The sequence below is a fragment of the Somniosus microcephalus genome, chromosome 21 (genome assembly GCF_052327205.1).
Source record: "Somniosus microcephalus isolate GS21.2 chromosome 21, FLI_Smic_1.0, whole genome shotgun sequence".
Classification (NCBI taxonomy): domain Eukaryota; kingdom Metazoa; phylum Chordata; class Chondrichthyes; order Squaliformes; family Somniosidae; genus Somniosus; species Somniosus microcephalus.
In genome coordinates, this window is record NC_141007.1 from 68722992 (window position 1) to 69011349 (window position 288358).

Below are 288358 nucleotides of genomic sequence, written 5' to 3' on the forward strand. Positions count from 1 at the left end.
TGTACAACGGGGGATAGCAGATCTGCAGCCCATTTTACATCGCTCCCCATTTTCATTTCCCGTTGAAGTCACTAGGTTTCCGCTATCGCACGAAGTCAAAATTACCCGCATGGTGACCACAGAAGAAGATTCAGGGTTAACAACAGAAGACGCTGGAAAAACTCAGCAGGCCAGGCAACATCCGTGGAGAGAGAAATAGAGTCAACGTTTCAGGTCGAAACCCTTCATCAGGACTGAGAAAAAAAAGGCAGGAAATGAAACAGATTAAAAGGCAGGTTTGGGGGCTGGGAAATGGGGGAGGGGATGAAAGAAGAGACATTAAGAGATATTCAAGGTGAGACGAGGTGGTAATAGGACAGGTAAAGAGACAAACAATGGCTCTGGATGAAGTGTGAAATGCGCTGGCAGAGTGAGAGACAGCTGCCATGTGGGAGAGAGAAAAGAAAGGAAAAGCACAAACCAAAAGCGTGGATAAAAAATATAAAAATATAATAGGGGCCGAGGTTATGATCTGAAATTGTTGAACTCGACATTGAGTCCGGAAGGCTGTTAAGTGCCTAATCGGAAGATTCAGGGTAGTCTGTCCTGTGAAGCACCTTGGGGCGTTTTACTACATTAAGTAAAGGCACGAGATAAATGCAAGTTGTTATGGCACGGCTGCAGTTGATCGTTAGGAAATTCTGTGTCTGAGGTACAACTTAAAATGGCTTCGTATGAGATGCAGAGTGTTGTAAGGTTCAGGGGTAACGGTGGGCAGCCCTGTGCTAGTCATTGGCAGGTTTTTCGTTGGTTAACGTCCAGTAGTACCCTTGACCTGGGCTCTGCCACTCTGCTATGATGCTCTCTGGATTTGAACGAGTGGAGGAGCGTCCCTCTGGGGAGAGAGTGTGCTGACCGTACTGGACAAACACAAACTCTACAGGGGGTAGTGTGCAAGTAGCTCGACTTTGGAGACTCTTAAACATAGCAATGGGTTTCCACGCGCGTCGAACACCCAGCCGACCAAAAAAGCCAAGCTGTGAACAGAGAGAATTAGAGGGAACCCCTTCCGTGTGGATTCAGCCTGACTGCTAACAGCAAGGTGAGACCAGAGCAATCTCTGAGCTTCTTGAGTACCCAGAACCGAGCTCGTGACAGCACAATCGGTAGGAATAAGGAAAGGACATTTGGAAAGACAAACCCGTCTCTTTTTGATTGATCAACCCTACCGTGTCGTATCTCACAGCCCCCTCGCTCTCTCTCTCCAGAAACAACAACAGCAACTTGCATTTATATAGTGCCTTTTACACAGTGAAATGTTTACCGTTGTAACACAGTTAGTTGCCCCTTGAATGCGAAGACCTTTCCTGGTCATCGATTCCCCAACTCTGTTATTCTTTGGGTGAAAAGTTTCACCTGGGAACTGGGGATTTTTTTTACAACAAGAGGTTTGTAATGAAAAAAGAAAGACTTTTATTTCTATCGCACCTTTCACGATCTCAGGACGTCCCAAAGCGCTTTACAGCCAATGAAGCACTTTTGAAGTGTAGTCACTATTGTAACGTAAGAAACACGGCAGCCAATTTGCGCACAAACAGCAACGTGATAATGACCAGATCATCTGTTTTTTTAGTGATGTTGGATGAGGGATTAAAAATTGTCCCAGGACACTGGGGAGAACTCTCCCCTGTTCTTCTTCCACTTGAGAGAGCAGACGGGGCCTCGGTTTAACGTCTCACCCAAAAGACAGCACCTCCACAAGTGCAGAGAGTCATTCAGTTCTGCACTGGAGTGTCAGCCTAGATTTTGTGCTCAAGTCTCTGGAGTGAGTCTATGAACCTACAACCTATTGATTGAGAGGCGAGGGTGCTACCCACTGAGCCACGGATGACACAAGGTTGGAGTGTGTTCTTTTTCACTTACGAACCTAGAGCTAGGGTCAAGGCCCATAGCGCAGCACACGACCAAGTTTGAGGAAAGTAAGAGGGATGATGAGATAAATTAAAAACCGCTGGATTGGTGATGCCAAGCTTGAGTTCTGAAAGCCCTTTGCCCTGTAGGAGGAAGGGAGGATGGAAGGAGGTAAGGAGTTGCATAGTTCCGAGGTACTGGGAAAGAATGAGTTAAATTATGGGACATTGTGACAGATGTTCAGAAAATTAGTTATGTAGAGAGACTGGAGAAGCTGCGCTCGTTCTCCTTAGAGCAGAGCAGGTTAAGGGGAGATTTGATAGAGGTGTTCAAAATTATGAGGGGTTTTGATGGAGTAGATAGGCAGAAACTGTTTCCAAAGGCAGGAGGGTCGGTGACCAGAGGACACAGATTTAAGATAATTGGCAAAGAAGCCAAGGTGATGAGGAACATTTTTTTACGCAGCGAGTTGTTGTGATCGGGAATGCGCTGCCTGAAAGGGCGGTGGAAGCAGATTCAATAGTAACATTCAAAAGGGAATTGGATAAATACTTGAACAGGAAATGTTATAAATCTCACCATTCAAGAAACTACTCATGAAATAACACTGGACGGCCAGCTGGTGGTGCCGTCCAAGTAGTATAAATACTCGGGCGTGGGCCCAGCTTGCCAGGGACATTTTGTAAGACAAGGAACTAGTGAAGTACAACTAGACCTCCATGTTCTGAAACAAGTTGATTAAAGCCTTGCTTTATACTCAAACCAAGTGCGTAGTGAGTTTTATTACATCAGGAAACATTTGCAGGGCTGTGGGGAAAGAGCAGGGGGGAATGGGACTAATTACACAGCTCTTTCAAAGAGCCGGCACAGGCACGATGGGCCGAATGGCCTCCTTCTGTGCTGTATCATTCTCCGATTCTAGGTTGGCTTCAACATAACAGGAACACGAGGAGGAGGAGATGTGCGTGGAGCTGAGCAAGAACAAGAGGGTAACAATGACAATAAATAAAACAGAAAATTAAAATAGAGAAATGCAGATTTGACTGTAATTCACATTGAGATCGAAGAGGCATTCTGATTTACCATTTCGATGTTTAATGTCTCCTCTCAATATATCCAGGCTGTAAAAAGGACCAATCTAATTATATCCTGTCACACAAGGAGTAAGGAAGATGGATCTTTCACTTAACCATTAGATCATTCAGAAAATGGATGGAAGCGACAAAGTAGGAGTTTTTTTAAAAATTGGAGCAAATGTTTATTATTTAGCTACAATGGATACATTTTTCAAAGGGAGGAGTGATATTACATATTAATCTAAGAGATGACCCTGAGACAATCTGTTTCTGCATCCATCCAGTTTCCATTAGTAATGGAATTGTACAGAACCATCATCACAAAGGTGTGAAGCTGATCGACAAAGTACTAAAGGAAGCTAATTTTGCATTTCTATAGCGCCTTTCATGACCTCAGGATGTCCCAAAGTGCCCTCCAGCCAATGAAGTACTTTTGAAGTGTAGTCACTGTTGTAATGTAGGAAACGCGGCAGCCAATTTTTGCACAGCAAGCTCCCACAAACAGCAATGTGATAATAACCAGATAGTCTGTTTAAGTGATGTTAATTAAGGGATAAATATTGGCCAGGGCGCCCCAGCTCTTATTTTAATAGTGCCATGGGATCTTTTACGTACACCCGGAGAGCTGACGGGGCCTCGGTTTAATGTCTCATCTGAAAGACGGCACCTCCGACAGTGCAGCACTCCCTCAGCACTGCACTGGAGTGTCAGCCTAGATTATTTTGTGCTCAAGTCTCTGGAGTGGGACTTGAACCCACAGCCTACTGACGCAGAGGCAAGGTGCTACCACTGATACAAGGGATGTTGTTGGGGTGTTGTAAATGGAGCTTTATTCTGCTGATCATTGTGCAATGCCTGACCTGGGAGTAGGTGATGCTGACGATCGGAGGCAGAATAGGTGAGAACAAACTTCTATTTCCCAGGGTCGGCGATCATGCAGCACAATCAGAATGACATTCCCCCCAAAATTAAATATTGTGGTGAAACCACCAATGAACTCCTGTACAAATGAATAATTGTCTTTAAAGCAATGTTACAGCACCTATGTCCGTTTGCTGAGTGTAAACAAGCTTTCTGTAAAAACCCTGAAACAGCGCGATGACGTCATCATGTTGGTCACGTGGTGCCCCGAGTGGCGGGAAACGTGATGACGTCATGACGTCAGAGGTGGGAGGTTCTGAGTTCAGACCTCGTGGAACTAGTTACTGTGTAGACCTGTTTGCTGTTGCTCCTGCATGTTTTTGTTTTGTTCACCAGTTTAATTAAATTCGGTTAATTTACTGAAGTGCCTCGACCTCAGTGATTTAGATAGGAATCCGTTGATTCCTACATTGGTGACCCCGAAGCTTCGCGGACGATTTTCGCGGAGACAAGCTCGAGAACAAGATGGATGTAAATGCAGCGAGTTTGAAGCTCCCTCAATTTTGGGAACAACAAGATTTTTCCGCCCATTTGGCCGGCACGTCGTGGTTCTCCAAGATCGACCTCGACCGCGGATACCACCAGGTGCCCGTGCACCCTCAGGACGTCTAGAAAACGGCGGTCATTACCCCATTTGGCCTCTTTGAATTTTTACGGATGCCTTTCAGGCTTAAAAATGCAGCGCAGGCATTCCAACGCCTCATGGATTCGGTGCTCCGGGACCTCAAATTCCTTTTCGTATACCTCGATGACATCCTCATCGCCAGCGCGTCAAAGGAAGAACACCTATGTCACCTGCGTGTCCTTTTCCGTCATCTCCAGGAGCATGGCCTTATAGTTAACCCAAACAAGTGCCAATTTGGTCTGAGGCAGATCGATTTTCTGGGCCACCGCATCACCGTGGAAGGGGCACTGCCACTCAGGGCGAAAGTGGCAGCCGTCACGGCGTTCCCACGGCCGCAATCCGTCAAGGCGCTCCAAGAATTCCTCGGCATGGTAAACTTTTACCATCGCTTTGTCCCCCGGGCCGCCCAGCTCATGCGGCCACTCTACGAGGCACTCCTAGGGAAACTGGGGAAAGAACCGGTGATCTGGTCGTCGGTCATGGACCGCGCATTTGGGGACACGAAGGAGGCCCTCGCCAATGCGACGATGTTAGCGCACCCGCTGCCCGGCGCCACCATCGCGCTCACGACAGATGCGTCGGACTACGCTGTCGGCACCGTGCAAGAGCAATGGGTCAACGGGGCATGGCAACCGCTGGCATTTTTTAGCCGCCAGTTACGTAGTAACAAACGTAGCTATAGCACATTTGACCGAGAGCTGTTGGCGTTGTTCCTGGCCATCCACCACTTTCGTTTTTTATTAGAAGGACGCCAATTCGTCGCTTTCGTGGATTACAAGCCCCTGACGTTTGCCATGGCCAAGACAACTGAGCCGTGGTCGGCCCAACAGCAACGGCAACTCACGTTCATCTCCGAGTTTACCACCGACATCCGTCATGTGGCCGGCAAGGACAGCGCGGTTGCCGACTGCCTTTCGCGTGCGGCCGTCCAGGCCGTCCAACTGGGTCTCAACTATTCACTAATGGCAGTCGACCAAGCGGCTGACCCGGAGACGCACGCTTTCCGTTCCGATTCGTCCGGCCTGCGACCAGTGGACGTACTCTTCCACTCAGACGGCACATCCTTGCTCTGCGATGTCTCCCTGGGAGACCCACGCCCGATCGTTCCATCATCCTGGCGCAGGAAAGTCTTCGATATCATGCACAACCTCGCCCACCCGGGTGTGCGGGCGTCACAGAAGTTGTTAGCATCCAAGTTTGTCTGGAGGGGAATGCGAAAAGATGTGCGCGACTGGGCCAACACCTGTGTCGTGTGCCAGAGAGCGAAGGTGCAGCGCCACGTTAAAGCTCCTGTCGCCATTTTCGAGGTACCAGAGCGGCGATTCAATCATGTTCATATCGACCTCATGGGCCCACTACCACCGTCACAAGGGTTCACGCATCTGTTGACAATCGTCGACCGTACCACCAGATGGCCGGAGGCCATTCCATTGACGTCCACCACCTCTGCAGACGTCGCCCTGGGTTGCCCGTTTCGGCGTGCCATCGGACATTTCATCGGACTGCGGGCCGCAGTTCTCCTCTGCTCTGTGGAACGCCGTGGCTTCAGAATTGGGCACCAAGCTCCATCGCACCACGGCTTACCGCCCACAGGCCAATGGGTTATGCGAACGCTTCCATCATTCTCTGAAGGCATCGCTGCAGGCCACCCTCCAAGGGACCGCGTGGATGGATAAGTTGCCATGGGTAATGCTCGAGTTGCGCACGGTGATGCGCTATCAATTCTAATAAGAGGCTGAGCAGAGTTCAGAACGACAGGCTTTTATTAACTACTGAATTGCACTTCAGACAGATCAGGACTATGCCTCTAGTGGACGACCGAATGCCTGGAGCTGCCATGCGGCCGTCCTTATACTCGGTAGCCGAGGGCGGAGTCAGCTGAGGCATAGTCAGACATAACAGTGAAACAAGAGTGAACGACAACAACAACAACAACAGCAACAACAACAACAAGTGAACACAGTGAACTACAATGGTTTACCACACACGGCGCCTAAAGAGGACCTGCAGGCGTCGGCCGCCGAATTGGTCTACAGCCAGCCGCTCAGGGTCCCCGGCGAGTTTTTCCCGTCGCCGACGCGTCCGTGGTCCGCCACTGAACAGTTGAAGGCTCACCGAGCCGCGGCGCACGCTTTCCGGCCCATTCTGACTTCACAGCATGGACTGCCTGCGTTACACGTTCCGCCAACGCTCATGAGGGCTAAATTCGTTTTTGTACGGCACGATGCCCACCGTAGTCCCCTCATGCCTCCATACACGGGCCCCTTCCGGGTACTGAAGGCGGGTGCCAAGAGTTTTCTGGCAGACGTCGGCGGGACGCCCGACTACATTTCCGTGGACCGCCTCAAGGCTGCACACCTGGACCTCGGCCAGCCAGTCGAAACAGCGCAACCGCCGCGTCGTGGACGACCGCCCGCGGCCGCTACACCTGGCCCATCGGCCCCGCGGCCCAGCTCCTCTCCTGCACCATCCATTTCTCTCCGGGAATATCGGAGTCACTCCGACAGGATTGTCCGACCTCCTCGGCGATTGACTTTGATTATTAAAGACACTTCTGGGGGGGCGCATGTGGTAAAACCACCAATGAACTCCTGTACAAATGAATAACTGTCTTTAAAGCAATGTTACAGCACCTATGTCCGTTTGCTGAGTGTAAACAAGCTTTTTGTAAAAACCCTGAAACAACGCGATGACGTCATCACGTCAGTGGTGGGAGGTTCTGAGTTCAGACCTCGTGGAACTAGTTACTGTGTAGACCCGTTTGCTGTTGCTCCTGCATGTTTTTGTTTTGTTCACCAGTTTAATTAAATTCGGTTAATTTACTGAACTGCCTCGACCTCAATGATTTAGATAGGAATCCGTTGATTCCTACAATATAAAAACCTAATCTATGTGTGTACACAGTGTCCTTGTAACAGCTTATATCTGTCCCCAGTAACAGGCTGTATCTGTCCCCAGTAACAGGCTGTATCTGTCCCCAATAACAGGCTGTATCTGTCCCCAGTAACAGGCTGTATCTGTCCCCAGTAACAGGCTGTATCTGCCCCCATTAACAGGCTGTATCTGTCCCCAGTAACAGGCTGTATCTGTCCCCAGTAACAGGTTGTATCTGTCCCGAGTAACAGGCTGTATCTGTCCCCAGTAACAGGCTGTATCTGTCCCCAGTAACAGGTTGTATCTGTCCCCAGTAACAGGCTGTATCTGTCCCCAGTAACAGGCTGTATCTGTCCCCATTAACAGGCTGTATCTGTCCCCAGTAACAGGCTGTATCTGTCTCCAGTAACAGGCTGTATCTGTCCCGAGTAACAGGCTGTATCTGTCCCCAGTAACAGGCTGTATCTGTCCCCAGTAACAGGCTGTATCTGTCTCCAGTAACAGGCTGTATCTGTCCCCAGTAACAGGCTGTATCTGTCCCCAGTAACAGGCTGTATCTGTCTCCAGTAACAGGCTGTATCTGTCCCCAGTAACAGGCTGTATCTGTCCCCAGTAACAGGCTCTATCTGTCCCCAGTAACAGGCTGTATCTGTCCCCAGTAACAGGCTGTATCTGTCCCCAATAACAGGCTGTATCTGTCCCCAGTAACAGGCTGTATCGGTCCCCAGTAACAGGCTGTATCTGTCCCCAGTAACAGGCTGTATCTGTCCCCAGTAACAGGCTGTATCTGTCCCCAGTAACAGGCTGTATCTGTCCCCAATAACAGGCTGTATCTGTCCCCAGTAACAGGCTGTGTCTGTCCCAGTAACAGGCTGTATCTGTCCCCAGTAACAGGCTGTATCTGTCCCCAGCAACAGGCTGTATCTGTCCCCAGTAACAGGCTGTATCTGTCCCCAGTAACAGGCTGTATCTGTCCCCAGCAACAGCCTGTATCTGTCCCCAGTAACAGGCTGTATCTGTCCCCAGTAACAGGCTGTATCTGTCCCCAGTAACAGGCTGTTTCTGTTTCCTGTGATGTCATTGTTTCTTTGTCCTCAGGATGTGAGTGATGAGGTCAGGGCCGCATTCATTGCCCTGAGTGTCTGCCGTGGCTGTGGGTCGCACTCTCGCCTCTGAGTCAGTGGGTCATTGGTTCAAGCCCCACGCCAGAGCCTTGAGCACACAACCCAGGACCCAGTGCTGTGCTGAGGGAGTGCTGCCCTGTCGGAAGTGTCATCTTTCGGATGAGACGTTGAACCAATGCCCCGTCTGTTGTCTCAGGTGGATGTGAAAGTTCCCATGGCACTATTTTGAAGTCTATTCCCAGGTGACCTGGCCAATATTTATCCCTTAATCCCTAAAACAGGGATTGTCACATTGCTGTTTGTGGGAGCTTGCTGTGTGCAAATTTGTTGCCGTTTTTCCTACATTACAACAGTGACTACACTTCAGAAAGGACTTCATTGGCTGTAAAGTGCTTTGGGGCTTCCTGAGCTTGTGGAAGGCGCTATAGAAATGCAAATCTTTCTTTCTGAGAAGGTGGCGGTGGTGAGTTTTCCCCTCAAACCGCTGCAGTCCTTGCGGTGGAGGCACTCCCATACGGTGGGGAGTTCCAGGAAACTGAGCCAGCAACGATGAAGGAACGGCCACTGAATGTCCAAATCAGGGTGGTGTGTGACTGGGAGGTGCTGGTGTTGCCACGCCATTGCTGCTCTTTGTCCTTCTCGGTTGTCGAGGTGGCAGGGTTAGGGAGATGCTGTTGGAATAACCTCGGTGAGTTCCGTCCTGTCGATCAGACATACTGCAGGCACGGCGTGCCGGCGGTGGAGGAAAGGGTTAAAATGCTAGATGACACTTGAAGGTAGAATTTTACTTGAGGGATGCTGTTGGATTTTTTATTGCATTTGATCCATCGAAGCAGCTCAAAATTATGAGGTTGAGCCATCAACGAGCAGGTGTAAAGCGAAGATAAATGACACGTCTCGGGTTTTATGTCATATTCGTAAGTGGGAATATAACCAGATAACCTGCTCATTTCCCCCATTGTACTGTGACTAACGTAACTAATCACTGTGACAGATTCGAGCAATCAATTTTCAATTACTAACCTGAAGCAATGCTGACAAAAAACTCCCATTTAAAATGTGGCAATAATAATATGAAACGCTGCTTGCTCGAAATGCAATTTGATTACAGATGTTCGAGCTTTGGGCCGACACTTGTGATGCCGTCTCCGTACGTCAGGTTCAATAATTGAATTCTCCCACACAGCTGGGCAAATGGTATGGTGAGGATACATCTGATTGAAAGATTTTTGCCAGCCAGGGAGACTGCAGCAGGAGCCTGTTCAGGTCACGTGTCAGAGAGTTTGGGGACGGACTTAACTGTATCAGCACATTACATAGAATTACATCGAATGTACAGCACAGAAACAGGCCATTTGGCCCAACTGGTCACTGCCGGTGTTTATGCTCCCCATGAACCTCCTCCCACCCTTCATCTCACCCCATCAACGTATCCTTCTCTTCCTTTCTCCCTCATGTACTTATCTAGCGCCCCTTAAATACATCTATGCTATTCACCTCAACCACTCCCTGTGGTAGCGAGTTCCACAGTCTAACCACTCCCTGGGTAAAGAAGATTCTCCTGAATTCCCTATTGGATTTATTGGTGACTATCTTAGGTTTATGGCCCCTAGTTTTGGTCTCCCCACAAGTGGAAACATCTTCTCTATGTCAAACCCTTTCAGAATCTTAAAGACCTCGATCAAGTCACACATCAGCCTTCTCTTTTCTAGAGAAAAATCTGTTCTATCTTTTCTGATAGTTACAACCTTTCAGTTCTGGATCATCCTTGTAAATCTTTTTTGCACCTTCTCCATTGCCTCTATATCCTTTTGTGTAATATGGAGACAAGCACTGTGCGCAGTACTCCAAGTGTGGTCTAACCAAAGTTTGAAACAAGTTCAACAAGGCTAAGAAACCTGCTGTTTGTCCAGCTAGGACTATCCTACCTATTGGCTTGCAGGAATATGTGGAGTCGGATGGGATGAATCCTTGGCCGCCTGTGACAGGTCGACCCCTCCAGGTTCCTGGCTGGCTGGTTGATCTTTAACGGTGCTTTGGAGTACTGTGGACCTGTCCGATTCTGGTAATGGATTACCGACTCAACCACGGAGGGTTAACTTGGCTTTGAGTTTCCATCGTTTAGATGTATTATCTTGGAGACTACCTTCACCCCATGGAGACCACCCCCCTCCCCCGCTTACCTCCTTACATAGAAACATAGAAACATAGAAGATAGGAGCAGGAGTAGGCCATTCGGCCCTTCGAGCCTGCTCCGCCATTCAATGAGATCATGGCTGATCATCCAAATTCAGTACCCTGTCCCTGCCTTCTCCCCATATCCCTTGATCCCTTTAGCCTTAAGAAATATATCCAACTCTTTCTTGAATATATTTAATGAACTGGCCTCCACCGCCCTCTGTGGCAGAGGATTCCACAGGTTCACCACTCTCTGGGTGAAGAAATTCCTCCTCATTTCAGTCCTAAATGGCTTACCCCTTATCCTTAGACTATGACCCCTGGTTCTGGACTCCCCGGCCATCATAAACATCCTTCCTGCATCTAGTCTGTCCAGGCCTGACAGAATTTTATAGGTTTCGATGAGATCCCCTCTCAATCTTCTAAACTCCAGTGAGTATAAGCCCAATCGACACAATCTCTCCTCATACGTCATTCCTGCCATCCCAGGTATCAGCCTGGTGAATCTTCGCTGCACTCCTTCCATGGCAAGAATGTCCTTCCTCAGGCAAGGCAACCAAAACTGCAAACAATACTCAAGGTGCGGTCTCACCAAGGCCCTGTACAACTGTAGCAAGACATCCTTGTTCCTGTACTCGAACCCTCTTGCTACGAAGGCCAACATACCATTTGCCTTCTTAACCGCCTGCTGCACCTGCATGCTTACCTTCAGCGACTGGTGCACAAGAACACCCAGGTCTCTTTGCACTTCCCCTTCTCCCAATCTATTGCCATTCAAATAATAATCTGCCTTCCTGTTTTTGCCACCAAAGTGGATAACCTCACATTTATCCACATTATAGTGCATTTGCCATGTTTCTGCCCAATCACCCAACCTGTCCAAATCGTACTGGAGTTTCACGACATCCTCCTCGCAGCTTACCCTCCCACCCAACTTTGTGTCGTCTGCAAGAGGATAATCACTTGTTGCTCCTCAGGTGACTGGCCAGTGCGGGATCGAGCCCTCGCGAGGTGGGCAACAGGAGCCAAGAAGCTGCCTCGTGAGTGGCCTGTTGAGCAGCACCATGCACCATAATCTGGTGGGTGCATCATCAGCCATCCGCTGAACACAGCAAGCCCCACCGAATGGCCGGCTGCCAATGGCTGGAGGTCTCGGGGTTCAGCAATTACTTGAAGCATAACTTCTTCCATCATTCAGTGCTGTTGCTATAAATAAATGGGAGCTTAATGTTTAATATAACCTGCGCTGGGTGAGTGATGAGGAGAAAGGAAACTGGTGGAACTTGAGCAGAGGCCCCTGTGTATTTCTCTGCAGGATGAAAGTGCTGGCCCAGCTCTCCATACGGGACCAAGGCCAACACTTCTCAATCAGTAACACTACCTTTCGGGCGACTGCCAAAAAGAGTCCACAATTCAATCTTCTCTCTCCAAATATCACTTCAAAAAATCTTCTCTCTCCAAATATCACTTCAAAAAATCTTTTCTCCCCAAATATCACTTCAAAGAATCTTCTCTCTCCAAATATCGCTTCAAAAAATCTTCTCTCTCCAAATATCACTTCAAAAAATCTTCTCTCTCCAAATATCACTTCAAAGAATCTTCTGTTAGGTTTATTTTGATGTTTGATATGGAGTTTGTATTGTGTGAACCAAATACGTAACTGTGAATAAAACATTGATGAGGAAGACCGTTAGAACTAATAAAGGTCTTCAGCATTTAAGGAACGAGTTCAGTATTAAACAATTCTTTGTTGAGTATCTGTAATATGTAATAAACGCACATCAGCATAAAATATCATCAAAACAAATCTGAAAAGTTAACTAGGAAGCAAATGCCAAGCAAGAAACAAATTTACAATTATAATTACAGTTAATGCTTGATTCATAAATCTCGATAGAGGTATATAAGGCACCAGGTGGAATACAAAAGGTTAATCCGAAGCATTGTTTTAAGTTAAAGCTTGAATGAAAGACAATGGGAAACAGAGGTGCAAACTGGTGAAAAGCAAGTTCAGGGCTGATGACAGGAAACAATTCACACAAAGAGTGATTGATCCCTAAGCGCCTTGGGACATTTTACTATGTTAAAGGCGTTATATAAATGCAAGTTGTTATTGTTGATGATTGTGGGGCCAAATGTTTGTTCTGGAAAGGTGAACTAGACTTCCCTCAGCTGTACTTATCTTTGTGTATTACATTTCCAGAATCTCTTTCACTTCTGGAACCTGGGTTTCAACTCGACTCAGTCTGCTGGCTGTAATGACATTATGGCCCAGTGGGTAGCACTCTCTCTCGTCTCGGAGTCAGAAGGTTGTGGGTTCATAGTCCCACTCCAGGGGCATGAGCATAAAAATCTAGGCTGACACTCCAGTGCAGTGCTGAGGGAGTGCTGCACTGTCGGAGGTGCCGTCTTTCAGTTGAGACGTTAAACCCACGTCTGCTCTCTCAGGTGGACGTAAAAGATCCCATGGCACTATTTCAAAGAGCAGGGGAGTTCTTCCCAGTGTCCCGGCCAATGTCTATCCCTCATCCTGCATCACGAAAAACAGATGAGCAGGGGCAGAGCAGGGGCAGATAGCCAGACAGAGCCGGGGGAGAGAGCCAGACAGAGCAGGGGGAGAGCCAGACAGAGCAGGGGGAGAGAGCCAGACAGAGCAGGGGGAGAGAGCCAGGCAGAGCAGGGGGAGAGCCAGACAGAGCAGGGGGAGAGCCAGACAGAGCAGGGGGAGAGAGCCAGACAGAGCAGGGGGAGAGAGCCAGACAGAGCAGGGGGAGAGAGCCAGACAGAGCTGGGGGAGAGCCAGACAGAGCAGGGGGAGAGCCAGACAGAGCAGGGGGAGAGAGCCAGACAGAGCAGGGGGAGAGAGCCAGACAGAGCAGGGGGAGAGAGCCAGACAGAGCTGGGGGAGAGAGCCAGACAGAGCTGGGGGAGAGAGCTGGGCAGATCAGGGGGAGAGAGCCAGACAGAGCAGGGGGAGAGAGCCAGACAGAGCAGGGGGAGAGAGCCAGACAGAGCAGGGGGAGAGAGCCAGACAGAGCAGGGGGAGAGAGCCAGACAGAGCAGGGAGAGAGAGCCAGACAGAGCAGGGGGAGAGAGCCAGACAGAGCAGGGGGAGAGAGCCAGACAGAGCTGGGGGAGAGAGCCAGACAGAGCTGGGGGAGAGAGCCAGACAGAGCAGGGAGAGAGAGCCAGACAGAGCAGGGAGAGAGAGCCAGACAGAGCAGGGGGAGAGAGCCAGGCAGAGCTGGGGGAGAGAGCCAGACAGAGCTGGGGGAGAGAGCCAGACAGAGCAGGGAGAGAGAGCCAGACAGAGCTGGGGGAGAGAGCCAGACAGAGCTGGGGGAGAGAGCCAGACAGAGCTGGGGGAGAGAGCCAGACAGAGCAGGGAGAGAGAGCCAGACAGAGCAGGGAGAGAGAGCCAGACAGAGCAGGCGGAGAGAGCCAGACAGAGCTGGGGGAGAGAGCCAGACAGAGCTGGGGGAGAGAGCCAGACAGAGCAGGGGGAGAGAGCCAGACAGAGCAGGGAGAGAGAGCCAGACAGAGCAGGGGGAGAGAGCCAGACAGAGCAGGGGGAGAGAGCCAGACAGAGCTGGGGGAGAGAGCCAGACAGAGCTGGGGGAGAGAGCCAGACAGAGCAGGGAGAGAGAGCCAGACAGAGCAGGGAGAGAGAGCCAGACAGAGCAGGGGGAGAGAGCCAGGCAGGGCAGGGGGAGAGAGCCAGACAGAGCAGGGGGAGAGAGCCAGACAGAGCAGGGGGAGAGAGCCAGACAGAGCAGGGGGAGAGAGCCAGACAGAGCTGGGGGAGAGAGCCAGACAGAGCCGGGCAGAGCAGGGAGAGAGAGCCAGACAGAGCAGGGAGAGAGAGCCAGACAGAGCAGGGGGAGAGAGCCAGGCAGGGCAGGGGGAGAGAGCTGGGCAGAGCAGGGGGAGAGAGCCAGACAGAGCTGGGTGAGAGAGCCAGACAGAGCAGGGTGAGAGAGCCAGACAGAGCAGGGGGAGAGAGCCAGGCAGAGCAGGGGGAGAGAGCCAGACAGAGCAGGGGGAGAGAGCCAGACAGAGCAGGGGGAGAGAGCCAGACAGAGCTGGGGGAGAGAGCCAGACAGAGCTGGGGGAGAGAGCTGGGCAGATCAGGGGGAGAGAGCCAGACCGAGCAGGGGGAGAGAGCCAGACAGAGCAGGGGGAGAGAGCCAGACAGAGCAGGGGGAGAGAGCCAGACAGAGCAGGGGGAGAGAGCCAGACAGAGCAGGGGGAGAGAGCCAGGCAGAGCCAGACAGAGCAGGGGGAGAGAGCCAGACAGAGCTGGGGGAGAGAGCCAGACAGAGCTGGGGGAGAGAGCCAGAGAGAGCAGGGGGAGAGAGCCAGACAGAGCAGGGGGAGAGAGCCAGACAGAGCAGGGGGAGAGAGCCAGACAGAGCAGGGGGAGAGAGCCAGACAGAGCTGGGGGAGAGAGCCAGACAGAGCAGGGAGAGAGAGCCAGACAGAGCAGGGGGAGAGAGCTGGGCAGAGCTGGGGGAGAGAGCCAGACAGAGTCATAGAGTTTTACAGCACAGAAAGAGGCCCTTCGGCCCATCGTATCTGCGCCGCCCATCCATCCCTGTCCAGTCTAATCCCATTTTCCAGCATTTGGTCCATAGCCTTGTATGCAATGTCATTTCAAGTGCTCATCCAAATGCTTCTTGAATGTTGTGAGGGTTCCTGCCTCTACCACCCTTTCAGGCATTGAATTCCACATTCCAACCACCCTCTGGGTGAAGAAGTTCCTCCTCAAATCCCCTCTAAATCTCCTGCCCCTTACCCTGAATCTATGCCCCCTTGTTATTGACCCCCCCACTAAGGGGAAAAGTTCCTCTTTATCTACCCTATCTATGCCCCTCATCATTTTGTACACCTCAATCAGGTCCCCTCTCAGCCTTCTCTGCTCCAAGGAAAACAACCCCAGCCTGTCCAGCCTCTCTTCATAGCTGAGGCGCTCCATCCCAGGTAACATCCTGGTGAATCTTCTCTGCACCCTCTCCAAAGCAATCACATCCTTCCTACAGTGAGGCGACCAGAACTGCACACAGTACTCCAGCTGTGGCCTCACCAGCATTTTGTACAGCTGCATCATAACCTCCCTGCTCTTATATTCTATGCCTCGGCTAATGAAGGCAAGTATCCCATATGCCTTTTTAACCACCTTATCTACCTGCTCCGCTGCCTTCAGGGATTTATGTACATGTACACCAAGGTCCCTCTGACCCTCTGTACTTCCTAGGGTCCTACCACTCATTGTGTATTCCCTTGCCTTATTTGTCCGTCCAAAATGCATCACCTCGCACTTTTCAGGGTTAAATTCCATTTGCCACTTTTCCGCCCATCTGACCAACCCGTTTATATCGTCCTGTAGCCTGAGGCTTTCCTCCTCGCAATTTACCACCCCACCAATTTTCGTGTCATCTGCGAACTTACTGATCATACCTTTTACATTCTCATCCAAATCATTTATGTAGGTCACAAACAACAAGGGACCCAGCACCGATCCCTGAGGTACCCCACTGGACACAGGCTTCCAGTCACAAAAGCAACCTTCGACCATCACCCTCTGCCTCCTGCCACTCAGCCAGTTTAGGATCCAACGCGCCAAGGCACCCTGGATCCCATGGGCTCTTACCTTCTTGACCAGTCTCCTATGCGGGACTTTGTCAAAAGCTTTACTGAAGTCCATGTAAACCACATCCACAGCATTTCCCTCATCCACCCCCGTAGTCACCCCCTCGAAAAATTCAATTAGATTTGTCAGACATGATTTACCCTTGACAAAGCCATGCTGACTATCCCCGATTAATCCTTGCCTCTCCAAGTGGAGATTAATTTTGTCCCTCAGAATTTTTTCCAATAATTTCCCCACCACAGATGTTAGACTCACTGGCCTGTAATTCCCTGGTTTATCCCTGCTACCCTTCTTGAATAATGGTACTACATTAGCTGTTCTCCAGTCCTCTGGTACATCCCCTGTGGCCAGAGAGGTTCTGAAAATTTGTGTCAGAGCCCCTGCAATCTCCTCCTTTGCCTCCCACAGCAGCCTGGGATACATCTCGTCCGGGCCTGGGGATTTATCCACTTTTTGGCCTGCTAAAACCGCTAGCATCTCCTCCCTCTCGATGCTAATATGTTCAAGTATGTCACAGTCCCCTTGCCCGATTTCTATGTCTGCATCGTCTTTCTCCATAGTGAACACAGATGCAAAAAATTCATTTAAAACCCCGCCTACATCCTCTGGCTCTACACACAGATTGCCACTTTGGTCCCTAATGGGCCCTACCCTTTCCCTGGTTATCCTCTTGCCCTTAATATACTTATAAAACATCTTAGGATTTTCCTTTATTTTGCTCACCAGTGTTATTTCATGGCCCCTCCTCGCCCTCCTAATTTCTTTTTTAAGTATGCCCCTGCACTTTTTATACTCCTCTTGGGCTTCTTCCGTCTTTAGTCTTTTGTAACTGCCAAAAGCCCCCCTTTTATTTCTAATGCATTTTTGTATATCCCTTGTCATCCAAGGTTCCCTTTGCTTGTTGGTCCCACCCTTGACCTTTACAGGAACATGTTGGCGTTGTACTCTCTCTATTTCCCTTCTGAAAGTCTCCCACTGTTTTGATGTGGATTTTCCTATAAGCAGCTTCTCCCAGTCCACTTTGGCCAGATCCTGCCTTATCATATTAAAATCGGCCTTCCCCCAATTTAGAACCCTTATTTCCGGGCCGTCTTTGTCTTTTTCCATGACCACCTTAAATCTCACCGAATTATGGTCACTGTCGCCAAAATGCTCTCCTACTGATACTTCCACCACTTGCCCGGCTACATTCCCCAGAATTAGGTCCAGTACCGCCCCCTCTCTTGTAGGACTTTCTACATGTTGGCTCAAAAAGCTCTCCTGGATGCACTTTAAGAATTCTGCACCCTCTAAGCCTTTCACACTCTGACTGTCCCAATTTATATTGGGGAAGTTGAAATCCCCCACTATTATTACCCTATTATTTTCGCACTTTTCTGAGATTTGCCTACATATCTGTTCCTCTATCTCCCCCTGACTGTTTGGGGGCCTATAGTACACTTCCAGCAAAGTGCTTGCCCCCTTTTTGTTTTTAAGTTCTACCCATATGGCCTCATTAGAGGAACCCGCTAATATATCATCCCTCCTTACAGCAGTAATTGACTCCTTAATTAATATTGCAACACCCCCTCCCCTTTTACACCCCCCTCTGTCTCGCCTGAAGATTCTATACGCCGGAATATTGAGCTGCCAGTCCTGACCCTCCCTCAACCATGTCTCCGTGATAGCAACAATATCGTACTCCCAGACAGAGCTGGGGGAGAGAGCCAGAGAGAGCAGGGGGAGAGAGCCAGACAGAGCAGGGGGAGAGAGCCAGACAGAGCAGGGGGAGAGAGCCAGACAGAGCAGGGGGAGAGAGCTGGGGGAGAGAGCTGGGCAGATCAGGGGGAGAGAGCCAGACAGAGCAGGGGGAGAGAGCCAGACAGAGCTGGGGGAGAGAGCCAGAGAGAGCAGGGGGAGAGAGCCAGATAGAGCAGGGGAGAGAGCCAGACAGAGCAGGGGGAGAGAGCCAGACAGAGCAGGAGGAGAGAGCCAGACAGAGCAGGGGGAGAGAGCCAGACAGAGCAGGGGGAGAGAGCCAGACAGAGCAGGGGGAGAGAGCCAGACAGAGCCAGACAGAGCAGGGGGAGAGAGCCAGAGAGAGCAGGGGGAGAGAGCCAGACAGAGCAGGGGGAGAGAGCCAGACAGAGCCAGACAGAGCAGGGGGAGAGAGCTGGGCAGAGCAGGGGGAGAGAGCCAGACAGAGCTGGGGGAGAGAGCCAGAGAGAGCAGGGGGAGAGAGCCAGACAGAGCAGGGGGAGAGAGCCAGACAGAGCAGGGGGAGAGAGCCAGACAGAGCTGGGGGAGAGAGCCAGAGAGAGCAGGGGGAGAGAGCCAGACAGAGCAGGGGGAGAGAGCCAGACAGAGCAGGGGGAGAGAGCCAGACAGAGCAGGGGGAGAGAGCCAGACAGAGCTGGGGGAGAGAGCCAGACAGAGCTGGGGGAGAGAGCCAGACAGAGCAGGGAGAGAGAGCCAGACAGAGCAGGGGGAGAGAGCCGGGCAGAGCTGGGGGAGAGAGCCAGACAGAGCTGGGGGAGAGAGCCAGACAGAGCTGGGGGAGAGAGCCAGACAGAGCAGGGGGAGAGAGCCAGACAGAGCAGGGGGAGAGAGCCAGACAGAGCAGGGGGAGAGAGCCAGACAGAGCAGGGGGAGAGAGCCAGACAGAGCCAGACAGAGCAGGGGGAGAGAGCCAGACAGAGCAGGGGGAGAGAGCCAGACAGAGCCAGACAGAGCAGGGGGAGAGAGCCAGACAGAGCAGGGGGAGAGAGCCAGACAGAGCTGGGGGAGGGAGCCAGAGAGAGCAGGGGGAGAGAGCCAGACAGAGCAGGGGGAGAGAGCCAGACAGAGCAGGGGGAGAGAGCCAGACAGAGCAGGGGGAGAGAGCCAGACAGAGCAGGGGGAGAGAGCCAGACAAAGCAGGGGGAGAGAGCTGGGCAGAGCAGGGGGAGAGAGCCAGACAGAGCAGGGGGAGAGAGCCAGACAGAGCAGGGGGAGAGAGCTGGGCCAATCTTTGTCCTGCAACCGACCTAGGGCAGCAAAGGATGGAAAAAGCGAAACAGTCTTCCCTTCTCCATCACTCGCCCTGATCAGCACAAAAATTCACCAGAAACCCGACAGAAGCTGAGAATTAAACTTGGACGGGGATGCGAACAGCCGACTCGTGAATCTTTGCCCTCACTCCTTTGATCATCGATTCAGCAACAAAGTCAAAACAATGAGACAGAAAGCAGCAAATGTAAAGATAGATTTCACAAAGGAGTGAGCAGACTCACGCTGTTGTCCCTATAAGTGACGTCTGGCACTGATTCACAGTTTTATAAACTGCATAGTGAGGATTTTTGTCCTTTACTATTTAGCTTGGAGCAAAGTTTCATGTTTAGCTTGGAGCAGGTTTTTTGCACATTAGCTGTGAAAGGACCATGGTTTGGATCACTGATAGCCCAAGCATACGGGATCCCTGGCTTTATTAATAGAGGAATAGAGTACAAAAGCTAAACCTTTATAAACCGTTGGTTAGGCCTCAGCTGGAGTATTGTGTTCAATTCTGGGCACCACACTTTAGGAAGGATGTCAAGGCCTTGGAGAGGGTGCAGAAGAGATTTACTAAAATGGTACCAGGAATGAGGGATTACAGTTATGTGGGGAGACTGGAGAAGCTGGGGTAGTTCTCCTCAGAGCAGAGAAGGTTAAGGGGAGATTTGATAGAAGTGTTCAAAATAATGAATGGTTTAGATAGAGTAAATAACAAGAAACTGTTTCCAATGGCTGAAGGGTCAATAACCAGAGGGAACAGATTTAAGGTGATTGGCAAAAGAACCAGAGGCGACATGAGGAAACATTTATTTAAACAGCGAGTTGTTGTGATCTGGAATGCGCTGCCTGATAGGGCGGTGGAAGCAGATTCAATAGTAACTTTCAAAAGGGAATTGGATAAATACTCGAATGTAAAAAACGTTACTGGGCTATGGGGAAAGAGCGGGGGAGTGGGACTAGTTGGAGAGCTGTACCAAAGAGCCAATGGGCCGAATGGCCTCCTTCTGTGCTGTATCATTCTGTGATTCCAGGAGTGTTGTGCACAGGTCAGATGTCGGTTTAGCTGGAGTGTGACGATGTTGACAGTTGTTTTAAAGGGGAAATCCCCTCACCTAGTAATTGACCAGGTTAGTAAGCCGAAGACTTTGGGGGCGATTTTGCCAGCCATGGGGAGGTGGGACTGCGGGAAAATGGCAGAATTTGGGGGCGGGTGCCATCTTCCCAGGAGGCGGGTAGCTGTCCCGCTCCGGGTCCCGTCTCCTTGGAGGCGGGAAGGGGATTACAGCCACTTAACTGTCTGTTAACAGGTAGTTAACAGGCAGAAAATAGGATTATCCCCAATTTGCCCGCACAAGTGCGGGCTTCCTGAAGGCTCCGAAACCCGCCAGGGTCACCGAGGCGAGTACTGGGTCTGCAGGGGATGGGGGTGGGGGGGGGTTGCAAAAGTGTGCTGTGGAGGTAAGTGTGGCGAGGTGAGTATCTGAGGTAAGTGCAAAGTGTTAGTAAAAGTGTACTTACCTTTGTTTCTTCCTGCAGGCTTCAGTCGGTGGGGATGCGGAGAGTCTCGCACCTCCGCGGTAGAGATGACCGATGGCCGTTGCATTCTCCAATGCAACAACCATCTAATTTCTACAAAAGAAAAAGATTGAATGAGGTCTTGAATTCAAGAACTCATCAAACTACAGAGAATGTCAGTGTTTCACAGCTTCACAGAGCTGTCAAACAATGACAATTCATCTGTCAAAAATTTTTGACAGATGAAACGTCATACGCTGATATTCTCTGTAACCGGCTTCCCCTTAATTGACCTGCTAAGCCCGCTGGGCTGGATTAACAAGGTCAATCAAGGGAAAATAGCGTGTGTTGGCCAGAAGTTGTTGGAGGCGGGACTAAAACCCGACAAGTGGGAGTCCCGCCTCCAACCCGCCCCCATTATTTCAGTGAGCGAGAGCTCAATCTATGGAACAGGCTCCCAAGGGAGATGGTCGAAGCGGGTAGTATTGATTAATTCAAAGACAAATTAGATAGATTTCTTTCAGAAAATAACGTTTTGCGATAGGGTACATGAGTAATTTGAGACATGACATGTGTTAAGTGTTTAGGAGGAACAGGCGACTTTTTGAAACATAGGAACACAGGAATAGGAGTAGGCCATTCGGCCCCTCAAACTTGCTCCATGAGAACATGGCTGACTGGCCCCATGGTTCCCAAAGCTCTCCACCACTGGAGGTTTTCCTCGCCTCATGTCTGGCTCTGTTGTAAACTCATTTATAGAGATCGATTGCTGTGACTAGTCAACAACTGCATTAGCATTGTATCGTGCGACGACCAGGATGGTAGTAGGGGAACAAGGCAGACCTTGGTCTTTTTATCGTCTAGTTATTCCTCTGTTCCTATGCTGGGAGGAGATGTTTCGGTTGCTCAGCCCTCACTGGTTTATTTCAGGTTGGCCCAGTTTTCACGTAACTGACTTGTTTGTACCTGGTCAAAGTTCCGTGCAGCAATGCCACACGTTGACCTCTGAAAAGGCCCAGAAGCAGCAGAAAAATAACACGTTACATTTTCATGTTAATGTTTGAATAGGTTACAGTTAGGAAAAGTACAAGTGGATGTGAGTTTCTATGACCCAGCCAGTGTTTTAATCCAGTTAAACCATCTTCTTGCAGTGTGACCATCAAGCAGGTGAGTTATTGATTAACCTGGTTTTCTTTTAAAAAAGCTACGTGAAGTCAACAGAATTTCTGATTCAATTTGTTGAACAGAACCAAAACCGATCTAATTCAGAGTCCTCCTGAATAGTCTGTTTTAGTTTTTGGCCGGTTTCAGGGTAGCTAATCAAGGAAAGTGGGATCTAGGGGGCCAGGTCTCCGCAGAATCCCACACCTGAAACTGTCTGCCAGAATGATCTGCCCACTCTGTCACAGGTAAAGGATGGAGAGTGGGCGGGATCTTAGCTCTCTGTAGGTTTCCCCCTCGTTTCCACTGAAGCTCCAACTCCCGGGAGAGCATTCACAGTTTACTGGCAGTGAGGACAGGCCGTATGTAAACTAAATACTTTGAAGAAGTTATTTTTTGATTGCTCTTCTTCAGTCAGGGGTTGATGTTGGTGGACAGTTGACGTCAAGGTGAATGACAGAACTGTTTGTTGTAGACTGAATATGGAACCTCAGTGTAATGTCGGTCAGCTGTCAGTAAGGAGCCAAGTGCAAAATTGAGCAAGCCTATTGCAAAGATAGGAACAAGAGTAGGCCATTCAGCCCCTCGAGCCTGCTCCGCCATTCATTTCGATCTCATGGCTGATCTGTATCTTTACTCCATGGGGGAAAAATTCGGTATCGCCCCGTTTGGGGCACGATTATCGGCCGTGCGCAAAGTTTAGCGCCAACTGCAAACTTGGCTTTAATCGCCCTGGGAGGTGATTGGAGCGCTAAATCAGGTGCTTCACACCTCTTAAGGCACAAAGGCCTAGGAGCGAGGCGCTACCTCAGAGCGCTGGCGAAGCTCAGGTGATGTCAGTCAGCAATGGAACACAGACACTGGCGCCGGCCAGTTCTTAAAGGGGAGGGTCGATCTTGCTCTCCATCCACACCCTGCTCATTGCAGCCTTGAATCTCGGCCTGGAGAGACCTGTACATCAAATCTGCTGGAAAGAACAATGGAGAGGGCCAGGGAAAGAGCTCAGAGTGCAGCCCCCATAGTCTCTTCTAAATTGATGCAAGGGCAAATCAAAATGAACCTGCAAAGTGCTGCTCAGTACCCAAAACTCCTTCACACAGCGTTGAATCTCTCCAGAAGTCTCTCTCTCTCTCAGAGTTGGTGCAAAAATGTTACCAACAAAAAAAGGCAGGAAGCGGTCGCCTTTAAATAGCGCTCCCCCAGTTCCTTCCCGACTGCAAAACGCTCCCCTCAACCTGTCGTTGCTAGCAGCAGGCGGTAAGGCAGGGGGCGCCACTCAATGTCCGGTCCGGGGCGTTGCACGCTCGACTGACGTCACAAACTGCCAGCGCAGGAGATCGTGGCGGTAGTGTTTAGCGCCGCTGCAAAATGTCGAGTTAATTTCATGAGCGGCGCAAACATCGCGCGCACGTGCGCTAGTTGCTTTGCACCCCATTAGCGCCTTCTTAAGGCGCTAATGGGAGGTGCAAACCAACTGAATTTTTCCCCCCATATCCCTTAATACCTTTACCTAACAAAAAAAACTATCAATCTCGGCCTTGAAAGCTCCAATTGCCCCCCCAGCATCCACAGCCCTTTTTTGGAGGAGAGAATTCTTGATTTATACGACCCTTTGTGTGAAAAAGTGCTTCCTGATTGCCCTCCTAATTGGGCTGGGTCTAGTTTTATGATCATGTCACCTCGTACTTGATTGCCCCATCAGAGAACATCGTTTCTCTGTATCTACCCTATCGAATCCAAAGTTATATCGAAGTCTAGAATTTTAAACTCTGAAGCAACGCCTACAGTAAGTTTTTGGACTTCAAGCGCTAACCAGATGTGCTGACGCACACACTGTCAAGGTGACAGAGAAGTCTGTGGATCGCCGGGAATTTCCTGTGAGCTTCTCCTGATCCACTGCCGTAACTTTAGTGGAAGTGTGACGGAGATCCCGTCTATGCACTTGGGGCGTATAAAGCAGAGCATACGGCTAAAGGTGGACAAGCACCCCACAAGGAAAGTGCCAGTCGCACTTTGCAATAATGTTTGAGACAATCTCGATAGAACGGAAATAGTTGCTGTAATAAGATCAAAGAAACAAGACAGAAGGTCAGTAACATAGAAACATAGAAACATAGAAGATAGGAGCAGGAGTAGGCCTTTCGGCCCCTCGAGCCTGTTCCACCATTTAATGAGATCATGGCTGATCATCCAAATTCAGTACCCTGTTCCTGCTTTTTCCCCATGTCCCTTGATCCCCTTTAGCCTTAAGAAATATATCGAACTCCTTCTTGAATATATTTAATGAATTGGCCTCAACTGCCTTCTGTGGTAGAAAATTCCACAGATTCACCACTCTCTCGGTGAAGAAATTCCTCCTCATCTCTGTCCTAAATGGCTTACCCCTTATCTTTAGGCTGTGACCCCTGGTTCTGGACTCCCCCGCCATCGGGAACATCCTTCCTGCATCTAGTCTGTCTAGTCCTGTTAGAATTTTATAAGTTTCAATGAGATCCCCTCTCATTCTTCTAAACTCTAGTGAATATAAGCCCAATCGACCCAATCTCTCCTCATACGTCATTCCTGCCATCTGAGGCATCAGTCTGGTGAATCTTCGCTGCACTCCCTCCATGGCAAGAACATCCTTCCTCAGATAAGGCGACCAAAACTGCACACAATACTCAAGGTGTGGTCTCACCAAGGCCCTGTACAACTGCAGCAAGACATCCATGTTCCTGTACTCAAACCCTCTCGCTACGAAGGCCAACATACCGTAGTTTGGTGACAACAGCCAAATAGCCAAACAGGGAACAAGTGCGAATGTGCCTCCCTCTAAAGATTTAAGTAAAGCCCATAAAAAGTGGTAAGAATGTGGAATGCGCTACCGCATGGAGTGGTTGAGGCGAATAGCAGAGATACATTTAAGGGAAAGCTAGATAAACACATGAGGAAGAGAGGAATAGAAGGATCTGCTGATGGGGTGAGATGAAGAGGGGCGGGAGGAGGCTCGATTGCAGCATAAACACCGGCAGAGACCTGTTGTGTATGTAATATGTGTGCTACTTTGAACCTATGGACAGGACTGCACTACTTGTAGGGCGTAGTGATACGCAGTACCACTCCTGGCCATAGGGGTATAAATAGTACTGTGGGTACTGATCTCCCCTCAGTTCCCGCCTGTGGGCATGAAGTAAAGACCTACGTATAGTCCTACCTCCAACCAGTAAAGACCTGTTTTATTGTTACTGATTAAGTCTCAGTATTAATTACTTGAACAACTCACAGATTTAACACTGGCGACGAGTCTGATTCGGACCCTGCGGCAGTCACTCCACGGCAGCTTCGTCCACAGCCAGGACGTTGCAGAGAGGTTTCCACCCTCTCCACCCCACTGGAAGACATCCTGACCTCGGAGCCTCCATCGGCGACCGTCAGCTTCTTCTCCAGCTTGGTGGTGGGTAAGCCGTTGTCTGAGCCGGGCAGCGACGCGACAGGCAGTCGACCGCGTTGGCCGCACGAACGGGGCTGGGGGAGCTGGAGGAATAGGGCGCGAGAGCCGCTTCGAGCGGGAGGCGTTTCAACAGAGCGATCGCATCTCCTGATAAGAGCCGAGAGCTGCTTCGCGATCCAGCGATCGCATCCGCTGATAAGGGCCGCACTCGGGCGATCGCGGCGAAGATAAGGGCCGCACTCGGGGGCTGAAGGGAGACGGCGTTGGGGGACGGGTGAAGACCGCCAAGCGCGGGAAAACCGCCATTTTGTGGGCGGAGGACGACAGCAAGAGCGGGAAGCCGCCATCTTGGATAGCAGTAAAAAAAAAAAAATCTGAGAAATTGCAAATCTACAATGCCTAAACACGGGAATATTAGCACCTTTGATAGTGACCTCGAAGATTGGGCCATATATGTTGAAAGAGTAAAAAATTATTGTAAGGCCAATAAAATTCGTGACCAAGATAAAGCTCTAACATTATTAAATTTAATGGGTGCGAAGACATACGGGCAATTGAAACACCTGTTATCACCAGATGAACCGGCGGATAAGACGTTCGATGAGATTGTTACTGTCCTGAAAGATCATCTAAACCCCACGCCGCTGATGCTAGCGGAACGATTTAAATTTTACGACAGAAGGCAGCTACAGCATGAAAGCGATGCTGATTATTTGCTGGAAGTGCGTAAATTAGCGAAATATTGCCAGTTTGGAACGGGACTGACAGAGGCACTTCGAGACAAATTTGTGTGTGGTTTATTTAAACAGGATACACAAAAGCGACTGCTCGAGGAGAATGAGCTGACGCTTGAGAAGGCGGTCACTATGGCAGCAGCACACGAAGCCGCAGCGAGAGGCACGGCAGTAATGCAGCTACGGTCACCGGAGCTCAGTGCACACAAATTGGGTGTGAGTTCTGGCAAATGTTATCGTTGTGGAAAGACAACGCATGATCAGAACCAGTGTTGGTTTAAAAACCAAGAATGTAGAACTTGTGGTAGGCTTGGACATATAGCTAGAGTATGCAGGTCAGGGAAGAAGACCAGCAACAAGAAGTCACCGCAAGGAAAATACGCAAAGGTACACAAGGTGACCGAACAGGAGTCCGATTCAGACGCTAGCAGTAATGAACTGGCTAGCTTAAGCTGTAATGAACTGGCTAGCTTAAGAGTACTCAACGCTGGTAAGGGTGCAGACCTCCAGACAATTTGGGTCACTCTTCAGATAGAAGGAGTCCAAGTAAAACTGGAATTGGACACTGGATCGGCATTGACGGTCATAAATAAGAAAGATTACGGAAAGTTATTCCAACATATTCCCCTACAGGATACGGGGATTATATTGAAAACATACACGGGGCAAAGAGTGTACCCCATCGGGAAAATAGAGGTTGCAGTGGTCCACAAGGGCGAAGACAGTCAAATAATGGACTTATATGTGATATCTGAAGGAGGTTCTCCACTACTAGGACGGGAGTGGATTAGGAAAATGAATATGGACTGGCATTTCCTACAAACAATAATGAGTGAGAACTCGGTGAAGATAGTTGGCCCAGACTCTGGAACGGATGATGGTAAGCCCAACTCAGGTGCAAAAGACAAAGTTTCAGCACAGAATTCCACTGAGCAACAACAACATAGTTTAACTGTGGATTCTGAGTCTGGCAAGTCTACTGATGTGCCCATTTCTGAGGGACACCGGGCTCGAACTCAACTCCATTTCAAACTACAACAGCAATTAGAACAAATGCTTCGCCGTTGTGAGCAAGAGTTGAATGCAACGAAAGAGTTCTTTGATATAGAGTTGGAGAATCTGGAAAGACAACAGAAGCAGCTGATGGAGAAAATGGAGCAGGAGCACACAAAACGTCTGATGTCAGAGGAGTTAACGGTCAGCCAACTCCTGCATATGCTGAAGGACAGGACTCTGAAATGGGAAAAACTTGAACACGAACTTCAATATTCAAATGAAAGGGGTTCGGAGCTCTCAAAGGTTATTGGAAGAGCTGAGGTGGCAACACAGACTGAGATGACTGCAACAGAGCAGCCCTTGGATGCCAAAAGTACGCTGACTCACGTCAACGTAGAACAACAGACCGCTGAAACAGCTGCTCCGGTAGAGGGATTGAATAGTCCGATCAATCAATCTCCAAAAGAAGTTGAAGTAGTAAAATCTCAAATGAGGTCATTAGTAAACGACTTGCTGAAAGCCCAGAAAAAGCTGGATGAAGAGGTACGCATGAAGAAGTCTCTTCAGGAAAGATGTCTGGACTTGGAACAAAAGCTGGCTAACGCCCAGCTGGGTATGGAGGAAATAGAAGACCCTCTCGCTGGCCTAGATCAGGACGACACCGAATATTACTATGTCCTGTCCTGCCCAACTTGTAACTTCGACTCCCACCATACAGAAATCATGGAGGAGCACCGAAAGTCTACGGAACATCGGGAGAAGGTGGCTCTACTACGGAAAAAGGAGGAAGAGAAGGAGGAAATGCGCATGCAGCTGGCAGCTGACAGTGGAGCCCAGAGAGTCTCCAAGAAGCAGAAAAGGAAAAGTCGAAACAGAAGATGACCCATCTGAACCATTATTACCTCTACCAGATCACACACGTGGTCCCTCCGAACGGAGCCAATTCAGTTCGGAAGTTCAAACTGTTAAATCCATGGAAGGACTATTGAATGAGTCACTCCAGCAACGTGAACCGACTCCACCACAGAGATTGAATCTGTGAACTGTTTTCCGCAGAGACTGAATCTGTGATCTGTTTTGACATGAAGTTATCTATGTATCTATGTTATTCTGTTATGTAAACCTGAAGTTATATATGTATATATGTTATTACGTTATGTTAAATGGGGAGATGACTGTAAAGCTAGGAAGGGAGGAATGTTGTGTATGTAATATGTGTGCTACTTTGAACCTATGGACAGGACTGCACTACTTGTAGGGCGTAGTGATACGCAGTACCACTCCTGGCCATAGGGGTATAAATAGTACTGTGGGTACTGATCTCCCCTCAGTTCCCGCCTGTGGGCATGAAGTAAAGACCTACCTATAGTCCCTACCTCCAACCAGTAAAGACCTGTTTTATTGTTACTGATTAAGTCTCAGTATTAATTACTTGAACAACTCACAGATTTAACAAGACCTGTCGGGCCGAATGGCCTATTTCTGTGTTGCAAAATTCTATGTAAAAAAAATAGAACGTTATCAGTGCAGAGCACAGAGGAAGTGATGTCGTGGTTATCAAATGTCAAAATCCTTGGTGCAAATTGTGGTCGCGGCCAAGCAGAATTGGATTCCGTCTCACTGTGCATATTTAATATTCTTTCCGGCAGATGTATGTACATCAGATCGACCACCTCAGCTTATCACGCTTCATGTCACAGATGCTAGCTGATGCTGAAGGTGCACAGGATATTGTAGATCGCCTCCTGATGTGATGGAGAGGGTGTAGAGCAAAAGCCCAACAGTGTTGGTCGCGACCACAATTTGCACCAAGGACTTTGACATTTGATAACCACGACATCACTCCCTCTGTGATCTGCACTGATAACGTTCTATTTTTTTTACATAGAATTTTGCAACACAGAAATAGGCCATTCGGCCCGACAGGTCTCTGCACGCTCAGATAGAGAAGGGACTTACAGCTGTAGGACTTTGGTGCAATAACGGTCTGCAACGGAGCCAGTCCCAAGTCCCAGAGAATCACTCAATCCTCGGACTCAGTAATCACACTCCATTTCTATTCTTAGCCCTGGCTAGTGGACTCAAAAAACAGCAACAGGGAAAATCTCCCGAGTCATTTGACAGGCAAATGACTGAATGAGAGTAAAATGAGTGTTCACCCAATTATGGCTGGACTTTGTGCCGTTCATAGACACCAATGTCCTTTGTAGAAAGCTTTATTGCTTCAGCACCTGTCTGTGCTGTACAGATGACCAAAAACTTAATGCTTAATCAGAAAACACTGGCAGGTGCAGAGAACCCAGTTCACAGGTATGTGGTGTCTCCCTTTTTATAGTTACTTGTTGTAGTCTGAAGCGCGGATGCCACTAGGTGTCTATTTAACCAGTAATAAAGTGGGAAGTGATCTCACCCAGAAATCGTCCATCTGAATCCAGGCTCTCTGTGCTGGATACAAACATTCGCCCAGCAGCCTCTTGCAACTTTTGTGTGAATGTTGAATTTTGTTTCTTCTCCGCCCCCCCCCTCGGCAGCTCTAGTGTCCCAAAGTACTCGTTTAGGGGCACGCTGCCACTAAAAGTGGCCATGCCAGCGTTTGAGGTCAGTGTTGGTTTCATTTGGTCTTGTTGTAGATGTTTCTCATTAGAATAAGGTAGGTGCAGTTGCGTTTGCCCGTTTAATCCAAAATCTCCATTTGACATTTTTCATTCAGTTTGAAAATCTGACTGAAAGAAAGAACTCCCATTTATACCGTGCCTTTCACCGCCTCAGGGTGTCCCACAAAGCGTTTTACAGCCAATGAAGTACTTTTCAGACGTTTAGTCGCTGTTGTAATGTGGGAAACGCGGCAGCCAACATGCGTACAGCAAGCTCCCACAAACAGCAATGTGATGATGACCAGATCATGGGGGAAAAATTCAGTTGGTTGCGCCACCCGTTAACGCCTTAAGAGGGCGCTAAGTGGGGCGCAAACCAACTAGCGCCCGGGCACGGCACTGCCCACGCCTCCTGCCAAATTCAGCGGGAGGTTAGTGGTGGCGCTAACCGGTAGCGCTGCGCCGCTGGCGATGACGTCATTGGTGTGCGCAGCGCCCCACTCACGCCCCGGCTGCGATCTTCGGGAGCGCCCCCTGATTTACCGCCGGACGCCATGTCCGACAGGGTCAGGGGGGCGTACTTGCGGCTGGGGAGGAGCAATTTAAAGGCGAGTTGCGGGGCGGCCATTTTTGTTGCTGGCCGCCTGCCAGCACCTGCCTGCGCTCCCATCCCCGGCCTCCTGAACTCCACCCCCGCGGAGTGCCGGCTCCGCTCCAAGAGCCCGGCACTTCTCTTGAGTGCCGGGCTCTTTTGCCTGCACTCCCGATCCCCGGGGGCCCAGCTGGGCCCCAGATTGCGCTGCACAAGGCCCCTCCCCTTTAAGAAGGGGAGGAAGGCCTGAAATAACGCAGCGCGACGTGCCGCAGCGTGTGGCGCTGCGGCACGTAGCGCTACGATATTCACTCGCAGTGCCCCAAGAGGGATGTGGGGCGCTTCCAGTAGCGCCCTGCTTCCCTCTTGGGACGCAACCACTCAATTTCCAGCGCGGGGGCGCTAATTTTTCCGGGGAGCTACTTTTAGCGCCCTGGCAAAGTTAGCGCCTCAATTGGGGTGCTACCCAATTTTTAGCCCCATGTGTTTTAGTGATGTTTGTTTGAGGGATAAATATTGGCCCCAGGACACTGGGGAATAACTCCCCTGCTCTTCTTCTAATAGGGCCATTCGCTTTCCAATTGGCCTTCAAAGGTGGTGCACTGCGAGCTTGGGCATGTTGGGCAGCCAATGGCAGGAGTGTGGGGAGGCGGGGCTTTTGGAGTCATGTGATGACACCTCCAGGAATATGTCCAATCAGAGTTGGCGACCCTAAGCGAAGGAAGCCCTTTTGTGTTTGGCGTCAATGCCACTCTGTCTCTGCTGTAAGTGGGGTGAAGCCATGGTGTCGACTTTAACCCCCCTTCGCTGGGCAGGAACAGGGCACGGCGGGGGAGAGGGGGTGCCTTTAAAATGGGACCAGCGTGACTCACCTCCCCATTCCCGCTGGCCACCATTTTACCTGCCCCCCACCCCCGGTAGCTGGGTGCTGGGGCGTCCGCTGGTTGCCTGCGGGGGGCCTTGAGAATCCGTGCAAGTCGGGGTCCTAATACGTCAATGGGGTTCGGGTTGCACTTTGACCCGGGGGCCTGAGTGGGGGAGGCCAGGGGCAGCTTCCCCACCAAGCGAAGGAAGGTCGGCAACTGTTGAAAACCTGCAGAGCTCACACTTACTCTGCCTGTTGAAAGCATCAGCAGCCTCCTTTTTATTAAACCTGACAGTTTCTTACGAGGTTACTTTAGAAAGATTGTCTGCGGCAATTTTATCACTTACTGTGGAATCATTTTTCTGGCAGTAAAACCAGCAAAAGCTTGATCGATGTTTGTTCGGTAAGGTTATTAAGGGATTCGGAGCTAAGGCGGGTAAATGGGCCTGAGGGGCAGATCAGCCATGATCTATGTGAATGGCGGAACAGGCTTGAGGGGCTGAATGGCCTCATCCTGCTCCTAATCCTAATTTTGGTATAATTTTCACAAACCTGTGTTTACTGAAATCTGTTAGACACAACTGAATAGTTAAAAATAAAAATAGACATTGCTGGAAATACTCAGCGGTTCAGGCAGTATTTGTGGAGAGAGAAACAGAGTTAACGTTTCAGGTCAATGACTCTCTCCTGATCAAAGGTCATCGACCTGAAACATTAACCTGCTGATTATTTCCAGCATTTTCTGTTCATATTTCAGATTTCCAGCATCTGCAGTATTTTACTTTTGTTATATTGAATAGTTAAAATACTGATTAAACCAAGTTGTATGGGACAAGCTGACGGAAACAAGATAATCTGTAATTATACAGCTCAATTGCATGTAACCTATGTGTATTTGGAGCTTGTATACACATACACACACGGTCACACACACAGACACACACGCACACACAGACACACACACAGACACACACACACACACACGCACACACAGACACACACGCACACAGAGACACACACACAGACACACACGCACACACAGACACACACACAGACACACACACACACACACACACACACACACAGACAGACACAGACAGACACAGACACAGACAGACACAGACAGACACAGACACACACAGGCACACACACACACACACACACACACAGACAGACACAGACACACACAGACACACACAGACACACACAGACGCACACACACACACACACACACACACACACACAGACAGACAGACACACACACACACACACACGCGCACACACAGACACACACACAGACACACACTCACAGACACACACGCACACAGACACACACTCAGACATACACACAGACAGACACAGGCAGACACACGCACACAGACACACACGCACACAGACACACACGCACACAGAAACATAGAAGATAGGAGCAGGAGTAGGCCATTCGGCCCCTCGAGCCTGTTCCACCATTTAATGCGATCATGGCTGATCATCCAAATTCAGTACCCTGTCCCTGCCTTCTCCCCATATCCCTTGATCCCGTTAGCCTTAAGAAATATATCCAACTCCTTCTTGAATACATTTAATGAATTGGCCTCAACTGCCTTGTGTGGTAGAGAATTCCACAGGTTCACCACTCTCTGGGTGAAGAAATTCCTCCTCATCTCTGTCCTAAATGGCTTACCCCTTATCTTTAGACTGTGACCCCTGGTTCTGGCCTCCCCCGCCATCGGGAACATCCTTCCTGCATCTAGACACACGCACACAGACACACAGACACACAGACACACACGATCACAGACACACACGCACACAGACACACACGCACACAGACACATGCACAGGCACACACGCATACAGACACACATGCACACAGACAGACACACACACAGACACACACAATCACAGACACACATGCACACAGACACACACACAGACACACACGCAGACACACACGGTCACACACACACACAGACACACATGCTCACAGACACACACGGTCACACACACACACAGACACGGTCACACACACACACAGACACACACACACACACAGACACATGCACAGGCACACACACATACAGACACACATGCACACAGACACACACGCACACAGACAAACATGCACACAGACACACACACAGACACATATGGTCACACACGCACACACACACACGCACACAGACACACACATACACAGACACGCACACACAGACACACGCACACAGACACACACGCACACAGACACACACTCACACAGACACACACTCACACAGACACACACGTACACAGACACGCACACAGACACACACTCACACTGATACACACACACAGACACACACACTCACAGACGCACACGGTCACACACACACGCACACAGACACACGGTCACACACACACACAGACACACACGCACACAGACACACACGGTCACACACACACACGCACAGACACACTGTCACACGTGCACACACACAGACACACACGGTCACACATGCACACCGACACACACACAGACGCACACAGACACACACATGGTCACACATGCACACAGACACACACGCACACAGACACATACACAGACACACATGCACACAGACACACACGCACAGACACAGGGTCACACACACACAGACACACACACAGACAGATACAAACACACACACAGACACACACACACGGACACACATGCACACAGACACTCACACACATGCACTCGCACACAGACACACATGGTCACACACGCACACAGACAGACTCACACACAGACACACACACACACACAGACACACACGCACACAGACTCACACAGACACACACACACACACACACACAGACACACACAGACACACACACAGACACACACACACAGACACACACGTACACAGACACACACATGGTTACACACACACACGCACTCGCGCACACATGGTCACACACACACACGCACTCGCGCACACATGGTCACACACACACATCACAGACAAACACGCGCGCACACACATGGTTACACACGTGAGCACACACACAGACAAACAGACATGGTCACACAGAATCACACATCACATACTCACACACATGCGCACACACACAGAAACACACACACATACACACACAAACACAGTTGTCCTGTTAAGTATCAGTAGTTTCTGTTCCGGTTGCAGGAGCTACACTACAGCAGAAAGATAGCAGAACATGAAGACGAATCTGGAGGGTAAGGCATTATTCCGTTATCGGAGTTCAACAGCCAAGAGCCAAATGTTCTACCCAATGATCCAGGATGTTAACGTGGCTCAGTGGGCAGCACTCTTGCCTTTGAGTCAGAAGGTTGTGACGTGAGACGTGAGCACAAAAATCTCGGCTGACACTCCAGTGCAGTGCTGAGGGAGTTGCTGCACTGCCTATCGGATGAGATATTAAACTGAGGCCCCGTCTGCTCTCTCAGGTAGACGTAAAAAAATCCTATGGCATGATTTTGAAGAGCAGGGGCGTTCTCCCTGGTATCCTGGGCCAATATTTATCCTCCAACCAACAGGGCAACTAAAAACAGATTATCTGGTCATTATCACATTGCTGTTTCTGGGAGCTTGCTGTGCGCAAATTGGCTGCTGCGTTTCCTGCATTACAACAGTGACTACACTTTAAAAAGTATTTCATTGGTTGTAAAGCGCTTTGGGATGTCGTGAAAGGCGCTATATAAATGCAAGACTTTCTTATCTTTATTACTTAAATTGCTTTGAGATAGTTATTGGCCGATGAAGTTTTCACATACACGGCTATCGTGTACAAACCCTTGCAGCCAATAAAAAAAACGAACTACAGGTAGTGTAAACGTGCATAATATTCCAGAACATTGTGTCTGACTTGTTTCCCAAGATACAGCGTTATGTAAAAGCCAATATACTGCACTGCACACCAAGGTCTAATTAAATTGGTTTCTACGACATAAACTCATGCAAAGCAAGATAAACAAGCCCAAATAAGCCATCTGTTCCACCAAATTCATAAACTCATCATTAATTAACACGAGAATGCATTTCAAGCTTTATGACCCAGACTCCGTTGGGCTTTGTTGTATCTATTGGTTAATTTGTATTTGTACGTGATGCTGAGCGTGTTATTCATTGAGCGTTTGACTTGCATTGAATTAGACAGACATCTGGCATCTGCCTGTAAAAGGGCTATCGGAGTACGAAGCAGTGAAAGAGGGAGTACCTCCACCACACGGACTGCAGCGGCTCGAGGGCAATTAGGAATGGGCAATAAATGCTGGCCTTGCCAGCGACGCCCAGATCCCAGGAACGGATAAAAACAAAGAGGGGGGCCCTAACCTTCTGCACTCCCTATTTAAAGACTCACAACGAGTCGGGACTGACTTAAATGCTGGTCGGAAATTTCCTCATGGCTCCCCCCTGTTCCTCTACCGTAATTTTAGCACAAGCTCAGCGGAAGCCTTACTTACGCACGTCAAGGGTTGGGGGGGAGGTGGTCTCTGAGAGGTGGCCCCATGTCTTGGTGGGACGGGCTTGGTGAACCAGACGGTCTACTGTCTACCCTTTTCCAACATGTTCCTATTGACACTGCTGCTTCTTTACACGTTCAGTCGGCTGACGTGTAGGCTTGGACTTGGTTTCAATGATTACGTTGCCCCATCAGCCATGGCTCAGTGGGGTAAGCTCTCTCGCCTCTGACGTCAGGAGGTTATGGGTTTGAATCCCACTCCACGAGGCTTGAGCACAATAATCCAGGCTAACACTCTCCCAGTACTGTGCTGAGGGAGTGCTGCACTGTCGGAGGTGCCGTCTTTCAGATGAGACGTTAAACCGAGGCCCTGTCTGCTCTCAGGTGGACGCAAGAGATCCCATGGCACTATTTCGAAGACGAGCAAGGGGAGTTCTCCCCGGTGACCTGGGCCAATACTTATCCTTCAATCAACATCACTAAAACAGATTATCTGGTCATTATCACATTGCTGTTTGTGGGAGCTTGCTGTGCACAAATTGGCTGCCGCATTTCCCACATTACAACAGTGACTACACTTCAAAAAGTACTTCATTGGCTGTAAAGCGCTTTGGGACGTACGGTGGTCGTGAAAGGCGCTATAGAAATGCAAGTCTTTCCTTTTTTGCAGTCAGTGGGCATCAGATTTTGGTGCACTCGATTTACTTCACCCACGTGCAGACCTAAATCTACTTACTGTTAAGGGGGTGGGACTCGATAAACTGATAAACCAGCGGTGACACTATGATGTACAAGTTGTGGGACTATGAACCCACAACCCTCTGACTCAGAGGTGAGAATGCTACCGACTGAGCCACGACTAAAACCTGTTATTTTGAATAGGTTAACATAACTGCTAAAAAAAGAGATTCCATACCAACCCGTGAAACATTCTTGTCCATATTGCACTGCCATTTCAGGGGCAATTCTCACTTAAACATTTAGAAAGAACCGCAACAATTAATTTAGGAACCACAAAGCACACTTGGCAATGAGCCGCACTCACTTTACCAATGGACACTTCGATCTTGATTCAGTGGGAAGTGCTTACTGCCTTGAACACTCGGGGACTCCGAACAGCCGTGGCTCAGTGGGCAGCACTCTCTCACGCTCTCCGAGTCAGAAGGTTGTGGGTTCGTAGCCCCACTCCACGAGGCTTGAGCACAAAACACCCAGGCCGACACTCCCGGTCCAGTGCTGAGGGAGTCTTCTTCTTCTTAGGCAGTCCCTCGGAGCCGAGGATGACTTGCTTCCACATTAAAAATGAGTTCTCAGGTGACTGATGAGTCCAATGCGGGACCTACAGCCTCTGTCACAGGTGGGGCAGACGGTGGTTGAAGGGGCGGGTGGGTGGGGTGCTTGGGTTGACGTGCGCTCCTTGCGCTGCCTGCGCTTGGCTTCCGCTTGCTCCCGGCGAAGAGACTCGAGTTGTTCGGCGCCTTCCCAGATGCTTCTCTTCCACTTTGTGCGGTCTTGGGCCAGGGATTCCCAGGTGTCGGTGGGGATGTTACACTTTTTCAAGGCGGCTTTGAGGGTGTCCTTGAGGGAGTGCTGCACTGTTGGAGGTGCCGTCTTTCGGACAAGGCATTAAACCGAGGCCTCTCAGCTGGACGTAAAAAAAATCCCACGGCTCTATTCGAAGAAGAGCAGGGGAGTTCTCCCCCGTGTCCTGGCCAATATTTCTAAAACAGATTATCTTGGCATTATCACATTGCTATTTGTGGGAGCTTGCTGTGTGCAAATTGGCTGCCGTGTTTCCTACTTCAAAAGTACTTAGAACATAGAACATAGAAGATAGGAGCAGGAGTAGGCCATTCAGCCCTTCGAGCCTGCTCCGCCATTCAATGAGATCATGGCTGATCATCCAAATTCAGTACCCTGTCCCTGCCTTCTCCCCATATCCCTTGATCCCTTTAGCCTTAAGAAATATATCCAACTCTTTCTTGAATATACTTAATGAACTGGCCTCCACCACCCTCTGTGGCAGAGAATTCCACAGGTTCACCACTCTCTGGGTGAAGAAATTCCTCCTCATTTCAGTCCTAAATGGCCTACCCCTTATCCTTAGACTATGACCCCTGGTTCTGGACTCCCCGGCCATCAGAAACATCCTTCCTGCATCTAGTCTGTCCAGGCCTGACAGAATTTTATAGGTTTCGATGAGATCCCCTCTCAACCTTCTAAACTTCATTGACTGTAAAGCGCTTTGGGATGTCCTGAGGTCATGAAAGGCGCTATAGAAATGCAAGTCTTTCTCTCTTTAACTAACGATCACGGGGAATCGAATCGGGCAGTTCAGCACCTGAGGCAATCTTTGCTTTATCACAGCACAAACGATAGAGATTACACACTACGCATCTAAATCAAGCCAAGCAATAAAAAAAACCCTTACAAGTATAGCCAGAAACTCACAGCTGCAGAGACCTGCTTTTACCAAGGGGTTTGAGTTAGCACGTGTGACCCTGCAACAATGATCTAAAGGTCCTGCTGTGTGCCATCCCATGTTCATCGGAGTGACCCTTCCTTACATTAGTCCCGTAATGGTGCTGGACAGATTAGCATCCAGCTGTATCCCACCTAGTTCTGCAGCGTGCTCCTCAGATTTTGCAAGCTCCGTTTTTAATGCGAGAATCTATTTTTCGTATAAAAATGGCAAAATTAAACCGGCCTCAGGTTTCGCCCTGTTTGTTGTCAGTTACCACAGCCTTGGTTTAATGTGTTGGCCCTGATTTCAACACCTGGTAGATTCCCCGCTCAGGCCCGAGTTAAAATTACACTCGAGTCTCAATGATGTCATCGGGTCACTACATGCAAGTGTAAAGAAGGACCCTGTTGGCTCTGGGCTCGTGTCCTTGCTGCCCGCTCAGGAGAGCGGGTTAAAATTGCAGTTGGTGCGATCCTGGCGGCTTTCGGACAGGCAAGAGCCAGGGGTGATGTTAACTGCCCGCCCGCCAGGTTTCTGCTGGAGCGAGTAAGGTTAAAATCGCCAAACCCCCTTGGATTCTAACATGGATTCTCTTCATCTTTTTAAATTGAGGAGCCTCAGTGAAGGTCCACAGACCATGGCTCAGGACACCAGCAAGGCTGAAAGGGAGATGAGGTAGATCACCATACAGTGACTTGGTGACATGGAACCTGGGTTCTAAAAGCCTGTGGAGGAAGGGAAGACTGAGCAAGGCGAGGAGCTTAGAGATCCTGGGAACGAGTTAAAATGGGAGACGGTGCGATGTGACTAAAACACCGTGCGGATACAGGCAGGAAGAAGATAGTATCTGCAGCTTAAGGGAAATGAGGGAGGAAAGTTGAAGTCAGCGAAGTGAAGCTCTCTCTTTAACATGCCCTCACAGTGACATTATCTGATATCCACGCTCTCTGATACAACATCAATTACTTGTGACGATGATTAACCCTGCGAGGACTGCTTTTCAAATCAATAATGTAAGATTACAGTAATAAAGAAAATAGAAGGGGCATTTATACAGCGCCTTCCACATCCTCAAGAGGTCCCAAATCGCTTCACAGCCAATTAAGTACTTTAGAAGTGTAGTTACTGTTATGTACCCAATTTGTGCACAGCAAGCTCCCACAAATATCAATGAGATAAACAATCAGTTAGTCTGCTTTACTGGTGTTGGTTGGGGTATAAATGTTGGCCAGGACAGTGGGAGAACTCCCCTGCTCTTCATCAAATAGTACCGTGGGATTTATATACGTCCATCTGAGAGAGCAGACATAGAAACATAGAAATATAGAAACATAGAAATATAGAAACATAGAAGAGAGGAGCAGGAGTAGGCCATTCGGCCCCTCGAGCCTGCTCCGCCATTCAATGAGATCATGGCTGATCATCCAAATTCAGTACCCGGTCCCTGCTTTCTCCCCATACCCCTTGATCCCTTTAGCCTTAAGAAATATATCCAACTCCTTCTTGAATATATTTAATGAATTGGTCTCAACTGCCTTCTGTGGTAGAGAATTCCACAGGTTCACCACTCTCTGGGTGAAGAAATTCCTCCTCATCTCTGTCCTAAATGGCTTACCCCTTATCCTTAGACTGTGACCCCCTGGTTCTGGACTCCCCGGCCATCGGGAAATCCTTCCTGCATCAAGTCTGTCTAGTCCTGTTAGAATTTTATAAGTTTCAATGAGATCCCCTCTCATTCTTCTAAACTCCAGCGAGTATAAGCCCAATCGACCCAATCTCTCCTCATACGTCATTCCTGCCATCCCAGGTATCAGTCTGGTGAATCTTCACTGCACTCCTTCCATGGCAAGAACATCCTTCCTCAGATAAGGCGACCAAAACTGCACACAATACTCAAGATGTGGTCTCACCAAGGCCCTGTACAACTGCAGGAAAAGACATCCTTGTTCCTGTACTCGAATCCTCTCGCTACGAAGGCCAACATACAGGTCATTGCTACATCCATAGAACAGCAGGTGGTCCTCCTCGGCGCAGCCTGCGGGAGGAGCAGTGAACGACAGACCGCAGCTTCAGGATTTCCGCGTTGGACTGCTCGTGCGCTAAAGCCTGAAGTTGCGGTCAGTTTCAAAGGCGAAATGACGGAGAACGCTGCCAGCTCACTGTCATCAGGACCAATGGGTTAATAATTAGCGAGTAAATTTGAAGTTACACAGTGAGTCATTAAGGGGACTGGAGCAGGGCAGCCGAAGGAAAGCTGCATTAGTAGATAAGGCAAGGTAAACAAGATAACTGTTTAAATAATCCAAATGAAACAGCCTACACACACTAATAATCGAAGTAACTAATGAGGTATGACCAGACCCGGCGATCTGATTGCAGGTGGTGTCAGTGATGGATGTGTCCCCGCACTCGCACCCATAGATCTGCTGTGACCACCGGATTGCCAGCTCACTCCGACCTGTGCTATTCATTATATTATCATAGATACATAGAATCATAGAAAGTTACAGCACGGAAGGAGGCCACTTCGGCCCATCGTGTCCGCACCGGCCAACAAAGAGCTATCCAGCCTAATCCCACTTCCCAGCTCTTGGTCCGTAGCCCTGCAGGTTACAGCATCCCAAGTGCACATCCAAGTACTTTTTAAATGTGGTTAGGGTTCCTGCCTCTACCATCCTTTCAGGCAGTGTGTTCCAGACCCCCTCAACCCTTGGGTGAAGAAATTTCCCCTCAAATCCCCTCTAAACCTTCCCCCAGCTACTTTAAATCTGTGCCCCCTGGTTTTTGACCCCTCTGCTAAGGGAAATAGGTCCTTTCTATCCACTTTATCTAGGCCCCTCATAATTTTATACACCTCAATAAGGTCTCCCCTCAGCCTCCTCTGTTCCAAGGAAAACAGACCCAGCCTATCCAGTCTTTCCTCATAGCTAAGATTCTCTACACCCGGCAACATCCTTGTAAATCTCCTCTGTACCCCCTCTAGTGCAATCACATCTTTCCTGTAATGTGGTGACCAGAACTGCACGCAGTACTCTAGCTGAGGCCTAACTAGTGTTTTATACAGTTGAAGCATAACCCCCCTGCTCTTGTATTCTATGCCACAGCTAATAAAGGCAAGTATTCCGTATGCCTTCTTAACTATCTTATCTACCTGGCCTGCTACCTTCAGGGATCTGTGGACATGCACTCCAAGGTCCCTTTGTTCCTCTACACTACCATTTAATGTGTATTCCCTTTCCTTGTTAGCCCTTCTGAAATGCATTACCTCACACTTCTCTGGATTGAATTCCATTTGCCACTGTTCTGCCCACCTGACCAATTTATTGATATCTTCCTGCAGTCTACAGCTTCCTTCTTCGTATCAACCACACAGCCGATTTTAGTATCACCTGCAAACTTCTTAATCATAACCCCGATATTCAAGTCTAGATCACTGATATATACCACAAAAAGCAAGGGACCCAGTACTGAGCCCCACTGGAAACAGCCTTCCAGTCACAAAAACACCCATCAACCACCGAGCCAGTTTTGAATCCAACTTGACACTTTGCCCTGGATCCCATGGGCTTTTAACTTCGTCACCAGTCTGCCATGTGGAACCTTAACAAAAGCCTTGCTAAAGTCGATATACACTACATCAAACGCACTACCCTCATCTACCCTCGTTACCTCCTCAAAAAAATTCAATCAAGTTTGTCAGACACAACCTCCCCTTAACAAATCCGTGCTGACTATCCTTGTTTAATCCGTGTCTTTCTAAATGGCGGTTTGTGGTAATGGTGAAGTTACGAGCAGGTTTCTATTCTTGCTTTCAGGCGTTTGGTTTTGGTTTGTGGGCAGCGGGTACGATGATGGCAACAAATGGGCAGCAACCTCCCATTATCGGATCGGGGCATTGGACCAGCATCGAAACTAACTCCTCCTACCCAGGTGTTAAGTGCCACCCCCCGATTACCCTTCAGCAATCAACTGAAGGCCCAGCTGTTTGTCATCCAGGGTTTACACTGAGGGACTGCGAGGACTTGACCCTTTATTGGCCCAGAAATTCGGGTCGGAGGTTTCCCGTGAGTGCAAGCCTCCGACTTGCACTTACCCAGTGCGCCGGCCATTGTGCTGTGGGCCCGCGTGGGATTCCGATCCTGGGCCTCCTCCAGCTGCCGGCGCGCAGTGCTTGCGTATCCCAGGGATGCAGTTAGTTTGAAGCGTCCCCTGGGATCACGTGGGCCATGGAGAGCCAATCGGAGCAGGGAATCTCTGTCAAATCTATGAAATAGAGATCAGCCCCAAAACATAACTAAAACTTCAAATACATTTTTTTTTAAATCACATTTTTAAAATAACTATAAATTACATAAAATAACTATTTAAAACAATAATTTAAATTTTTGAAAAAATTAATTACAGTTTTTAACGGGGCTAAAAATAAAATTACCTTTCTTTAAAGTATTTAAAAATAATAAACCTGTGGAAAAAATGTTTTAATTTTACTTAATTCACCACTTACCTTGTTAAAAGCAGGCCTTGCGACTGCTTTTTATAAGCGTAGCTGCTGGAGACTTACCCTCCTGGAGAAACCTGGAAAAAAAAAACGGAAGTTCCAGGCGTACGCGCTGCCTCTCCGGCGCACGCGTTCCACCTGTGAACCCCTTCCTTCAAGGGAACAGAAGTTCCGGTTTCCCGCGCATGCGCAGTGCATGCACGAAACCGGCACTTTCGTTGGGCCTACTTGTGAGTACCCAGTGCGTACTCACCCGTGGGGACCCGAATTTCTGGCCCAATGCATTGTGGATTAGAGTCAGAGCTGGAAGATGAGTTGAACGCAGTGATACTGGATTTCAGCTCCCTCCATGTTACTGGAATCACTGAGCCCTGCATGTATTACAAAGCCAGAGAGGAAGGCCTGTGTGGCCCGTGTATTGATAAAATGTCCATCACTGCAGCAAGGATCTGAGACTCTGCTTTATATTGAGAGCTATATACAGATTTACATGGGTCCTGATAACCTCTTCACTCCCTTCTATACCCTAGTTACTGTTTGAGGCTCTTTCAAACACCCGGTTAACCAACGCCTCAAACTTAAACTTCTCATCCTTGTATTCAAATCCCTCCATGCCCTCCCCCCCTCACTATCTCTGTAAACTCCTCCAGCCCTACAACCCTCCACGATCTCCGCGCTCCTCCAATTCTGGCCTCTTGCGCATCCCTGATTTTCATCGCTCCACCATTGGCGGCCGTGCCTTCAGCTGCCGAGGCCGTAAGCTCTGGAATTCCCTCCCTAAACCTCTCCGCCTCTCCGCCTCTCTCTCCTCCTTTAAGATGTTCCTTAAAACCTACTTCTTTGACCAAGCTTTTGGTCATCTGTCTTAATTTCTCCTTACGTGGCTCGCTTTCAAATTCTGTTTGATAATCGCTCCTGTGAAGCACCTGGGAACGCTTTGCTACGTTAAAGGCGCTGTATAAATGCAAGTTGTTGTTGTTATGGTTGGTTTCCTTGATGGATTGGTGAACTCATCCAGCAAGTAGTTCTCTTCTCCCAGTAATCCAATTACTGGGGAATTCCGGTAGTCCCTGGTGCACTGAGTTGCTGAATTTCTCCTGGATCACAATACGGTGCCAAAATTGGCTTCGATGCTCTTTGGTTTGAAAAATCCAAAGGGAAAAAAGAAATCAGCTCGGGCTCCTGCACCGGATTGTATTCTGTGAGCTCTGCTGAGAAGTGCGGACTAGGGGTGAGGGCAGAATTGGGCTCCGCTGTGATGCCACTGTGGTGGAATAGCTGGTCAACATTCGCCATCAAGGCTCGAACGTGAACGATGGCTACTTGGGCGGGGGTTGATGGGCGTCCTGTGGAACTGCATCTCCGCGAGGAGAACGTCCCTTCAGGAGAGGAGGGAAGGGGAGAAAGTTGACAAGAGAGAAAAGAGTGAACAAAAATAATCTACGCTGCAAGGGATGAGAGAGGGAGGACTGGCCTCCAAAAAAAACCTCCGGCCTCGGGTGACTGTCTGTGTGGAGTTTGCACATTCTCCCCGTGTTTGCGTGGGTTTCCTCCGGGTGCTCCGGTTTCCTCCCACAGTCCCGGGTTAGGTTGATTGGCTATGATAAATTGACCTTTAGTGTTAGGAGGATTATATACGGGGATAGGGTGGGATATGTGTTGCTGTAGGGGTTACGGGGATTGGGTGGGATATGTGTCGGTGCAGGCTCGATGGGCCGAAAAGGCCTCTATCTGCACTGTGGGGTTTCTGTGATTCTGTGATTTTGTGATTAGTCTACTCAATTGGTTTAGGCTTGATGGTCATTCAACTCTGCAGAAACCTTTGTTCCCTGGGGCCAGCAAAGGATATTGTTGTACAATTTTAACATGAGGGTGTAGTTTGGAATTTTGCCTTATTTGCGAGACACGAGGTGTTGGCACCTTCAGACTGTGACGGTTTGTTATCGAGACCTCAGGGCACACTGGCCATTAGTACTCTCCGCAGGTTAGTGAAGCGAAGCACTGTTTGTGCAGTGCTGTCGAGCATGAATCAAACATTAATGTGGTGACTAAAGCAGGATATCAGAAGCTTCCTCACTGACTGAACGGGGCATGCATTTCGCCACATGTTGTTTTCTTTTTACCCAGCAAGCACCGGTTCCTGATTCTGTCCATATCGGGAGTGATTGGCTGTAGACAACTTCCAGTTGTCCAATCATTAAGGAAAAGAGCTAATTGGGTTACTGGGAGAAGAGAATCATGAGACATTGACAACTCTCGGTCACAGTGGCTACCGTCGGCCGAGTGACATCAGCCAGGAACAGCAACAACTTCCATTTATATAGCGCCTTTAATGTAGTAAAACATCCCCAAGGCGCTGCACAGGAGCGATTATCAGACAAAGTCTGTCAAGGCCTTGGAGATGGTGCAGAGGATATTTACCAGAATGTTACCAGGGCTGAGGGATTTCAGTTACGCGGAGATAGTGACTTTCAAAAGGGATTTGGATAAATGTTTAAAAGGAAGAAAGCAGAGATCAGCCATGATACATTGGGAAAGTTCTGGGAGATTCACTGGCTCTGGGACTAGCTGAAGAAGCATCGACAACATCACTGCCAGTCACCGGCAAACAGCCACCGTTAGCATAGAGCCAGTGCGTTATTCACCACCGTATAGTCCGGAAGGTATGGGATAGAATTACAATTGGAGCTGTGCAGAAGTGGACAATGGCTGTTGCCAGCAATTGTGTGGCCTATTCAACAAATGAAAGGGTCTCAATCATTGAGATGGCGAGACCTACCAGCTAGTCTGCTATGTGTTGTAAATGGAGGAAGGTCTGGTGGGATGGTGGTGAAGCGTGTTTGCACCCCAGCACACTATAGAACATAGAACATAGAACATTGAACATAGAACATTGAACATTGAACATTGATCATAGAACTATGTGGTGTGATGCCCGTTCCATCTACTCATTGAATTGTTGAGCGATCCTTCTGTTCTCTGAGCTTCTTCAATGCTCTGAGCTCTTTGGGTGAACATTGATAAAACCCCATTAAATTCTCTTGAGGATTTTTACCACAGTGGATGTTGACCGATAATTTCTTTAGGCTCATGTCACACTGCTTTCTGGAATACTGGGATAAGATTTCCTCTCTTTCGATCCTCAGCTCCAGCTCCTGTATTCGGGGAGCCGCCCCATAAAATATCAAGCGGGACCTCACCTATTTCCCTCAGTTATTTCCTTGGGGTGTATGACAAGTGGTCCAGGCGCCCTGTGGGCCTTTAATTTCTTCAGAACACACACTTCACCATTCCCTACATCTCATGGACTCCTCAGCCAAAGTAACAGGGTCTGGAACTGTCCGTGTCTTCATTTCTGAAGACCGAGGAGAAGAATTAATTTAATGCATCAGCCATTTCCTGATCACCTATAATATTTCTATCCAACTGGAAGGACGTATCTTGTCATTCACACACCATTTACTATTTAAGCCATTAATGCCTGGTTTTGGACCCGACTCGCTATAATCTACAATCTTGCCTTTTTATTGCCCGCTTAGCTCTCCAAACGGTCCGCTTATTTATCAGCTACTGACTTTTCTATGACTCCCAGTCCTCACTACTTTTTGTTTCCTTGAATAGCTTTTAAATTATTTCTGTTTTCAAGATTCTAAGAGGTATACATAACTCCAGACAACTTGTGGGGGAGACCAGAACTGGGGGCCATCAATATAAGATAGTCACTAATAAATCCAATCGGGAATTCAGGAGAAACTTCTTTACCCAGAGAGTGGTGAGAATGTGGAACTCGCTCCCACAGGGAGTGGTTGAGGCGAATAGCACAGATACATTTAAGGGGGAGCTAGATAAACACACGAGGGAGAAAGGAGTAGAAGGTTATGCTGACAGGGTTAGATGAAGAGGGGTGGGAGGAGGCTCGTGTGGAGCAGAAACACCGGCGTGGACCAGTTGGGCTGAATGACCTGTTTCTGTGCTGTGAATTCTATGTAACTCCAATAAACCACAAACACTGTAACCAGGAGACATGGACTCAAGTTCAGAAGATGAAAGGGAAACAGATAGGTTAGATTTACCTAACTCACAGAGAGGGCGGGAGGAATGTGTGGAATGGGCTGCCCAAGGAAAGGGTGGGGGCGGATAGTGCTGGAAAATTCAACAGGGAGCTGGATAGTTTATTTTGTTTGGCGAAAGAAGTGATTGAGTGGCGTAAGAGGTACAGTGTGGGGAAGATTACGGAATTCAGGCCTGAACGTCAGCTGGCCTGTAGGATTTTCATTCTGCTGATGTCCGTGCCTGAATTCCTCACAATGCACCTAGTGCGCAAAGGTCAACGTTGGCCGTGTGAACTTGTCAAACAAAAATACAATAATTGGTTTGCTTAAAAAGTTATTTTTCTGTTGTTACTTTGTCTTCACTTTTCCAGTCATCACCTCCCCCATAGTCGGATATCCGTTTCACTTTGAGACCAACCCTGTGGGTCCCACAGCCTTTTCTCCATCTCCCACACATTCCTCTGGTTGGCCTTTCGGTTGGTTCTGAGCTCCTTTTTCACCCACATGGTCCTGGCTGCCGTACGGTTCTCCATTTTCTCGCGTGGACATTTTTTCCACGTCCCTTTAAAAGCAGTTCGAAGCTTTCCATTTTATCCTCCGTGCAACTCTCCAATCCCGCTTCCTGCTTCATCCTCCCTCGAGATCTTCTCGAGGATCCAAAATTTTTGCTCTTGGGAAGTTTCGCTCCTCTGAATTGTTATCTTTGGCCTTTGATTTTATTGCGACTTCAAAGCCTCATTGATATCACAGGGTGCGACGTAATGGGGGTTTGGGGGGTGCGGGGGGGGGTGGTGGTGTGTGGGGGGGGTAGTTCTGTGTCCCAGCTCCGAAATCCTTCAACTCAAGGAATGAAATATTCACCTCAACTGGAAAAATGCAGAAATGTTTTTTTAGAAAGAAGACGTGTGATTTGGACGTGACATTTGGCTGACACCCCACACACCTCATTGAGAGGAGCGAATAATTTAGCTGCAGCAGGTTTTATTTTTCCATTTGGACTGTGAATGCAGAGCTGGAGAACACGTCTGTAAGTTTAATAGACCTCGGCAAGGAACCGTCAAAGGATTTCTCTCTACAGAGTAGTAAGTACACGGACTGGCCTCCCAGATAAAGCAGTCAACGATGTAACGTTGGGCATCGTTAGAAAAGGGCGGCACTGAGCATAAGGACAGTTAGAGGTAAAAAAAATATATCATGGAAGGCAACTGGCTGCAATGTAGAGTTTAAGGTGTGGGGTTGGACGGGTATTCTGGAGTTTCTGCTGTATTTACATTCAGGGTAGAAACCTTTCCGTGTGAAATTAAACGGTGCAGCAGATTGCACATAAGGAATGGGCTTGACTGGCCGAGTGGCCTTTGGTGATTGGACGATTTCTCATGTTCTTACGTGATTGGAGGACTTGTCAAGGGAACAGCTGGCCTCAGACAGAATTATTTTAAAATTCACTCTCAGGATGTGGGCGTTGCTGGCAAGGCTGGCATTTTATCACCCGTCCCACGTGGCCCTCCAGAAGGTGCTGGTGAGCCGCCTTGAACCGCTGGTAGTGGTTTGATATTACGGAGTGGCTTGCTGGGCCCTTTCAGAGTGTAGTTAAGAGTCAACCACGCTGGTGTGGGACTGGAGTCATATATAGGCCCTGACCACGTAAGGACGGTAGCGTTCAGAGAGATTTGGGTGTCCTCGTGCAGGAAACACAGAAAGCTAGCATGCAGGTACAGCAAGCAATAAAGGAAGGCAAATGGCATGTTGGTCTTTATTGCAAGGGGGTTGGAGTATAAAAGTAAGGAAGTCTTGCTACAATTGTACAGGGCCTTGGTGAGACCACACCCGGAGTACTGTGCACTGTTTTGGTCTCCTTATCTAATGAAGGATATACGTGCCTTGGAGGCGGTGCAACAAAGGTTCACTAGATTGATTCCTGGGATGAGAGGGCTGTCCTATGATGAGAGATTGTGTAGAATGGGCCGATACTCTCTGGAGTTTAGAAGAATGAGAGGTGATCTCATTGAAACATACAAAATTCTGAGGGGGATTGACAGGGTAGATGCTGAGAGGTTGTTTCCCCTGGCTGGAGTGTCTAGAACTAGGGGCATAGTCTCAGGATAAGGGGTCGGCCATTTAAGACTGAGATGAGGAGGAATTTCTTCACTCAGAGAGTTGTGAATCTTTGGAATTCTCTGCCCCAGAGGGCTGTGCATGCTGAGTCTTTGAGTATATTCAAGGCTGGGATTGATAGATCTTTGGACTCTCGGGGAATCAAGGGATATGGAGATCGGGCGGGAAAGTGGAGTTGAGGTCGATGATCAGCCATGATCTTATTGAATGCGGAGCAGGCTCGAGGGGCCGTATGGCCTACTCCTGCTCCTAATTCTTATGTTCTTATGTTTCCTTCCCTAAAGGACTTTAGTGAACCAGTTGAGCTTTTACGACAAGCCGACAGATTCATGTTTTTTATTTCCAGATTTTTTAAAACAGAATTCAAATTCTCACCCTGCTATGGTGGGATTTGGACTCGCTTTCTCTGGATTATCAGTCCAGGCCCCTAGGGCCCCGATATTTACGGGGAGGTGAGGAGAGAGCGGGGCGTGTGTGCTTGCGATGACGGGGGTACCCAGAAATCCCAGGAACGCGGGGGTCCTGCTGGATTTAACGGAGGACCTCCTTAGCATTTTTTAGTTCCATTTCCCGGCCAGCAGCCGGACGGATTGACAGGCTGGCCAGGCGGGAAAGCCAGCGGTAGAAGGCCGTTGCCGGGGAACCATGAGGACAGTCCACGGCAACCGGGAAAGATCGGGGATTGAGGAGGGGCGGTGTTAGATCCGTGTATCTTGATGTTGTGTGTCCTTCAATAATTAGACAAGAGGCTGCAGGGAACAATCAACAGGTGTTTACTGGATGAGGGTTACTCTAAAACTAACTGTACAGATCCCTACTCAGGGTTTATATACAGGTGTGGTCACTGCCGGTACTACAGTATACAGGAGCTGTAAAAAGTAGTTTTCCCCTTAAAGGTACATACACTACAATTCCTCCCCTTTTAGATTAACAGTACCATAACATTCATTTAACAATCAAATATCAACTAATTACAATTAACTCTTTTAATATGCAACATTAACTGAAAATAGTCTATTTATAAATTCAGTCTTTGGGGCGGCTTCCTGATCCTTTCTGGATAGCGCCTTTCCTGAGTGTCTTGCTCTTGGTGCGGAGGCGATTCTGGCCCCCTGTCGTCGGTTGGTTCATCAGCTTCCGGTGCTACTGTTTCTGGGGTAGATGCTACCTGTATGTCGGGTTCATCACCAGGTACGCGAGACATGGGGTTGACTCGTTCCTGTGACTCTAGGATCTGGTCAACATGGCATCTCACAATGTTCTCCCCAACATCCACTGTGTACATTAGTGGCCCCTGCCGTGTGCATATCGTTCCTGGTTGCCATTTCTCTGTTCGGTAGTCGCGGGCCAAGACTGGTTGCCCTACATTGAAGCTCCTTGTCGGCTTCTCATTGATGTGCTGGAATTGCTTATTCTCAACATCTCTTCGTACATTTGGTCTGAGCAAATCCAGACGAGATCTCAACCTTCGGTTAAAGAACATCATGGCCGGGGTCTGGTTGGTGACTGCATGTGTCGCATTTCTGTAGGCTAACAGGAAATTGTCCACCTTATGCTGCAGTGGAATGTTGTCATCGCACATGGCCCTTACTACTTTTTTAAAGGTTTGTACGAACCTCTCAGCCAATCCATTTGTGGCTGGATGATACGGGGCAGATGTGTAATGCCTTACCCCATTCCTTTTCATAAATCTTCGAAACTCTTCGGACACAAACTGTGGTCCGTTATCAGAGCAAATCTGCTCTGGCAAGCCGTCCCTGGCAAATATGGTCCGTAGGACTGCAATAGTTTTCTCCGTGGTGGTGGAGGACATTTTGATCACCTCAGGCCATTTCGAGTGTGCATCCACGGCTATTAAAAACATTGAGTCCATGAATGGACCAGCAAAATCAATATGCACCCGTTGCCATGGAGATGAGGACCACTCCCATGGGTGTAGAGGGGCATGTGGTGGTGCATTTTGGACCTTCTGGCATCCTGAGCAGCTCTTTGTCAGGTCCTCGATTTGCTGATCGATCCCCGGCCACCACACATAAGCCCTAGCAAGGCTTTTCATTTTCACCCCTCCCAGATGGCCTTCGTGAAGCTCATTGAGCACTGTCTCCCTTAACTTGGGTGGAATTACCACTCGGGATCCACACATCAAGGTCCCCTGGCATACTGACAGCTGTTCTCTTCTGGATGAGAATGCTGGCAACAGTGAGTCGCCATGTGTTGGCCATCCCTTCACTGTCAAGTCATATACCCGAGACAGTGTCGGGTCATTTCGGGTCTCCTTCTCTATATCAGCGTTAGTTACTGGCAAGCGTTCAATTATAGTCGAATAAAATATTTCGACAGGGTCCACTGCTGGTGCTTCCTTCGCAGTAGGCAGTGGCAGGCGTGATAGCCCATCAGCGTTTCCATGCTGTTTCGTGCCCTTATACTCGATTTCATATTGGTTCACCCCTAGAAAAAGGGACCATCTTTGTAGCCGTTACGCAGTCATCACCGGAACGCCCTTCTTTGGATTAAAGATGGAGACAAGTGGTTGGTGGTCAGTTAGCAAGGTGAACTTCTGCCCGTGCAGATAGTGGTTGAACTTTTTCACTCCCCACACTAGGCTGAGGGCCTCCCTGTCAATCTGGGCATAGTTACACTCGGCTGAGGTTAGTGACCGAGATGCAAAGGCTACTGGCCTCTCCGAGCCGTCCGGGAATTTGTGCGACAGCACCGCTCCAATGCCATAGGGTGATGCATCACACGCCAACCGAATTGGTAGTGCTGGGTTGAAATGAGCCAACACCTCTTTTGATGTGTGATCAATTCTTTGCAGTTCTGGAAAGCTTGTTTACATTCATCATTCCAGTTCCATGGTACCCCCGTTTGCAGTAGGGTGTTCAGTGGGTGTAGTACTGTAGACAAATTCGGCAAGAACTTATGGTAGTAGTTCACCAGCCCGAGGAACGACCTCAGTTGTGACACATTTTCCAGTGCTGGAGCCTTGACTACTGCCTCAATCTTTTCAGGGGACTTATGTAACCCCTCTTCATCAATAACATGGCCACAATACGAGATCTGCTTCTGGAAAAACTCGCATTTGTGGCGATTAGCTCGGAGCCCATATTCCTTCAATCTAGTGAGCACCTGCTCCAGGTTGGCGAGGTGATCACTGTCATTTTCGCCCGTGACCAGGATGTCGTCCAAATAACACTGGGTCCCTGGAATCCCTTGCAGGACTTGATCCATTGCCCTTTGCCAAATAGCCAGAGCTGATGCTACCCTGAACACCAGCCGGTTGTATTGGTAGAGACCTTTATGAGTGTTGATCGTGAGGTACTGTTTCGAGGCTTCTTCTACCTCCATTTGCAGGTATACCTGGGCCAGATCAATCTTATTGAAGCGTTTCCCTCCAGATAGTGAGGCGAAAATATCTTCAATCCGCGGAAGCGGATATTGTACAATGTGAAGGATTGGGTTCACCGTCACCTTAAAGTCCCCACAGATGCGAACCTTCTTTGGTTCCCCAGGCGTATTACTCAACGACCTCTTCAATACAGGAATGATGGGTGTAGCCCACTCGCTCCAGTCCACTTTGGACAGTACTCCTGAACGTTCCAAACCTTCCAGCTCTGCTTCGACGGCTGGGCGGATCGCATAAGGTACCGGTCTGGCCTTAAAAAACTTTGGGCTTGCATTTTCCTCTATTTTGATTGTTGCTGTTATGCCTTTTAGTGTTCCGAGTCCCTCCTGGAACACTTCTTGTGCATCAGTTAGCATTTTTGACAGTCGTCCAGGTGTGACATCATCATCCTTTTTGGCATCTACAGTCAGTGCTTGTATGGAATGCCAATCTAGCTGTATCTTCCGGATCCATTCATGTCCTAGTAGTGGTGGTCCTCCATCTGGCAATACATATAGGTCTATTTTTGGTGTTTCCTTGCCGTTATATATAACGTTCACCCTTATTTTTCCTTTGGGGTAGACTTTTTGCCCCGTGTACGTCTTCAAGACAATCTCTGTATCTCTCAAGGGTATATGTGAAAATAGCCACTTGTAGTCCCTTCGGTTTATGACTGTTAGGGCTGATCCTGTGTCCAATTCCATTTTCACTTGGACTCCGGCTATCTTGAGCGTGACCCAGATAGTTTGGTGATCCTCCGTTTTGATCACATTATGTAGTTTCAGACAACCCAGCTCCTTGCTTCCAGAGTCTGTATCACTTTTCTGTTCGTCTGCACTACTCTCCGTCACCTTATGTACCTTCTTGTACTTCTCCTGTGGGGATTTCTTGCTGCTGGTTTTCTTTTCCGACCTGCAGACTCTTGCTATGTGTCCTACTTTTCCACACTGTCTGCACACTTGGTCCTTGAACCAGCAATCCTTATGGTCGTGTGTTGTTCTGCCACAGCGATAGCACTTCACTGTTCCGTATGACATTTCATTTGTGCCGTATTCTTGCGGTCTCCGTTGTATCTCTGCTGCGCCCCGTGCTGCTGCTTCATGTGATACTGCCATGCTGAAAGCCTTGTCCAGCGTAAGATCCTTTTCTGATAGAAGCCGTTTCTGGGTTCCTTCACTTTGAAGCCCACACACAAACTTGTCCCTTAAAGTATCTGCTAGTCCCGTTCCAAACTGGCAGTGTTTCGATAGCTTGCGCAGTTCCGTTAAAAACTCAGCATTACTTTCATCTTTATGCTGGTTCCTTTTGTGAAACTTAAATCTTTCCGCTATCAGCAGCGGTGTGGAGTCTAAGTGGTCCTGTAGGGTTGACACTATGTTTTCAAAATCCTTTTCCACTGGCTTCTCTGGGGTTACTAGGTTTCGCAGTAAGCCATACATTTTTGCACCCATTGAATTCAACAATACCAGCGCTTTCCTGTCATCTGGCACTTCATTCACCTTGCAGTACACTTCTATGCGTTCGACATATGTCGTCCAATCTTCGACTTCATTGTCGAACGCTGTGACACTGCCACTCTTCGGCATCCCTGGGTGTGGTTAGACTGGCTCAAAATGGCGTCTCCCGCGCTCTCCCTTCTTCTTTGCTGCGGCTCAAAATGGCCTCTCCCGCGCTTTCCTTTCTTTCCCGCTGACGCTGCTCGGCCCTTGAACACCGGCTACGCTCTGCTCTCTCTCGTTGACGTCGCTCGGTCCTGAACACCGGCTGCGCCCTGTGCGCTCTACCCTCTCTCTTCTCCCGTCGACGCCGCTCGGTCCTGAACACCGGCTGCGCCCTGTGCGCTCTACCCTCTCTCTTCTCCCGTCGACGCTGCTTGGCCTTTTTCTGTGCCGTCGGTCGGCTCTAGCCGCCGCTGTCCGGGAAGGGTCTGCGCCATACCTGTTGCCAGCCCGTTTCGCTGGACCACCGTGACTGGAGAACCAAGCCCAGCTCTCAACAGCCTCCCCTGCGATGCTCAAGTCGCCGCTGGATGGTCGACGCCCGTGCTTCTGGACTCGGCCTTCTTCTTTCACTGTTCTCCAGGAGCGAATCCCTGGGAGGTGATGCAGAGTTGCAGGTAGGTTTGAATCTTCTCGTTGCCAATGTTAGATCCGTGTATCTTGATGTATGGTGTCCTTCAATAATTAGACAAGAGACTGCAGGGAACAATCAACAGGTGTTTACTGGATGAGGGTTACTCTAAAACTATCTGTACAGATCCCTACTCAGGGTTTATATACAGGTGTGGTCACTGCCGGTACTACAGTATACAGGAGCTGTAAAAAGTAGTTCTCCCCTTAAAGGTACATACACTACAGGCGGGTGGTCAGCAGATCGTGGGGCAGGAGGCTCGGGATCGCTGGTTGGAGGGGGGGGTGTCGGCAAAACACGGCAGCGAGGAGAGGCTGCGATCGGCAGAAGGTTTGCTTGAGGGACTGAGGGGGGGGGTTGGATGGGCAACATTGCTTCTCCTGACTCACAAGCAGTGCTAAAAGGAGCCCGTACCATCTGCAGCGGGCAGCTCCCGTCTCCACCTCGCTGCTGGGTTTCGAGAGCGGGACACAGACACGTCACGCAGTCCGCCACCTTGAAACTGGCGGCAGGTGTGTCCACAGTGGGTTGGGGGTTGCATTTCGCGATTTTTTTGATTTTTAACACCCCCCCTCCCGCTCATCGTGAGGAGGCTTAATCTCGAGCTCTAGATTACCAGTCCAGTAACATAGCTACTACACTACCGTACCCGTATCACGCTCGCTTAGCATATCCCTCTCTCTGAGCCTACTGGGCCCCGCCAATGGTCAACTGCGTTCCCCGCCAACCCATGCACCGTGCCAAATGGTTACGATGCTCAATGAGAATTATACTTCGTTAATGGAAATGGTTAAACTGTGGAAAAGCAACTATTAAAAAGGGGGAGCCAACTCCCGACACGAGGATTGAAATGTTCTGTACTTTACCCTTCACCGTGGCCAGCTGGTTGGTTCCTGTTCGTGACATTTTTTCTTTCTAGGGCTGGGTTTAAAAATTAGACAGAGACATTTTCACCGTGAGTTGGAAAATAAACCAAAACTCGGTGACCCCAGTGCTGGGGCGGGGACGTGCCTTACGGAGACCCCTCCCCCATATTGACTGACCTCACGGCAGATTGTAATCTTCACGTGACGCATGGACTGCTGGACTCGGAGGAGGAATCTCCAGAGATCACTTAAAGAAAATACTTGGGACACATCCAGAAGTTAAGATCAATAGGTTTTAATAAAGTACAAGGGTACGCAGAGGGTTGTCCGAGCATGGAATGCTTTATCTCTGGGAGAAGTTGAGGCAGGGACCACTGGATCTTGTTAAGGGGAACTCAGTTAAATATTTGAAGCAGAGGAATATACATGGGCTATGGGGAGAGAGCGGAGCAGTGGGATAGTTTTGGATTAGCAAAGAGGCAATGGTCCGAACGGCCTCGTTCCATATTGTAAGCCTCTATGTTTTCTTTGGTCATATCCCAGGGATTGTGCTGTTCATGTTGTATTCATGTTACAGCCTCCTACCCGTCAGCAGCATGGTGATATAAATAGCGTGGCTCTGGCACGTTCAAGAGGTCTTTTGCCCTCGTTCCACAGCGGTAAAGGTAAACAGCGAACGGTGACACAGCTCCCAAGGAGGCCATTTTTGTTCTGGTCTTGGGCTGGTGGCTCACTCATGGAGACTTCGCCTCGACCGGAGAAGGTCTCCGGAAGGAACTTTACACACTGAATGCGGTTCACAAACCCTTACTACAGTGCTGGGGATGGTGATGGTGATGGTGCCGGTAATGGTGATGGTGATGGTGATGGTGCCGGTGATGGTGATGGTGCCGGTGATGGTGATGGTGATGGTGCCGGTGATGGTGTTGGTGCCAGTGATGGTGCCAGTGATGGTGCCGGTGATGGTGCTGGTGCCTGTGCCAGTGATGGTGCCGGTGATGGTGATGGTGATGGTGATGGTGCCGGTGATGGTGATGATGATGGTGATGGTGCCGGTGATGGTGATGGTACCGGTGATGGTGTTGGTGCTGGTGATGGTGCCAGTGATGGTGCCAGTGATGGTGTCAGTGATGGCGCCGGTGATTGTGCCGATGATGGTGATGGTGCCAGTGATGGTGCCAGCGATGGTGCCGGTGATGGTGCTGGTGCTGGTGCCAGTGATGGTGCCGGTGATGGTGCCGGTGCCGGTGATGGTGACGGTGCCGTGCTGGTGCCGGTGATGGTGCTGGTGATGGTGCCGGTGCCGGTGCTGGTGATGGTGATGGTGCCGGTGACGGTGCTGGTGATAGTGATAGTGCCGGTGATGGTGCCATGCTGGTGCCGGTGACAGTGCCGGTGGCGGTGAGGGTGCCGGTGATGGTGCCGTGCTGGTGCCGGTGCCGGTGCCGGTGATGGTGATGGTGCCGATGCTGCTTCCGGTGATGGTGCCGGTGCTGGTGCCGGTGCCGGTGCCGGTGATGGTGCCGGTGATGGTGCCAGTGGCAGTGATGGTGCCGGTGCTGGTGCCGGTGCTGGTGCCAGTGGCAGTGATGGTGCTGGTGCTGGTGCCGGTGATGGTGCTGGTGCTGGTGCTGTGTAAACAGGGTGAAAGCTGAGCACCAGCAGCCTGAATACATTGTAGGAACTTCAACACAAATACACACAAGTTACATTGGCTCCCCCCTTTAGCCGGTTTCCCAAATCAGCTTGCGAGCATGCACCAGCAAAATAATTGAAAAAATCAGAAAAAAAATAAAAGATATAAAAGCTAATGTTCTAAAACTTTGCTTTTAAAAAAAAAGAGATATTGAGAGACAGTTTCCGCCTTCCAGTATCTGATAGTTCCCTTCACCACAGTTACAGAAAAAGTAAAATCAAACTAGGGGATGGAGAACGGGAGCCTTGGCAAGGTGAATAGGACATGTGGTGTGTGTGTGAATAATGAACCTCCTCACTGCAGAATGCAAGCCTCAGTTGCTTCAACTATTTTTACCAGGGAAAGCAATTGGTGAATTAAGAGGGCCGCTCGTTTTTTTTTGCGGTTAAATACTCCAAAGCCGTGTATTCATTTTGAAAGCTGTTCTGCACGGCAGGCAGAGCATTCCTGGAGAATCTGCTCCTAACCCATGCACAGACTCCCAGGCCTCTGCAATAACAGCAGGAATGTCGTGGCACACTCGTGGCTGCTGAGGTGCCTCGTCGCCCTCTGCTGGTAGAGCTCACAGGTGCGGCAACCTTTGCACAGTTGCTGGAATCTCGTGCGTGGTCACATATGAGTGCCTCACGTCACGGTAACATGGCAAAGCAAAGTAAGATTACAATTGCTTTATTACAATCTTGGACCACAGTCACAGTTTAATTGTGTCTGTACTCTGTGTACAGGGAAAATACAATGCAAAAATCACCAGCAGGAAAATACAAGAGGAAAGTACAATATACAGGAAAGCTGGTAGTTCTAGAGTTACCTCCCCCCGCCCTTTAAGTGTTTATAAAGTGCACCAATTATAACTGGCCACTTAAGGAGTTCTGGTGCAAGGGCTCTGGTCTGAGTTTTTTTGTTTATTGGAGAATTTTGTCGTTTCTCATCAAAGCGGGAGATCCTCACGCTGGGGAACGGAACTGACATGAATCAGTCATTCATGAAAGAAAGACTTATGAAATAATACTGAGCGACCTACGGGTGGCGCTGTCCAGGGAGAGTATAAATACTCGGGCATGGGCCCAGCTTGCTCAGGACATTCTTTAACAGGAACTAGTGAAGGACACAACTAGACCACAATGCTGTAAAACAGTTGATTAAAGCTTTGTTTAACGCTTAGCCCAAGTGCCTAGTAGTTTTCTTACGTCAGGAACATTTTTCAGTTTTCTCACCCAGTGAACACCCTTCAGTCAGACACGGTGTGCGTTTACGAGAAGACACTAGCGGCCTGTTGCTTTTTTTGATAGCAGTGCAATTGTACCATCTGCAGTTTGAGGGATCGAATTCATTCCCCGTAAAGAAAAAAGACAGACCTGCATTTATATAGCGCCTTTCACGACCACCGGATGTCTCAAAGCGCTTTACAGCCAATGAAGTACTTTTGGAAGTGGAGTCACTGTTGTAATATAGGAAACACGGCAGTCAATTTGCGCACAGCAAGCTCCCAGAAACAGCAATGTGATAATGACCAGATAATCTGTTTTTAGTGATGTTGGTTGAGAGATAAATATTGGCCAGGACACCGGGGATAACTCCCCTGCCCTTCTTCGAAATAGTGCCATGGGATCTTTTACGTCCACCTGAGAGCGCACATGGGGCCTCAGTTTAATGTTTCATCTGAAAGACGGCACCTCAGACAGTGCGGCACTCCCTCAGCACTACACTGGAGAATCAGCCTGGATTGTGTGCTCAAGTCTCTGGAGTGGGACTTGAACCCACAACCGTCGGACTCAGAGGAGAGCGTGCTACCCACTGAGCCATGGCTGACACTGGCCATTGGCCAGGAATAGTGTAATGACTCGATGAGTTCAAGATACAGTAAATCAAGTCACAAAGCAAGAGTAATTTTGCCCAATTTGGGGGTTTTTTCTCATTGAGAAACCAACGGTGAAAGACCAGACCCATAGTGCAGGCCAAGTTGAATGAGGTAAAATAAACAACAAGGTAATAAAGAAGACGTCACCAAGCTGGGGATTTAAAAGCCTTTAGATTGTCGGTGGTAGTGGAGAGTGAGAGAAGTAAGAAATCTATTGATATCAGTCTTGAAAGTTCCAACTGACCCAGCACAGCATCCACAGCCTTTTGAGGGGAGAGAGTCCCAGGTTTCCATTACCCTTTGCATGAAAACGGGCTTCCTGATTTCACTCCTAATTGGCCTGGCTCTAATGTTAAGGTTATGCCCCCTTGTTCTGGATTTCCCCCACCAGAAGAAAAATAGTTTCTCTCTATCTACTCTGTCGAATCCTTTTATCAGTTTAAACACCGCGACTATACCCGAATATTTAATTGAAAGTATTTAACCGGAGAAGGCCAATGAAATTGTGTATCTACGAAAGAAAGAACTTGCATTTAGCTCTCATTACCATCGGAGCCTGAGAGCTGGATAGTAGGAGAGTAAACTTGGAAGGAGCACGGTGAAAGATTCGGGGTTTACTTTTCCACCTGGGCTGGGGGAGTCTCATCATCCGCCTCACCGGTCCTTTCACATCTCGTACAAAGGGTGCAGCCTCCAATTCTCCCAGGCAGGGAGTGACAAACCTTCTTCGCCTGTGCTTGGTGCCTCCAGCGACCCGGCCCAGATGTTGAAGCCACCTCTGTGGGGGATTGCGGACCCCTTTCCGTGCTCCGTGCTCCGTGCTGTGGCCCCGGCAGTGCTCCACCACAACGGGCAACCTGCTGACTGGTTTCAGCCTTTCAGAAGGAATCGTACCTTTCAGCGATATACTGAAAACTTAGCGATGAGCGTCGCAAGGGGCCTGCTGGGAACAAGCTGCCAAATGCAGGGAACCTGTGAGGGTGCTGGTTAGTTCCCTCAGTAACCCCTAGATGGCACCTTCACTTGTTTTTTTCCCTTTGCTAATTGTTACTAGTTTCTCCTGTGTTTATTACTTAACTGCCTTTTATCAGGTTTATTGGTTTCACCTGTTTTTGCTTGTATTTAAGTTCTGTGGTTTCTTCCCTCTGTGCTCAGTCTTGACAAGCCGTTTGCCTAGTGGTAGCTTGTCTTGAGCTCCTATGTTTGTAACTGTTTACCTGTGTGATTCTAGTAAAGTACTTTTATTTAAGACTGCATACCTGCTTCTCGCCTCGCCTGTCTGCACTTGGGTCCAGAACCAGCCTCGCTCTGACAGAACCGTCAGTGTCCCTGAAGAACATCAAAGATCCACAAAAAATAAAAGGACCGCCATCCGCAAACTCCAAATACCTTGTTGGCGGCCTTCATGCAGAAAGTTGATTCTGCGTTAGACAGGGCTAGCTAGAATGAGCTGAGGGCTATTTGATTCATGGGGATTGGCAGTGATATTTTTTTCATGTAGTTAAGCCAAGTTACTGGATGTTCCACATAATGTGATACTTTGGAATTCTCTACCCCAGAGGGCTGTGGAGGTTCAGTCATTGAGTCTATTCGAGACAGAGATCGATAGATTTTTGGATATTAATGGAATCGAGAGATATAGAGATAGTGCGGAAAGGTGGAGTTGAGGTAGAAGGTTGACGTAATAAAGACTCACTACGCACTTGGTTGAACATAAAGCAAGGCTTTAATCGACTTGTAACGAAACATGGAGGTCTAGTTAGTAGTCACTAGCTTCCTGTTTCCAGATTGTCTCTGGCCAAGTTGGGCCCACGCCCGAGTATTTATACTCCTCGGACGGCGCCCTCAGCTGGCCATCCAGTAGTACTTCCTGAGTTACTTCTTGTAGAAGTTGCAATTTATGACAAAGGTCAGCCATAATCTCATTGAATGGCGGAGCAGACTCAAGGGGCCGTATGGCCAACTCCTGCTCCTAATTCTTATGTTCTTATGATCTAGTAGACTTTTTCAGCCCCTCGCCTCAGGCTCCCAGCTGGTCATCAGCCACATTTCAACAATAAGGTCTTTTAATTATTTAAACCGAACACAACCGACATCAGTCTTGAAAGTACAAAAAAAAACACACATCTCATTTTTTTGGAAAACAAACCAAACTGGGTGACCCCAGTGCTGGGGAGGGGACGTGCTTCACGGAGACCGCCCCACCCCTCCTTGGCTGACCTCACAGCAGATACGTGACGCATGGACTGCTGGGCTTGGAGGAGGAAACACCAGAGAACATTTAAAAAAAAATACTTGGGACACATCCAGAAGTTAAGATCAATAGCATAAAGGAAGCCCTTGCACAGAAATAAGTGTCCCATGGTACCTTAACTGCAACGTTGGGGCAGGCAGATTGTGGCTGGGGAGCCACTGAGGAGGAGGATCATCCATTTAATATTGACACTAAGGGTGAGGAGAGAGGTTCGGAGATATTTCTTTACACAGAGGGTTGACGCAGCATTGAATGCTTTATCTCAGGGAGAGTTTGAGGCAGAGACCAAGGCATCATTTTTAAGGGGAAATTGGATAAATATTTGAAGCAGAGGAATATACATGGGCTATGGGGAGAGCGCGGAGCAGTGGGATTAGTTTTGGATTTCTCAGCCCCTCTTTCTATCAGTCAGAAAAAAACCATCTCGAGAGAAACTTGCTCAGGATAAACTCAATCCTAATTACAGTCAATGGAATGAATGTCCGCAGCGCACGATGGTCCATATCCTTAAATGCCCCACGCAGGTTGTTGGGAGAAGCGTCCAATTATTCCCTGACCCATGATGGAGGTTTTTTGAACAGCCTTTTCCTTTATATTATAGACTAGTCTCAGGACCTCAGTGATTTACTGAGCCGTTACAATCTGGAATGCACTGCCTGATGGCAGTAGCAGATTCAATAGTAACTTTTAAAAGGGGATTGGATAAATACTTGAAGGGGAAAAAATTGCCGGGCTTTAGGGATAGCTCTTTCAAAGATGGGCCGAATAGCCTCCTTCTGTGCTGTATGATTCTATGATCTAAAGTAAGATCTCATCATATATTCACTCCCCTGCCCTAGTACCAATTCACAAATGGTTTGTGATCTTTCCTTAATGCACCTTCATGGAAAGGGAGAGAAATGATGCACGTCCCTTGCCTGTGGGCTACAGCCAGGGTTTAAGATACTGAAGTTTCCCCCACTGTATCTTGAATTCTAACTCTTCCAGGGCACATGTGGCAGGCTGGGTCTGGGGTTTGGAAAGTTCCCTCCAGGATACGTTCAAACACAATTGTGTGATGAGAATTGCCACTGGATGGCCGGTGGGCCAGTTTATGTTTACAGCAAATGTTTACTGTACGGAAATGTCATCAGTATATTGTGTCACGGGGCCGTGCATTCACGGGGCCGTTTTGCTAGGATTTCAGGAGTGGACCCAAGTGCAAGAAACCTATCCAAGGACTTGAGGCCGGGTAGAACTTGAAAGATGCTTAACTTGATACTCGAAAACAGAGACATGGTAACACTCGAAAGATGGTTCCTTGAGACTCAAGAACATAGAGACAGGGTAACACTCGAAAGGAGATTCACTTGAGACTCGAAAACATAGAGACATAGTAACACTCGATAGGAGATTCCTTGAAACTCCAAAACACAGAGACTCGAGAAAGCTGCTACCTGCAGGCAGGCGAACCCAGGACTGAGCCAAGAGGACAGGAAACAGGAAGCTTAAATACAGGCCAGAGTGGTCACGTGACATAATTAATCAAATGAGACAGGAGACAAATACATTAACAAGACACAGGTGAGGCCAGAGGCATAGAGACAAAAGAGGAACAAAACCGAACAACTTTATTAAACTAGCCTGATTACTCTGATGAGACCAATTACTCGAGAAACAGGTGAGGAGAGGGGCCCAGAAGGCACGGCAGCAGCGCACCGAGGCCTCAAAAACCGCCCTCAGGTGGCAAGCAGAGGGAAGTGCCGCTGCAGCCGTTACATATTGGGATTGTGGAAATTCACCACTCTGTTGGGACTATGGGAACATCATTAGCCTATTAGGACTGTGGAAAAGCCGCCAGTCTGTTGGGATTGTGGGAATGTCGCCAGTCTGTTGGGACCATGGGAATGTCCCCAGTCTGTTGGGACTGTGGGAATGTTGCCAGTCTGTTGGGATTGTGGGAATGTCACCAGTCTGTTGGGACTGTGGGAATGTTGCCAGTCTGTTGGGATTGTGGGAATGTCACCAGTCTGTTGGGACTGTGGGAATGTTCTAGTCTGTTGGGACTGTGGGAATGTCCTAGTCTGTTAGGACCATGGGAATGTTCCCAGTCTGTTGGGACTGTGGGAATGATCTAGTCTGTTGGGACTGTGGGAATGTCACCAGTCTGTTGGGACTGTGGGAATGTCACCAGTCTGTTGGGACTGTGGGAATGATCTAGTCTGTTGGGACTGTGGGAATGATCTAGTCTGTTGGGACTGTGGGAATGATCTAGTCTGTTGGGACTGTGGGAATGTCACCAGTCTGTTGGGACTGTGGGAATGTCACCAGTCTGTTGGGACTGTGGGAATGATCTAGTCTGTTGGGACTGTGGGAATGTCACCAGTCTGTTGGGACTGTGGGAATGATCTAGTCTGTTGGGACTGTGGGAATGTCACCAGTCTGTTGGGACTGTGGGAATGATCTAGTCTGTTGGGACTGTGGGAATGTCACCGGTCTATTGGGACTGTGGGAATGTTGCCAGTCTGCTGGGACCATGGGAATGTCCCCAGTCTTTTGGGACTGTGGGAATGTCACCAGTCTGTTGGGACTGTGGGAATGATCTAGTCTGTTGGGACTGTGGGAATGTCACCGGTCTATTGGGACTGTGGGAATGTTGCCAGTCTGCTGGGACCATGGGAATGTCCCCAGTCTGTTGGGACTGTGGGAATGTCGCCAGTCTGTTGGGACCATGGGAATGTCCCCAGTCTGTTGGGACTGTGGAAATGTTCTAGTCTGTTGGGACTGTGGGGATGTCACCAGTCTGTTGGATCTGTGGGAATGTTCTAGTCTGTTGGATTGTGGGAATGTCACCAGTCTGTTGGGACCATGGGAATGTCCCCAGTCTGTTGGGACTGTGGGAATGTTGCCAGTCTGTTGGGATTGTGGGAATGTCGCCAGTCTGTTGGGACTGTGGGAATGTTCTAGTCTGTTGGGACTGTGGGAATGTTCTAGTCTGTTGGGACTGTGGGAATGTTCTAGTCTGTTGGGACCATGGGAATGTTCCCAGTCTGTTGGGACTGTGGGAATGTTGCCAATCTGTTGGGACTGTGGGAATGATCTAGTCTGTTGGGACTGTGGGAATGTCACCAGACTGTTGGGACTGTGGGAATGATCTAGTCTGTTGGGACTGTGGGAATGTCACCAGTCTGTTGGGACTGTGGGAATGATCTAGTCTGTTGGGACTGTGGGAATGTCACCAGTCTGTTGGGACTGTGGGAATGATCTAGTCTGTTGGGACTGTGGGAATGTCACCGGTCTATTGGGACTGTGGGAATGTCACCAGTCTGCTGGGACCATGGGAATGTCCCCAGTCTTTTGGGACTGTGGGTATGTCACCAGTCTGTTGGGCTTGTGGGAATGTCCCCAGTCTGTTGGGACTGTGGGAATGTCGCCAGTCTGTTGGGACCATGGGAATGTCCCCAGTCTGTTGGGACTGTGGAAATGTTCTAGTCTGTTGGGACTGTGGGGATGTCACCAGTCTGTTGGATCTGTGGGAATGTTCTAGTCTGTTGGATTGTGGGAATGTCACCAGTCTGTTGGGATTGTGGGAATGTTCTAGTCTGTTGGATTGTGGGAATGTCACCAGTCTGTTGGGATTGTGGGAATGTTCTAGTCTGTTGTGACTAGGGTTGCAAAATTCCAGGAATTTTTAAAAGAGGAAGCTTTCCATGGGAATTTTTGGGAATTTATGGGAATTTTGAGTTTTTTTGCACACTGATGGTTTTTGTCTCTGACCCTTATATTATCTTTGTCATTAACATAGACATACTGTTCCATACAAATAAAAACAGGCTTTCAAAACTTTATTTAGGTTATAATTTTGAACTTTATTGAACCCCCACAAAAAAGACCCATCTAAAATAAAATAAAAAGGGCGTCAGCTTATTTAGCCTGTAATTTGTCCTTATTTTGTCCCTTTGAGTCTTCTACTCATGAGTCTTCTGAGTCTTCTACTCCTCATTGCTCCTCCTGATTCTCTGACTCTGGCTCTGACGTGTCCATTTCCTCCTCTGTGTCACTGTCTAGCTGTGTGGTGGACACTTCTGTGTCTGGCTCAATAAGTTGTAGGTTCGCCCGGATAGCCACCAGTTTCTCCACTCTCTTGTTAGTCAGCCTGTTGCGCACCTTTGTATGCGTATTCCCAAAAAGTGACCAGTTTCGTTCAGAGGCCGCTGATGAAGGTGGGATTTGGAGCATCACCGATGGTCTCCAGAAAGTATTGGTCTCCCAACATGCTTTGGGTCCAGCGTGTATCGGCTTGACACAAAATTCTTGACGCGTCTGTATGAATTGAACAATTGCCCTCTCCTCTGCCTTGAGCAGCAGGGATGTGGGTAGGGCAATGCTGATTTGTTCTTTTAAATCAGCAAAAAGCCTGAGAACATCTGACAAGACAGTGTCATCTCCTTCAATCTGAGCAATTGCAGATGCTACTGGTGAGAGTAGTTTAAGGCTGCGAACCACTCTCTCCCAAAACACATCATCCAGCAGTATTTTCTTGATGGTGGTTTCCATATCCCCAGACTGGGATATTGCCATTTCTTGCAGCGACTCCTTACCCTCCAGAAGGCTGTTGTACGTTATGACAACGCCACCCCATCTAGTGTTGCTGGGCAGCTTCAGTGTGGTGTTCTTGTTCTTTGTCGTTTGCTTGGAGTTGTAGGTTGCTGCAACTACCTGTTTTCCCCTGACATACTTAACAACTTGCTTGGCTCTCTTGTACAGTGTTTCCATGGTTCTCAAACCCATGATGTCCTTGAGGAGTAGGTTGAACCCATGAGCTGCGCACCCAATAGACGTAATATGAGGGTAGGTCTCCTCCACTTGAGCCCAAGCAGCCTTCATATTCGCAGCATTGTCAGTAACTACTGCAAAGACCTTTTGTGATCCAAGATCGTTGATGACCGCTTTCAGCTCATCAGCAATGTATGTGCCTGTGTGTCTGTTGTCCTTCGTGTCTGTGCTCTTGAAGAACACTGGGAGAGGAGTGGAGATGATGTCGTTTATGATGCCCTCCCCTCGTACATTTGACCACCCATCTGAGATAACTGCAACACAGTCTGCCATCTCTATCGTTTCTTTGAGCTTTCCTTGGACTCTGTTATACTCAGCCTCCAGCAAATAAGTAGACAAAGCATGTCTGGTGGGAGGACAGTATGCAGGGCGAATAACATTGAAAAATCTCTTCCAGTACACATTGGCTGTGAGCATGAGGGGTGAGCCTGTCACATATACAGCTTGAGCAAGGCACTCATCTGCATTCTTCTGGCTATGGTTATCCACTGTATCAAAGAACCTTCCAAGTGGGCCAGGAGTTGCTGATGTTAAGGAGCCTGATGCTGAATGTGAACCATCATCTTCTTGAATAGAAGCAGAGGAACTCTGGGCTGACTGCTGTGAGCTTTGAGTGAAGTTGTTGCATTTGGATAAATGCTGCTGCATCTTTGTGGCATTCTTTACATATGGCTTTGTACAGTGTTTGCACATGTACACAGTCTTTCCATCTTTAATGCCTGGGGTAAAATGCTTCCACACATCCGATGGTAAACATGGCATTGTTCTATGCAGAGAAATAAAGGGCATTCGTCTCTGTGTCGAACTGCGGTCGATCAGCACGATTGCAACAGGGTGAGTAAATTTTTGCTGATGCTCCATGTGATGGAAGCATGACCTGTGCATGCACGACGCTACATCACCAATAGAGGGAGCTAATCGCTCATCCACTCATCCAACCAATCAGGACACATTTGTTCACAGTCACACACAAAACTTGTAATTATTAAAACAAGCCAAGTAAGAAGATAAACATATATTGATTAAGAAATTCATTAATAATTAAGATTCCATCTCTGTTAGTAATTTTAAGAGAGGACCTGTGAAAAAAAATGAAAGAAATACAAAAAAAACCAATATTATGCTAGCATGTGCTTTTTTTGGGTAAAATCCATAAAGGCCCAAGCTAAACTTCCTGTGGAAAATTTCCAGAAATTTACCGGAAATTTACCGCAAACTTTCCACCCCTTTGCAACCCTAACCAAGGCCCAGTTTTACTCCTGATTATAGCCCTCTTACAGGTAAAGGTTGCTCACAAAGTCACAAGCATCTTGGTCTCAGCCATCTCGCCCTGATCTGGCACTGTTATTGAGGTAATGCCGGCAGTGTGCTGACTGATAACAAGCCCAGAATGTCGAGGTATGCCCGATGGCAGAGCAACCTCTGGCTCCATCACAACACGTCTCCATGTTTCCGCCAAGATTCCTGTCGCCGATTCCACACCTAGGAAGGGTCAAAGTTGAACTCTCTGTTGAAATCAGTACACAAGGTTTATTGACAGTGAATGCACCACGTACAGGGTCCCAGCGACGGGTAATGAACATGGGACCACCTGTACCTTAAGGAGAAAGGGTGGGGAACAATGTTGGCCTTTTGCTTCTCCACAATTGTCACTTTCTATACTAGCTGATCTCCTGTGGTGCTGCTCATTGGGATCTGGAGCACGTTTAACTGCTGACTGACCCCAATGAGCAGCACGGCTCAAGTACCCGCTCTGGGGGCAGGGGGGCGGGGGGAGGGGATTGGTCTAAATAGGTCCAAAGGTGAATTAAAAGCTAAGTACAGCTGTTGGCAGTTTCTCCATCCAGGCAGCTGATTGGCTCCTGTCCTTGGGGAAAGGCTGGAATATATCAAGGTCAGAAAAAAACCAACCCATAGAATGATAGAAAGATGCAGCACAGAAGGAGGCCATTCGGCCCATGGTGCTTGTCTCGGCTCTTTGAAAGAGCTCTCCAATTAGCTCCACTCCCCGGCTCTTTCCCCATAGCCCTGCAAATTTATATTTCTCTTCTTGCTGTACTTTAAAAAAAAAGATGGTGCAATCCTTGGAGTTTTTTATACTAAAGTGCTTTACAGCCAATGAAGTGCTTTTGTATTGTAGACACTGTTGTAATGTCGGAAACGGGGCACAGCAAGCTCCCACAAACAGCAATGTGATAATCTGTGTTTTTAGTGATGTTGTTTGAAGGATAAATCTTGGCCAGGGCAGCGGGGAGAACTCGCCCGCTCTTCTTGGAACTAGTGCCATGGTGTAACCTCTCATCCAAAATACTGCGCCTCTGACACTGCAGCACTCCCTCAGTGACTGCGCTGGAGTGTCGGCCTGGATTTTGTGCTCAAATCTCTGGAGTGACCCCCCACAACCTTCTGACTCAGAGGCAAGACAGTGTCACCCACTGACCCAGGGATGACATATGAACTACTTCTTCTTCTTACGCAGTCCCTCGGAACCGAGGATGACTTGCTTCCATGCTAAAAATGAGTTCTCAGGTGACTGATGAGTCCAATGCGGGACCTACAGTCTCTGTCATAGGTGGGGCAGACGGTGGTTGAAGGGGTGGGTGGGTGGGGTGCTTGGGTTGACGTGCGCTCCTTGCGCTGCCTGCGCTTGGCTTCCGCTTGCTCCCAGCGAAGAGACTCGAGGTGTTCGGCACCTTCCCGGATGCTTCTCCTCCACTTTGTGCGGTCTTGGGCCAGGGATTCCCAGGTGTTGGTGGGGCTGTTACACTTTTTCAAGGAGGCTTTGAGGGTGTCCTTGAAGCGTTTCCTCTGCCCACCTGGGGCTCTCTTGCTGTGTCGGAGCTCTGAGTAGAGCACTTGTTTTGGGAGTCTCGTATCGGGCATGTGGACAATGTGACCCATCCATCGGAGCTGATTGAGCGTGGTCAGAGCTTCGATGCTGGGGATGTTGGCCTGAGCAAGAACACTGACGTTGGTGCGCCTATCCTGCCAATGGATTTGCAGGATCTTGCGGAGGCAGCGTTGGTGGTACCTCTCCAGTGCTTTGAGGTGCCTGCTGTACATGGTCCATGGCTCTGAGGCATACAGGAGGGCGGGTATCACTGCTGCTCTGTAGACCATGAGCTTAGTGCCGGGTTTGAGGTCCTGGTTTTCAAACACTCTCTTCCTCAGGCGACCGAAGGCTGCACTGGCACATTGAAGACGGTGTTGGACTTCGTCGTTGATGTCTGCCCTTGTTGACAGTAGGCTCTAATACCTCAAATGAATCCCTGTTTGCCTGATGCAAAACCTCCTGGTAGAGATTAACCGAGAGCGGAGAGACTCTGTTCTCTTGGGTCTCTGCCTGTTTACTGATCTTTTACCTGCCGGCATTGTTTGTGAGTTAACATTCAAATCAGTGTTTACACTAGCTGGGTCCAGCGGTGCCTGTAATGGGACAATACCAGAGCGAGGGTGGGGGTGGGGGGGTGGGGGGGAGGGCGGTGGGGTGAGTGTCCGTGGGTTTATCAGCCTCTTTGTGTTGACCTTCCGAATTAGTGAACAAATATTGAGGCTCAGGCCATCTTTCATCTTGAAATATTTGTTTGTGAATAAGTGGGATGATTTTGTCCCAGTTATCCCGTGTGAACAACAATCTGAAAAGGCACAGAATGTAGCAGGCACACTAAATGAGGCCAGGAGATGTGCCACAAGACCTATTTCGAGCAAAGTCTTCAACTGCAGAGAGTGTAATTGTAAATATTGTTGGGAAAATCATAAACAGACTGAACACTAGAGACACGTAGCAGGACGTGGGCCAGTCCAGTGGGAGCAGAAATGTCTCACACATTTACAGTTTCGCTCGAAATCGCCAACGTTGGGAATCCTCCCGCTGTTTCCCCCTAACCTCCAACACACGGCGAGCCCCTCCCTCCCCAGGGCTTCCCTCGCAACAGAAGTGATAGAAGGATTCAGGCAATTGGTTAGTTACATTAACAGGTTCCTACTAATCTGCTTCTGTCCCTCTTAAACTGCAGTTAGATCATCCACATTACACAGAAAGGTGCGCTCTTCACTCTTAACCTGGTGGGGTTTAATTACTGCAGGTTGCAATTCATCAATCGATAGGGAGACGAGATAGTCCTGAATCAAAAATTATTTTTTCAAATCAATTCTCCATCCCCCAATTGATTATCTTAATCTCAGGGCTCTATTCCTCATTGATCAGATTCCTTGGTCGGATGATTTTGCAGAGGATGTAAGAACTGGGAGTAGGAGCGAAGGGTAAAATAAACCAGTGAAAACCGTGTGTGGGGGGGCCGGGGGGGGGGGGTCAATCTCTATAATACAGGACAGTGCCTGTTAAGCCATGGCTCAGTGGGGAGCACTCTCTCTCACCTCTGAGTCAGAAGGTTGTGGGCTCAAGTCCCACTCCAGGGACTTGAGAACAAAAATCTAAGGCTGACACTTCGGGCTCAATTTTAATAGCCCTGAGGAGGCGGGTTTGGAGGCAGCGAAAATCAGAAAAAATGGGTTCAGACACACAACCCGCCTCCATCCCGCCCCCACCCGATTTTCGTGAGTGTCGGGTCAGCCGCTCCCAAACTGACCCGACTGGAACCGGGGCGACAGGTAGTTAAGGCAGTTAAGAGCCCGTTAACTGTCTTACTAATGCTATTTTTACAGTGGTTTCCCATTTTCCTGCATCTGGCTCCTGTTTCCCATCTTGTCAGAAACAGGCCAGCTGCAAGGAGATGAGTTTCTCGAGGATATGATTTGCAGTCGTTGGTGCAGCACTTTAAAAGTGCTCCTGCAACATGGCTGACATTCAAATGCAACAACTTTGTTGTTGGAGATTTGGGATAAGATTTTCCAAATCTTCTGACCTTGTGACTGTTCAAGCTGTTACCCATCTGCAGTGTTACCTGATTGGAATAACTTCAGGCCACTTTGAGTGTGCACTGAAATCTATAGCAATAGGATGGGAACCACTTACATCCTCTCATCCTGGTCGTCAGATTCGGAGGAAGAGCACAACCAGCCAGCACCAGGAGTGCCAACCTCCTCCTCACCCACCTGATGCTGCACTGGACACAGGGCATCAGCCCCTGACAAAAATTGCTGGCCGGGAGGCCTCACCATGGCCAGATTTTCTTCACTTGATGCTGTAAACCCTGGCTGCCACATGATGCGCCAGGTTGACACCATCCCACACCAGCACCATGAAGCGTCCCTTTAATGTCCAAGCCATTCCATGCACACTCATCACTATAGCGGTGGGGGAGGTGGGGGGGGGGGCGGGGTTGGGGGGGGAGTAATGACTAAACAATCATAGGAACTCAGTAAGACACTTCTCAAGGTGCGCACAGATCTGTCCAATAAGGGGCACTTTTGGACTTTTGGAAAAAGATATTACACTGTATGACAACATATTACCAAAAACTTCACATGGACATTGGCTGAACCTCTCAAGGGCCTACCCTTGTGTGTTGTTAGTTGGTATGCTTGCAGTAGGATGAGGGTGAGCGTGAGGGATGGCTAGAGAGATGGGGAAATGATAAAGTAGATAAAGAGGGTTGGGTGGAGGTTCAAGGTAAGTTGGTGTCCTGGGGAGGTCTCTTCCACCCTTGGAAGGGAAGAGAAACTCCCTGCATGCTGTGATTCCCTCCATAAGCATATGGAGGGTGTAGTGTATGCGCTTTAAGTCAGAACTACTTTTTACAGCTCCTGTATACTGTTGTACCGGCAGTGACCACACCGGTATATAAGCTGTGCGCATGCCTCTGTACTCCAGTCTAGAGATTACCCTCCTCCAGTAAAGACCTGTTATTTGTTTATGTACAGCATCCGTGTAATTATTTATCCACTGAACCACGGATCTAACAGTGGCGACGAGTGTTGATGCAAATCTACCTGCAACATAAAAAAAAAAATAGTCAAGTCCAGGAACACGGGCGTCGACTGCGAGCAACCGCCCAGCAGTCAGGCAGAGATCCAACTTCGCTGGGGAGGCTGTGGAGAGCCGGGCTTGGTTCCCCAGCCACAACGAGCAGTAAGAGACCGACGACAGGTCCAGAGCAGACCCTTCTCGAGCAGCGACGGCTGGAGCCGACCGACGGCAGAGAGAGAGAGCCGAGCAGCGTCGACAGGGTAAGAAAGAGGGTGAAGAGAGCAGGGCGCAGCCGGGGGTTGATCACCGAGCGGTGTCGAGGAAAAGTACTGCAAACCGGAGAGAGAGAGGGTAGGAAACAGCCGGGTTCTAGGCTGAGCGGCGTCGACAAATATCAAGAGAAGAACGCACAGAGCACAGCCAGGGATCACGGGCTGATCAGGGTCTGCGGGGCGAAGCAAGGGGAGACGCCATTGAGCCGCGGAGAAGCAGGGAGAGCGCGGGAGGCGCCATTGAGCCGCGGAGAAGCAGGGAGAGCGCGGGAGGCGCCATTGAGCCGCGGAGAAGAAGGAAGAGCGCGGGAGACGCCATTTTGCGAAGCCGCAGCGGAGAAGACGGGCGAGCGCGGGAAGGAAGGAAAGCACGGGAGATGCCATTTTGTGCCAGCGGAGAAGAAGGGGAAGCGCGGGGGGCGCCATTGGTGATAGTTAACGCACAACCAAGGATGCCGATGAGTGGCAGTATCTGTTAAGTCTGTGAATTATTTAGTTAATTAAAACAGACTAATGAGTAACAATAAAAACAGGTCTTTACTGGTTGGAGGTAGGGACTATACTGAATACAAGATTACTGCACAGTGCTTATATACCGGTGTGTTCACCCCCGGTATTACGTCTACAGCAGCCTGAGAAAGTAGTACATCTCTTAAGGTGGAACAGGCTTAAGCTCTCTTAAGGTGGAACAGGTTACATACACAACACTCCTCCCTTCTTAGCTTTATAGTCATCCCCCCATTTAACATAACGTAATAACATATATACATATATAACTTCATGTTTAACGTAACATATCACAGATTCAGTCTCTGCGGAAAACAGTTCACAGATTCAATCTCTGTGGTGTAGTCGGTTCACGTTACTCATTCAATAGTCCTTTCATGGATTTAACAGCTTGAACTTCCGAACTGATTTGGCTCCGTTCGGAGGGACCACGTGTGTGATCTGGTAGAGGTGATAATGGTTCAGATGGGTCATCTTCTGTTTTTACTTTTCCTTTTCTGCTTCTTGGAGACTCTCTGGGCTCCATTGTCAGCTGCCACAGCTGCCAGCTGCATGCGCAGTTCCTCCTTCTCTTCCTCCTGTTTCCGTCGTAGAGCCAGCTTCTCCCGATGTTCCGTAGACTTTTGGTGCTCCTCCATGATTTCTGCACTTTGGGAGTCGAAGTTACAAGCTGGGCAGGACAGGACATCGTAATATTCGGTGTCGTCCACCAGGTCATAGTAATATTCGGTGTCGTCCTGAGCTAGACCAGTGAGAGGGTCGTCTATTTCCTCCATACCCAGCTGGACGTTAGCCAGCTCTTGTTCCAAATCCAGACATCTTTCCTGAAGAGACTTCTTCATGTGTACCTCTGCATCCAGCTTTTTCTGGGCTTTCAGCAAGTCGTTTACTAGTGACCTCATTTGTGATTTTAATACTTCAACTTCCTTTGGAGATTGATTGATCGGACTATGCAATCCCTCTACCGGAGCAGCTGTTTCAGCGGTCTGTTGTTCTACGTTGACGTGAGTCAGCGTACTTTTGGCATCCAAGGGCTGCTCTGTTGCAGTCATCTCAGTCTGTGTTGCCACCTCAGCTCTTCCAATAACCTTTGAGAGCTCCGAACCCCTTTCGTTTGAATATTGAAGTTCATGTTCAAGTTTTTCCCATTTCAGAGTCCTGTCCTTCAGCATATGCAGGACTTGGCTGACCGTTAACTCCTCTGACATCAGACGTTTTGTGTGCTCCTGCTCCATTTTCTCCATCAGCTGCTTCTGTTGTCTTTCCAGATTCTCCAACTCTATATCAAAGAACTCTTTCGTTGCATTCAACTCTTGCTCAAAACGGCGAAGCATTTGTTCTAATTGCTGTTGTAGTTTGAAATGGAGTTGAGTTCGAGCCCGGTGTCCCTCAGAAATGGGCACATCAGTAGACTTGCCAGACTCAGAATCCACAGTTAAACTATGTTGTTGTTGCTCAGTGGAATTCTGTGCTGAAACTTTGTCTTTTGCACCTGAGTTGGGCTTACCATCATCCGTTCCAGAGTCTGGGCCGACTATCTTCACCGAGTTCTCACTTGTTATTGTTTGTAGGAAATGCCAGTCCATATTCATTTTCCTAATCCACTCCCGTCCTAGTAGTGGAGGACCTCCTTCAGATATCACATATAAGTCCATTATTTGACTGTCTTCGCCCTTATGGACCACTGCAACCTCTATTTTCCTGATGGGGTACACTCTTTGCCCCGTGTATGTTTCCAATATAATCCCCGTATCCTGTAGGGGAATATGTTGGAATAACTTTCCGTAATCTTTCTTATTTATGATCGTCAATGCCGATCCAGTGTCCAATTCCAGTTTTACTTGGACTCCTTTTATCTGAAGAGTGACCCAAATTGTCTGGAGGTCTGCACCCTTACCAGCGTTGAGTACTCTTAAGCTAGCCAGTTCATTACTGCTAGCGTCTGAATCGGACTCCTGTTCGGTCACCTTGTGTACCTTTGCGTATTTTCCTTGCGGTGACTTCTTGTTGCTGGTCTTCTTCGCTGACCTGCATACTCTAGCTATATGTCCAAGCCTACCACAAGTTCTACATTCTTGGTTTTTAAACCAACACTGGTTCTGATCATGCGTTGTCTTTCCACAACGATAACATTTGCCAGAACTCACACCCAATTTGTGTGCACTGAGCTCCGGTGACCGTAGCTGCATTACTGCCGTGCCTCTCGCTGTGGCTTCGTGTGCTGCTGCCATAGTGACCGCCTTCTCAAGCGTCAGCTCATTCTCCTCGAGCAGTCGCTTTTGTGTATCCTGTTTAAATAAACCACACACAAATTTGTCTCGAAGTGCCTCTGTCAGTCCCGTTCCAAACTGGCAATATTTCGCTAATTTACGCAATTCCAGCAAATATTCAGCATTGCTTTCATGCTGTAGCTGCCTTCTGTCATAAAATTTAAATCGTTCCGCTAGCATCAGCGGCGTGGGGTTTAGATGATCTTTCAGGACAGTAACAATCTCATCGAACGTCTTATCCGCCGGTTCATCTGGTGATAACAGGTGTTTCAATTGCCCGTATGTCTTCGCACCCATTAAATTTAATAATGTTAGAGCTTTATCTTGGTCACGAATTTTATTGGCCTTACAATAATTTTTTACTCTTTCAACATATATGGCCCAATCGTCAAGGTCACTATCAAAGGTGCTAATATTCCCGTGTTTAGGCATTGTAGATTTGCAATTTCTCAGATTTTCTTTTCTTTACTTGTTATCAAAGATGGCGGCTTCCCGCTCTTGCCGTCATCCTCCGCCCACAAAATGGTGGTTTTCCCGCGCTTGGCGGTCTTCACCCGTCCCCCGACGCCGTCTCCCTTCAGCCCCCGAGTGCGGCCCTTATCAGCGGATGCGATCGATGGCCCGGCTGCGCCTCGCACTTGAAAGCGGCCCGGCCCTTATCTGCCGATCGCTATCGCCCTATACCTCTCTCTTCCCCAGTCCTGTCTTCTACTCCGGTTCACAAGCTGATGGAGGCTTCAGGGTCCAAATGCCTGTCACTTCCAGAGGGGTGGTGAGTGGTGAGGTTTGAAACCTCTCTTCAACCGCCGTGGAATAACTGCCGCAGGGTAAGAACCTGACTCGTCGCCAGTGTTAAGTCTGTGAATTATTTAGTTAATTAAAACAGACTAATGAGTAACAATAAAAACAGGTCTTTACTGGTTGGAGGTAGGGACTATACTGAATACAAGATTACTGCACAGTGCTTATATACCGGTGTGTTCACCCCCGGTATTACGTCTACAGCAGCCTGAGAAAGTAGTACATCTCTTAAGGTGGAACAGGCTTAAGCTCTCTTAAGGTGGAACAGGTTACATACACAACAGTATCTCTACGTTCGACAATGAAGTCGAAGATTGGACGACATATGTGGAACGTATTGAGGTGTACTGCAGGGCGAATGAAGTGCCAGATGCTAATAAAGCACTGGTTCTGTTAAATTACACGGATGCTGTACATAAACAAATAACAGGTCTTTACTGGAGGAGGGTAATCTCTAGACTGGAGTACAGAGGCATGCGCACAGCTTATATACCGGTGTGGTCACTGCCGGTACTACAGTATACAGGAGCTGTAAAAAGTAGTTCTGACTTAAAGCACATACACTACAATTCCTCCCTTTTTAGATTAATAATACCCCTTTAATATTCAAATAACAATTACATTTTTACATGTACATTCAATAACAAAAGTCCATTTATAGATTCAGTCTTTGGGGCGGCTTCCTGACCCTTTTGGGATAGCGCCTTTCCGGAGGTTCTTGTTCTTGGTGCAGAGGCGATTCTGACCCCCTTTCATCGGGTAGTTCATCGGGTTCCACTGCTACTGGGTCTGAAGTAGATACTACCGGTATGTCAGGTTCATCCCCAGGTACTCGAGACATGGGGTTGACGCATTCCTGTGATGCTAAGATCTGATCGATGTGGCGTCTCACAATGTTCTCCCCGACATCCACTGTGTACATTAATGGCCCCTGCCTTGTACATATCGTTCCGGGTTGCCACTTCTCTGTTCGATAGTCCCGGGCCAAGACTGGTTGCCCTACATTGAAGCTCCTTGTCGGCTTCTCGTTGATGTGCTGGAATTGTTTGTCCTCAACATTTCTTCGCACATTTGGTCTGAGCAAGTCCAGACGAGATCTCAACCTTCGGTTAAAGAACATCATGGCCGGGGTCTGGTTGGTAACTGCATGTGTCGCGTTTCGGTAGGCTAATAAGAAATTGTCCATCTTATGCTGTAGTGGAATTTCCTCGTTGCACATGGCCTTTATCGCCTTCTTAAAGGTTTGTACGAACCTCTCAGCCAATCCATTGGTGGCTGGATGATACGGGGCGGATGTGTAATGCCTTACCCCATTCCTTTTCATGAATTTTTGGAACTCGTCGGACACAAACTGTGGTCCATTATCAGAGCAGATCTGCTCTGGCAACCTGTTTCTGGCAAATATGGTCCGTAGGACTGCAATCGTTTTCTCTGTAGTGGTTGAAGACATCTTTATCACCTCAGGCCACTTTGAATGAGCATCCACTGCTATTAAGAACATTGAGTCCATGAATGGACCAGCGAAATCAATGTGCACCCGTTGCCATGGAGAGGAGGGCCACTCCCATGGGTGTAGAGGGGCATGTGGTGGTGCATTTTGGACCTTCTGGCATCCTAAGCAGCTCTTAGTTAGGTCTTCGATTTGTTGATCGATTCCCGGCCACCACACATAAGCCCTAGCTAGGCTTTTCATTTTCACTCCCCCCAGATGACCTTCATGTAGCTCCTTTAGCACTCTCTCCCCTAACTTGGGTGGAATCACCACTTTGGATCCACACATCACTGTCCCCTGGCATACTGACAGCTGTTCTCTTCTGGATGAGAATGCTGGCAACAGTGAGTCGCCATGTGTTGGCCATCCCCTCACCGTCATTTCATATACCCGTGACAGCGTCGGATCATTGCGGGTCTCCTTCTCTATATCCGCATTTGTTACTGGCAATCGTTCAATTATTGATGAATAAAATATCTCGATAGGGTCCACTGCTGGTGCTTCCTCCACAGTAGGCAGTGGCAGGTGCGATAGCCCATCAGCGTTCCCATGCTGTCTCGTGCCTTTATATTCTATTTCATATTGATTCGCCCCTAGAAACATCTTTGTAACCGCTGTGCAGTCATTACTGGCACGCCCTTCTTAGGATTAAAGATGGAGACAAGTGGTTGGTGGTCAGTCAGCAAGGTGAACTTCTGTCCATGCAGATAGTGGTTGAATTTTTTTACTCCCCATACTAGGCTGAGGGCCTCCCTGTCAATCTGGGTGTGGTTGCGCTCGGCTGAGGTTAGTGACCGAGACACAAAGGCTACTGGCCTCTCCAACCCGTCTGGGAATTTGTGCGACAGCACCGCTCCAATGCCGTATGGTGATGCATCACATGCCAAACGAATTGGTAGTGCTGGGTTGAAATGGGCCAACACCTCTTTTGATGTGATCAATTCTTTACACTTCTGGAAAGCTCGTCTACGTTCGTCATCCTACTTCCATGGTACCCCTGTTTGCAGTAGGGTGTTCAGCGGGTGTAATACCGTAGACAAATTTGGTAAGAACTTGTGGTAATAGTTTACCAGCCCGAGGAACGACCTCAGTTGTGACATATTTTCCGGTGCTGGAGCCTTGACTACTGCCTCTATCTTGTCAGGGGACTTATGTAACCCCTCTTCATCGATGACGTGGCCGCAATACGAGATCTGTTTCTGGAAAAACTCGCACTTGTGGCGATTAGCTCGTAGCCCATATTCCTTGAATCTGGCGAGCACCTTCTCCAAGTGGGAGTCATTGGAGAGTCTGGGTGCAAGCGTTCACCTTTGTGCAGTGATTGTTAGTGTATGACAGCACCTCAATGCTGTCAAACACTGACAGAAAAACTGTCAAACTCAATCTGGACGTGGTCCCTTTAAGGAAACCGGCAGATGACGCGTCATCAAATGACATCATCAGACCCGCTTCCTGTTAATTGGCCAGGAAGCCCGCATGGTGGGCTTAATAAGGCCAATCAAGGGAAAATCACGTCTGCAGAACGCAGGCAGCTGGGGCAGGACTGGAAACCGGAAACCAGTGACATGCCCACAGCCCGCCTCCAGCATTAAATTTGCGACCTTCAGTGCGGTACTGAGGGAGTGCTACACTGTCACAGATGCTGTCTTTTGGATGAGACAGTAGACTGAGGCCCCGTCTGCTCTCTCATGTGGATGTAAAAGGTCCCATGGCCCTATTTTGAAGAAGAGTAGGGGAGTTATCCCCGGTGTTCTGGCGAAAATTTATTACTCTAACAATATCACAAAAAAAACAGATTATCTGGTCATTGTCACATTGCTGTTTGTGTGAGTTTGCTGTGTGCAAATTGGCTGCAGCGTTTCCTACATTAAAACAGTGACTCCACTTCAATTGTACTTCATTGGCTGTAAAGCGTTTTGGGCGTCCTGGAAACGTAAAACGCATTATATAAATGCAAGAATTTAGTTCTTTAATTACTGGGGGTGATCTATCTCTAATACAGGACAGAGTGTGTTAATTACTGGGGGTGATCTATCTCTCTAATACAGGACAGAGTGTGTTAATTACTGGGGGTGATCTAACTCTAATACAGGACAGAGTGTGTTAATTACTGGGGGTGATCTATCTCTCTAATACAGGACAGAGTGTGTTAATTACTGGGGGTGATCTATCTCTAATACAGGACAGAGCGTGTTAATTACTGGGGGTGATCTATCTCTCTGATACAGGACAGAGTGTGTTAATTACTGGGGGTGATCGATCTCTCTAATACAGGACAGAATGTGTTAACTACTGGGGGTGATCTACCTCTCTAATACAGGACAGAGTGTGTTAATTACTGGGGGTGATCTATCTCTCTAATACAGGACAGAATGTGTTAATTACTGGGGGTGATCGATCTCTCTAATACAGGACAGAATGTGTTAATTACTGGGGGTGATCTATCTCTAATACAGGACAGAGTGTGTTAATTACTGGGGGTGATCTATCTCTCTAATACAGGACAGAGTGTGTTAATTACTGGGGGTGATCTATCTATTTAATACAGGACAGAGTGTGTTAATTACTGGGGGTGATCTATCTCTCTAATACAGGACAGAGTGTGTTAATTACTGGGGGTGATCTATCTCCCTAATACAGGACAGAGTGTGTTAATTACTGGGGTGATCTATCTCTCTAATACAGGACAAAGTGTATTAATTACTGGGAGTGGTCTATCTCTAATACAGGACAGAGTGTGTTAATTACTGGGGGTGATCTATCTCTAATACAGGACAGAGTGTGTTAATTACTGGGGGTGATCTATCTCTCCAATACAGGACAGATTGTGTTAAATACTGGGGGTGATCTATCTCTAATACAGGACAGAGTGTGTTAATTACTGGGGGTGATCTATCTCTAATACAGGACAGAGTGTGTTAATTACTGGGGGTGATCTATCTCTCTAATACAGGACAGATTGTGTTAATTACTGGGGGTGATCTACCTCTCTAATACAGGACAGAGTGTGTTAATTACTGGGGGTGATCTATCTCTCTAATACAGGACAGAGTGTGTTAATTACCGGGGGTGATCTATCTCTCTAATACAGGAGAGAGTGTGTTAATTACCGGGGGTGATCTATCTCTCTAATACAGGACAGAGTGTGTTAATTACTGGGGGGTGATCTATCTCTCTAATACAGGACAGAGTGTGTTAATTACTGGGGGTGATCTAACTCTCTAATACGGGACAGAGTGTGTTAATTACTGGGGGTGATGTATCTCTCTAATACAGGACAGAGTGTGTTAATTACTGGGGGTGATCTATCTCTCTAATACAGGACAGAGCATGTTAATTACTGGGGGTGATCTATCTCTAATACAGGACAGAGTGTGTTAATTACTGGGGGTGATCTATCTCTCTAATGCAGGACAGAGTGTGTTAATTACTGGGGGTGATCTATCTCTCTAATACAGGACAGAGTGTGTTAATTACTGGGGGTGATCTATCTCTCTAATACAGGACAGAGTGTGTTAATTACTGGGGGTGAGCTATCTCCCTAATACAGGACAGAGTGTGTTAATTACTGGGGGTGATCTATCTCTCTAATACAGGACAGAGTGTGTTAATTACTGGGGGTGATGTATCTCTCTAATACAGGACAGAGTGTGTTAATTACTGGGGGTGATCTATCTCTCTAATACAGGACAGAGTGTGTTAATTACTGGGGGTGATCTACCTCTCTAATACAGGACAGAGTGTGTTAATTACTGGGGGTGATCTATCTCTCTAATACAGGACAGAGTGTGTTAATTACTGGGGGTGATCTACCTCTCTAATACAGGACAGAGTGTGTTAATTACTGGGGGTGATCTATCTCTCTAATACAGGATAGAGTGTGTTAATTACTGGGGGTGATCTATCTCTTCAATAGAGGACAGAGTGTGTTAATTACTGGGGGTGATCTATCTCCTCAATACAGGACAGAGTGTGTTAATTACTGGGGGTGATCTATCTCTAATACAGGACAGCGTGTGTTAATTACTGGGGGTGATCGATCTCTCTAATACAGGACAGAGTGTGTTAATTACTGGGGGTGATCTATCTCTTCAATAGAGGACAGAGTGTGTTAATTACTGGGGGTGGTCTATCTCTCTAATACAGGACAGAGTGTGTTAATTACTGGGGGTGATCTATCTCTAATACAGGACAGAGTGTGTTAATTACTGAAGGTGATCTATCTCTCTAATACAGGACAGAGTGTGTTAATTACTGGGGGCGATCTGTCTCTGTAATACAGGACAGAGTGTGTTAATTACTGGGGGTGATCTATCTCTCTAATACAGGACAGAGTGTGTTTATTACTGGGGGTGATCTATCTCTTCAATACAGGACAGAATGTGTTAATTACTGGGGGTGATCTATCTCTAATACAGGACAGCGTGTGTTAATTACTGGGGGTGATCTATCTCTAATACAGGACAGAGTGTGTTAATTACTGGGGGTGGTCTATCTCTCTAATACAGGACAGAGTGTGTTAATTACTGAAGGTGATCTATCTCTCTAATACAGGACAGAGTGTGTTAATTACTGAGGGTGATCGATCTCTTCAATACAGGACAGAGTGTGTTAATTACTGGGGGTGATCTTTCTCTCTAATACAGGACAGAGTGTATTAATTACTGGGGGTGATCTATCTATTCAATACAAGACAGATTGTGTTAATTACTGGGGGTGATCTATCTCTAATACAGGACAGAGTGTGTTAATTACTGGGGGTGATCTGTCTCTCTAATACAGGACAGAGTGTGTTAATTACTGGGGGTGATCTATCTCTCTAATACAGGACAGAGTGTGTTAATTACTGGGGGTGATCTATCTCTTCAATACAGGACAGAATGTGTTAATTACTGGGGGTGATCTATCTCTAATACAGGACAGCGTGTGTTAATTACTGGGGGTGATCTATCTCTCTAATACAGGAAAGAGTGTGTTAATTACTGGGGTGATCTATCTCTCTAATACAGGACAGAGTGTGTTAATTACTGGGGGTGATCTATCTCTCGATCACAGGACAGAGTGTGTTAATTACTGAAGGTGATCTATCTCTCTATCACAGGACAGGGTGTGTTAATTACTGGGGGTGATCTGTCTCTGTAATACAGGACAGAGTGTGTTAATTACTGGGGGTGATCTATCTCTCTAATACAGGACAGAGTGTGTTAATTACTGGGGGTGTCTATCTCTAATACAGGACAGAGTATGTTAATTACTGGGGGTGATCTATCTCTCTAATACAGGACAGAGTGTGTTAAATACTGGGGGTGATCTATCTCTCTAACACAGGACAGAGTGTGTTAATTACTGGGGGTGATCTATCTCTAATACAGGAGAGAGTTTTAATTACTGGGGGTGATCTATCTCTCTAATACAGGACAGATTGTGTTAATTACTGGGGGTGATCTTTCTCTAATACAGGACAGAGTGTGTTAATTACTGGGGGTGATCTGTCTCTCTAATACAGGACAGAGTGTGTTAATTACTGGGGGTGATCTATCTCTCTAATACAGGACAGAGGGCTAGATTTTCAGTATAGGCAGTTTTGGGGCGCTAGCTTTAGCGCCCGCCCGAAGTTAGCGCCCGCCCCAAAGTAGCGCCCCGTTGCCGGGAATTCAGTGGCTTCGCCCTAAGAGGTTGGTGGAGCGCTAAAAGAGGCGTTCCACTACTCTCTTTAGGCGCTAAGCCGGCGGTCCAGAGGGATAGCGCCCAGGCGGGGCGCAGCACGGGTGCGGTCATTTTTGCACTGACAGCAGACCCCGTGGTGCCGACCAGCTCTTAAAGGGGGAAGGGACGAATTGGTCTGCTGCCACGCCCTGCACACTGCAGCCTTGCAAAGAGGCCTCAACACTACTGCTCAGCCCCAGGGAGTCATGGCAACGCCAGAGAAGGCTCGTCAGCGTGCCCTGCGCTTCTCAGAGGGTGATCTGGACATAATGGTCACAGCTCTGGAGGTGAGGCGCAAGATCTTGTTTCCAGAGAGTGGGAGGAATCCAACCCACCACGACTACACCAAAGCCTGGAAGCAGATCGCCCAGAGGGTGACGTTCACCGGCGAGGCCCCCAGGACCCACAAACAATGCCGTAAGAAATACAACGATCTGACCAGGATTGTGAGGGTGAGTAGCCTTTCCAGTCTCCTCCTCATTCTTGCATGTACACCTGACATGATGGGCAAAGGGACCTGAAAGTCCTTTTGGCCAGCCCTCAGCCAGCAGCATTGGGACAGTCATGAGCATCAAATGGCCATTCGGCACTCTACACTTTGGCCAAGCTATTCCACCATGGGAGGCAGTGGACAGTACATCAGGGCTTCACTCTGTCCAAGCTATTCCACCATGGGAGGCAGTGCACACTACATCAGGGCTTCACTCTGTCCAAGCTATTCCACCATGGGAGGCAGTGCACACTACATCAGGGCTTCACTCTGTCCAAGCTATTCCACCATGGGAGGCAGTGCACACTACATCAGGGCTTCACTCTGTCCAAGCTATTCCACCATGGGAGGCAGTGCACACTACATCAGGGCTTCACTGCGCCCTTACAGCCCGTCCTTTCTCTTGCAGGCTAAAGTAGCGTTTAATCGCCAGGCCCGTGCCAGGGGTGGCCGCGCCAAGCTGCAGAAGCTCACTCGGCTGGAGGAGCGCGTGTGTGTGCTCATGGGAGCACGTGTGATTGTCCCCACAGCGTGCGGTGTATCCGACCCTCCACTGCCCGGCAATGGTAAGGACCTCGCCTTTTGGCCCTCTCGCGTCGCACTGGCCCATCCGAGCTACCTCCTTTGCCACTGTCCCACCAATGCGCTGAATCCCACCAGTCCTAACTCCCTCGCTGACGCCGTCTCCTCACTCTGAAGCTACTCTTGTGCATTCCTGCTTTCAGCTGGTGACGACCAGGACCCTGAGGCTGCCAGTGACAGCACCTCCAACCAGGAGGAGGAGGAGGAGCAAGCCGGACCTTCGGGGGAACAGTCACGTCCCGCAGGAGAGGAGGAAATGCTCGACACCTCCTCACTGGACGAGTGCCTGGAGGAACTGTCGCAGGGCAATGCAGCTTCTGGGACCAGTGGCGTCCAGCCACCCAGCAGCCGTGCGCGTGGCCCGCGGCCTTCCCCCCAAAGGGGGGAAGGATCAGAGGGGAGTGCTGCTGCTCGGCACACTCGCCGTCACCAACGCGGCAAGGGTCCCCTAGTTCGGCCCCCTCCTCCCCAGCGGGAGAGTCGCGACTCCAGTCCGGACACCTTCACTTCGGAGGAGGTGCGGAAGCTCGATCAGATGGCCGACGACTCGGACCGGCGCCACACGGAGCTCATGAGCGTGGTGGGGCGCATGCCTGAGGCCATCGAGTCGCTGGCGACCAGTGTGCGCGAGTTCGGGGCAGCAACTGCCGCGACTGGCCGCATGCTAACTGATGCCGTCAAGACCCTGGCGGATGTGATGCGCGCGCACACCAGGACCAGAGGGCCACTCACTGCTGCCACACGCGCTGTCTCAGGCAGGCATCGCCAGGGCAGGCGCCGCGCTGGACCATCCCAGCAAGCCGGCCGTCGGCTGATTGCTGCGGATCCTGCAGTGCGGGCCCGGCCGAGTGCCACCGCGCCACAGCACCAGCCAGCGCATCCCAGACGCCAGCTGGCCCACATTGCACCATCCGTCGCCGCCATTCCCCCTCTGGGGCGTCAAGGGCAAGCGGCTGCAGCTGATGGTGGCCAGGCTCAGGCGCGCCACTCAGGAGACGGCCCCTCGAGGCCCAAACGCCGTGTAGGCCGCCCCCCAGCGGCATCTGGCGGAAGGGCATCTGAGCCTCAGGCGCCTTCCCCCAGCCTCGCAGCAGCCACTGGGCAGAGCTTGCGAAGGAGCAGCAGGCAGGGCAGGGGAGGCAAAATGCTGGCCAAGGTCTCGCCCTCGCGGGCCACTCAGTAGAGGGTGTGGCCAGCTTTCCTTTAATATGGCGGTGGCCATCTTTATTTTGCCCATGGTTGTGCTTTTGGAGGGCTTTTTTTTTGCGTTAGGCCGACGTTGAGGCCCGGTTTCTATAAAGGTGGAGTGGCTCCTCCCCAGTTTGTGGGAGTGAGTCGTTTGTTGGGCTTTTTGTGGGGCCCGTTTATTGTTTTTGGGGATTCATGTGGGAAGGGCTTTTCATTTTTGTTTAATAAAAAATTATCTTTATTCATGCAGTCTCCATGGTTGTTCTTCTTAGTGTTTGTTGGCTTCGCCGGCTGAGGGCTTGCGGAGCGGCTGCATTCATCTTCCCTCATGGCCCCTGGCCATTCCCTGACAGGGGGCTTAGAAGTACCGTGTAATAAGGTGGCGTCGTGCGGCCCTTGGCCCTGGTCGCTCCCTCCTGGGAACGTACTCCTGCTCCTCCTCCTCCTCCTCCTCCTCCTCCTCATGCTCCTCCTGCTCCTCCTCCTGAGGTGCTGGTCCAACGTCAGGTGGCAGTGCCTGAGTCCTGCGGATAGCCAGGTTGTGTAGCATGCAGCAAACCACCACAAATTGGGAGACCCGGTCCGGCGAATACTGGAGAGCTCCTCCGGAGCGATCAAGGCAGCGGAACCGCTGCTTGAGGACCCCAATAGTTAGCTCGATGATGTTGTGGGTGGTTTGATGGCTCTCGTTGTAGGCCTCTTCAGCAGCGGTCCTGGGCGCGCGGAGCGGGGTCATGAGCCAGGTGCACAAAGGATAGCCTTTGTCCCCGAGTAGCCATCCTCTTGGGGGAGGCTGTGCCTGGAACATGTCATGCACAGTACTCTGCCGCAGGATAAAGACATCGTGGCTGCTGCCTGGGAAGCTGGCATTGACTGCCATGATGCGCTGCTTGTGGTCACAGACCAGCTGCACATTCAGAGAATGGTAGCCCTTCCTGTTGCGATACTGCTCGCCATGCTCCAGAGGGGCCCGCAAAGCCACATGCGTACAGTCAATGGCGCCCTGCACCAAGGGGAATTCCCCAAGTCTGGAAAATCCCAATGCGCGCTGATGCTGGCTCTCCAGGGCCATGGGGAAGGAGATGAATTGGCTTCTCCTTCTGAACAGTGCTTCGGTCACCTGGCGGATGCAGCGATGCGCGCCGTACTGGGAGATGTTTGCTATGTCCCCAGCAGCGTATTGGAAGGAGCCGGTGGCATAGAAGTTCAATGCCACTGTCACCTTCACTTCCACCGACAGAGACGTCCTGCACCTGAGCTTTGGCCGCAGATCTCGGCGAAGCAGGTGGCAGATCTCTGCAATCACCCCCTTTCGGAATCGGAGCCTTTTAACACATCGCGCGGCACTCATGTTTAGGTAGGAGCGCTGCTGGCGGTATAGCCTGACTGGGTAAGGCCTACGTGGCCGACGCCTGTAGCCCCCTCTGCCTCTAGCCAGGGCTGCCCCTCTCACAATGCGTCTGCGAGCCCTATGGACATGGAGCTGCAGCTCCGCGTTGGCACCCCATGCAACCCCCATCAAATCCTGGCAAACACTCTAATTTCCAAATGGCCACTTGCAGCGCTGTTGCCTGAGTCCAAAAATACCTGGCTCTTGCTGCTTGAAACCAGTTAGCTATCCTCCTTGTTGTGTCTCCAGAAATGCTTTGCACAAGACTGTTTTCTGAAAAAAGGATGGCCTTTATACTGGAGAGGACGTTCCCTTTAATTAGCGCCCCCCGGGGCCCGCGCTGGTTGTGTTGCGTTCCTTTTTCCAAACGCTCCGGCCGCCCGCCGCACAATGGGGCGGTCCGACTGAAGTTTGCAATCGGGGCGGCCAAAGGGCGTTGCACGAGGATGTGACGTCATTTTCTGCGCGCGCATCCGGGCGGGCGCTAAACTTTGCGCCGGCGCTATCGGGCAACTTAATTTGGGGCGGGGCGCAAACTGCGCTGCGCCCGGGCGCTACATGCATAGCGCCCGGAAATCACTTCTCTTAAGGCGCTAACTGCTGGCGCAAGCAACTGAAAATCTAGCCCAGAGTGTGTTAATTACTGGGGGTGATCTATCTCTTCAATACAGGACAGAGTGTGTTAATTACTGGGGGTGATCTATCTCTAATACAGGACAGCGTGTGTTAATTACTGGGGGTGATCTATCTCTCTAATACAGGAAAGAGTGTGTTAATTACTGGGGTGATCTATCTCTCTAATACAGGACAGAGTGTGTTAATTACTGGGGGTGATCTATCTCTCTATCACAGGACAGAGTGTGTTAATTACTGGGGGTGATCTATCTCTCTAATACAGGACAGAGTGTGTTAATTACTGGGGGTGCTCTATCTCTAATACAGGACAGAGTGTGTTAATTACTGGGGTGATCTATCTCTCTAATAGAGGACACAGTGTGTTAATTACTGGGGGTGATCTATCTCTCTAATACAGGAGAGTGGGTTAATTACTGGGGGTGATCTATCTCGATATTGCAGGACAGAGTGTGTTAATTACTGGGGGCGATCTATCTCTCTAATACAGGACAGAGTGTGTTAATTACTGGGGGTGATCTATCTCTCTAATACAGGACAGATTGTGTTAATTACTGGGGGTGATCTATCTCTAATACAGGACAGAGTGTGTTAATTACTGGGGGTGATCTATCTCTAATACAGGATAGAGTGTGTTAATTACTGGGGTGACCTATCTCTAATACAGGACAGAGTGTGTTAATTACTGGGGGTGATCTATGTCTCTAATACAGGACAGAGTATGTTAATTACTGGGGGTGATCTATCTCTCTAATACAGGACAGAGTGTGTTAAATACTGGGGGTGATCTGTCTCTCTAACACAGGACAGAGTGTGTTAATTACTGGTGTGACCTATCTCTAATACAGGACAGAGTGTGTTAATTACTGGGGGTGATCTATCTCTAATACAGGATAGAGTGTGTTAATTACTGGGGGTGATCTATCTCTAATACAGGACAGAGTGTGTTAATTACTGGGGGTGATCTATCTCTCTCATACAGGACAAAGTGTGTTAATTACTGGGGGTGATCTATTTCCCTAACACAGGACAGAGTGTGTTAATTACTGGGGGTGATCTATCTCTAATACAGGAGAGAGTTTTAATTACTGGGGGTGATCTATCTCTCTAATACAGGACAGAGTGTGTTAATTACTGGGGGTGATCTATCTCTCTAACACAGGACAGAGTGTGTTAATTACTGGGGTGATCTATCTCTAATACAGGACAGAGTGTTTTAATTACTGGGGGTGATCTATCTGTCCAATACAGGACAGAGTGTGTTAATTACTGGGGGTGATCTATCTTTCTAATACAGGACAGAGTGTGTTAATTACTGGGGGTGACCTATCTCTCTAATACAGGACAGAGTGCGTTAATTACTGGGGGTGATCTATCTCTCTAATACAGGACAGAGTGTGTTAATTACTGGGGGTGATCTATCTCCCTAATACAGGACAGAATGTGTTAATTATTGGGGGTGATCTCTCTCTCTCTAATACAGGACAGAGTGTGTTAATTACTGGGGGTGATCTATCTCTCTAATACAGGACAGAGTGTGTTAATTACTGAGGGTGATCTATCTCTTCAACACAGGACAGAGTGTGTTAATTACTGGGGGTGATCTATCTCTCTAATACAGGACAGAGTGTGTTAATTACTGGGGGTGATCTATCTCTCTAATACAGGACAGAGTGTGTTAATTACTGGGGGTGATCTATCTCTTCAATAGAGGACAGAGTGTGTTAATTACTGGGGGTGATCTATCTCTTCAATACAGGACAGAGTGTGTTAATTACTGGGCGTGATCTATCTCTAATACAGGACAGAGTTTGTTAATTACTGGGGGTGATCTATCTCTCTAATACAGGAAAGAGTGTGTTAATTACTGGGGTGATCTATCTCTCTAATACAGGACAGAGTGTGTTAATTACTGGCGGTGATCTATCTCTATCACAGGACAGAGTGTGTTAATTACTGGGGGTGATCTATCTCTCTAATACAGGACAGAGTGTGTTAATTACTGGGGGTGATCTATCTCTCTAAGACAGGACAGAGTCTGTTAATTACTGGGGGTGCTCTATCTCTAATACAGGACAGAGTGTGTTAATTACTGGGGGTGATCTATCTCTAATACAGGACAGATTGTGTTAATTACTGGGGGTGATCTATCTCTCTAAAACAGGACAGAGTTTGTTAATTACTGTTATGTATTGTGTGTTCTATTGTGTGTTCTCCTCCCACCTGTGGTGGCCCTGTCACAGGAGATAAATGGTTGGGTGTTCTCTGTTAAGTTTAGCTCTCTTTGTTCGGAACTTTCCAGAACTTCCTTTCCTTCCAATAAAGCACACGGGGCTAGATTTTCAGTTTAGGCAGTTTTGGGGCGCTAGCTTTAGCGCCCGCCCGAAGTTAGCGCCCGCCCCAAAGTAGCGCCCCGTTGCCGGGAATTCAGTGGCTTCGCCCTAAGAGGTTGGTGGAGCGCTAAAAGAGGCGTTCCACTACTCTCTTTAGGCGCTAAGCCGGCGGTCCAGAGGGATAGCGCCCAGGCGGGGCGCAGCACGGGTGCGGTCATTTTTGCACTGACAGCAGACCCCGTGGTGCCGACCAGCTCTTAAAGGGGGAAGGGACGAATTAGTCTGCTGCCACGCCCTGCACACTGCAGCCTTGCAAAGAGGCCTCAACACTACTGCTCAGCCCCAGGGAGTCATGGCAACGCCAGAGAAGGCCCGTCAGCGTGCCCTGCGCTTCTCAGAGGGTGATCTGGACATCATGCTCACAGCTCTGGAGGTGAGGCGCAAGATCTTGTTTCCAGACAGTGGGAGGAATCCAACCCACCACGACTACACCAAAGCCTGGAAGCAGATCGCCCAGAGGGTGACATTCACCGGCGAGGCCCCCAGGACCCACACACAATGCCGTAAGAAGTACAACGATCTGACCAGGATTGTGAGGGTGAGTAGCCTTTCCAGTCTCCTCCTCATTCTTGCATGTACACCTGACATGATGGGCAAAGGGACCTGAAAGTCCTTTTGGCCAGCCCTCAGCCAGCAGCATTGGGACAGTCATGAGCATCAAATGGCCATTCGGCACTCTACACTTTGGCCAAGCTATTCCACCATGGGAGGCAGTGCACACTACATCAGGGCTTCACTGCGCCCTTACAGCCCGTCCTTTCTCTTGCAGGCTAAAGTAGCGTTTAATCGCCAGGCCCGTGCCAGGGGTGGCCGCGCCAAGCTGCAGAAGCTCACTCGGCTGGAGGAGCGCGTGTGTGTGCTCATGGGAGCACGTGTGATTGTCCCCACAGCGTGCGGTGTATCCGACCCTCCACTGCCCGGCAATGGTAAGGACCTCGCCTTTTGGCCCTCTCGCGTCGCACTGGCCCATCCGAGCTACCTCCTTTGCCACTGTCCCACCAATGCGCTGAATCCCACCAGTCCTAACTCCCTCGCTGACGCCGTCTCCTCACTCTGAAGCTACTCTTGTGCATTCCTGCTTTCAGCTGGTGACGACCAGGACCCTGAGGCTGCCAGTGACAGCACCTCCAACCAGGAGGAGGAGGAGGAGCAAGCCGGACCTTCGGGGGAACAGTCACGTCCCGCAGGAGAGGAGGAAATGCTCGACACCTCCTCACTGGACGAGTGCCTGGAGGAACTGTCGCAGGGCAATGCAGCTTCTGGGACCAGTGGCGTCCAGCCACCCAGCAGCCGTGCGCGTGGCCCGCGGCCTTCCCCCCAAAGGGGGGAAGGATCAGAGGGGAGTGCTGCTGCTCGGCACACTCGCCGTCACCAACGCGGCAAGGGTCCCCTAGTTCGGCCCCCTCCTCCCCAGCGGGAGAGTCGCGACTCCAGTCCGGACACCTTCACTTCGGAGGAGGTGCGGAAGCTCGATCAGATGGCCGACGACTCGGACCGGCGCCACACGGAGCTCATGAGCGTGGTGGGGCGCATGCCTGAGGCCATCGAGTCGCTGGCGACCAGTGTGCGCGAGTTCGGGGCAGCAACTGCCGCGACTGGCCGCATGCTAACTGATGCCGTCAAGACCCTGGCGGATGTGATGCGCGCGCACACCAGGACCAGAGGGCCACTCACTGCTGCCACACGCGCTGTCTCAGGCAGGCATCGCCAGGGCAGGCGCCGCGCTGGACCATCCCAGCAAGCCGGCCGTCGGCTGATTGCTGCGGATCCTGCAGTGCGGGCCCGGCCGAGTGCCACCGCGCCACAGCACCAGCCAGCGCATCCCAGACGCCAGCTGGCCCACATTGCACCATCCGTCGCCGCCATTCCCCCTCTGGGGCGTCAAGGGCAAGCGGCTGCAGCTGATGGTGGCCAGGCTCAGGCGCGCCACTCAGGAGACGGCCCCTCGAGGCCCAAACGCCGTGTAGGCCGCCCCCCAGCGGCATCTGGCGGAAGGGCATCTGAGCCTCAGGCGCCTTCCCCCAGCCTCGCAGCAGCCACTGGGCAGAGCTTGCGAAGGAGCAGCAGGCAGGGCAGGGGAGGCAAAATGCTGGCCAAGGTCTCGCCCTCGCGGGCCACTCAGTAGAGGGTGTGGCCAGCTTTCCTTTAATATGGCGGTGGCCATCTTTATTTTGCCCATGGTTGTGCTTTTGGAGGGCTTTTTTTTTGCGTTAGGCCGACGTTGAGGCCCGGTTTCAATAAAGGTGGAGTGGCTCCTCCCCAGTTTGTGGGAGTGAGTCGTTTGTTGGGCTTTTTGTGGGGCCCGTTTATTGTTTTTGGGGATTCATGTGGGAAGGGCTTTTCATTTTTGTTTAATAAAAAATTATCTTTATTCATGCAGTCTCCATGGTTGTTCTTCTTAGTGTTTGTTGGCTTCGCCGGCTGAGGGCTTGCGGAGCGGCTGCATTCATCTTCCCTCATGGCCCCTGGCCATTCCCTGACAGGGGGCTTAGAAGTACCGTGTAATAAGGTGGCGTCGTGCGGCCCTTGGCCCTGGTCGCTCCCTCCTGGGAACGTACTCCTGCTCCTCCTCCTCCTCCTCCTCCTCCTCCTCATGCTCCTCCTGCTCCTCCTCCTGAGGTGCTGGTCCAACGTCAGGTGGCAGTGCCTGAGTCCTGCGGATAGCCAGGTTGTGTAGCATGCAGCAAACCACCACAAATTGGGAGACCCGGTCCGGCGAATACTGGAGAGCTCCTCCGGAGCGATCAAGGCAGCGGAACCGCTGCTTGAGGACCCCAATAGTTAGCTCGATGATGTTGCGGGTGGTTTGATGGCTCTCGTTGTAGGCCTCTTCAGCAGCGGTCCTGGGCGCGCGGAGCGGGGTCATGAGCCAGGTGCACAAAGGATAGCCTTTGTCCCCGAGTAGCCATCCTCTTGGGGGAGGCTGTGCCTGGAACATGTCATGCACAGTACTCTGCCGCAGGATAAAGGCATCGTGGCTGCTGCCTGGGAAGCTGGCATTGACTGCCATGATGCGCTGCTTGTGGTCACAGACCAGCTGCACATTCAGAGAATGGTAGCCCTTCCTGTTGCGATACTGCTCGCCATGCTCCAGAGGGGCCCGCAAAGCCACATGCGTACAGTCAATGGCGCCCTGCACCAAGGGGAATTCCCCGAGTCTGGAAAATCCCAATGCGCGCTGATGCTGGCTCTCCAGGGCCATGGGGAAGGAGATGAATTGGCTTCTCCTTCTGAACAGTGCTTCGGTCACCTGGCGGATGCAGCGATGCGCGCCGTACTGGGAGATGTTTGCTATGTCCCCAGCAGCGTATTGGAAGGAGCCGGTGGCATAGAAGTTCAATGCCACTGTCACCTTCACTTCCACCGATAGAGACGTCCTGCACCTGAGCTTTGGCCGCAGATCTCGGCGAAGCAGGTGGCAGATCTCTGCAATCACCCCCTTCCGGAATCGGAGCCTTTTAACACATCGCGCGGCACTCATGTTTAGGTAGGAGCGCTGCTGGCGGTATAGCCTGACTGGGTAAGGCCTACGTGGCCGACGCCTGTAGCCCCCTCTGCCTCTAGCCAGGGCTGCCCCTCTCACAATACGTCTGCGAGCCCTACGGACATGGAGCTGCAGCTCCGCGTTGGCACCCCATGCAACCCCCATCAAATCCTGGCAAACACTCTAATTTCCAAATGGCCACTTGCAGCGCTGTTGCCTGAGTCCAAAAATACCTGGCTCTTGCTGCTTGAAACCAGTTAGCTATCCTCCTTGTTGTGTCTCCAGAAATGCGTTGCACAAGACTGTTTTCTGAAATAATGGATGGCCTTTATACTGGAGAGGACGTTCCCTTTAATTAGCGCCCCCCGGGGCCCGCGCTGGTTGTGTTGCGTTCCTTTTTCCAAACGCTCCGGCCGCCCGCCGCACAATGGGGCGGTCCGACTGAAGTTTGCAATCGGGGCGGCCAAAGGGCGTTGCACGAGGATGTGACGTCATTTTCTGCGCGCGCATCCGGGCGGGCGCTAAACTTTGCGCCGGCGCTAACGGGCAACTTAATTTGGGGCGGGGCGCAAACTGCGCTGCGCCCGGGCGCTACACGCATAGCGCCCGGAAATCACTTCTCTTAAGGCGCTAACTGCTGGCGCAAGCAACTGAAAATCTAGCCCACGATGTTTGAATCTCTGAGTTCTGAGTCCTAAATTGTGTCTAGGTAGAAAGATACCGACACAGCAAGTGGCAATGAGGAGCGGATGAATCTGCGTACGTTACGGGTGCAGTGAGTAAACAGAAAATTTAATTTGAAACGTGAGATGGCTACTATTTTAGGAAACATCGGTGATTTTGATGAAAATGTGGAGCAATGGAGCGCATATATGGAACGTTTTGACTATTTTGTATTGGCGAATGCGGTGGCAAATGAAAAGGTCGTGCCTACCTTTTTGACTGTAATCGGGCCGAAGACATTCAATTTACTTCGCAGCCTCGTGCAGCCAGATAAGCCAGGAACTAAAACATATAAGCAACTAGTGGAAATTCTTGGAGCGCATTTTTCACCAAAACGTCTGGTTATTGCTGAGAGATTCAGATTTCACAAACGGAATCAAGAGGAGGGGGAATCAGTGACGATGTTTATTGCTGCTTTAAAAAGGTTGTCGGAACACTGCCAGTTCAAGGAGGTGCTGAATGACACCATTAGAGGCAGACTTGTGTGTGGTCTGCAAAATGCAGCCACACAGAAGCGCCTTCTTACTAAGGACAACCTTACTCTTGAAAAGGCCATTGAAGTTAGTGTCTCCATGGAGGTGGCGGAAAAGGAGGTTCACCAGTTGAGTTCAACAGGGAGAGTTCACAAGGTGTCGTCTGAGCCTAAAGGTGCGCGGAACGGCATATGTTACCGTTGTGGGAAAACGGGCCATCACGCTAATGACTGCTGGTGTACGGAGCTGGAATGCTGAAATTGTGGCAAAAAGGGTCACATTGAACGCGCCTGTAGAGGTAAAAAAAGAACAGACAGAGCTGGGAAGCATGGAAGCAAAATATCTGTATTTGGACAAGAGAGGAAAAAGAGTGTTCATTCAGTGCAGTATGATGGAACAAGCAAAACAGAGGGGAGCGACACCTCTGAGGAGGAAGAGGTGCACATACTGACGGTTGCAGGTGATTCAAATGGCTACTGGGTGTCACCACTGGTGGAGGGACAATCAGTGCGGATGGAGGTGGACACAGGCGCGGCTGTGTCCCTTGTTTCAGCCACTGTCTACAACAAAATGCTAAAGCATCTTACCCTTCAGCCAACAAACTTTGTGCTAAAGACATATACCGGCGAACCTGTGGCCATGAGAGGCGTCATTGAGGTGACAGTTAAATTGAACGGACAGACTGCAAAACTGCCACTATATGTGGTAAAGGGAAATTACCCATCGCTACTGGGACGTGCGTGGCTAGAGAAAATCACGCTGGACTGGCCTGCAGTCCGCATGATGTCAAAAGGGGAGTCAGGTCTGACTGCAGTGTTAAACAAACATGCAGAACTCTTCAATGGGGATCTTGGGTGCATGAAAAAGATCAGCGTGAGACTGGACATTAAACCTGACAGCAAGCCAAAGTTTCACAAAGCCCGACCTGTACCCTATGCAATTAGGCCAAAAGTTGAGGCTAACTTGGAGGCCTTAGTCGAGAATGAAGTCCTGGAGCCTGTGAGCGTGAGCAAATGGGCCACACCCATTGTTCCTGTCCTGACAAAGGATGGATCTGTTCGAATCTGCGGGGATTTTAAAGTGACTATTAACCCGGTGCTGTCTGCGGAACAGTACCCTCTTCCCCTCATTGATGATCTTTTTAACGGGCCTGGCCGGAGGGCAAAAGTTCAGCAAAATAGACTTATGCCAGGCTTATCTACAAATGCATGTTGATGACAAATCAAAGGAGCTGCTGACAATTGTGACACACAAGGGGCTATACAGGTACTGCCGCCTTCCGTTTGGAATTACGTCGGCCCCTGCTCTATTCCAAAGGGCAATGGATCAGATTTTGAGTGGACTGCCAGGAGTCCAGTGCTACCTGGACGACATCCTTGTCACTGGGACAAATGAGGAGCATCATCTTCTGAACTTGGATGCGACACTACAACGACTGAAAGAGTACGGACTCAGAGTTCGTAAAGACAAATGTGAATTCTTTCAGTCTTCAGTTGAGGACCTGGGGCATGTGATTGACGCTACTGGCCTGCATAAGGCCGTCAAAGGTCAAGGCGATCGTGGAGGCCCCAGCACCCCAGAATGTGAGCCAGTTACGTTCATTTCTGGGGCTACTTAACTACTATGGGAAGTTTATTCCAGACTTAGCAACATTGCTGAAGCCGTTACATCAGTTGCTATGTCAAGGCAAAACAAGGAAATGGACTGAACTGTGCAACGAAGCTTTCGCCCAAGCAAAGAAAGCATTGCTGAAATCGGAGGTCCTGACACACTTTGACCCAAAGCTGCCCGTGCAGCTAGCATGTGATGCATCACCATATGGTGTGGGAGCAGTCATATCCCACATCATGCCTTCGGGTGAAGAGAAACCTATCGCCTTCGCATCACGCACCTTGAACAAGGCCGAGAGTAACTATGCGCAGATCGAGCGCGAGGCCTTGGGAATCATTTTTGGAATTCGAAAATTTCATCAGTACCTGTTTGGGAGAAGGTTCACACTCCTGACGGACCACCGTCCATTGACTTCAATCTTCGGGCCCCACACCGGAATTCCATCTCTCGCTGCAAGCAGGATACAAAGGTGGGCTTTACTGTTGTCAGGACACACATACGACATCAAATATCGCAAATCAGACTTGCATGGCAACGCAGACGGTCTCTCGAGGCTACCCTTGCCTGTTACTCCCCCAGAGCCTCGTCAGATAGACATCTTCTACTTTAGACAAGTGGAGGGAGCACCTGTCACTGCAGTTCAGGTGCGAAGGTACACCCGCAACGATCCAGTCCTGTCTGAGTTAATGGACGATGTCATTCGAGGGAGAGCTATAGGAGATTCTCCTAGTTTGAAACCTTATGTTTCAAAAAGAAATGAGCTCTCCGTCCAGGCAGGTTGTCTTCTTTGGGGACGCCGTGTCATCATTCCGCCACCTCTGAGGGAACCTATACTGCAACAACTTCATACAGGCCACAGTGGGATGGTTCGGATGAAGGAAATGGCAAGAAGCTACTTCTGGTGGCCAGGTCTCGATGGGAATATTGAGGAGAAAGCCAAAACATGTTCCCCATGTCAAAGGATCTGGAATGTTCCACAGCTGGCAACCCTACACCCCTGGGATTGGCCTGCAGAAGTGTGGCAGCGAGTACATGTGGACTTCGCCGGTCCTTTCGAAAAAAGATGTTTATGGTGGTTGTGGACGCTCGTAGCAAGTGGCCGGAGGTCGCTGTGATGAGGTCTACCATGGCAGAAAAAACAATTGAGAAACTTGGTGAGATGTTCAGCCGTTATGACTCACCGGAACAATTCGTAAGTGACAACGGTCCACAACTTGTATCACAGGAGTTTGCAACCTTCCTGCATGTGAATGGTGTCCAACACATCAGGTCTGCGGCCTATCATCCCTCTACTAACGGCCAGGCAGAAAGGTTTGTGCAAACTTTGAAGCACGCCTTGAAGGCATCGCAAGGTCAAGGCTCAATCCACCAACGTCTGAACAGCTTCCTGTTGTCCTACAGGAATGAGTCGCATGCCACAACCAAAACTTCCCCCGCTTTGCTCATGATGAAGAGGCAGTTGCGGACAAGTTTTGATTTACTCAAACCTCCAAGGGCAGAGCAGGTTGTCCATTGTCAACAACAAGCTCAAGTTGAAAAGAGAGAGAAAAGAGCCAAGGAGAGACGGTTTCATCCGGGAGAGCATGTCCTAGTTCGAAACTACAACACTGGACCGAAATGGGTTCCTGCTACGGTGATCGCGCAGACGGGCCCGGTGTCTTACACGGTTGAGACTGCTGAGGACGTCGTCTGGAGAAGACACACAGATCAACTGTTGCTAGGAGCAGAGACAGCCACAGAGGCTCCAACGGCTGGTTGGCCTGAACTGTTTCCGGATGATACCGCAAACCAGCATCCTTTGCCACAGTGCTCTTCTCCAACACAGGAAGACAAAGAGACTGTTCCACCTCTGCAAACTCCTGACTTTCAACTGACACAGGCACCATCTCCATCCAGGCCTGTGTCAATGCCTACTGCTGTGGAAGCCAGCGATGACCGCCGGTATCCTGTCAGAGAGCGGCGGCCTCCAAGACGCTTGGATCTGTAGGCTTAGTGACTTACCCACAAGACTGGGGCAGAATAAACCCCAGGGTAAAGTCAGGGTTTGAGGCAGTCTACCTCTACCCTAGGTTCATTGAGTGCATTGAAAGTAACTTACCTGTTGAGGAATAATGTGCACCTTCCATTTAAGAGGGGACGAAATGTTATGTATTGTGTGTTCTATTGTGTGTTCTCCTCCCACCTGTGGTGGCACTGTCACAGGAGATAAATGGTTGGGTGTTCTCTGTTAAGTTTAGCTCTCTTTGTTCAGTACTTTCCAGAACTTCCTTTCCTTCCAATAAAGCACTTCATGTTGGAATCTCTGAGTTCTGAGTCCTAAATTGTGTCTAGGTAGAAAGGTACCGACACAACAATTACTGGGGGTGATCTATCTCTCTAATACAGGACAGAGTGTGTTAATTACTGGGGGTAATCTATCTCTCTAATACAAGACAGAGTGTGTTAATTACTGGGGGTGATCTATCTCTCTAATACAGGACAGAGTCTGTTAATTACTGGGGGTAATCTATCTCTCTAATACAAGACAGAGTGTGTTAATTACTGGGGGTGATCTATCTCTCTAATACAGGACAGAGTCTGTTAATTACAGGGGGGATCTATGTCTCTAATACAGGACGGAATGTGTTAATTACTGGGGGGGATCTATCTCTAATACAGGACAGAGTGTGTTAATTACTGGGGGTGATCTATCTCTCTAATACAGGACAGAGTGTGTTAATTACTGGGGGTGATCTATCTCTCTAATACAGGACAGAGTGTGTTAATTAATGGGGGTGATCTATCTCTAATACAGGAGAGAGTGTTAATTACTGGGGGTGATCTATTTCTCTAATACAGGACAGAGTGTGTTAATTACTGGGGGTGATCTATCTCTCTAATACAGGACAGAGTCTGTTAATTACTGGGGGTGATCTATCTCTAATACAGGACAGAGTGTGTTAATTACTGGGGGTGATCTATCTCTAATACAGGACAGATTGTGTTAATTACTGGGGGTGATCTATCTCTCTAATACAGGATAGAGTGTGTTAATTACTGGGGATGATCTATCTCTCTAATACAGGACAGAGTGTGTTAATTACTGGGCATGATCTATCTCTCTAATACAGGACAGAGTGTGTTAATTACTGGGCGTGATCTATCTCTCTAATACAGGACAGAGTGTGTTAATTACTGGGGGTGATCTATCTCTCTAATACAGGACAGAGTGTGTTAATTACTGGGGGTGATCTATCTCTCTAATACAGGAGAGAGTGTGTTAATTACTGGGGCTGATCTATCTCTCTAATACAGGACAGAGTGTGTTAATTACTGGGGGTGATCTATCTCTAATACAGGACAGAGTGTGTTACTTACTGGGGGTGATCTATCCCTCTAATACAGGACAGAATGTGTTAATTACTGGGGCTGATCTATCTCTAATACAGGTCAGAGTGTGTTAATTACTGGGGGTGATCTATCTCTAATGCAGGACAGAGTGTGTTAATTTCTGGGGGTGATCTATCTCTCTAATACAGGACAGAGTGTGTTAATTACTGGGGGTGATCTGTCTCTTTAATACAGGACAGAGTGTGTTAATTACTGGGGGTGATCTATCACTCTCATACAGGACAGGGTGTGTTACTTACTGGGGGTGATCTATCTCTCTAATAGAGGACAGAGTGTGTTAATTACTGGGGGTGATCTATCTCTCTAATACAGGACAGAGTATGTTAACTACTCGGGGTGATCTATCTCTCTAATACAGGACAGAGTGTGTTAATTACTGGGGGTGATCTATCTCTCTAATACAGGACAGAGTGTCTAAATTACTGGGGGTGATCTATCTCTCCAATACAGGACAGAGTGTGTTAATTACTGGGCGTGATCTACCTCTAATAATGGACAGAGTGTGTTAATTACTGGGGGTGATCTACCTCTCTAATACAGGACAGAGTGTGTTAATTACTGGGGGTGATCTATCTCTCGAATACAGGACAGAGTATGTTAACTACTCGGGGTGATCTATCTCTCTAATACAGGACAGAGTGTGTTAATTACTGGGGGTGATCTATCTCTAATACAGGACAGAGCGTGTTAATTACTGGGGGTGGTCTATCTCTCTGATACAGGACAGAGTGTGTTAATTACTGGGGGTGACCTATCTCTCTAATACAGGACAGAGTGTGTTAATTACTGGGGGTGATCTATCTCTAATACAGGACAGAGTGTGTTAATTACTGGGGGTGATCTATCTCTAATACAGCACAGAGTGTGTTAATTACTGGGGGGTGATTTATCTCTCTAATACAGGACAGAGTATGTTAATTACTGGGGGTGATCTATCTCTCTAATACAGGACAGAGTGTGTTAATTACTGGGGGTGATCTATCTCTCTAATACAGGACAGAGTCTGTTAATTAGTGGGGGTGATCTATCTCTAATACAGGACAGAGTGTGTGAATTACTGGGGGTGATCTATCTCTAATACAGGACAGATTGTGTTAATTACTGGGGGTGATCTATCTCTAATACAGGAGAGAGTGTGTTAATTACTGGGGATGATCTATCTCTCTAATACAGGACAGAGTGTGTTAATTACTGGGCGTGATCTATCTCTCCAATACAGGACAGAGTGTGTTAATTACTGGGGGGACCTCTCTCTCTAATACAGGACGGAATGTGTTAATTACTGGGGGTGATCTATCTCTCTAATACAGGACAGAGTGTGATAATTACTGGGGCTGATCTACCTCTCTAATACAGGACAGAGTGTGTTAATTACTGGGGGTGATCTATCTCTTATACAGGCCAGAGTGTGTTAATTACTGCGGGTGATCTATCTCTCTAATACAGGACAGATTGTCTTAATTACTTAGGGGTGATCTATCTCTCTAATACAGGACAGAGTGTGTTAATTTCTGGGGGTGATCTATCTCTCTAATACAGGGCAGAGTGCGTTAATTCCTAGGGGCGATCTATCTCTCTAATACAGGACAGAGTGTGTTAATTACTGGGGGTGATCTATTTCTCTAATACAGGACAGTGTATGTGAACTACTGGGGGTGATCTATCTCTGCAATACATGACAGAGTGTGTTAATTACTGGGGGTGATCTATCTCTAATACAGGACAGAGTGTGTTAATTACTGGGGTGATCTATCTCTCTAATACAGGAGAGAGTGTGTTAACTACTGGGAGTGATCTATCTCTAATACAGGACACAGTGTGTTAATTACTGAGGGTGATCTATCTCTAATAAAGGACAGAGTGTGTTAATTACTGGGGGTGATCTATCTCTCTAATACAGAACAGAGTGTGTTAATTACTGGGGGTGATCTATCTCTAATACAGGTCAGAGTGTGTTAATTACTGGGGGTGATCTATCTCTAATACAGCACAGAGTGTGTTAATTACTGGGGTGATTTATCTCTCTAATACAGGACAGAGTATGTTAATTACTGGGGGTGATCTATCTCTCTAATACAGGACAGAGTGTGTTAATTACTGGGGGTGATCTATCTCTCTAATACAGGACAGAGTCTGTTAATTAGTGGGGGTGATCTATCTCTAATACAGGACAGAGTGTGTGAATTACTGGGGGTGATCTATCTCTAATACAGGACAGATTGTGTTAATTACTGGGGGTGATCTATCTCTAATACAGGAGAGAGTGTGTTAATTACTGGGGATGATCTATCTCTCTAATACAGGACAGAGTGTGTTAATTACTGGGCGTGATCTATCTCTCCAATACAGGACAGAGTGTGTTAATTACTGGGGGGACCTCTCTCTCTAATACAGGACGGAATGTGTTAATTACTGGGGGTGATCTATCTCTCTAATACAGGACAGAGTGTGATAATTACTGGGGCTGATCTACCTCTCTAATACAGGACAGAGTGTGTTAATTACTGGGGGTGATCTATCTCTTATACAGGCCAGAGTGTGTTAATTACTGGGGGTGATCTATCTCTAATGCAGGACAGTGTGTTAATTATTGGGGGTGATCTATCTCTCTAATACAGGACAGAGTGTGTTAATTACTGGGGGTGATCTGTCTCTCTAATACAGGACAGAGTGTGTTAATTACTGGGGGTGATCTATCTCTCTCATACAGGACTGAGTGTGTTACTTACTGGGGGTGATCTATCTCTCTAATAGAGGACAGAGTGTGTTAATTACTGGGGGTGATCTATCTCTCTAATACAGGACAGAGTGTGTTAATTACTCGGGGTGATCTATCTCTCTGATACAGGACAGAGTGTGTTAATTACTGGGGGCGATCTATCTCTCTAATACAGGACAGAGTGTGTTAATTACTGGGGGTGATCTATCTCTCTAATACAGGACAGATTGTGTTAATTACTGGGGTTGATCTATCTCTCTAATACAGGACAGTGTGTGTTAATTACTGGGCGTGATCCACTTCTAATACAGGACAGGGTGTGTTAATTACTGGGGGTGATCTACCTCTCTAATACAGGACAGAGTATGTTAACTACTCGGGGTGATCTATCTCTCTAATACAGGACAGAGTGTGTTAATTACTGGGGTTGATCTATCTCTAATACAGGACAGAGTGTGTTAATTACTGGGGGTGATCTATCTCTCTGATACAGGACAGAGTGTGTTAATTACTGGGGGTGATCTATCTCTCTAATACAGGACAGAGTGTGTTAATTACTGGGGGTGATCTATCTCTCTAATACAGGACAGAGTGTGTTAATTACTGGGGGTGATCTATCCCTTCAATACAGGACAGAGTGTGTTAATTACTGGGCGTGATGTACCTCTAATATTGGACAGAGTTTGTTAATTACTGGGGGTGATCTATCTCTCTAATACAGGACAGAGTGTGTTAATTACTGGGGGTGATCTATCTCTCTAATACAGGACAGAGTGTGTTAATTACTGGGGGTGATCTATCTCTCTAATACAGGACAGAGTTTGTTAATTACTGGGGGTGATCTATCTCTAATACAGGACAGAGTGTGTTAATTACTGGGGGTGATCTATCTCTCTAATACAGGACAGAGTGTGTTAATTACTGGAGGTGATCTATCTCTAATACAGGACAGAGTGTGTTAATTACTGGGGGTGATCTAGCTCCAATACAGGACAGAGTGTGTTAATTACTGGGCGTGACCTATCTCTCTAATACAGGAGAGTGTGTTAATTACTGGGAGTGATCTATCTCTAATACAGTACAGAGTGTGTTAATTACTGGGGGTGATCTATCTCTCTAATTCAGGACACAGTGTGTTAATTACTGGGGTTGATCTATCTCGCTAATACAGGACAGTGTGTGTTAATTACTGGGGGTGATCTATCTCTCTAATACAGGACAGAGTGTGTTAATTACTGGGGGTGATCTATCCCTTCAATACAGGACAGAGTGTGTTAATTACTGGGCGTGATGTACCTCTAATATTGGACAGAGTGTGTTAATTACTGGGGGTGATCTATCTCTAATACAGCACAGAGTGTGTTAATTACTGGGGGTGATTTATCTCTCTAATACAGGACAGAGTATGTTCATTACTGGGGGTGATCTATCTCTCTAATACAGGACAGAGTGTGTTAATTACTGGGGGTGATCTATCTCTCTAATACAGGACAGAGTCTGTTAATTAGTGGGGGTGATCTATCTCTAATACAGGACAGAGTGTGTGAATTACTGGGGGTGATCTATCTCTAATACAGGACAGATTGTGTTAATTACTGGGGGTGATCTATCTCTAATACAGGAGAGAGTGTGTTAATTACTGGGGATGATCTATCTCTCTAATACAGGACAGAGTGTGTTAATTACTGGGCGTGATCTATCTCTCCAATACAGGACAGAGTGTGTTAATTACTGGGGGGACCTCTCTCTCTAATACAGGACGGAATGTGTTAATTACTGGGGGTGATCTATCTCTCTAATACAGGACAGAGTGTGATAATTACTGGGGCTGATCTACCTCTCTAATACAGGACAGAGTGTGTTAATTACTGGGGGTGATCTATCTCTTATACAGGACAGAGTGTGATAATTACTGGGGCTGATCTACCTCTCTAATACAGGACAGAGTGTGTTAATTACTGGGGGTGATCTATCTCTTATACAGGCCAGAGTGTGTTAATTACTGGGGGTGATCTATCTCTAATGCAGGACAGTGTGTTAATTATTGGGGGTGATCTATCTCTCTAATACAGGACAGAGTGTGTTAATTACTGGGGGTGATCTGTCTCTCTAATACAGGACAGAGTGTGTTAATTACTGGGGGTGATCTATCTCTCTCATACAGGACTGAGTGTGTTACTTACTGGGGGTGATCTATCTCTCTAATAGAGGACAGAGTGTGTTAATTACTGGGGGTGATCTATCTCTCTAATACAGGACAGAGTGTGTTAATTACTCGGGGTGATCTATCTCTCTGATACAGGACAGAGTGTGTTAATTACTGGGGGCGATCTATCTCTCTAATACAGGACAGAGTGTGTTAATTACTGGGGGTGATCTATCTCTCTAATACAGGACAGATTGTGTTAATTACTGGGGTTGATCTATCTCTCTAATACAGGACAGTGTGTGTTAATTACTGGGCGTGATCCACTTCTAATACAGGACAGGGTGTGTTAATTACTGGGGGTGATCTACCTCTCTAATACAGGACAGAGTATGTTAACTACTCGGGGTGATCTATCTCTCTAATACAGGACAGAGTGTGTTAATTACTGGGGGTGATCTATCTCTAATACAGGACAGAGTGTGTTAATTACTGGGCGTGATGTACCTCTAATATTGGACAGAGTTTGTTAATTACTGGGGGTGATCTATCTCTCTAATACAGGACAGAGTGTGTTAATTACTGGGGGTGATCTATCTCTCTAATACAGGACAGAGTGTGTTAATTACTGGGGGTGATCTATCTCTCTAATACAGGACAGAGTTTGTTAATTACTGGGGGTGATCTATCTCTAATACAGGACAGAGTGTGTTAATTACTGGGGGTGATCTATCTCTCTAATACAGGACAGAGTGTGTTAATTACTGGAGGTGATCTATCTCTAATACAGGACAGAGTGTGTTAATTACTGGGGGTGATCTAGCTCCAATACAGGACAGAGTGTGTTAATTACTGGGCGTGACCTATCTCTCTAATACAGGAGAGTGTGTTAATTACTGGGAGTGATCTATCTCTAATACAGTACAGAGTGTGTTAATTACTGGGGGTGATCTATCTCTCTAATTCAGGACACAGTGTGTTAATTACTGGGGTTGATCTATCTCTCTAATACAGGACAGTGTGTGTTAATTACTGGGGGTGATCTATCTCTCTAATACAGGACAGAGTGTGTTAATTACTGGGGGTGATCTATCCCTTCAATACAGGACAGAGTGTGTTAATTACTGGGCGTGATGTACCTCTAATATTGGACAGAGTGTGTTAATTACTGGGGGTGATCTATCTCTAATACAGCACAGAGTGTGTTAATTACTGGGGGTGATTTATCTCTCTAATACAGGACAGAGTATGTTCATTACTGGGGGTGATCTATCTCTCTAATACAGGACAGAGTGTGTTAATTACTGGGGGTGATCTATCTCTCTAATACAGGACAGAGTCTGTTAATTAGTGGGGGTGATCTATCTCTAATACAGGACAGAGTGTGTGAATTACTGGGGGTGATCTATCTCTAATACAGGACAGATTGTGTTAATTACTGGGGGTGATCTATCTCTAATACAGGAGAGAGTGTGTTAATTACTGGGGATGATCTATCTCTCTAATACAGGACAGAGTGTGTTAATTACTGGGCGTGATCTATCTCTCCAATACAGGACAGAGTGTGTTAATTACTGGGGGGACCTCTCTCTCTAATACAGGACGGAATGTGTTAATTACTGGGGGTGATCTATCTCTCTAATACAGGACAGAGTGTGATAATTACTGGGGCTGATCTACCTCTCTAATACAGGACAGAGTGTGTTAATTACTGGGGGTGATCTATCTCTTATACAGGCCAGAGTGTGTTAATTACTGCGGGTGATCTATCTCTCTAATACAGGACAGATTGTCTTAATTACTTAGGGGTGATCTATCTCTCTAATACCGGACAGAGTGTGTTAATTTCTGGGGGTGATCTATCTCTCTAATACAGGGCAGAGTGCGTTAATTACTAGGGGCGATCTATCTCTCTAATACAGGACAGAGTGTGTTAATTACTGGGGGTGATCTATTTCTCTAATACAGGACAGTGTATGTGAACTACTGGGGGTGATCTATCTCTGCAATACATGACAGAGTGTGTTAATTACTGGGGGTGATCTATCTCTAATACAGGACAGAGTGTGTTCATTACTGGGGTGATCTATCTCTCTAATACAGGAGAGAGTGTGTTAACTACTGGGAGTGATCTATCTCTAATACAGGACACAGTGTGTTAATTACTGAGGGTGATCTATCTCTAATAAAGGACAGAGTGTGTTAATTACTGGGGGTGATCTATCTCTCTAATACAGAACAGAGTGTGTTAATTACTGGGGGTGATCTATCTCTAATACAGGTCAGAGTGTGTTAATTACTGGGGGTGATCTATCTCTAATACAGCACAGAGTGTGTTAATTACTGGGGTGATTTATCTCTCTAATACAGGACAGAGTATGTTAATTACTGGGGGTGATCTATCTCTCTAATACAGGACAGAGTGTGTTAATTACTGGGGGTGATCTATCTCTCTAATACAGGACAGAGTCTGTTAATTAGTGGGGGTGATCTATCTCTAATACAGGACAGAGTGTGTGAATTACTGGGGGTGATCTATCTCTAATACAGGACAGATTGTGTTAATTACTGGGGGTGATCTATCTCTAATACAGGAGAGAGTGTGTTAATTACTGGGGATGATCTATCTCTCTAATACAGGACAGAGTGTGTTAATTACTGGGCGTGATCTATCTCTCCAATACAGGACAGAGTGTGTTAATTACTGGGGGGACCTCTCTCTCTAATACAGGACGGAATGTGTTAATTACTGGGGGTGATCTATCTCTCTAATACAGGACAGAGTGTGATAATTACTGGGGCTGATCTACCTCTCTAATACAGGACAGAGTGTGTTAATTACTGGGGGTGATCTATCTCTTATACAGGCCAGAGTGTGTTAATTACTGGGGGCGATCTATCTCTAATGCAGGACAGTGTGTTAATTATTGGGGGTGATCTATCTCTCTAATACAGGACAGAGTGTGTTAATTACTGGGGGTGATCTGTCTCTCTAATACAGGACAGAGTGTGTTAATTACTGGGGATGATCTATCTCTCTCATACAGGACTGAGTGTGTTACTTACTGGGGGTGATCTATCTCTCTAATAGAGGACAGAGTGTGTTAATTACTGGGGGTGATCTATCTCTCTAATACAGGACAGAGTGTGTTAATTACTCGGGGTGATCTATCTCTCTGATACAGGACAGAGTGTGTTAATTACTGGGGGCGATCTATCTCTCTAATACAGGACAGAGTGTGTTAATTACTGGGGGTGATCTATCTCTCTAATACAGGACAGATTGTGTTAATTACTGGGGTTGATCTATCTCTCTAATACAGGACAGTGTGTGTTAATTACTGGGCGTGATCCACTTCTAATACAGGACAGGGTGTGTTAATTACTGGGGGTGATCTACCTCTCTAATACAGGACAGAGTGTGTTAACTACTCGGGGTGATCTATCTCTCTAATACAGGACAGAGTGTGTTAATTACTGGGGGTGATCTATCTCTAATACAGGACAGAGTGTGTTAATTACTGGGGGTGATCTATCTCTCTGATACAGGACAGAGTGTGTTAATTACTGGGGGTGATCTATCTCTCTAATACAGGACAGAGTGTGTTAATTACTGGGGGTGATCTATCTCTCTAATACAGGACAGAGTGTGTTAATTACTGGGGGTGATCTATCCCTTCAATACAGGACAGAGTGTGTTAATTACTGGGCGTGATGTACCTCTAATATTGGACAGAGTTTGTTAATTACTGGGGGTGATCTATCTCTCTAATACAGGACAGAGTGTGTTAATTACTGGGGGTGATCTATCTCTCTAATACAGGACAGAGTGTGTTAATTACTGGGGGTGATCTATCTCTCTAATACAGGACAGAGTTTGTTAATTACTGGGGGTGATCTATCTCTAATACAGGACAGAGTGTGTTAATTACTGGGGGTGATCTATCTCTCTAATACAGGACAGAGTGTGTTAATTACTGGAGGTGATCTATCTCTAATACAGGACAGAGTGTGTTAATTACTGGGGGTGATCTAGCTCCAATACAGGACAGAGTGTGTTAATTACTGGGCGTGACCTATCTCTCTAATACAGGAGAGTGTGTTAATTACTGGGAGTGATCTATCTCTAATACAGTACAGAGTGTGTTAATTACTGGGGTTGATCTATCTCTCTAATACAGGACAGTGTGTGTTAATTACTGGGGGTGATCTATCTCTCTAATACAGGACAGAGTGTGTTAATTACTGGGGGTGATCTATCCCTTCAATACAGGACAGAGTGTGTTAATTACTGGGCGTGATGTACCTCTAATATTGGACAGAGTGTGTTAATTACTGGGGGTGATCTATCTCTAATACAGCACAGAGTGTGTTAATTACTGGGGGTGATTTATCTCTCTAATACAGGACAGAGTATGTTAATTACTGGGGGTGATCTATCTCTCTAATACAGGACAGAGTGTGTTAATTACTGGGGGTGATCTATCTCTCTAATACAGGACAGAGTCTGTTAATTAGTGGGGGTGATCTATCTCTAATACAGGACAGAGTGTGTGAATTACTGGGGGTGATCTATCTCTAATACAGGACAGATTGTGTTAATTACTGGGGGTGATCTATCTCTAATACAGGAGAGAGTGTGTTAATTACTGGGGATGATCTATCTCTCTAATACAGGGCAGAGTGTGTTAATTACTGGGCGTGATCTATCTCTCCAATACAGGACAGAGTGTGTTAATTACTGGGGGGACCTCTCTCTCTAATACAGGACGGAATGTGTTAATTACTGGGGGTGATCTACCTCTCTAATACAGGACAGAGTGTGTTAATTACTGGGGGTGATCTATCTCTTATACAGGCCAGAGTGTGTTAATTACTGCGGGTGATCTATCTCTCTAATACAGGACAGATTGTCTTAATTACTTAGGGGTGATCTATCTCTCTAATACCGGACAGAGTGTGTTAATTACTGGGGGTGATCTATCTCTAATACAGGACAGAGTGTGTTAATTACTGGGGTGATTTATCTCTCTAATACAGGAGAGAGTATGTTAACTACTGGGAGTGATCTATCTCTAATACAGGACAGAGTGTGTTAATTACTGAGGGTGATCTATCTCTAATAAAGGACAGAGTGTGTTAATTACTGGGGGTGATCTATCTCTCTAATACAGAACAGAGTGTGTTAATTACTGGGGGTGATCTATCTCTAATACAGGTCAGAGTGTGTTAATTACTGGGGGTGATCTATCTCTAATGCAGGACAGTGTGTTAATTATTGGGGGTGATCTATCTCTCTAATACAGGACAGAGTGTGTTAATTACTGGGGGTGATCTGTCTCTCTAATACAGGACAGAGTGTGTTAATTACTGGGGGTGATCTATCTCTCTCATACAGGACTGAGTGTGTTACTTACTGGGGGTGATCTATCTCTCTAATAGAGGACAGAGTGTGTTAATTACTGGGGGTGATCTATCTCTCTAATACAGGACAGAGTGTGTTAATTACTCGGGGTGATCTATCTCTCTGATACAGGACAGAGTGTGTTAATTACTGGGGGCGATCTATCTCTCTAATACAGGACAGAGTGTGTTAATTACTGGGGGTGATCTATCTCTCTAATACAGGACAGATTGTGTTAATTACTGGGGTTGATCTATCTCTCTAATACAGGACAGTGTGTGTTAATTACTGGGCGTGATCCACTTCTAATACAGGACAGGGTGTGTTAATTACTGGGGGTGATCTACCTCTCTAATACAGGACAGAGTGTGTTAACTACTCGGGGTGATCTATCTCTCTAATACAGGACAGAGTGTGTTAATTACTGGGGGTGATCTATCTCTAATACAGGACAGAGTGTGTTAATTACTGGGGGTGATCTATCTCTCTGATACAGGACAGAGTGTGTTAATTACTGGGGGTGATCTATCTCTCTAATACAGGACAGAGTGTGTTAATTACTGGGGGTGATCTATCTCTCTAATACAGGACAGAGTGTGTTAATTACTGGGGGTGATCTATCCCTTCAATACAGGACAGAGTGTGTTAATTACTGGGCGTGATGTACCTCTAATATTGGACAGAGTTTGTTAATTACTTGGGGTGATCTATCTCCCTATTACAGGACAGAGTGTGTTAATTACTGGGGTGATCTATCTCTCTAATACAGGACAGAGTGTGTTAATTACTGGGGGTGATCTATCTCTCTAATACAGGACAGAGTGTGTTAATTACTGGGGGTGATCTATCTCTCTAATACAGGACAGAGTTTGTTAATTACTGGGGTGATCTATCTCTAATACAGGACAGAGTGTGTTAATTACTGGGGGTGATCTATCTCTCTAATACAGGACAGAGTGTGTTAATTACTGGAGGTGATCTATCTCTAATACAGGACAGAGTGTGTTAATTACTGGGGGTGATCTAGCTCCAATACAGGACAGAGTGTGTTAATTACTGGGGGTGACCTATCTCTCTAATACAGGAGAGTGTGTTAATTACTGGGAGTGATCTATCTCTAATACAGTACAGAGTGTGTTAATTACTGGGGGTGATCTATCTCTCTAATTCAGGACAGAGTGTGTTAATTACTGGGGGTGATCTATCTCTAATACAGGTCAGAGTGTGTTAATTACTGGGGGTGATCTATCTCTAATGCAGGACAGAGTGTGTTAATTCCTGCGGGTGATCTGTCTCTCTAATACAGGACAGAGTGTGTTAATTACTGGGGGTGATCTATCTCTCTCATACAGGACAGAATGTGCTACTTACTGGGGGTGATCTATCTCTCTAATAGAGGACAGAGTGTGTTAATTACTGGGGGTGATCTATCTCTCTAATACAGGACAGAGTGTGTTAATTACTGGGGGTGATCTATCTCTCTAATACAGGACAGAGTGTGTTAATTACTGGGGGTGATCTATCTCTCTAATACAGGACAGAGTGTGTTAATTACTGGGGGTGATCTATCTCTCTAATACAGGACAGAGTGTGTTAATTACTGGGTGTGATCTACCTCTAATACAGGACAGAGTGTGTTAATTACTGGGGGTGATCGACCTCTCTAATACAGGACAGAGTGTGTTAATTACTGGGGGTGATCTATCTCTCTAATACAGGACAGAGTATGTTAACTACTCGGGGTGATCTATCTCTCTAATCCAGGACAGAGTGTGTTAATTACTGGGGGTGATCTATCTCTAATACAGGACAGAGTGTGTTAATTACTGGGGGTAATCTATCTCTCTAATACAGGACAGAGTGTGTTAATTCCTGGGGGTGATCTATCTCTCTAATACAGGACAGAGTGTGTTACTTACTGGGGGTGATCTATCTCTAATACAGGACAGAGTGTGTTAATTACTGGGGGTGATCTATCTCTCTAATACAGGACGAGTGTGTTAATTTCTGGGGGTGATCTATCTCGCTAATACAGGACAGAGTGTGTTAATTACTGGGGGCAATCTATCTCTCTAATACCGGACAGAGTGTGTTAATTACTGGGGTGATCTATCTCTTTAATACAGGACAGAGTGTGTTAATTACTGACGGTGATCTATCTCTAATACAGACAGAGTGTATTAATTACTGGGGGTGATCTGTCTCTAATACAGGACAGAGTGTGTTAATTACTGGGGTGATCTATCTCTCTAATACAGGACAGAGTGTGTTAATTACTGGGGATGATCTATCTCTGATACAGGACAGAGTGTGTTAATTACTGGGGGTGATCTATCTCTAGTACAGGGCAGAGTCTGTTAATTACTGGGGGTGATCTATCTCTCTAACAGAGGACAGAGTGTGTTAATTACTGGGTGTGATCTATCTCTAATACAGGACAGAGTTTTAATTACTGGGCATGATCTCTCTGTAATGCAGCACCTATTAAGTAGGCGGACACGTGGGAGATGAAATTTAATGCAGTTGTGTGAAATAATTCATTTTGCTAAGATGAATGAGGAGAGGCAATATAAACTAAATGGTACAATTTAAAAGGAGTGCAGGAACAGCGGGACGTCGGGGTGTGCGCACTCAAGCCTTTGAAGGTGCAGGACAAGTTGAGGGGGCAGTTTAAAAAGGATACGGTTACCATGGCTTCATAAGTGGAGGCATAGGGTGCGAATTTCACGGGGCCGTGGAGGCGGGAATGGAGGCGTGTGGGATGTTAAAATTGCAAAAAGTGGCGGGCGGGCCCAGCCCCGCCTCCATCCCGCCTCCAAGCAATTTTCAAGAAATCGTGTTTACTGCTCCCATCTCCGTCCCACCTCCAAGAGGCGGGATAGGCTCTTAAGGCCCTTAACAAGCACTAAATTGCCTCTATCATCCCATTTTGAAAGGCCTTGGTGATTTTAACCCTTTTCCGATGTGAAGCATGCCTGCTCTGAAACACGACGGTGAAACCTGGCGGGAGCACAATTGGATTGCTGACTATTAGCTGCAGCTCCACCATTAAATAGGATATTTGATCAGCCATCATTTGCAGGTGGCAGGATTTTGTTGTCTCAGGTCTGGGGGAACTTTTAGAAGGCATAACCACAGCTGTGCAAATTTGGAGCCTGACACCCATCTCCAGTGTGACCTCCTGGGAAACCCCTCTCACCACCTTCACTGAGCGCTTCCTCAACTGAGGCATATACCAAGTAATCCTAAGCCCTCAATGTGGAAGTCCCATTAGCGAAATGACACACGCCACAACTGCAGCAGTAGCCATCAGATTTTTTATTTACAGTAACCATCTGATGGCTTTTTAATATTAAACATCAAATTTCTCCCAAGTGACTACCCTTGCGACTACTTGTGCAGTATCTTTCTCTTACGCATGCTCCTACGTGGCGCTTCCCCTGTGGCTTCAGCAGATGTGGAGGCCCATTGCTCACTTTCTTGCTGCTCCTGTCTCGACAGCTTTGGCGGGCGTCCTCTGGGGTTGCGAACCTGTGTGGGCTCGCCACAGTCTGCTGCTCCTGCGGCTGTGCAGGGGTTGAGACGCCCATCTCAGTTGGGTGTGGACTCTGGTGGGGCTCTGACCGAGGGCTCTGCAGTGGCATGGAAGTGTGAGCGCTTGGAGAGGAGCCCCCACTTCCTTGATGTCTGCCACCAACTTCCCTCTCATGGGTCATATTATGTTCGTGTATAATTGAGACACGGACTGCAGGAGTTGATTTTAACAAGTCTTTACTGAATGGAGGCAACCTGGAAACTGAAACTACAGAAGCCTGCTAGGGCCTTTTACACAGGGGTGGTCACTGCCGGTACTGCAGTCTGAGACCAGTTATTCCCTTAAAGGTACATAAACAACAATTCCTCCCCTTTTAGATAAACAGTACATAACATTCATTTAACAACTAAATAATAACTAATTACAATTACAATTACGGTTGCTAGATACATTGGTTGAAGTTAAGCAATTAAGTTCAGTCTTTGAGGAGGCTTCCTGATTCTGTCTGGATAACGCCTCTTTGGGAGATCAGGTTCTTCTGGCAAGGTTGAGTCAGAATCAATGTCGTTGTTTGGTTCGTCTGCTTCCAATATCACCGATTCTGCGGTAGATGCAATTGGTACTTCGGTTTCATCGCCAGGTGTATCAGATCATGGTGTGGAGTTGACATTTTCCAGTGACTCTAGAATCTGGTCAGCATGGCGTCTTACAATGCTCTCTCCAACGTCCACGGTATACATTAGAGGTCCTTGCCGTGTACAGATCGTTCCTGGCTGCCATTTCTCTGTGCGGTAGTCCCGGGCCAAAACTGGTTGACCTATCTTAAAACTCCTGGTCGGCCTTTCATTCATATTCTGAAACTGCCTGTTCTCCACATCTCTTCTGACGTTTGGCTTAACCAAATCCAAGCGGCATCGTAGTCTTCGATTGAAGAACATCATGGCTGGAGTTTGGTTGGTAACCGCATGTGTCGCATTCCGGTAGGCAAACAAGAAGTTATCCGCCTTGTGTTGTAGGGGTATATCTTCATTACACATTGCCTTGATAGCCTTCTTGAATGTTTGAACAAACCTCTCGGCCAATCCATTAGTGGCTGGATGATATGGGGCGGATGTGTAATGCTTAACACCATTGTTCTTTAAGAACCTCCGGAACTCTTCAGACACAAACTGTGGTCCATTGTCAGAGCAAATCTGTTCAGGCAGCCCATTCCTGGCGAATATGGTTCGTAAGACTGTGATAGTTTTTTCTGTGGTGGTTGAGGACATTTTTATTACCTCTGGCCACTTTGAATGTGCATCCACCGCAATTAAAAACATTGAGTCCATAAAGGGACCAGCAAAATCAATGTGCACCCTTTGCCATGGAGATGAGGGCCACTCCCATGGATGTAGAGGGGCTTGTGGTGGGCGTTTTGGACCTTCTGGCATCCTGTACAGCTTTTGGTCATCTCTTCAATTTCTCTATCGATTCCCGGCCACCACACAAACGCTCTGGCTAAGTTCTTCATTTTCACCCCTCCCAGATGACCCTCATGAAGCTCATTGAGCACTCTATCCTTCAATTTGGGTGGAATTACTACTCTGGATCCACGCATCAAGGTTCCTCTGCAGACTGACAGCTGTTCTCTTCTCGGCGAGAATGCTGGCAGCAGTGGTTCGCCATGTGCTGGCCATCCCTTCACCGTTAAATCATAGACCCAGGAGAGTGTCGGGTCATTTCGTGTTTCCTTTTCTATGTTTGCATTCGTCACAGGGAGACATTCGACTATAGTCGAGTGGAATAACTCCACTGGATCCACTGCCAGTTCTTCTTCCACCGTCGGCAACGGTAGGCGCGACAATCCATCAGCATTCCCATGCTGTTTAGTTCCTTTGTACTCGATGTCATATTGGTGTGCCCCTAGGAAAAGGGACCACCTCTGTAGCCATTGTGCCGTCATTATCGGTACGCCCTTCTGAGGGTTGAAAATGGAGACAAGAGGTTGATGATCAGTTAGTAGAGTAAATTTCTGACCGTGCAGGTAGTGATTGAACTTCTTCACCCCCCACACCAGGCTGAGGGCCTCTCTGTCAATCTGGGCGTAGTTACGCTCGGCTGAAGTTAACGAGCGTGACGCAAAAGCTATCGGCCTCTCTGAACCATCAAGGAATTTAGGTGACAGTACCGCCCCAATGCCGTAGGGAGACGCATCACACGCCAGTCTTATCGGTAGTGATGGGTTGTAGTGAGCCAATACTTCTCTTGAAGTGATTAAGTCCTTACTCTTCTGAAAGGCTCGCTTACATTCATCGCTCCATTTCCATGCTACTCCCGTTCGTAGTAGGGCGTTCAGTGGATGCAGAATTGTGGACAAATTCGGCAAAAACTTATGGTAGTAATTCACCAATCCGAGGAATGACCTCAGTTGCGACACATTTTCAGGCACTGGAGCCTTAACTACCGCTTCAATTTTGTCAGGGGACTTATGCAACCCCTCTTCATCAATCACGTGGCCACAATACGATATCTGTTTCTTAAAAAACTCACACTTGGGGCGATTGCCTCATAGCCCATGTTCACGTAGTCTAGTGAGCACCTGCTCTAGGTTGGCAAGGTGTTCACTGTCATCTTCACCTGTCACTAGGATGTCGTCCAAGTAACACTGAGTCCCCGGAATCCCTTGCAGGACTTGTTCCATCGCTCTTTGCCATGTCGCCGGAGCTGATGCTACTCCGAATATCAGTCGATTATACTGGTAAAGACCTTTGTGAGTGTTTATCGTGAGATACTTCCTAGAGGATTCTTCAACCTCCATCTGCAAATATGCTTGTGCTAGGTCAATTTTTGTAAAACGCTTCCCTCCAGATAGTGAGGCGAAGATATCTTCTATCTTTGGAAGAGGATATTGTACTGTGTGCAGGACTGGGTTCACCATCACCTTGAAGTCCCCACAGATGCGAACCTTCCTTGGCTCCTCAGACTTATTGTTTGACGTTTTCTTCATGACAGGAACGATGGGTGTCACCCACTCGCTCCAGTCTACCTTAGATAACACGCCTGCATTCTCCAGATTCTCCAGCTCTGCCTCGACGGCTGGGCGAATTGCATATGGTACCGGTCTTGCTTTGAAAAACTTGGGAATTGCATTCTCCTCTATTTTTATCGAGGCGGTTACGCCTTTAAGAGCGCCCAGTTCTTGTTGAAATACCTCTTTGGCATCAGCTAAGATTGTTGACAATCGTCCAGGAGTGACGTCGTCATCCTTTTTACCAGCCACCGTCAGTGCCTGAATGGAGTGCCAGTCTAAACTTATCTTTCTGATCCATTCACGTCCCAATAACGGTGGTCCACCATCTTGCAGAATGTAGAGATACAATTTCCGTATTTCCTTGCCATTGTATTCGACAGGCACCCTTATTTTTCCTCTGGGGTATACCTTTTGCCCCGTATACATCCTCAATACAATGGATGTCTCTCTCAAGGGTATGTGTGAGAATAGCCGCTCGTAGTCTCGCCGATTCATGACGGTTAGAGCTGATCCTGTATCCAATTCCATTTTGACTTGGGACCCTGCTATCGTGAGGGTGACCCAAATGGTTCGGTGATCCTCTTTTGCGATTACGTTGTGAAGTTTGAGACAGCTTAGTCTCTTGTTCCCGGATTCACTATCGCTCATCTGGTCTTCGGAACTACTGTCCGTCATCTTTTGTACTTTCCTGTACGGTTCCTTAGTAGCCTTTTTGTTGTCGTTGGTCTTCTTCCCAGACCTGCAAACTCGTGCAATGTGTCCCATCTTTCTGCATTGCCTGCATATTTTGTCCTTGGACCAGCAGTCCTTCTGGTCATGGTTTGTTCTGCCACAGCGATAACATTTTGCAAATCCCCGTGTCATTTCGTGGGTGCTGTATTCCTGTGGCTTTTGTTGTATTTCCACAGCTCCCCTTGCTGCTGCTTCGTACGATACTGCCATGCTGAAAGCCTTATCTAGCGTCAGCTCTTTCTCTGAGAGTAACCTCTTCTGGGTTCCTTCACTCAGGAGTCCACAGACAAATTTGTCCCGTAAGGTATCTGCCAGTCCTGCTCCGAACTGGCAGTGCTTTGATAGCTTGCGTAGTTCCGTAAGGTAATCAGCATTGCTCTCATTTTTATGCTGACTTCTCTTGTGGAATTTAAATCTTTCTGCTATCAGCAGCGGTGTAGGATTTAGGTGTTCCTGTAGGATAGCAACAATTTTGTTAAAACTCTTCGCCTTCGGTTTGGCTGGAGTAATCAGGTCCCGCAATAGGCCGTACGTTCTTGCGCCCATTAAATTTAGCAATACCGATGCCTTTTTCTCATCGGCTATTTCGTTTGCCTCGCAATATACCTCGACTCTTTCCACATACGTGGTCCAGTCTTCTATTGCATTATCGAAGGCAGTGATATCACCAGTCTTTGGCATCTTGAAAATCTAAGATGGTGCCTCCCGCGCTTTGCCGCCGCTGCCGCGGCTGCCAACGCTGTTGCTGCCGATTATATTTATTTTACTATCCTGTAATGGCGACGCCCTATGGTCTTCGCGCCTCCCTGATCGCTGCTGCCAACGCCGCTCTCCGCGGTATTTTTATTTTTCTATCGCGCTTCAATATTTGCTCCGTTAATTGAAGAACCGTTCCCGTCATGGCGCGGACCCTCTGGGACACTTCCCTCCCTCTTCTTAGGTCCGAACGCTGCCCGGATTCGGAGCACCGGCCGCGCCCTGTGTGCTCCACCCTCTCTCTCTCTCTTTGCTTCCCGACTCGCTGCCCGGCCCCGTTGCAGAGCCACCCGATCGAGCTCTAGCCCGCCGCAGCCCAGGAAGGATCAGTGCACTACCTGCCACCAGCCCGATTAGCTGGGAAACCACAGACTGGAGAACCAAGCCTGGCTCTCGACAGTCTCTCCTGCACTTTTCAATTCGATGATTTGGAGGGCGGTTGCCCACGGTCGACGCCCATTTCTCGAGTTTCTTTGGATTTTTCTTTTCTTGCTTCTGGCTTCGACCTTCAATAACGTCGTCTGAGGTGCTGCCGAGTTGCAGGTAAGTTCGTTTCTTACTTGTCGCCAGTATTATGTCCGTGTATAATCGAGACACGGACTGCAGGAGTTGATTATAACACGTCTTTACTGAATGGAGACAACCTGGAAACTGAAACTACAGAAGCCTTTTATACAGGGGTGGTCACTGCCGGTACTGCAGTCTGAGACCAGTTATTCCCTTAAAGGTACATACACAACAGGTCAGGTCCCCCTCAGCGCTTGCACGTGGCTTGAGAGCACCTTGCTGCACATCAGTGGGGCCATGGGGACCTGTATCTGCACTGGCAGTCCTACTCAGAAGGACTTCCATGAAGGTCTGGTTTCTCTGTTCAATAGAAGACCATCGCTCCTCCAGAGATGTCAGTCTATTCTGAACACTCACCATGTTTTCTGCACTCTGTTGACTTATCACCTCCATGGAGGTTGCCATCCTTTCCATGGTGATGCGTTCATGCACCAATGACTCCACAAAGGCTCTGCTCATGTTGGCAATGGACTCCTCCATTCGCTCCACACTCGCAGTGACCCTGGAGACAAAACCTGCCAGAGACGCCTGCATCTGTTCCTGGAGTTCCAACACCACTGATCTTGTGGATGGACCCAGAGGCAGAGGGTCGACATGCAGCAGAGCCAAGCTGGCAGAGTCCTGCGCCCTCCAACAAGGACTCTCCACTGCTGTCCCTGTCTCTACCATCTGCTGATGCTCACTTGTGAGCTGTGATACACTAGGTGACAACACTACTTTATCTCACGAAGGTCCCACCGAGGTGTGAGTGTTTGCGCTGGTGCTGGGTGCGCTGAATTCTGCTGATGCTGCGCCCTCAGAGGTTGCAGCTTCCTCTGAGGAGTCTGGATGCTCAGGCTCTTCCTCCTGGCTAGTGGGGACGGGTGCTGTCGATGGTCCTGTGGGGGAGTAAAGGAAAGAGTCAGAGATGTGATGCCAAGGTTACATGCACATTGCAGATGATCATAAGTCCATCTGTTAGAGCTTCATAGAAACATAGAAGATAGGAGCAGGAGTAGGCCATTCGGCCCTTCGAGCCTGCTCCGCCATTCAACGAGATCATGGCTGATCATCCAAACCCTAGCACCCGGTCCCTACACCGACAGCCATCCTACCCAAGCCCTATCCCTGTAACCCCACGTATTTAATCCCCCCTAACACTAAGGGTCAATTTTTATCATGGCCAATCAACCTAACCCGCACATCTTTGGACTGTGGGAGGAAACCGGAGCACCCGGAGAAAACCCACGCAAACACGGGGAGAATGTGCAAACTCCACACAGACAGTCACCCGAGGCCGGATTTGAACCCGGGTCCCTGGCGCTGTGAGGCAACAGTGCTAACCACTATGCCACCGTGCTGCCCTTATCAGAATCATTATCAGTGACTCATGCAATGTCATGAGAGAGATGGAACACTATTCTGTCACCAGCTTGTTGTGATGCACCCATCTGTCCGTCCCCCACTTGCGCATCATCCTCCACTCCCACGATCTCCAGGACCGCCTCCTCCCAGGGGGTGAGCTGGGCTACTGAGGGTGGCCCTCCTCCTGTCATCGCTCTTTCCCTCTCATTGTGAGCTCTCTTTTCCTGCAATGAGGGAGACAAGTGGAGTTTGAGTGAGAATGAAGGAGTGAGTGTAGAGAATCCATAGCATAGATGCTTAGAAGGAAACAAAGATGGAGTGAGGTGGCAAGACCAAGGGCCCTCCCTGTGTGTTGTAAGTTGTTTTCATAGCATCACAGTGATAGGGAGTGTGAGGGCTGCATAGTCGCATAGCTAGGTGAATGTGACCATAGAGAGAGAGGGAATGGGTTAGGGTGCATGGATGTCAGTGTCAAGTGGGATGTGGAGGAAGAGGTTGCTAAAGCTGAGTGCTGGTGAGGAGAGGCAATGGGGATCAGATTGAGGGTGATGGGAAAGTCATACTCACTTTTCCAGTGCGCAGAAGGTCATGAAACCTCTTCCTGCACTGAATCCAGGTTCTGTGGGTTATCGACAATGAGTTGACCTCCTGGGCCACCTGGATCCACACAGCCTTGGTCTGCTGGGGAGGCTTCTTCCTCCCTGAAGAAGGGAAGAGCACCTCTTTATTGGCTCTTGCTCCCTCCACTAAAGCTTGCAGGGCAACGTCATCAAACCTGGGAGCAGACCTAGGTCTCCGGCTGGTCATTCTGCCTCCAGGTCCCTCTCACATGAAAGGCCAAAAGGTTGGCAGTCTGCAGAAGAAGCAAGGCTTGTTGCAGACCTTAAATGCAGCAGCAATGATGACGTCATCGGAGGCGAGTTTCAGACTGAAAAAACTAATTGGGCCATGGGTTCCCTCTCTTTTAATTCGACCAAAAAACAAATTCACAAATAAGGTGACAAAAACCCAATAACCCTTTTAAATAACCCTCCACCAATCAAATTAAAATTTGGTTGTCCTGATTAATTATGCACTCCAGTCCCCGCGGCGCCCACCGGTCACGAAAAAGCTCGAGCGTGCCGGCAGACACCGCGTGCTCCATCTCTAGGGCCACCCGGGCGCGAACATGGCCACGGAAGAGGGGGAGGCAATCCGGTCGGTGGGCCATGGGTTCCCACACGCTGGAACTCAATTGCCCACTTAAGTTAAAATCGCATCATTCCCCCACAACGATTTAGAATCGGGTGGCTAACATGAAAAGCGGCTTACACGACCCCAGCCTGTCCCAGTGACAAAAGCAAGGATTTTATAAGTAGAAAACAACACTTCGGCCTGAGCTGGAGGATTGTCTACACTTCTGGGCATCATACTTTAGGAAGGATGTCAAGGCCTTGGAGAGGGTGCAGAGGAGATGAACTAGAATGGTACCTAGGATGAGGGACTTCAGTTACGTGGAGAGACTGGAAAAACTGGGGTGTTTCTCCTTAGAGCAGAGAAGGTTTAGCAAAGATTTGATCGAGGTGTTCAGAATCATGAATGTTTCCACTGGCAGGAGATTCAGTAACCAGAGGGCACAGATTTAAGATATTTGGCCAAAAAAAAGCTGCAACATGAGGAAAAAAGTTACACAGGGAGTGGTTGTGATCGGGAATGCGCTGCATGGAAGGGCGGCAGAAGCAGATTCAATAGTAACTTTCAAAAGGGGATTGGATCAATACTTGAAGAGGAGAAAATATTGCAGGGCTGCTGGGGGAGTTGGATAGCTCTATTGGATAGCTGGCACAGGCAGGATGGGCTGAATGGCCTCCTTCGGCGCTGCATCATTCTATGATTCGATGTTAATTACTGCAGGCGGGTGGTTGCTGGATTGGTTGCGCATGCTCTCAGTTCCCACCAGTGAGGTGCTGGTTCTGAGCTCTCAACTTCTCAGCAAAAGCGAGAGACACGGATTTAAGAGAAACAAGCTAACAGCACTGTCAGATCCGTCGTCGATCGCGGAATCCCATGCAAACTTTTCTCACTGTCTGCATCGAGTCTCTTTTTTATTTTAAATCGCGCGCTTTTGGGATTACTTGAAGATTAAGAGAAAGGACACCTGCACTCAGCCCGCAGAGCAAGATGTTGCTGTCGGTTTCCCGGGAGCACCTGTCCATCTCAGCCGCTGGAAGGTGGGTCACCTGCTGGAAGTTTGACTCTCCGTTGTACTGGCGTGCGGTTTCCGCCTGTGTTGTGTGCTACCTGTTGTTGTTTGGTGTTGTTTTTTGGTGCCGGTGGATGTGGCCGGAGCTCCGGGCGGTCAGAGCCACCCGGTGAGACAGAGCCGGGCGCTCACTGGGTGTGGGGCAGCGCCGACCCGTGCGCTCCGCCCGCCCGCCAAGGAAGGGGGGACAGGACTGGGCAAGGAAGACTTTTCAACCCTCTTCTTCCCCAGGCTGTTGTTTTATATACTGGGGGGCGGGGGGGGGGGGGGAGATCAGAGCTCTCAACTACCTGACCTTCCCCAGTGAGTTATGTAGCAATGCAGCAGGAATGGCGATGTGGCTTCATTGCTCTGCCTCCAGGTCCATCCCGGAATGTCACGGCGAGCCGCGTTCGAGGCTCTGTCTGTCTGTCTGTATGCACTGGGAGCATTGCCCGGATTGACCGCGACTCCAGCCTTCAATACAGTCAGCATTGGCCCAATCCCCGGGACACCACCCACACCACAGGCTCAGGAATGTCAGTGTGTGTGTGGGAGGGGGGGGGGGTTAGTGTCAGTGAGGGGGTCAGTGTCAGTGGGGGGGGGGGTCAGTGTCAGTGGGGGGGGTCAGTGTCAGTGAAGGGGTCAGTGTCAGTGAAGGGGTCAGTGTCAGTGAAGGGGTCAGTGTCAGTGGGGGGGTCAGTGTCAGTGGGGGGATCAGTGTCAGTGGGGGGGTTAGTGTCAGTGGGGGGGGGTCAGTGTCTGGGTTGTGGGTGGGATGGGGTCAATGTCCTGGGTTTGGGGGGGGGGGGTCAGTGTCCGGGTTGTGGGGCGGGGGGTCAGTGTCCTGGTTTTGGGGGGGGTCAGTGTCCGGGTTGTGGGGCGGGGGGTCAGTGTCCGGGTTGTGGAGTGGGGGGTCAGTGTCCGGGTTGTGGGGCGGGGGGTCAGTGTCCGGGTTGTGGGGCGGGGGGTCAGTGTCCGGGTTGTGGAGTGGGGGGCCAGTGTCCGGGTTGTGGGGCGGGGGGTCAGTGTCCGGGTTGTGGGGCGGGGGGTCAGTGTCCGGGTTGTGGGGCGGGGGGTCAGTGTCCGGGTTGTGGGGCGGGGGGTCAGTGTCCGGGTTGTGGGGCGGGGGGTCAGTGTCCGGGTTGTGGGGCGGGGGGTCAGTGTCCGGGTTGTGGGGCGGGGGGTCAGTGTCCGGGTTGTGGGGCGGGGGGTCAGTGTCCGGGTTGTGGGGCGGGGGGTCAGTGTCCGGGTTGTGGGGCGGGGGGTCAGTGTCCGGGTTTTGGGGGGCGGGGGGTCAGTGTCCGGGTTTTGGGGGGCGGGGGGTCAGTGTCCGGGTTTTGGGGGGTGGGGGGGTCAGTGTCCGGGTTTTGGGGGGTGGGGGGGTCAGTGTCCGGGTTGTGGGGCGGGGGGTCAGTGTCCGGGTTGTGGGGCGGGGGGTCAGTGTCCGGGTTGTGGGGCGGGGGGTCAATGTCCGGGTTGTGGGGCGGGGGGTCAGTGTCCGGGTTGTGGGGCGGGGGGTCAGTGTCCGGGTTTTGGGGGGCGGGGGGTCAGTGTCCGGGTTGTGGGGCGGGGGGTCAGTGTCCGGGTTGTGGGGCGGGGGGTCAGTGTCCGGGTTTTGGGGGGCGGGGGGTCAGTGTCCGGGTTGTGGGGCGGGGGGTCAGTGTCCGGGTTGTGGGGCGGGGGGTCAGTGTCCGGGTTGTGGGGCGGGGGGTCAGTGTCCGGGTTTTGGGGGGCGGGGGGTCAGTGTCCGGGTTGTGGGGCGGGGGGTCAGTGTCCGGGTTGTGGGGCGGGGGGTCAGTGTCCGGGTTTTGGGGGGCGGGGGGTCAGTGTCCGGGTTTTGGGGGGCGGGGGGTCAGTGTCCGGGTTGTGGGGCGGGGGGTCAGTGTCCGGGTTTTGGGGGGCGGGGGGTCAGTGTCCGGGTTTTGGGGGGTGGGGGGGTCAGTGTCCGGGTTTTGGGGGGCGGGGGGTCAGTGTCCGGGTTTTGGGGGGTGGGGGGGTCAGTGTCCGGGTTTTGGGGGGTGGGGGGGTCAGTGTCCGGGTTTTGGGGGGTGGGGGGGGTCAGTGTCCGGGTTGTGGGGCGGGGGGTCAGGCCAGGAGCGGCTGCCTCTGTCTTGCTTCAGTCGCTGGCCTTTGGCCGGGAGCCGGTCAGACAGCTGCGGTGAGTACAGAAGTGTTTGTGAATGATCGGCAGAGTCTGGCCTGGCTGATCCTCGCAGACTGAAGAGTCTTTCCAGGGCGAATGTTTGCAAAGTCTTGCGGCCCCAGAACTATTGCCAGGGGTCACAAGTGAAGGAGCAAGTCCCAGAGTGCGGGCGCCGGGGCGAAGAGAAGTGCGCCGAAAGATGGGATCAATGCAGGAGTGGGTAGGTGACAGCACGCCTTGTAAAACCTCAGTGTTGTGAAGGGCAGGGGGCTGGAGGGTTTCCTCAGTCCGAGAGCCAGAGAAAGAATGAATAGAGCAGGATTAAAATGAATGATATTAAGAAATGTTGACAAATCACTGCAGCATACAGCGGGGCTGACCGGAGGAAAAGTGGCTGGAAATCCGCGCTAGTTGGGGACGCGGCCGCCCCGGAGACTTGGCGAGAAGTTCTTGAGTACAAGGCAGAGGTTTGGTGTGGAGTCTGGATGGAGCCCGTGTGGGTCTGAGCGGACCTGCCGCGGGGAGTGGAGTCTCGCCCACTCACTCTGCTTGTCCCTCGGCTGGCTTTACTCCATTGCTCTTCCACCGGGCTCTTCAGAATTCCCCAAACAGCGTCATTTGGTATCGAGGCGGTTTGATACTCGGTTTTTCGATGCCGGAGATGGTATCCCGGACCAGCATCCAGTAAGGGTAAAGGGGAATGACCAGGGGAGAGGGGAGAGACCAGGGGAGAGGGGAGAGACCAGGGGAGAGGGGAGAGACCAGGGGAGAGGGGAGAGACCAGGGGAGAGGGGAGAGACCAGGGGAGAGGGGAGAGGGGAGAGACCAGGGGAGAGGGGAGAGACCAGGGGAGAGGGGAATGACCAGGGGAGAGGGGAATGACCAGGGGAGAGGGGAACGACCAGGGGAGTGGGGAACGACCAGGGGAGAGAGGAATGACCAGGGGAGAGGGGAATGACCAGGGGAGAGAGGAATGACCAGGGGGAGTGGGGAATGACCAGGGGAGTGGGGAATGACCAGGGGAGAGAGGAATGACCAGGGGAGAGGGGAATGACCAGGGGAGAGGGGAATGACCAGGGGAGAGGGGAATGACCAGGGGAGTGGGGAATGACCAGGGGAGAGGGGAATGACCAGGGGAGAGAGGAATGACCAGGGGGAGTGGGGAATGACCAGGGGAGAGGGGAATGACCAGGGGAGTGGGGAATGACCAGGGGAGTGGGGAATGACCAGGGGAGTGGGGAGAGACCAGGGGAGAGGGGAATGACCAGGGGAGTGGGGAATGACCACGGGAGTGGGGAATGACCAGGGGAGAGAGGAATGACCAGGGGGAGTGGGGAATGACCAGGGGAGAGGGGAATGACCAGGGGAGAGGGGAATGACCAGGGGAGAGGGGAATGACCAGGGGAGAGGGGAATGACCAGGGGAGTGGGGAATGACCAGGGGAGTGGGGAATGACCAGGGGGAGTGGGGAATGACCAGGGGAGAGGGGAATGACCAGGGGAGTGGGGAATGACCAGGGGAGTGGGGAATGACCAGGGGAGAGAGGAATGACCAGGGGAGTGGGGAATGACCAGGGGAGAGGGGAATGGCCAGGGGAGAGGGGACTGACCAGGGGAGTGGGGAGAGACCAGGGGAGAGGGGAATGACCAGGGGAGTGGGGAATGACCAGGGAAGAGAGGAATGACCAGGGGAGAGAGGAATGACCAGGGGAGAGGGGAATGACCAGGGGAGAGAGGAATGACCAGGGGAGAGAGGAATGACCAGGGGAATGGGGAATGACCAGGGGAGAGAGGAATGACCAGGGGAGTGGGGAATGACCAGGGGAGTGGGGAATGACCAGGGGAGAGAGGAATGACCAGGGGAGTGGGGAATGACCAGGGGAGAGGGGAATGGCCAGGGGAGAGGGGAATGACGAGGGGAGTGGGGAGAGACCAGGGGAGAGGGGAATGACCAGGGGAGTGGGGAATGACCAGGGGAGTGGGGAATGACCAGGGGAGAGGGGAATGACCAGGGGAGTGGGGAATGACCAGGGGAGAGGGGAATGACCAGGGGAGAGAGGAATGACCAGGGGGAGTGGGGAATGACCAGGGGAGAGGGGAATGACCAGGGGAGTGGGGAATGACCAGGGGAGTGGGGAATGACCAGGGGAGAGAGGAATGACCAGGGGAGTGGGGAATGACCAGGGGAGAGGGGAATGGCCAGGGGAGAGGGGACTGACGAGGGGAGTGGGGAGAGACCAGGGGAGAGGGGAATGACCAGGGGAGTGGGGAATGACCAGGGGAGAGGGGAATGACCAGGGGAGAGAGGAATGACCAGGGGAATGGGGAATGACCAGGGGAGAGAGGAATGACCAGGGGAGTGGGGAATGACCAGGGGAGTGGGGAATGACCAGGGGAGAGAGGAATGACCAGGGGAGTGGGGAATGACCAGGGGAGAGGGGAATGACCAGGGGAGTGGGGAATGACCAGGGGAGTGGGGAATGACCAGGGGAGTGGGGAATGACCAGGGGAGAGGGGAATGACCACGGGAGTGGGGAATGACCAGGGGAGAGGGGAATGACCAGGGGAGAGAGGAATGACCAGGGGAGTGGGGAATGACCAGGGGAGAGGGGAATGACCAGAGGAGTGGGGAATGACCACGGGAGTGGGGAATGACCAGGGGAGAGAGGAATGACCAGGGGAGTGGGGAATGACCAGGGGAGAGGGGAATGACCAGGGGAGTGGGGAATGACCAGGGGAGAGAGGAATGACCAGGGGAGTGGGGAATGACCAGGGGAGAGGGGAATGACCAGGGGAGAGGGGAATGACCAGGGGAGAGGGGAATGACCAGGGGAGAGGGGAATGACCAGGGGAGTGGGGAATGACCAGGGGAGAGGGGAATGACCAGGGGAGAGAGGAATGACCAGGGGAGAGGGGAATGACCAGGGGAGAGAGGAATGACCAGGGGAGAGAGGAAAGAGGGGAATGACCAGGGGAGAGAGGAATGACCGGGGGAGAGGGGAATGACCAGGGGGAGAGGAATGACCAGGGGAGAGGGGAATGACCAGGGGAGAGAGGAATGACCAGGGGAGAGGGGAATGACCAGGGGAGTGGGATGAGAGATTGACACCTCCTCTTGTACTAACATCTCACCGTTGCTCCCAAGTGGTCGGGTCGTTTCAATAAGCGCCTTGGGACTTTTTTTACTAAGTTATAGGTGTTATATATATCAATGCAAGTTGTTATAACTTTGTGATAAACAGGGGATTGGCTGCATATTCAAAAGTTCAGGCCACTGACTGCCCCACTCTCGCATTGAATATTATAGTAAACCGTGGGTAGTGTTTCCTGGAAGTCCTCCCACGATCGCCAGGGTTAGAGCTGAAGGCACAGTAGTCCATTGGTGGTGGTGTCCCAGGGGTGGGGTGCAGTGGCGGTGGTGTCCCAGGGGCGGCGTGCAGTGGGGTGGTGTCCCAGGGGTGGGGTGCAGTGGGGGTGGCAGTGGGGGTGGCGCCCCAGGGCGGGGTGCAGTGGGGGTGGTGTCCCAGGGGCGGGGTGCAGTGGGGGTGGTGTCCCAGGGGCGGGGTGCAGTGTGGGTGGTGTCCCAGGGGCGGGGTGCAGTGGGGGTGGTGTCCCAGGGGTGGGGTGCAGTGGGGGTGGTGTCCCAGGGGCGGGGTGCAGTGTGGGTGGTGTCCCAGGGGCGGGGTGCAGTGGGGGTGGTGTCCCGGGGTGGGGTGCAGTGGGGGTGGTGTCCCAGGGGTGGGGTGCAGTGGGGGTGGTGTCCCAGGGGCGGGGTGCAGTGTGGGTGGTGTCCCAGGGGTGGGGTGCAGTGGGGGTGGTGTCCCAGGGGCGGGGTGCAGTGGGGGTGGTGTCCCAGTGGCGGGTTGCAGTGGGGGTGGTGTCTCAGGGGCGGGGTGCAGTGGGGGTGGTGTCCCGGGGTGGGGTGCAGTGGGGGTGGTGTCCCAGGGGCGGGGTGCAGTGGGGGTGGTGTCCCAGGGGCGGGGTGCAGTGGGGGTGGTGTCCCAGGGGTGGGGTGCAGTGGGGGTGGTGTCCCAGGGGCGGGGTGCAGTGGGGGTGGTGTCCCAGTGGCGGGGTGCAGTGGGGGTGGTGTCTCAGGGGCGGGGTGCAGTGGGGGTGGTGTCCCGGGGTGGGGTGCAGTGGGGGTGGTGTCCCAGGGGCGGGGTGCAGTGGGGGTGGTGTCCCAGGGGTGGGGTGCAGTGGGGGTGGTGTCCCAGGGGCGGGGTGCAGTGGGGGTGGTGTCCCAGGGGCGGGGTGCAGTGTGGGTGGTGTCCCAGGGGCGGGGTGCAGTGGGGGTGGTGTCCCAGGGGTGGGGTGCAGTGGGGGTGGTGTCCCAGGGGCAGGGTGCAGTGTGGGTGGTGTCCCAGGGGTGGGGTGCAGTGGGGGTGGTGTCCCAGGGGTGGGGTGCAGTGGGGGTGGTGTCCCAGGGGCGGGGTGCAGTGGGGGTGGTGTCTCAGGGGCGGGGTGCAGTGGGGGTGGTGTCCCGGGGTGGGGTGCAGTGGGGGTGGTGTCCCAGGGGTCGGGTGCAGTGGGGGTGGTGTCCCAGGGTTGGGGTGCAGTGGGGGGTGGGTGTCCCAGGGGCGGGGTGCAGTGGGGGTGGTGTCCCAGGGGCGTGGTGCAGTGGGGGTGGTGTCCCAGGGGCGGGGTGCAGTGGGGGTGGTGTCTCAGGGGCGGGGTGCAGTGGGGGTGGTGTCCCGGGGTGGGGTGCAGTGGGGGTGGTGTCCCAGGGGTCGGGTGCAGTGGGGGTGGTGTCCCAGGGTTGGGGTGCAGTGGGGGGTGGGTGTCCCAGGGGTGGGGTGCAGTGGGGGTGGTGTCCCAGGGGCGGGGTGCAGTGGGGGTGGTGTCTCAGGGGCGGGGTGCAGTGGGGGTGGTGTCCCGGGGCGGGGTGCAGTGGGGGTGGTGTCCCAGGGGCGGGGTGCAGTGGGGGTGGTGTCTCAGGGGTGGGGTGCAGTGGGGGTGGTGTCCCAGGGGCGGGGTGCAGTGTGGGTGGTGTCCCAGGGGTGGGGTGCAGTGGGGGTGGTGTCCCAGGGGCGGGGTGCAGTGGGGGTGGTGTCCCAGGGGCGGGGTGCAGTGGGGGTGGTGTCTCAGGGGCGGGGTGCAGTGGGGGTGGTGTCCCGGGGTGGGGTGCAGTGGGGGTGGTGTCCCAGGGGTCGGGTGCAGTGGGGGTGGTGTCCCAGGGTTGGGGTGCAGTGGGGGGTGGGTGTCCCAGGGGCGGGGTGCAGTGGCGGTGGTGTCCCAGGGGCGGGGTGCAGTGGGGGGTGGGTGTCCCAGGGTGGGGTGCAGTGGGGGGGGGGTGTCCCAGGGGCGGGGTGCAGTGGCAGTGGTGTCCCAGGGGCGGGGTGCAGTGGGGGTGATGCACTGGGATTAACAGGGCACCCACTCCAGCAAAGTGGGGGGACAGGCGGGCAGTGCAAGTTGCCAGAATCCCTCAGTGGCCAAGTTCCATCTCAGTGCTCACAACATCTCTCCTGTCTGCATGTGTCAGCTGAGGCTCAGTGGGTAGCACTCTTCGCCTCTGGGTTAGCGGGTTGGGGGTTCAAGTCCCACTCCAGAGACTTGAGCACAGAATCCAGGCTGACGTTCCCAGTGCAGTGCTGAGGGAGTGCTGCACTGTCGGAGGTGCCGTCTTTCAGATGAGATGTTCAACCAAAGCGCTGCCCTCTCAGGTGGACAAATCCCATGGCGCTATTTGATAGAAGAGAGTTCTCCCTGGTGTCTTAGCTGATATTTATCCTTCAACCAACAACACTTTATTTTTTTTTAAAGCAGATTATCTGCTTTGGGACGTCTTGTGGTGTGAAAAACATTCTTTAAGTACAAAATAACAACAGAAAATGCTGGAAAAACACAACATCCGTGGAGAGAAATTTGAGTTGACGTTTCGGGTTGGACCCTTCTTCAAAACTGGAAAGAAAAGAAACTAGATCGGAGGCAGGGCTGCGATCGGACAAAAGAATAAAAGAAACAAAAGAAGTAAAAGAGATTAGAAGCTAGACGAGATGGTAATAGGCTGGGATTAGGTGTAAAGTGTACTGGCAGGGCAAAAGATAGCTGCCAGGTGTGAGAGAGAAACAAAAGGAAAGGGTGGGGGGGGGGAATGAGTGGAACAATTACAAGAGAAAATGAAATGGGGGCCGAGCTTATGATCTGAAATTGTTGAACTCGATATTGAGACCGGAAGGCTGCAGAGTGCCTAATCGGAAGATGAGGTGCTGTTCCTCGAGTTTACGTTGAGCTTCCGTGGAACAATACAAGAGGCCAAGGACGGTGTGGTCCGAGTGGGAATGGAGCGGTGAATTAAAATGACAGGCGACCGGAAGCTCGGGGTCACCCTTACGGACTGAACGGAGGTGTTTTGCTATCATTCTTTAAGTACAAGTGTTTCTTTTTACACAAGCCATTGCAAGGAACTGCAATCAATTTCTGTTAGTGTCTGGGTCAGATTGAACTTGTGAAATCCACCTGGCAAGAATGATGGCGGTGTGCTGTGGTGGATTTTGTGAAGATCCATTTGAAATGTTCTGTGTGCTGTCGATAAACAGGGAGTAAAGCTCTTTACAATTGATTAATAGCTTGACCCCCAGGGTGCACACTGCCAGTTTTATATTTAGAGTCCCAGCTTTGCTTCTCTACAAAGTCTTGAGTGCGCACGAAGGCAGAAAGTGGCAGTGTGAATTCTCAGAGGCAGCCCAGGTGGCTCGCTGCTCTCTGGGTGAGGGGTGAGGGAATCTCACCAAGGGAGGGGGTAATATTCTGTTTAACACAACAGGTTTGAAAACCCATTTCAGTCTCATTCACTTTACCGCATTCTGGCCGACAGATAATTGGCAATTTCACACAATTTACAAATAAGCCACGGTTCTGGCCCCTGGGCTCAAACATGACTGGGTTTAAACTGAACTGCAGAGAATTGAAATCGATCTATTTTATTTCCTTTCCAGCTTTGAAAAAGGGTTTCGACCCGAAACGTCAACTCAAATTTCTCTCCACGGATGTTGCCTGACCTGCTGAGTTTTTCCAGCATTTTCTGTTATTATTTCGGATTTCCAGCATCTGCAGTATTTTGCTATCACAGAGAATTGAAACTCTTTTTTAGGGGAAGGGGGTGGACTCTGTGGATTTCAATCCCCGACCGCCCCCCCCCCCCCCCCATGATACAGTTGATGGCCCGATTCCTTCCCGCAATATTCCCGGCTCTTTCTGTTGCCTAGGTTTAGATTGAATTTCCCCAGCACTCGCATTAGTTTCACTTGAAACTAACCGAAGTTTGGCTCGACCAACTGGCCGGCCTCCTCCCTGGCCCGTCCTTTATCGCTCCATCACCCAGGGTCACCCTCGCTTTAAGAGCAATTTACTCCGTTTGTTTTTTTGACTTTTGTCTGAAATGATCAGCTACTCCATTCCCATAAAACCGGTGCGATTTCTAATCTACTGCAGGAGTGACAACTCATCCAGAAAGGAAAGAAAGACTTGCATTTCTATAGCACCTTTCACGACCTCAGGACGTCCCCAAAGCGCTTTACAGCCAATGAAGTACTTTTTGAAGTGTAGTCACTGTTGTAATGTGGGAAACGCGGCAGCCAATTTGCGCACAGCAAGCTCCCACAAACAGCAATGCGACAATGACTTTTTTTTAGTGATGCTGGTTGAGGGATAAGTATTGGCCCCAGGACACCGGGGAGAACTTACCTGCTCATCCAAAACTGCTGTGTGGTTTTAATACGTAACATAGCGTTAGATTGGAAACGGAGTTGGCTTTCCTTAGCTTACCTACCGCAGATAAAACGCAAAGTGGGTCAGGTCACGGCGAGAGTGCGGTTTCCACGGTGTGAACTCGGCTGTACTGGGCACACAATCCGGGTTTGCACGGGAACTAAACGGGTCCATTGGCTGTGAAAGGCTTGGGGAAGTTCTGAGATATAAATGCGAGTTCTTTCCGCGCGGCCAGTTGAATTCTCAGTGCTAGTATTTCCAAACCACACATAAGCAGACAGCCCGACTCTCCCTGCCATTTAAAGCGTCTCCCCATTCCACACCCACCCACACCCACATTTATAACCCGCACAGTCACTGCTTGCGGCTGCTTTCCCCCAAGATACGCCAGTTGGACTGCTGATGTTAGGTGCTGTAATCCTCCGATTAAAGTCGAGGGTCTTGTTTCCTTTTCTCTGTTTGTCTACAGCTGTTTTCTTGTTTGAAGATATCAGGACGATGTTGGGAGTGTAGGTGGGAAGCTGACGGGGGGGGGGGGGCAGTCAGGACCCACGCCGTGTCTGATAAGCTTTTGCTGCCATCGCGCAGTGACTGAGAGCAGTTTAAAAGCTGGCCGAAAAGGAAGAAGTACTTTTTTTTAGCGACAGGTTCCAGTGATCTGGAATTCTCCCTCTCCCAGACCCGGGCTAGACTGCAGTCTGAATGGGGTAAGTTTTTCCCGCACCCTCTTTGTTTAAGGTCAATACTCCAGTATTCTCGATCGCTGAGTGCCAAAGTCGGTGTCTGACTTTAAGTGCTCCCGGTGTGTGTGTGTGTCTACCAGGATCCTGATAGAAAGAAAGACTTGCATTTATATAGCGCCTTTCACCGCCTTAGAATATCCCAAAGCGCTTTGACGTTGTACTTTTGAAGTGTTTCTATGTAGTCACTGTTGTAAATGTAGGAAATGCAGCCGCCAATTTGAGCACAGCAAGCTCCCACAAACAGCACGGTGACAATAACCCATTAATCTGTTTTAGTCTTGTTGGTTGAGGGATAAGTGTTGGCTAGGACACCAGGGATAACTCCCCAGCTCTTCTTGCCAATGGTGCCACCGTTGAGGACAGACGGGGCCTCGGTTTAACGAGGCATCCGAAAAACGGCACCTCCGACAGTGCCGCGCTCCCTCAGCACTGCACTGGAGCGTCAGCCTAGATTTTTGTGCTCAAACCCACAACCTTCTGACTCCGAGGCGAGAGTGCTGCCCACTGAGCTGCCTGGGCCGTGGTCCGGGGGTCTGTGAGTCGGTGTGTTTTGTCAGGACACAATGCCCACAGGCAGAAGGGGAGGCACAGAGCCAGCGTGGAAGATACAGACAAACAGAGGCACTGATGTCAAGTACAGTGATTTATGGAATATCCTTACTGCCTTTTATCTGTCTCTCTGTCCATCAATTACTCAACATCGGTATGTCTGCCTGTCCGATGGTTCTATCTGTAACTTCTACCAGCATTGCTACCATCAGTTAATGAATATAATTTATTTTATTGGTGCTGGATTGGACACCGCCGGGCACTTGGCATTGATCAGTCACTGGCAGCACCGTCCACTGTCATTACCGTAGCAGCTTTTATCCCTGGCCTGGCTCTGGTCCAGCCACGCAGATCGCTGCGGTCCTGGGCTCCCATTTCAGAGGGAGCTAGCTGGCTTGTTCGGGGTCTGCTGCATAATAGAGCTTCAGATGCACCATCAGAATTAACACAAAGAGGCGAACTGGCGCCGATAGTTATAACATCGTGGCCTTTATAACACACGCGTGCCGGCTGGATATTGGACTGTGGAGGCCCTCACAGCGGAGCCCAGGGACAGGCTGGCGGTCAGGGAGCAGGAACGCCGGCTGATTTGCCTCAACCACTGGGGCGCTGAGCTAGAACCAGTTGCCGTGTCCACATTGCCGGTCCAGCTGGGGACAGCTAACTCAGCAAGGCTGGAGTCGGAGTCCGGGGACCATTGTGTGTCCACAGAGCTGAGTGGAGAATTTCAGTCACTGTGTCCGAGCCTTGTGTCCGAGCAGCCTCCCGCGAAGCCCCTGGGGGCGTTAAAGGCGCTAAATAAATGCCAGTCGTTGTTAACGAGTCAAACACCCAGAACTTTCCTGGAGCAATGTTATTACTCGATGCACTCGTGTCAAATTCCTCCCTCCGCTATTTTCACTGAGGGATTAACTAATTTCAAATCAACAGATTAACTAACGGCTTCAGGAACAGCAGAGAGAGGATTTTGCTCGAAGTGCGTGAGGTGCTCACACGGTTACATCGCTCGTGGTAATTTCCGAGTCTTCATCAGCATGCGAACACCAAATGAAATAGCCTGTTAGAAAATCATTTTAGTAACATAAATATATGTAAAAATTTGTTATTAATGGGACTGTAAGGGAGACATTTATATGGGAATGTGCTTGTTCCTGCTCTTTCCTTTCACCCTTTTATAAGAATATAAATAAGTAAGGACGATGGAGGTATGTTCGCCATCAGGTGACCTTACTAGATTTTTCCCAGCCCTGACATCTCCCAGTAGCTATCCGGGAATCTCCCGTGTGGCAATCTACAAGATATTCAGTGGAATAACAACAGAAGACGCTGGACAAACTCAGCAGGCCAGGCAACATCCGTGGAGAGAGAAACAGAGTCAACGTTTCAGGTCGAAACCCTTCGTCAGGACTGAGAAAAAAAGGCAGGAAATGAAACCGATTAAAAGGCAGTTTGGGGGCTGGGAAATGGGGGAGGGGATGAGTAAGAGATATTCAAGGTGAGACGAGATGGTAATAGGACAGGTAAAGAAACAATGGCTCGAGATGAAGTGTGAAATGTGCTGGCAGAGTGAGCGACCGCTGCCCTGTGGGAGAGAGAAAAGGAAAAGGCACAAACCAAAAGTGTGGATAAAAAATATAAAAATATAATGGGGGCCGAGGTTATGATCTGAAGTTGTTGAACTCGATATTGAGTCCGGAAGGCTGTAAAGTGCCTAATCGGAAGATGAGGTGCTGTTCCTCGAGTTTACGCTGAGCTTCCGTGGAACAATGCAAGAGGCCGAGGTCGGTGAGGTCCGAGTGGGAATGGGGCGGAGAATTAAAGCGACAGGTGACTGAACGGAGGTGTTCAGTCCGTAAGGGTGACCCCGAGCTTCTGGTCACTTGTCATTTTAATTCACCGCCCCATTCCCACTCAGACCTCACTGTCTGCGACCTCTTGCATTGTTCCACGGAAGCTCAGTGTAAACTCGAGGAACAGCACCTCGTCTTCCGATTAGGCACTTTACAGCCTTCCGGACTCAATATCGAGTTCAATAACTTCAGATCATAACCTCGGCCTCTATTATATTTTTATATTTTTTATCCACACTTTTGGTTTGTGCCTTTTCCTTTCCTCTCTCCCACATGGCAGCTGTCTTTCACTCTGCCAGCGCATTTCACACTTCATCTAGAGCCATTGTCTGTTTCTTTACCTGTCCTATTACCATCTCGTCTCACCTTGAATATCTCTTAATGTCTCTTCTTTCATCCCCTCCCCCATTTCCCAGCCCCCAAACTGCCCTTTAATCTGTTTAATTTCCTGCCTTTTTTTTCTCAGTTCTGACGAAGGGTTTCGACCCGAAACGTTGACTCGGTTTCTCTCTCCACGGATGTTGCCTGGCCTGCTGAGTTTTTCCAGCGTCTTCTGTTGTTATTTTGGATTTCCAGCATCTGCAGTATTTTGCTAAGATATTCAGTGGAGTTGCTCGCTGACTGCTCCCGGCCATCACTGATGTCAGGGCTGCAGCTCTCCCGCTTGTTTTGTGTAGCACTGAAATATTCACTTTAAGTGAAGTCGACATGTAGTTTCCAGTGTGAAAGTGACTTAAGTAAGATGGCATTTAAGTGTTGCGAGGGAAACAAGCAAACAGAAACAATTCATTTTAAATAGCAACTCCAGATATTTGAGCACATAATTTCGGCCGACACTCCAGTGCAGCACCGAGGGAGCGCTGCACTGCCGGAGGTGCCATCTTTCAGATGAGATGTTAAACCGAGGCCTCGTCTGCCCTCTCGGGTAAAAAATCTCAGGGCGCTATGTTGAAGAGCGGCGGGGGGGTGGGGGCGGGGTTCTCCCCAGTGGTCTGGTCAATATTTAGTCCTCAACCAACACCTAAATATGGTCATTTATTTCATTGCTGTTTGTGGGAGCTTGCTGTATGCAAATTGGCTGCTGCGTTTCCTACATTACATCAGTGATCACACTTCAAAAAAGTACTTCATTGGCTGCAAAGCGCTTTGGGACGTCCTGAGGTCGTGAAAGGTGCTAAAGAAATGCAAGCCTGTTGTCTGTCTGTCTGTCTTTTCTTTCTTCATCCTGAGATAGTTTCAAACAAGGAAGTGGCTGATCAGCAACAAGTTGGGAAAAACATAGGAACTGTGGTTCTTGATGCATTTACATAGCATCTTTCACGACATTCCAAAGCGCTTTACAGCCAATGAAGTACTTTTTGAAGTGTAGTCACTGTTGTAATGTAGGAAACGCAGCAGCCAATTTGCGCACAGCAAGCTCCCACAAACAGCAATGTGATAGTGACCAGATAATCTGTTTTAGTGATGTTGATTGTGGGATAAATATTGGCCAGGACACCGGGGATAGCTCCTCTGTTCTTCTTCAAAATAGTGCCCGTGGGATCTTTTATGCCCACCTGAGAGCAGACGGGGCCTCAGTTTAACATCCCATCCAAAAGACGGCACCTCTGACAGTGCAGCACTCCCTCAGCACTGCACGGGAGCGTCAGCCTGGATATTTTGTGCTCAAGTTCTGTGGCGTGGAGACTTGAACCCACAACCTTCTAACGTCAGAGGCGAGAGTGCTACCCATTGAGCCACTGCAGACAATGAAGGTCCAAAAGCAACAATAATAGGTTGGGGAAGGGTGAGCATTGAACTGGATTTTGTCAGTATGTTTCTGTGAGGTGAGTGAGTCCAAAGATGTGCGGGTTAGGTTGATTGACCATGATAAAAATTGACCCTTAGTGTTAGGGGGGATTAAATACGTGGGGTTACGGGGATAGGGCTTGGGTGGGGTGGCTGTCGGTGTAGGGACCGGGTGCTAGGGTTTGGATGATCAGCCATGATCTCGTTGAATGGCGGAGCAGGCTCGAAGGGCCGAATGGCCTACTCCTGCTCCTATCTTCTATGTTTCTATGTTTCTATGAGTGGACGATCAGTATGGAGCCTGTTTGTTGTGTCACTGTGGGTTTTATAGTGGGATATTAAAGTGAGCACGGGCTAGCAACAGATGGGGTTTCCGAGGTATTGATGCTATTTGTGCTACTGCAGTGTTTTGGTGTAGTAAGACGTGCTGGGCACTGTCAGCAGGCACATTGTACAGTAGCTATTTGTAGTGGGATTAATGTGGCAGCAATACGGGCAGATTTATGACTAGTTGCTTTCACTTTGCAAAAAAAACAAGGCGGTTTATGAATTATACTACTGGGTCACAGTAAGCAAAACAATAAACCTGCTGCATTTAAAATATATCTTTGACAATTCAAAACAAGTTCTCTTCTCCCCCCTCCCCCACCCTTCACCAGCCTATTCAATGCCCTCGCCTTGCAACTCTCTGCCAGTCTGAGCTTGCAGCTCCCTCCCACCCTCTCGTGAAAGAAAAAGAAAGACTTGCATTTATATAGCGCCTTTCATGATCTCAGGATGTCCCAAAGCGCTTTACAGCCAATGAAGTACTTTTGAGGTGTAGTTACTATCGTAATGTAGGAAACGCGACAGCCAATTTGTGCACAGCAAGCTCCCACAAACAGCACTGTGATCATAACCAGATAATTTGTTTTAAGTGATGCTGGTTGAGGGATAAATATTGGCCCAGGACACCAGGGAGAACTCCCCTGCTCTTCTTCAAAATAGTGCAGTGGGATCTTTTACATCCACCTGCAGACAGGGTCTTGGTTTAACATTTCATCTGAAAGATGCACCTCCGACAGTGCAGCACTCCCTCAGTACTGCACTGGGAGTGTCAGCCTAGACTTTGTGGTCAAGTCTCATGAAGCAAGTCTTGAACCCACAACCTTCCGACTCCGAGGTAAGAGTGTTGCCCACTGAGCCATGGCTGGCTCTACCCTGCCAGGTGGGAGAAGCTTTCAGACGTATCCGTAGCATTCGCCACTATAGCTCTAGATCTAACAGGACAGGGCCATCTGGCTCGAGGCACCACCTGACCCCCGGTCGAGACATTGGTCAACCTGCTCCCTCCCCAGATACGTAAAGGCAATCGATGGGAGGGGTAGGAAGAAAAGGTGAGAGTGTGTGACATATAAGAAAGGAGAGATACAGAAAGAGAGATTGTGTAATTGATATACTGAGATAGTGGGAGACACATGGCGATGAGAGGAGACAGAGGGAAGATGTAACTTATAGAATGAGAGAGATAGAAAGATGGAAACAGAAAGATAGAGCCAAAACTGGCCAGTGTGAAAGATGTACAGAGAGAGAAAAAGAGGGAGACTGAAAGAATGGAAGGTAAACAAACAGAGAGAGGGAGATGGAAAGACTTGAGTGTGAAGATGCAAAGGAAAAAAATTATTGGAATAGATTGAAAATTAAAAAATAATATTGGTGTCAGCCGTGGCTCAGTGGGCAGCGCTCTCTCTCTCTCGCCTCTGAGTCAGAAGGCTGTGGGTTCAAGTCCCACTCCAGAGACTTGAGCACAAAAATCCAGGCTGACACTCCAGTGCAGTGCTGAGGGAGTGCCGCACTGTCAGAGGTGCCGTCTTTCGGATGAGACGTTAATCTGAGGCCCCGTCGGCTCTCAGGTGGACATAAAAGATCCCATGGCACTATTTCAAAGAAGAGCAGGGGAGTTATCCTATGTGTCCTGGTCAATATTTATCCCACAATCAACATCACTAACAAAACAGATGATCTGGTCATTATTCATGTTGCTGTTTGTGGGAGCTTGCTGTGCGCAAATTGACTGCTGCGTTTCCTACATTACAACAGTGACTACACTCCAAAAAAAAGTACTTCATTGGCTGTAAAGCGCTTTGGGACGTCCTGAGGTTGTGAAAGGCGCTACATAAATGCAAGTCTTTCTTTATGTCCAAGGGCGACAGGAGATGGAGGAGTTTATTTTGAAAAGTTCTGATCTCTAGTCTGATCTGAAACTTGCGAAGTTTATTCCCTGTCCTGTGGTTTCAGGGTCAAGTAACCACATTAGACCCAAATCACTCCTGACTTTCAGTAGTTATCAGTGTTGCCAACTCTTGCGATTTCATGGCGCGAGAGACGCGCGAGTTTGGAGTGAAATAAAGCCTCGGTCAGCATCAAACCCCAGCAGTAGCTTTCTGGGGGTACATTTCCCAAAGTGAGTCTTCCTCCTGTGCGATCCGACCGTTCGGCCTCTTTATTAAAAAAAAAAATTGCACAGCCAACAATAATACCATAACCGGGAAAGAATCGTACTGCAAAAAAAAAACACAAGGAGAGAAGATTTTAAAAATAAGTAGAAAAATAAATCACAAGATACAGTTTGCAGAAAGGATAAGGCTGAATTAAAGTGCTGGGGAAGGTGGGAATGAGAGTGGGAGAGAGGGGGGGGGAGCTGCCAGGTCTCTGAGAGAGAGAGCCCATTGCATTTCATTGGCAGCTATCTCAGCACTGAGAGATTCTATGCATTAATTAACGTGCATCGGTTGCATGTGCGTTTCCTCCGGAGCTGCTTTTAACATGTCAGCACCATCGCATTTATATCACAACACCATCAATACCACCGTGGCCAGAGGACAGTCACCACCACCACCACAACAAGAGGCTCCAGAAGCAAGCAACAAATACATTGCACGGTAATTATTATTGATCGTTTGTAAACTCGAGGACTGAGTAACTGTTTTGGGGAGATTAGATCCGCACCTCACGCCTGCAGAAATCCTTATTTTTTAAAAAAAAACCAACTTTTTGTGATGAGAAGCGCAAGGCGCCTGTTTCTTGTGCTCTTCTGTCAGTAATCGGTTAGTGACGGCCGAATGCTCTTCCTGTCCGGGAGCAAAGGTCAGTGAGAAAGACAGACAGACTTGCATTTATATAGCGCCTTTCAGGACCACCGGCCATCCCAAAGCGCTTTACAGCCAATGAAGTACTTTTTGAAGTGTAGCCACTGTTGGAGTGTAGCGAGGGGTCGGGTCGGTCGGGGAACAATAGCAACTCATGATTTCTCTACCAATATCTCAGGATTTTTAAGATTTTGTCTCAGGATTTATGAGACGGTGTGGTTGGCATTACTGAGTTATCTTTCTCTCTCTCTGTCCCACCAAATGATATAGCTTTGCCTAAAAAAACAACCTGGGATTAATAAGGATTTGGCACACATTGCCCCTGATCATTTGTCACCTTGGAGATCTTGTCTGAATCAGGTCCAAACAGCTGGGGCAACACGCCTCATCTGCCTGACTGTTGAACCTCCAGAGATAGATTAACTTGTGGCCATCTCAGCCAAGTTCTCAGTGGAAGTGATTTCACGGCACAAAATTGCCCATAATTTGACTGAACTGACGTCGCTCAGTTTCAAGCATGGCTCTTGGTCAACTCAAGGCCAGGGCACAACCTGTTGTAGACACATTGGTAGAGGTTGATTGCTGTGATTAGTCAACAACTCCATTATTGTTGTATCGTGCGACTACCAGGATGGCAGAAGGCGAACTAGATGGAGCTTGGTCTTTCTATCACCTAGCTTCCCTACTTAGGCAGTCCCTCGGACCCGGGGATGACTTGCTTCCACATTAAAAATGAGTTCTCAGGTGACTGATGAGTCCAGTGCGGGACCTACAGTCTATGTCACAGGTGGGGCAGACGGTGGTTGAAGGGGCGGGAGGGTGGGGTGCTTGGGTTGACGTGCGCGCCTTGCGCTTGGCTTCCACTTGCTCCCGGCGAAGAGACTCGAGGTGTTCGGCGCCTTCCCGGATGCTTCTCCTCCACTTTGTGCGGTCTTGGGCCAGGGATTCCCAGGTGTCGGTGGGGATGTTACACTTTTTCAAGGAGGCTTTGAGGGTGTCCTTGCAATTCCAATGTTTCTATGTAACCATGTCCTTTACTCAATGTGAATTGGGAGGGGTAGTTGGCGTGCATTAGGAGTCGCTCTGCGCAAGCTGCGAGAAGAGGAGATCCAAGCATGTTGGTGGGAGTGCAGTACTGATCTGAAGCTGCATGCTTTGAGTGAGCTTGGTGCTGACGGTAGAGGAGAGGATCGAGCAGTTTCATTCCCCTATCTGCCTGTGGTGGGTGGCAAGTTTCTCAGACAGTCCTGTTTATGAAGGTACTGGAGACCAGAAAGGCACCATCTTTTGATCCCTGGTCTATGCTGAGTTATCTTATCTCAGCTGGAGTATCAGTCGGGCTGCCACAATCGGCGGCAACTCCCCTTGGGCTTGTGAGGAGTAAACCAGCCAGGGTTGACTGCTACCCGGTGAGCCCTGCTGGAAAATGGGCATGTGTGAGTGTCAGATGAGAAAAACAAAAATCAGGTTTGCTGTGATGCTGCCCACAGCCAAATAGCCTCTCAGCACTCACTGTCTCAACTCACAGACGAAGATAGCCAATTGGGATAATATAGCAGCAGCTGTGAAGCTTTATCTCAATCCTCACCCAACATCGACACGGATGCAGTGTCAGTCACTGGATAATGACCAGGTATCCCAGCTAACCTTTCGACTGAAACTGAGGCTAACTGTAGAGCCCTCTGTCCCAGCCTGGCTAATTCAGCACAAACTGGGAGTAAACTGCATGCATTGAACTTTCCAGTGTTAACTCCAGAAAAGAGAGGGCTGAGAGGTCTTTAAAATGATGAAGAGGTTTGATAGAGAGTGATTAGAATGTGGAACTCGCTACCACAAGGAGTGGTTGAGGTGACTAGCACAGATGCATTTATGTGGAAACTAGATAAGCACATGATGGAGAAAGAATAGGATATACTGATGGGGTGAGATGAAGAGGGGTGGTAGGAGGTGCGGGGGCAGGGGTGGGGGCGGAGGGGGTTTGGGGGTTAAGGCTATGTAATGAAGTGTGCTCTTAAAGGGTCAGAGACTTGAAAGCTTTCCTCATACGTTCTGCTGGCTTCGAATCATACAGCACAGAAGGAGGCTGTTCGGCTCATCGTGCCTCTTTGAAAGAGCTCTCCAATTAGTCCCACTCCCCCATAGCCCGGCAAATATATCCCCTTTCAAGTATTTATCCAATTCCCTTTTGAAAGTTACTGTTAAATCTGCTTCCACCGCCCTTTCAGGCAGAGCGTTCCAGAACACAATTCGCTGTGTAAAAAATAAATTCTCCTCTTGCCTCTGGTTCGTTTCCCAATTACCTTAAATCATTACCTGTAATTGGCAATTCACTTTTTTTGAAGTGCCCAAACGTCTTTCAGTTCTGAGCTGGGTTTCCATTTGGATACTGTTGAGGGGGATGACTCACCAGGGGAAGGCAGCAGCAGCCAACTTCCTGGCACTGGGGGTGCTCCTGCTGCCCAGGAAGGGGGGAAAAAGAGTGGGAGAGCAATAGTGGTAGGGGATTCTATAGTAAGGGGAACAGATAGGCGTTTCTGTGGCCGTAGACGTGAATCCAGGATGGTTTGTTGCCTCCCTGGTGCCAGGGTCAAGGATGTCACTGAGCGGCTGCAGGGCATTCTGGAGGGGGAGGGTGAACAGCCAGTGGTCGTGGTCCACATTGGTACCAACGACATAGGTAAAAAGAGGGATGAGGTCCTGCATCAAGAATTTAGGGAGCTAGGTAACAGATTAAAGAGCAGGACCTCAAAGGTTGTAATCTCTGGATTACTCCCAGTGCCACGTGCTAGTAAGTATAGGAATGGGAGGATAGAGCAGATGAATGCGTGGCTAAAGAGTTGGTGTAGGGGGGAGGGTTTTACTTTCCTGGATCACTGGGCCTGCTTCTGGGAAAGGTGGGACTTGTACAAGTCGGACGGGTTGCACCTGAACCAGAGCGGGACAAATATCCTTGCGGGGAGGTTTGCTAGCACTGTTGGGGGGGGGGTTTAAACTAACTTGGCAGGGGGATGGGATACAGAGGGGAGCTGAAATAGGGGGGGATGTGCTGCCAATTATAGAGAAAAAAACAAGTCAGCTTGGTAGACAGGGCAAATATATAAGGGCAAGGCTGGATGGCATCTATTTTAATGCAAGGAGTCTTGCAAATAAGGTGGATGAACTGAAGGTGTTGATAAACACATGGGAGTATGATATTGTTGCTATCACGGAGACATGGTTGAGGGAAGGGCAAGACTGGCAGCTCAATATTCCGGGGTACAGAATCTTCAGGCGAGACAGAGGGGGAGGTATAAGAGGAGGGGGTGTCGCAATATTAATTAAGGAGTCAATTACTGCAGTAAGGAGGGATGATATATTAGCAGGGTCCTCTAATGAGGCCATATGGGTGGAGCTTAAAAACAAAAAGGGGGCAAGCACTTTGCTGGGAGTGTACTATAGGCCTCCAAACAGTCAGGGGGAGATAGAGGAACAGATATGTAGGCAAATCTCAGAGAAATGTGCAAATAATAGGGTAATAATAATGGGGGATTTCAACTTCCCCAATATTAACTGGGATAGTCAGAGTGTGAAAGGCTCAGAGGGTGTAGAATTCTTAAAGTGCATCCAGGAGAGCTTTTTGAGCCAGCATGTAGAAAGTCCTACAAGAGAGGGGGCGGTACTGGACCTAATTCTAGGGAATGTGGCCGGCCAAGTGGAAAAAGTGCTAGTAGGTGAGCACTTTGGTGATAGTGACCATAATATGGTAAGATTTAAGGTGGTCATGGAAAAGGACAGGGATGGGCCGGAAATAAAGGTTCTAAATTGGGGGAAGGCCGATTTTAATAGGATAAGGCAGGATCTGGCCAAAATGGACTGGGATCAGCTACTTGTAGGAAAATCCGCATCGGAGCAATGGGAGGCTTTCAGAAGGGAGATTGAGATCATACAATGGCAACATGTTCCCGTAAAGGTCAAGGGTGGTTCCAAAAACCACAGGGAACCTTGGATGTCAGGGGATATACGAGAATGGATTAGGAAAAAAAGGAGGGCTTTTGGTAGATACAAAAGGCTAAAGACGGAGGAAGCCTTGGAGGAGTACAAAAAGTGCAGGGGGATACTTAAAAAAGAAATTAGGAGATCAAGGAGGGGCCATGAAATAACACTGGCGAGCAAAATAAAGGAAAATCCGAGATGTTTTATAAGTATATTAAGGGTAAGAGGATAACTAGGGAAAAAATAGGGCCCATTAGGGACAAAAGTGGCAATCTGTGTGTGGAGCCGGAAGATGTAGGAGGGGTTCTAAATGAATTTTTTGCATCTGTTTTCACTATGGAGAAGGACGATGTAGACATAGAAATAGGGCGGGGGGACTGTGATATGCTCGAACATATTAACATCGAGAGGGAGGAGGTATTGGCGGTTTTAGCTGGCCTAAAAATGGATAAATCCCCAGGCCCGGGTGAAATGTATCCCAGGCTGCTGTGTGAGGCAAAGGAGGAGATTGCGGGGGCTCTAACACATATATTCAGGACCTCTCTGGCCACAGGGGATGTGCCAGAGGACTGGAGAACCGCTAATGTAGTACCATTATTCAAGAAGGGTAATAGGGAAAAACCGGGGAACTACAGGCCAGTGAGCCTAACATCAGTGGTAGGAAAATTATTGGAAAAAATCCTGAGGGACAAAATTTGTCTCCACTTGGAGAGGCAAGGATTAATCAGGGATAGTCAACATGGCTTTGTCAAGGGAAGATCATGTCTGACTAATTTGATTGAATTTTTTGAGGGGGTGACTAGGTGTGTGGATGAGGGTAACGCAGTGGATGTGGTATACATGGATTTCAGTAAGGCCTTCAATAAAGTCCCGCACAGGAGACTGGTCAAGAAGGTAAGAGCCCATGGAATCCAGGGTGCCTTGGTACATTGGATACAAAACTGGCTTAGTGGCAGAAGGCAGAGGGTGATGGTCGAAGGTTGTTTTTGTGACTGGAAGCCTGTGGCCAGTGGGGTACCACAGGGATCGGTGCTGGGTCCCTTGCTGTTTGTGGTCTACATTAATGACTTGGATATGAATGTAAAGGGTATGATCAGTAAGTTCGCGGATGATACAAAAATTGGTAGGGTGGTAAATAGCGAGGAGGGTAGCCTCAGTCTGCAGGACGATATAGATGGGTTGGTCAGATGGGCGGAACAGTGACAAATGGAATTTAACCCGGAAAAGTGCGAGGTGATGCACTTTGGGGGGACTAACAAGGCAAAGGAATACACAATGAATGGAAAGGCCCTAGGCAAGACGGAGGGTCAGAGGGATCTGGGTGTGCAAGTACACAGATCCCTGAAGGCGGCGGAACAGGTGGATAAGGTGGTAAAAAAGGCATATGGGATACTTGCCTTCATTAGCCGAGGCATTGAATATAAGAGCAAGGAGGTTATGATGGAGCTATATAAAACACTGGTTAGGCCACAGCTGGAATACTGTGTGCAGTTCTGGTCGCCACACTACAGGAAGGATGTGATCGCGTTAGAGAGGGTGCAGAGGAGGTTCACCAGGATGTTACCAGGGCTGGAGCGCTTCAGCTATGAAGAGAGACTGGGCAGATTGGGTTTGTTTTCCTTGGAGCAGAGGAGGCTGAGGGGGGACATGATTGAGGTGTACAAAATTATGAGGGGCATAGATAGGATGGATGCTGAGGAGCTTTTTCCCTTAGTAGAGGGGTCAATAACTAGGGGGCATAGATTCAAGGTAAAGGGCGGGAGGTTTAGAGGGGATTTGAGAAAGAACTTTTTCACCCAGAGGGTGGTTGGAGTCTGGAACTCACTGCCTGAAAGGGTTGTGGAGGCAGAAACCCTCACAACATTTAAGAAGCATTTGGATGTGCACTTGAAATGCCATAGCATACAAGGCTACGGGCCAAATGCTGGAATATGGGATTAGATTAGACAGGGCTTGATGGCCGGCGCGGACATGATGGGCCGAAGGGCCTCTATCCGTGCTGTATTACTCTATGACTCTATGGCCTAGAAATTGAGTTTTGGCTTAGCCAGGGCTTTAGCGCCGGAAGTTAGTGCCGGCGCTAAGTCCCCCTGCGCGCGCCAAAAATTCAGCAGGGCCGCGCCCAAACGGCTGCCGGCGCTACTGAAGGGTCTTTGCGGCGGTAAATCGGCGCTAACTGCCGTTTCGCGCCGCAATTCCGGCGCTGCGGCACCCGATGCGGTGCGGCAGGCTCGGGAAGTGCAGGCCTCCTCCTTCCCTTAAGGAGGAGCTGCCTGCACCCGGCCGCGGCCCGCGAAAATCTTTTTTAAAATGAGCCCGGCACCTCGGACAAGTGCCGGGCTTGCTTCTGTTCCGGGGGGGGGGGGGGGGGAAGTCCGGGGAGGGAGCTGCGGCCAGGCGGCCGGCGGGAAAGCGGCCGGCCGCCGCGGGGCCTTTAATGCGCCGGCGCAAAGACTTGTAAGACTCTGTTGCCAGAGTCTTAGTTGCGGCTGCCACGGGCGAGGCGGCCGCAACTGAATTTCGGCACTGGGGCCCGTCGGCATGGCAACCGGGACGCTGCGCACACCGATGACGTCATCGGTGCCGGCGCAGCGCTACCGGTCTACCGCGGCGGAAGGGCCCCAGGCAATTTCGGCGCCGGCGCCAATTGCAGCGCTAGGCCCTCTAGCGCCGCAAAATCGGCGCTAAGGGCACTCAATTTCTAGGCCTATGACTCCAGCTCGAATTGGCAGCTGTCTAGGTGGTGGTAATCCTTGTGTAGCCATTTCAGTCATCAGGTCCGAGTAGCTCTTCTTAGCTTTCAGTACTTCTGAGACCAGGTAATGATATTTCTTTATGATAGCTGTGGCTCAGTGGGTAGCGCTTTTGCTCTCTGAGTCTGAAGATTGCGGGTTCAAAGCTCACTCCAAGAGACTTGAGCAAGTAATCCAGGCTGACACTCCAGTGCAGTGTGTCGGAGGTGCCGTCTTGCAGATAAGACGTTAAACCGAGGCCCCGTCTGCCCTCTCAGGTGGACGTAAAAGATCCCATGGCACTATTTCAAAGAAGAGCAGGGGAGTTCTCCCCAGTGTCCAGGGCCAACATTTATCCCTCAATCAACATCACTTAAAAAAAACCCAGATTACTTGGTCATCTATCTCAGTGATGTTTTTAGGAGCTTTCTGTGCACAACTCGGCTGCGCGGTTCCTACATTATATAATGACTGCACCAGCTGTGAATTGCTTTGGGACATCCTGAGGTTGTGAAAGGTGTATAAATATAAATGCAAGTTCTTTTCTTTATTCAAACAAAAGTCAGTAGCTTCCTTACTGCTTCATGCCTCCTTATTTCTGAATAAATACTGTGTCTATAGTCCTGGAATTTTGGTGGGGATTCTCCAGTGGGAGAGCAGTGGAACCCCTGGAGAAATGGCCGAGAACGGTTAGTGTACACCATTGCTTTGGAGATGATAGCCCGCCGAAGTTACGGCAGGGGATTTGGAGAGCCTCGTGAAGGCTCGGGGCCTGTGTCTGTAGGACTAGTCCAAACAAGTTGTGTAACAAAGCGAACGGCTAGCCTAGTACTTGAGGCAATGACTAAAGTCCAGCAGCTAAGAACATAACGTAAGAAATAGGAGCAGGAGTAGACCATTTGGCCCTTCAAATCTGCTCCGCCATTCAATAAGGTCATGGTTGACCTTCTACCTCAACTCCACTTTCCCGCCCTACCCCATATCCATTGATTCCCCTAGAGTCCAAAAATCTATCGCTCTCTGTCTTGAATATACTCAATGACTGAGCCTCCACAGCCCTCTGGGGTAGAGAATTCCAAAGGTTCACAACCCTCTGAGTGAAGAAATTTCTCCTCATCTCAGTGCTAAATGGCTGACCTCTTACACTGAAACTACGATCCCTGGTTCTAGTCTCTAGCAAAACATATGGGATCTTGGGCTTCATAAATAGAGGTATTGAATACAAAAGTAGAGAAGTTATGCTGAACCTTTATAAAGCGCTGGTTCGGCCACAACTGGAGTATTGCGTTCAGTTCTGGTCACCACACTTTAGAAAGGGTGTGAAGGCCCTTGAGAGGGTGCAGAGGAGATTTACCAGAATGGTTCTGGGGATGGGGGATCTTAGCTACAAGGACAGGTTGGAGAAGCTGGATTTGTTTTCATTCGAGCAAAGGAGGTTGAGGGGTGATTTGATAGAGGTGTACAAGATTATGACGGGTTTGGATAGGCTAGGCAGGGAAAGGCTGTTCCTATTAGTTGATGGTACAAGGACTAGGGGTCACAGATTTAAGGTTTTTGGCAAGAGATACAGGGGGGATGTGAGGGAAAACCTTTTTGCGCAGCGAGTGGTGAGGAACTGGAATTCGCTGCCGACGGAAGCGGAGACACTCAGGGAACTCAAATTTCTCTCCACAGATGTTGCCTGACCTGCTGAGTTTTTCCAGCATTTTCTGTTGTTATTCCTAGAAATTCAGGTGGCTGCACCACCCGTTAGCGCCTTAAGAGGGTGCTAAGTGGGTCGCAAGCCACTGGCCACGCCTCCCGCTAAATTCTGCGGGACGCTAATGGTGGCGTTAGCCGTTAACGTTGCGCCGCTACCGATGACATCATCGGTGTGCGCAGCGCCCCGCTAACGCCCCGGCCGTGATATTAGGAAGCGCCCCCTGATTTACCGCCGGACGCTATGTGCGACCGGTTCAGGGGGGCCTACCTGTGGCGGTAGAGGCGCTAATTAAAGGAGAGGTGCGGGGTGGCCATTTTTGTTGTTGGCCGCCTGCCAGCACCTCTCTGCGCTCCCGTCCCCGGCCTCCTGACCCCCACCCCCACCGCGGAGTGCCGGCTGCGTTCCAAGAGCCCGGCACTCCTCCTCGGTGGCGGGCTCTTTTGCCGGCACTCGCGATCCTCGGTGGCCCAGTTGGGCCCCAGATCGCGCTACACAAGGCCCCTCCCCTTTAAGAAGGGGAGGAAGGCCTGCAGTACCGCAGCGTGATGTGCTGCAGCGTGTGGCGGCCGCGACTGCTTCCGGGGTGCTACATTTAGCGCCCTGGCGAGGCTGGTGCCCCAAACTGGGCTCTAGTCAATTTCTAGGCCTCAATGTTTTCAAGGGGAGACTGGATAGGCACTTGAGGGAAATAAACTTTCAGGGCTACGGGGATAGAGCGGGGGAATGGGACTGACTGGATTGCTCCACAGGAGAGCTGGCACGGACTCGATGGGCCGAATGGCCTCCTTCTGTGCCGTTATAACTCTATGACTCTCCAGCAAGGGGAAACAGACACTTAGCATCTACCCTGTCAGGCCCTCTAAGAATTTTGGCCTAGAAATTCAGTTGGTTGCGTTAGCTGCTAGCGCCTTAAGAGGGCGAGAAGTGGGGCGCTTAGCGGCTAGCGACCGGGCGCGGCACGATCTGCGCCTCTCGCGAAATTCAGTAACGATTTAGCAGCGGCGCAAAACCTTTGCACGCGCTCAGCTGCGCGCGCAGATCCTGACGTCATTTCATGGTGCAACACCCTTTGTGCGCCCCGAACCGGAAATTCAGTGGCGCCGGCCTATTGTGCGCCTGGCGCCCCCAGCGACTGGTAAAGGGGAATGGTTCCCAGTCGCCACGGGGGGCGCTAATTAAAGGGGACTCCTCCTGCAGTATAAATATCAGCCATTTTGCTCCACTCCTTCTTTGTGAGACACTGATATTTGGAGAGAGACAAAGGGAGAGAGCTTTTTGGTTTGAATCAACACTCGCTCAGGTACTTCTGGCTTCAGGCCAGAGCTTTGCACTTGTAATTAACTTTCAGTGCCATAGCATTAATTCGATACATCTAATGGGGGCTGCAATGTGTGCAAACGTTGGCTTACTGCATTGCATTCAGAGGGCTCAGAGACGCCGTGAGAGAGTGCCAGTCATGGCCAGACGGAGAAGGGCCAACAGGCGTCGGCACAGGAGGCCTTACCCACCCAGGGTATACCGCCAGCAGTTCTCATATCTGAACATGTCTGAGGAGCAGTGTGTTCGGAGGCTGCGATTCAGAAGGGAGGTGGTCACAGAGATCTGCCACCTGCTTCAGAGAGATCTGCAGCCACAGCTGAGGAGCAGGACGTCTCTGTCGGTGGCCGTGAAGGTGACGGTGGCTCTCAACTTCTATGCCACCGGCTCCTTCCAATCCGCTACTGGGGACATTTCCAACATCTCCCAGTTCGCGGTACATTGCTGCATCCGCCAGGTGACCAATGCCCTTTTCAGAAGGAGACGTCAGTTCATCTCCTTCCCCATGACCCTCGACAAGCAGCAAGAGCGTGCAATGGGATTTGCAGCATTAGCGGACTTCCCCGTGGTGCAGGGCGCCATTGACTGCACGCATGTGGCTTTGCGGGCACCTCTGGAGAATGCCGAGGATTACCGCAACCGGAAGGGCTACCATTCGCTCAACGTGCAGTTGGTGTGTGACCACAGGCAGCTCATACTAGCTGTCAATGCCCGCTTTCCAGGCAGCAGCCACGATGCCTTCATCCTGCGCCAGACTTCTGTGGCAGACCTTTTCCAGGCCCAGCCTCACCCACGAGGATGGCTTCTCGGGGACAAAGGCTATCCTTTGTGCACCTGGCTGATGACCCCGCTCCGTGCGCCCAGCACCCCTGCAGAACAGCGATACAATGACAGCCATCAAGCAACCAGGAACATCATTGAGCACACAATCGGCGTGCTCAAGCAACGGTTCCGCTGTCTGGGTCGTTCCGGGGGAGCCCTACAGTACTCGCCTGAGCGAGTCTCCCATTTTGTTGTCGTGTGCTGCATGCTGCACAACCTGGCTATCCGTAGGACTCAGCCACTGCCAGCAGACATTGGAGGACCACCAGAGGAGGAGGAGGAGGACCAGGATGGGAGGGAGGCAGAAAGTGGAAGGGCCGTCCGTCTGCGGCTTATTGCAACTCGGTTCTAGGCCCCCTCTCAGAGAATGGCTTGTGCCAATGAAGGAAGATGAATGTAGCCGCTCCGCAAGCCCTCAGCCGATCAAGGCAACCAGTACTTCCAAAAGCAAACATGGACAGTGCGATTAAAGAACATTTTTTACTCTTATAACTCTGTGCCCTTCCCGCATGACAAACTAATTCAGAGAAACCCCCCAAACAAAAACACACCAGTCTCGGCCTTTATATAAAAAACAAACACACCAGTCTCGGCCTTTGTATAAAAAACAAACACACCAGTCTCGGCCTTTATATAAAAAACAAACACACCAGTCTCAGCCTTTGTATAAAAAACAAACACACCAGTCTCGGCCTTTATATAAAAAACAAATATACCAGTCTCGGCCTTCATATAAAAAACAAAAACGCCAGTCTCGGCCTTCATATAAAAAACAAAAATGCCAGTCTCGGCCTGTTTATAAAAAAGAATTACAACAGTCTCAGCCTGTTTATAAAAAACAACAAAATTGGCCAGACCTTCTACTTTTTCACCTGCGAGGGTGATCCGTCTCACTTCCGGGCATGGCCCCTACCCGCCCTGCAGCTCCTCCTCAATGGGACCCCAGTGGCTGCAGCAAGGCTGGGGGAAGGCTGCTGAGGGTTAGTTGGTGAGACAGCACATGCCCTTGGGGGTCGGCCTGGACCAGCTCTCGGCCTGGAGGGCCCGGCTGCGGACTGCTCCAACTCAGCTTGGGCGGCAGCAGTCTGTCCTACGGGTGGTGGCAGCTGCAGTGGAGGAGTAACAGTGTTGGCTGCAGGAATGCTGCCAACCTGATAGAGCACAGGCACTCCCTGGTCGGCTGATTCACTGGCACTCGCACGGGCCAGCACTGCAGCATGCGCAGCAATCTGCTGAAGCACAGGCTGCTGGGCTGCTGCGGCACGGCGAGTGCCCCGGCGATGCCTGGCCGAGCCAGCGAGGGTGGCAGCAGTTAGTGCCTGTGTGGCCCTGGTCTGTGTCTGGATGACACCAGCCAGTGAATGCACGGCACGACTGAGCACTTGGCTGGAGGCCGCCTGTACTGCCGCGAAGTCCTGCAGACTCCTGGCTTGTGCTGCACTGAATTCTTGCAGACTCCTGGCCTGTGCTGCCCCAAATTCCTGAACACTCCTTGCCAGAGACTCTCTGGAGTCCGGCATCCTTGCCACTGCAGCCATGAGCTCAGTGTGCCTGCGCTCAGCCTGGGCGCCCATTTCCACAAGGAGCCGCACCTCCTCTGCGCTCACTGTAGCAGGACTGGAGGCCACACTCTCCCTCCGGGGAGAAGGCCGCCGGGCTTCCCCACCCCTACCGCGTTGCTGCAGCCCGCTGATCCCCGGAGCATCACTCTCCTCCGACACTTCCCCCCTGCTCCCCTCCAGGGAAGACGTGTCCCCAGCATGGCCATGGGCTGCCTCGGCCGAGGGTGTCCCTGATGGGGCGGCTTCCTCTTCCTCCTCCTCTAGGTCTGAGTCCGACACAGTGCCAGCTTGAGGGGCCGCCTCCTCACCTGGCGAGTCACCATCTGAAAGCAGGGAGGCACAAGAGTTGCTTTAGAGTGAGGACAGGACGGCAGCGAGGGAGGCATGAGTGCTGCTATGCACTGCATTGGTTCGATAGTGGCAAAGAATGCTGGCGTGAGGCGCAGGTGGAAAGAGAGAGGTCAAAAAAGTGAGGACCTTACCATTGGTGCCCAGAACAGGGTCGGCATCTCCAGTCGCGACGGGGCCAATCAGCCGGCCTGCCATGATCTGCTCCACTCGCAGCTCCAGGTCGCTGAGCTGCTTAATGTCAGGACGGCCTCCCCCGGTCTGGCGCTGCTGTCTCCGGTTGTGCGCCAGCTTGCCCTGCAAGAGAGAGGACGGCCTCTAAGTACAGTGTGAAGCCCTGATCTTGCCTGCACAGCCTCCTATGGTGGAATAGCCCTGACAGTGTGAAGCCCTGATCTTGTCTGCACAGCCTCCCATGGTGGAATAGCCCTGACAGTGTGAAGCCCTGATCTTGTCTGCACAGCCTCCCATGGTGGAATAGCCCTGACAGTGTGAAGCCCTCATCTTGCCTGCACAGCCTCCCATAGTGGAATAGCCCTGACAGTGTATAAACTCCTGAATATGCAAGTGCTTTTCATGACAGTCCCATAGCTGCTAGATGAGGGCTGGGCAGTAGGGCTTTCACGTCCCTTTGGCCATCAACTCAGGAGCACATGCAGGGATGAGGAGGATACTGGAAAGGGTACTTACCCTGACAACCCGAGTGAGGTCGCTGAATTTTTTACGGCATTGGAGGGGAGTCCTGGCAACCACGCTGTTGGAGGCGACCCTGCTTGCCACCTCCCTCCAGGCTTTCCGATAGTTGCTGGGCAGCGGCCTCCTGCCACTTTCAGGGAACAGAACATGGCGCCTGCGCTCAACTGCGCCAACCAGTACCCTCAGGTAACCCTTGCCAAAGCGCTGCGCTCTCTCCCTTGTCTTCTCCATTCTCCTGGGCATGGAGCAGTTGAATTAGCACTATTCAGGCCTTCCCTCGGGGCTGCAGTGTGCAGGGCGTGGCAGCCAAACAATTCCACCCTCCCCCTTTAAGTGCTGACCGGTGCCTGACTGTCTGCCTTCAATCAATAACTCGCCGCACCTGCGCTGCGCCCGCCCTCGGTGGTAGCGCCCCGGATCGCCGGCTTAGCGCCTTATGATACTCGTGCATCGCCTGCTTTAGCGCTGCAGCAACCTCTTGGGCGATGCAACTGAATATCGGCGAAGGTGGCGCTAAGTTGCGCCGGGCGCAAAGTTTTGCGACCGCCCGGCTATAGCGCCCCAAACGCGGCTATACCGAATTTCTAGGCCTTTATGTTTCAATGAGATCACCTCTCATTCTTCTAAACTCCAGAAAGTATAGGCTCAATCTACACAATCTCTCCTCAGAGGACAACCCTCTCATCCCAGGGATGAATCAAGCCACATCGGTGCATAGTGTTTATCAGACAACTAATCGTGCCATAGTTGCATAAAGAATAAGAAGCGGGTTTATCACTACCAATCCCTTTCATTCCCCTTCCTTCTCTGAGCCCTATGGAGTAGTGCACCAGTAGTATCACTTGTGATGAAGACTTTGAGACCTGGCTGAGCTTTCTTAATTTGTAGCTAAGTTTATTCCACTTGGTAAGCAGCAATGTCATTCTTCTGTCATTGCTCCAACGCAGCTGAACCCCTGATAAACACAGTCACTTTCCTGGAGCTAGTCTGCCAAATCAGGATTTATACTGGCCGCGGATAAAAATAGCCAGCTTGTAAATCTTTTGAATTTATTTATTCACAAGTCCAATCCAAGCAGTCACCGAAAACACGATGCGGATGGTTAACGTGGCGAGACTATCTTCACCACACGGGGCATCACTCTCGGCCTCCAAACAGGTGGAAGAAATCCTCACTTAGCGACGAAGACAAAAAAATAAATAAATTGTGAATGCCAGAAACGGCAGATTAAACATATCGGATGGTTCCACCTGTCCTTTTGTTTTGGACACTTAAAGACCCGCAGTGTCTGGTCCTCCATTTTGATTTCACACAGCAGTCACAGCACTGAGTTATAAAATGGCTGACTGATCTCCCTTGGTTCCAGGGGCGAAAATGATGCCAATCATCACTGATTCAATCTTGGGTTTTTAACATCGAAAAGTAGCGCAGTGCTTTGGGGACATCCCCAAGCTGATCTCTTGGCTCTTCTAGGGAGGGGATTAGCAGAAAGTATAAGCATTTTATCTGGTGTATCTTCACTTTCTTTAATTGTTTTTGGATGAATTTTCCACTGAACAGTTTGACGGATGTCAGTATTGCGGAGTGGAATACTTCGGACACCCACTGCCTGTTTAAAGTAACTCCCCTGTGCACCAAGGTTCTGCTTTAACACAAACATGCATTTTAGACAGAATTATAAAAATTTGCTGCCAACTTGATTGAAAGTTGCCAGTGTGCAGATAAAGTGGGTGTGAACAGGAAGTGGATTGGTCCAATGAAAGTCTATACGATGGGTGTGAACAGGAAGTGGATTGGTCCATTAGAAGTCTATACGATGGGTGTGAACAGGAAGTGGATTGGTCCATTGGAAGTCTATATGATGGGTGTGAACAGGAAGTGGATTGGTCCATTGGAAGTCTATATGATGGCTGTGAACAGGAAGTGGATTGGTCCATTGGAACTCTATACGATGGGTGTGAACAGGAAGTGGATTGGTCCATTGGAAGTCTCTATGATGGGTGTGAACAGGAAGTGGATTGGTCCATTGGAAGTCTATATGATGGATGTGAACAGGAAGTGGATTGGTCCATTGGAAGTCTCTATGATGGGTGTGAACAGGAAGTGGATTGGTCCATTGGAAGTTTCTATGATGGGTGTGAACAGGAAGTGGATTGGTCCATGGAAGTCTCTATGATGGGTGTGAACAGGAAGTGGATTGGTCCATTGGAAGTCTCTATGATGGGTGTGAACAGGAAGTGGATTGGTCTATTGGAAGTCTCTATGATGGGTGTGAACAGGAAGTGGATTGGTCCATTGGAAGTCTCTATGATGGGTGTGAACAGGAAGTGGATTGGTCCATGGAAGTCTCTATGATGGGTGTGAACAGGAAGTGGATTGGTCTATTGGAAGTCTCTATGATGGGTGTGACCAGGAAGTGGATTGGTCCATGGAAGTGTCTATGATGGGTGTGAACAGGAAGTGGATTGGTCTATTGGAAGTCTCTATGATGGGTGTGAACAGGAAGTGGATTGGTCCATGGAAGTCTCTATGATGGGTGTGAACAGGAAGTGGATTGGTCCATTGGAAGTCTATATGATGGGTGTGAACAGGAAGTGGATTGGTCCATTGGAAGTTTCTATGATGGGTGTGAACAGGAAGTGGATTGGTCTATTGGAAGTCTCTATGATGGGTGTGAACAGGAAGTGGATTGGTCTATTGGAAGTCTCTATTATGGGTTTGAACAGGAAGTGGATTGGTCCATTGGAACTCTATACGATGGGTGTGAACAGGAAGTGGATTGGTCCATTGGAAGTCTCTATGATGGGTGTGAACAGGAAGTGGATTGGTCCATTGGAAGTCTCTATGATGGGTGTGAACAGGAAGTGGATTGGTCCATTGGAAGTCTATACGATGGGTGTGAACAGGAAGTGGATTGGTCCATTGGAAGTCTATATGATGGGTGTGAACAGGAAGTGGATTGGTCCATTGGAAGTCTATATGATGGGTGTGAACAGGAAGTGGATTGGTCCATTGGAAGTCTCTATGATGGGTGTGAACAGGAAGTGGATTGGTCCATTGGAAGTCTATATGATGGGTGTGAACAGGAAGTGGATTGGTCCATTGGAAGTCTATATGATGGGTGTGAACAGGAAGTGGATTGGTCCATTGGAAGTCTCTATGATGGGTGTGAACAGGAAGTGGATTGGTCCATTGGAAGTCTCTATGATGGGTGTGAACAGGAAGTGGATTGGTCCATTGGAAGTTTCTATGATGGGTGTGAACAGGAAGTGGATTGGTCCATGGAAGTCTCTATGATGGGTGTGAACAGGAAGTGGATTGGTCCATTGGAAGTCTCTATTATGGGTTTGAACAGGAAGTGGATTGGTCCATTGGAACTCTATACGATGGGTGTGAACAGGAAGTGGATTGGTCCATTGGAAGTCTCTATGATGGGTGTGAACAGGAAGTGGATTGGTCCATTGGAAGTCTCTATGATGGGTGTGAACAGGAAGTGGATTGGTCCATTGGAAGTCTATACGATGGGTGTGAACAGGAAGTGGATTGGTCCATTGGAAGTCTATATGATGGGTGTGAACAGGAAGTGGATTGGTCCATTGGAAGTCTATATGATGGGTGTGAACAGGATGTGGATTGGTCCATTGGAAGTCTATATGATGGGTGTGAACAGGAAGTGGATTGGTCCATTGGAAGTCTATATGATGGGTGTGAACAGGAAGTGGATTGGTCCATTGGAAGTCTCTATGATGGGTGTGAACAGGAAGTGGATTGGTCCATTGGAAGTCTCTATGATGGGTGTGAACAGGAAGTGGATTGGTCCATTGGAAGTTTCTATGATGGGTGTGAACAGGAAGTGGATTGGTCCATGGAAGTCTCTATGATGGGTGTGAACAGGAAGTGGATTGGTCCATTGGAAGTCTCTATGATGGGTGTGAACAGGAAGTGAATTGGTCCATGGAAGTCTCTATGATGGGTGTGAACAGGAAGTGGATTGGTCTATTGGAAGTCTCTATTATGGGTTTGAACAGGAAGTACACGAGCATACAGAGCATCTATCAGAGGATGAAGGAATGGCAGGGAATATTCAAACTAATTAAAACGTGGGGAAATGTGAGGTTATTCACTTTGGTAGGAAGAATAGAAAAACAGAATATTTCTTAAATGGTGAGAAACTATTAAATGTTGGTGTTCAGAAAGATTTAGGGGTCCTCGTACAGGAAACACCTGAAATTTAGCACGCAGGTACAGCAAGTAATTAGGAAGGCAAATGGCATGTTGGCCTTTAGTGCACGGGGGTTGGAGTACATGAGTAAGGCAGTCTTGCTACAACTGTACAGGGCCTTGGTGAGACCACACCTGGAGTACTGCGCACAGTTTTGGTTTCCTTATCTGAGGAAGGATGTACTTGCCTTAAAGGCGGTGCAACGAAGGTTCACCAGATTGATTCCTGGGATGAGAGGGTTGTCCTATGAAGAGGGATTGAGTAGATTGGGCCTATACTCTCTGGAGTTTAGAAGAATGAGAGGTGATCTTAATGAAACATATAAGATTCTGAGCGGGATTGACAGGATAAATGCTGAGAGGTTGTTTCCCCTGGCTAGAGTGTCTAGAACTAGGGGGCATAGTCTCAGGATAACATAGAAACATAGAGACATAGAAGATAGGAGCAGGAGTAGGCCATTCGGCCCCTCAAGCCTGCTCCGCCATTCAATGCAATCATGTATTCCAAATTCCCCTGTCCCTGCTTTCTCCCCATATCCCTTGATCCCCTTAGCCTTAAGAAATATATCTAACTCCTTCTTGAATATATTTAATGAATTGGCCTCAACTGCCTTCTGTGGTAGAGAATTCCACAGGTTCACCACTCTCTGGGTGAAGAAATTCCTCCTCATCTCTGTCCTAAATGGCTTACCCCTTATCCTTAGACTGTGACCCCTGGTTCTGGACTCCCCCGCCATCGGGAACAGCCTTCCTGCATCTAGTCTGTCTAGTCCTGTTAGAATTTTATAAGTTTCAATAAGGGGTCGGCCATTTAAGACTGGGATGAGGAGGAATTTCTTCACTCAGAGAGTTGTGAATCTTTGGAATTCTTTGCCTCAGAGGGCTGTGGGTGCTGAGTCTTTGAGTATATTCAAGGCTGAGATAGATAGATTTTTGGACTCTCGGGGAATCAAGGGATGTGGGGATCGGGCGGGAAAGTGGAGTTGAGGTCGAAGGTCAGCCACGATCTTATTGAATGGCGGAGCAGGCTCGAGGGGCCGTATGGCCGACTCCTGCGCCTATTTCTTATGGTTTTATTGTTCTTAAAAGGGAAGGAGGACGGTAATGAAAGGAATCACGTCATGACTGGAGCATACCTGCGACTTGCAATGAGGGCTTGCACTTTTGGGGCACAAAACACCCCAAGGCGCTTTCCAGGGAAGTCAGGCAACCCGACGAGGGAGAGAACTTAGGCGAGGTGACTGAAAGCATTAATTCGCTTTTTAAGTATGTTCTTTGCATAACGCACCGCTTCTGGGTTCAAGCAGAACTTGTGAAAGTCAGGAAACATTGCAGTGCCAAAGTTCAAATTTGACATTAGATTCCAAACAAAATTCCAGGTAACGAGCCAGCGCTTTAAAAAAGGCCGGGCCGGTAATCATTAATAACAACTGTTCGTGCAGGACAGATTCCACAAACACACAGAGCCTTAATAATAATGTCAAATAACTATCTGCCAAGGAAACTTTAACAGCCGCAAAATGCTAAAGTTTCGAGGTGGAAGGTTGGGATCGGTTGGGCAGATGTTCTTATTTGACCCGATGAATCAGCAGAGGCGAGGGTTCACTGATTTTCCTATCCACACAGATATGACGTGCATGATGGGATGTCTGACCAGAGTGACTAATAAATATTATTGTACCGTGATTTTTTTTTTTACCGAGCAGGCCGTGACAGCTGGTGCTCGCCTGCAGCTGTAATTACAGTCAATAGGAACATCTTTGCTTGCCCTTTGTGGTAAGATGTCTGTAGAGAACAATGAATAGAAAGTAGGATATTAAATAAAAGGGAATAGGAAAAGGTGGCAAAAAAGCTGGGGGTTGGGGGGGTGGGGGGCGGGAAGATGAGGAGACTTTTTTTTACGCAGCGAGTTGTTGTGATCTGGAACGCGCTGCCTGAAAGGGCAGTGGAAGCAGATTCAATAGTAACTTTCAAATGGGAATTGGAAAAATACTTGAAAAGAAGAAATTTGCAGGGCTATGGGGAAAGACTAATTAGATAGCGCTTTCAAGGAGCCGGAATAGGCCTGATGGGCCGAATGGCCTCTTTCTGTGCTGTATCATCCTATAAAATCTAGGAGTAGCTTACTGTTTCTACTTAAAATATATATTTATAATGCGTTTTATTGCTGTAAATGACTGCTTATTGAGGATTTAATCAGTTGATTTCTTTGCGCGGCTTGATAAAAACATGTCCAGTCGTCTTTGACAGACTGGTCTACCAGGCAGAAGGTGACACAATGCACTTCTGGGCTTGAGGCTTAGAACCACTAATAACTGCTGTTGTAATTGATAATATTTACATGGGAGCTTAAGGATCTAATGTTAACTCTGATTTAGAACATTCACTCCCTCCGCCACCGACCGGCGCACCGTGTCTGCAGTGTGCACCATCTACAGGATGCACTGCAGCAACCCGTCAAGGCTTCTTCGGCAGCACCTCCTTGAAGGACAAGGGCAGTAGGTGCATGGGAACACCGACACCTCCAGGTTCCCCTCCCAAAGTCACACGCCACCCTGACTTGGAAATATATCAGCCGTTGTTTGATCGTCGCTGGGTCAAAATCCTGGAACTCCTTTCCTAACAGCACTGTGGGAGCACCTTCACCACACGGACTGCAGCGGTTCAAGAAGGCGGCTCACCACCACCTTCTCAAGGGCAACTAGGGATGGGCAATAAATGCAGGCCTGGCCAGCGATGCCCACATCCCACAATGAATTTTTAAAAAATGTGTGCCAGCTGTTAACTGGTAAGTAAACGATCACCACAATTCTCAAAGGGTTGGCAGATTAACAAGGTAAGTACCACACAGTTAAATCCTTGTTTGGATTAACCTACAATGGCAAACTGTTAGTGCAACTGAAGTGGATTTTGTGATATCGAGAAGCCATTTTGAAGAGCTATAGTGAAAGATTAACAGGAGTAGGAGAGAAGAGGAAATAAGTCAAGAAGTGTCCGTTAGTTGATGCCAAGCTCGGATAATTGGCAAAAGAACCAGAGGGAAGGTGAGGAGAATTTTTTTTTGTTGAAATGCAGCGAGTTATTTTGATCTGGAATGCACTGCTTGAAAGGACAGGCCTGAACTGTAGCAAACGTGCTAGTTCTTACTGTTAGAACATGTGTACACAGAGCGGAGCCCTTTGTTTGCTCACACTGTTTGGTGGAGTGCACTGAGCTTGTCAGCAAACAGATCAGCTAATCAATGTCACCAGAGTTCAGGGCTCTCATCTGAGACAATAAAAGGGCCGGTCCTTTACATTGTGGTGTTCGTGAGCTGGATGGGCACCAAGTCAAATAGCGACGTCCTTCCACGCAAGGCAACCTTCAAATTGTTTATTTGTAAATGTTCCTTTTTCCATTTTATTGTTTGTGAATTTTCAGCTGTAAAATAGGACAGGCTGACACTGGGAATCACTGGGATAGTGAGATCGCCTTACACTGTGGGACAGACTGGGAATCACTGGGATAGTGAGATCACCTCACACCGTGGGACAGACTGGGAATCACTGGGATAGTGAGATCGCCTCACACCGTGGGACAGACTGGGAATCACTGGAAATCACTGGGATAGTGAGATCTCCTCACCGTGGGACACACTGGGAATCACTGGGAATCACTGGGATAGTGAGATCGCCTCACACCGTGGGACAGACTGGGAATCACTGGGAATCACTGGGATAGTGAGATCGCCTCACACCGTGGGACAGACTGGGAATCACTGGGATAGTGAGATCGCCTTACACTGTGGGACAGACTGGGAATCACTGGGAATCACTGGGATAGTGAGATCTCCTCACACCGTGGGACAGACTGGGAATCACTGGGATAGTGAGATCGCCTCACACCGTGGGACAGACTGGGAATCACTGGGATAGTGAGATCGCCTCACACCGTGGGACAGACTGGGAATCACTGGAAATCACTGGGATAGTGAGATCGCCTTACACTGTGGGACAGACTGGGAATCACTGGGAATCACTGGGATAGTGAGATCACCTCACACCGTGGGACAGACTGGGAATCACTGGGATAGTGAGATCGCCTCACACCGTGGGACAGACTGGGAATCACTGGAAATCACTGGGATAGTGAGATCGCCTCACACCGTGGGACAGACTGGGAATCACTGGGATAGTGAGATCGCCTCACACTGTGGGACAGACTGGGAATCACTGGGATAGTGAGATCGCCTTACACTGTGGGACAGACTGGGAATCACTGGGATAGTGAGATCGCCTTACACTGTGGGACAGACTGGGAATCACTGGGAATCACTGGGATAGTGAGATCACCTCACACCGTGGGACAGACTGGGAATCACTGGGAATCACTGGGATAGTGAGATCGCCTCACACCATGGGACAGACTGGGAATCACTGGGACAGTGAGATCTCCTCACACCGTGGGACAGACTGGGAATCACTGGGATAGTGAGATCTCCTCACACCGTGGGACACACTGGGAATCACTGGAAATCACTGGGATAGTGAGATCGCCTCACACCGTGGGACAGACTGGGAATCACTGGGACAGTGAGATCTCCTCACACCGTGGGACAGACTGGGAATCACTGGGATAGTGAGATCTCCTCACACCGTGGGACACACTGGGAATCACTGGAAATCACTGGGATAGTGAGATCTCCTCACACCGTGGGACACACTGGGAATCACTGGAAATCACTGGGATAGTGAGATCGCCTCACACCATGGGACAGACTGGGAATCACTGGGATAGTGAGATCACCTCACACCGTGGGACAGACTGGGAATCACTGGAAATCACTGGGATAGTGAGATCTCCTCACACCGTGGGACAGACTGGGAATCACTGGGATAGTGAGATCGCCTCACACCGTGGGACACACTGGGAATCACTGGAAATCACTGGGATAGTGAGATCGCCTCACACCGTGGGACAGACTGGGAATCACTGGAAATCACTGGGATAGTGAGATCGCCTCACACCATGGGACAGACTGGGAATCACTGGGATAGTGAGATCTCCTCACACCGTGGGACACACTGGGAATCACTGGGACAGTGAGATCTCCTCACACCGTGGGACAGACTGGGAATCACTGGGATAGTGAGATCCCCTCATCCCGTGGGACTCACTGACACTGGGAATACATGGGATCGCTAAGCCGAATGTCCATACTTCAACTGTAGGCATGGTGTTGAGCGCTGGCGGTTTATTTTCCCGTGGCGAGTATTGCAGCCAAGCCTGATCATGACACCCACACAATGTAAACCGGTATAAATCACTGGTTAGGCCTCAGCTGGAGTATTGTGTCCAATTCTGGGCACCGCACTTTAGGAAGGATGTCAAGGCCTTGGAGAGGTTACTGAGGAGGTTTACTTAGGGATGAGGGACTTCCTTTATGTGGAGAGACTAGAGAAGCTGTTATTGTTATTAGAGCAAAGAAGTTTAAGGGGAGAATTAATCGAGGTGTTCAAAATTCTGATGGGTTTTGATAGAGTGAATAAAGTAAAACTGTTTCCAGTGGCAGGAGGGTCGGTAACCAAAGGACTCAGATTTAAGATAATTGGCACAAAAGCCAGAGGGGAGATGAGGAGAAATATTTTTACTCAGTGAGTTGCCTGAGAGGGTCCTGGAAGAAGTTCAATAATAACTTTCAAAAGGGAATCAGATAAATATTTGAAGGGGATAAAATTTGCAGGAAACTCTCGCCTCTGAGTCAGAAGGCCGTGGGTTCAAGTCCCACTCCAGAGACTTGAGCACATAAAGCTAGGCTGACACTCCAGTGCAGTGCTGAGGGAGTGCTGCACTGTCGGAGGTGCCGTCTTTCGGATGAGACGTTAAACCGAGGCCCCGTCTGCTCTCTCAGGTGGACTTAAAAGATCTCCTGGCACTATTTTGAAGAAGAGCATCCCCGGTGTCCCGGCCAATATTTATCCCTCAATCAACATCACTAAAACAGATTATCTGGTCATTATCACATTGCTGTTTGTGGGAGCTTGCTGTGTGCAAATTGGCTGCCACGTTTCCTACATTACAGCAGTGACTACACCCCAAAAGTACTTCATTGGCTGTAAAGCGCTTTGGGAAGCCCTGAGGGCACGAGAGGCGCTATAGAAATGCAAGTCTTTCTTAATTGGATAGCTCTTTCAGAGAGCTGGCACAGGCACGATGGGCCAAATGGCCTTCCCCTTTTTCTGTAAGATTCTCTGAATGACTGAACAACCATTGGGAACAGGAACCCTGGCTTATTGTTTTCCTCCCATTCCTCTCCAACCCAAAGACCCAAATCTAGTGTGAGCGGTGCCCAGCTAGCACAGAGCAGACCAGAAGTGGAACCTGGGAACATTGCTGGTCTGTGTTGCTCCGTACCAGATGGGCAGCGCACCTACTGAGTTATTGAGGATCGGAAGCTCGTCCTTTCTTGGTAAGTCAACTCACCGACTCCCCTTCTCACCATATCCCGCGGTCTTCGCTCTTGCCAGAAGCACATTTCGTTGCCTCTTGAACCCTTTTACACTATCCGTTGCAATAGCCTCTCTGCTAGTTTATTCAGCTGTTTCACTGTTTAGGTGAAAACGTTGCACTTGATTTCCCTTCTTACTCCTGTCATCTACAGACTCAATGGCCTGTGCCTGTGTTGTAGCTTTCATGTAACAACAACAACTTGTATTTATATGGCGCCTTTAACATAGTAAAACGTCCCAAGGCGTTGCACAGGAGTGTTAGAAGACAAAAAATTTGACACCGAGCCACCTAAGGAGAAATTAGGGCAGGTGACCAAAAGCTTGTTCAAAGAGGTAGGTTTTAAGGAGCGTCTTAAAGGAGGAAAGAGGTAGAGAGGCGAAGAGGTTTAGGCAGGGAATTCCAGAGCTTAGGGCCCAGGCAGCTGAAGGCACGGCCGCCAATGGTTGAGCGATTATAATCAGGGATGCTCAAGAGGGCAGAATTAGAAGAGCGCAGATATCTCGAGGGGTTGTGGGGCTGGAGGAGATTCCAGAGATAGGGAGGGGCGAGGCCATGGAGGGATTTGAAAACAAGGATGAGAATTTTGAAATCGAGACATTGCTTAACCGGAAGCCAATGTAGGTCAGCGAGCACAGGGGTGATGGGCAAACGGGACTTGGTGCGAGTTAGGACACGGGCAGCCGAGTTTTGGATGACCTCAAGTTTACGTAGGGTGGAATGTGGGAGTCCAGCCAGGAGTGCGTTGGAATAGTCAAGTCTAGAGGTAACAAAGGCATGGATGTGTTATGTCTGACATTGGTGATAGGTACTCGATTGCTTTGGCCTGAGCACATGGAGTTTGATAGTGCTGTTATTGTTGTATTGTGTCTGACATTGGATATAGGTATTCGATTGCTTTTGCCTGTGAGAGTGTGTTTGGATCAGCCATTAAAAGCAACATGAACTGAGCTCTGCATACGGCCTCTGGATTATCTTTGCAAACGCAACATTTGGCGACGAGGACGGCTGAAATCTCTCTTCCACCACCTCCTCCCTTCCTTGCACTACCCGGTGAGCCCCCGATCCCATGGGTTCGCTGGTTACAGTCCTTTGAAACCTACCTCATTGCTCTTGGACTAGAAAATGTGAGTACAGCACGGAAAAAGGCACTGTTATCCCATTGCTTGGGAGTGGAGGGCCAGCGTGTTCTTGGGACATTATGCACAGCAGACTCAATTCAAACGTATGATGTGGCTGTGGCTCTGTTAAGCACACACTTCTCTGCCCCACAAAGTGCCCTCCTGCGGCGATTCATTTTTAGACAGCGTCACCAACTCCCCGGCGAGTCGGTGCATCAATACGTGGCTAATTTGAGGGGGTTAGCTAGCTCGTGCAAGTTCGTTGCACTACAAGACGAGATGGTGCGTGATCAACTAATAGAGCACACCAACAACGTGAGAGTGCGTGAAAGACTGTTACTCGAGTCCGACGATCTGTCATTGTCACAGGCAGTTAACATTGCCTTTCAAGTGGAGTCTGCAGCTGAATGTGCAGCGAAACTAGCACACACACCCAGTGACGGCGCCCTCGGCCCCGACAGCCCTGACACTGTAATGCTCGCGCGACGGCAGCAATGCGCGCTACCGCGGCAACAGTGTGGAAACTGCGGATCTCGTTCACATGCTACCAGAGCGCAGAATTGCCCCGCGCGTGGCCAAGCCTTTCGCAATTGTGGAAAACAAAATCACTTTGCCAATGTCTGCCGCTCTGCCCCTGTTGCTACAGATGAACGCTCTCAGTCCTCAAGCAGTTGGCCTATAATTCACAACGTGAGCTCTGGGCCAGTAGTGGCTTTCAAGTCATGCACAATTAACCTGAATGATGTGTGCATCCCTCTGTTGTTGGATACCGGTGCCAGTGTCTCACTGCTGAATGTGGACACATTCAAACGCTTTTTCAGCTCCCTGCCACTCTCTGCGCCCTCCACTGCCCTTTGCGGGTATGGTAATTCAAAAATTGGACTAGTGGGCTCAGTCAACCTCAGTGTACGCTATGGAACAAAAGTTTTGCCAGATTTTTGTTTTCATGTGGCACGCCAAGGAGCTAACCTGATGGGACTGGATCTTTTCACTGACCTGGGTTTTTCTCTCTTGGACACCGGCGGGTCTGCGATTCTGCACGTCGCCTCACCGTGGCGCCAAACATGGCCAGCACTCTTCGAGGGTCTGGGCTGCCTGACTGCCTTCATCCACCAGCCCATGGTTGACTCCACCGTTACCCCTGTCATTCAGCCACTGCGCCGCATCCTGCTTGCTCTCCGTGACGGGGTCACAGCTGAATTAAAGCAGCTACTGGAAGCTGGCATCATCGAACCAGTTGATGCCTCCCCATGAGTCTCCAACCTGGTGGTCGCAACGAAAAAGTCATGTGGTCTACGCGTCTGTGTCGATCTTCGAGCAGTGAATAAGGCTGTAATCCCTGACAAATATCCACTGCCCACATCAGAGGAACTCACAGCGCAGTTCTATGGTTCCATCCTGTTCTCGAAACTGGACCTTCGACAGGGCTATCTACAGGTTCCCCTCCACCCCAGCAGCAGGGACCTCACTGCTTTTGTGACACATGCTGGCGTCTTTCGGTACACCAGGATGCCATTTGGACTTAGCTCTGCACCCAGCTGCTTCCAAAAGGTGATGTCCTCTGTGCTTGCGGGCATTCCTGGTGTGGCCATCTACCTGGATGACATCGTCGTGCATGGGCCCTCGACCTCCACTCACGACGAACGCCTTCACAGTGTTTTCACGGCTCTAGCAAAACACAAGCTCACACTGAATGGCGAAAAGTGTGTCTTTGCTGTTTCAGAGATCGAATTTGTGGGGTTTCGGTTGTCGGCTGATGGTATATCCCCACTCCAGTCAAACATGGATGCCATTCACAGCATCCCAGAACCCAGCTCTGCAGCACAGGTTGCCTCCTTCCTTGGCATGACTGGGTACTACCTGAAGTTTTTGCCCCAGTACTCAGCCACCACAGCCCCACTGCGCCAGCTCCTGCGAAAGGATGAGCCCTGGGTGTGGTCACAAGCCTGTACAAAAGCTGTTCGCCTCCTCAAATTGCAGCTCACGTCGCCTCCAGTTTTGGCTCACTTTGACGTCACCAGCCCCACCCTCGTCACCTGCGACACGTCCGCTGCAGCTGTGGGGGTGGTGTTATCGCAGATACAGAATGGAGTGGAGAAACCAATCACCTTTGCCTCCCGAGCCCTTAGCCCCACTGAACAGAAGTACTCAGTAGGCGAGCGTGAGGCGCTGGCGTGCGTCTGGGCATGTGAGCGGTGGCACCTGTACACGTATGGCCGTGCCTTCACCCCGCAAACCGATCACCAGGCTCTCACTGCCCTGCTGTCGACATCCGGCATGGGCCACACACCACTGCGTCTATACCGCTGGTCTGACCGCCTCCGCCAATACAATTTCAGTCTCCAGTTCACACCAGGACGTGACAATGTTGTTGCAGATCTGCTCTCCCACACTGTTTCTGCCCCAGCCCCACTTGTCGGTTCTGAACATGTGGAACAGGATGTCGTCCAGATGCTGCACACACCCCTCCAAACCACAGTCTCGCTCCAGGAGCTCAAAAAGGCCTCTGAACAGGATCCGGCCCTCTCCCAGCTGTGCACCTTCATCAGAGATGGCTGGCCTCGCAAGGTGCCTGAGGAACTGTCTGCCTACTCCAGAGTTAAAGAGGAGCTCTCCTGCTGGAATGACTCCTGTGTTGCATGTGGGCTCTGCACTGTGGTCCCAAGTGCCCTTTGTGCGCGTGTTTTATCCATGGCGCACGAGGGCACATGGGCATAGTGAAGCTCAAACAACGATGCAGAGAGCTAGTGTGGTGGCCGGGTATCGACAGGGAAATCGAGGCCCTGGCCAAGGACTGTGCAGCCTGCCTTGTAAGTGGCAAGACTGGCCACCAAGCTCCTCCACCCCTGCAACCCCTTGCCTGGCCCTCTCAGCCCTGGGAGCACCTGCAGCTGGACGTCTGTGGGGAGATCCATGGTGTCCCCCACCATCAACGGTTCTTAGTGGTGACCTATGACCTGCACTCAAAATGGCCAGAGGTCACTGCCGTGGGCTCCGTCACCTCTCGGGTCATCATCGATATCCTTGAGTCCCTCTTCTCCCACTGGGGGCATCCAAAAGCCATCACCACAGACAATGGCCCCCAAATGGTCTCTTCGGAACTCTCCTCTTACCTTGAGAGCAAGGGCATCCATCACATACGCGTACTACCACCCCGAGTCAAATGGGGGGGTGGAGCGTTTTAACCAGACACTGAAAAATGGCCTCAGAGCACACCTATCCCAGGGGTGTGCATTTGACAAGGCCCTCTTCCACACACTGCTGCACTACAGAGCCTCCCAGCATTCCACTACAGGGGTCTCACCCGCATCCCTCATGCTAGGCCGTGAGCTCATGCAGCCCCTTGGCAGGCTCCGCCCCTCGCTAGCTCAGAGCCCTGCTCCACCGGCTCAAGCCACAGTCGCTAGACAGCAGGAGAAGATGAAACTCCGCTTCGACCAGTCGAAGAGGGCCAAGGCACCCAACATCTCAGTCTCCGATTGGGTCAGAGTCCGCAGGCCTCACCGCAACAATAAGATAGCCTCATTCTGGTCCTCCCCTCTCCAAATCAGCTGCCAACTTGGACCAGCCACTTTCTGCCTCTCTGACGGCTCTCGGTGGCATGCCAGCCGCCTTCGGAAGGTGCCAGCACCCCCTGATGCGGGATTATACGGACCTAATCCCCAAGCATTACCCCCAGAGTGGCGGGATGCACATGTGGCTCAGCCAGCCAACCCTCAAGCAGATATTGTGCCTCAGCATGCTCCTCACCAGTCCCCACTTTGGCCTGCTCTTCACCAGTCCGCACCTCGGCCTGTCTGTACATGTTCTCGCCCTGGCCACCTACAGGACTTTGTCACTACATTTCACGTTTGAAATTCTGTGAGGGGGGAGGAAATGTTATGTCTGACATTGGTGATAGGTACTCGATTGCCTTGGCCTGAGCACATGGAGTTTGATAGTGCTGTTATCATTGTATTGTGTCTGACATTGGATATAGGTATTCGATTGCTTTTGCCTGTGAGTGTGTGTTTGGATCAGCCATTAAAAGCAACATGAACTGAGTTCTGCATAAGGCCTCTGGATTATCTTTGCAAATGCAACAGGATGAGGGTTTCAGCGGCTGATGAGCTGAGGCAAGGGCGGAGATGGACGATGTTACGGAGGTGGAAATAAACCTGCTAATAAACAGTGACTGCACTTCAAAGTCATTTTGGGACATCAAGTGAGATTTATGCCCTTCGATATTTGGAGGGGGGGGGCGGAATTGGGAAATGTTCCCAGAATTTTTCCTTCCTGGAGGCTCTACTTGCGCTTCTCTCAGGAGATAAAATAAGTTGGAAGAGTGCACGAGTGCCTGATCTATGGAAGGAGCAGTTTATTGGGCCATGAGTACCTGGTCAGTTAGAAGGAGTCTGCTCATTGGGCCAGGATATCTGGTCTGTTAGAAGGAGTCGGCTCATTGGACCAGGATTCCTGGTCTGTTAGAAGGAGTCTGCTCATTGGGCCAGGATTCCTGGTCTGTTAGAAGGAGTCTGCTCATTGGGCCAGGATATCTGGTCTGTTAGAAGGAGTCTGCTCATTGGGCCAGGATATCTGGTCTGTTAGAAGGAGTCTGCTCATTGGGCCAGGATATCTGGTCTGTTAGAAGGAGTCGGCTCATTGGGCCACGAATACCTGGTCTGTTAGAAGGAGTCGGCTCATTGGACCAGGATTCCTGGCCTGTTAGAAGGAGTCGGCTCATTGGGCCAGGATTCCTGGTCTGTTAGAAGGAGTCGGCTCATTGGGCCAGGATATCTGGTCTGTTAGAAGGAGTCGGCTCATTGGGCCATGAGTACCTGGTCTGTTAGAAGGAGTCTGCTCATTGGGCCATGAGTACCTGGTCTGTTAGAAGGAGTCTGCACATTGGGCCATGAGTACCTGATCTGTTAGAAGGAGTCTGCTCATTGGGCCATGAGTACCTGGTCTGTTAGAAGGAGTTGGCTCATTGGACCACGAATACCTGGTCTGTTAGAAGGCGTCTGCTCATTGGGCCATGAGTACCTGGTCTGTTAGAAGGAGTCTGCTCATTGGGCCACGAGTACCTGGTCTGTTAGAAGGAGTCTGCTCATTGGGCCAGGATTCCTGGTCTGTTAGAATGAGTCGGCTCATTGGGCCAGGATTCCTGGTCTCCTGATCCACCTGCGAGGATCCTGGATCCCCTGTGCTAGCTCCCAACTCCTGATGTTGCAGGGAAGCCCCATGCCATTGCGGCATTGCTCAGTCTCTAGTTCTGCGATCAGGAAGCCTCCCTGCATCATTGTGAGGTGGGAAGTGGTGTAGGTGATCTGCATCTACTTTAATGAACGAGTTAGAGGCTCCTCCGTCTGCAGTGACAATGCACGCCGCTAACCCCAAAAATACAGCCCCTGGTAAACTGTAAACCAGAGACTTTTATCTGTCATGTCTCCTGTTGGTTTGGCAGAGGCTCCTTGTTTTGAAATGTGGAATTTGAACTTTCAAAAACAAATGTACCGTGTTTGATAAGTGTCCTTCAAACTGTGTCAGAGCTTTATTTGTACCTGGGCTTTGAAGAGGGGAAAGTTAAACTGTCACAGAGGGGGGAGGGGAGTTACGGCACAAGTGATGGCTCTGGCGTGAAGAATGGGACGATAGCAGCAAGGTGGAGGGGAGTGCTAAATGGCCACCGTGCTGCTACAGTCCCCATTCTTGCACGCCTTTGATTACAGATGCCTCTCCCCCGCCCCACCTCTGCATCGGTTCTCCCCTCCCCTCCTCGCCTCGCTCTCCCCCCAGTATCCAGTATCTCACCCACCCAAGCCCTGTGGATGAGTGTCGGCGGGCTATTTGACCATGAAGTCCAGCTCAATCCTATTCTCAGTCGCTATCGACACGTGTGCACTTTCCAGCTGGTCACCAGTTGAGAGAGCGAACTCTGGATGATTCCCCATCCCCCCCCCCGCCCCCGCCCCCGCCCCCGCCCATCCCCGGGGCGGTGAGGCCAATGGTATCCCTGTCTTAGCTAAGATGAACTAACATAGCACAGACCCAGGACTCACCATGGGATCTTCCATGAGACCAGTGAGTGGAATATGGGACAGCATGCTGCGTGTACAATCCCACATGGAATACTAGTCTACACTCCCTTATTCCAATCCAGTCCAATGGGCGAGAACGCTCCTGGCTCGGAGCGTCACGTGACGGGAGTTCAGTTTGGAAATTTGATCCTGGGTGTCAGCATGCTTCGTACAATGGAAAGTAAATAACAATTAATGTTTAAAAATAATCACCTTGAATATTATCTAAACCTCCAGCTACAGAGCTGAAGGGTTCTCAAACAGAATGTAAACTGTGAGGAACCGTTCCAGAGACACAGGGCGGGCGAGCGGAGGCGCGGGGAGGGCGAGCGGAGGCGCAGTAAGTTGATCAGGCCAGAAGTGGGGATAATCTATACTCCGAGGCACAGAAGCTAATAAAATTTAAAAACCAGAATAGTTATCGATCTCAGAGATCTCAGACCAGGCTGATGAATATCACCAGCAAAGTAAGTGGATATTGTTTGGTGAATTCAGTGCTGTTCTTGGATCTCAATTGGAAATTTCCTTCCCAAGGCGCGTGTTTAAAGTGATGGAGCCTCTGTATGTAAATTTAGAGGCCCAGTGTCTCTGTACTCGACCCTCCCTAACGGGATGTAGGCCCAGGTCTCGGCTTCTTGCCTTTTCACAGAGGCGGGGCTGGAATCAGGAACCGGGTCGGTGGAGGATTGCAGCCTAGGCACCACACCCTTACCCGGTCCGCAAGGTCGAACACTGCGACTCCGATGTATCCGATCACTGTGCCGGGTCACAGCTGGTGAATGACAAGCCGAATGCCAGCTTGGTTTGCAGAGGTGGATTAACGCACAGGTCTACAGGGCCCTGGTAACACTCACCGTATCACAGAAATCCGACACACAACCACTGGATCTGTTTCATTAAAGCGTGGGATATTGTGATATGATTCGCTTTATTATTAATGCAGTGTGGAAACAGTCTGTGGGTCTATTCCTTCCTGTATTTTTCTACACATTTGTGTTTTAATGGATCCTGGGGGGCAGGAGGTAGAGAGACCCCCAATGTCCTCGGTTCCCAGGGCCCGAAGAATTCTCAATCCAGCTCTGTTGCTTTTGTTGGTAGCCCTCTCATCCCTGAGTCAGAGGGTTGTGTGCTCAATACCCCGCTTGAGCACATAACTGAGGCTGACACGTCGAAAGTGTGCTGCACTATCACATGCGCTACCTTTCGGATGAGATGTTAAAAACCAAGGTTCAGGTGGATGTAGAAGATCCTATTTGACTATTTGACATGGAAGGTACCACACTCTGGGTATGCTGAGGATTTATAATACACCGGGCAGACTTCATCTCGACTACAGTGCACAGTGTTGTCAGCTCACTTCAACACAGACAGCCTGCATTGGACATTTGAGAATAGTCTGTCATGAAAGGTAATAGAGTCAAGGACATTATAAGTGTTTAAGGTGTAGTTGGCTGCCAGGTGTGGAGAAGTAGGGTACTAGAGTGATGTGTACTGATGGGAGAGTTGGGATGAGCTTGAATGGGAGAGATAGGGTACTAGAGGAACGAGAACCAATGGGAGAGTTAGGGTACTAGAGGAATGAGAACCAATGGGAGAGTTAGGGTACTAGAGGAACGAGAACCAATGGGAGAGTTAGGGTGCTAGAGGAACGAGAACCAATGGGAGAGTTAGGGTACTAGAGGAACGAGAACCAATGGGAGAGTTAGGGTACTAGAGGAACGAGAACCAATGGGAGAGTTAGGGTACTAGAGGAACGAGAACCAATGGGAGAGTTAGGGTACTAGAGGAATGAGAACCAATGGGAGAGTTAGGGTGCTAGAGGAACGAGAACCAATGGGAGAGTTAGGGTACTAGAGGAACGAGAACCAATGGGAGAGTTAGGGTACTAGAGGAACGAGAACCAATGGGAGAGTTAGGGTACTAGAGGAACGAGAACCAATGGGAGAGTTAGGGTACTAGAGGAACGAGAACCAATGGGAGAGTTAGGGTACTAGAGGGATGAGAACCAATGGGAGAGTTAGGGTACTAGAGGGATGAGAACCAATGGGAGAGTTAGGGTACTAGAGGGATGAGAACCAATGGGAGAGTTAGGGTACTAGAGGAACGAGAACCAATGGGAGAGTTAGGGTACTAGAGGAACGAGAACCAATGGGAGAGTTAGGGTACTAGAGGAACGAGAACCAATGGGAGAGTTAGGGTACTAGAGGGATGAGAACCAATGGGAGAGTTAGGGTACTAGAGGAACGAGAACCAATGGGAGAGTTAGGGTACTAGAGGGATGAGAACCAATGGGAGAGTTAGGGTACTAGAGGAACGAGAACCAATGGGAGAGTTAGGGTACTAGAGGAACGAGAACCAATGGGAGAGTTAGGGTACTAGAGGGATGAGAACCAATGGGAGAGTTAGGGTACTAGAGGAACAAGCTCCCATTGGCGTCCTGTGTATCACACTGGGTGATCACTCCTGTCTGCATAATGCTGCATTGCTGGGTGATAACACTGCAGCGAGTGGGGTCAAGTGTGACCGGTTCTGGTTGATCTGTGCCCATTTACAGCCAGACCCATCTATGCTGCTGCACAGAGAGATCCCAGATTGGGCGATGCATGTGGTTACTATAATTTGCTATAGCAGTTGAAGGCATCATCGGAGTATGGAGCCGCCTTAGTCACACACCTGATTGCTGTGGATGTGATTGTTGTCATTCTCTCTCTGCATTTACCTGCCAGTGTTGCTCAGCAATGTAACTGTTTTTTCAGTGAGATTATAAGAACAGCCCTGTCATCAACAACTCTTTACCTCCTATAAGGCCAAGCACATCCACACGTGAATTCTGCTCCCACATCTGGTGAGAGTCTTCCAACACCGACCTCCTGGACAGGACACACGATAAAGCTTGGTGTTCAATAGATGATCCTTCACTCACCTCTGGCCTTCAATCTGGCACAAACCTTGTCTTTATTTTGTTTCTTTCTTAAATATCTATCCACTTCCCTTTTAAAAGCTATTAGGGTTCCTGCTTCCACCTCCTTCATTGGCCGTAAAGCGCTTTGAGACGTCCGGTGGTCGTGAAAGGCGCTATAGAAATGCAAGTCTTTCTTTCTTTCCTGCAATTCCTTATGGTCCTCTTCACAGTTTGCCACGGTCGCTATTTTTGCGCTGTCTGAAAATTTGGATTATCCTTTGTGTGTTGAGAAGCGCGGTGGTCCCAGCATTTGCCCCGGGGAGGTAGCACTGTTCACACCCCTCTCCTCCAAAACACATCCGCTAGCCACTAATCTCTGTTTTCTGTCCTTTAACCAAATTGCTGTCCATGCTGCCACATTCCCTTTAATAACATATGCCATAATTTTATTAACAAGTCTGCTATGAATCACCTTGCGGAACTCCTGTTCAAAATACAGAGACACAATATCCTCCGCATTTCCTTTATCGTTACACGCTTGTGCCTCAAAGAACTCTATTAAATTTGTCAAGCATGAGTTGCCTTTTACAAATCCGGAATAATCTAACTGCAAGGTCGTATTGATTCCCATAAATTTGCTCAATGGCTAATGTGATTTTTTTTTTCAAAAGCATCAATGCAATTCAGGTTGGCGTACAAATGCGTACAAATCCATCTTGGTGCAATGCTTGGTAAAGGTTGTGTTTAATTCCCATAGCCCTGGTGATGAGGAAGAGAGTGTTTGAAGACCAGGACCTCAAACCCAGCACTAAGCTCATGGTCTACAGGGCAGCAGTGATACCCGCCCTGCTGTATGCCTCAGAGACATGGACCATGTACAGCAGGCACCTCAAAGCACTGGAGAGGTACCACCAACGCTGCCTCCGCAAGATCCTGCAAATCCATTGGCAGGATAGGCGCACCAACGTCAGTGTTCTTGCTCAGGCCAACATCCCCAGCATCAAAACTCTGACCACGCTCAATCAGCTCCGATGGACGGGTCACATTGTCCGCATGCCCGATACGAGACTCCCAAAACAAGCGCTCTACTCGGAGCTCCGGCACGGCAAGAGAGCCCCAGGTGGGCAGAGGAAACGCTTCAAGGACACCCTCAAAGCCTCCTTGGAAAAAGTGCAACACCCCCACCGACACCTGGGAATCCCTGGCCCAAGACCGCACAAAGTGGAGGAGAAGTATCCGAGAAGGCACCGAACACCTCGAGTCTCTTCGCCGGGAGCAAGCGGAAGCCAAGCGCAAGGAGCGCACGTCAACCCAAGCACCCCACCCACCCGCCCCTTCAACCACCGTCTGCCCCACCTGTGACAGAGACTGTAGGTCCCGCATTGGACTCATCAGTCACCTGAGAACTCATTTTTAATGTGGAAGCAAGTCATCCTCCGTTCTGAGGGACTGCCTAAGAAGAAGGAGAAGAAGAAGAAGGGTGATGCCACCTGCAGCTCTCTCAGTAGAACATAACTTGGAAATCTGGTGGGCCGACTTTCTTTATTGCCGAATGAAGACCTTCTTCTTAACCACAAACTCATTCTTTTTATATTACAGCAACAACTTGCATTTATATAGCGCCTTTAACGTAGTAAAGCACTCCAAGGCGCTTCACAGGAGCGTTATCAAACAAAATTTTGATGCCGAGCCACATAAGGAGATATTAAGACAGATGACCAAAAGCTTGGTCCGAGTGGCAGGTTTTACACTTCATCTAGAGCCATCCTTTGTTCCTTGAATATCTCTCAATGTCTCTCAATGTCTCTTAATCTCTCCTGCTTTCTATCCTATCTCTGACCTTCCCTATTGTTCTTTCATCCCCTCCCCCTTTTCCCAGCCCCCACTTGCTTTAAAATCTATCCCTCTTCCTGCTTTTTTTCCAGTTCTGACGAAGGGTCTTCGACCTGAAACGTTAACTCTGTTTCTCTCTCCACGGATGCTGCCCTGGCCTGCTGAGTTTTTCCAGCGTTTTCTGTTTTTATTATGGCAGGTTTTTAAGGCTTGTCTTAAAGGAGGAGAGAGAGGTAAAGACACAGGAGAGGTTTAGGGAGGGAATTCCAGAGCTTAAGGTCTAGGCAGCTGAAGGCACGGCCACCAATGGTGGAGCGATGAAAATTGGTGATGCTCAAGAGGCCAGAATTAGAGGAGCGCAGATATCTCAGAGGATTGTAGGATCGGAGGAGGTTACAGAGCTAGGGACGGGGCGAGACCATGGAGGGGATTTGGAAACAGGGATGAGAATTTTAAAATCGAGGCATTGTCAGACCGGGAGCCAACGTGGGTCAGCGGGCGCAGGGCTGATGGCTGAGCGGGACTTGGTGCGAGTTAGGACACGGGCAGCAGAGTTTCAGATGAAAACTAAGGTGACGAGCTAAGGTCCATAGTGTCACCAAGGTTGGAAGGAGTCAAAAAGAAGACAAGATAAATCAAGGTGGTTAATTGACACCAAGGTTGCGTTTTAAAAATCTGCAGATTGTAGCAAGTAGGAGAGACTGAGGGAGGTTAAAAGTTGCACTGTTCTGAGGTTGTGGGAGATAATGGGGTGGAGTAGGAGAGCGTGCGATGAGTGCTCGTCTCAGCACAGTGAGGATACAGGGAGGTGGAAGAGTGACTAGACTGGCATGTTTGGAGAACAGGAGAGGAAGGTTTAGAGGACTGATAACTATCACAATATCAACAAAACAGAGCAAGAGAAGGTTGGTATGGAGAGGAGAGAATGATCGGCAATCAAATAATAGTTTCTCTCTCTTGTATCATGTGCAGGACTGGGAGAAGGAAGGTGGGAGTCTGGGAGAAGGAAGGTGGGAGACTGGGAGAGGATGGCGGGAGACTGGGAGAAGGAAGGTGGGAGTCTGGGAGAAGGAAGGTGGGAGACTGGGAGAGGATGGCGGGAGACTGGGCGAGGATGGCGGGAGACTGGGAGAGAGATGGCGGAAGAACTTTCTCATGTAGCAATGGCTGATGAAAGGGTTAAAGTCGTCAGCTGCGAGCCTCTGTGTTTCTTCGCCCTGTCCCAAAATGCTTTGACTAAATATGGAGTTAGAAACCCGGAATGACAAAGCAGAGTGCCAATGATTGATGAGCTTTCCCCATCAATGACAAAATTGTTGTTTATCCTCCCACGCAGATTCTAACAAGGGCTGAAAATGTTGTCAAATATACTGCAAATGTAAAAGGGATTTTTTTTTCCCATGCCAAAAAGCTGCCGTTTGAAAGCAAAAATAGTCTTAAAGGGAAATGATTGCATCTCGATGAGAGAGGGAGGCCTGAGAGGCTAAATGACACACGATCCACGAGTGAGGCAATGACTCCTCCCCTTGTACAGGATTTCATCACAGTCCACGTTTGTAAACTGTGTGGAACAGTTTGGCCTCTTTAAGAGTTTTGAATCTATTGGACGAAATGTTAAATGCACTCACAGCTTGACATTCGATATCACAGGGCGCAGTAACACATAAAACACTTGTGGTTTTACTTGCTATTAAATCAAGGTATCTTGCGGGTAACAGCCTGTGTAAAGTTTTCTTTTATTCAATTAATGAAATAATGAGCATCGTTAAAAGCACATTAGATTTCTTTTATTTAAAAATACCGTTGGTCCGGAATAAGGTTTCGCATCTTTTAAATCTTTACAACTTCAGGAGATTGATCCACTATAACAACAACTTGTTATTGCTATTTTAGATCTAGTATTGTGCAACAAGAAAGGGTTAATTAATAACCTTGTAGTAAAGGGGCCTTTAGGGAAGAGTGACCATAATATGATAGAATTTTATATTGAGTTTGAAAGTGACTTAGTTAAATCCGAAACTAGGGTCTTAAATCTAAACAAAGCAAACTACATAGGTATGAAGGGCGAGTTGGCTAAGGTAGATTGGGAAACTTCATTAAGAGGTATGATGGTAGACAAGCAATGGCTAATATTTAAAGAATTAAATCATAATTTACAACAAATATACATTCCTTTAAGGCACAAAAACCCCACAGGAAAAGTGGTCCAACTGTGGCTAACAAGAGAAGTTAAAAATAGTATTAGATCAAAGGAAGAGGCTTATAATGCTGCCAAAAAGAGTAGTAAGTCTGAGGATGGGGAGGATTTTAGAATTCAGCAAAGGAGGACCAAGAAATTGATAAAGAAAGGGAAAATAGAATATTTGAATAAACTAGTGAGAGACATAAAAACAGACTGTAAAAGCTTCTATAGGTATGTAAAAAGGAAAAGATTAGCGAAAGTAAATGTGGGTCCCTTACAGGCTGAGACTGGAGAAATTATAATGGGGAATAAGGACATGGCAGAGAAATTAAACAAATACTTTGTGTCTGTCTTCACGGAAGAAGACGCAAAAAACTTCCTGGAAATAGTGGAGAATCAAAGCTCTAGCGAGAATGAGGAACTGAAAGAAATTAGTATTAGTAAAAAAAAGTACTGGAGAAATTAATGGGACTGAAAGCCGATAAATCTCCTGGACCGAATGGCCTGCAACCTAGCGTTATGAAAGAGGTGGCTATAGAGATAGTGGATGCATTGGTTGTCATTTTCCAAAATTCCATAGATTCTGGAATGGTTCCCGCGGATTGGAAGGTGGCAAATGTAACCCCACTATTTAAGAAAGGAGGGAGAGAGAAAACAGGGAACTACAGACCAGTTAGCCTGACATCAGTAGTAGGGAAAATGCTAGAATCTATTATTAAGGAAGTGGTAACAGGGCACTTAAGGATTGGGCAGAGTCAACACGGATTTATGAAAGGGAAATCGTGTTTGACGAATCTGTTAGAGTTTTTTGAGGTTGTAACTAGCAGAATAGATAAGGGAGAACCAGTGGATGTGGTGTATTTGGATTTTCAGAAGGCATTCGATAAGGTGCCACACAAGAGGTTATTAAACAAAATTAGGGCTTATGGGGTTGGGGTAATACACTAACATGGATTGAGGATTGGTTAACGGACAGAAAACAGAGAGTAGGAATAAACGGGTCATTTTCGGGTTGGCAGGCTGTAACTAGTGGGGTACCGCAAGGATCAGTGCTTGGGCCTCAGCTATTCACAATCTATATCAATGATTTGGATGAGGGGACCAAATGTAATATATCCAAGTTTGCTGATGATACAAAGCTGGGTGGGAATGTAAGTTGTGAGGAGGATGCAAGGAGGCTTCAAGGAGATGTAGACAGGCTAAATAAATGGGCAAGAACATGGCAAATGGAATATAATATGGAGAAATAGAAAAGTAGAGTATTTTTTAAATGGTGAGAGATTGGGAAATGTTGGTGTTCAGAGGGACCTGGGTGTCCTCGTACACGAATCACTGAAAGTTAACATGCAGGTACAGCAAGCAATTAGGAAAGCAAATGGTATGTTGGCCTTTATTACAAGAGGATTTGAGTATAAGAGTAAAGACATCATACTGCAATTATATAGGGTCCTGGTGAGACCACACCCTGGAGTATTGTGTACAGTTTTGGTCTCCTTACCTAAGGAAGGATATACTTGCCATAGAGGGGGTGCAATGAAGGTTCACCAGACTGGTTCCTGGGATGGGGGGATTGTCCTTTGAGGAGAGATTGAATAGACTAGGCCTATATTCTCTAGAGTTTAGAAGAATGAGAGGTGATCTCATTGAAACATACAAAATTCTTACAGGGCTTGACAGGGTAGATGCAGGGAGAATGTTTCCCCTGGCTGGGGAGTCTAGAACCAGGGGTCACAGTCTCAGAATAAGCGGTTGGCCATTTAGGACTGAAATGAAGAGAAATTTCTTCACTCAGAGGGCGGTGAATCTTTAGAATTCTCTACCCCAGAGGGCTGTGGAGGCTCAGTCGTTGAGTATATTCAAGACAGAGATCGATAGATTTTTGAATATTAAGGGAATCAAGCAATATGGGGATAGTGCAGGAAAGTGGAGTTGAGGTAGAAGATCAGCCATGATCTTATTGAATGGTGGAGGAGGCTTAAGGGACCAAATGGCCTACTCCTGCTCCTATTTCTTATGTTTCTTATGTTATTTATATAGCGCCTTTAACATAGTAAAATCTCCCAAAGTGCTTCACAGGAGCGATTATCAAGCACAATTTGACACCGAGCCACAGAAGGAGATATTAGGACAGGTGACCAAAAGCTTGGTCAAAGAGGTAGGTTTTAAGAAGCGTCATAAAGGAGGAGATAGAGGCGGAGAGGTATAGGGAGGAAATTCCAGAGCTTAGGCCCTCGGCAGCAGAAGGCACGGCTGCCAATGATGGAGCGATGAAAATCGGGAGATGCGCAAGAGGCCAGAATTGGAGGAGCGCAGAGATCTCGGAGGGTTGTAGGAGGAAATTACAGAGCTAGGGAGGGGCGAGGCCATGGAGGGATTTGAAAATAAAGGATGAGAATTTGAACATTTTAAAAATACTACAGCATTAAATTAGGCTACACCGGCCTCTGCCACATACTAGGTGCACTGGTACCGCAAAGTGTGTATTGCTGGCTTCATTTAATTAGAGATCAGACTGTGTGTTCATCAAAAGATCAAGTGGGCTTGTTGCTTTGAATGATTTGACCGCATTACTGTCGATGTAAAGGAATGCGTCATTCGCTGGTGTGAGCAATACAGTCAATTGTAGGATGTCTCAGCCTGCCAGTCCACATTGTTCTGTGTCATTGGTTTCTCCGTTATTAGCTGCACATACACAATGTATTATTGTGGATTGTATCTTGAAACTATCGAGGCAAAAAATAATAATCAGACGGTTTGTTTTTTTTCAATTGTACGTGAGGTCTCAGAGGTGGGCCTTAGTTGTGTGAACCAAATTTTGAGCAGGAGGGAATTAAATCAGCTGGGATTTAGTGGCCGGAAAGAAATACTTACCGCATACTTTTTATTTTCCCACCACAGTTATTTCTTGCAAAGGATACTTGATCCATTACGGAGTGTGTTGTTTATGCGATATGGAAATGAAACAATTTTGATCCAATTAGATTACATTGCATTACAATTGGGATTCAGAAGGGTCACTTCGTAGAAACATACAGCACAGAAAGAGGCCATTCGGCCCTTCGTGCCTGTGCCGGCTCTTTGAAAGAACTATCCAATTAGTCCCACTCCCCCTGCTCTTTCCCCATAGCCCTGCAAATAAGTCCTTTTCAACTATATATCCATTTTCTTTTGAAAGTTACTATTGAATCTGCTTCCACCACCCTTTCAGGCAGCGCATTCCAGAACATCATAACTTGCTGCGTAAAAGAACTGCAGATGCATTATTCTTCAGAAGAATTTCTTGGTACTGTTTAGATGTCATTTAGATGTTTGGTTAGCTTGACATTTTGGTCGAGTCCAGGCGAAGAGATGGATTTGAATTACATTGTAACTGGCAAAGGTACTTGTGTGGGTGAACATCCCATTTAATTGCGAACCTGTGAATGGCTGTTAATGTAACCATGACGGTTACAGTCATCTAATGCTCTTTGTCTCAGTATATTGTCAAAGGATTTGGAATTAAGTATCTGTAGTTGGCTTTGCGAGAGTCAGCAATCAGTCTGAGGTAGGCTGTATTTCTATAATTGGGTTTCTCTGTGTAAATAATGAGCAACCTTGGTTTACAGAGCAGTTTTATGCCGAGAGGTAGCACACCAGAAGTGTCTTTGTTGTTTTAACATTTCAAGGAGGAGAATAGAAAAGGTTATAATTAGAGTAAATCTATGGTTTGTACTGAATACTCTTAATTTACCTGTTCAAAGCAAAATAAATAAATAGACTCCAAAAAGTAGGGATCGTAAATATAAGATAGTCACTAATAAATCAAATAGTGAATTCAGGAGAAATTTCTTTACCCAGAGAGTGGTTAGAATGTGGAACTCGCTACCACAGGGAGTGTTTGAGGTTAATAGCATAGGTGCATTTAAGAGGAAGCTAGATAAGTAAATGAGGAATAGAAGGATATGCTGATGGGGTTAGATGAAGTAGGGTAGGAGGAGGCTCATGTGGAGCATAAATACTGGCATGGGCCAGTTGGGCTGAATGGCCTGTTTCTGTGCTGTAAATTCGATTGTAAGTCTATGTGAATTTGTCAGCTAGTTTACAGCCTGAGCCCAGGCCTGATGTAATGTGAATTCATCCGACTACCAAAGACAAGTTGATCTCGTGGTATATTCTAGTAAGCCGGAGTTCAGAGGCGAGGAGTGTCTGCTCAACCCCAGAGCCTTGATGCACTTACTGAGATATTTGGGAAGAACAAGACCCATTCTGGTTCATAGGGGACATGAAGTCCACTGTATAGGAGAGATCATTGGCACTGAATCCAAGCAGAATGTGGAGCAAAAACTCCCCAAAACCTGAACAGTTTGTTTATGTGTATTGTACATTCAGCCTTTGCAGGATTGTTGTGCTTCTTACGCTTTAACTGTAGATAAATCTGCCCATTGTTTTAGCCTGTGAACCAGGTCTATCTGTACTATCTGCAATTTGGTTGCGTAGTGTGGAACTACATTCATTCCAATAAGCAGATTATTGCAATTACAGTCATTGTCAGTCATGCATTACTACTAAGGGCAGGTTGTAGTAAAGGTACAAGATTCTAGACCGTAGGGACTAAGGGCCACTTGCAGGCATCTCTGTCAAACTGTTGAGTAAGAAGTTCTCTAACAACCCAGAATTGTAGCAGACACATTATCAGTGGGCGCACTGAACTGTGGTTAGGTGAATAGAGTGTTGCGCCATTAAGAGATACAGAGGCTGAGCTAATAGTATACAAGGTGTGATGATGGCATCTAACTAAACATGGACCAGGGATCAAACGACGCACATTCCTGGCCTGTTGGCTCACTTGCACCGTTGGCAGTCCATTTACCAACCCGGCTATTAAAGGAACCTCAAAATGCCTCCTTTAAAAAAAAAAATCAATACTTCCCCTTTAAACAGAGCCACTAACACCAGACAGATCCCAGGTGTGAGATTTTCAATTCTGAGCGGTGCGTCTGAGGTCCACTTGTGCCTGAAATATAATTATCGGGAAAAGCAGCAATCTGCATCTGTGTCTTTTTTCCCCTAATTTTTAGTGTCTCCTTTTCCTACATTTCTCAATCGATCCGCCCCTTCGCCCCTGTCAGCGAGATTTACAACATACGGACAATGACGGACAGGTAAAGACCCTCTGGTCCACCCAGCCTGTCCCATACAATGGCGATACCTTGTGTATCACAACATATACTCTCCACCCCACCCCAAACCATGGGATCTCATGAGAGAGGCAAAAAAAAAGGTAAAAAAAACCCAGGCCAATCTGGGAAATTCCTCTCCAACCCATCTAGACAATCGAAACTAGTCCAGGAGCTCACTCTGGCTCTGAATTCCCTGCAGTGCCTACCTTCTGTAAGAGGTGATCTCCGCCCCAGCCAGAGACAAATCCAACTCTCGCTTGAAGGAATTCAGTGAATCAGCGCCCACCGCACGAGCCGGCAGCCTGATCCACAGGTCCGCCACTCTCTGCGAAAAGAACCACCTCCTGACATCTAACCCAGATCTAGCCTTGTACAACTTAAAATTGTGACCCCTGGTCCTGCCTAAGCTATTTAATTGAAATAAAATGCCAGCTGGAACACAGTCTATTCCCTCCATTATTTTATACACCTCAATCAGATCCCCCCTAAGTCTACGCTTCTCTAAGGTATAAAGTCCCAGCTCTTTTAGCCTATCTTGATAACTAAGATGCTTTAGACAGGGACTTAGTCTAGTGGCTCCCCTCCTCTGCACCCTTTCCAAAGCCTCAATATCACCCAGCATGTGAGGAGAACAAAACTGGACCCAGTACTCCCAAGTGCGGCCTGACTAAGGTCTTGTACAAGGACACAACAGTATGCCTCGTGTTGTATTCAATTGCCCTATGGATGCACCCCAACAGCTATTTGTTCTATCGCTACACGGCAATGCCCATGCACCTTTAAGGATGTATGCACCAGAATGCCCAAATCTCTCTCTATCTCCACCATCTTTAATGCCTTTCCCTGAAGGGTGTATGACTGCTGAGTGGTTGCCCCGCCCACATGCAGAACACTGCACTTATTGTTTTTTTATTCGTTCCTGGGATGTGGGTGTCGCTGGCAAGGCCAGCATTTATTGCCCATCCCTAATTGCCCTTGAGAAGGTGGTGGTGAGCCGCCATCTTGAACCGCTGCAGTCAGTGCGGTGATGGTGCTCCCACAGTGCTGTTAGGGAGGGAGTTCCAGGATTGTGACCCAGTGTGGCGACACGCCACCACTGGACATAATCCGCTCACGGCGGCACGGACAGTTTAAGCAGACGCCCCCAGCCGGGGGCCCTTTCCTCCAGCAACTGGTTTCCCGCAGGGACAGGCTGCCGGGAGCACTTCCTGTCTGGGGAGTATTTAAGTGGATGCGCGGGCTTTTCCAGTTTCTCTTTGCCATGAGGTTGAATAAAGCAGTTCTGTTTTACTAGCTCTGGTCTCGACTCCCACGTTTGCCGCGGTATCTCAACACTGGTGACCCCGACGCTCAGGACAAATCCTAAGCTAGCATGGCGGATACAAACGCAGTCACGGTTAAACTACCGGACTTTTGGGAGAACCTGGCCGAAGCCTGGTTTGTTCAAGCTGAGTCCAGATTCCGGCTGAAACACATTACAATCAACGCCACAAAGTACGACTACCTCGTCTCCTCTCTCACCTACGCCACAGTCCCCAAGGTTTGGGCAGCGCTGCAGGATCCACCAGTGGAAGGCAAGTACGAACATCTGAAGGCTGCGCTCCTTAAAAAATTTCAAACGTCCTCTTACCAGCGCAACTGCCAACTCCTTGACCTCCCCGGCCTTGGTGACGCTTCACCCTCGGATCTGCTTTCCCACATGCTGTCCCTCTCGGACGACAAAAACACCGGCGCCCTCTTTCGCACGCTTTTCATTCGGCAGCTCCCCACCAGCATCCGCCCGCTCATTGTGGAGTCCGGCTCCACGGACCTGAATGACATAGCCAAAAAGGTCGACCGGCTGCTCTCTGTGCAGTCCGCTCACGACGTCGCGCCCGATCTCACGGCAACGACCACGCGGTCTTCCCGGCCCACTAGGCCCGACCGCCCTACCACTCCGGGTCACTGCTACTACCACACCCGTTTTGGCACTAGGGCCCAACGCTGCACGCCACTGTGCACTTTCAAACCCCCCCCCGCACCGGCCCCCGCGATGGCCGCGGGGCAAAAGGGGCCTCTACTGTACGTCACCGACGACAGAACCAACCGCCGATTTCTGTGCGACACAGGGGCCCAGCACAGCATCACCCCCGCCTCCGCCCTCGAAATCCAACGCGGCACACGGGGTATCACGCTGGCCGCAGCCAATGGCTCTGACATCCGCACATATGGCACCCGCATGGTCACGCTCGACCTCGCAGGCCGCCGCTACCGCTGGGAGTTCCTCACAGCCAAGGTCCTCTGCCCACTCATCGGCGCCGACTTCCTACGCGCCCACGGCCTCCTTGTCGACATTCCGAGGCACCGCCTCGTCGACATCAACACTATGGCCCCCATCCCCGGCGCATTCACCCCGGCCCGTTCGGCCGGCCTGACGACCTACTGCCTCGCCAGAGCCACGGACGACTACTCGGCACTCCTAGCCGAGTTTCCCGCCCTCACTAACCTGACCTTTTCGGCCAAAGCCGCCAAACACGGTGTGGAGCACTATATCCCCACCACCGGCCCCCCCAGTTTCTGCCCACGCCCGCAGACTCAACCCGGCCAAGCTGGAAATCGCGCGGGCCGAGTTCACCACCATGGAACAACTCGGCATCATCCGCCACTCCAGCAGCCCTTGGGCCTCGCCCCTCCACATCGCCCCCAAGCCCGGCGGAGGCTGGCGCTCTTGCGGGGACTACCGCCGCCTCAACGACGCCACCACCCCCGACCGATACCCGGTGCCACACATCCAGGACTTCTCGGCCCGACTGGCCGGACGAACCGTCTTTTCCAAGGTCGACCTGGTGCGCGGTTACCACCAAGTCCCCGTACACCCCACGGACATCCCCAAAACGGCCGTCATCACCCCATTCGGCTTGTTCGAGTTCCTGAGGATGCCCTTCGGCCTCAAGAATGCAGCCCAGGCTTTCCAGCGCCTTATGGACTCAGTCCTCCGGGACCTGAACTTCCTATTCGTCTATCTAGACGACATTCTCGTGGCCAGCTCCTCCAAACAGGAACACCTCGAACACCTTCGCATCCTGTTCGGGCGCCTAGCCCAACACGGGCTCATCCTCAGCCCGGCGAAGTGCCAATTCGGCCTAACCGAGATCGATTTTCTCGGTCACCACATCACCCCTGCTGGGGCCGTCCCCCTGCCCAACAAGGTGCAGGCCGTCCAGCAATTGCCCCGCCCCAAAACCATCAAGGGCCTCCAGGAGTTCCTCGGGATGGTGAACTTCTACAACAGGTTCATCCCCAGAGCTGCAGCCCTCATGAAGCCCCTATACGACTCCCTCCGAGGTAAATTCGGCAAGATGGACGTAGCCTGGACCACTGACACGTCAGCCGCCTTCGACGCCACCAAAAACGCGCTTGCCGACACCACCCTGCTTGCGCACCCGAGGGCCGATGCCCGGGTCGCGCTCACCACCGACGCCTCCGACCACGCGGTCGGTGCCGTGTTCGAGCAGTGGGTCAATGGCGCGTGGCAGCCGCTTGCCTTCTACAGCCGCCAACTGCGCCCCCCGGAGGTCAAATACTCCACTTTTGACCGCGAGCTTCTCGCGCTCCACCTGTCGGTCCGCCATTTCAGGTTCCTCCTGGAAGGCCGCCCCTTCACCGCGTACGTGGACCACAAGCCGCTCACATAGGCGATGGCCAAGCACACCGAACCCTGGTCCGCTAGGCAGCAACGCCAGCTCGCGGCCGTGTCTGAGTTTACTACGGACACCCAGCACGTCTCCGGTAGAGACAACGTTGTCGCCGACTGCCTTTCCCGTCCCGCCATCTGCGCGAATCACCTCGCGGTCGACTACGCGCAACTAGCAGCGGCCCAGCTCACAGACCCCGACCTCCTCTCGGCGGCTACCAGCCTGCCAGGGCTACGCCTAGCCAAGGTCGCGCACGGGCCCGAAGCCACGGCAGTCACTTGCGACGTCTCACTCGGCCAACCCAGGCCGGTCGTCCCTGCAACCTGGCGCCGCCGCATCTTCGACGCGCTACACGCGCTCTCCCATCCGGGTGCCCGCGCATCCGTCAAACTCCTCTCCCAGCGTTTCGTCTGGCGCGGCCTCAGCAAAGATGTTCGGACTTGGGCCACCTCCTGCCTCGCCTGCCAACGGGCTAAGGTACAGCTACACGCAAAAGCACCCCTGGGAGACTTCGAGGTACCCAGCTGCCGCTTCGACCACGTACACATCGACATCGTCGGTCCTCTGCCGCCATCGCAAGGCCAAACTTATCTCCTCACGATAGTCGACCGCTACACACGCTGGCCTGAGGCAGTGCCGCTGCCCTCCACCACTACAGCCGACATCGCCAGGGCATTCGTTAACACCTGGGTCGCAAGGTTCGGCGTACCAGCCGACATAACCTCCGACAGAGGCGCCCAGTTCACCTCCGAACTCTGGACGGCCACAGCACGCAACCTCGGGGTGACGCTCCACCGAACCACGGCGTACCACCCGCAGGCCAATGGGCTGTGTGAACGCTTCCACAGGTCACTCAAGGCCTCACTCCGCGCCGGCCTGCAGGACAGTACCTGGACTGACCGCCTACCATGGGTGCTACTAGGCCTACGCACCGCGGTCAAGGAAGACCTCCAGTCCTCGGCAGCGGAGTTAGTCTACGGACAACCGCTGCGCGTCCCAGGCGAATTCCTTCCGGAGGCTACCACGCCTTGGTCGGCCGAACAGCAGCGGCTCAACTCTTTCTCTTCCGCTCAGCAGTTCGCCCCACTTCCGGTCAACCGACACGGCGAACTCGCACCTCACGTCCCACCAAATTTACAGCAGGCGTGCTTCGTCTTCGTGCGACACGGCGCGCACCGCGGGCCCCTGCGACCCCCGTACGACGGACCGTACGAGGTACTACAAACCGGGGACAAGGTCTTCAAGCTGCGACTCGGCGACAGGGTCGACACAGTCTCCATCGACCGGCTCAAACCAGCACACACAGAACCAGGGGAACAGGTCCCTGTGGTCCGGCCTCCAACTAGAGGCCGTCCCGCCAGCAAGCCAGCACAGCCGGCGGCGAACCGCCCGGCCCCACCAACTAGACCGGTGACCACTCAGAGCCGCTGTGGCAGAACCATCAGACCACCGTCATGACTCGTCCACTCCTAAGCGGATTCTGGGGGGAGCTCTGTGGCGACACGCCACCACTGGACATAATCCGCTCACAGCGGCACGGACAGTTTAAGCAGACGCCCCCAGCCGGGGGCCCTTTCCTCCAGCAACTGGTTTCCCGCAGGGACAGGCTGCCGGGAGCACTTCCTGTCTGGGGAGTATTTAAGTGGATGCGTGGGCTTTTCCAGTTTCTCTTTGCCATGAGGTTGAATAAAGCAGTTGTGTTTTACTAGCTCTGGTCTCGACTCCCACGTTTGCCGCGGTATCTCAACACCAGCGACTATGCAGGAACGGCGATATATTTCCAAGTCAGGATGGTGTGTGACTTGGAGGGGAACTTGGAGGTGATGGTGTTCCCATGCGCCTGCTGCCCTTGTCCTTCTAGGTGGTAGAGGTCGCGGGTTTGGGAGGTGCTGCAGTGCATCTTGTAGATGGTGCACACTGCAGTCACGGTACGCCGGTGGTGGAGGGAGTGAATGTTTAAGGTGGTGGATGGGGTGCCAATCAAGTTGGCTGCTTTGTCCTGAATGATGTCGAGCTTCTTGAGTGTTGATGGAACTGCACTCATCCAAGCAAGTGGAGAGTATTCCATCGCACTCCTGACTTGTGCCTTGTAGATGGTAGAAAGGCTTTGGGGAGTCAGGAGGTGAGACACTTGCCACAGAATACCCAGCCTCTGACCTGCTCTTGTTACCACAGTGTCTATCTGGCTGGTCCAGTTAAGTTTCTGGTCAATGGTGACCCCCAGGATGTTGATGGTGGGGGATTCGGCGATGGTAATGTCATTGAATGTCATGGGGAGGTGGTTAGACTCTCGCTTGTTGGAGATAGTCATTGCCTGGCACTTGTGTGGCGCGAATGTTACCTGCCACTTATCAGCCCAAGCCTGAATGTCGTCCAGGTCTTGTTGCATGCGGGCATGGACTGCTTCATTATCTGAGGAGTTGTGAATGGCACTGAACACTGAACATCCCCATTTCTGACCTTATGTTGGAGGGAAGGTCATTGATGAAGCAGCTGAAGATGGTTGGGACTAGGACACTGCCCTGAGCTATGCATTATTTTCCAGTCTTGAGCCCAAACTCTCAACACATTAAGATCTGCCTGTAGCAGACGAGCATCATCTACAGTTCTAACACTCGCACAGATCTTGGTGTCATCTGCAAATTTGCAGATTGTGCCCCTAACATCTACATCCAGATCATTAATAAAAATAGTAAAGACCAGCGGTCCCAACACTAATCCCTGTGGGACATCATTGGTGACCGGCCTCCAAACTGATCCAAATCCATCTATAACTACTTTCTGCCTACGTCCTGCCAGCCAGTTCTGAAACCAGCTCAATATATTACCACTAATACCAGAGGTTTTGATCTTATAGAGAAGCCTCTTGTGCGATACCTTAACAAAAACTTTTTGGTAATCTAAGTAGACAATGTCTACTTGACTTTTCTCATCCACCAACTTTGTAACTTCTTCAAAAATTACAATTAGATTTGTAAGACATGGCCGCCTTTTTATGAAGCCATGTTGGGTGTCCCTAATATGTCCCTCTGCATCCAAGTATTCATATATTGCTTATAGTTACCCGGGTCTGTCTTGTCACCTTTTTTAAAGATGGGGACTACACTAGCCTCCTTCCAGTCTGTAGGAACCATTCCAGAGTGCAGTGAGCTATTAAAGATACAGGCTAGGGGCTGGCACAGCACGTGCCCCATCTCCCTGAGGACCCTTGGGTGGATATCAACTGACCCGGCTTCTCTATCTATTTTCAAGTTCTTAATTCTTTCTAAAACGACATGTTCATCTATGTTAATAATAGTTTTGTTAGTAACATTATTAAATTCTAATAGTTGAGCATCATCTTCAAGGGTGAAGACCGATGCAAAGTACTCATTTAATAGTTCCGCCATACCCAGTGAGTCAAGTATGGGTGTCAGCCGTGGCTCAGTGGGCAGCTCTCTGGCCTCTGAGTCCGAAGGTTGTGGATTCAAGTCCCACTCCAGAGACTTCAACACAAAACCCAACTTGACGCTCCAGTGCAGTGCTGAGGGAGAGCTGCTGTGTCGGAGGTGCCGTCTTTCAGATGAGGCATCTGCCCTCTCAATATCCCGCGGCACTATTTTGAAGAAGAGCAGGGGGAGTTCTCCCCGGTGTCCTGGGCCCAATATTTATCCCTCAATCAACATCACTAAAAAAAACAATTATCTGGTGTGGTAAACCACTGTTAACCTGTACATGCCTGTGTGGTAAACCACTGTTAACCCTGTACAAGTCCAGGCATGTCTCAGCCCCTGGCTCCACCCCTAAGCCCGGGTATAAAGGTGACTCACCACCCTTCCCCCGGGAGCTCTTAGGATGGATTCACTAGCAGAGGCATGCTCCAGTTCTTATTCAATAAAAGCCTACTTCATATAAGTCCATTTCGTAGTCTTTGGTATTGTTGATAGCGCATCAATTTTATTGACTAATTTTCAACATGGAGCAAATCTTGAAGCCGGAACGTTTAGACCTGGATCCTCAAGCAGCAGATGCAGCCAATAACTTTGAACACTGGCTGAGCTGTTTCGAAGCCTTCCTGGAGGCCTCCAGCACTACTGTCACTACAGATGACGCAAAACGGCTTGTCTTGAACTCACGGGTGAGCCACCGAGTCTACTCGATCATCTGAGACGCCACTACTTACGCGGCCGCCATCGCGACGCTAAAGGAACAATACGTGAGGCCTGTTAACGAGGTCTACGCCAGACACCTCCTGGCTACCCGAAAACAGCGCCCCGGGGAATCGGGCGCTGAATATTTACTGGCACGGAGAGTCCTCGGCCGGGACTGTAATTGCAAAGCGGTGACGGCCAAGGAATGCACGAAAGACCTGATCCGAGACGCCTACGTAGCCGGCATCAGGTCCAACTATACTCGGCAGAGGCTGCTGGAACAGAGGGGGCTCGACCTGCAGAAGACGGTGGCCCTCGCTAACTCGTTAGACGTGGCCCTCCAGAACATGGATGCCTACCCCCCTGACTGGATGGCCACGTGGATGCCACGGGAGCAGCCATCTTGGGACCCGGTAAGGCCACAAGCCGCCAGCAGCCCAACTACAGCTGCAATGACCAGAGGCCAGAAATGCTACTTCTGCGGCCAGGCCAAGCACCCCAGACAGCAATGCCCAGCAAAGGACGCGACCTGCTCCAAATGCGGCAAGAAAGGCCACTACGCGAGAGTGTGCAAGGCGAAATCGCCCCCCAATTCCAGCAGCGCCACGTGTGAACTGTACAGGCCGCCATTTTGGACCCCACCAACCACGTGTGAGCAGTGCGGGCCGCCATTTTGGACACCACCAGCCGAGGGGGAGCCACCATCTTGGACACCATCTCGGGACCAGGCCCTCGGCGCGGGCGAATACTACAGCGACCCACCGACCTCGATGATGGCCTCCATCACCCTGGACCAATCTAGGCCCCATCAACTAGCCAGGTCCATGATGAACGTAAAGGTAAATGGCCATGCCACAAATTGCCTTTTTGACTGCGGAAGCACGGAGAGCTTCATCCACCCCGACACGGTGCGACGCTACTCCCTATCGGTTATGCGCACACGCCACCAGGTCTTTATGGCCTCAAAGTCCCATACAGCGGACGTCGGCAGCTACTGTGTAGCGACTCTGACAGTGAACGGCGTGGAGTACAGAGAGTTTAAATTCCTCGTCCTGCCACAGCTCTGCGCTCCCGTACTGCTAGGATTAGACTTCCAGTGCCATCTGGAGAGCGTCACGATGGCATATGGCGGGCCCCTGCCCCCACTTACAGTCTGCAGCCAGCAGAATTTAAACACGGCGCCACGCAAAGTATGCAGCCTGTCCACCCTGAAGGTCAAACCCCCCCCCCCGTTGTTCGCTAACCTCGCCAAAGACTGCAAGCCAATTGCTACTAAAAGCAGGCGGTACAGTGCCGGGGATAGGAGCTTTATTAAATCAGAAGTACAAAGACTCCTGAGGGAAGGGATTATCGAGGGCAGCACCAGCCCATGGCGAGCCCAAGTGGTGGTAGTAAAGACCGGTGAAAAACAGCGCCTGGTTATTGATTACAGCCAGACGATCAATCGATACACGCAATTAGACGCATACCCACTTCCCCGTATACCTGACATGGTCAACCAGATAGCACAATACCGGGTATTCTCGATGATTGATCTGAAGTCGGCATACCACCAGCTCCCCATCAGGCCTGAGGACCGCCAGTACACGGCCTTCGAGGCTGACGGTCGCCTCTACCACTTCCTCCGAGTCCCCTTCGGCGTCACCAACAGGGTCTCGGTCTTCCAAAGGGAGATGGACCGGATGGTTGACCAGAACGCGCTGCAGGCCACCTTCCCCTATCTAGACAATGTCACCATCTGCGGCCATGACCGGCAGGACCACGACGCCAACCTAGAAAAATTCCTCCGTACGGCCCAACGGCTGAATCTGACATACAACAGAGAAAAATGTATGTTCCGCACCGCGCGCCTCGCTATTCTTGGCTGCATGGTGGAAAACGGAGTCATCGGCCCCGACCCCGACCGAATGCGCCCCCTCCTGGAACTACCCCCCCCCCCCGCCACTGCCTAAAAGCCCTGAAGAGATGCCTAGGGTTCTTCTCTTACTACGCCCAGTGGGTGCCCAACTATGCGGACAAAGCCCGGCCCCTCATCAAGTCAACCTCCTTCCCCCTGACGGCAGAGGCCCGTGCGGCCTTCACCCTCATAAAAGAGGACATTGCGAAGGCCACAATGCACACAGTGGATGAGTCCATCCCTTTCCAAGTGGAGAGCGATGCATCCGACTTCGCCCTAGCCGCAACCCTTAACCAGGCGGGGAGACCCATGGCCTTCTTTTCACGGACCCTCCAGGGCCCCGAAATTCGACACTCCTCAGTCGAGAAGGAGGCCCAGGCGATAGTGGAGGCTGTACGGCACTGGAGGCATTACCTGGCCGGTAAACGTTTCACCCTGCTCACTGACCAACGGTCAGTAGCATTTATGTTTAACAACAGACAAAGGGGGAAAATCAAAAATGATAAGATATTGCGGTGGAGGATCGAGTTATCCACCTACAACTACGATATCTTATACCGGCCCGGGAAACTTAATGAGCCCCCAGACGCCCTATCCCGTGGGACATGTGCCAACGCACAAGTCGATAGGCTACGGACCCTCCACAATGATCTCTGCCACCCGGGGGTCACCAGGTTCTTCCACTTTATTAAAGCTCGCAACCTGCCTTACTCCATCGAGGAGGTCAGGACCATGACCAGGAACTGCCAGGTCTGCGCCGAATGCAAACCGCATTTTTATAGGCCAGACAGGGCACACCTGATTAAAGCCACCCGCCCCTTCGAACGTCTCAGCGTCGATTTCAAGGGGCCCCTTCCCTCCTCTGACCGCAACACGTACTTCCTCAATATTATTGACGAGTACTCCCATTTCCCCTTCGCCATCCCCTGCCCGGACATGACCAGCGCCACAGTCATCAGGTGCCTCCACGACCTGTTCGCCATATTTGGCTTCCCCAATTACACCCACAGTGACAGGGGCTCGTCGTTCATGAGCGACGAGCTGCGCCAGTACCTGCTCGAGAAGGGCATAGCCACGAGCAGGACTACCAGCTACAACCCCCGGGGTAACGGACAGGTAGAGAGGGAGAACGCAACGGTGTGGAAGACCGCCATGCTCGCCCTAAAATCCAAGGGCCTCCCAATCTCCCACTGGCAAGATGTCCTCCCCGATGCGCTCCACTCCATACGATCACTGCTCTGTACTGCCACAAACGCCACCCCTCACGAGAAGATGTTCGTCTTCCCCAGGAAATCCACCTCGGGGACATCACTACCACCATGGCTGACGTCTCCGGGACCCGTCCTGCTCAGGAGACATGTGAGGAGCCATAAGGCGGACCCCCTGGTCGAGAAGGTTCACCTCCTCCACGCCAACCCACAGTACGCCTACGTGGCGTATCCTGACGGGCGGGAGGACTCAGTCTCAATTCGAGACCTCGCACCCTCAGGTACCACCCGAAACACCATCGATCACCATCCACTACCTCCACCCACCACCACTACCCACGACGCACCACCGGGGTGTCTACCACGAACTGACGACATGCCGGTGCCATCCCTACCCCGAGAGGACGACACGCCAGTGCTCCGTCCCACGCGAGAAGCGGCCGCGGGCAAAGAACCGCCGCAACCGGCACCACGAAGATCATTACGGCAGACAAGACCCCCGGAGAGACTTTCGTATACGAACTTTTGAAACACTTCACCCCGCCGGACTCTTTTTTAAACAAGGGGTGAATGTGGTAAACCACTGTTAACCTGTACATGCCTGTGTGGTAAACCACTGTTAACCCTGTACAAGTCCAGGCATGTCTCAGCCCCTGGCTCCACCCCTAAGCCCGGGTATAAAGGTGACTCACCACCCTTCCCCCGGGAGCTCTTAGGATGGATTCACTAGCAGAGGCATGCTCTAGTTCTTAGTCAATAAAAGCCTACTTCATATAAGTCCATTTCGTAGTCTTTGGTATTGTTGATAGCGCATCATCTGGTCATTAGCACATTGCTGTTTGTGGGAGCTTGCTGTGCGCAAATTGGCTGCCCTGTTTCCTATGTTACAACAGTGACTTCAAAAGTACTTAATTGGCTGTAAGCACTTTGGGGCCTCCTGAGGTTGTGAAAGTTGCTATATGAATGCAAGTTCTATCTTTCTCTTCCTGAAGTGTGACAGAAGGCAGCTGTATGGATGGGATTATCCCATAGTAATACTGAAAGATAGTCATCATCTAGTAGGGCTTCTAGCTCACACTCTTGCTGACAGTTATTGTATTGTTGTAGGAATTAATAGCTCTAGCCTAGCTCTATCTATCATAAACCATATTAGTGGGTGTTACAAGCTGCGGACCGGGTCAGTCGCAAGCTGTGGACCGGGTCAGTCGCAAGCTGTGGACCGGGTCAGTCGCAAGCTGTGGAGCGGGTCAGCCGCAAACTGTGGGGCGGGTCAGTCGCAAGCTGTGGGGCGGGTCAGTCGCAAGCTGTGGAGCGGGTCACTCGCAAGCTGTGGACCGGGTCACTCGCAAGCTGTGGAGCGGGTCAGTCACAAGCTGTGGAGCGGGTCAGTCGCACGCTGTGGACCGGGTCAGTAGCAAGTAACCACTTTCCACCTTTTGAACGCTGAACAGTCTCTTGGCCGGGCTGGTGGGAGGATGTGCGACCCCCCCAGCCATTCACACCAATCCCGATTGACGCCGTCAGCACCCGGGTACAGTCACCGGGTACAATGGCCGGGTACAGTCACCGGGTACAATGGCCGGGTACAGTCACCGGGTACAATGGCCGGGTACAGTCACCGGGTACAATGGCCGGGTACAGTCACCGTGTACAATGGCCGGGTACAGTCACCGTGTACAATGGCCGGGTACAGTCACCGTGTACAATGGCCGGGTACAGTCACCGGGTACAATGGCCGGGTACAGTTACCGTGTACAATGGCCGGGTACAGTCACCGGGTACAATGGCCGGGTACAGTCACCAGGTACAATGGCCGGGTACAATGACTTTAGAATCTGATCACGAAAACAAACTCCCCCCCCCTCACCCACTCCCACTCCACCACCGTCCCCCCCTCAAAAAAAACCCCCAAGAACAGAATGGCATGGAATTTGAATCGTTTTAGCCAAAAATGTTTTCTTGGTAATGGTGTTTTTTGCAGAAACGTTTCAGACTCCGTTCTGTTCTCCGACTGCGTCCAGAACAAAGTTGGGAAGAGCGACAAAATCTTTAAAAAATGTTTGAGAGGCCACGGCTACCCAGGAAGAGAAGAGAAAGGGATCGCGATCCCCAAGTGTTTGCCCCTACTCTGATCCATCATCCCTCAGTTGGAAGCTCTCAACTGCAAACATAGACTGTTGTCACAGGGGCCCTTATTGTGTCTTTGGCTTCTGAAGGGGTTGGGCAGTTGTGGAGCATCGGGGGGGGGTACTGGGGTGGGGGGGTATTGGGGGTGGTACTGGGGTGGGGAGGTGGTACTGGGGTGGGGGGGTGGCACTGGGGTGGGGGGTGGTACTGGGGGGGGTACTGGGGTGGGGGGGTACTGGGTGGGGGGGTATTGGGGTGGGGGGGGTACTGGGGTGGGGGGGGTACTGGGTGGGTGGGGGTTATTGGGGTGGGGGGTACTGGGGTGGGGGAGTGGTATTGGGGTGGGGGGTGGCACTGGGGTGGGGGGGTACTGGCGTGGAGTGGTATTGGGGTGGGGGGGTACTGGGGTGGGGGTGGTATTGGGGTGGGGGGGTACTGGGGTGGGGGGGTGGTATTGGGGTGGGGGGTGGCACTGGGGTGGGGGGTTACTGGGGTGGGGGGTACTGGGTGGGGGTGATACTGGGGTGGGGGGGTACTGGGGTGGGGGGTACTGGGTGGGGGTGATACTGGGGTGGGGGGTACTGGGTGGGGGTGATACTGGGGTGGGGGTGGTACTGGGGTGGGGGTGGTACTGGGGTGGGGGTGGTATTGGGGTGGGGGGTACTGGGGTGGGTGGGGGGTATTGGGGTGGGGGGGTACTGGGGTGGGGGGGTGGTATTGGGGTGGGGGGGTGGCACTGGGGTGGGGGGGGTACTGGGGTGCAGGCTTCAGTTCTTTAACAGCAGACCTTCTATTAGTCACTGTCCAGACACTCAGAAGCCCTGAACTGGTTGCTCCTGGTTTCCCACTGAATTGAGCCCGTCTTACGTCTTCGACGGGAGTTAATACTCGCGCCTTCACAGGATCGTCGGAAGATTCCAGATCCTTCTGCATGACTCAGGTTCAACTTCCCTTTGGTGCAACTCAGTTACCCCCTTCCTCCGCCCCTTCTCCCCCACCTCCCCCCCCGCCGCGCCCCCCGCCGCCTCTCATTTGTTTTGACCTTTTATTGAGGGAACATTCCTTGCTTTCCTCATACTTGGGTCTTTCAGTTCACTCAGCACCATCTGTTTGATCAAGCATCTCTCCCCCCGCCCCCACTCTTCACTTTGCTAAAACCTCATGCCATGTTCCTTTGGGATATAAAGCAGACAGGGATCCCAGCTGAGGTCTACAGTCAGACAGCTCACTGATCTGTCCACTGATAATCTTTTCTTCTTTAAAAGGTTGGAAAGTATTTTGCAGAGAAACCGGGTTGCAATCCATCATCAGCGTGTCTTCTCTTTAATGCTCAGCGCCTCACTGGCCCGAGAGGCATGCAGCGCAAAGGCTCGCTCTCACTTTCCCTTGGCCCGCGCTCTCCTGCAAGGAGACTTAAATGTCACAAACAAGTGGATTTATTTGACACACGCGCTGCTTTGCACTCTGAGACTGCACTTAATACTGTTGAAATGCAATAGAGTAATGTACACACAACTTAACGCAGCAATCAATTGCCACTTTGTTTTTCTCACGGCGGGAATCCTACCTCACTTGACCCAGTCAAGAGCTGGAACAGAGCAGGAGTCGGCCCAACTGGCTCAGGAGGTAAATGTGCTGGTGAGCGAGACACTGAGCCACGCAGCCGAGGAAGACCCTGGGTTCAGTCCCCCGTCTCCCCGGAGTTTGTTGCTCTTGGAGGCGGTACTCAGTACCCCCAGGGTAGAGAGAGGGGTAAATCCAGGGAGGCGGGGGGAAATCCTTACTGTTTAGTGATGGCCCTGCTGCAAGGTGATTGTTGGGATGAGAACACGATCCAGCTTCTATAGGAACAGGAGGAGGCCATTCAGCCCCTCGAGCCTCCTCTGCCATTCAAGTAGATCATGGCTAATCTGTACCTCAACTCCACCTACCTGCCTTTGCGCCATATGTAGTGCAGTTGATGTAGTCTACATGGAGGTTTTTGACAAAGTCCCACATGGGAGGCTGGTCAAAAAGGTAAGAGCCCATGGGATCCAGGGCAATTTGGCACATTGGATCCAAAATTGGCTTTGTGGCAGGAGGCAGAGGGTGATGGTCGAAGGTTGTTTTTGTGACTGGAAGCCTGTGTCCAGTGGTGTACCGCAGGGATCGGTGCTGGGTCCCTTGCTGTTTGTAGTGTACATTAACGATTTAGATATGAATGTAGGAGGTATGATCAGTAAGTTCGCAGATGACCCGAAAATTGGTGGAGTGGTAAATAGCGAGGAGGGAAGCCTCAGGCTACAGGACAATATAGACGGGATGGTTAGATGGGCAGAACAGTGGCAAATGGAATTTAACCCTGAAAAGTGTGTGGTGATGCATTTTGGGAGGACTAACAAGGCAAGGGAATACACAATGAATGGTAGGATCCTAGGAAGGACAGAGGATCAGAGGGACTTTGGTGTGCATGTACATAGATCCCTGAAGGCAACAGGGCAGGTAGATAAGGTGGTTAAAAAGGCATATGGGATACTTGCCTTCATTAGCCGAGGCATAGAATATAAGAGCAGGGAGGTTATGATGGAGCTGTACAAAACGCTAGTTAGGCCACAGCTGGAATACTGTGTGCAGTTCTGGTTGTCACACTATAGGAAGGATGTGATTGCATTGGAGAGGGTGCAGAGGAGATTCACCAGGATGTTACCTGGGCTGGAACGTCTCAGCTATGAAGAGAGACGGGACAGGCTGGGGTTGTTTTCCTTAGAGCAGAGGAGGCTGAGGGTGGACCTGATTGAGGTGTATAAAATTATGAGGGGCATAGATAGGGTAGATAGAAAGGAACTTTTCCCCTTAGTAGAGGGGTCAATAACCAGGGGGCATAGTTTCAAAGTAAAGGGCAGGAGGTTTAGAGGGGATTTGAGGAAAAACTTTTTCACCCAGAGGGTGGTTGGAGTCTGGAACTCACTGCCTGAAAGGGTGGTCGAGGCAGGAACCCTCACAACATTCAAGAAGCATTTAGATGAGCACTTGAAACGCCATAGCATACAAGGCTACGGACCAAGTGCTGGAAAATGGGATTGGAATAGACAGGGTTTGATGGCCGGCGCGGACACGATGGGCCGAAGGGTCTCTTTCTGTGCAGTATTACTCTATAACGCTATGACTATCTCTTGATGCCCTTACCCAACAAAAATCTATCAATCTCAGTCTTGAAAGCTATAATTGTTTGAACATCCACAGCCTTTTAGAAGAACTCGCATTTCTATAGCGCCTTTCATGAACTTAGGGCTTCCCAAGGCACTTTACAGCCAATGAAGTACAGCCAGTGTAGTCACTGTTGTAACACAGCAGCCAATTTACACACAGCAAGCTCCCACAAACAGCTATGTGATAATGACCAGATAATCTCTTCTTTAGTGATGTTGGTTACGGGATAAATATTGTCCAGGACATTGGCGATAACTCCCCTGCTCTTCTTCGGAATAGTGCCATGGGATCTTTTGCATCCACCTGAGAGAGCAGACGGAGCCTCGGTTTAATGTCTCATCCGAAAGACGGCACCGCAGACAATGCAGCGCTCCCTCAGCACTGCACTGGAGCATCAGCCTGGATTTTGTGCTCAAGACTCGAGTGTGATACTTGAACCCACAACCTTCTGACTCTGAGACGAGAGAGATACCCACTGAGCCACGGCTGACACAGTATATTGGCAGCCTTGTTCAGAGATGGTTGGTGCGTGAAGTGGAAAAATCTACATAGGCACAGTTAAGAGGTTAGGGTTAGGGAGAATTGTTTAGATATAACAGATGGAGCTTTACTCTATATCTAACCCAAGCCATATTGACCCAGGAATACCTGGTGAAAAACAGCATCTCATGTCCCAGCCCTGATCTTCGTGACTTACAGGAACAAACAGAATCACCAAAAAAGAAGGAATTGGACGTAACCTTTTGACATGGGTAAGGAATTGGTTAGGAGGTAGGAGACAGAGTGGGAATAAAGGGTATGTACTCCAATTAGCAGGATGTGGCAAGTGATCTTCCCCAGGGATCTGTTCCGGATGTAGACATTTAAGGGGTCTTTTTCCGAATTCGGCTCCCAGCCAGAGCTTCACGCACAAGGTGGACATATCAGGAGGTTGGGCACAGAGATCAGTGGGCTTCGGAGGATTTCCTGAAGATGGGAAATCTCATGAGGCCTGCTGAAATCCGTACCAGAATTCCCGATGCATGCTCCTGGCGGGAGAAGCTTTGGTGCATGGATTCCTGAAATGAAGTGCCAATATTTCCTTCCAATTCGAAAACAGACATAAAGGCCGCAAATTTAATTCTGGAGGCGGGATGGGGGTGGGACAGCTGTTTTCCAGGTTCCGGTGCTGCCTCCGCTCTGGAGATGTGATTTTCCCTTGATTGGCCCACCCTGCGGGCTTCCTGGCCAATTAACAGGAAGCGGGTCTGATTATGTCATTTGATGACGTGTCATCAGCCGGTTTCCTTAAAGGGACCACGTCCACATGAAGTTTGACAGTTGTTCTGTCAGTATTTGACAGCATTAAGGTGCTGTAAACACTGACAATCACAGCACAAAGGTGAACGCTTGCCCCCAGGCTCTCCAATAAATCCCTCCATATGCTTATGGAGGGAGTCACAGCACGCAGGGAGGTTCTCTTCCCATCCAAGGGCGGAAGAAATCTCCCCAGGACACCAACTTACCTTGCACCTCGACCCAACCCTCTCTATCTACTTTATCACTTCCCCATCTCACTAGCCAGCCCTCACCCTCACCCTCATCCTACTGCAAGCATACCAACTAACAACACACAAGGGCAGGCACTTGAGAGGTTAAGCCAATGTCCATGTGACGTTTCTGGTAATGTGTTGTCATACAGTGAAATCTCTTTTTTTTAAAGTGCCCCTTATTGGACAGATCCGTGCGCACCTTGAGAAGTGTCTTACTGAGTTTCAGTGATTGTTCAGTCATAACTCCACCGCGCCCGCCCCCCCGCCCCGCTATAGTGATGATTGTGCGTGGAATGGCTTGGACATTAAAGGGATGCTTCACGGTGCTGCTGTGGGATGGTGTCAACCTGGCGCATCATGTGGCAGCCAGGGTTTACAGCATCAAGTGAAGTAAATTATGGTGATGCCATCACTGGTCTCCTGGCCAGCAATGTTGTCAGGGACTGATGCCCTGTGTCTAGTGCAGCATCAGGTGATGGCGGCGAAGGTTGGTGATGTTGGTGTGCCTGGTGATGTTGGTGTTGGGGATGATTGTGGAAGGATTCGGAGGACCAAGGTCTGATTGTTTCATTGGCTCCGATGTTGCTGGAATAGATGGCAGCTGCAGTGAGATGACAGAAGCGATCTGTCACTGGTGAGAGAGGTTCTCCCAAAAAGGTGGCACTGGACATACAGTTGGATCTAAAAACTGGTAAGCTAAAGAAATCTCTATATGTATTAAAAATGCAGTAACCAACAGTTTCTGCGCTCTGAAACTCACCATCTGTAACATGACATCCTTGATACCACTTCTGCAGCTGTCAGCTTTTCACAAACATCAGAGCAGACTCACAACACGGCAGGTTGAGCTGGCGTGTTCCCCGAATAGCGGGTAACCAGTGGGGGAAAAGGCAAAATTAGAAGTAAGCCTCAAAATTCTCTTAAATTGGCTCTTAACAAGCCATTTAAGTAGCTGAATTGTATCCCCCGCTGCTTGGTGTCGGGTCAGTTCTGCACAGACAGAGCCGGCACCTGGGAGACTCGCATGGAGGCGGGTTGACAGCGGGTTTCCTACCCGATGTTAATCTTTGCGATTTTGACAGCGGACCCGCCTCCAAACCCGCCCCCTGAGCGTGATTAAATTCGCAGCCAAAGTCTTTCTTGAGATGTTGTATTATATATTTTAGATAGTCTGTCAGTTTAGAATGAAGCAATATTCAGGTGATGATAATCACTGTCATAGCAAGATATGTAAAATGATTCAAAACCTACATTCACTTCAAATTAAATGCTTGTTATTAAACTTCATTACTGTTGAAGAACTAGCTATCAGTCTTCATTGTCTAAACTTAAATGCTACAAATTAATAAGAGTTTCGAAGCCTCATTTATTGCTTGGGTGTCCCATATAAATATTACACTGGTGAATGATGGTACATGTTAGTATTGAGTTTCCTGCTGTGAAGTCGATGCTACGTATTGACTAAGTTATTTCCTATACATCAACTGCTGTAGACCACTCCATATACTTCACATCCATTGACCCTTGTGTATTCACTATGTGGAGCGTGTCGGATGTTGGTGTCCACAATGGCGACCATGAAATTCAGTATTTGCACCCCCAATAGGGAGGTGGAGCACTAATTCAAGCGCTCCACTTCCTTCTTAGAGCGGGGCGGTGCGTTCTGCCGCGCTACGCACTGGGCCACGTGGCGCTGCCGCATGGAAGGGCACCTCCCCTGCGAAATTCAGCGAGAGGTTAGCGGTGGCGGTAACCGTTAGCGCCCTGGACGCTGTCCCGCCGGCAATGACATCATTGCCGTGCGCAGCACCTCGCTCGCGCCCCGGCCGCGATCTTTGGTAGCGCCCCCGACTTACCGCTGGACGCTATGTTATTATGACATTAAACTGACAGGTCTATAGTTGCCTGATTTCTCTCTCCCACCCTTTTTAAATAATGGAGTGACATTAGCAAATTTCCAATATAACGGTACAGTTCCCAAATCAAGAGAGCTTTGAAAGATTATGACAATGCTTCTGCGATATCCTTACCTACCTTAATAGCCGGGGATGGAAACCATCAGGTCCTGGAGATTTATCTATCCTAAGTCCCATTATTTTCTCCATTACTATTTTTAAAAACTTATATTGAACCCAATAAGTTCCTACCCTTGATTTAATTTTAGTTTTCTTTATATCAGTGGTATTTTTTCCTCTTCCTCTGCATTGAAAACCTATACAAGCACTTGTTTAATAAATGTGCCATTACCTTTTTCCCTAACACAGTATCACGTGCGTCTGTCTTTAAAGGGCCCACCTCTTCCTCAGCCACTCTCTTACTCTTAAAATATTTATAAAAACTTCCACTATTAGCCTTTATATTACTTGTACCTTTCTTTTGTATTCCTTTTTGCAGCTCTTAATATTTTCTTTGTGTCTCTTTGTTGCTTTCTATATTGCTCCCAGCCCACTGGGTTACAACTTTCCTTGGCACTTGTGTAGGTCACTTCCTTTAGTTTTATACTGCGTCTTACCTCCTATGTTGATCATGGTTGCTTGACTGTACAAGTAGAGTTTTTGCTCTTTAATGGTACGTATTAGTCTTGTATTTTACCAAATACTCCTTTGAATACCTCCCACTTTTTTTTCTGTAGGTTTACTTGTTAACAGCTCAGCCCAGTTTAACGTGTTCGGCTTGTGCCTCATTCCTTCGAAATCAGCCGCACATAAGTTTATAACCTTAGTTTGCATGTGATCTTTCTCCTTCTCGAACTTAATGTCAAACTCCGTCATGTTATGGTCCCTGTTTTCCAGATGCTCCCTTACTGTCAGATTATTAATTTATTCTGGCTCGTTAAACATTACTAAATCTAGTATGGCCTGTCCCCTTGTCGGTTCTAAAACATGTTGTTTAAGAAAACTGTCCTGGGTACACTCGAGAAACTCGTTGACTTTACGACGCAAGCTGTTTTTTGCACCTCCCAGTTTTTATGATAATTAAAATCTGTTATAACCGTTTTGCCTTTGCTACGAGCTTCTCTGATCTCCGCATTTAGGAATCCCGCTATTGCATCACCGCTGTCTAGAGGTCTGTAGACAAGTCCCGCCAGATTCTTGCATCCTTTGCTGTTTCTTAATTCTACCCAGAGTGTTTTCACTGCCCGTTCACTCTCACTGACATCCTTGCTTTCAACTGGTGCCATATTGTCCTTTAGCAACATTGCTACTCCTCCTCCTGGCCATATTCCCCTGTCCTTTCTAAAGACCTTATAGCCTGGAACATTAAGCTCCCATTCATGTCCAACTTGTAGCCAGGGCTCTGTAATGGCCACTACATGGGGCAACTTTGAGCTGAATTTGTGCTTCTAATTCACTTGTTTTACTCCTTATGCGATGCGCATTTGTGTAGAAGACACTGAGTTAATCCTGAAAGTGTTAGCTGTGGCCCAGTGGGTAGCATTCTCGCTTCTGAGTCAGAAGGTTGTGGGTTTAAGTCCCACTTCAGAGACTTGAGCACAAAAATCTAGCCTGACACTCCAGTGCGGTACTGAGGGAGTGCTGCACTGTCAGAGGTGCCGTCTTTTGGATGAAAGACCCCCTGGCACAATTTCAAAGAAGAGCAGGGGAGTTATCCCTGGTGTCCTGGCCAATATTTATCCCTCAATCAACATCACTTAAAAAAATAGATTATCTGGTCATTATCACATTGTGGGGCCTTGCTGTGCGCAAATTGGCTGCTGCGTTTCCTACATTACAACAGTGACTACACTTCAGAAAGTACTGCATTGGCTGTAAAGTGCTTTGGGACATCCGGTGGTTGTGAAAGGCGCTATATAAATGCAAGTCCCCGCACTGCCAATAGACGCTGATGGTGTTTTTCTCACAATTTTTAACATCTCACACTTTTTCATTTCTTTCAACACTCCTGTTTTATTTATATCAGGTATATTATTAATTCCTAAACTGTTATCTGAGCTTGGATTAATAATATCTCCCATTGCACTCTGACCTTTGCTCTCATCCCTTCCTTTTTCTCATCTTTAGGTTATTTTCAGTTTTATCATTATTTCTGGACAAAAACTCTGAGCCTTGGCAGTGCCTCACACTACAGGCCTCGGCAGTGCCCCACACTATAGGCCTTGGCAGTGCCTCACACTATAGGCCTCGGCAGTGCCCCACACTATAGGCCTTGGCAGTGCCCCACACTATAGGCCTCGGCAGTGCCCCACACTATAGGCCTCGGCAGTGCCCCACGCTATAGGCCTTGGCAGTGCCTCACACTATAGGCCTCGGCAGTGCCCCACACTATAGGCCTCGGCAGTGCCCCACACTATAGGCCTCGGCAGTGCCCCACACTATAGGCCTCGGCAGTGCCCCACACTATAGGCCTCGGCAGTGCCCCACACTATAGGCCTCGGCAGTGCCCCACACTATAGGCCTCGGCAGTGCCTCACACTATAGGCCTCGGCAGTGCCTCACACTATAGGCCTTGGCAGTGCCTCACACTATAGGCCTTGGCAATGCCACACACATTTTCGGCCTCGGCAGTGCCCCACACTATAGGCCTCGGCAGTGCCCCACACTATAGGCCTTGGCTGTGCCTCACGCTATACGCCTTGGCAGTGCCTCACGCTATATGCCTTGGCAGTGCCCCACACTATAGGCCTTGGCAGTGCCCCACACTATAGGCCTCGGCAGTGCCTCACACTATAGACCTTGGCAGTGCCTCACACTATAGGCCTCGGCAGTGCCCCACACTATAGACCTCGGCAGTGCCCCACACTATAGGCCTCGGCAGTGCCTCACACTATAGGCCTCGGCAGTGCCCCACACTATAGACCTCGGCAATGCCCCACACTATAGACCTCGGCAGTGCCCCACACTATAGGCCTTGGCAGTGCCTCACACTATAGGCCTCGGCATTGCCCCACACTATAGACCTTGGCAGTGCCCCACACTATAGGCCTTGGCAGTGCCTCACACTATAGGCCTTGGCAGTGCCCCACACTATAGGCCTTGGCAGTGCCCCACACTATAGGCCTCGGCAGTGCCTCACACTATAGGCCTTGGCAGTGCCTCACACTATAGGCCTCGGCAGTGCCCCACACTATAGGCCTTGGCAGTGCCTCACACTATAGACCTCGGCAGTGCCTCACACTATAGACCTTGGCAGTGCCTCACGCTATAGGCCTTGGCAGTGCCCCACACTATAGGCCTTGGCAGTGCCCCACACTATAGGCCTTGGCAGTGCCCCACACTATAGGCCTTGGCAGTGCCTCACACTATAGGCCTTGGCAGTGCCCCACACTATAGGCCTTGGCAGTGCCCCACACTATAGGCCTCGGCAGTGCCTCACACTATAGGCCTTGGCAGTGCCTCACACTATAGGCCTCGGCAGTGCCTCACACTATAGACCTTGGCAGTGCCTCACACTATAGGCCTCCGCAGTGCCCCACACTATAGACCTCGGCAGTGCCTCACACTATAGACCTTGGCAGTGCCTCACACTATAGGCCTCGGCAGTGCCCCACACTATAGGCCTTGGCAGTGCCCCACACTATAGACCTTGGCAGTGCCTCACACTATAGGCCTCGGCAGTGCCCCACACTATAGACCTCGGCAGTGCCCCACACTATAGGCCTCGGCAGTGCCTCACACTATAGGCCTCGGCAGTGCCCCACACTATAGACCTCGGCAATGCCCCACACTATAGACCTCGGCAGTGCCCCACACTATAGGCCTTGGCAGTGCCTCACACTATAGGCCTCGGCATTGCCCCACACTATAGACCTTGGCAGTGCCCCACACTATAGGCCTTGGCAGTGCCCCACACTATAGGCCTTGGCAGTGCCCCACACTATAGGCCTCGGCAGTGCCTCACACTATAGGCCTTGGCAGTGCCTCACACTATAGGCCTCGGCAGTGCCCCACACTATAGGCCTTGGCAGTGCCTCACACTATAGACCTCGGCAGTGCCTCACACTATAGACCTTGGCAGTGCCTCACGCTATAGGCCTTGGCAGTGCCCCACACTATAGGCCTTGGCAGTGCCCCACACTATAGGCCTTGGCAGTGCCTCACACTATAGGCCTTGGCAGTGCCCCACACTATAGGCCTTGGCAGTGCCTCACACTGTAGGCCTCGGCAGTGCCCCACACTATAGGCCTCGGCAGTGCCCCACACTATAGGCCTTGGCAGTGCCCCACACTATAGGCCTTGGCAGTGCCTCACACTATAGGCCTTGGCAGTGCCCCACACTATAGGCCTTGGCAGTGCCTCACACTATAGGCCTTGGCAGTGCCCCACATTATAGGCCTCGGCAGTGCCCCACACTATAGGCCTTGGCAGTGCCCCACACAATAGGCCTCGGCAGTGCCCCACACTATAGGCCTTGGCAGTGCCCCACACTATAGGCCTTGGCAGTGCCTCACACTATAGGCCTCGGCAATGCCCCACACTATAGGCCTCGGCAATGCCCCACACTATAGACCTCGGCAGTGCCCCACACTATAGGCCTCGGCAATGCCCCACACTATAGGCCTCGGCAGTGCCCCACACTATAGGCCTCGGCAGTGCCCCACACTATAGACCTCGGCAGTGCCCCACACTATAGGCCTTGGCAGTGCCCCACACTATAGACCTCGGCAGTGCCCCACACTATAGGCCTTGGCAGTGCCCCACACTATAGACCTCGGCAGTGCCTCACACTATAGGCCTTGGCAGTGCCCCACACTATAGGCCTCGGCAATGCCCCACACTATAGGCCTCGGCAATGCCCCACACTATAGGCCTCGGCAGTGCCTCACACTATAGGCCTTGGCAGTGCCCCACACTATAGGCCTTGGCAGTGCCCCACACTATAGGCCTTGGCAGTGCCCCACACTATAGGCCTTGGCAGTGCCTCACACTATAGACCTTGGCAGTGCCCCACACTATAGACCTTGGCAGTGCCCCACACTATAGGCCTCGGCAGTGCCCCACACTATAGACCTTGGCAGTGCCCCACACTATAGGCCTTGGCAGTGCCCCACACTATAGGCCTCGGCAGTGCCCCACACTATAGGCCTTGGCAATGCCTCACACTATAGGCCTTGGCAGTGCCCCACACTATAGGCCTCGGCAGTGCCCCACACTATAGGCCTCGGCAGTGCCCCACACTATAGGCCTCGGCAGTGCCCCACACTATAGGCCTTGGCAGTGCCCCACACTATAGGCCTTGGCAGTGCCTCACACTATAGGCCTTGCTGTGCCCCACACTATAGGCCTTGGCAGTGCCTCACACTATATGCCTTGGCAATGCCCCACACCATAGGCCTCGGCAGTGCCTCACACTATAGGCCTTGGCAGTGCCCCACACTATAGACCTCGGCAGTGCCCCACACTATAGGCCTTGCTGTGGCTTTGAGCCTTCTCCAAGGTTTCTCAACAATAAAATGTTTTTTGTCTTTGCCCTTGTGGTTCTTGGCATTTATCGGAACTCTAATCGGAGGTTATTCTCTTGCAGTCACGCCCAAGGCGTCACAAGATGAGAAAGGCCATTTGACTTCTCAGTTCATCTGTCCAGAAAGTTTACTCCCACACACTCTTATTTAATTTCTGTGGTGCACTTCAGGGCATTTTCTATTTCTGAAATATGAGTGGGAATTATTTCCCTGAAGTGGAGGCAGATGCTTATTGTCTGATCAGAACACTAAAAGAAACGGTTACATGTGGGACTGGATAATCTTTCTAACATCATCTGAACTCCTTGATATGTTACTGCAACTCCAGCCTGTGTGTAATGCACTCTGCCGATATATGATGCTCTGTTTAGCATAGCTCGTCCAACTTTATATTCTTTATATGACATACCCTAGTTTATGTGCAAGCCACTCAGTTGTATCAAACTGCTGGACTGCAGAGGTTGAAGAAGGCAGCTCACCGCCACCTTCTCGGGGCAACTAGGGACGGGCAATAAATGCCAGCTTTGCCAGCGATGCCCACATCCCAAGAATTTTTTTTTTTTAAGTTCTCTATGTAATACACATCATTCTTTTATCAAGCATTCCCCTGTTCTGTAGGTAACAGTCCCTAGCCTCTATGTCATCTTCATAAAACACACTCCAACCGTGTGTCATCCTTCATATAACATGCTCCAACTGTACGTCATCCTTCATATAACACGCTCCAACCGTGTGTCATCCTTCATATAACACGCTCCAACCGCGTGTCATCCTTCATATAACACACTTCAACCGTGCGTCATCCTTCATATAACACACTCCAACCGTGCGTCATCCTTCATATAACATGCTCCAACCGTACGTCATCCTTCATATAACACGCTCCAACTGTACGTCATCCTTCATATAACACGCTCCAACCGTGCGTCATCCTTCATATAACACGCTCCAACCGTGCGTCATCCTTCATATAACACGCTCCAACTGTGTGTCATCCTTCATATAACATGCTCCAACCGTGTGTCATCCTTCATATAACATGCTCCAACCGTGCGTCATCCTTCATATAACACGCTCCAACTGTGTGTCATCCTTCATATAACACGCTCCAACTGTGTGTCATCCTTCATATAACATGCTCCAACCATGCATCATCCTTCATATAACATGCTCCAACTGTACGTCATCCTTCATATAACACGCTCCAACCGTGTGTCATCCTTCATATAACACGCTCCAACCATGTGTCATCCTTCATATAACACGCTCCAACTGTACGTCATCCTTCATATAACACGCTCCAACCATGTGTCATCCTTCATATAACATGCTCCAACCATGCATCATCCTTCATATAACATGCTCCAACTGTACGTCATCCTTCATATAACACGCTCCAACCGTGTGTCATCCTTCATATAACACACTCCAACCGTGTGTCATCCTTCATATAACACACTTCAACCGTGCGTCATCCTTCATATAACACACTCCAACCGTGCGTCTTCCTTCATATAACATGCTCCAACCGTACGTCATCCTTCATATAACACGCTCCAACTGTGCGTCATCCTTCATATAACACGCTCCAACCGTGCGTCATCCTTCATATAACACGCTCCAACTGTGTGTCATCCTTCATATAACATGCTCCAACCGTGTGTCATCCTTCATATAACATGCTCCAACTGTGCGTCATCCTTCATATAACACGCTCCAACCGTGTGTCATCCTTTATAGAACACGCTCCAGCCCGCGTGTTAGCCCTTATAACACAGACAGTTTTACGCTCAGCCCTCTCCATGTCAGATAGTCAAATTATATTTCCTTGACCCAGCCTCGTAAACTTTAATCTCTCTTTTCCTGTCATGTGATGGTGATGCCAAGAGCAAATGTCACTGGTTACAGTGACATCCATCGGCCAGGAAAATTGGCAGGAACGACGGAAGATACAGACTCTGGTTAAAGTGCAGCTGCAGAGCAAGGGAATTGTGACACAACAAAAACAAAACATGCAGGGAAAAAAAAACAGGATACATTACAAAAACTAAACAATGGCTGGGAGTGAGGTTGGAGGTTTGGAGAACAGTGGAAACTAATTGACCCGTGCCTCTGCGGTTATGACAGGCCGTGAACCTCCCAGCATGCCAGAGCTTCGGCTGGGAGCATGCTCCATCTGTTGCTCACTCTCTGCAGTTAAGCATTTTCACTGAGCGACGGCTAAATGACTAAACCACCTGTAGCAAAGCATGCTGCAGGGCAGGGTACAACAGTGATGGTGCTTATCACCACATCAATTGCCATATGCTTCATTACATATTGAGCACATCTTAATTACAAGACCAACACTGACGAGGTACTTTTTGTTAGTTTAGTTAAAGCCGCAGTGGATGCAAATAGGCTGCAAAGGGATATAGACCGGTTAAGTGATTAGGCAAGAAGGTGGCAGATGGAGTATAATGTGGGGAACGTGTGAAGTTATCCACTTTGGTAGGGAGAATGGAAAAGCAGAATATTTTTTAAATGGTGAGAGATTAGTAAATGTTGATGTTCGGAGGGATTTGATGACCTTGTACGCAAATCACAGAAAGTTAACATACAGTTACAGCAGGAAGGCAAAAGGTATGTTGGCCTTTATTGCAAGGGGTTGGAGTACAAGAATAAGGAAGTCTTGCTGCAATTATATAGGGCTCCTAGCGCCTGGGCCCGGTGCCGCTAACGCCTCCCGTGAAATCCAGCGGGAGGTTAACGGCAGCGGTAGCTGGTAGCACCTCATTGCCGTGCGCGGTGCCCCACTCGCGCCCCGGCCGCAAACTTGGTTCGCGCCCCCTGACCTACCGCCGGACAATATGTCCGACGGGGTCAGGGTGCTGCGTTTGCGGCCGCGACAGCGCAAATTAAAGGGCAGGTGTTGGCAGGCGGCCAAAAAAAAATTCCCCGCCCTTCCGCTTTTTTATGCGGGGTGCCGGCCGCGATCGGTCAGCCCCGCCCTCCTCCTGAGGGCCGGGCTGTTTTCCCGGCACCCCGCTCCCCGGTGGTCCAGCAGGGCCCCGCTGCGCCCGGCGCAAGGCCCCTCCCCTTTAATCAGGGGAGGGAGGCCTGCAATGACGTGGCGCTACGTGCCGACGCGTGTGGCGCTGTTGCGCGTAATGCCAAGATATTCAATGGCAGCACCCCAAGAAGGAGGGGGAGCGCTTCCAGTAGCACCCCGCCTCCTGCTTGGGGCGCTACCACTGAATTTACGGTGCAGGGGTGCTAACTTTTTCGGGGCGCTAAAAGTATCGACGTTAGTGCCCCAAAGGGGGCACAACCGAATTTTTCCCCCTTGGTCTCTTTACCTAAGGAAGGATATACTTGCCTTGGAGGGGGTGCAATGAAGGTTCACCAGACTGGTTCCTGGGCTAAGAGGGCTGTCTTATGAGGAGAGAGTGAGTACATCGTGCCTACTCCCACTCTAATTACCTCTTTAAGGTAATTGGCAAAAGAACCAGAGGTGACATGAGGAAAACTTTTTTTTACCCAGCGAGTTGTTGTGATCTGGAACGCGCTGCCTGAAAGGGCGGTGGAAGCAGATTCAATAGGAACTTTCAAAAGGGAATTGGTCAAATACTTGAAGGGAAAAATTTGCAGGTATATTGGGAAAGAGCGGGAGAGGGACTGACTGGATTGCTCTTCGAAAGAGTCGGCGCAGACGCGATGGGCCGAATGGCCTCCTTCTGTGCTGTGCTAGTCTATGATTCTATGATTCACACCCTGCCCCCATATCCCCTTCTCCCTCATGTATGCATCAAGCATCCCCTTAAATGTAGCAAGGCTATCTACTTCAAACCACTCCTTGTGAATGGGACTCAATCTTCATCAAGGAAACTTAAAGAATTGCCAAAATTCTATCAATTCAACTACTACATAAGAACATAAGAAATAGGAGCAGGAATCGGCCATTCGACCCCTCGAGCCATTCAATGAGATCATGGCTAATCTTCTACCCATCTCCACTTTCCCACCCGATCCCCATATCCCTTGATTCCCTTAGTATCCAAAACTCTATCGACCTCTGTCTTGAATATACTCAATGACTGAGCCTCCACAGCCCTCTGGGGTAGAGAATTCCAAAGATTCACCACCCTCTGAGTGAAGAAATTTCTCCTCATCTCAGTCCTAAATGGCCGACCCCTTATTCTGAGTCTGTGACCCCTGGTTCTCGACTCCCCAGCCAGGGGAAACATCCTCCCTGTCAAGCCCTGTAAGAATTTTGTATGTTTCAATGAGATCACCTCTCATTCTTCTAAACTTTAGGGAATATAGGCCTAGTCTACTCAATCTCTCCTCATAGAACCATCACCTCTTCCCAGGAACCAGACTGGTGAACCTTTGTTGCACTCCCTCTAAGGCAAGTATATCCTTCCTTAGGTAAGGAGACCAAAACTGTACACAGTACTTTGTTAACGGTGTGTTGTGAAACGGTATAAACCTGTATCACCGTGGCTGGTTGCTCCTGGTATCCGCTACAGATTGAGTTTGGAGTGATTGATTGATTTACGACCCCTTTGTTTCAGGAGGCCGTGCTAACAGCCATCGTACCCTCGGCCACTCCATGTGAGCGCTGAGCATCGCAGGAAGTCCCAGACGCACCGATGATTTTTGGCAGCACTGCAGAGGCATGTCACAGGCTCGATTTCTTATCCTCCTTGTAGTATTGTCCATGAATTTTCAGGTAAGAATCCCTTCTTCATCCGAAGCTGCCCAGGTTGTTTATGCAAATATGGGTGTGACATTCATATCCCTAGATTCCCCTAGAGACTAAAAAGCTATCTCAGCCTTGAATATACTCAACGACCCAGCATCCACAGCCCTTTCAGGTAGCGAATTCCAAAGATTCACAACCCTCTGAGTGAAGAAATTCCTCCTCATCTCAGTCTTAAATGGCCGACCCCTTATCCTGAGACTATGCCCCCTAGTTCTAGACACTCCAGCCAGGGGAAACAACCTCTCAGCATCTGCCCTGTCAATCCCCCTCAGAATCATATATGTTTCAATGAGATCACCTCTCATCCGTCTAAACTGCAGAGAGTATCGGCCCATTCTACTCAATCTCTCATCATAGGACAACCCTCTCACCCCAGGAATCAATCTAGTGAACCTTCCTTGCACCGCCTCTAAGGCATGTATGTCCTTCCTCAGATAAGGACATACATGCCTTAGGTAATCTAAATAATCTAAATTGATGGCACTTGAAAGTACCCCCTTGTGTGTGTTGTATACTTTCTATTTAGCGGTGGTTTTGGACTGTGTTGAGTGAGCTGTGCCTGTCAGTGTTCCTCCAGTGCCTGTCAATATGTGCGTTCAGTACCTGTCAATGTAGCACCGTGCCTGTTAATGTGCGATCAGTGTCTGTCAATGGGTTATTTTTTAAATATTCTCGGGATGTGGGCATCGCTGTCAAGGCCGGCATTTATGTTGGACATCTTGGGGAGTTAAGGGTTAATAATCAAAGCGACCTGTGTAATTATAACTGGTCGTGGAGCAAAAGGCTTTCTAAGACACGGGAAAACAGCGAGATGCCTCAGTAACTGGGACAACATCGACCATGACTGATTAAAGTAGAACTTTATTAGCAAGTGTAATAAATATAGGCAGAGGGGCCAATTTCCTATCATATCGAAGGGATGTTCAGGAAGATAAGCTGTTAATAAAACAACACCTCAACAATGCTCGCTTTAACGGGCTGCGCGGCCCATTCAAATTCCCGCGCAGGCACGTTTGTTTTCTATTTAAAAGCCGGCTGCACGGGAGCTCCAGACCGCTGTACGGCCGTGGGGCTTAACGGGAACATCGCTCCTCAAAGGATTCACAGACAGGTAGGTCAGGAAGTCTTGTATGAGGGAAGTACCTTTGAAGTAAACTGTTATCAAAGGGTTCAGGAACTGATACATCAGGAGGCCTTACCTGTGACAAGAACCTTTGATGTAGACAAACTAAGGTGTACAAAGGAGCCCGTTTTTCAGGAGTTAGTTGGAGAGCTCGAAAGATAGAGAAACCTAAAAGCTCCAGATTGATCACCTCTGCTGTATATGAACAAAGTCTGTTCCGTATACTCCACCATCAAGTGTCCCGTGCTCACTTAGTCAACCACCATCCTTCTATGGTTGACTAACAGTTGATCCAACAACTTATTGCCTATCCCTAGTTGACCCTTGAGAGGGTGGCGGTGGGCCGACTTCTTCAGGCTCTGAAGATTGGGTGACCGCTTTGCGGAACACCTCCGTTCAGTCCGTAAGGGGGACCCCGGGCTCCCGGTTGCCTCTCACTTTAATTCGCCGCCCCACTCCCACTCAGACCTCACTGTCCTCGGCCTCTTGCATTGTTCCACGGAAGCTCAGCTTAAGCTCGAGGAACAGCACCTCATCTTTCGATTAGGCAATTTACAGCCCTCTGGACTCAACATAGAGTTCAACAATTTCAGATCATAACCTCGGCCCCTATCATATATATATATATTTTTTTTTATCCACACTTTTTGTTTGGCCTTCTTTCTTCCCTCCCACGTGACAGCTGTCCTTCATTCTGCCCGGGCCATTCTCACTTCATCTAGAGCCATCCTTTGTTCCTTAACCTGTCCCATTACCACCTCCTCTTGTCTTGAATATCTCTTAATGTCTCTTAGCTTCTCCTGCTTTCTATCCTATCACAGACCTTCCCTTTTGTTCTTCCATCCCCTCCCCCATTTCCCAGCCCCTAAACTTGCTTTAAAATCTGTTCCATTTCCTGCTTTTTTCCAGTTCTGACGAAAGGGTTTCGACCTGAAACGTTAACTCTGTTTCTCTCTCCACGGATGCTGCCTGGCCTGCTGAGTTTTTCCAGCATTTTCTGTTGTTATTTCTGAAGATTCTACCTTCCCTCAGGACAGCAACGCCAGAGGTGTCTCTGCTCTGTCCCCTCAGATGCCGGCACCGTGGCTGCAATGTGCACCATCTACAAGATGCACTGCAGCAACTCGCCAAGGCTTCTTCGACAGCGCCTCCATGACATGGGCAGCAGGCGCATGGGAACACCACCACCTCCAAGTTCCCCTCCAAGTCACACACCATCTTGACTTGGAAGTATATCGGCCATTTCTTCATCGTGGCTGGGTCAAAATCCTGGAACTCCCTCCCTAACAGCACTGTGGGAGCACCTTCACCACACGGACTGCAGCGGTTCAAGAAGGCGGCTCACCACCACCTTCTCGAGGGCAACTAGACCTTAAACAGACGTTAGGCCCCTTACTGACATATGGGAGGCTTCGGGCGTGGGTAAAGGACGCCTCTTGTCCGTCCATACCCAAAATGTGGGCAGCACACTTACAGCCGGAGGTAAGTTTCCTGGCCGCTTTAGTAGGCCGTGTAGTGCCTGAAAAATGGGCGCTATGTGGCCCAGTCTCTGGACCATGGAGTATTGAAACAAATAAAAGCTTTATTAACACCGTAACAAATTAAAGACCTACAATGTTCTGATCTCTTAACTAAACTCATGCAAGTCCTTCCTGTGCAGGCCCTCTATATCCCTCTTAATCAAGACATGTCTGTGCGATCTATTCACCTAATGACTGTGGAATTACAACACTGTTTTAAGGTGTGTGCTCCAAGTTTGATCTCTCCTCAGCGCACAATGCAACAGGCGTGGAATTTAATTTAATACAAGCTGTGCTGCGGGCAGTGCAGAATATTGGACTGATCGAGAGTCGGGAACAAAGGTAATGAATGAATTGATGTGCAGCGGGGCCTAGAGTAGATAGATGCTGAGAGGTTGTTTCCCCTGGCCGGAGAGTCTAGAACTAGGGGTCATAGTCTCAGGGTAAGGGGTCGGCCATTTAAGTCGGAGATGAGGAGGAATTTCTTCGCTCAAAGGATTGTTAATCTTTGGAATTCTCTACCCCAGAGAGCTGTGGAGGCTCAGTCTTTGAGCATATTCAAGGCTGAGATCGATAGATTTTTGGATACTAAGGGAATCAAGGGATATGGGGATCAGGTGGTAAAGTCCCCCCGATCGCCCCCGTCCCCCCCAATCACCCCCGTCCCCCCCGATCGCCCCGTCCCCCCCAATCACCCCGATCGCCCCCGTCCCCCCCAATCACCCCCGTCCCCCCCGATCGCCCCGTCCCCCCCAATCACCCCGATCGCCCCCGTCCCCCCCAATCACCCCCGTCCCCCCCGATCGCCCCGTCCCCCCCAATCACCCCGATCGCCCCGTCCCCCTGATCGCCCCACCCCCCCAATCACCCCCGATCGCCCCGTCTCCCCCAATCACCCTCGTCGCCCCCGTCCCCCCGCCCCCCCCGATCACCCCGTCCCCCCGATCGCCCCGTCCCCCTGATCGTCCCACCCCCCCCGATCACCCCCGTCCCCCCCGATCACCCCCGTCCCCCCCGATCGCCCCCGTCCCCCTGATCGCCCCACCCCCCCCCCAATCACCCCCGTCCCCCCCGATCCCCCCGATCGCCCCCGATCGCCCCGTCCCCCCCGATCGCACCGTCCCCCCAATCACCCCCGTCCCCCCCCGATCACCCTGTCCCCCCCAATCACCCCCGTCCCCCCAATCACCCCCGTCCCCCCATCACCCCCGTCCCCCCCGATCCCCCCCCAATCACCCCCGTCCCCCCAATCACCCCCGTCCCCCCATCACCCCCGTCCCCCCCGATCCCCCCAATCACCCCCGTCCCCCCAATCACCCCCGTCCCCCCAATCACCCCCGTCCCCCCCAATCACCCCCGTCCCCCCCGATCGCCCCGTCCCCCCCAATCACCCCGTCCCCCCCGATCGCCCCGTCCCCCCGATCGCCCCGTCCCCCCGATCGCCCCGTCCCCCCGATCGCCCCGTCCCCCCGATCGCCCCGTCCCCCCGATCGCCCCGTCCCCCCCCGATCGCCCCGTCCCCCCCGATCGCCTCGTCCCCCCAATCACCCCCGTCCCCCCCAATCACCCCCGTCCCCCCCAATCGCCCCCGTCCCCCCCAATCACCCCCGTCCCCCCCAATCACCCCCGTCCCCCCCATCGCCCCCGTCCCCCCGATCGCCCCCGTCCCCCCGATCGCCCCCGTCCCCCCCATCGCCCCCGTCCCCCCCATCGCCCCCGTCCCCCCGATCGCCCCCGTCCCCCCGATCGCCCCCGTCCCCCCCAATCAACCCCGTCCCCCCGATCGCCCCCGTCCCCCCCGATCACCTCATTCCCCCCCGATCGCCCCGTCCCCCCCGATCGCCCCGTCACCCCCGATCGCCCCGTCCCCCCCATCGCCTCATTCCCCCCCGATCGCCCCGTCCCCCCCGATCGCCCCGTCCCCCCCGATCGCCTCATTCCCCCCCGATCGCCCCGTCCCCCCCGATCGCCCCGTCCCCCCCGATCGCCCCCATCTCCCCCGACCGCCCCGTCCCCCCCGATCGCCCCGTCCCCCCCGATCGCCCCGTCCCCCCCGATCACCCCCATCTCCCCCCGATCGCCCCCGTCCCCCACGATCGCCCCTTCCCCCTGATCGCCCCGTCCCCCCCGATCGCCCCCATCTCCCCCCGATCGCCCCGTCCCCCACGATCGCCCCGTCCCCCACGATCGCCCCGTCCCCCCCGAACGCCCCGTCCCCCCCGATCGCCCCGTCCCCCCCGATCGCCCCTATCTCCCCCGATCGCCCCCATCTCCCCCGATCACCCCCGTCCCCCCAATCGCCTCATTCCCCCCGATTGCCCCGTCCCCCCGATTGCCCCGTCCCCCCCATCGCCTCATTCCCCCCGATTGCCCCCGTCCCCCCGATTGCCCCGTCCCCCCCATCGCCTCATTCCCCCCCAATCGCCCCCGTCCCCCCGATTGCCCCGTCCCCCCCATCGCCTCATTCCCCCCCAATCGCCCCCGTCCCCCCGATCGCCCCGTCCCCCCGATCGCCCCGTCCCCCCCGATCGCCCCGTCCCCCCCGATCGCCCCGTCCCCCCCGATCGCCCCGTCCCCCCCGATCGCCCCGTCCCCCCCCGATCGCCCCGTCCCCCCCGATCGCCCCCTTCCCCCCGATCGCCCCGTCCCTCCCGATCGCCCCCTTCCCCCCGATCGCCACGTCCCTCCCGATCGCCCCCTTCCCCCCCGATCGCCCCGTCCCCCCCGATCGCCCCGTCCCTCCCGATCGCCCCCATCCCCCCGATCACCCCGCCCCTCCCGATCGCCAACGTCCTTGCAAACTACCGTCCTAACTCCAACCTCCCTTTCCTCTCCAATGCCCTTGATCGTGTTGTCCAAAATCCGTGCCCATCTTTCCCACAATTCCATGTTTGAATCCCTCCAATCCGGTTTCCGCCCCTGCCACAGTACCGAAACAGCTCTCGTCAAAGTCACAAATGACATCCTTTGTGACTGTGACAAAGGTAAATTATCCTCATCCTTCTCGACCAGTCTGCAGCCTTTCACACGGTTGACCACTCCATCCTTCTCCAATGCCTCTCCACCGTCGTCCAGCTGGGTGGGACTGCACTCGCCTGGTTCCATTCTTATCTATCTAATTGTAGCCAAAGAATCACCTGCAGTGGCTTCTCTTCCCGCTCCCACATCATTACCTCTGGTGTCCCCCAAGGATCTATCCTTGGCCCCCTCCTATTTCTCATCTACATGCTGCCACTTGGCGACATCATCCGAAAACACAGCGTTAGTTTCCACACGTACGCTGAAGACACCCAGTTCTACCTCACCACCACTTCTCTCGACCCCTCCGCTGTCTCTAAATTGTCAGACTGCTCATCAGACATCCAGTACCGGATGAGCAGAAATTTTCTCCAATTAAATATTGGGAAGACCGAAGCCACTGTCTTCAATCCCCGCCATAAACTCCGTTCCCTAGCCACTGACTCCATCTCTCTCCCTAACATCTGTCTGAGGCTGAACCACACGGTTCACAACCTTGGTGCCATATTTGACCCTGAAATGAGCTTCCGACCACATATCCGTGGCATAACTAAGAACGCCTATTTCCATCTCTGTAACATCGCCTGTCTCCGCCCTTGCCTCAGCTCATCTGCTGCTGAAACCCTCATCCATGCCTTTGTTACCTCTAGACTTGACTATTCCAACACACTCCTGGCTGGCCTCCCACATTCTACCCTACGTAAACTTGTCATCCAAAACTCGGCTGCCCGTGTCCTAACCCACACCAAGTCCCGTTCGCCCATCACCCCTGTGCTCGCTGGCCTACATTGACTCCTGGTTAAGCAGCGCCTCGATTTCAAACTTCTCATCCTTGTTTTCAAATCCCTCCATGTCCTCGCCCCTTCCTGTCTCTGTAATCTCCTCCAGCCCCACAGCCGCCCCTAATTTTGCCCTCTTGAACATCCCTGATTATAATCGCTCAACCTTTGGTGGCCGTGCCTTCTGTTGCCTCGACCCTAAGCTTTGGAATTCCCTCCCTAAACCTCTCTGCCTCACTACCTCTCTTTCCACCTTTAAGACGCTCCTTAAAACCTACCTCTGACCAAGCTTTTGGTCACCTACCCTAATTTTCTCCTTATGTGGCTCGGTGTCAAATTTTTTGTCTTATAATACTCCTGTGCAGCGCCTTGGGACGTTTTACTACGTTAAAGGCGCTATATAAATACAAGTGGTTGTTGTTGTTGCCCCTCCCGATCACTTCCTTCCCTCTCGATCGCCTCCGTCCCTCCCGATCACCTCCGTCCCACCTGAACAGCTCCCCCTTTCGCTCACTTCCTTCTCTCCCGATTACCTCCGACCCTCCCAATTCTCCCCTCCTGTTACGTCGCCATGGGAATCCTGTGCTGGGACTGAGAGTTCTAATGGATCGAACAGGAATGGTCCATGGGCATGCTGGGCTTGCATGAGGATCGGAGTCTACTGGGAAAGAGTGAGAATGGCTTTAGCAAGTCCGAGCTTGCACTGGGCTCAGAATATCAATGGTGCCTCTTGTTAATGTGGAGAGGTTGTCCCCCGCCCCCATCCCCATCCGCCCTCACTGAGCTTCCTCATTTTGTACATGAAGACAACTCCTTGGACGCATTTGCCATTTTTTGTTTGGATTTCTTTCTTCCAGAGGGCATCAGTTGAAGTTCTGGAGCACACCTTGGAAAAGTGGCAAAGATATTCCAACGAATGTTTGAGAAACATGTCCAGGGCCTCGCAGCCGAAAGGTAGGACTGCCCCCAGTACAAAGTGGGGTTCGCTCGGCGATGCCATTTGAGGTCTCGGGGTGCCAATGAAGTACTTTTGAAGTGTAGTCACTGTTGTAATGTAGGGAACGCGGCAGCCAATTTGCGCACAGCAAGCTCCCACAAACAGCAATGAGAAAATGACCAGATAATCTGTTTTTTTAGTGATGTTGATTGAGGGATAAATATTGGCCAGGACACAGGAGAGAATGCCCCCTTGCTTTTACTTTGAATAGTGCCGTTTTTTTTTTTTTACATCCCCCTGAGAGAGCAGACGGGGCCTCTGTTTAACGTCTGTATCTGAAAGACGGCACCTCCGACACTGCGGCACTCCCTCAGCACTGCACTGGAGTGTCAGCCTAGATTTTGTGCTTAAGTTTCTGGAGTGGGACTTGAACCCACAACCTTCTGACTCAGAGGCGAGAGCGCTGCCCACTGAGCCACGGCTGACACCAGTTGCTGTAGTTTCCTCTGTGAACCTTTACTGAGCAGCGTTGGTCTTTTGTCTTTTTTCCGTAGGTGTGGTGTGTAATCGGACCTTTGACAAATATGCCTGTTGGCCTGATGGCCTCCCAAATACCGTTGTGAACGTCTCCTGTCCCTGGTACTTGCCGTGGCACAGCACAGGTAAAAGTCCTTCGCCTTTCAGTTAGAACTTTCATAGTTGGCCCTTGAGTCAAAGTCAAATTAACTTGAGGCAGTGAGACCTGTGGATTGAATCAACTAAAGAAATAAAATGGGCTAAATGGGCCCTTTTGGCTTCTCGCCTCCATGCTCACTGGGCTAGTAATCTGAGGCCTGGACGAATGATCCGGAGACGTGAGTCAAATCCCACCAGGGTAGCTGGGGAATTTAAATTCAGTTAATTAAATAAATCTGGAATAAAACGCTAGCATCAGTAATGGTGACCATGAAACTACCAGATTGTCGTAAAAACCCATCTGGTTCACTAATGTCCTTTAGGGAAGGAAATCTGCCGTCCTTACCCGGTCTGGCCTAATATGTGACTCCAGAACCACAGCAATGTGGTTGACTCTTAACTGCCCTCTGAAACGGCCGAGCACGTCACTCAGTTGTATCAAACCATTACGACAAAGTATAATAGCTTCGCCATACGGACTGCAGCGGTTCAAAACGCCACCGCCTTCTCAAGGGCAGTTAGAGGGTGGGCAATAAATGCTTGCCGTACAAGTGATGCCCACATCCCTTGAATGAATAAAATAAAAATAAAAACAATGGTCGTTTACGAATTAATCACAAGCTTATCATTTAATTGATCCTTCAAGTGTTTCCAGTCTTCCAGTGCACTCCCAGCCACAGTCTTGTCACTAGACTTTAATGAAAAGAAGATGACTGATTTGTCTCTTTTACAGTGCAGGGTGGCTCTGTGTTCAGGAAGTGTGGGCCTGATGGCCATTGGGTGATGGACTCCATAAAACAGCCCTGGAGGAACAGCAGCCAATGCAAAAATGATCCCAAAGACGACCGAGCTCAGGTAGGACAGCGGACATTCCCAGCACTGGGTGCCTGTTGGAATCCTTGGGCAATTACAGGGATCGCAGCCTGTTTTCAAGCGCATGCACAGGGGCAGAAATTCAACAGATGGTATCGCATCAAGCACCTGTTATACGGCCCGATATTCACGTTCGATTGACATTAATGGGATCGAATATCGGGCCGGGCGTCTCACGGGTTCTCGATGCGATTCTGCCCATTTTGCGATACCGCCCGAGGCAAATTTCTACCCAGCCGTATTTTAAAGGAAAGTTGTTGTCTCCGGGCTATGGGGAAAGAGCCGGGGGGAGTGGGACTAATTGGATCGCTCTTTCAAAGAGCCGGCACAGGCACGGTGGGCTGAACGGCCTCTTTCTGTGCTGTATCATTCTATGTCGTACTCTTAATATTCCCTCCCCCCCCCCCCCCCCACCCCAAAAGATTTGGTTATTTTTTCTGAAAGGTATTTATTACTTTCTCTACCCGAGGTTCCTCCAGAATCCTTTGGTAACCATCCGTCGTGATATTGACAGCAATCTGTATACTATTTCACTGCAATTAACAAATGAGACACCTTCCCTGCTTATCTCTCCATCATTTTGGAATCAAGGTTCTGTTGTGCTGCCCCATCATACTTTTAGTAATCTATATTTTTGTCACTTTTCAGCAGGAACAGGGGAAGATTCTGGATGGTTTCAAGATTATGTATACGGTGGGATACTCACTCTCCCTAGGAACCCTGGTGTTGGCCCTGGGAATTCTAGTGGGATTTAGGTAAGAGCTGGCTCGCACTCTCATTAAAACCCGCCTGCTTATTGTCCAAAGTAAGATGCTGATCCCTGTCCCGCAATGCAGGAGTTTGGTGATGGACTCAGACGTCACACCTCTAGTGCACTGACCTTTCACCTCTGGTATACTGGCCTTACACCTCTAGTACACTGACCTTTCACCTCTGGTATACTGACCTTACACCTCTAGTACACTGACCTTACATAGAAACATAGAAGATAGGAGCAGGAGTAGGCCATTCGGCCCTTCGAGCCTGCTCCGCCATTCGATGAGATCATGGCTGATCATCCAAATTCAGTACCCTGTCCCTGCCTTCTCCCCATATCCCTTGATCCCTTTAGCCTTAAGAAATATATCCAAATCTTTCTTGAATATACTTAATGAACTGGCCTCCACCGCCCTCTGTGGCAGAGAATTCCACAGGTTCACCACTCTCTGGGTGAAGAAATTCCTCCTCATTTCAGTCCTAAATGGCTACCCCTTATCCTTAGACTATGACCCCTGGTTCTGGACTCCCCGGCCATCAGAAACATCCTTCCTGCATCTAGTCTGTCCAGGCCTGACAGAATTTTATAGGTTTCGATGAGATCCCCTCTCAATCTTCTAAACTCCAGTGAGTATAAGCCCAATCGACACAATCTCTCCTCGTACGTCATTCCTGCCATCCCAGGTATCAGCCTGGTGAATCTTCGCTGCACTCCTTCCATGGCAAGAACGTCCTTCCTCAGGTAAGGCGACCAAAACTGCACACAATACTCAAGGTGTGGTCTCACCAAGGCCCTGTACAACTGCAGCAAGACATCCTTGTTCTTGTACTCGAACCCTCTTGCTACGAAGGCCAACATACCATTTGCCTTCTTAACCGCCTGCTGCACCTGCATGCTTACCTTCAGCGACTGGTGCACAAGAACACACAGGTCTCTTTGCATTTCCCTTTCTCCCAATCTATTGCCATTCAAATAATAATCTGCCTTCCTGTTTTTGCCACCAAAGTGGATAACCTCACATTTATCCACATTATAGTGCATTTGCCATGTTTCTGCCCAATCACCCAACCTGTCCAAATCGTACTGGAGTTTCACGACATCCTCCTCACAGCATACCCTCCCACCCAGCTTTGTGTCGTCTGCAAATTTGGAGATATTACATCCAATTCCCTCGTCCAGATCATTAATATATATCGTGAACAGCTGGGGTCCTAGGACCGATCCTTGCGGTACCCCACTAGTCACTGCCTGCCACTCGGAAAACGACCCGTTTATTCCAACTCTTTGCTTTCTGTTCGCCAACCAGTTCTCTATCCAAGTCAATACCTCTAGTACACTGACCTTTCACCTCTAGTACACTGACCTTTCACTTCTAAAATATTGACCTTTCACCTCTAGTATACTGACCTTTCACCTCTAGTATGATGACCTTTCACCTCTAGTATACTGAACGGGCTGCCCAAAAATGGGACAGTGTTCAGTTCCCCAACACTAGCATTCCTCGTCTCCATTAGCACGAAATTCACAGAGAGAATCCATCCCTTCAGCTTGATCTAATACACGTCTTTCTGACGGGTGAGCAATTCCTAACCTGCATCATTTTTCCGTTTCCTTCTTGCAGGAAACTTCATTGTATGAGGAACTACATCCACATGAACCTGTTTGCCTCATTCATCCTTCGAGCAGTGTCGATCCTCATTAAAGACGCTCTTTTTAAAACACAGTACAACCAAATCCCAGAAGACGTTGACATTAAAGTCTGGTTTAACAATGAGGTAGGCTCCTCTCTGGTGGGCTTGTATTGTTTTGTAGAGAAGAAGGAGGGAAACATCCTCTTGTAACAAGGTTCTTCAGGCAGATCTTTGTCTACCATATTGTGGTAATATAGATGCCCTGGTACATTTGGGAATCAGCCAGTCTGAAGAATTACTTTTATTGTAAATAATAATGCTGGAAAATCATTCAGCAAGTCAGTGTTTGCTTTAAGTTGGAATTAGATCATGTTTAAGTTGTCAGAAGGGTGTTGTGTATGGCACTACATGGCAGGACTATGATGGGATACTTCGGTCACTGGGGGTCATTTCAACATTCGGCGATTGTGTAACACGGGCCATACTGGATCGATCGCCCATTATACATCTCTCCTCATTTCCCTTTCCAGTGAAGACAATAGAAAGGAAAATCAGAAGAGGTGTATAACAATCTGATATCACCCGTTATACACTATCGGCAAAAGTTAAAATGACCCCCATAGTATTCAATGCTGGAATAGGGGACAGAGAACTGATTGGTGTACCCAGCATTACTAAGTGATATTGTATTGTGGCAAGATCTTGATTTACTTTACAGCATTTTTTTTGCCAGTATATTATAGCACTGTTTATGATATCTGGCCCTACCTCTACGACTGCAGGTACCATGTTTAATCTGGCCCAGTAAATTCTACATAGTGGCTAACGGCAATACCCAGTCTGCTACTGAGTCCTTTCACCAAGGTGGTCCCAGGTTCAACATCCAGTCCGTGCTAAATGAGAGTGTAGTAGGGCACAATTAACATCAGAGGCCCTGGGCTAGGAAGAGGATAGAGCAGCCAACGTTCCGACTTCTGACCACTGCCCGATGATCCTGGCTAGGAAGTGTGCATGGACGAATGTTGGGTGAAGATGGGATTGGACTTAGTTATGATGCAGGAACAAGGCCAACTTGGATGAGATGCCAATGGGCTACCAGCATAGATGGAACCATCCTCTACATCCCAACAGTCAGAAGAGGAGGGAGGAGATGGGAGAAAATGGGGAAAAATATCCTAATCAAATTGGCCACGACATCTCTGGTCCCAGTGACCTCTCCCCCCATCTCTGCTTAAAGAAGGGGGATAAGAGAAACATAAAAGGGCTCATTATCCAGATAAAATACGTTCTTCTGCTCTTCCAATCCCCTTCACAATGGTCCAATGTGGTTAATCTAGATTAACAAAACAAAACCATAGGCTTATTACAGGATTACTTGAAAAGTTCAGTCCTGGTACCTCCAGAATTAGGGAATGAACAGTCTGATTGAACTCTGTTTCCCATGAGGTCTAACCCATGTTCAGAGATATAATGACAGACCAGTAAAGGGCTGGAGAACTTTTACTAAAGCTGCCCAATAGTGGGAACACTGCACACTGGGTGGTAAGGTAAGTCCTTTCACCTCAGGGGCCTGTGTTGGCCCAGAGTCCCTCTGTTGGCTATAAGGGCCCTACATGAAATGTTGGGCATTCCTCAATCCAGTTTCAATGAACAAAGGTCCACAGTGAGAAGCTAAATCGACAGCAAATTGGCGATCTCATGGAAGGAAGCCAAAAGGATGGCTCGTGTGGGAAATAGAAAATGTCACACTGACGCAGTTGGGCAGTGTTTTCCTATAGTCGGTTGCATGTTGTTGAAGCAGAGAAGATTATAGGGTAGATTTAATGGGAGCAGTTCTAACCTACCCGCCCATTAGGAAACTGGCGGGATCGGGGGCGGCGCTGGTTTGACACCCTGCTCCGATTTTACTGTCAATCGAAACCAGCGGAGAGCGTCATCGGGCGGGGGCTAAAAGCGGCGTTCCGCCCGATCCCGTGGGATTCCCACCCAGCCAGTTAGGTTTAAAACTAGCCCGGATGAATTTGCATTCCTGGAGCTGAGTTTCACGCACTTGGAGTAGACAACAGGAATTCGAGCACGTCGGCCTTGCAGGAACTACCGTCCAGTATGTCGGAGCATGAAATTTATCCAACCTCCCCTCACATCTGGACCCGTGGCTGTAACGGTCCTGAAGTGCCCGATGCTGACTTTAGGTGACCGAAGCTGGAAAGAGCGCACAGTTTCCCTGCGCTGACAATCCTCAGGACAAACGCTCATTAAGGAAACAAAAAATGCAATTGGCTGTAATCTCCGGAGAGCACGAGCCTCTTAGTTGTGTCGGTAAAGCTGCTTAGTGATCAGCTGTGAGGAATTTTGAATGTTTCCCTCTTTCTCCCCATTCCACCAAACGCTCCTTCCATTTTAGGTCAGGATGGCTGTAACCTATCAAGGGTTTAGACAGTACGTGCTAAGAAAACATCGAAGATTATTTCTTTCCATCACTGTGCTTGCCAAAATGATCCCAATCCCTCACTAGCACTCAATCTGTTGAGCTGGTTTTAGTTTCCACAGTGTGCTGGACTTTATCCCCCATTGGCAACACATCCTTTATGATATTTCCTTTATTTTTTTTTCCGTTGCTTGCAAATAGATATTGAACATGACTTTATGCCTTTTTATAAATAAGCACCACCACAAAGAAAGGTCTTGGATTAAATCTCCTCCCCAATTCAGTCAGGGCCATTAATCTGGTACGCTAAACAGAAGCAATGCTATTTGATCATTGTTTTGATGTCACACCGGCTCCTATGTTGGTGGCAGTGTAAACTCAAAAGCTGGGTAGTTGGGTTTTGTCGCTGCACCTCTAAAGTTCCAATTGGACAACCTTAGAGCATTTCTACGCTGTCCAATGATAATGGGAGCAATTTAAACGTAATCCTCCCAGCGGGAAGCTGATGGGATCGAATGCAGTGCTGGTTTTACACCCAACCCAATTCTACTCTCCGCTGAAGTTCTCCACTCCCTGGTGATACTCCCTGTTGTTCTTTACAAAATATTCCAAAGTATTTACAGCGCAGATACAGGCCATTCGGCCCAACTGGTCCATGCCATTGTTTATGCTCCACACCAGCCTCCTCCCGCCCTTCTTCATCTCACCCTATCAACATCTCCTTCTATTCCCTTCTCCCTCGTGTTTATCCAGCTTCCCCTTAAACACATCTGTGCTATTTGCCCCAACCACTCCCTGTGGTAGTGAGTTCCACATTCTCACCACTCTCTGGGTAAAGAAGTTTTTCCAGAATTCCCTATTGGATTTATTAGCGACTATCTTATATTTATGGCCCCTAATTCTTGTCTCCCCACAAGTGGAAACATCTTCTCTATGTCTACCCTATCAAACCCTTTTAGAATCTTAAAGACCTCGATCAGGTCACCCCTCAGTCTTCTCATTTCTAGAGAAAAGGGCCCCAGCCTGCTCAATCTTTCCTGATGGGTTCTGGTATCATTCTAGTAAATCTTCTTTGCACTTTCTCCAGTGTCTGTATGTCCTTTTTATAATATGGAGACCAGAACTATGCACATTACTCCAAGTGTGGTCTAACCAAGGTTCTATATAAGTTTAGCATAACGTCTCTGCTTTTCAATTCTATCTCTCAAGAAATGAATCCAAGTGCTTTGTTTGCTTTTTTATGGCCTTGTGCATGGCTGCGTCGCTACTTTTAGTGATTAGTGTATCTGCACCCCCCGATCCCTCTGTCTCTCTACCCCATTTCAACACTTACTTTCTCAGAAGTGTGTGGCCTCCTTATTCTTCCTGCCAAAATGTACCACCTCACACTTACCTATATTGAAGTTCATTTGCCAATGACACGCCCGATCTGCAACGTTATTATTTGAGGCTCTAATCCGTGTTTCTTTCCTTCACACAGACTGCAGCTGGATGCAGAACAGCTCAAGTGCTGATGCAGTACTGCATCGGGGCCAATTATTACTGGTTACTGATCGAAGGGATCTACTTACACAACCTGCTGGTGATTGCCGTCTTCTCTGAAAAGAGCTACTTTAATATTTATTTATGTATTGGCTGGGGTAGGTGTTCAGTTCATTCTGGTTCATTGCGTTGTTATCTGGGGGGAGCCCATTAACATCACACCAGTCAGATAAGGGGTAAGCCAATTAGGACTGAGATGAGGAGGAATTTCTTCACCCAGAGAGTGGTGAACCTGTGGAATTCTCTATCACAGAAGGCAGTTGAGGCCAATTCATTAAATATATTCAAGAAGGAGTTGGATATATTTCTTAAGGCTAAGGGGATCAAGGGATATGGGGAGAAAGCAGGGACAGGGTACTGAATTTGGATGATCAGCCACGATCTCATTAAATGGCGGAGCAGGCTCGAGGGGCCGAATGGCCCACTCCTGCTCCTATCTTCTATGTTTCTATGTTCCTTATTGTGAGATAGCAACAGAAACCGCTGGAAACACTCAGCAGGTCAGGCAGCATCTGTGGAGAGAGAAACAGAGTTAATGGGCTAGATTTTCGGGGAGCCATCAGGCGGGGTTTCAGGCGTGTGGGGGGGGAAATCCCGACTTTGGGGGTCCTGACACCATCCCGCCCAAAACCCCGCCCCACGTAAGTTTCAGGGGCGGCGGGTACCCGCCCCGCACTGGGACCAGGCGGGAAGGGATTAGTGCCAATTAACTGCCTGTTAACAAATAGTTAACAGGCAGTTTTTAGCCTAATCCCCATTATGAGGGGTGTCATGTGGGATTCCCGACGCTCCAAACCACGCCAGGTTAGAGCAGGTGGGCCGTCGGGTTGAGGGAGTTGGAGGGGTCGAGATGTCGGCGCTCAGGTGAGTGATGGGTGTGCTTGGTGCGTGTAAAGTGTGTAAAGAACTTTTACTTACCTGTACTTACCTTAACAGCCTTTCTTCCTGTAGCCATCGGGAGCGCATCACTCAGCCAGAACTGAAAGCTGAATGGCTGCGATCTGTGAAAAGTGACAGCCTTCAGCTTTCAGTGCTGCTGAGATTTCTAAATGAGTCTATGCAGAAGGAGTCATCTTAGAAATCAGAGTGTCAGTGTTTGACAGCTTCAAACAGCTGTGAAACACTAATACTTCATCTGTCAAGAAATCTTGACAGATGAAATTTCAGTCTGTGACGTCACCTGTTGCCGGGTGGCCCTTAATTGGCCTGCTGAGCCCGCTGGGCGAGCTCAACAAGGTCAATCAAGGGAAAATCGAGCGGATTGGCTGGACGTCGAAGTAGGCGGGTCAAAAACCCGAAAGGGGAAGTCCCGCCTTCTTCCCGACAGGTTCGACAAAATCGACCCCAATGTTTCAGGTTGAAGACCTTTCATCAGAAGGGTCCCAGACCTGAAATGTTAACTCTGTTTCTCTCTCCATGGATGCTGCCTGACCCGCTGAGCATTTCCAGCGTTTTCTGTTGTTATTTCAGATTTCCAGCATCCGCAGTATTTTGCTATTCCTTATTGTGAGAGTCCAATTCCAAAGTACATTCAGAACTTCAAAGTGAATCAGTGCTGGATCTGTGGATCCTTGATCCTTACATTCACGGTTCTCTCCAGTGTATGGCAGCATGCCTGTTGGAACTTGCAATTCCCTACGCCCAGAGTGGTTGACTTCAGCTCCTCCATTGTCGGGCAATGCCTGGTGAACGTCAGGTATTGGCAAACACCCAAGAACACGCAACTCGCTTTCCTGCAGCCTCCGCTGTGGGGTCAAGGGAATCATTGGCAGAGGCAGGAATGTCCCCTAATGGCTCGGTAAATGCACCTCTTGACTGGGAAGGTCACGGGTTTCAGTCCGGCCTATGTTTTTGAGTAGCTGGTCTGAGCCGTGGAGGAATCTCCGTCGGCTTCTGTGTTTCCCCGGGTCAGCGAGAGGAAGAATCAGCCGGGACATCTGCTCCCGATCGGCATCCAGTGGCCCTGCTGGAAAGTACAGGCGTGTGGGCATCGGGTGAGAGCAGGATCGGGGTTGGCACTGAGGCCCCCCACCCCCACCTCTCCCCTCGCTGATACCACCTGTTGACAAACGCTGCCTGACATAAGAAAACTACTAGGCACTTGGTCTAAGCGTTAAACAAAGCTTTAATCAACTGTTTTACAACATGGAGGTCTAGTTGTGTCCTTCACTAGTTCCTGTTAAGAATGTCCTGAGCAAGCTGGGCCCGTGCCCGAGTATTTATACTCTCCCTGGACAGCGCCACCCGCAGGCCGCTCAGTATTATTCCATAAGTCTTGCTTCCATGAATGACTAATTCATGTCACTGCCCATCTTTACAAATGAAGAATGACCACATACCAGAGGAAAGCTAGCAGGGGCAAAGACCTTCAGGCAAAGTCGGAAGACCAGTTAAAGAAAAAAAGTTAACATAGCACAATCTCTTTCAGAGCATTCTCAGTTTGGTTCTACAATAACCCAGATTCATGCTATTTTATGTTGTATTCCAGGAGCGCCGGTGTTATTCGTTGTTCCTTGGGTGGTCGTCAAGTATTTATATGAAAATACTGGGTAAGTAGACTCATGGCATGGCACCAGTGTACAGTACAGTGCCATGCCTCACCGCTAAAGCCACCTGCAAACAGTCACCTGTTTTCTGCAGACAACTCATACGATCGATCTAGATACGTCCAAATGAAACTAGACGAGTGTCGGTGATCAAGCTGGGGCTTGAGAAACCTGTGGACCTGTGACGGCTCTCGTCCCATTAGTAGAGGCTGAATTTGAACTCGGGGTCTAGAGGTGAAAGGGCAGAGTGTGCAACCCTCTGTGTGAAAGGGCAGAGTGTGCAACCACCCACTCTGTGTATGTCTACTAATCATTAAGGGAAAGGTTTGCACATGTACTTTCAGTAAATGTCTTAGAAACCCAGATGAATTTGATCTCTTTAATGGGGTGGGGTGGTGGGTCATATTGCTTTCACGTCCAATTGCTTTAGTGACTTGAACAGATCACCCATTATATTTGATTAATTGCCATCTCCCAACAAGCATTACATAGAATTACACAGTATTCACAGCTCAGAAACAGGCCATTCGGCCCAACTGGTCCATGCCAGTGTCTATGCTCCACACGAGCCTCCCACCCTCCTTCATCTCACCCCATCAGCATATCCTTCTGTTCCTTTCTTCCTCTTGTGCTTATCCAACTTCCCCTTAAATGCATCTAGCCAGACGATTCCTATTTTCCCCCTCAAAAAATAAAGAAGCAAGCCTCAAATTACAAACCCTGAGCAGTCACCCTTGATGACAACAGGTGCATTTCTGCATGAGCTCAAAGCTTGGTCTACCCTCCATCTGTGGTTGGAGAATCGTGGACAACCTGAGTTGGCAGGGTGGGAAGAAGCACAATCCAGCTAGTGGTGGAAGTGCATAGGCTGGGGTTGTTTTCTTTGGAACAGAGGAGGCTGAGGGGAGACTTAATTGAGGTGTCTAAAATTATGAGGGGCCTAGATAGAGTAGTTGGAAGGACCTATTTCCCCTTAGCAGAGAGGTCAATAACCAGGGGGGCATAGATTTAAAGTAATTGGTAGAAGGAGTAGAGGGGAGATGAGGAGAATTTTTTTCACCCAGAGGGTGGTGGGGGTCTGGAACTCACTGCCTGAAAGGGGGGTAGAGGCAGAGACCCTCATCACATTTAAAAAGTACTTGGATATGCACTTGAAGTTCTGTAACCTACAGGGCTACGGACCAAGTGCTGGAAAGTGGGATTAGGCTGGAAAGCTCTTTTCGGCCAGCACAGACACGATGGACCGAATGGCCTCCTTCTGTGCCGTAAATTTCCATAATTCTATGAAGTAGGTGAGCTTGTTGCAGGTGTCTATGGCGAGCCCACACAAGTTTCTTGTTTTAGTTCTGACATTGAAGCTCACCCCCCACGTTGTTTATCTCTAGGTGTTGGACAACAAATGAAAACATGGCCTATTGGTGGATTATCCGCTCGCCCATTCTACTGTCTATACTGGTACTGTGGACCATGTTTGACCACACATCTCAAATTACTTTGTAAAGCTTCAAAGGGCACAATAACATTAATTCTTGTGGTTTTTGTTCTATTTTTCAGATCAATTTCTTCATTTTTATCAGAATTATTCATATTTTAGTGTCCAAGCTTAGAGCTCACCAGATGAGGTACACTGATTATAAATTCAGGTAAGGATCTTCTTTTGTCTCAAGTTTTCTGTTTTAATATCCTCTCCTTCTATCCTCTTCCCCTCCATTCATACATTTCTCTCCTTCCCTCCCTTTCACTCTTCTTCCCATCCCTCCCCTCCATTCTCTCCCCTATGTTTTCTCTCTCCCCTCCCCTCCAATCTCCCTCCTCCCCTCTTCCCTCTCCTCCCTACCACTCCCATCCCTCCCCTCTTCTCTCTTTCCCCTCCTTCCCTCTCCCCTCCCCTTCGCCATCCACTCTCCTCCTCTCCATTCCACTCTCTCTCCCTTCCCTCTCTCCCCTCTTCTCTCTCTTCTCCCTCCTACTCCCATCTCTCCCCTACTATCCTCTCTCTCCTCCTCTTCCATCCACTCTCTTCTCCATTGACCCCTTCTCTCTCTCTCCTTCCCTTCCCCTCCCTCCCATGCTGTAACAGAACTGGCCTGATTTTCCAACCAGTAATTTGAATGGCCGGATGGTCAAGCGGGTTCTGGTAGAGCCGTGCGATCCTTCCCGTCCGATCTTCCACTGTACGCACGACGACCCAGCGATCCTCTGCACCCAAGCACAGTCAGAGGGAATAAAAACAGAGAATGCTGGAAATACTCAGCAGGTCAGGCAGCATCTGTGGAGAGAGAAACAGAGTTAATGTTTCAGGTCGATGACCCTTCGTCAGAACTGGATAAAAGTTGGAGATGAAACAGGTTTTTAAGCAAGTGTAGGGGGCAGGGAAAGGGGAGACGAAAAAAAGGAAAGGGAAGGTCTGTGATAGGATGAAAGGCAGGAAAGATTAAAAGAAGAAAGGGATGATGGTGCGAGGCAAAAGGAGATGGTAATGGGACAAGTTAAGAAACAAAAGATGACTCTAGATGAGGTGTAAATGGTAATAGCAGAATAATCGACAACTGCCATGTGAGAGAGCGAAAAAAAATGATAGGGGCCGAGGTTATGGTCTGAAATTGTTGAACTCGATGTTGAATCCAGAAGGCTGTAAAGTGCCGTATAGTGTTGTACAGTAAGAGGGAAGACTGCCACACTAAATTTTAATCTGCGTGAGGTTTTAATCTTCCAAAGGTGCGATACTGAAGTATATCGAACATTTTAAACCCCGCATCAATCTGCTGAAATACTTGCAGGGTATTTTTAGAATCCCTATCTTCAATTTTATGCATGTTGGCCATGAGGAAGTAGAACGGATGACAATCCCTCCTAATCTGCGCCGAGCAACCGGCCGCAATTTGAACTGTGCAGCTGATTGGCTGTCCCCACAGTCTAGTCTGTCAGAAGGGGTGAGACCCAGGGTTACAGGGGAGAGCAAGGCTAAGACCCATTACAGCAAATCTGAGGAATTAACTAACGTGCCAAGCCCCTCGGATTCTGGGGTATAGCTCATTGAGGAGGAGATGGGAGCCCCACCCCCGTTCAGTTTGATCTGTCGTTTAACGCACGCATTGACCATCTTTGTTTTCAAATCCCTCCATGGCCTCACCCCTCCCTATCTCTCTAATCTTCTTCAGCCCCACAACCCCCCCGAGATATCTGCGCTCCTCTAATTCTGCCCTCTTGATAATCCTTGATTACAATCGCTCAACTATTGGTGGCCGTGCCTTCTGTTGCCTCGGCCCTAAGCTCTGGAATTCCCTGCCTAAACCTCTACGCTGCGCTACCTCTCTTTCCTCCTTTAAGACGCTCCTTAAAACCTACCTCATTGACCAAGCTTTTGGTCACCTGCCCTAATTTATCCTTATGTGGCTCGGGGTCAAATGTTTTGTCTTAAAATACTCCTGTGCAGCGCCTTGGGACGTTTTACTATGTTAAAGGCGCTGTATAAATACAAGTTGTTGTTGTTGTTGTCTAACCTGCTTCCTCTTTCTTTCTAGACTGGCCAAGTCTACACTCACACTGATCCCCTTGCTGGGGATTCACGAGGTGGTGTTTGCCTTTATCACAGATGAGCATGCCCAGGGTACACTTCGGCACGTCAAGCTTTTCTTTGACTTGTTTTTAAATTCCTTTCAGGTATGGTTACGGCTTTAGAATCGTTGGTGATGTGCTTGTTTGCCTTTCAGACTAACTGATACAGGATCACAATTCTGTACGGTTACTCAAGCTGGTTTTCTTTAAACAGTGGCTGCCGACAATCTCATCGGGAGATTGTGGTTGGACGAGTTACTGAGCCTACCAGAGGCCCAGTGACCTCTTAAATCTAAAGGTAGACTGTCAGGTTAAGTTGCACCTTAACCCTGGCTCCATTTCTTGCCTTTTCCTCCTCTCTTCCCAAGACCACAGACAGGAGGGTCCATCCAATGACAGGAGGGTCCATCCAATGACAGGAGGGTCCGTCCAATGACAGGAGGGTCCGTCCAATGACAGGAGGGTCCGTCCAATGACAGGAGGGTCCGTCCAATGACAGGAGGGTCCGTCCAATGACAGGAGGGTCCGTCCACTGACAGGAGGGTCCGTCCACTGACAGGAGGGTCCGTCCACTGACAGGAGGGTCCGTCCACTGACGGGAGGGTCCGTCCACTGACGGGAGGGTCCGTCCACTGACGGGAGGGTCAGTCCACTGACGGGAGGGTCAGTCCACTGACGGGAGGGTCAGTCCACTGACGGGAGGGTCCGTCCACTGACGGGAGGGTCCGTCCACTGACGGGAGGGTCCGTCCAATGACGGGAGGGTCCGTCCAATGACGGGAGGGTCCGTCCACTGACAGGAGGGTCCGTCCACTGACAGGAGGGTCCGTCCACTGACAGGAGGGTCCGTCCACTGGCTGGAGGGTCCGTCCACTGGCTGGAGGGTCCGTCCACTGGCTAGAGGGTCCGTCCACTGACAGGAGGGTCCGTCCACTGACAGGAGGGTCCGTCCACTGGCTGGAGGGTCCGTCCACTGGCTGGAGGGTCCGTCCACTGACAGGAGGGTCCGTCCACTGACAGGAGGGTCCGTCCACTGGCTGGAGGGTCCGTCCACTGGCTGGAGGGTCCGTCCACTGGCTGGAGGGTCCGTCCACTGGCTGGAGGGTCCGTCCACTGACAGGAGGGTCCGTCCACTGACAGGAGGGTCCGTCCACTGACAGGAGGGTCCGTCCACTGGCTGGAGGGTCCGTCCACTGGCTGGAGGGTCCGTCCAATGACCGGAGGGTCCGTCCACTGACAGGAGGGTCCGTCCACTGGCTGGAGGGTCCGTCCACTGACAGGAGGGTCCGTCCACTGGCTGGAGGGTCCGTCCACTGGCTGGAGGGTCCGTCCAATGACAGGAGGGTCCGTCCACTGACAGGAGGGTCCGTCCACTGGCTGGAGGGTCCGTCCACTGACGGGAGGGTCCGTCCACTGGCTGGAGGGTCCGTCCACTGACGGGAGGGTCCGTCCACTGACGGGAGGGTCCGTCCACTGACGGGAGGGTCAGTCCACTGACGGGAGAGTCCGTCCACTGGCTGGAGGGTCCGTCCACTGGCTGGAGGGTCCGTCCACTGGCTGGAGGGTCCGTCCACTGGCTGGAGGGTCCGTCCACTGACGGGAGGGTCCGTCCACTGACGGGAGGGTCCGTCCACTGACGGGAGGGTCCGTCCACTGACGGGAGAGTCAGTCCACTGACGGGAGGGTCCGTCCACTGACAGGAGGGTCCGTCCACTGACGGGAGGGTCCGTCCACTGACGGGAGGGTCCGTCCACTGACGGGAGGGTCCGTCCACTGACGGGAGGGTCAGTCCACTGACGGGAGAGTCCGTCCACTGGCTGGAGGGTCCGTCCACTGGCTGGAGGGTCCGTCCACTGGCTGGAGGGTCCGTCCACTGACGGGAGGGTCCGTCCACTGACGGGAGGGTCCGTCCACTGACGGGAGGGTCCGTCCACTGACGGGAGGGTCCGTCCACTGACGGGAGGGTCCGTCCACTGACAGGCAGGTCCGTCCATTGACAGGAGGGTCAGTAACCAGAGGACACAGATTTAAGATAATTGGCAAAAATGAGGAGAATTATTTTTTGTGCAGCGAGCTGTTATGATCCGGAATGCGCTGCCTAAAAGGGTGGTGGAAGCAGATTCAATAGTAACTTTCTAAAGGAAATTGGATAAATACTTGAAAAGGAGAAATTTGCAGAGATTTGGGGAAAGAGCAGGGAGTGTGAATAATTGGATAGCTCTTTCAAAGAGCCGGCACAGACACGATGGGATGAATGACCTCCTGTTGTGCTGCATGATTCTATGACCTATCCTATGGGACAGCTCTTTGGTTACCGACAGTTGTCCAGTACCTAATCCAAATTGCCAAACCTAGGTGGTGAGTGTTGACTGTTGCTGGCACAGCATCGTAACCAAGTGCAGTCATGTTCTCATCTGCAGTCCACATATGTGCACTTCCAGCAAGGGACCATCCGAGGAATGGGGAGCAGGAACTTCATCGAAATGTGATTCAGCCCCTTGAGTCCACTCCTTCGACAGCCCTTGTACAATTTATCCTGAACTCTACCTTCAGCTCAACCATCTCCCGCGCTGCATAAATGGACCCTGATGGTCAAAGGTCACTCATCCATCCTCATATCTTCACTATTCAACCCTAGGCTACTGCTCTCAATAGACAACAGTTCCCACCCCCACATCAACAGCACAGGAACTCCATGTGTCCCTTGGAGTACATGCTGGTCTCAGTCCAGACCTATAACCTCCGGTCGTGCTCCCAAGCCGATCCAGCTCCTTTTTGAAGGATTTTTAATTGTCTCGGCTTCTGCTGGGGGTCTCTCTCTTACATCCACACATAGCGGCCTGTTCCACATCCGCACATTATTGAAACAGTTTCTTCTCATCTCGCGTTTATGTTTGTTTGAGGCTTGCTCATTTTGATCCTGCCTACCCTAGTTCAGTGCTCACTATCCAAATCCAATCAGCTACATCATCACCAATGTCATGAGAAAGAGAGTCTTCCCCTCACTGCTGTATCTGTCTGAGGAAGAAGGGCGAGGGCAGCAATGTCAGATTCTTGCGAGAGAAGCTTCTCGACAACGTCCCCTCACCCTGCCTCTGTGTAGATCTTTAAGACCTATCTATCTTGTGTAGAAATAGATTTAATCGTGGCCAATACATAGAAGTACATCGAATTTACAGCACAGAAACAGGCCATCCAGCCCAATTGATCTATGTCGGTGTTTATGCTCCACACAATAGTATGTTGGCCTTTATTACAAGAGGATTTGAGTATAAGAGTAAAGACATCTTACTGCAATTATATAGGGCCCTGGTGAGACCACACCTGGAGTATTGTGCACAGTTTTGGTCTCCTTACCTAAGGAAGGATATACTTGCCATAGAGGGAGTGCAACAAAGGTTCACCAGACTGATTCCTGGGATGGGGGGATTGTCCTACGAGGACAGATTGAGTAAACTCGGCCTATATTCTCTAGAGTTTAGAAGAATGAGAGGTGATCTCATTGAAACATACAAAATTCTTACAGGCCTTGACAGGGTAGATGCAGGGAGGATGTTTCCCCTGGCTGGGGAGTCTAGAACCAGGGGTCACAATCTCAGAATAAGGGGTCGGCCATTTAGGACTGAGATGAGGAGAAATTTCTTCACTCAGAGGGTGGTGAATCTTTGGAATTCTCTACCCCAGAGGGCTGTGGAGGCTCAGTCGTTGAGCATATTCAAGACAGAGATCGATAGATTTTTGAATATTAAGGGAATCAAGGGATATGGGGATAGTGCAGGAAAGTGGAGATGAGGTAGAAGATCAGCCATGATCTTATTGCTCTCTCTCTTCCCCCCCAGTCGCTCTCTCTCTTCCCCCCCAGTTGCTCTCTCTCTTCCCCCCCAGTCGCGCTCTCTCTTCCCCCCCCAGTCGCTCTCTCTCTTCCCCCCCAGTCGCGCTCTCTCTTCCCCCCGTCGCGCTCTCTCTTCCCCCCCAGTCGCGCTCTCTCTTCCCCCCCAGTCGCGCTCTCTCTTCCCCCCCCAGTCGCTCTCTCTTCCCCCCCAGTCGCTCTCTCTTCCCCCCAGTCGCTCTCTCTCTTCCCCCCAGTCGCTCTCTCTCTTCCCCCCAGTCGCTCTCTCTCTTCCCCCCAGTCGCTCTCTCTCTTCCCCCCCAGTCGCTCTCTCTCTTCCCCCCCAGTCGCTCTCTCTCTTCCCCCCCAGTCGCTCTCTCTCTTCCCCCCCCAGTCGCTCTCTCTCTTCCCCCCCAGTCGCTCTCTCTCTTCCCCCCCAGTCGCTCTCTCTCTTCCCCCCCAGTCGCTCTCTCTCTTCCCCCCCAGTCGCTCTCTCTCTTCCCCCCCAGTCGCTCTCTCTCTTCCCCCCCAGTCGCTCTCTCTCTTCCCCCCGTCGCTCTCTCTCTTCCCCCCCAGTCGCTCTCTCTCTTCCCCCCCAGTCGCTCTCTCTCTTCCCCCCCAGTCGCTCTCTCTCTTCCCCCCCCAGTCGCTCTCTCTCTTCCCCCCCCAGTCGCTCTCTCTCTTCCCCCGCAGTCGCTCTCTCTCTTCCCCCCGAGTCGCTCTCTCTCTTCCCCCCCAGTCGCTCTCTCTCTTCCCCCCCAGTCGCTCTCTCTCTTCCCCCCCAGTCGCTCTCTCTCTTCCCCCCCAGTCGCTCTCTCTCTTCCCCCCCAGTCGCTCTCTCTCTTCCCCCCCAGTCGCGCTCTCTCTTCCCCCCCAGTCGCGCTCTCTCTTCCCCCCCCCCAGTCGCGCTCTCTCTTCCCCCCCCCAGTCGCTCTCTCTCTTCCCCCCCAGTCGCTCTCTCTCTTCCCCCCCAGTCGCTCTCTCTCTTCCCCCCCAGTCGCTCTCTCTCTTCCCCCCCCAGTCGCGCTCTCTCTTCCCCCCCCAGTCGCGCTCTCTCTTCCCCCCCCCAGTCGCGCTCTCTCTTTCCCCCCCCCGTCGCGCTCTCTCTTCCCCCCCCCCCCCCCCCAGTCGCGCTCTCTCTTCCCCCCCCCCAGTCGCGCGCTCTCCCCCCCCCAGTCGCTCTCTCTCTTTCCCCCCCCCCCCAGTCGCTCTCTCTCTCTCTTCCCACAACAACATGCCCTCGAAAAAGCCTCGGCACCGCCGGGCACCCCCAGCTAGTGTTCTTATGTATGAGCCTCCTCCCACCCTATACTGCTTCAGAATGCACTGTTCTATTGCAATTGCCCAACCATTAGCCCAATAATAAGACAGTCCTCACTGCAAATGTATTTGTCATTAAATACAATTGAGCAAAGATTAGCAGAGATACTGACCACAATCTTCCTTCCTCCCTTGCAGGGTATGCTGGTTGCCATTTTGTACTGTTTTGTCAACAGAGAGGTAAGATGGTCTATAACGTTATTATCTGTTACTATAAGTACCATTCTCTAATTAGATAGGGTCTGGAAGGTGAGCTCTCTCAAGCTCCATGGTCTTCAAGTGTCTAGAGGCTTGGTCAAGAACTGTTGGAACTGTAGCTGCTGAGGTCAGGTGTATCCCCCATGGGAGAGAATCACCTCATGGTGGGGTGGGCAAGCTATGTTGCTGGCCACATCCCCTCTCCCCCAGCATGGTATTAAGAAGAGTCAAGAAAAGAGGAGGGCAGAAAATACCTTACGAAGAAGCTGTCTTGTACTCAGTTTAAGATAAAGAAAGAAAGACGTGCATTTATATAGCACCTTTCATGACCTCAGGTCATCTCAAAGCGCTTTATGAAGCACTTTTGAAGTACAGTCTCTGTTGTAATGTAGGGGAATGCGGCACCCAATTTGCGCACAGCAAGATCCCACAAATAGCCATGAGATAAATGATCAAATAATCTGTTTTAGTGATTTTGGTTGAGTTGAATCCCCTGTCCCTCTAAGAATACTGCCATGGGATCTTTTACGCCCACCTGGGAGTGCAGACAGGACCTCAGTTTGACATCTGATCCAGAAGAGTGTACTTTCAACAGTGCAGCACTCCCTCAGTATTGTTGTCTGATGGGTGTCACAAACATGGACCTCCCTTCTTCCTTGACTAGTTGCCCTCCTTCAGCTGGCATCGTGTTCCACGTGACACCTAATCGCCTCTCTCGGTTATTTCTCCCACTCCGTTCCATTCCTAACCCAGCATTGTTTCTCACTTCCTTTGATGTCTCCCACCCCAGGTACAGTCGGAACTCCTCAAAAAGTGGAAGCGGTGGAAGCTCGGCCGAGACATCGAGGAGGAGTACAGGCACACTTACAGCCAGCCCCCGCACACGAGGAACGGGAGTGCCAACCTAGAGAAACACAAGCTGGTCAGCAACTACCACAATGGGACCGGCGAGACAAACCACACTGTGCATCCCGCCCCCCATTACACTGAGAAGACGAGGTCCCCCTCTGAACAAATAACCCTGAGCGAGAAGCTACACTGCTACGAGTTCCCTAAAGCAACGGACCACAAGGCCTTGTGCATGGTCGAGAGTAACTGTTAGAAGAGAGGTAGACGGACCATGACCAGATTTCTGATGGGAACGCACGAGGAGGATCTGACTGTGAGGCCAAGACTAAGACTTTGGAACTAATATAATTTATAGCTGAAAGCAAAGGGGAGCTCGCCGATCTTCATTGCACGGAATGCCTGGTGGCAAACTTCAAGGAAACTCGGATGTGCAGCTTTTGACTTCACCTTGCTTTCTGAATGAGTTTCCTGCTGTACATGTGACTGGTTGTGTGCTGATGTTCGCGACTATTTGTTTTAAAAAGATGTTGCGGTGATAAAACAATTCAGGTGATATTGATCAAAAGTGATATTCGCCATTGCCCGGTAACGGTGAACGACTTTAAGGTGGCACTTCACGGAGCACCGATGGCTGAAGAGGAAGATGGATTCTAAATGGACCTTTAATGTCCCCACCGCCCCCCACCCTCCTAAAAAAAGAACCGCGTTATTTAATATATTTAGGCGGCCTAACAAGAGGGTGCTCATGGAGGGGGAGCTGCAACAAGGACACAGAGGGATCACGATTTTAACCCTGGTGCACAGATTTCCCTTAGCCTACTGCATGGCCCAGCAACTCTGATTGTCTGAGCCCTGGCTAACTCTCCATCAGCTGCCGTGTGTGCATAATCTGCGTGCGTGTGTGTGATACTGACCAACTGGTCAGCCTCATACGAACAAGGTGCTGGATAAGGTTTGGCCTTTGAGTACGGGTGACGTAAGGAAGATACCGTAGGGCCAGAGTTGCACTTTGCTTTTATTTAATGCGCTGAAGTAGAGCAGAGCTCGTCAGCGCGTCGAATCATAGCCGAACCTCCACACATGAGCAGAAGGACTCCGCCCCCAACTGTGAATTCCCCTTTATTAACGACACAGGGGGCCCCTCCCCCAGCTCTTCTCAAAACTACATTTTTACACTGTGTCGTTAGAAAGCAACAAAGTCTACCTGTTTTTAAAAAAGAACAACAGATCTTCATTTGATATGAAGATATTGAAGATTTCGCAGTGACGGTCGATTTGGGAGTTGGTGAAATTTACACTGCTGACTCCCTCTCTTCCATCCCCAGCTCCTTGAAACTCCAAGGGGTTGGGGGTTGTAACTTTCCGTCATTCATTGACTCCAGTGAGACAGGAGCCCTGACTATAACTAAAATTAGTGAAGAGTGGAAAATATGGCCTTGAAATTAGGATATTAGCATAAAAGCGTATAGCATACACCCAAACACACTAATATCTCACCGGCCCATTTCAAGGCCTCAGTCCCCAGACGGTGAGGATGGAAAGCTGGTAGTCCAGGTGATCAAATCACAAGTCATTGACAGAAGATCTGCTTTGCAAAAACATCATTTTCAGAACCTGAGCAGATCCTCCCCCCACCCCACTCTCCACCCCCCCACCCCACTCTCCACCCCCCCACCCCACTCTCCACCCCCCCACCCCACTCTCCACCCCCCCACCCCACTCTCCACCCCCCCACCCCACTCTCCACCTCCCCACCCCACTCTCCACCCCCCCACCCCACTCTCCACCCCCCCACCCCACTCTCCACCCCCCCCACCCCACTCTCCACCTCCCCACCCCACTCTCCACCCCCCCACCCCACTCTCCAACCCCCCCCCCCACCCCACTCTCCACCCCCCCACCCCACTCTCCACCCCCCCACCCCACTCTCCACCTCCCCACCCCACTCTCCACCCCCCCACCCCACTCTCCACCCCCCCCACCCCACTCTCCACCCCCCCCACCCCACTCTCCACCCCCCCACCCCACTCTCCACCCCCCCACCCCACTCTCCAACCCCCCCCCCCACCCCACTCTCCACCTCCTCCACCCCATTCTTCAGCCTCCACCCCTCTCTTATGAATGGGCGGAATTTATCTGCAGTAGATTTGCCAACTGTTGAACAGACAGTTGACTTTGCAAGGGGACGCGACAGAAAGGATCAAAGAACCAAGCTGGGCAGCCTGTGAATATAATAAAAGTCAGCATTGAGATTGGGCCACGAGCATGTTTAATAAGATGCCTTAGACATCTCGGGGCAGAGCACTTTATCGTTATCTTGACTTTGACTCTTGAATCAAATGATGAAGTCCTCAAATTTGGACTTTGAAGTTTGAATTTGTGGAACTTTAAATATAACAGTAAAAGGAGATGTTAATAGTGTGAGATGAAGTAGGATGGGAGGTGGCTCGTGTGGAGCATAAACACCAGCATGGACCGAATGGCCTGTTTCTGTTCTGCAAATTCTATGTATTGGCCACGATTAAATCTATTTCTGCACAAGATAGATAGGTCTCAAAGATTTACACAGAGGCAGGGTGAGGGGATGTTGTCGAGAAGCTTCTCCCGCAAGAATCTGACATTGCTGCCCTTGCCCTTCTTCCTCAGACAGATACAGCAGTGAGGGGAAGACTCCCTTTCTCATGACATTGGCGCTCTCCCTGAAGATGATGTAGTTGATTGGATTTGGACAGTGAGCACAGAACTAGGGTGGGCAGGATCAAAATGAGCAAGCCTCAGATAAACAAAATGCGAGCTGAGAAGAAATTGTTTCCAAAATTTTGCTGGGCTAGGGGCGAAAGCGCAGGGGGAGTGGGATTAATTGGAGAGCTCTTTCAAAAAGCCGGCACAGGCACGATGGGCCGAATGGCCTCCTTTTGTGCTGTATGATTCTATAACTACCCAAACCCCTCTGCCCCCTAACACTGAGAAAACAATGATGAGGTGTCAAAAATGGAGGGGTATCCCTACTAGGTGTGACAGAGACCTGTGTCACAGATAAACAACCAACACAACGGATGGAAGTGAAGAGCACTGTTAGCTATGGTTTGGACTGGTTCGGATTCTGTTTACTCTTTGAACATGTCTCCCCTAGTATTGCTTTTCTGTTTGCTTTCGACATCCACTGTTACATGGGAGCATGAGAATTTCCAGGAAGAGACCCAAAGAGCCAATCCCTTTCTGATGGATCAGCCCCAGACACCTGCCTTCACCTCATGGGGTAGGTTTTGTGGTTGAGTGCTTCCAGCCCAGAGTTTGGTGTTATCGGGAAGAGTTAGCAGGAATTCTGGTGGAGAGTCCAGCACGACCTGTATGATTTTCCATCCATCGAAATAGATACTGAGGAGCACTTCAAATTAATGGAGTCATGCCGAGTTCACTGAGCTTCACACCTGAATTCCTGATATTTGCTCCCAGCGGGAGTAGCTGATTCGGGAAATCTCTCCCCCCCCATCCCTCAATCCCTTCTTTCACCTGAAGCACGCCTAATTATCTTTTGAACCCATTTTTGGTGTCCACTTTAGGGCTGTCCTTGGTAACTTATACCTCACAACACTCGTCTCCTCTGTGTCTGAACGTTCTGACTGACTTTCCATAGTTCTCATTTTAACTTGCGTTCGCTGCTATTTGAATGATGGCTTCCACCTTCTTTCGCGGTGGTCAAAGTGACCCTGAAGAGGACGGGGCTTTGGCTTGCTGCCCGGCAGAAGGCCGGAAGCTTTTCGCACCCAAAAAAAAATCAACCTGTCCAGAACTTGAACAAGTCCAAGTGAGCAGGGCCGGGCCCTGTGGACTGGCCTTGTATCCATGGCAACCGTTGTGGGCCATCCTTACTGGGGGAGGGGTTCCTGTCTATAGGCCCATTGAGGTGAAATGTGATGATACAAAAGTGTGTTTGACAGCATCAAGTACTCACACAGATGTTGCATTGCTACCAACTTGTATTAGTGAATCCCCCTCGAGCTCTTATTCAAATGAGAGAAAGCAGAGACTTCCCTTTAGTGAATATACACTGAAGGGTATTAAGTTGGAGGATTTAACTTTTTATATTTTTATTCTAAGCCACTTGGAGGGGATCGGGGATAACTCATTTAAGGTTAATCAAACTCGCCAGATGGATGGGAAATCGTACAAGTCGTGTTGGACTCTCCACCAGAATTCCTGCTACTCCATCTGGCTTAGCTTGAGGACCTGAAGCCCTGGGCCAAGATCAGCAGACAGATGTGGGTGAGAGAGGCCATTTAGCCCATCTTACGTCATCAATGTAGAATGAAGGAAACTTACATTCCTCCCCATCACATCATCTAACTGATGAGTGAGTCGAAGATTTTTTTGCCTCCACTGTTCTATCCAGGAAACCATTTCCGTGTATTGGTCGCTCTCTCGTGTGAAGAGGTCCATCCTCATGTCAGTCCTACATTTGCCTTTTACTAGTTTCATCCCCATGTCCTGCTGCCATGGCTTAGGTTGATGCGGGATCCCCGATTCCCCTTTTCTGTACCATTTGCAATCTTGCGTCGCCTCGATAAAGTTGCCACCTTTCTCACCCTGCCGCCCCCCAGATCAAATTCTACACAGAAACTTCCAAGGTTGCCCACAAGGCTGGGCTTAACGGCATCGAGCTCTGGCCTGACTTTCCCCGGAATCAGTCATGACCTCAATGCGAGCAGTCGTTCTAAAAGCTGAACCGTCCTCTAATTGATTTATTGTAAACTCACAGGGAGCAGTGGTTCCCACCCCTCCCCCCGCTCAGTTTCCGGATATGGCCGACAGCAAGTCAGGTTCCTCCCCACAGTGCATACTGGGAAAGTGACCCCTGTCGTGTTGTGTTTAGTTAGGAGGAGGGGTTTTGACAGAGCAAGTAGGGAGAAACTGTTTCCTCTGGCAAGTGGGTCGGTAACCAGAGCTCATAGATTTAAAATAATTGGCAAAAGAACTAGAGGGAAAATGAGAAGACATTTCTTCACACAGAGGGTTGTTGTGATCTGCAACGCCCTACTCGAAAGGGCGGTGGAATCAGATTCCATAGGAACTTTCAAAAGGCAATTGTATGTATACTTGAAGAGGACTAATTTGTAGGGTTATGGGGAAAAGGCTGGGGTGTGGGACTAAATTGGACAGCTCTTTCAAAGAGCTGGCACAGGCTCGACGGGCCGAATGGCCTCCTTCTGTGATGTAAGATTCTATGAGGAGGCTGGATCTTGGTGTGAGAGTTCTGAAGTGTGACCCCCGTCTAAATTTGTCAGCCAAGCTTTTTCCCATTAGCTAGAATTGTTCATCACCATGATGTCACTGAGCTCATGTCATGGTCCTCTGAGGGGAGGATGTTTCCGGTGCATCTTTCACGTCCTCAGTATGTGCCAAAGCCCTTCAACAACCAATGAATTACCTTTGAAGTGTGGTCACTGCAGTCCAATTTGTGCAGGGCAATGATATAAATAACCAGTCAATTTGTTCTTGGTGATGTTGGTTGAAGGATGAATGTTCTCCAGGACATCGGGAAACTCCCTCGTTCCTCTTCGAATGGTGCCGTGGGATCTTTTACACCTACCTGAACAGGCAGACAGGGGCCTCAGTCCAATGTTTAATACCAAAAACGGCACCTCCGACAGTGCAGCACTCCTTCAGTACTGCACTGGGAGCGTCAGCCCGGATTATTGGGCTCAAGCCTCTGGAGCGGGGCTTCTGACTCAGAGGCCAGAGAGCTGCCCACTGAGCCACGGCTGACAATTAAGGAAATTGCAAGGGACAGTTTCACTTGTAAATATAAAGGACATAATCTTCTATTGTTCTCACACCAGCGGGGAGACACCTTCCAATGGGTCCCGAGAGCTGCTATTGGGTCTCCATGCAGCAGGAGCAGCCACAGCCAGTGTCCTTCTGACTCAGATGAGAGTGCTACCACAAGGCAAAGCACTTTCTGGTTTTGAGCATTTGTCATTTTATTTTGGGGGCACTGAAAGCGAAACTTTCACCATCTACCAGTTTTAGAAACAATTCTTTATTTTTGGATGTTTCTGAATAGAATTTGATCTGGGGCGGCAGGGCGAGAAAGGAGGCAACTTTACCTTGCAGCACCTTCGGACATTTCCTGTGTTAAAGACGTATGTAAATGTGCTGTTGTCGTAAGAGGAATTGTGAGTCTCCAGCTGCCAACAGAAGAGGGGAAGGTCACGAGTCTCCATTTAAACAGCAATCCTCGGAACCACACGGCAAATATAAGAGCATCTTTTGAATGCTTTACATGACTGAAGGTCCCCAACCCAGATCCAAATTTCAGTTCAGCAGGTCAGTGGTTTGAACAGGTTCTAACTATCACTTTGAGCAGGCTAGCACTTCCTTATTTGGAACATTCAGTAATGAAGCTGTTGCTTTCTAGTCGATACAGAAGGAAACGGGCAGGATTTGGGTGGGGTCTGGGGTGTGATCGGGGTGGGGTGTGATTGATTGAGGGTGGGGTGTGATCGGGGTGGGGTGTGATTGATTGAGGGTGGGGTGTGATCGGGGTGGGGTGTGATTGAGGGTGGGGTGTGATCGGGGTGGGGTGTGATTGAGGGTGGGGTGGGATTGAGGGTGGGGTGGGATTGAGGGTGGGGTGTGATCGGGGTGGGGTGTGATCGGGGTGGGGTGTGATCGGGGTGGGGTGTGATCGGGGGTGGGGTGTGATCGGGTCTGGGGTGTGATCGGGGTGGGGTGGGATTGAGGGTGGGGTGTGATCGGGGTGGGGTGTGATCGGGGTGGGGTGTGATCAGGGTGGGGTGTGATCGGGTCTGGGGTGTGATCGGGGTGGGGTGTGATCGGGGTGGGGTGTGATCGGGTCTGGGGTGTGATCAGGGTGGGGTGTGATCGGGGTGGGGTGTGATCGGGGTGGGGTGTGATCAGGGTGGGGTGTGATCGGGTCTGGGGTGTGATCAGGGTGGGGTGTGATCGGGGTGGGGTGTGATCAGGGTGCGGTGTGATCAGGGTGGGGTGTGATCGGGTCTGGGGTGTGATCAGGGTGGGGTGTGATCGGGTCTGGGGTGTGATCAGGGTGGGGTGTGATCGGGGTGGGGTGTGATCGGGTCTGGGGTGTGATCGGGGTGGTGTGTGATCGGGGTGGGGTGTGATCGGGGTGGGGTGTGATCGGGGTGGGGTGTGATCGGGTCTGGGGTGTGATCGGGGTGGGGTGTGATCGGGTCTGGGGTGTGATCGGGGTGGGGTGTGATCGGGGTGGGGTGTGATCGGGGTGGGGTGTGATCGGGTCTGGGGTGTGATCGGGGTGGGGTGTGATCGGGGTGGGGTGTGATCGGGGTGGGGTGTGATCAGGGTGCGGTGTGATCGGGTCTGGGGTGTGATCAGGGTGGGGTGTGATCGGGGTGGGGTGTGATCGGGGTGGAGTGTGATCGGGGTGGAGTGTGATCGGGGTGGAGTGTGATCGGGGTGGGGTGTGATCGGGGTGGGGTGTGATCGGGTCTGGGGTGTGATCGGGGTGGGGTGTGATCGGGGTGGGGTGTGATCGGGTCTGGGGTGTGATCGGGGTGGGGTGTGATCGGGGTGTGGTGTGATCAGGGTGGGGTGTGATCGGGGTGGGGTGTGATCGGGGGTGGGGTGTGATCAGGTCTGGGGTGTGATCGGGGTGGGGTGGGATTGAGGGTGGGGTGTGATCGGGGTGGGGTGTGATCGGGGTGGGGTGTGATCGGGGTGGGGTGTGATCGGGTCTGGGGTGTGATCGGGGTGGGGTGTGATCGGGTCTGGGGTGTGATCGGGGTGGGGTGTGATCGGGGTGGGGTGTGATCGGGTCTGGGGTGTGATCGGGGTGGGGTGTGATCGGGGTGGGGTGTGATCGGGGTGGGGTGTGATCAGGGTGGGGTGTGATCAGGGTCTGGGGTGTGATCAGGGTGGGGTGTGATCGGGTCTGGGGTGTGATCAGGGTGGGGTGTGATCGGGTCTGGGGTGTGATCGGGGTGGGGTGTGATCAGGGTGGGGTGTGATTGGGGTGTGATCGGGGTGGGGTGTGATCAGGGTGGGGTGTGATCGGTCTGGGGTGTGATCGGGGTGGGGTGTGATCGGGGTGGGGTGTGATCGGGGTGGGGTGTGATCGGGGTGGGGTGTGATCGGGTCTGGGGTGTGATCGGGTCTGGGGTGTGATCGGGGTGGGGTGTGGTCGGGTCTGGGGTGTGATCGGGGTGGGGTGTGATCGGGGTGGGGTGTGATCGGGTCTGGGGTGTGATCGGGGTGGGGTGTGATCGGGGTGGGGTGTGATCGGGTCTGGGGTGTGATCGGGGTGGAGTGTGATCGGGGTTGGGGTGTGATCGGGGTGGGGTGTGATCGGGTCTGGGGTGTGATCGGGGTGGAGTGTGATCGGGGTTGGGGTGTGATCGGGGTGGGGTGTGATCGGGTCTGGGGTGTGATCGGGTCTGGGGTGTGATCGGGTCTGGGGTGTGATCGGGGGTGGGGTGTGATCAGGGTGGGGTGTGATCGGGTCTGGGGTGTGATCGGGTCTGGGGTGTGATCGGGGTGGGGTGTGATCGGGGTGGGGTGTGATCGGGTCTGGGGTGTGATCGGGTCTGGGGTGTGATCGGGTCTGGGGTGTGATCGGGTCTGGGGTGTGATCGGGTCTGGGGTGTGATCGGGGTGGGGTGTGATCGGGGTGGGGTGTGATCGGGTCTGGGGTGTGATCGGGTCTGGGGTGTGATCGGGTCTGGGGTGTGATCGGGTCTGGGGTGTGATCGGGGTGGGGTGTGATCGGGGTGGGGTGTGATCGGGTCTGGGGTGTGATCGGGTCTGGGGTGTGATCGGGTCTGGGGTGTGATCGGGGTGGGGTGTGATCGGGGTGGGGTGTGATCGGGGGGGTTGGGATCCAGGGTGGGGTGTGATCGAGGGGTTGGGATCCAGGGTGGGGTGTGATCCCAACTTTTGGTGATATTTTGGGTGATAATGAATCCTGCAACCCGTTCTACATCTCTCTCCATTTTCAATTCCATTGACTTCACTGGGCTGCAGGACTCACTATCAGCAGTTTTATTCTATGGCACAAGGTCAGTGAGTGTTCAAAGGCTGTCGGCGGCCCTATCCTATCCTCACCCGATATGCCCAAACACATGCACTTTCTTGTAAGGTAGCAATCCCTGGTTGATCCATCTCCCCAGCCCAGGGCCGCTGAGACCCTGACTGTTGCCTCAGCCGAGATGGGCTAACACAGCGCAGAGCGAGCATCATTGACCCATTAAAGCCTATGGGAAGTACCTTTGAAATAAAGAAAGACTTGCATTTATATAGCGCCTTTCATGACCTCAGGACGTCCCAAAGCGCTTTACAGCTAGTGAAGTACTTTTGAAGTACAGTCACTGTTGTAATGTAGGAAACGCGTCAGCCAATTTGCGCACAGCAAGCTCCCACAAACAGCAATGTGATAATGACCAGATAATCTGCTAATGTTGATTGAGAGATAATTATTGGCCAGGACCCCGGGGAGAACTCCCCTGCTCATCTTTGAAATAGTGCCGTGGGATCTTTTACATCCACCTGAGAGAGAGCAGACAGGGCCTCGGTTTAACGTCTCATCTGAAAGACGGCACCTCCGACAGTGCAGCACTCCCTCAGCACTGCACTGGCGTGTCAGCCTAGTTTTTTGTGCTCACGTCTCTGGAGTGGGACTTGGAATGGAGTTGAGCCTCAAACCTCACCTCTGACCCTGTGTTTTAGGGCGGTGTTCACGCACTTCCATCCACAGAAACCTGTTGGGTCCGGGAGGTTAGATTTGGTCACGTGTTGAGCAGGAGGACCCAGCTCTGGCAGATAGCAGAAGATACAGCGACAGATCTTCAATTTCAATAAGAAAGAAACTGGGATTGGTCTCTTTAGTGCAGAGAAGGTGAAGGGGAGATTTAATAGACGTGTTTAATAATTATAAAAGGTTTTGAGTAGAGAAGGAGAAACTGTTTACACTTTCAGCAGGATCAGTCACCAGAGGACACAAATTTAAGATAATTGGCAAAAGAACAAGGCGGGGGGGAGATGAGATATGTTTTTACGCTGCGAGTTGTTGTGGTCTGGAATGCATTGCCTGAAAGGGTGATGGAATAGTAATGTTCAAAAGGGAATATTCGTGAAAAGAAAAGGATTTGCGGAAAGAGTAATGAGTGAGTGGGACTAATTGGATTGATCTTTCAAAGAGCTGGCACGGGAACGATGGGCCGATGGGCCTCCTTCTGTGAAGACCACAGGGCTCAGACCAGCCGAAATGCTGGCCACTCTGCTCATCCACCATCAACAATCTACAGGAAACTCTCTTTTTACCGGCACCTAAAATATCCGGAAATCTCTCTTAACCGGAAAAATTCAGGAGTAGGTTCAGGTAAGTTTTACTATATATTAGTGGCCGTGCAACAGGGACTCCTGGATCTGTGGCCGTGTAACCGGGGCTCCTGCACAAGTGTAATCCGGACTTTTTGATCAACCGGCACCACGCTGGTCCCGTCGGTGCTGGATAAAAAAGAGTTTCCTGTAATTAGTGATCCTCTTCGACAGATGGCCTATTGCAAGAAACAAGCAGGATCTGAGAAAAAACGGTACTAAGGTGTTACAGCAAAATATTTGTGCATGAGGGGCATTGGTGTGGGACTAAATGTTGTGCCCAGGCGCTGACTGTGGGTGATATTCCAGCATAACATTGGCATTGTGGCTCGGGGGCTCGTTATAGTAACCGTACGATTATCCTTTCTATTGAAAGCAAAGCTGGGCGGTTTCTATAACGGAGGCCCGGCCTGTAATGCCAGTGTTACCCTCCAGCGGTGTGTTGAAGGTGATCCTCCACCCCGCCCCCTCCCCGCCCGGTGTGTCCAAACTGGGCAGCCAGTCAAATGATTGAAAATAAAGGCTGGTGCAAACGCCCTGTTAGCCATCACTTGGCAGAGCAAGTTATTGACCCTAGATACTTATCCCTGCTTCAACACTCCTTCACTGACTCCTTGGAGTCAGCCGTGGCTCAGTGGGCAGCACTCTCTCTCGCCTCTGAGTCATGAAGGTTGTGGATTCAAGTCCCACTCCAGGGACTTGAGCACAAAAATCTAGACTGACACTCCCAATGCCAGTGCTGAGAGAGTGCTGCACTGTCGGAGGTGCCGTCTTTTGGATGAGACGTTAAACCGAGGCCCCATCTGCCGTCTCAGCTGGATGTAAAAGATCCCATGGCACTATCTCGAAGAAGTGCAGGGGAGTTATCCCCAGCGTCCTGGGACAATATTTCTCCCCCAACCAACATAACAAAAACAGATTATCTGGTCATTATCACATTGCTGTTTGCGGGACCTTGCTGTGCACAAATTGGCTGCCACGTTTCCCACATTGCAACAGTGACTACACTTCAAAAGTACTTAATTGGCTGTAAAGCGCTTTGAGATGTCCAGTGGTCGTGAAAGGCGCTATAGAAATGCAAGTCTTCTTCCTTTCCATTGGCTTCAATTCTAAACCGGGCGCGGTGTATAACATGCGACAGCCATTTTGCACACCCCACCACCCCCCTTGATTACAATATCGGATGATAATCTGAGCGGGACTCCAAGCTTTGGAATTCTACATCTAACCAGGGCTCTTGTGGATTGTTCGCCAGTTCCGAATCTTTCCCGCTGGCTCCCACTTTCCTCCCTGATTGCAGTTGAGCTTCTTTCCGAACAAGACTCTGTCCCCCCCAGGCCCCCCTGTCAGGGTCCCATTGGTCAGGACAGAGTTCAAAGGTGAACAGGAATGATTGGGCCACCGCTCAGCAGGTTGTTTCCATGGCAACTGAGCCACACAGGCCTGCAGGTGCGGGCTTCCTTGGTGCGGCCTGCTGGCCAGTTTCAGGCAGGTGATGGATGCCAGTATGGTTGAAATCCGTCAAGAAAAGGGGAAGATGAGGTAAACAAACGAGGCTCCAGGTTTGGGGTTTTTAAAAGCAAAAAACTGCAGATGCTGGAAATCTGAGAAAAAATAGAAAATGCTGGAAATACTCAGCAGGTCAGGCAGCATCTGTGGAGGGAGAAACAGTTAACGTTTCAGGTCGATGACCCTTCGTCAGAACTCCTTTCGCCTCGCACCATCATCCCTTTTGTCTCTTAATCGCTTTCCACCCTATCACAGACCTTCCCTTTTGTTCTTTCCTCCCCTCCCCCTTTTCCCTGCCCCTGCACTTGCTTAAAAACCTGTTCCATCTCCAACTTTTTCCAGTTCTGATGAAGGGTCATCGACCTGAAACGTTAACTCTGTTTCTCCCTCTCTACAGACGCTGCCTGACCTGCTGGAGTGTTTCCAGCGTTTGCAGTTTTTATTTTGGATTTTTAAAGCTCGGCGACTGTGGGAGGAAGGGAAGAAGTTCCACATTTAGAGGTCGGGAGTAGTTGGCGCAAAGTTGGCCTTACCATCCCTCAGCTAGAGAGAGGAAACAGCGATTCAGGTTTCCAACCCTTGATTGCTGTCCAGTGACCCCGAGTGGAGAGTGCTCCTCCGAACAGTTGTGAGGTTCCCCCCCAACCGATTTACCACGCGTGAAGATTAGCCACTTGGGTGATGCCGGAACCCAGCAAGAAGCAGGGGGGGAAAAGACTTGCATTTATATAGCGCCTTTCACGACCACCGGACGTCCCAAAGTGCTTTACAGCCAATGAAGTACTTTGTGAAGTGCAGTCACTGTTGTAATGTGGGAAACGCGGCAGCCAATGTGCGCACAGCAAGCTCCCACAAACAGCAATGTGATAATGACCAGATTGCTCAGAACCAATAGTCTTTTGTGAAGTTATTCTCTCTCCGCCCCCTCCCTACACACTTTGTCCAGTTTTAAAATGAATTTTATTTGAAACGCATCAGAAGTTTCACCATTCTTCTCAATGAAGTGGCCTAGAGTCCTATTCAATAAAAGGAAGATTATAACATGTGGTCAATCCTGCAGGGCCAAGAGCCAAAACTCTTATCTACCATTACGTAAAAGTATTGCCCCTTCCCAGTGCCAGTCATAGTACAAGGCATTTAAAAAAAGAAAGATTTGCATTTATAACGCCTTTCATGACCTCAGGATGTCCCAAAGTGCTTTACAGCCAATTAAGTACTTTTGAAGTGTAGTCACTTTGTTATTGTAGGAAATGTGGCAGCCAATTTGTGCACAGCAAGCTCCCACAAACAGCAATGTGATAATGACCAGATAATCTGTTTTAGTGATGTTGATTGAGGGATAAATATTGGTCAGCACACCGGGGAGAACTCCCCTGCTCTTCTTCGAAATAGTGACAGGGGATCTTTTATCTTTTACGTCCCCCTGAGATGGGGAGATGGGGAATTTGGGAGGGAGCAAGACCGTCTCGAAACAGAAAGATGACATTTCCCCAGGAAAGTCCCCTCCCAGATATCTGAGGAGTGTTTTGGGGGGGAATTTCAAGCACTACGTTCTTTGTTTTTGTTTAACACAGATCAGCTAACGGGCCTGCTTAGACATCTTCAGCTGTGCAGCAAGTCTGAGACAGAGTTGTGATAGCGAGGCCGAGGCCTGAGAGGGTCTGGGCCGAGGCCTGAGAGGGTCTGGACCGAGTAGCTCAACAGCAACAACAACAACTTGTATTTATATAGCGCCTTTAACGTAGTAAAACGTCCCAAGGCGCTGCACAGGAGTATTTTAAAACAAAAAATTTGACACCGATCCACATAAGGATAAATTAGGGCTGGTGACCAAAAGCTTGGTCAAAGAGGTAGGTTTTAAGGAGCGTCTTAAAGGAGGAGAGGTAGCGAGGCGGAGAGGTTTAGGCAGGGAATTCCAGAGCTTAGGGCCTAGGCAGCTGAAGGCACGGCCACCAATGGTTGAGCGATTATAATCAGGGATGCTCAAGAGGGCAGAATTAGAGGAGCGCAGATATCTTGTTGGGGGGGGGGGGAGGGGGCGGTGGGGGGGGGGAGGTTGTGAGACTAAAGGAGATTACAGAGATAGGGAGGGGCGAGGCCCTGGAACTCAACATGCACAAAAGCAAGAACTCTTGCCCTTCTGAATGAAACGGGTGTCTGGTGACCGTCATTCCCCGCCCCACCCCCCTCCACCAATCAAGGAAAATGTGCATTCAATAGGGATATGGAGCAAGTGGTCAACCAGTGTTCTTCAGAGGTGGGCGGAGATCAGGGAGAATATTTCCTCTGTGTAATACTGTTTATAAAAGATGGGTCTATGATCTGGTTACACACAAAATCTTCAGGCAGAAAAAGAAAGGTAACAGTAAATACCCCTTACAGGGGCAACTCGACCTTTTGGAAACATTTGTGCTTATCCTTGTAATCCAATGTTTTTGTTTTAATCCGCAGATTTATAAATGGGACCGTAACTTTATTTTTTAAGTACCCGCAATGCATGCCTTGGAGGGGTTGCTAACAGTCACCCCTTGTGTCCCATGCACTATTTCTATTTACAGTCCCTTCCATAGTGCCTCATGTAGCATGTCTTGCTTCAGTTAATGGCAGAATTTGTTAGGTGTTTTGTATATTGAGGTCAGGTACGATGCTTAGTAACACAGACAGCCCCACCTGATACTGTTTTGCACAGTGGGCCACTATAAATATGCTTAATGTCAGTTTTTTGTTTTAAAGTTGTACGAGAAGTGTTTGAGTGTATCAAATGTGTAATGAATTCTGAATCGACCAGACTTTGGAGATTGTGTAAAAAAAAACACACAAAATCTAATGAATTGTTAAAGCCTATTTGCACAATTTAATTTATATAAACATGTAAATATATGTACATATGTAATGACATAAAGACTTTTGTATGTGATACTCTCAGGCAGACATTCTCATCCATTGGAGCTATATTATTGCTGGTGGTTGAACTGTCACTCTTCACGGGGAGCAGACTTGGCTATCCCAGACGCTGAGACATGTTCTGGGGCTCTTCGTGGATCTGATGCGGTCCTTCTGAATGTACGTTGTAAATTTTCCGTGGGAATTCTTCCCGGCATGTTCACCAGCTTAGCTATCTTGGCCTGCGCCTGATGTCCCAACGTTACGCCGGGCTCAGCCTGCAATGCATTCGGCTGTGCGCAGTTACAACATGGACCTTTGGCGTTGGAGGGGCCAATCCCTTCTCCCAAGGTCCTCTTCTTCTCATTTCTCTTTTTTTTTGGCTGCTTTTGTACGGTTCCCGTGAACTGACGCAAAGTCCGTTTGTTGTCTACTTGCCGTTTAAACAAAACAAGAAATAAAAAAGAGAGTGAGACAAGATTTGGTGAATGTCGTGTTTAGTCCCTTGTACTGTGTCTGTGACAATAAAAAGAAAGGAGATTTTACTGATGGCGATCAACCCGAGAGTTTGTCTATTTTGTGTTCCAACTGCATTGGTCTCATTTAAAGAACGGATGTGCATTTCTATAGCGCCTTTCACAACCTCAGGACACCACAAAGCGCTTTACAGCCAATGAAGTATTCTTTGAAGTGTAATCTAGGGAAACGCGGCCGCCAATTTGCGCACAGCAAGATCCCACAAACAGCAATGTGATAATGACCAGATAATCTGTTTTAGTGATGTTGGTTGAGGGATAAATATTGGCCCAGGTCACCAGGGAGAACTCCCCTGCTCCTCTTCGGAATAGTGCCGTGGGATCTTTTACATTCACCTGAGAGAGCAGACGGGGCCTCCGAAAGACTGCACTTCCGAATGTGCAGCAACTTCGTCAGTACTGCACTGGACTGTCAGCCTAGATTATGTGCTCAAGTCTCTGCCCCTTGGCTTTTTTGCCAATTATCTTAAATCTGTGTCCTCTGGTTACTGACCCTCCTGCCAGTGGAAACAGTTTCTCCCTATCTACTCTATCAAAACCCCTCATAATTTTGATCACCTCTATTGCATCTCCAATTAACTTTCCCAACTTCTCTAGTCTCTCCACACAACTGAAGTCCCTCATCCTGGATACCATTCTGGTAAATCTCCTCTGCACCCTCTCCAAGGCCTTGACATCCAGATGAGCAAGGGCACTATATGAGACTGCAGATGGTGGAGGTCAGAGTGTGTGGTGCTGCTTGACATATCAGAGCAGTAGGAAGGGAGAACGTCAGTGCACTCTTGCCTCTTCAGAGCATTATAGACCTCTTGAGTATCTAGCACGATGGACATCTGACCACAGACCCTGCCTTCAGCTGCTCTGCCGTCACTTCCCACTTCACACCTAATCTCAGCTACCTTTTGTCTCCACGGGCCTATTACCATCTCGTCTGGCTTCGAATACCTTTTATTGTCTCTTTTGTTCGATCGCAGCCTTGCCTTCGATCTATTTTCTTTTCTTTCCAGTTTTGAAGAAGGGTTTCGACCCGAAACGTCAACTCAAATTTCTCTCCACGGATGTTGCCTGACCTGCTGAGTTTTTCCAGCATTTTCTGTTGTTATTTCGGATTTCCAGCATCTGCAGTATTTTGCTATCGTTAGACTGGCCAGGTGCCTCCTGAGTTGAGCGCCTCACCAAGCCAAGGACAGCGAGCCTTCCTGTAGCTCAACTCGCTCAACATACCCTCGAGGGGTCTAGTCTGAAAAGGCAACGGTCTTCCCTCCTTCCTGAGACCTTGCAGACCCCACAGACATGCAGCAAGAAACATAGGAACAGGAGGAGGCCATTCAGGCCCGCAAGCCTTGATTCCGTAGCCCTTAATTCCTTTGCCAAACAAGCATCTATCAATCTCAGTTTTGAAATGTTCAATTAACCCCCCCAGCCTCAACAGCTTTTTGGGGGAGAGAATTCCAGATTTCCACTACCCTTTGTGTGAAGAAGTGCTTCCTGACATCACCCCTGAATGGCCTGGCTCTAATTTTTATGCCTCCTTGTTCTAGACTCCCCCACCAGCGGAAATAGTTTCTCTCTATCTACCCTAGCAACTCCTTTAATCATCTTAAACACCTCAATTAGATCTCCCTTTAATCTTCTAAACTCAAGGGAATACAAGCCCAGTCTATGCAACCTCTCCTCATAATTTAACCCTTTTAGCCCCGGTATCATTCTGGTCAATCTGCGCTGCCCCCTCTCCCAGGCCAATACATCCTTCCTGAGATGCGGGGCCCAGAAGAAACAATGGCTAAACATTCCACACTGACAGCAGAAGGAAGAACGGGTGTGTATTGAAGACGCACCAGTTCCAGAACAGGCCTCAATCCCTGTTACAGAGCACTGAACAGTTATTTACATTTGAACATCAGAAAATGGCAAGCAGGAAAAGACCGGCTGGTCCATCGAGTCTGCCCTACAACTCATGATGGCCAGAGCATTGTGACTAGACACTTAATCACCACCCCTCCATCCCCCAACCCCCACCCTGCAGCCATGAATTAAGTAAGGGGACGTCAGAAAACTACCACAGCTTGCATTTATATAGCGCCTTTAACATAGTAAAACGCCCCAAGGTGCTTCACAGGACAGTTATCAATCAAAATTTGACACCGAGCCACATAAGGAGATACTAGGACAGGTAGGGGAAGGTTTAAGGAGTGACTTAAAGGATGAAAGAGAGAGAAAGAGAGAGGTCTAGGGAGGAAATTCCAGAGTTTAGGGCCCAGGCAGCTGAAGGAACGGCTGCCAATGGTGGAGCGATTAAAATCGGGGATGCACAGGAGGCCAGAATTGGAGGAGCAGGGCGATCTCGGAGGGGTAAAACAGGACCCTTTCTCCACCCGAGACGTGAGATGCACCACTGAACTTCCAGTCATGCTACCCACTGCATCGAGAGCAAAAAATCCCCCTTTAATTCACCCGCATTCTCCAATCGGGGTTTTAGTCGAACAATCTCAGTCAAGCACCTAAACAAGACCGCTCCACAGCAACCTGTTACAGAAGAGTCACCGACACTCCATTCTTTTTCAAACTTTGAGGGAAGCCTTTCAGGGTGTGTGTTGGAAACCTGTTTAATTAACTCTGTCTCAACTCTGCCGGGAGAGAAAAAGCAAAAGACAACAACAGCTCGAGAATAATTTAGATGACACAAATCACATCTGCCTCGCTCCCGGAATTGACAGACGGGACAGATTATTTAACGAGAAACCTGAATGGAATAAATGAATGTCAGAACGAATCGAAGTGAAATACAGTGAGAGGGCAGGCCAATTATCGTGGCGTGACAGTAAATATTTATCGAGAAGAGCTCAGTGTCTGACTCAGTCAGTAACTGCGCTGATCAGCATGGGATCCAACAGCCCCGCCCGCTCAGACAGCCTTTTCCCACCTCCCACATATCCAAAACTTTTTATAACTAATAAATGAAAATGTGCAAAGAAATTGAGATAAACTTAATACCCCTATGAATTTTCCTCCCAAGTGTTGATGGCAGCAGTGACCAGGAGATTAAACTTCAATTCCTGGAAACTCCAGGGCGATCCTGGAGGGTTGAGAACCCTACTTGGAAGGTGCATGCATGGTAGATGGGTGAGGACAGGATCAGACTCAGCTCTGCTGACCCCCAAGCAGGGGTTAAAGGGCTGCTGCCACCTGTGGAATTCCAATATCAGTCAACATTTGGAGAAGAGAAAGTTGGGACGGAGGCGAAATACGAGTGTGCACCAAAGAGAGTTAGGGGAGAAATTCGGTATCGCCCTGTTTGGGGCGCAATTATCGGCCAGGCGCACAGTTTAGAACCTGGTGCTAGGTATCGCCTCCGACTGCAAACTTGGCTTCTATTGCCCCTGGAGGTGATTGGAGCGCTAAATCAGGTGCTACACACCCCTCTTAAGGTGCTAATGCTGAGGAGCGAGGCGCTAAATCAGAGCACGGGCAAAGCTCATGTAAGGTCAGTCAGCAATGGAACACAGACACACTCTTAAAGGGGAGGGTCGATCTTAATCTCCATCCACACCCTGCTCATTGCAGCCTTGAATCTTGGCCTGGAGAGACCTGTACATCAAATCTGCTGGAAAGAACAATGGAGAGGCCCAGGGAAAGAGCTCAGAGTGCAGCCCCCATAGTCTCTTCTAAATCGATACAAGGAAGGTCAAATCAAAATGAACCTGCAAAGTGCTGCTCAGTACCCAAAACTCCTTCACACAGCGTTGAATCTCTCTAGAAGTCTCTCTCTCTCAGAATGCGTGGTGCAAAAATGTCACCAACAAAAAAAGGCAGGAAGCGGCCGCCTTTAAATAGCGCTCCCCCAGTCCCTTCCCGACTGCAAAACGCTCCCCTCAACCTGTCGCTGCTAGCAGCAGGCGGTAAGACAGGGGGGCGCCACTCAATATCCGGTCCGGGGCGCTACCGGGGCGTTGCACGCTCGACTGACATCCCGATCTGCGGGCGCAGGAGATCGTGGCGTTAGTGTTTAGCGCCACCGCAAAATGTTTGGTCAATTTCATGAGCGGCGCAAACATCGCCGCGCCCGGGCGCTAGTTGCTTTGCGCCCTCTTAGGGCGCTAACGGGAGGCGCTAAGCAACCGAACTTTTCCCCCTTAATGTATAATTTGGTAAATAGTGCTGGACAGGACGCATCTTTCTAAGGCAATGAAATCCCAGGAGCTGTGAAGCCAAAAGCTCACTAATGCACTACTTGCTCGCGGACCTCGAGCTTTTAACCAGTAGGTAGGAAAAGCTAAATCTCCAGCCCCCGAGCATCTCACCAGCCACCTCCTTAACCAGCTAAATCGAGGAGAAGGTTCCGGAGCTTTTAATATTTCAACCTTCACAAGGGTGAACATTTCTCTTGCGAATTATGAATGAAGAATTTCAGCCCAGATATTTTTTAAAAAAAAACAAAGTAGATGGCCAAAAAAAGCAGAATCCACGGCAAGTGCGCAGCACGGGTCGGTCAGCGGCTGAATGAGAAGGATTCTCGAGGTGACTGTTCTGTCAAGAAGCTGCCTTTTGCTTCTCGGAAGGTGATGGCAATCCCGCCGGTTATTCGCCGCTCTTTCTGGGTGTTTTTATTTTGTTTAAATTGTTGCGATAAATGTGTTTCCTGACGCCTCCTCGGGATTTCTCCTGACTTATGCTTCAATCAGCGGTTGGTAAAGCTCTGGTCGCGGTTCGCTGTTGATCCGGGGTCACAACCTCAGGGTTTTATGTCACAAGGCTGCTAAAGCATCTTAGATCTGCCTTCCGAACACACAGAGAGCTGGTTGTGTTTCAGCAACAAAACGTTGCTTCCACTGAGAATAAACAATGGTGGCACGGTGCCCACATTCTCATTTCATCCCTTCTAAATCGTGTGCAGTTTTACCGCCACGTGAGTTTGACACTTCCAGAAAACAGAAAGTGCAGCAGAAACAGTTTTGCAGCAAAGCAGCTCCAGCCTGGGGCATTCTACGTTAACGCTGCCTACAGGCTCTCACACCGAAAAGCCAGCGCTGCTGTTCTATAACTCCCAACATCCTAACCTGGTGGAATTTAAATGGGCAGTTTTAACATAAACTTCAAAGTGAGATGCTGCAGAACACCTGAGCTGTGTTGACTTTTTCAAAAATTTGTTCTTGGGATGTGGCCGATGCTGTTTGTAGGATCTTGCTGTGCACATCGATTGTTCCTTTCTTTTTTTCTTTCTCTCTCTATTTCTTTCTCTCTCTCTCTTTCTCTCTTTCTTTATTTCTTTCTTTCTCTCGTTCTTTCTCTTTCTCTCTTTCTTTCTCTCTCTCTCTTTCTTTCTCTCTCTTTCTCTCTCTCTCTTTCTCTCTCTCTTTCTTTCTCTCTTTCTCTCTTTCTCTCTCTCTCTCTTTCTTTCTCTCTATTATGTCCGTGTGTAATTGAGACACGGACTGCAGGAGTTGGTTATAACAGGTCTTTACTGAGTGGAGACAAAACTGGAACCACTATACAAAGTTACTGCACAGGCTTATATACAGGGGTGGTCACTACTGGTACTGCAGTATACAGGGGCTGCAGAATATAGTTCCTTCTGCAAAGTACATACACTACAATTCCTCCCCTTTTAGCTAAACAGTACATAACATTCGATTAATAATTAAATAACATATTTACAATTACAGTTGTTATATACATTAGCTGAAGTTAAGCAATTATAAGTTCAGTCTTTGAGGAGGCTTCCTGATTCTGTCTGGATAACGCTTCTTTGGGGTATCAGGTTCTTCTGGCAAAGTTGATTCGGAATCAACGTCGTTGTTGGATTCTGAGGTAGATGCAATTGGTACTTCGGTTTCATCACCAGGTGTATCAGATCATGGTGTGGAATTGACGTTTTCCAGTGACTCTAGAATCTGGTCAGCATGGCGTCTTACAATGCTCTCTCCAACGTCCACGGTATACATTGGAGGTCCTTGCCGTGTACAGATTGTTCCTGGCTGCCATTTCTCTGTGCGGTAGTCCCGGGCCAAAACTGGTTGACCTATCTTAAAACTCCTGGTCGGCCTTTCATTCATATTCTGAAACTGCCTGTTCTCCACATCTCTTCTGATGTTTGGCTTAACCAAATCCAAGCGGCATCGTAGTCTTCGATTGAAGAACATCATGGCTGGAGTTTGGTTGGTAACTGCATGTGTCGCATTCCGGTAGGCAAACAAGAAGTTATCCACCTTGTGTTGTAGGGGTATGTCTTCATTACACATTGCCTTGATAGCCTTCTTGAATGTTTGAACGAATCTCTCAGCCAATCCATTGGTGGCTGGATGATATGGGGCGGATGTGTAATGCTTAACACCATTGTTCTTTAAGAACCTCTGGAACTCTTCAGACACAAACTGTGGTCCATTGTCGGAGCAAATCTGTTCAGGCAGCCCATTTCTGGCGAATATGGTTCGTAAGACTGTGATCGTTTTTTCTGTGGTGGTTGAGGACATTTTTATTACCTCTGGCCACTTTGAATGTGCATCCACCGCAATTAAAAACATCGAGTCCATAAATGGACCAGCAAAATCAATGTGCACCCTTTGCCATGGAGATGAGGGCCACTCCCATGGATGTAAAGGGGCTTTTGGTGGGGTGTTTTGGACCTTCTGGCATCCTGTACAGCTCTTGGTCATCTCTTCGATTTCTCTATCGATTCCTGGCCACCACACAAACGCTCTGGCTAAGTTCTTCATTTTTACCCCTCCCAGATGACCCTCATGAAGCTCATTGAGCACTCTATCCTTCAATTTGGGTGGAATTACTACTCTGGATCCACACATCAAGGTTCCTCTGAACACTGACAGCTGTTCTCTTCTCGGCGAGAATGCTGGCAACAGTGGTTCGCCATGTGCTGGCCATCCCTTCACCGTTAAATCATAGACCCAGGAGAGTGTCGGGTCATTTCGTGTTTCCTTTTCTATGTTTGCATTCGTCACAGGTAGACATTCAACTATGGTCGAGTGGAATATCTCCACAGGATCCACTGCAGGTGCTTCTTCCACCGTCGGCAACGGTAGGCGCGACAATCCATCAGCATTCCCATGCTGTTTAGTTCCTTTGTACTCGATGTCATATTGGTGTGCCCCTAGGAAAAGGGACCACCTCTGTAGCCGTTGTGCTGTCATTATCGGGACGCCCTTCTGAGGGTTGAAAATGGAGACAAGAGGTTGATGATCAGTTAGTAGAGTAAATTTCTGACCGTGCAGGTAGTGATTGAACTTCTTCACCCCCCACACCAGGCTGAGGGCCTCTCTGTCAATCTGGGCGTAGTTATGCTCGGCTGAAGTTAACGAGCGTGACGCAAAAGCTATCAGCCTCTCTGAACCATCAAGGAATTTATGTGACAGTACCGCTCCAATGCCGTAGGGAGACGCATCACACGCCAGTCTTATCGGTAGTGATGGGTTGTAGTGAGCCAATACTTCTCTTGAAGTGATTAGGTCTTTACTCTTCTGAAAGGCCCGCTTACACTCATCGCTCCATTTCCATGCTACTCCAGTTTGTAGTAGGGCGTTCAGTGGCTGCAGAATTGTGGACAAATTCGGCAAAAACTTATGGTAGTAATTCACCAATCCGAGGAATGACCTCAGTTGCGACACATTTTCAGGTGCTGGAGCCTTAACTACCGCTTCAATTTTGTCAGGGGACTTATGTAACCCCTCTTCATCAATCACGTGGCCACAATACGATATCTGTTTCTTAAAAAACTCGCACTTGGGGCGATTGGCTCGTAGCCCATATTCTCTTAGTCTAGTGAGCACCTGCTCTAGGTTGGCAAGGTGTTCACTGTCATCTTCACCTGTCACTAGGATGTCGTCCAAGTAACACTGAGTCCCCGGAATCCCTTGCAGGACTTGTTCCATTGTTCTTTGCCACATCGCCGGAGCTGATGCTACTCCGAATGCCAGTCGGATATACTGGTAAAGACCTTTGTGAGTGTTTATCGTGAGATACTTCCTAGAGGATTATTCAACCTGCATCTGCAAATATGCTTGTGCTAGGTCAATTTTTGTAAAACGCTTCCCTCCAGATAGTGAGGCAAAAATATCTTCTATCCTCGGGAGAGGATATTGTACTGTGTGAAAGACTGGGTTCACCGTCACCTTGAAGTCCCCACAGATGCGAACCTTCCTTGGCTCCTCAGACTCATTGTTTAACGTTTTCTTCATGACAGGAACGATGGGTGTCGCCCACTCGCTCCAGTCTACCTTAGATAACACGCCTGCATTCTCCAGATTCTCCAGCTCTGCCTCGACGGCTGGCCGAATTGCATACGGTACCGGTCTTGCTTTGAAAAACTTGGGAATTGCATTCTCTTCTATTTTTATCGAGGCGGTTACGCCTTTAAGAGTTCCCAGTTCTTGTTGAAATACCTCTTTGGCATTAGCTAAGATTTTTGACAATCGTCCAGGTGTGACGTCGTCATCCTTTTTACCAGCCACCGTCAGTGCCTGAATGGAGTGCCAGTCTAAACTTATCTTTCTGATCCATTCACGTCCCAATAACGGTGGTCCACCATCTTGCAGTATGTACAGGTACAATTTCTGTATTTCCTTGCCGTTGTATTCGACAGGCACCCTTATTTTCCCTCTGGGGTATACTTTCTTCAAGACAATGGATGTCTCTTTCAAGGGTATGTGTGAGAATAGCCGCTCGTAGTCTCGTCGATTCATGACGGTCAGGGCTGATCCTGTATCCAATTCCATTTTGACTTGGGACCCTGCTATCGTGAGGGTGACCCAAATGGTTCGGTGATCCTCTTTTGCGATTACGTTGTGAAGTTTGAGACAGCTTAGTCTCTTGTTCCCGGATTCACTATTGCTCTTCTGGTCTTCGGAACTACTGTCCGTCATCTTTTGTACTTTCCTGTACTGTTCCTTAGTAGCTTTTTTTGTTGTCGTTAGTCTTCTTCCCAGACCTGCAAACTCGTGCAATGTGTCCCATCTTTCCGCATTGCCTGCATATTTTGTCCTTGGACCAGCAGTCCTTCTGGTCATGGGTTGTTCTGCTGCAGCAATAACATTTTCAAATCCCCGTGTCATTTCGTGGGTGCCGTATTCCTGTGGCTTTTGCTGTATTTCCGCAGCTCCCCTTGCTGCTGCTTCGTACGATACTGCCACGCTGAAAGCCTTATCTAGCGTCAGCTCTTTCTCTGAGAGTAACCTCTTCTGGGTTCCTTCACTCAGGAGTCCACAGACAAATTTGTCCCGTAGAGTATCTGTCAGTCCTGCTCCGAACTGGCAGTGCTTTGATAGCTTGCGTAGTTCCGTAAGGTAATCAGCATTGCTCTCATCTTTATGCTGATTTCTCCTGTGGAATTTAAATCTTTCTGCTATCAGCAGCGGTGTAGGATTTAGGTGTTCCTGTAGGATATCAACAATTTCGTTAAAACTCTTCGCCATCGGTTTGGCTGGAGTGATCAGGTTCCGCAATAGGCCGTACGTTCTTGCGCCCATTAAGTTTAGTAGTACCGATGCCTTTTTCTCATCGGCTACTTCGTTTGCCTTGCAATACACTTCGACTCTTTCCACATACGTGGTCCAATCTTCTATTGCATTATCGAAGGCAATGATATTGCCAGTCTTCGGCATCTTGGAAATCTAAGATGGCGCCTCCCGCGCTTTGCCTTCTTCCCCGATTTAACAAAATGGCGCCTCCCGCGCTTTGCCTTCTTCCCCGCTGGATTAAGATGGCGCCTCCCGCGCTTTCCGTCTTCTCCGCTGCTGCTAGCGCTGTTGCTGGCGTTTTATGCCTTGATGGCGACGCCCTATGGTCTTTGCGCACTTCCCCCCCGCGCTGCTGCTAACGCCGCTCTCCGCGGTTCCCGTGGCAAACTGCAGCTCCTCGCGGCTTTCTGCGCTTCTAATTTCTTTTATTTTCCCATCGTCAGAGCAACCCTACGGGACACTTTCCTCCCTCTTCTCGGGTCTGTACGCTGCCCGGCTTCGTAGCACCGGCCACGCCCTGTGTGCTCCACCCCCTCTCTCTCTCTCCTCTTCCCGACAACGCTGCTCGGCCCCGTTGAAAAGCCACCCGATCGAGCTCTAGCCCGCCGCAGCCCAGGAAGGACCTGCCACCAGCCCGATTAGCTGGAACACCATCGACAGGATAACCAAGCCCCGCTCTCGACAGCCTCTCCTGCAAATCTTCAACTCCGATGAATCAGAGGCGGTTGCCCACAGTCGACGCCCGTTTCTTCTGTTTGTTTTTTTTTTCTTCTTTCTGGCCTCGACCTCTAACAAATTCGCTTCAGGGATGGATCCCCATGAGGTGGTGCAGAACTGTAGGTAAGTTCGGATCTGCTCGTCGCCAGTATTATGTCCGTGTGTAATTGAGACACGGACTGCAGGAGTTGGTTGTAACAGGTCTTTACTGAGTGGAGACAAACTGGAACTACTATACAAAGTTACTACACAGGCTTATATACAGGGGTGGTCACTACTGGTACTGCAGTATACAGGGGCTGCAGAATATAGTTCCTTCTGCAAAGTACATACACTACACTCTCTTTCTCTCTCTCTTTTTCTTTCTCTCTTTCTTTCTTTCTCTCTCTTTCTCTCTCTGTCTCTCTTTCTCTCTTTCTTTCTCTCTTTCATTCTCTGTTTCTCTCTTTCTTTCTCTCTTTCTCTCTCTTTCTTTCTCTCTCTCTTTCTTTCTCGCTCTCCCTCTTTCTCGCTTTCTTTCTTTCTTTCTCTCTCTCTCTCAGCAGGAGGGAGACCCAAGCCTATGGACCCAAGACCCAAGTGGGCAGCTATGGACCAATGTACAAGAGGTTGGTATGGTCATGTCAATGGGAGTCCATGGTAACAGAAATTGGGAGGGATATGTAACGGGCGTCTCAATCGATATCACCCCTTTTACACTACCTCCCAAAGTCAAAGCTCCACCACTCCCCCACTCCCCCTCCAGTCACACAATCTGATTGGACAGTTACTGTGGCCTCCCAATCGGTGCCATTTCTCTGCCTTGCCTCCTCTGTCAGTTGTACAGCTTGTACCAGCCAATGGGGAGCAGCCCTTCCACACCTGGCAGAGGGGGTCAAATGGGAGATGTTTTGAAAGTGCCAGGAAATTGTTGGCGTGCCTGCTCACATCATCTCCGCCTCCCTCCTCCTTTAAGATGTTCCTTAAAACTTATGTCTTTGACCAAGCTTTTGATCACCTGTCCTAATATCTCCTTCTTTGGCTCAGGGTCAATTTTTGTGTCTTGTTAACGCTCCTGTGAAGCGCCTTGGGACGGTTTACTGCAGTGAAGGTGCTGTATAAATGCAAGTTGCTATTGTTGTTCCTGTATCTCTGCCTCTCAGCAACTCAAAGACCTGGATAGCTTTCCTCTCAATCTTCTTTCCGCCAATGAAACCAATTTCAGCTCTTCGAATCGCCCCTTTTAACCGAGATCCCCGAGTCTTGGAATCTCCCTTGTTGCTTTACCCCGAACCCTCCCTGATGCACCGAGGTCCTTTTTGAAAGTAGGGGGCCCAAAACTGCGCGCAATACACAGTTTACGACAAAGATGTGAGTTGTGACGCATCAAAAGACGCACAAATATAACTTTGAAGTAGGATATCACGGCAGCAACCTCAGAGGAAGGTTTGTTTAATTCCTGTTCCTAGTTCTCTGTGAACTACATAGATGGAAATCCCACATCAGAAACCAGCAGCGCAACGATAGAGAGAAATTTGAGCCAGGAGTGAGAATGTCTGCAACAGCAGGAGTACAGAAAGACAGCTTAACACAGGCTCCAGAGAGAAAGCTGGAGCAAAACACCCCCCACAACAAAAGAATCTGTGACAGTGGGAAACTGACAGCGAGAGGCCCTGGAGATGAATTTGGCACTGCGAGAAAGCCTAAGGGGTCAATGGACAAGGCACCTCAGTCTGTCAGTCAAGGGATTCACTCAAGAATGCAGCTATGCAGTTAGCGAGGTATAAACAGGGGAATTTCAGTCCCAGATATAAACCAATGCCGGGAGCTTCCCCGGGGCTCCTTCCGCTCCGCCGTGGCAACCGTGGAGGAAATTCGCCAGAAACCCTGTTTGCTCATGTAAAGGGAACTTCCGCCAAAGTTACAACAGTGGAGCGGGAGAGGAAATTCCCAATGCATGAGATTACTGGCTATGGCATCTGTGCTCCCAGGAAATTCCCAATCCAAGAGATTACTAGCTATGGCATCCGTGCTCCCAGGAAATTCCCAATCCAAGAGATTACTAGCTATGGCATCTGTGCTCCCAGGAAATTCCCAATCCAAGAGGTTACTAGCTATGGCATCCGTGCTCCCAGGAAATTCCCAATGCATGAGATTACTGGCTATGGCATCCGTGCTCCCAGGAAATTCCCAATCCAAGAGATTACTGGCTATGGCATCCATGCTCCCAGGAAATTCCCAATCCAAGAGATTACTGGTTATGGCATCCGTGCTCCCAGGAAATTCCCAATCCAAGAGATTACTGGCTATGGCATCCATGCTCCCAGGAAATTCCCAATCCATGAGATTACTGGTTATGATATCAGTGCTCCCAGGAAATTCCCAATCCAATAGATTACTGGCTATGGCATCCATGCTCCCAGGAAATTCCCAATCCAAGAGATTACTGGTTATGATATCAGTACTCCCAGGAAATTCCCAGTGCATGAGATTACTGGTTATGGCATCCGTGCTCCCAGGAAATTCCCAATCCAAGAGATTACTGGCTATGGCATCCATGCTCCCAGGAAATTCCCAATCCATGAGATTACTGGTTATGATATCAGTGCTCCCAGGAAATTCCCAATCCAATAGATTACTGGCTATGGCATCCATGCTCCCAGGAAATTCCCAATCCAAGAGATTACTGGTTATGATATCAGTGCTCCCAGGAAATTCCCAGTGCATGAGATTACTGGTTATGGCATCCGTGCTCCCAGGAAATTCCCAATCCAAGAGATTACTGGCTATGGCATCCATGCTCCCAGGAAATTCCCAATCCATGAGATTACTGGTTATGATATCAGTGCTCCCAGGAAATTCCCAGTGCATGAGATTACTGGTTATGGCATCCGTGTTTGGAGGTTTAACACACTGACATCGTATTCCTCTCTCCACTGTCCTTGACAAAGACATTAGCCCGTTTACTTAGAATTTTTTGTTTTTTATTCATTCACAGGATGTGGGCATCACTGGCAAGGCCAGCATTTATTGCTCAATGGCTGAACGCCGCTGTTAAAACGAAAGTGTTAACACCGCAAACAGCAGCTTTTAAACACAAGGAATATGGATGATGAGGTGACGGAAGTAAAAGAGCTAAGAAGAAATAAAAACAAAGTGTGATCATTTAAAAAGGCCTTAAACAGAAGAAGGGACAAGGAACGAATTAAAGAATGAAATAATTTTTTCGGCCTTAAAAGGAGAGAATGCTGGAAACACTCAGCAGGTCAGGCAGCATCTGTGGAGAGAGAAACAGAGTTAACATTTCAGGTCAATTGTAGTGTATGTACCTTTAAGAGGGAGAACTACTTTTTACAGCTCCTGTATCCTGCAGTACCGGCAGTGACCACACCTGTATATAAGCCCTGAGTGGTGCTCTGTACAGTCAGTTGCAGTTTGAACTTCATCCAGTAAACACCTGTTGATCGTTCCCTGCAGTCTTTGTCTGATTATTGAAAGGACACAACATTAAGATACCCGGATCTAACATTGGCGACGAGAAGATTCGAACCTGCCTGCAACTCTGCATAAGGAGGTCGAGTCCAGAAGCACGGGCATCGCAGGGGAGGCTGTCAAGAGCCAGGCTTGGCCTTCCAGCCACGGCGGTCCAGCGAAACGGGCTGGCAACAGGTACTGCTCAGACCCTTCCTGGACAGCGGCGGCTAGAGCCGACCGAGAGGCACAGAAAGGGCCGAGCAGCGTCGACGGGGGAGAGAGAGAGGGCAGAGCGCACAGAGCGCAGCCGGTGTTCGGGACCGAGCGGCGTCAACGGGGGAGAGAGGCGAGAGAGAGCAGAGCGCAGCCGGTGTTCAGGGGCCGAGCAGCGTCAACGGGGGAGAGAGGCGCGCAGGAAAACGCGAGGCGCTGCCATTGCCACGAGGACCGCAGAGAACGGCATTGGCAGCAGCGCAGGAGCAGTGCGCGAGGCCCACAGGGCGTCGCCATTTGCCAGGAGGACCGCCGAGAGTGGCGTTAGCAGCAGCGCAGGAGATGCCATTTTAAGCCGCTGCGGGGGAAGAAAGGAAAGCGCGGGAGACGCCATTTTAAGCCGCAGCGGGGAAGAAAGGAAAGCGCGGGAGACGCCATTTTAAGCCAGTCTAACCACACCCAAAAATGCCGAAGAGTGGCAGTATCACAGCATTCGACAATGAAGTCGAAGATTGGACGACATATGTCGAACGCATAGAAGTATACTGCAAGGCGAATGAAGTGCCAGATGACAAGAAAGTGCTGGTATTGTTGAATTCAATGGGTGCAAAAACGTATGGCTTACTACGAAACCTAGTAACCCCAGAGAAGCCAGTAGAAAAGGGTTTTGGAAACATAGTGTCAATCCTACAGGACCACTTAAACCCCACACCGCTGCTGATAGCAGAACGATTTAAGTTTCACAAAAGGAACCAGCATAAAGATGAAAGTAATGCTGAGTATTTAACGGAACTGCGCAAGCTATCGAAACACTGCCAGTTTGGAACGGGACTAGCAGATACTTTAAGGGACAAGTTTGTGTGTGGGCTTCAAAGTGAAGGAACCCAGAAACGGCTTCTATCAGAAAAGGATCTTACGCTGGACAAGGCTTTCAGCATGGCAGTATCACACGAAGCAGCCGCACGGGGCGCTGCAGAGATACAATGGAGACCGCAAGAATATGGCACAAATGAAATGTCATACGGAACAGTGAAGTGCTATCGCTGCGGCAGAACAACACACGACCATAATGATTGCTGGTTCAAGGACAAAGTGTGCAGACAGCGTGGAAAAGTAGGACACATAGCAAGAGTCTGCAGGTCGGGAAAGAAAACCAGCAGCAAGAAATCTCCACAGGAGAAGTACAAGAAGGTACATAAGGTGACGGAGAGTAGTTCAGACGAACAGAAGAGTGATACAGACTCCGGAAGCAAGGAGCTGGGTTGTCTGAAACTACATAATGTGATCAAAACAGAGGATCACCAAACTATCTGGGTCACGCTCAAGATAGCAGGAGTCCAAGTGAAAATGGAATTGGACACAGGATCAGCCCTAACAGTCATAAACCGAAGGGACTACAATCGGCTATTCTCACATATACCCTTGAGAGATACAAAGATTGTCTTGAAGACGTACACGGGGCAAAAAGTCTACCCCAAAGGAAAAATAAGGGCGAACGTTATATATAACGGCAAGGAAACACCAAAAATGGACCTATATGTATTGCCAGATGGAGGACCACCACTACTAGGACGTGAATGGATCCGAAAGATACAGCTAGATTGGCATTCCATACAAGCACTGACTGTAGATGCCAAAAAGGATGACGACGTCACACCTGGACGACTGTCAAAAATGCTAACTGACGCACAAGAAGTGTTCCAGCAGGGACTCGGAACACTAAAAGGCATAACAGCGACGATCAAAATAGAGGAAAATGCAAGCCCAAAGTTTTTTAAGGCCAGACCGGTACCTTATGCGATCCGCCCAACCGTCGAAGTAGAGCTGGAAGGTTTGGAACGTTCAGGAGTACTGTCCAAAGTGGACTGGAGCGAGTGGGCTACACCCATCGTTCCTGTAATGAAGAGTTCGTTGAGTAATACGCCTGGGGAACCAAAGAAGGTTTGCATCTGTGGGGACTTTAAGGTGACAGTGAACCCAGTCCTTCACACTGTACAATATCCGCTTCCGCGGATTGAAGATATTTTTGCCTCGCTATCTGGAGGGAAACGCTTCACTAAGATTGATCTGGCCCAGGCGTACCTGCAAATGGAGGTAGAAGAAGCCTCGAAACAGTACCTCACGATCAACACTCATAAAGGTCTCTACCAATACAACCGGCTGGTGTTCGGGGTAGCATCAGCTCCGGCTATTTGGCAAAGGGCAATGGATCAAGTCCTGCAAGGGATTCCAGGGACCCAGTGTTATTTGGACGACATCCTGGTCACGGGTGAAAATGGGCTGGTGAACTACTACCATAAGTTCTTGCCGAATTTGTCTACCGTACTACACCCACTGAACACCCTACTGCAAACGGGGGTACCATGGAACTGGAGTGATGAATGTAACCGAGCTTTCCAGAAGAGCAAAGCATTGATCACATCGAAAGAGGTGTTGGCTCATTTCAACCCAGCACTACCAATTCGGTTGGCGTGTGATGCATCACCCTATGGCATTGGAGCGGTGCTGTCGCACAAATTCCCGGACGGCTCGGAGAGGCCAGTAGCCTTTGCGTCTCGGTCACTAACCTCAGCCGAGCGTAATTACGCCCAGATTGACAGGGAGGCCCTCAGCCTAGTGTGGGGAGTGAAAAAGTTCAATCACTATCTGCACGGGCAGAAGTTCACCTTGCTGACTGACCACCAACCACTTGTCTCCATCTTTAATCCAAAGTAGGGCGTTCCGGTGATGACTGCGCAACGGCTACAAAGATGGTCCCTTTTTCTAGGGGCGCACCAATATGATATCGAGTATAAGGGCACGAAACAGCATGGAAACGCTGATGGGCTATCACGCTTGCCACTGCCTACTGCGGAGGAAGCGCCAGCAGTGGATCCTGTCGAAATATTTCATTCGACTATAATTGAATGCTTGCCAGTAACTAACGCTGGTATAGAGAAGGAGACCCGAAATGACCCGACACTGTCTCGGGTATATGATTTGACGGTGAAGGGATGGCCAGCACATGGCGACTCACTGTTGCCAGCATTCTCATCCAGAAGAGAACAGCTGTCAGTATGCCAGGGGACCTTGATGTGTGGATCCCGAGTGGTAATTCCACCCAAGTTAAGGGAGAGAGTGCTCAATGAGCTTCACGAAGGTCATCTGGGAGGGGTGAAAATGAAAAGCCTTGCTAGGGCTTATGTGTGGTGGCCGGGGATCGATCAGCAAATCGAGGACCTGACAAAGAGCTGCTCAGGATGCCAGAAGGTCCAAAATGCACCACCACATGCCCCTCTACGCCCATGGGAGTGGCCCTCATCTCCATGGCAACGGGTGCATATTGACTTTGCTGGTCCATTCATGGACTCAATGTTTTTAATAGCCGTAGATGCGCACTCGAAATGGCCTGAGGTGATCAAAATGTCCTCCACCACCACGGAGAAAACTATTGCAGTCCTACGGACCATTTTTGCCAGGAACGGCTTGCCAGAGCAGATTTGCTCTGATAACGGACCACAGTTTGTGTCCGAAGAGTTTCGAAGATTTATGAAAAGGAATGGGGTAAGGCATTACACACCCGCCCCGTATCATCCATCCACAAATGGATTGGCTGAGAGGTTCGTACAAACCTTTAAAAAAGCAGTAAAGGCCATGTGCGATGACGACATTCCACTGCAGCATAAGGTGGACAATTTCCTGTTAGCCTACAGAAATGCGACACATGCAGTCACCAACCAGGCCCCGGCCATGATGTGCTTTAACCGAAGGTTGAGATCTCGTCTGGATTTGCTCAGACCAAATGTACGAAGAGATGTTGAGAATAAGCAATTCCAGCACATCAATGAGAAGCCGACAAGGAGCTTCAATGTAGGGCAACCAGTCTTGGCCCGCGACTACCTAACAGAGAAATGGCAACCAGGAACGATATGCACACGGCAGGGGCCACTAATGTACACAGTGGATGTTGGGGAGAACATTGTGAGATGCCATGCTGACCAGATCCTAGAGTCACAGGAACGAGTCAACCCCATGTCTCGGCCATACGTACCTGGTGAGGAACCCGACGTACAGGTCGCATCTACCTCAGAAACAATAGCATTGGAAGCTGATGAATCAACTGACGACAGGGTGTTAGAATCGCCTCCGCACCAAGAGCGAGACACTCGGGAAAGGCGTTATCCAGAAAGAATCAGGAAGCCTCCCCAAAGACTGAATTTATAAATAGACTATTTCCAGTTAATGTTGCATGTTAAAAGTGTTAATTGTAATTAGTTTGATATTTAATTGTTAAATGAGTGTTATGGTACTGTTAATCTAAAAGGGGAGGAATTGTAGTGTATGTACCTTTAAGAGGGAGAACTACTTTTTACAGCTCCTGTATCCTGCAGTACCGGCAGTGACCACACCTGTATATAAGCCCTGAGTGGCGCTCTGTACAGTCAGTTGCAGTTTGAACTTCATCCAGTAAACACCTGTTGATCGTTCCCCGCAGTCTTTGTCTGATTATTGAAAGGACACAACATTAAGATACCCGGCTCGAACATCAATGACCTTTCATCAGAACTGGATAAAGTTGGAGATGTAACAGGTTTTAAGCAAGTACGGAGGCAGGGAAAGGGGGGAGGGGAGGAAAAAACAAAAGGGAAGGTCTGTGATAGGGTGGAAGACAGGAGTGATTAAAAGACAATTGGTGTAAGGCAAAAGCAGGTGGTAATGGGACAAGCAAAGAAACAAAAGTTGGGTCTAGAGGAGGTGTAAATGGCAACAGCAGAACCATTACCACCACCTGCTGTCCGAGAAAATGGGAGCGGTGGTTGTGATCTGAAATTGTTGAACTCAATTTTGAGTCCAGAAAGGTGTAAAGTGCCTTATCGAAAGATGAGGTGCTGTTCCTTGGGCTTCATTGACACGGTGTAAGAGGCCGAACACAGGGAGGTCAGAGTGGGAGCGTTTGGCTTCCAGTTTGCTCGACCTTCCTCTCCAGGAGACACTACCTCATGATGTGGCGCACCTCCATTGGCCCCGCCATCTTCGAGTATCTCACCGTTCAACAGGTGTAAGCCTAGACAGTGAGGGGGCAGTCAGCTATTCGACCAAGAAGGAGTCACAGGAGAACAATGGAGGAGTTTCTGATGGATGTGCGGCTGCAGGGAGCGGGCGGTCAGTGGACTTGTGTCTGAAAAGACATGACAACCTGTACTTCATTGACACAGGAGATGAAAAGGAAGATCTCACCTCCTGACTTTCCACCATCTACAAGGCACAAGTCAGGAGTGTGATGGAATACTCTCCACTTGCCTGGATGAGTGCAGCTCCACCAATACTCAAGAAGCTCGACACCATCCAGGACAAAGCAGCCCGCTTGATTGGCACCCCCTCTACCATCTTAAACATTCACTCCCTCCACCACCGGCGCACCGTGGCTGCAGTGTGCACCATCTACAAGATGCACTGCAGCAACTCGCCAAGGCTTCTTCGGCAGCACCTCCCAAACCCACGACCGCTACCACCTAGAAGGACAAGGGCAGCAGGCACATGGGAACATCACCACCTCCAAGTTCCCATTCCAAGTTATACACCATTCTGACTTGGAAATATATCGGCCATTCCTTCATCGTCACTGGGTCAGAATCCTGGAACTCCCTCCCTAACAGCACTGTGGGAGCACCTTCACCACATGGACTGCAGCGGTTCAAGAAGGCGGCTCACCACCACCTTCTCGAGGGCAACTAGGGATGGGCAATAAATGCTGGCCTTGGCAGTGATGCCCACATCCCATGAATGAATAAATAAAAAATCAATCTGCTAATAAAGGAAAATTGAGGCCTCTGCAAATCGAGGTAATTCTACTTTCATTTGTCGATTGGTAGGTATATCCTATGTGGTTTAATCGTGAAATTAAATTTAATTTAATTGCGTACATCTCTGGTGACGAGAACACTACTGAGTGGATCCAATTATTTTTGGGACGCCCTGGTGCAGGAACCCAGGCTGATTTTTTCTTTCCTGCTCTTGGTCCAGAAGTGGGCACTGAGGCTAATGACAGCTACCACTGGTCGGACAACACAGACAGGGGGTCAAGCCTGGAAGCTTCCTGGCCCGTGTGAGTCAGTTCGACACTGTGCAGTGCAGTTACTGAGTGAGCCACAGGAGGCGCCACCTGACCTCTGCAGTTCACACAAAAAAGTTACTTCAAATGGGATCTGGACAATACCTTTGATCAAATAAATTTAGTCAGAGAATGCTAGTGATGTCAAAATAAGGTACAATTAGGCCAACTAAAAGGATAATGCCTCTCTTTTAAGGGCTTTATTTATATCAGAAGGTTGAAATGTTATTGGAAGTGGCAATTAAAATTCCAGTCGTATATAAACACTGCTCTTTGTGCAATTGCCTAGTGACATAAATTGTTCTGGAGAAGGAGACATGAAAATGTGCAACTGGAAAGATATTAGCAACGGTCCTGGACAAAGGAAGATATATTACTTGTATTATAAACACTCGGCAGCCAGATAAATGAAGAAGAATCAGCAGTGTGGCTCGGAGAGCAAACACTCTGCTCCTTTCTTTCCGCCTCTCTCTTTCTCTCTCTCTCCCCCCATCCCCCCTCCTTTTGCTCAGGTTGCTGGTCACTGGGTTACTGAGGGCTGTGAAAGTCCTGGGATCTCTGTGCATTTTAAATCTATGCTCCATCCCTCTCGCTCTTTAAGTAGAGTGCAAGACAGCCATTTAGCGTGGAGCTAATTCCTAGGAAAAGGAAAACTGTTCTAAGTTGGAATGCAATTAAATGTCTTTCTGATCCAAGTCTGGAATTCCGATGTCCAGGACTATTCCCTTTCTAATTTCACTCCAGGAAGCCCCGTCTGAATGGTGCAAGGGTCGTAAATTACTGGGAAATTCTACACTTGTTTTTTTTTTCTCCCCAGAATCCATCTCAATTCTCCAATCTCCAAAAGAGGAAATCTGATATTTTGAAGTTCCCACATTAAGGACAGATTTTAGAAGCGTGAGCCAGTGCCAGCCGTGGCCCAGTGGGTCGCACTCTCTCTCTTGCCTCTGAGTCAGGAGGGTTGTGGGTTCAAGTCCCACTCCAGAGACTTGAGCACAAACATCTAGGCTGACACTCCAGTGCTGTACTGAGGGAGTGCTGCACTGTCGCAGGTGCCGTCTTTCGGATGAGAAGTTAAACCGAGGCCCCGTCTACACTCTCAGGTGGATGTAAAAGATCCCGTGGCACTATTTCGCCGAAGAGCAGGGGAGTTATCCCCGTTGTCCTGGTCGATATTTACCCCTCAAACAACATCACAGAACAGATTATCTGGTCGTTATCACATTGCTGTTGGTGGGAGCTTGCTGCCGCGGTACAACAATGACTACACTTCAAATATAGTACTTCATTGGCTGTAAAGCGCTTTGGAACATCCGGTGGTTGTGAAAAGCGCTCTATAAATGCAAGTCTTTCTTTCTTTCTCGTGCATCAGGAGCACGTACCGGAAAACTGAGCCCAGAGGTCAGAGCCAATCACGATCTCCGTGCCAGGATTCGGGCTGCATCGCTTCTCCACGCCTGCCATGCTCCACCCCGCACCCCAAACCTGCTGACCTGCGACCCTGGCTGGAGCTCTCCCTGACCAGCACCCTGCCCCTGCCAGCGGAACACGTGGCCTGCGGCGGCCCCACCGCCATGTGCCACGCCATCTCACACCACCCAGAAGAAAAGAAGAGCGAGAGTGAAGCAGAAAACAGAGGGAGCAGAAGGATAGAGAGCGTAGGAACATTAGGAACAGGAGGAGGCCATTCAGCCCCTCAAGCCTGCGTCGCCATTTAATTAGATCATGGCTGATCTGTACCTCAACTGTTAAGTTTCCGCTACGCTTTGTGTAAAAAATTGCTTCCTGATTTCCCTCCGAAATGGCCTAGCTCTGATTCTAAGATGATGTTCCCCTGTTCTTGAAATCCCCCCACCTGAAGAAATAGTATTTACCCTGTCAAACCCTTTTAACATTTTAAAAACCTTGATCAGATCACCCCTCGACCTTCTATACTCAGGGGTACACAAGCCAAGCGTACGGAACCTGTCCTCATAATTTACCCCACTGAACCCCGACATCTTACTGCTGAAGGTGAGCTTCCCCCAATGTTCCCTTTAACCTACACGGTTGTGCGGCCGCGCAGCGCTCCAGCGAACCCGTGCAGCCGGCTTGCCCGCTTTTCAATGCAAAAACCGCGGTATTTTGAATGGGTCGCCCAGCCCCTTAAAGGGGCCGCGGGGCGTCAAAAAAAATTACAGGAAACAATTGGCGGCACCCCCTCCAAGAGCAATATATCCTTCCTGAGGTGCGGGGCCCAGAACTGAACGCAGTGCTCCAGATGGGGTCTGGCCAATGCTCTGTACAACTGAAGCATCACTTCCTCGTCTTCGTATTCCAACTCCCTTGACATAATCCCATTAGCCTTTTTGATTGATTTCTGTACCTCCCTACTTACCTCTTAATGATTTGTGTGAACTTGGACGCCCGGATCGCTTTGCTGCTCCTCTACAATTCCCAGTTTCTTGCCATTTGGAAAGTGCTCCAATTTATCTTTCTCGGGCCCAGAGTGGATGACATCAGATAGTTGCAGCTGAAAGCGCCACACTCACAAGCAACACACTTTGTCTCCCGTGTAAAGTTTGTCACAGTTTGCACTTACTGACTCAAATAGCATAAAACTGCAACTAGTCATGACTGGGGTGGGAAGCTCATCTCAGGATTAAATAGAACGCCAAGGTTGCGAACCATCTGGTTCAGCCTCAGACCGTGGCCAGGGAGAGGAATGGAGTCGGTGGCGAGGGAATGGCGGGGACTTGCGGCGGGGACTGAAGACGGTGGCTTCCGTCTTCCCAATATTCAGTTGGAGGAGATTTCTGCTCATCAAAGGACTGGATGTCGGACAAGCAGTCTGACAATTTAGAGACCGCAGAGGGGTCGAGAGAGGTGGTGGTGAGGTAGAGCTGGGTGTCGTCAGCGTACGTGTGGAAACTGGTGTTGTGTTTTTGGATGATGTCGCCGAGGGGCAGCATGTAGATGAGAACTAGGAGGGGACCAAGGATAGATCCTTGGGGGGCACCAGAGGTAATGATGCGGGAGTGGGAAGAGAAGCCATCGCAGGTGATTCTCTGGCTACGATTAGATAGGTAAGAATGGAACCAGACGAGTGCAGTCCCACCCAGCTGGACGATGGTGGAGAGGCGTTGGAGGAGGATGGAGTGGTCAACCGTGTCAAAGGCTGCAGACAAGTCAAGAAGGACGAGGAGGGAAAGTTTACCTTTGTCACAGTCACAAAGGATGTCATTTGTGAATTTGACCATGGCCGTTTCGGTACTGTGGCTGGGGCGGAAACCTGATTGGAAGGATTCAACCATGGAGTTGTGGGAAAGGTGGGCACGGATTTGGGAGGCGACAACACGTTCAAGGACTTTGGAGAGGAAAGGTGAAGTTGGAGATGGGGCGGTAGTTTGCAAGGACGGAGGGGGTCAAGGGTTTTTTTTTTTTTTTGAGGGGGGGGTGATAACGGCAGATTTGAAGGCAGAGTTCCACCATCAGACTTAGACTGGTTTCAAAAAGCAGGTCCCAGAGAGGTAAGGATGACCCACCGCGTCACCCAGTCCCCAGCTCTCAGGACTCTTTTCACTGTGGATAAAAATTATTTTTTTGCTTTGCTACATTGGAAATGTTTCGAGCTGCCGGATGAAAATACATGAGGCTAGGTTTCTATTAAGCGCAGAATGATTTGGGGACTATTTGGAGTTCCCAGTGCTACAGGTTTGTGTTGGTTGTAAGGTAGGGTGCAGATAACACCCAGCGGCCTGTACCAGGGCCTGCTCTTCGTAGTTTGTGCTTTTAAACCACATTGCATCAGGTCGCCTAATAACTTGTGTCAACAGCTCTCTGGAAACAGCTGTTCCTTCCTCTCCGTAATTAGAAAATCCATTTCAGAGATAACTGGCTCCGCAAACACCACTAATGCGGACACAAAGGCTTCAGTGAAAAGGCCTCGCAGCAATGTGGGCATCCACTAGCAACCAGCACTTGAAAGCATCGTGGGATTTAGCCTCTCGGAGTAACCCTTCCGCCAGTTAATGATCAGCGGGTTCGGTGCGCTTTCAAAGGTTAATTGTCACGTACACAGGCACGCGCTCGCAATCACATGCGCACATATGCACAGATATGCACTCAGGCAGAAACACACATTCCCGTGCGCTTTCCACACACCCCACAAATACCAGGGCAGACTCTCACAGTTGCACACACTCCATAAATACCTGCACACACAGCCTCAACAGCTTTTTGGGGGAGAGAGTTCCAAATTTCCACTAACCCTTTGTGTGATGAAGTGCTTTCTGACATCACCCCTGAACGGCCTAGCTCTAATTTTGAAGTAAAGCCCCCTTGTTCTGGACTTCCCCCCACCAGAGGAAATAGTTTCTATCTACCCTAACAAATCCTTTAATCATCTTTAACACCTCAATTAGATCAGCCCTTAATCTTCTAAACTCAAGAGAATAAAACCCTAGTCTGTGCAACCTGCCCTCATAATTTAACCCTTTTAGCCCCGGGATCATTCTGGTGAATCTGCGCTGCTCCCCCTCCAAGGCCAACACACCCCTCCTGAGGTGCGGTGCCCAGGACTGAACCCAGTTACTCCCGATGGGGTCTGACCAGAGCTTTATATAAACTGTAGCATAACTTCCACCCGTTTGAGAGAGCGAGTGCAACCCACGCACAATCATATCAATGCACTGAGATTCTTGGGTCTTAATTAAGTAGTTAACTTATTTTTCTTGAGAACACAGCACTTCAAGTCTGACTCATCCCAACGACACGGACACATTGTCAAGTCGAGGTTCCATTCCGCAAATTGCTGCACTGAAGCAAAAAGGCTTATCAAAGAAGACGCCATCCATAGCACATTAAAGTGCCTCGGTGCTCTTTGAAGATTGTCAGGAGAAACTGGTGAGTGACACGGTCTACGGCAGTCATATCGTGTGTATGGGGGGGGGCGGTCTTTGAAAACAGTGCAGGTAAAAGGAGCTTTAAGCTCAGTAGCCGGTGTAAGTGCGATGGAGCTGGCTTCACATCCACCTAAAGTAACCGGTGATGACCCCGAGGAATGTCCCACGGTCAGGGCCATTTACACTTTCGCTGGCTAGCCCCTGGCAGGAAATTGGAAAATGTCCCCCATCTATACAATATAGCTGGAAACTTGAAAAATCTATCGCAGTGATGATTTCTCTAATTGCTCTCTATAATTTCCCCAAGTAGATATCATGGGTCAACAAGCACTTCTATTTGATGAGTTTCTCATTTATTGCCCACTCCCTGCAGTATTTTGCCCATTAGTTGGTCCTATGGAATGAATCAGCCACTCCCTGTGATATTTTAAGAACATAAGAACATAAGAAATAGGAGCAGGAGTCGGCCATACAGCCCCTCGAGCCTGCTCCACCATTCAATAAGATCATGGCTGATCTTCAACCTCAAATCCACTTTCCCGCCCGATCCCCACATCCCCTGTTTCTCCTAGCGTCCAAAAATCTGTCTCTCTCAGCCGTGAATATATTCAACGACTCAGCATGCACAGCTCTCTGGGATAGAGAATTCCAAAGATTCACCACGCTCTGAGTGAAGAAATTTCTCCTCATCTCAGTCTTAAAAGGCCAACCCCTTATCCTGAGACTATACAGACTCTCCAGCTAGGGGAAACAATCTCCTAGCATTAACCCTGCCAAGCCCCTTCAGAATTTTGAGTGTTTCAATGAGATCACCTCTCTTTCTTCTATACTCTTGGGGCTTGAAATTCATTATAGCCAAGGAATGGGAGGAGTCAGTAGAAAAGTTGGAGAATTAGCGCCAGGCGCTAATGCTTTAGACTGCATGAAAAATTCATGCTCACTGCACAATAAAATGATTGGAGTTCTAAATCAAGTCTTAAAACCCAAGCTCATTGGTGTTAGACTTAAAGGGTGGACCAATATCGGGTGCAGTCTAATTGCAATTCATCATTGCCACAGGCTTTTTTCACTACTTAAAGGGGAGGTTCATTGATGCTGCAGAACCTCATTCTCAGCATTGCTGGCTGTACAGCTGCCTCAGCAAGCAGAAGCAGAAGCAGAAGAATTGAACCAGGTGTGCTCATGCAGGTCCATGCCCCAGGGAGAGAGCTCGCAGATTCTCTGATGAGGCATTGGAGGCATTGGTTTTTGCTGGGGAGAGACGGAGGGTGGTGCTCTACCCAGCAAGTGGCCGGAGACCCTCGCCACAAGTCTTCCGCACCATGTGGTGGGAGGTAGCGCAGCGCGTCTTGGGCAGCACTGTGGTCCCCAGGACCCACTCACAGTGCAGGAAAATATTTAACAAACTCACTCAGGTGGTCAGGGTGAGTGAATGCTTCAACAAATGCTACATACCACCATCTGTACCACAATCTTCACACACTGCCCAAAGCACCACACCCCCAGCACTCACCCACAAACAATCGCTCCCTAGCAGCACTCACACCCACATCTCACACCTTGCACACAATGACAGTTATTCAACTATGGCAGGCACAAGGGTCATTAGTTATTAGAATTCATGTGATATGTGTGATATGTTTATAGATAAATTTATTAATGGTCTTTGGAATATTTTGTGGTCTCTCTCATTTCACCTTTGCGCCCAGGAGGATGCTGTGATATGTATGCCTTGAGACAGGGATTGTATGATGGGGATGTGGTGAGCTATGGGGATCTGGGGTTTTATTCATGTGAATTGGAGTCTGATGAGCCGGCCATGGTAAGCCCATCTGGAAGGTCGATTGTCTCGCTGCCTCCTCCCTCCCTCCCTCCTGTTCCTCCTCCTTGTCCTCTTCCTCCTCTACCTTCTCATCATCCTCATCCTCCTCTGCCTTGTCCTCCTCCTGAGGTGGTCCCGCAAACCCTATTGGCAAGGGCTGCACCCTCATGATGGCCAAGTTGTGGAGCATGCAGCGGACCACCACGAAATAGGACACCTGCTCTGGTGAGTACTGGAGGGCTCCTCCCGAGCGGTCAAGGCAGTGGAACCGTTGCTTCAATAAGCCGATGGTCTGCTTGATGATGTTCCTGGTGGCGGCATGGCTCTCATTATATGAGTGCTGGGCAGGAGTGTTGGGGTTGCAGAGGGGAGTCAGGAGCCAGGTGGCGAGCGGAGAGCCCTTGTCTCTGAGCAGTCAGCCACGAGCTTGACGTGGTGGCTGAAAGAGTGCTGGCACACTGGTCTGGCACAGGATGAAGGCATTGTGGTTGCTGCCAGGATAGCGGGCATTGACACTAAGGATTCGCTGTCTATGGGCACACACCAACTGCACACTAAGTGAGTGGTAGCATTTGCGGTTACGGAAGATTGTTATGCAGTGCCTGCAAAGCCACGTGGATGCAGTTGATGGCACCCTGCACCATGGGGTATCCCGCTATCCTGGCAAAGCCACATGCACGCTCATCCTGCTTCTCTCTGGTGATCGGGAAGCCAATGTAGTCCCTTCTCCTGCTGTAGAGAACCGCACCTCCCGGATGCAGCGATGGGCGGCAAACTGCGAGATGTTAGCTATGTCTCCTGTTGCAGACTGGAAGGATCCGCTGGTGAAGAAATTGAGGGCTACAGTGACCTTGACTGCCACTGGGAGAGCCATGGTCACCCTGGTCTGAGGCTGGAGGTCTGGTTGCAGGAAGTGTCAGAGTTCTGTGACCACCACCTTGGTGAAGCGAAGCCTTCTAAAACACTACTCCTCATTTAATTGAAGGCAGGAGAAATACGAAAAAACCACTGAAACTGCATTAACCTGACAGCTGCGAGTCATTACTGATGAGGTGCTGTCTTTCGAATGAGGCGTTAAACCGAGGCCCCGTTTGTCCTCTCAGGTGGATGTGGGGGATGCCACGGCACTATTTTGAAGAAGGGCAGGGGAGTTATCCCCGGTGTCCTGGCCCAATATTTATCTCTCAACCAACATCACTAAAAAACAGATTATCTGGTCATTATCTCATTGCTGTTTGTGGGAGCTTGCTGTGTGCAAATTGGCTGCCGCGTTTCCTACATTACAACAGTGACTACACTTCAAAAAAGTACTTCATTGGCCGTAAAGCTCTTTGGGACATCCTGAGGTGGGGGAAGGTGCTATATAAATGCAAACTGTTGTTGCTAATAGCTAAATCTTTGGGGGACGAGAAAGGTAGAACTTTTGACCTGTGAGGTTTTCTTGTCTCTTCTGGGAAAGTGACTGAGAGGCCAGCCGGTTGCTAGGGTTTTCTGGAGGCCTGCTAAACCTCCTGGAAGTTCTTCAGTAGATGGGTACCAAGAAGAGCCCAAAAAAATAAAGAACATGGTGATGAGGCGTTGAAACCTGACATGATATATTAGGTAGCTAAGAAAAAATAAAATGCGGCCATCAGAGTGAGAGGACTATTTGACACTTTAATGGAGATCCTTTAGTGACAGTGATGAATTTTAACTGGGAGTCAGATGTCGTTCCTACGAGCGAATGATCTATTTACACTGCTCGGTCCAACCCAATCCCAAAAGCAAATGCTTTGTTATGAGCAGGACCTTGAAGTATTTGTAAAAAAAAATCCTGTCTGCCTAGGATTTTGAATTACTGGGGATAGTACACTGAGCCACTCGTGTTCTTCATCGTGAAGAGAGGACATCAATATTGTTGGAGAGAAGTCCATAACAGACACATTAGGGAAGAATCAACGGTGGCTTGGCTCAGAGTCAACCATTCCTCAGACGTGCTGTTCAGAAGCGACAGAACATCCCTTCATTTAACTGATTCCCATTTGACTACCACAGTCAACAACCAGATAACATGCACACTGATGGATGATGTGGCTGTCAAGTATTTCTGCTCCATTTTTAAGGTTGTGGTTTTTATATTCCATCATCGCCTTAGGTCTCCTGCATCTGTGCAGCATTCCCCACTGCAGGGCGAACAAGAGGATCTCGCCCAGGCCCCAGATGTTGAACCAGCTGTGAGGCAGTGCCGGAGCAGCTTGAGGTGAACCAGTGCCCTGATTTTCACCTCTGCTCCGCGGGATTAGTGCTGTTCGCTAAAGGCATGTCTGCCCGCAGCACCTCACTGCTGGAGAGCCAAGTGAACATAAGAAATAGGAGCAGGAGTCGGCCATTCGGCCCCTCGAGCCTGCTCCGCCATTCAATGAGATCATGGCTGATCTGATCTTGGCCTCAACTCCACTTTCCCGCCCGCTCCCCATAACCCTTGACTCCCCTGTAGCTCAAATATCTGTCTCTCTCAGCCTTGAATATATTCAATGACTCCGCCTCCACAGCTCTCTGGGGTAACGAATTACAAAGATTCACGACCCTCAGAGAAGAAATTCCTCATCTCTGTCTTAAATGGGCGACCCCTTATTCTGAAACTATGCCCCCTAGTTCTAGGTTCACCCATAAGTGGAAACATCCTCTCAGCATCTACCATGTCAAGCCCCTTCAGAATCTTATATGTTTCAATAAAATCACCTCTCATTCTTCTAAACTCCAGTGAGTATAGGCCCAACCTGCTCAACCTTTCCTCATAAGACAACGCTTCCATCCCAGGAATCAACCCAGTGAATCTTCTCTGAACTGCCTCCAAGGCAAGTATATCCCTCCTTAAATAAGGAGACCAAAACTGTACACAGAACTCTAGGTGTGGTCTCACCATTGCCCTGCACCGTTGTAGCAAGACTTCCCTACTTTTATACTCCGTCCCCCTTGCAATGAAGGCCAACATTCCATTTGCCTTCCTAATTACTTGCTGTACCTGCACGCTAACTGACATGAATCAGTCATTCATGAAAGAAAGACTTATGAAATAATACTGAGCGGCCTACAGGTGGCGCTGTCCAGGGAGAGTATAAACACTCGGGCACGGGCCCAGCTTGTGCAGGACATTCTTAACAGGAACTAGTGAAGGACACAGCTAGACCTCCATGTTGTAAAGCAGTTGATTAAAGCTTCGTTTAACATTTAGACCAAGTGCCTAGTAGTTTTCTTACATCACTAACTTTTTGTGTTTCATGTACAAGAACACCCAGATCCCTCTGTATCGCAGCATTCTGTAGTCTCTCTTCATTTAAATAATATTTTGCTTTTCTATTCTTCCGACCAAAGTGGCTAACCTCACATTTTCCCACATTATACTCCATCTGCCAAATTTTTGCCCACTCACTTAACCTACCTATCCCTTTGCAAACTCTTTGGCCTAGAAATTCGGTGGGCTGCGCCACCAGTTAGCTCCCAAAGAGGGCACTTAGTGGGTTTAGCGCCACTGGCCACGCCTCCCGCGAAATTTAGCGGGGCTCTAATGGCGGCGTTAGCCTGTAGCGCTGCGCCGCCACCGATGACGTCATCGGTGTGTGCAGCGCCCCGCTACCGCCCCGATCACGATATTTGGATGCGCCCCCCGCTGTAACGCTGGTCGCAATTTGCGACCGGTTCAGGGGGGCCTACCTGCAGTGGTAGTGGCGCTAATTAAAGGGGAGGTGCAGGGCAGCCATTTTTTTTCGCTGGCCGCCTGCCAGCACCTCCTCGCGCCGCTGTCCCCGGCCTCCTGAGCCCCCCCCACCCCGGGTAGTGCCGGCTGTGTCCCAAGAGCCCGGCACTTCTCCTCGGTGCCGGGCTCTTTTGCCGGCACTCGCGATCTCTGATCGCACTGGTGCAGGCCCCTCCCCTTTAAGAAGGGGAGGAAGGCCTGCAGTACCGCAGCGCGCCGTGCCACAGCGTGTGGTGCTGCGGCATGTTGCGCTGCGATATTCAGTTGCAGCGCCCCACGAGGGACGCGGGGCGCCTCGAGCAGTGCCCTGCTTCCGTTTGGGGCGCTGAAACTGAATATCGGGCTGGTGCAAGCGGCTCCGTCCGGAGCGGTAATTTCGGCGCCCAGGCGAGCTTGGCGCCCCAAATGGGGCGCCACCGAATTTCTAGGCCCTTGTGTCCTCCTCACAACTTGCTTTCCCACCTATCTTTGCATAATCAGCAAGTCATTAATATAGATTGTAAATAGTTGAGGCCCCAGCACTGATCCCTGCAGCACACCACTAGTTACAGTTTGCCAACCTGAAAATGACCCATTTATTCCGACTCTCTTTTTTCTGTTATTTAGCCAAACCTCTACCCATGCTAATATATTACCTCCAACACCATGAGCTCTTACTTTGTGCAATAACCTTTTATGTGGCACCTTATCAAATGCCTTTTGGAAATCCAAATACATTACATCTACTGGTTCCCCCTTATTCACCATGCTCGTTACATTCTCAAAGAACTCTAATAAATTTGTCAAACACAATTTCCCTTTCATAAAACCATGTTAACTCTGCTTGATTGTATTATGATTTTCTAAATGTCCTGCTACTACTTCCTTAATAATGGATTCCAGCATTTTCCCAATGACAGATGTTAGGCTAACTGGCCTATAGTTTCCTGCTTTCTGTCTCCCTCCTTTCTTGAATAGGGGCGTTGCATTTGCGGTTTTCCAATCCGCTGGGACCTTTCCAGAATCTAGGGCATTTTGGAAGATTACAAGCTATGCATCCACTATCTCTGCAGCCAATTCTTTTCAGACCCTAGGATGCAGGTCATCAGGTCCAGGGGACTTGTCAGCCTTTAGTCCCATTAGTTTGTCTAGTACCTTTTTCTCTAGTGATAGTGATTGTTTTAAGTTCTTTCCTCCCTTTTGCTCCTTGATTTTCCACTATTATTGGGATGCTTTTTGTGTCTTCTACCGTGAAGACAGATACAAAATACTTGTTCAAACTCTCTGCCATTTCCTTGTTTCCCATTATTAATTCCCCAGTCTCATCCTCTAAGAGACCAATGTTTACTTTAGCTACTCTCTTCCTTTTTATATACTTGTAGAAGCTCTTACTGTCTGTTTTTGTATTTCTTGCTAGTTTACTCTCATAATCTATTTTTTCCCTCTTTATTATTGTTTTAGTCATCCTTTGCAAGTTTCTAAAAAAATTCCATATCTTCTGGCCTACCACTAATCTTCGCAACATTATATGCCTTTTCTTTCAATTTGATACCCTCCTTGACTTCATTAGTTAGTCATAGATGGTTCATCCTTCTCATAGAGTCTTTCTTCCTCACTGGAATATATCTTTGTTGAGAGTTATGAAATATCTCCTTAAATGTCTGCCACTGCTTATCTACCATCTTACATTTTAATCTATTTTCCCAGTCCACTTTAGCCAACTCTGTCTTCATACCCTTGTAATTGCCTTAATTTAAGTTTAAGACACTAGTTTCAGACCCAAGTTTCTCACCCTCAAACTGAATGTGAAATTCAACATGTTATGATCACTCTTCCCTAGAGGATCCTTTACTATGAGATCATTAATTAATCCTGTCTCATTTCACATTACCAGATCTAAAATAACCTGTTCCCTGGTTGGTTCCATAATGTATTGTTCTAAGAAACTGTCCTGAATACACTCTATGAACTCGTCTTCAAGGCTACCTTTGCCAATTTGATTTGTCCAATCTATATGAAGATTAATCGCCCATGATTATTGCAGTATCTTTCTTACAAGCCCCCATTATTTCTTGATTTAAACTCTGTCCTACAGTGTAGCTACTGTTAGGGGGCCGATAGACTACTCCCACCAGTGACTTCTTTCCCTTATTATTTCTTATCTCCACCCAAATTTATTCTACATCTTGATCTTCCAAGCCAAGATCATTTCTCACTACTGTACTGATCTCAGCCTTTATTAACAGAGCTACCCCACCTCCTTTTGCTTTCTGCCTATCCTTCTGAAATGTCAAATACCCCTGAATATTCAGTTCCCAGACTTGGTCACCTTGCAACCACGTCTCTGTAATGGCTATCAGATCATACCCATTTATTTCTATTTGTACCGTCAATTCATCTATCTTTTTACAAATGCTGCATGCATTCAGATAAAGAACATTTAATTTTGTCTTTTTACCATTTTTCCCTATTCTGACCCTATTTGCTGGTGCACTCTTATGCTTGTATGCTCTGTCCCTTTCTGTCACACTCTGGTTATCAATACCCCTATCGCTACCCTGAACTATTGCCTTGTCGTTTCTCTTTAACTTTCTAAGTTTCCCCTCACCTGAACCCTCCCCCCCACTAT

The 288358-nt window shown here is 49.8% G+C and overlaps 1 protein-coding gene across 3 annotated transcripts; it reads left to right on the forward strand.

The window, feature by feature from the left end:
* Positions 1–121249: 121249 nt before the first annotated feature.
* gcgra (glucagon receptor a) lies at positions 121250–241832 on the forward strand. Of its 3 annotated transcripts, none has more exons than XM_085963865.1 (14): positions 121250–121525; positions 212294–212451; positions 219782–219878; positions 220416–220523; positions 221270–221391; positions 222058–222164; positions 223788–223941; positions 227706–227865; positions 230256–230316; positions 231699–231768; positions 231868–231956; positions 233838–233976; positions 239158–239199; positions 240008–241832. In XM_085963865.1, the coding sequence occupies exons 2-14, from the start codon at positions 212398–212400 to the stop codon at positions 240317–240319; spliced, it is 1515 nt and encodes a 504-aa protein (XP_085819991.1). In that variant the 5' UTR covers positions 121250–121525; positions 212294–212397; the 3' UTR covers positions 240320–241832. The 3 variants fall into 3 exon arrangements, with proteins under 3 accessions (XP_085819991.1, XP_085819990.1, XP_085819992.1); XM_085963864.1 differs by lacking the exon at positions 121250–121525 and adding an exon at positions 123700–123902; XM_085963866.1 differs by lacking the exons at positions 121250–121525; positions 212294–212451 and adding an exon at positions 213881–215469.
* Positions 241833–288358: the final 46526 nt, after the last annotated feature.

Excerpts from the sequence above, each read along its gene's own strand:
- gcgra (XM_085963865.1), top strand. The coding sequence starts at position 212,398 with ATGTCACAGGCTCGATTTCTTATCCTCCTTGTAGTATTGTCCATGAAT. Across the intron at positions 212,452-219,781 it reads TATTGTCCATGAATTTTCAG|AGGGCATCAGTTGAAGTTCT; the intron begins GTAAGAATCCCT and ends TCTTTCTTCCAG. Across the intron at positions 230,317-231,698 it reads TATTTATATGAAAATACTGG|GTGTTGGACAACAAATGAAA; the intron begins GTAAGTAGACTC and ends GTTTATCTCTAG.